This window comes from Lonchura striata, chromosome 2, assembly GCF_046129695.1.
Source record: "Lonchura striata isolate bLonStr1 chromosome 2, bLonStr1.mat, whole genome shotgun sequence".
Classification (NCBI taxonomy): Eukaryota; Metazoa; Chordata; class Aves; order Passeriformes; family Estrildidae; genus Lonchura; species Lonchura striata.
In genome coordinates, this window is record NC_134604.1 from 16,695,960 (window position 1) to 16,967,078 (window position 271,119).

The following is a 271,119-nucleotide window of genomic DNA, read 5'->3' on the forward strand; positions in this document are numbered from 1 at the left end:
AGGGGTGCACAAGACAAAATTTCTGTGTGATGTAGCATTCTGGGCCTCTGGTTCACCTGCAAGTCTTAATTTTCTGCACCAGGAGCTGTTGGTGGACCCCATCCGCATCACCCCACTGCCCACCCAGCACTCATCCAGGCTGGGGAGGGCACAGACTGTGCTGGGGCGCTCCAGTTTCTGGCTTGTGCTGCCTCGTGGATGCACGTTTCCTAAACAACTCCAAGGGAGAACAATAAGGAGACTAACACAGCATCTCTAGAAGAACTACTACATACACTCCTCAGAACCCACCCCCAGAGCTGTGTATCACAACCTGAAATATCTGCCACACTTAAGGCCACTCGAGTAAAAGAAGAATTTTAAAGAAATAGATGTGCACTGTTGTTCAGATATGGTGCTAATGTCACCAACAAGAAAAGGTGTCCTCTGCAGAGTTCAAAAAGGTAAGGCAGGCATTATAAAGAAGCACATTTCCTGAGGTGCTATTATTCCCTTGGAAGACTCTTTTCAATCCTTCAGCAGCCCCAGCAGTTGGTAGGAAGGGCAGTGCATTTGCAGGGTCTTTTGGAGCATTTAAACTGATGCCACTGCAGAAGAATGGCAGGACTGCCAGAGCAGCCAGCCCAGCCTCTACTGATACCACTGAGAAGATAAATATTCCCCAATCTCAGCTGGATGAGCCAAGTAGTAAAGCTCAGCTCTCAGCAAGCTCCCAGCCCAGCACTGATTCTGTGTTTTAAAGTTTATGGGGTTTTGGTCTTGGCTGAGTGCAAGCACTCCATTATCGATCTGTAATCTGGGCCATTTTGCAGAGCCCTGCAGAGTAGCAGGGAAAATAAGGGTCTCTGACAAGTAATAACTCCTTTTCACCTCTATTTTTGATTCTATCTCCAGCCATCAACCTTCCAAAGGCACCTGTAACAAAAGCTCCTAGGCAAACGAAATCCAGGTCCCCTCCATAAGTCACAGCTAATACACCATTAAAAATACTTCTGAGGATTTATACCCCCAAAAAAGAATACACACTGACTGCACAGAGAGCATCTCATGGGAATACCTCTGGGCCACAGAACTGGGGAATTTCATCCTTGTGAAAGATGGACTTTATTTAAATCTCTGCTATGCTCAGCAATGTAATCATTTTGGCTAAGGACGGCATTAAAGAAGAATTAGCTAAAATAAATTGTATTCCCCTTTTGATCTGAATATCTCTACAGATATTTAGGAGTGGGGATTGGTAGTAGTGCCCCTCAATTGACCTCTTTGCATTTCCCTATGACCAGTTAGGAAACCACTGAAGGCAAGGATATTCTATGCTGCAGAACAGAGTAAATTTAATAAGTTTACAGGTTCACTGCTTCTGAATGCTGCTCAGCCCTCAATGCAGGCAGTTATTAGTTTGAGGAATAAAGCTTTGTTTGCCCAAGAGCCCAGGTAAGGTCTCAAATAAAGCTTACTCAAGTACATTTGCAGAGGTGTCACTGAGAATCCCCATAAAATGGTCCTTAAACTGCATTTAACAGGCTTTACTTGATTAATTGAGAAATATATTGGCTGATATTGGTGATTAGTAGACACCTAAATGTTTCCATTTACAAGAATCTTAATAAGGAAGCATTTAAGGAGAATAAAACTTTATTTAACTTAAAAAAAAACCAAATCAAATCACACAGATTTCTTTAACACATTACCTGAGCACACCATGTTGAACACAGCAGCAGAAAATCAAGAGCACTTTGACAACTTCTGACTGTATCCTTACCAGCAAACTTGTGTTTATTAGCATTGCAATAAAACATAAAAACTTTTCCAAAATCAACATATATACATATATATATATATTTAAAAATCACTTTAACAAGATGTAATTCATCATTTCTGAATACAAATCTGTTAACTAATTGGAGACATATTAATTCTTACATTAATCCACATCCTAGAAGTTGTTTTTACTGTTTATTTTCCTTCAACGTTTTTCAGCAATAATTTATGTGAGCTTTACTAGATCATCATCCAAGATCTACCCGACCATGTTTCCTCTACAACTAGAAAAAAATTCTGCAGTTATAAAGTTCTATGAACTCCAAAATGAAGTACTCAGTCTTTGCTGATGTAGGTACAGATAAGGCATCTTTTAAAGTAAGGATTAAAATTATTTAATTTACCAAACTCAAGGCAATAATTTTAATCAAGACAATCAATGAGAATATGAGAAAGGTAGAACCAAAAGTAATTCTTTTATATTTATGCAGCAATAGGAGAATTTATCTCAGTCCTACTGATTTCAAGTGCTAAAAAAGACAAAATCCTTGCCCAAATCAAATGTCTCAACAGCTTCTATTCTATGCCGAGTTCAGTCTCAGATTTCCAGCACATTTTTAGAGCTTTAGTCTGAACTGATTTTGGACTCTGAGCAAAGTAACAGATATTGCCCCAAACCTATGTGTTTAAAGTTAAAAGTAGCCGTTAGAAGATAATCTCAAGTGTGAAACACTGGGGATTAATTCCAGGAAAATGCTGAGTGTGTTGTACAAACATTCAATTATATCTTCCCAAAAAAAGGAAATCCTCACACAGTATCTTGCTTCTAATTACCCCTGATAAAACATCATCAGTGCTATGAGAATCGCACACACTACACTAAGAAGGAAAATTACATCCAGGAACCTTGATTTCTGTTCTAAAAAGCTGACATCTGCCAACAGTGCAGCAATTCCAAGAAATTTCTGTTTTCTCCCAGGGAAAACAATCTCTACTTTCAAAATGGGGTGCAAAAAAAAAAATTATTCAGGAAGGAAAACATTCAGAACTCAGGAAAACATAGAAAGTGTTCTTGGTAAGAGAATAATATTGGTTTGTTGTACTTCAGAGAGAACATTGTAGAGGCCCAATGGAGCCAAGAGCATGAAGAGCAGACAACCCCAGAGCAGCTGATGTGACATTCTCCCAGAAGGAGATTTGGTCATGGAACTTTCAGCAGAATAAACCCAAATGCTGCTTTACAGAAAAAAAGGTGAAATTTTCCCCATCTGATTTAGAGCCTGGCTGACAAAGTTTGTCTCTTCCATAAAAAGCCTCAAAATTATGACCTCATGATATGTTCAGAACAAAAAGAACATTTTCAAATATATCTCTGATTTTAAGAAGATATTCTTGAGCCTTTTATCATTTTGTATCACACTTTGACTTGTGGAGTCTCAGTTGCCTTGTAAAATAAGATTTAAGATATTAAATCTGCTCTGATCTGATGAAAATATACCCAGACAATTCCTAAAAGGATGCAGCTGATTTTTGTAATAATTTTCCACACACGCTATTATGTTGGCTAATTACTTAGGAGAGAACTCTTAGAAATTTAAATAAAACAGAAAAAACCCAAAAGCAACCATGCTGACTGATGTGGGGCTGCAAAAATTTTGAAAGCAGGGCAGTCTAGAGAAATTAGATTTGTAACCCATGTTACAAATCCAGCCTTGCTTGTACAAATATCCAGTATTAGCCCATTTTAAAGCACTGTTCTACCTCATTGTGTGTGATTTAAAAACCTACAGAGCTGACTATGTTTTATTAGTGGAGAGCAGCTGGGGAGAGGAGAATTCCTACACAGCACCTTGTCGTGCAGAAACACAAGGCATTATTTTTATTAATTGTTAAACAATTTGTCTGTTCTACCACCAAACAACTTTCCCTCATGTGCAATCCACAACCCTGCCAAGAGAAGGCTGCCAAATCACCACTCCCTCCACCTGAAAGCCATTTTCATAAGCTCTTGTTTAAAGTAGAGACCAAATGGTTATTGTATTTTTGTTAATGTAATGCAGCTCGATTATAACAACCTGTGGCAGATACACAGGATTTGGACGTTCATGCTAACAGATGTTTGAGAAGGGAACAATTCTGTTTGGGTTGTTTTTATGCCAGGAGATCTTGTGCTGAATCTATATAAAAACCATCTTCCTCTCCCGTGAACATATATATATTAGAGAAAGGACTATATTAATCCCCAGTGTAAATCCACTGAAGTCAGCAGTGTTACATCAGCAATGAATTTGACCCTTTGTGGTTAGCTGACATTTATTTTAAAGCACAGTCATGAATCCATCTTCCCCCTGTCTGCCCACCTTCCTTCAGAGAGGATGTGCTGCACCAAGTAATGAAGGGAATTACGTGGTGGTGGCTGAGTATGAGCTGAACTTCTGCAGTTATCTAAGGATATGGTTTCACATGTCTAACTTTTGTATTTGGATAAAGGGATTACTCCATGAGTAATGTCTAACAACCATTGCATATGGTTTATTTGCTTTCCAACATCTGCTGAATCTCAAATCCAATTTAAAAAAGAAATCTAAAAACTAACTAAAGTCTCAGCAGTGTGCCAGATTAGCGACACTGCTCTTCTGCTTGAAGAGAAATGTTCCCATGGCCATGAGAATACAAAATGGCCCTACCTCAAACCCACCCACTGATTTACATCATCAGTGCCAGTAGGAAATACAACAGTGAAAAGAAAAATAAACAGCGGAAGAACAACAAGGGGAAGAAAAATAAGTGCAGGACTGAGCAGAAATGGAATTTTCATGAGGATGTAAGGCTGGGAGAGGGTGAGAATCAAAATAACAGAGGAAAGGTTTTGCTAGTGCAGTAATAACACAATAGAAAGAAATTGTGTTGGGCCTTTTTGAGGTTTCCTTGAACAAATCTGTTTGCAAAGGGCTTGGGTGGCCTGGCAATCTCATTTTCCCTGTGAACGCTGACATGTGGAACATGTCTTTGAAGGTCCACTAGGAAAGTGACTCCATAACAGATGGATTTCCCTGTTTATTAGCAGGTACAAGCTAATGACAAACAGCACTGTGGCTATTACCTTGCACTTCAATTATTTCCTTAGCAAAAGACTACTGCACTTAATGATTCCAAGAAAATAGAGAACAGGAGCATTTTTCCAACTGTACCTCTCCTAAAGAAAAAGGTGTCTACTGTTTTTTTTGTTTCAGGTTTGCTACTCATATTTTAATTTCTCTCCTTTTTTAAACAGAGTTCATTAACATATCAAATCCTTGAGTGCCAAAATGGAAATCCTTTACCAGCAAATATTACACCAGAGAGCAAAAATCTTGGCCAAGTCTCCTCTCACTTGGTCCTAACACAAAGCAGGAATTGAAATTTATTCTTCTTGAGAAGTGATGCCTTCAGAACCAGCAGTATTTTTATGCTTATATAATTGCTTTATATAATTAAGAAAGCAAGGCAAAGAAACAAATAGAAAAGAAAGATGTTTTACTGATGCCCAGTGGGTGGTGTGGCCCTCTTCAAGTTGTTAGAACATTGAAAAAAAATTGGATGCTGAGACTGAGTGGTCATTTAGAAAAGAGGAGGGATAAGGTCAAACAAGCTGAAAAATTTGAGGCTGTTTGAAGCATCCTTATCATTTAGAGAGAAATCATCTCACGAGCAAAGCTGGACGGTTCTCTTCCATTTTTCTATCTAGGGAAAGATTCTAAATTATGCAAATCCCAAAGAAATTACTTAGACCCTAGGCAATACCTGAATTTGTTATCCAAGCATGGCAGTTTGAGCTGTGTCATCATTTGGAAAGCTGTCAGTCCTGTCAGCATTTCTCTGAAGTGTGAAACAAAGACCCCACTTCTCTGATCAACAATACTTATTTATAGCCCCTACTTTGCAGCTAATCTTGGGAATTTTAAATGGAATTTACCTTACCTTCATCTTCTAAAACATTGAACACAATAATGTAATTAAAAAAAAAACAAATAAACAACAATCCCAAAGAAACAGTTTTCTTGATTCTGCTGCAAATTCCAAGTTAACAGAAAAAGTCTGGACTGTTAGAACAGATTTAGTCAAAGTGATACTTACTGTAATAGTCACTGCACAGTTTGCTCTTCCATCCCAGAGCAGCAATCAACTCAATTAAGTAAATGAGAGAATCAAGTTATTTGGGGAATGCACACCTCTAATTAGCTGGAATTATTTGTGCAGTTAACTCATTAATGGATAGATTTCTCAGCAAGCCCACAGCTTCCACTACTTTCTCACTGCTGTACTGGGCTTAATTGCCATTCTGTTTCTCTTAAAAACCTTAATGGGTAATTGAGTGCTGTGGGGGAATGCAGGTGGGGAGAGGGAGATCTGTAAAGGACAGGCTGTCCTCAGTCACAGAGCTGGAAAAGAACATTTTTCTTCCTTCTGACAGCTCCTACTGCCTGACCTGCCCTTCCTGTTGGTACAAATAGGCACCAGAGTGGGGACTGCACCTTGCCAGAAGGGGAATGTCCACCTGGAACCTCACCTGGCAAACACCATCCTGCTCCTGGCCAGCCACTCCTTGCTGTGTTAAAGCAACCTGACAAAGCATCAAATGGTGGAATCATGCCTGAGCAGAGCTTTCATTATTTCAATTCCCCTGCAAATATCCACATCACAGTCAAATAAAACCTGTCCAATATGTCTGTTTTCTTGTTAACTTCAAGTGATGGTCACCAGTCCAGGGGAAAACACAACTTTTAAGGAAATGTATACAAATAAAGGAATAAACTGGTGCAGAGGATTTTGTCTGTCTGACTCCATGAAGGAATGGAAGGCTCTTAAATTTTTCAATTTTTTATATTTACGGCAAAGCACTCAAGACAGATTCTTTTTTTTCCTTTTAGTGACTTACTGCACTTTGGATGTTGAAAGGACATGGCTCTATTTAAATTAGCAGTTAGGCATCTGACCAAGTCAGTCATGATTAGAGCTATCCAAAAATAATACATGTCTGATGAGAGGACTATTTTTGACTCATTAGAACATGGGGAATTTTTATCAAACTGGATCAGTTACTTTTCAAAAATTACAAGGAAATGATGGTAAACACTGAGATGACATATATTTCCAGGGTAAATAAGTTACTGTCTTGTGACAGTAGAAAGAAAATAAGACAGCTGCTAGAAATGGTGAGATAAAAAAAAAAAAAAAAAGTCAGAGAGTTTCTCTTTTTCAGACAACATTTGGTGTCTGTTGTGTTGAACCATCACCGCATTTCTTCCAAGGAAAAATTCTCAGCTTAGCACATACAATACACGTGGACCATTGAAAGAAAGCAAAATACCTCAATATACTGTGATAAACTGGAAAATGACACCCAGTTCCTGAGACAATTCATGACCAGAACAAGAATCCCCTTGCCAGCAGCATGCCCTGAGTTTGTTCTGCCTCCCCCAGCCCCCTGGGAGCTGAGGGACATTTTCCTAACACCAAAGCAGAAATCATTGTCCAGTGGCTGAAATTCCAGGGTGTCCTGTTGAAGCTGCTTGCTTCCCTGAGGTCTGGTTTTAGACATGTCACTTGAACACTTTTCCATCCTCTCCTGGCTGCAGCTGTTTGGGCTGAAGGCACACAAACAGGGATGCTCACTGCTGGCTGGGGCAGCGCCGCAGCCCCAACCCCAGCCCAGGTTGCTAAGTGCTGCTGCAACACAAATAAGGAGCTGGTGCTTGGCAGCTGCCTGAAATTAATGGGCTGGAGGGGAACTGAGGGGCTTTCCAAGGGTTTTGGGGAAAGCTTAGGCCAGCCACTTCCCATTCTGGATCCCAGCTTTTCCATCTGTAAAAGCTGAGGGGGAGATGCTGACTTCATGTGAAAGCGATTGGGAACCTCCCTGAAAGGCAAATGCTAAAAACATGCCCCTCTGTGAGGAGCTATAGCCCATTTGTTTTAGTAATATTGGACAATGTGAATTAAATTTAGAGGGGAAAAAAACCCTAAAATTACTTCCTTAAATATATAAACTTTGCTTGCTGCTACCTTTGCTGGTGATACAACCACACAATATTTGGATATGGGGGGTGGGCATTGATATTTGAAGCATAGTTCAGAGAAAAGATACATAATGCCCTACTCTAAATATCATCAGAGGAAAGATTATTTATGCTCTAGAGATTAAATCTGGATCTATTGGAAAGAAATAAATGCAGGTATGAGCTGTTGGATTGATTTTTAATTAGACATTTTAAGATGTATTTATTTTAACTGGCTTCAGGGATGGATCATTATTTATTGCCACATCAGGTTTTACTGGAAACTAGAGGCACAGAGTTCATTTGCCAAACTCACTGCAGACAGGAGGAGAGAAAGAAAAGTCTCAGTCTGCAACTGGGAGAATTTTAGAGGAAACCTTTTGATGGCAAAGCAGTCCCAAAGAGCAAACTTAGAGGAATTGTAATTTCTGCTGCTGGAAAAGGGTAGACCCCACATAGATGGCAAGAGATGATCTGGCAGCCTCCAGGAAGCCAGGGACAGATTGGCACTTTGTCCCAAAACCAATATTTTCAGGAAACCACTCTTTCCCTAGGGCTCTACCCTCTGTGGCAGCAGCATCTCTTGTAAAGGGGTTCCAAGTCACTGTCCCCACTGCAGATGTGGGATTACACTCCTTGGCTCTTTTCCTGGGAATCAGCCAAGAGATAAGGCCAGGAATAGGAAAGCTTTGAACAGTACAAGTCTCTTCCTCCCACAATACTACACTTTGCTTAGAGGGGTGCAGAGCAGAAATAAAGAGCAATGTCTCCAGGCAGCTCTCACAGGAAAGAAAAGAAATTACCTCTTTTTTTTCTGGCAAACTTTCCAGAGTCTTAGCACAAGATATGAGAGCAACAAATCCCCCTTGGGGCTGGCTTTGTGGTCAAAAGGGGCAAGCTTGGGAAAACAACCCAGTTCCCTCCACCACTCCCCAGGCACTAGGATAAGATACTTGCTCCTGGCCAAGGAACTCTCCGAGCTGAGCCCCTGCACCAGAGTTCCTTTGAGCCATAAATCTCAGTATCAGCTGGTGCAGAGGCACCTTGGGCACAAGGGACAAAGGCTGTGCCCAGGCTGCACTGCTGCCTCTGCCAGGACACACCTGGCAGGGAAGGTGATGCTGCAGCACTGCTGCTCATTCCGCTTTCCCCTCTCCTTTCCACAAAGGGAAAAAAGATGTCTTTGAAGATTTGTGTGGAAAAGAAGGGTACCTGAGGCCAGATAGGGAGTTAAGGAGGTTCAGAAAATTTATCAGGGAGCACAATGAATATATGTAGGAAAAATCACAGGCCAGTAATTTATACTTCTCTCCAGAAGCCAACAGCTGAAGACTAAAGGTGAAATGCCCTATAGCATAAAATAAACTAGATGATTATCTAATCAAGACAGTGCTTCTCAGCAATGATTAATTCATTCAACCACTCTGCCTGTCACTGCTTACAAGGCACTTTGAAGATGGATATCCAATGAAAGCTCTTTAAGTGTTGTGCACCGACAAGTTACTGGCATGTTTTGTTACCTGTGGACTTGTATTTCATTCTTGTCTGCCACAGGAAGGAAAAGGCTGAAATTTACAATTACCAGGGGTGCTTTTAAGTGGTATAATTTTTCAGTAACACACAAAAAAGGGGAAAAATCCTCAAACAACCAAACAAATCTTATACACACACACACACAACACCCAATGAAAAAATCCAAACAAACCCAAAAAAAGAAAATGGGCAAGCCCAGAATTTTCTCTTTTTAGTTGAAAAGGTGCTCTCATGCCTTCATAAAAAGACAAATGGCTTTAGTGGCAACAAATAGATGAAGAATTCACAACTAAATAGCAAATGAGAGCAATTAGGCCAGGGTTTACAGAAAAGCAATCAGGCAGCCAAGTGTTCCCCCTATTCATGTGACCAAGTGCCCTAAAATCTCAGGCCTTCACCAAGTCCTCAGCATGTAAACATGGGGGAGTTTCTGAAGATTCCCCTTCCTCCCATCAAAAATCAACCCCAAAACTTTTTCTTTTGACTATGAATAACTACACAGGCCTTAAAAATATTTCAACTTTGTTTCAGACTAATTCAGTGTCTTCAAAGTAGTCACTAAACAAGACACTGAATGAATAAAGAACAAGTGAAATGAACAGGGTCTATGCCTTTATTAGTGTTCAGCTCTTTATTAAAAAGTCAGCTCAGCAGGGGGGTGTTGTAGCTTCTCCAGTAGCCGAAGGGTGAGAAGGCTGCAGAGTCTGTCCCTGGAGTCTCCGTGGCACGCTGGTAGCCGGAGGTGCAGAGGTGTCCAGTCTGTATCTGCAGTCCCGATCAGCAGACCATCCTCTCTCCTTTCCTCCTGCCACACTGGTAGCCAAAGGGTGAGGGGATGTGCAGAGCCTGCTGCTGAAGTCCAGCAGCAGCTATCCCTCTCCTTACCTCCTGGTAACACCAGGTAAAGTGTCTGTTTTCCTTGTGCCTGCTTCCCACAGCCCAGTCCAGTCTGGTCCTCTGCAGGTTATGGTGACAGGTCAAACACAGACTGGGGATGGGGTTCCCTTTTCCCCAACCAGCACATCCATCCAGCCCCCTCCACTGTGCCCCTCTTTTTCATTTTGGGGTGTTTTTCATCCCCAAAACCCCCTCCCATGATTCCACTGGATTATTTTGCATCCCAGTCCTAGTTTGGGTGGGGGTAGGTGATTCCAGGAGCAATTGGCTAATTAACATTTCAATGTCAGTATTTAGCTCAAGCCGAAGTGTCCCAGCCAGGCTGTTTTGTTCATAACACAAGTATTGTAGCTCAGCAAGTCAATAACTTCCCCCAGTTATTGCCATCACACTAAGTTCATATTTGCTAACTTTTCTGTTTAAAATCACACATGTGCAGTAGAGTTCCAGCAGTTTTCAAAACAAAGCATCATCAATAACTTGTTTAAGAAACAATTGTCTAGGCAGGGCACTGAATTTTTATCTGGAAGCCTCTGAAGTCATCCAGAGTGGGGAAAAAAAAAGGAGAACCAATCTCCAACTCAAAGTGCAGTCTGGAGGCTTCTTAATTTTCATGACCATATTTCAATTCAGAAAGACTTAATTAGCTACTGAGGATCTGACTCTGATCTAAGCTACTTCATATTTTTAACAGCGAAAACTGTCCCACTGTAAGGAACTCTTCTCTCATGCAGCACCACACCAGATATAGGTATTGAGAAAATTATTAGAAGTAACTCCTAAAAGTTCCCACATATAAAATCATACAATGATTATTTTGGGGTGCTGTTTTCCAAAAGTCTCCTTGCCTGTCCAGTGTTGCTAAACCTCTCTCTATGCTTTGCAGCACCATCCATGCTAATGTGCCTCTCCTTTCTGCAGTGCATTTTTTTGATTTTTCTTCCAAGTCCTTTATTAAAGAATTTTTATTGTTGTTTGGTTGGAGTTTTTTTTTTCCATTTATTACAACAGAAGAAAAATATTTACTAAAGTAATTCACAATATATCCTTCAAGTTCTGACTTTGCCTTGAGGATTTCTAAATATAACACTTTTTCCTCTCAAACACAGCAGTAGTTACAGTCTGGCAAGATCATTGTCCAAAGTGATGGAGCACATGGGACCAAGCTGGAGTAATGCTGTTCCTCTTGCAGATGAAAATAAAGTAATGTATTTGTGGGTCCATCTAATCCTTTCTTTGCTTTTTGCAAGCCAAAGGTCCTCTGGGGATCATTGCAAAGTGTTCCCAAGTGCTGCACTCTACATTTAGGGGCTGGATCTGCTGACAGATGTGAAAACACCTAGCCAGACATTCTCCAACAAATGCACAAGGGGATGCTGAGAGCATAAGCAATCACAGATAAATTTAAGAATAATGTCCATTTAGGATTTAGGCTATTTTATTCTAAGCTGAGTTTTTTGTTTGTAATGAATTTATTGTTTACTGATCTGCTTAGAATACAGACTTGCTGGTTTTTTTGCTGCAGAATGTTACCAGATCAGATGAAATTCAAAATGAATCAAGTGTCTTCAATGTGTATAAAGTGTAAATAATTTTAGAGTGAGGAAACATGATAGTCTGGATCTCACTGGTACCATTTGACATCCTAAATGTTTTCATTTAACATTTATTTATAATTGCATCTAACCATTTTATACCTCTCCTCTTAATTCCTTCCTCACCTCATTTCTTGCATGTAGACACTGAAGCTCACAGTTATTTCCTAAAGTTAATAATGATTTTTATCTTTCTGCCTCTCATTCCTTTTCTAGCACACATCTTCATGTCTTATAATCACATGACGCAGTGCTTGATTTTAATATCAATCCCTCCAAGATAGCAATTTAGCACAGAATGTCACTGTGTATAAACCTTAATCCAAATCCCCATGATTGTTCCTGAATAATTTAGAAAGCTAGTCACAAACTGATGGCATTTCTTCCTGATGGTAAGAAGTGCTTAGTGTAACTCAGAAAAGCTTTCTTACGGCACTACTTCTCGTCTCTGAGCGCAAATCCCATGCTAATGTTCAAGATAATTTTTTTTAGGATTAAAGTCATAACAGCAGAACATGTTTATGAACCCTAAATCTGACTTCTGGGTGCTTTATTCTCTTAGCCTTCTCTGCTGGTCTGAAAATAAATAACCCAAAGATCTTTATAGAATCTTTTCAGATACCTCTCCATTTCATCATGTTTCACTTTGATCTCATTTGGCAAAGGTGATTTATATTTTGAGCCCTTGGAAATAACAAGCTGGAGAGCTGTTGACTGCCTGCTTGTGCTGCCAGGTGTTTTAGAAGCTGTGCTGAGCCCAAAGCTGGCAGTGAAAGGTGGAAGGGACTCCCTTCTGACCAACCAGGCCTGCCCAGAGGTCAGGGCATCACTCCTTGGTGGGCCCTGAGGGGTTGCTCAGCAAGTGTGGGAACTCAAAATGCCTCTCAGACATTTTTAGAGGCTCCAGGCCGTGGTCAGACGCAGTCTGGACCCCAGCAGGCAGCTGGATTTAGCTGTGATTTCGAGTTTGAACCATGGAATGAATTACCAACTTTGAAGGTAGAACAAGCAGTCACAAAGTGCTAGATAATATAGTAAATGTAGTCACAAAGTAGGGGGAAATATTTTTTGGTAGTGTACAGGGGGGTTTTAGTGCATGTACAGGGGGGTTTTTACTTTGTACATGGGGGTCAGAAGTTCTAAGATGGAGGAAAGTGGGCTGAACCCATCCTCCTTCTTTCTTCTTCCTTGCCTCCATGTTCTTGGTGATGTTGGCACTCACAGATTGGTTTAGAATAGAAAAACACTTGGTAACGTAGGTAATAGGTATTGGGGGATAATTGTAAACATGTTATACGTAATATATCTTATAAAAGATAGCAGCAGCCCTGGGCGGGGGGAGAGGAGAAGAAGACACCGGACAGTCAGGGTGTCAGGAGTGTGTGCCTCTCTGCCTGGGCCGCTGACCAAAGGGCCGCAGCCCGAGAACTTAATCTGTTAGATAACTAGCAATAAAACATCTTGAGACCGAACAAGAAGAGACTGTGGAGTTTTCCTTTGGGAACGCGGGTTGGAGGAGAAGCTCTACCACCACACAGGAACCCCAGCCAAACCCGGGGTTCCGACAAGCAAGGACCACTCTTCCTCCATTCAACAGGTCCAATTAGGAGGAAAATCAGATTTTGAACCACCAGCTCGGCCAGCCATGGCCATCTAACAGCTCTCCAATACCATTAATCTGTGTCAGAGCAGCAGCACCAAGTCAAGATAAGGATCCACCACCACTCCTGTCTCCCCAGTAATTCCTGTAGTTTCCACCTGTTTGCAACCCAGATTTTCTGAGCCTGACTTAATAAATTGCATTTTATATTGATTTTCCTGGATGCCTTTTAACAAATGAAGACTTCCACATGCTCTGGAAGTAAGGTCTGTGCTGGTGGGAAGCCTGGATGCCACAGACACTGCAGCAGCAAAGGGGAAGAGAGGTGACATTTCTGTGATCTTCAGAGCTGCCCAGATGACAGCACACATTAATATTATGAGGGAAATAAGGTCAACTCTTTTTAAAGACATGCACAGCACTTCAATAGTATCCAGCTCTTATCTTTATCTAGGCATTTATTTGTCTGGGTTTTGTGTTTCTTTTTGAATCACATCTGTTGAACTTTGAGGCCACAAACCAAAGAACAGGATCACTGTTGCTGTGGTGCTTCCGCATTTCTTTACTGCTATTTATTGCCCAGGTCCTATATGCTTGCATGTACCCAGTTGTTAATTTTTTAATTATTCTCAGTCACTCTGTCAAAAATCTTTTTGCCAAAGACAGATTCAGCAATGAAGCACAACTTGCCTATTATGGAAAGGCAAACGACTATTTTTTTTTTTTTGTCATCACCATTTTGAAAGCTTTGGTTTGTTAAAGTATGAAAAAATCAGTTGTACTTGCTGTTACTTATTCAAGAGATTAAGATGACAAAGGTGTCAAAACAAGCAAGAAACACTGCTCCACTGAAAATGTTTTGTCTAAAAGCTCTCAGGAATGCATTCTTAGAATACACCACATGTCTCTTCTTAACGTGGTATTACTGAGCAGGGTCAGAACTGAGAAGATTTTGGTAACTCACCACTCACAGACGGATAATCTTTTGTGTAGAGGAGACTCACACTGGGATTTCTCAATGTGAAACTACTAAAAACACACACAAAACATAAATGGGCCACAACCACAAACAAGTTTCCAGCCCACAATATATGAGTCCATATTCCCTCCTCTAATAAAAACTCCCACTCATGTCAGAAGGGCCAAAATAGTGCTTTAAATCTAACATGTGCCTCTCAATTTTTGATCACATCACTAGACGAAAGTGTGAGGACAGAAAATAGTATGGTTGCTACTTGGAATAAATTAGACTAGCAGAACTGCAAAAAAACACATGAGGAACTCAGTATATTTATTCACCACTCAACTCCCAAGGTGCTGAACCACTTTCGTAAACCAGAGTCTGTGAATTGATCATTTTTGCCCCTTGGCCATGAAAATTTTCATGTCATAAAGGTTAAAATATGTTTATAAAAGCATTGCCACACAAATATTTTAAAATCTTTACAGCTGTCAGGTGAAGATGCATATTTTAAACACAGCATTCACCATTTCTGGGCAGGATCAGATGGCTCATTATGTGCCTTGAGATTCCATCTCCAGTTTCCTAAAAATCACCCTGCTTCAGCACCTTATGCTGTTACCTCATCTTCCCTGCTCCAGAGTATGGCTGTCCTGGCTATCCTTTGGAGGAAGGGAAAGAACTCATTAATTATTAATTTTTCTTGGCCATACCCCTTCTCCCCACAGCCCCAGGATGATTTAAATACCATGATTTGCTTCTTTGCCATTCAATGCCTCTTGCAGAAGAGCTTAAAGTAAAGCTTACGTACATTTTTTGTCCTAGTGGTACAAATTTGATATCCAGTGGGGTTTCTTTTAAATATTTTTTTGAGTCTTTTTCTTCCTTTGTGATGAGATCTATTGAGGCTACACAAGGTGGAAGTGAATGTTTTGCTCACCTCATGCTCTGGATGATGTGAAGTGTACTGGTCATCACAGGCAACATCAAACACCCAACAGTTACCTGAGGATAGCGCAGCAAGCAAAGAGAAGGAGTAATAGTTGTAATAAGGTTAAAACCTAGAGTGAAAGTAGTTAAAAACTCCCCAAAAACCAGAATAAAGCTAGAAAATCCTTCACTGGGAATTTATGTGTGCTAAGGGGAGAACAATGAAACCTGAGCAGTGTAGTCAAAACCCAAGGGTACAGAAAGAAGCAGTACTCAGTGAGAAAACCAAGAGTAAAGCACGATATAAGGTGCTGCTGGGAGATGATCCAGGTGGGAGCCTGGAAAGGACTGTAAATTACCATCCAGGAAGTGCTCACAGAAGAAATAAAATCCTTTTCACCTATTCTTAGTGAAGAAAACCTCCAAACCAACCAATGAAAAAAAAAAAAAAAAACAACACAAAACCAGAAAAAAATCCCTAAACCAAACAACAACAATTAAAAAAAATCACTTATCACTCAAGACTTAAACTGTGCTTCAGTTCCAGTTTTAACACAAATTAAATAGAAAAAAAAAAAATGCTAATAGCACAGGCAAAAACACTCAAACCAAAAAGCAAGCACCATCCAGCTTCTGAAACACTACTGTTTCAAAATCTACAAGTCAAGGTACATTAAAAATTCCATCCGAGATTCAATAGCAAGATAAATATTTCTAATTAATTAATTATAATATTTTGGATAGTTTTCACTTTTTTTTTTTTCCCCCTAAGGATAGTTTGTTTTGTGAAATGAGTAACAGGTTTAAAGTATCCATGCAGAAAGATGTGGTGTAAAATTCAAGGTATGTCACTATAATCAAAGAGTTGCCCTAGCTTTTAGTTTTGTACCTTTCAGGTTTTGGTTATGGTAACAAAATTGTACACAGAGGCAAAACCCCAAATCTACATTACAGTAAAAATTACACCCGTGGAAGAGAAGATCTCACTAAGATGAACACTGAAATCCAATTACAAGCCCAGCTATGATGGGCAAACCTCCCATATGAATTTTGCTGTGGCCTTCTCAAGTAATGATTTTTTATCTTCATCACATAACAGAATCAGGCAACTGTCTGAATACACACATTGTATGGTACAGGATTTTATTTCTCCATCTTCCTTTTCCAAGAGTTTCTGAAAGTTTTCTAACTCACCACCTTGACAGGCCTGAAGATTGATATATTAATTTCCTGACACTCTGGCAGCAACGACTATGATAAAAAGGTAATAACAGGAAGAAAAATAGGGGTAGCTTCCCTGCATTAATTCACAATATCATTTCACATCCTTTAAATCCCTTCCTCTCCCATGAAGTTGCCAGTGTAGGGTACAGGAGCAATAATGAAATTCTACTCTAGTGAAGGAGGCAAAAAAGGCCTTTCAGTCTGCACAATGAAATGTGAAAATTGCCATGGACACCTAAGGTGTTCTCTGAAAAGAACTCCTCCTGTAAAAGGATTGCATGGTGCCTGTCTGCAGAAATGTAACTGCTGCATTGCCAAATGATTCCCTCAAGAGGGGGCATTAAGCTGTCCCCAGCACACTCACACCCCTCTGAAATCCACATTTCAGGGCTGGATTTCTTTGCACTCATCAAGACTGGAGGTCGATGGTTATGCACATCTATAGTCTAGCAACAATTCATTAATCTTGAATTTATTTCTTGCAATAGAACGTTAAGTGCCTTAAAACATCCAGGGCACAGATTCCCTTATGGAGCTAATACAAAGTGAAAAGCGGTACAAGGAAGGTACCAGCACAAGACAGATACACACTAAACAAATGTTATTATGGAAAAATGGCAATTAAGATTCTCTTAATTAGCCTGTCATTTTGTATTTATCATCATAATGTTTGTTTTACAATGCTTTATTAAATCTGGCTTTATGACAAACAGTCTGCTGGCAATGCATCCTGCTGTGCAACATATGGTGTTACACCTAATGAATATTAATGCTGTGAAGTACAAATGGTCTTCTGGGACAAGGGCTGATGGCTGGGAAACTCCTGCAGATGGCATCATTATTCAAAGAGCTTCATCTCACGTGTTTCTCATCAGGTCTCCTCCACAGCTACCTAGGATGCTGCCTGTGGGCTTTCAGGGGAAGTCTAATACATTAAAATTCTTCACAGTCCCGTTCCAAATTTTCAGGGGGTTTGGAGGTGTATGTGGTTTCTTTTGTTTTCCTTTTTTTTTTTTTTTAATAAAAAGTCATAACTTAGCTTCATGTTACAATTTTTTCTAATATTTGATTAAAAAAACTCCACAAAAATCCAACAAAAAGCCCCCCAGCCATCTTCCCAAGCTGAAGACAATCCTCATTTGGGATTTCTTACTGTGCTGGACAGTGTCTGGTGTTGTTCTGCTCTTATTTCTGTTACATGGTCCATATAATATAGAGACAGTCCCTCCCTGGACAGAAACCTAGGGAGAAGAGTCTTTTCCCCTTTTCCCCATGTCACTCATTTGTAGTTCTGGATCCAGCAGAGGTCTCAGCTAGACACGAATGGATCCTGATAAGGAATCACAAAGTATTAAGCCTTATCTTTTCCTCCACTTTTGGAAGTTTTTAATTTCCCCTGGGGAGTTCACAGCAGGAGAGTACCTGAGCATATCCAGCTAGCAGAGCTCAAGCTACACTTAGCCAAAAATTAAACTTGCCTAATTGGGAGACTCTTGAAGAGGCCAGGTGTGTTAGTGGTACATGACTTTACTGAAGAGAGAAGAGCCCTCAGACCATTAACAGTCAGTTCTCCTCCACCCATCCCTTGATGAAATGTTTATCTGTCAAGAAATTATCTTCCTTTTCTCTGCCTGGAAGATCACAACACCAGCAGAAGCAGTCCACTATGATTTTTACAGCATATATATTTAGGGAGCTCCTGCAAATGGACAGATTCCTACCCTGAACCAGTTTCTTATTATTTCACAGCCTCAGCAAAATAGTTCATATCTGGCAATGAAGTTATTTCTGACCAAAGAGTTATTTCTGGTCCTTTCAGTACATGAAGTTTTCAAAATATGATTACTGAATATGATTTTAAAAAAAAGCTATTTGTTTTAAAAATTACTTTCTATCATAATTTAAAAAAAATAAACAAAAAAAAAAAAAACCAAAAAAAAAACCCCACAAAAATCTCCAGCCCACATTCAAAAGCCTTGATTAACTTTGCTTTGATTACTTCCCTTTGCACCGACAAAGAAACAGTGCTGTAGCTCAATGAGGAAAGTGATTACAGCTTTTCCTGCACAAAACACAAGCCCATTATGTTTGTTTGAGACATCTTCTAGATTCTTCTGGAAGTCTACAAATTAAGAATGACAAAACAGACCCAGCAGATTTTCACAACGTGACTCCCAGATTCTCCATCAAGTCTGACTATAGAAGTGACAGCTGTGCTCTCCAATAATCACTTTGTTTATGGTACACCAATTATGCAGCATATTCTCCTAAACAGCTGGGCAAAACATGCTTATTTGAATGCCATCAATGCTTCAGCTATTCACAGAACCACCCCAATATATGCTTTTGGCTTCCTTCTGCTGAGAGAAGTCACAGTTTGACTCAGAGCAAAGAAAAACAAATACAACATTGGCTGCCAGAATGCTGAAGATAGGCTGTTGGTTTTCCCTAGATTTATTTTGAGAATATTACACTTATTTTAGTCTTTCAATTGCCTGTTGCTGCAATAAATAGAAGACAACTCTTTTATGTTCCAATAGTCTGGGTAAGCACCATGGAGACAGCTCTAGCTGAAACAGAAGTGACAAATCAGGAGCTCACTGTAGGCCATAAATATCTGTATGGCTTTTGCAACATTTCCCAACCCAAAAGGTTCAAGTATTACACAGAGATGGCCCAGAAGGGTAAGAGCACACAGTGCTAAGCCAGTTCCACTCCTTTACAGTAGAAACCTCCCAGGAGAGCAAAGAAATGGATCTGCGGACCAAACTTCACAGGGTCAGGCATCAGCTTCTCAGATGAAATCAGAATAACCTACATTTTCATCAAGTTTTCCAGGAATAGCAATCCCTGAACCTGCTTCTCTCCAAGCCAGAACAGTTTTGTTTTCTGACATGAACCAAGTCCCACATATCTACATCTTGGGGTGTTTTAGGACAGTCCCTGAACAGACAAAGCTTGGTATTCTGCTATTTGAATGACCTCTGTGTCCAACTCCCACTTCACCCCCCAGCTCCATTCTTTGTTCCCAAAGAGAATCTCCATATAAATACTGACTAGATTGACAGAATAACACAATATACTGTGGCTGAAGAGCCAGCAAAGGTTCATTTAAGTCCTGAGGATCAGAAGGGTATGAATATTACAGTGAACGAATCAGTGCAGAGATTTCCTTGTCAGCAGAGAGTTCCCCTCCACTGCTTGAGAGAAATCACCTGGAAGCTGCCACAATTCTGGTGTGAGGCAACAGCAAGGGGAATAAATGGCAAAAGCAGTGTATTTAAAAGCTATTTCATTTATCAACAACAAAAAAACCTGTGGAGTTTTGGCAGTCTTTGGACACAAGGTCAGAAGCTGTCCTGCCAATGTCCTCCTCCATCCATCCATCCCTCTGCTTGGCTAGTGCTATTTCTCACTGCACATTGAGATCTAAGTGCAGGTCAGACTCCCACCCTCTTTACTTGTTTTCCTGTTTGTTAAAGGCACCATCAATAATTGAGGCAGATCTCTGGGAATAAGGTTTGTTATTCAGCTTGTGACATTTGTTGTAACTGGATCCAAAAAGTGTAAAACATCGTGGAGGTTTCTGTGCAAGTGGATAAACAGTAGCTGCTGCTTTATGGATATTTTGGCTTAGGACTGAAGCAGTTTCTAAAAAGGCAAATTCTTCATTTTTCATATGGCATCTAGGGAATACATCACACCAGATTAGACTGAATTTTCAGGCAGAGACATAGCAGGCCAAACTTACAGTGTTGATATAATAGATCTTCCACTTTTACATTGCTCAGCACAGACACTGCTAACTCTCTTAGAAGTTATTTCATCCCGTGTCTTCCTTTTAAAATAAAAGCAAAAAGGGTTTTGAGATGCCAAAAGATGACAGCTTACATTTACCTGATAAAGTTAACTAAATTTATTTGCCAATTTTGAGGAGCAGCCTGCTGTCAAGGAGCAGGGTCTCTCAAGCTATTTGTAGTTTAAGGACATCAGAATTGTCTCTTGCCCAGAGTGCTTCTCCTCAAGGCATCTACCTTCACCTCCCTGTCCTTTTGGCACTGCTGAACCCAAACCTACAGCAGCTGCTGAGACACCCAGAGGCTCTCTCTGTCTGGCTTAAGGCTGTAATTTTTTAGCCTGAGGCTACTGTCTTTTACCTATTTACCCAAGAGGAACAAATAGCAGTTTTCCCCAGTAGAGCTATTTGAATACCACTTTATAATTGTTATCCTGCTTGGTGGCTTACAATGCACTTTTTTTTAACCTTTATTTAGTTTTCAAACTAAGTGTTTGTATCCTGATCAGTTTAAACCTGAATTTCCACAGCAGTTTGTGCTCTTGATCTCCAAATCTGAATCACTTTATTTCAGCATTCAGATCACTGACCCTGAAAACTTCATCCAAATGATGGATAAGGGAGCTTAATTCTTTAAAATGGGCCTCATTCTTGATAAAGGCACCACAAAGTAAACACAATTAAACAGAGGTCTGAAAATTTTGCTGCTGCTCCTCCTCCAGGTCCAGACAGGTTTCCAGATACTGAGGTCAGTTTGTGAAATTCTGCACCAGATCCCCAATACCTTCAAACATTTTTAGGAAGTTCAAACAAGCAGCTACAGGGAAGGTAAAGCCCATAATGGTTTCCAAGGATGAAGGCTGCAGCTGCAGGGCTCACTCTGAGAGCAGAGTAAACTTTTCTTGGGCTGCTGATACAGCTTCAAAGATAAACACTAAAATAACCAATCTCTCTCTTATCTATTGTATGTCAAAGCTGTTTTCTCTCTCACACAGTACACAGAGGTAAAACTTCTTGGCTGTTTGGTATCTTATGCAGCTGCTTGTGCTCTCTGAGGAGACATAATTCAGTACTGAGAACTTTTCATATCCAGGCAAGAATGGGAACAATAACAGATTCCTGCAGAGTTTGGGGCAAAACTGGAAGAAAAGAGATTTTTTTTAAAAATAGCTAGGCTATGCCAGCTCAGCTGAGAGTTTTAATCACATTTCCAAGTATGCTCTCTAAGCAAGAGGCAATTCTTTTAGTTGACACTAACCTCCAGCTGCAGGGGCTAGGAGTAAATTTTACCCTGACCCCATTTCTTCTACCAGGTTCCTGCTTTTTCCAAGCAAGTCTGAATCCCAGAACGTTCAGGTTATAACCTGTACCCAAAGCATATTTTCCCATCACTATAGCAGTAAGCAGGTCAATTTAGCTGGCTGAAATGAGCACTTTTTCTAGAAGATGTAAGTACCTCATCAAGTGCTCCATCCCTAAGCAAACCAGCAAAGGTTAAAAACAGCATTAACATTGATGTCCTGCTCATGAATTGTTTCTCACACACAGAAGGTAAATGGTTCACAACACTGTGCTAATTCAATAATGAGAATAGCCAGGAAGTTTGTGTTTTTAAATTAATTGGTGCTGTATCCATCTTAAATGTCAAGTACTGAGCTCCTAAGAGCTATGAACCATCCATGAAAATCACAGAAATGGCAGGTATAATGCATCATATCTTATATACTAATAAAAATACTGCCTGCTAGGCTTTATAAGGTCATGGCTTACTGCTGTCTCTCAACAATAAAAAGCTTAATGCAACACTGGGCTCTGCATGATCTTCATAGCCAGAATTAATGAGGAGGAATCACAATTAATGGTTTCCTACAAACCAATGGATCACAAGTGACAGGAGCTTATTCACAATTTATGAAGACCTGCTTTTTTCTTTTTCTCTTGGTGGGTAGAGGGCTGGAAAATTGCAAAGAGATAATGAAAAGCAACTATTACACAGAAGATGGCAATGCAGGTTCATAATCAGAAGCCACAGACATGCCCATGGCAGGGAACTGGTGAGCTGCAAGCCTGCAGCTCCTACAGACATGAGATTTAAGACACACTGACAGAAAAGTACCTGGGGCAGCATCTGCAAGTAAATCACTACTCTATAAAGTGACCTACAGAGGGCATCTTTCTGTATGATTTGTGGTCTGAAACATGAATTGGAAAAGACAGAGGAGAAAGGTACATGGTGAGGGAGAGCTGAGCAAACAGGCAGACTTTGCTCACTTACCAGTCACAATACCAAAAGCTCCTGCAACCCTCAGGACCCAGGTTTCAACCTAGGTCATATTCTAAATGCCCACAAACCAAATTTAACTTGGGGGCCTAAAAGTTCATAGTTGTCTGTGGCTCAAGCAACAAGAGTTTCAGTTCCCCAGCTTTTTCTGGTTTTAGAGTGAAAAATTGTATAGAGGTTTATGTTTATACCTTTAGACACACACAGAGATGATGTCCCAGTCTTTACAGAAGTTGGTTCCTAACTACTTCTTTATTGAAACAAAAAAAAAAAAAAAAAAAAAAAAAACCAAAAAACAAAACCAAAAATTCCCAAAAAGCCCAGGAAAAAAAACAAACAAACAAAAAAACATGATATATAGATAGTGTTGGGGTTTTTTTTTTAATTTAAAAGTGAAACATTTGAATCAACTGGAGTGGATCAAAAATGCTGGGTCCTAACCAGACCTTCAGTTCTTCTCTCCGAACTTTCAACAGTATTGTTCCTCTTGAGACCACAGGGTGATTTCAGACCTCCCTACAAGTCCCCAGGAGACATCACAGCCACACCAGAGCTCAAACCAGGACTGTCAGTGGCACAGTGCCCAGCTTCCCTGTGGCTCAAACCCTCAGCTTCTTTGGCTCCTTAAGATCTTCCACGGGCCACAACAGGAAAGCAAGGTGACCTCTTCTATGTTTTGTGGGGAAAATACCAGTAGTATTCTGCCTGGGATCCACAGCCAGAGTGGCATTTGGGCCAGCCCTGCAGAGGTTTGAGCTGAGGAGCTCAATAAAACAGGTTTTGCTTTCTTGCAGCTGGAGAACAAGCCCTTCTATATAGCACAGGGCAGTGATAGAAAAAGACATTGATTATTTGTAGCAGCAGGAAAACAAAAATATTAAATGACTTTGGGAGGGCTTTGCTTGCACAAAAACAATGTTGTAAAAGTGAGCATCACTGGTTCAAGGCTTCCACACCCTTTCTCCTCCCCATCTCACCCCAGAAACCCTTTTAGCACCTAAAGCTTGATGTGTTTCCCATTTTAACATTTTGGTTAAGAAAACCAACTGATTGTTTCCCCTGTCACAGCCAGTTACCAGGGAGATACAAAGGAAGGCAGAGTGATGAAACCTGGCACAATAATTCCAGCTATGACAGAGACTGTGCACTCTTAGATTAATTATTGAATTTGGGGTGATTGCTTACAAGGTGAGCTCCTGTTTTCCTTCTGCAGCAATGGATGCAAATCAGAGCAGGCAGCTGGTGACATCAAAAGGCCTGGGCAGCACATCTGATTTTCCCCTTGCATCTGCATAACTCCACTGATTCAGATTTATATTGGGGTGGAACAGAGAATAATCAAAGCCAGCGTGCTCTATCTGAGCTGGGGCACAAAAATGTCAGCAACCTTAATCTTTATAAGAAATCCATCAAGCAGGGCTTTAATGCAACCTGGCTGCTACACCCAAAGCTGCTGCTGCACAGTGATGGATGCAGGGCAGGTACCAGAGCTGGAAAGCAGGGAAGAGATAATTGAAATACACGTGTAAACTATTAGGCTATCACTCCCCACGGGGCAGGCAGAGGGAGCAGCAGCAGGATGGTTTCCAGGTGGAGCTTCTGGAACTTGAACTCTCTCCAGCCAGGAGGGGACACAGCAAGGCATCAGAAGGGAACAACACCCATCGATTATTGATTAAAACAAAAAAACAAAAAAAAAAACAAAAAACAAAAAAAAAACCTGCTACGGATGCATGCAGCACAATTACAAATAAGAGCTATGACAGGGCAGAAGGGCAGGTTCTGATTAGGATCCTGCAGCTAACAGACAAAGCCAGGGACCTCATAAATCAGGAGAGCTGGACAGGACAGAACGCACATCCAACCAATATGATTAATGCAACGTTCTCCCCTTTATTAGTGAGAAGATGGCAGTTTACATACACTTCTATATAGTTTACAGTTTACAAAGGCACTCTGATTGGCAAGCTAACATTGTTCACCTTTGCCTTAAGGTGGTCAGACTTTTCACACTGCAGCTCCATTCTAATTCACACTCAGCTCATTACTTTGTAGTTACCTTAACACAATTTCTAACTGTGCCACAGCTGAATTCTCAGTGCATCAAAGGCTCCCAGGCCCAGTCTGAGGGGCAGCTCAGTTCTCACTCCAGACATAAATCATGCCCTCTCTCTCAGAAATCCTGTAACAAACAGAATTCTTTCCCTTAGGTGGACTGATAGTGGCAGGAGGCAGGGAGACAGAGGAAGGTGGAAGGGACTCACAGGGACAGCATCAGCCATGCCCTGACCTGGGCTAGCTACACATTGCAACCTGGCAGCAAAAAAAGTGACTCCAAGCTGAATGTAGTCCAAAAAAATGAGCACTGCACAGATTCCCCACATCCACACCTGCCACTATTGAGGCAGGATGGGAATGAGGAGACTCTGACTCAGAAGAGTGTGAGAGTAAAACTCCAGTTTATTCAAAATACACTGCTTTTTTATACAGAGTTTCAAGAGGACCAACTCCATTGGTCCTGAAGTGAAAACAACCCAAACCATTGGTGCAAAGTGCTTGATGCACAGTGATAGAACTTAACTATAAACAATGTGAACAACAAGAGAGAGAAAGAATTATTTACATTCTTCTCTAACTCTTTCCCAGGCTTCTGCCTGGCTAGAAACTCTCTGTTTCTTTCTTTGACTGAATCTGAGACCCACACGGGCTCTCATCCCCCTTCTGCAGAACGGGGCACACCTGAGCCAGACAGGTTGTGTGCTGGTAACCCTGGTCTGCTGGACAGAGCCTTTCAGAAACAAAACCACCAGCAACATTTATGCAGGGCTCCAATGGCTTCTCAATACCTGCAAGAGTGGAAAGGCACCTTTAAAATCCTATGTACATCTTTTCTAATGTACCTGAGGATTCAGCCCTAATACTTCATTTTCACCCACACAGTTATTTTTGTCTTTGATGTGTGAGGACAGGAACTTCAGAAGTCACCCCATGCAGAGCTAAGGACACAAGCAGAAAAGTGATCCATTTGCAGGGAACTACTTCATACAGATTAGCTACTGGTCCAACTATTAGGAGTGAAAGAAAATGGGAGTGCATCTTTTTACACAGACATAAGTGTCAGAACTCTCCTTAGAAATGAAAGGATAATTATTGCAAGAAATAAAGCTGAAGCATTTAATGTAAACACACAGATGCACAAATGGTGAACTCATGGAGCTGTGTGCTCATTGCAATGCTACAGAGAGTAATAGAGCAGATGTAATTAGTCTTGGTCAGAAATGCACAAAAAGCCTGCACATTTACCCACCAGCCACAGCACGTGGTCTGCTTGCAGTGGTGATTTCCCCTCTGGTGTTCCATCCTTTCCCCATCCCTGGCCAGTCAAACACAGATAGGTGATTGAACTCTTCTAAACAATCATTCCAGTTTGAGGGCAAGCTTGCTTCTGATTTACACTCTGAATGGAAAATAGAGCTGAGTGACACCACAAGTGATGACATCAGCTTTAATAAAACCTCAAAACTTAGATTATGTATGAAACATTTCTTCAACAGTTCCCCAAACCCCTGGTATTTTTCCTGGCCTCCAATTGCAATGTGTTAGCCAAGAAAAGATCCACTTCACACGAGTCCTGCAGATCTTTGCTGTGGTGATAGCTTGGGGATGTATTCAGCACAAAGACCCTGCACAAAGACCTGAGCTGTCACCTGCTCCTGTCTCTCATACACAACTTTGATGCTGATCCCCAAAACCCCTTTTCCATCCTGCACCTCCACTTTCTCCCAGCCTGGAACATTTCAGCTGAAGATGTTCTGTATTTGGAGCATCAAAGTATTTTTCTCCAGGACCTGTGCTATTTGATGTGCACGTGGTTCTCATTAGTGAGGAATGGTTTGGGCTTTATGAAGAGATTAACTCTGCTGAACTTGTTCATTGGGTGAAAAACAACTTTCAGATGCAGAACTTCTGTGATCCTTCCTTACCCAGGATGATTTTAGGATATGAAATAAACCAGTTGCAAAATCAGTCTTGCTCCTTGCAGACTCTGGGAGTGAGCATCAATAAAGGGCATATTCATCAAAGGTTAGAGCTCAGAGTGAAGGAGTCCATATGGCTTTAGACTGGGGCTGGAGGTGGGCAAGAGGCAAAGGAGGGGGAAGAAGGGGGAAAATTTCAGTGAAGCTAAAAACTATGAGGAAAAAAAATATGTTTGAACAAAACTATTGCATAAAGAGGCCTGAATGATATTTCTAGAGATCAATCTAACAGATAACTTTGTCAAGGGCTAAAAGACAGAGAATAGGACTGGTACTGCATTTACCTTGCTTACTAGAGTGGCTGGAGAAATCAGATGACCAAGCAAATTAAATAATAAAAAAATTCTTGAAGGCCAAATTGGGAAGATTGTATTTCAAGGTCTTTTATTATCTTTATTTGTATATTTCACACAGCTATTTTTCAAGAACTACCAGACTGTGTTGTTGCAAGACCCAGGACAATGCACCATAAGTGAATTTATTCCAAGCAGAAAGAGATTTATTGCTCTGGAAAGTTTCCCCAGATATTCAAAAATCATGTAACCCATACCTTGAATAAATATTGAGAGCCTCCCACTACCAAATAGGGAATTAAAAAATTCTAGATATTAAAGCTGGATACTTGAAGTCAACATGAAAAAGAAATATTTAACTTCATAAAATGAAGAGCACTGGCAAAGTGAAAGAAACTTGCATTGATTTAACTTAAATATAAAAAAATAACTGACCAAGCACCCAACCCAAGTCCTGTGCTGCATTCTCACAGTTTAGCTGGCATTCGCAACAGATCTGCCTCAGTATCATCAAGAGATTTATAAATGCTGAGGTTTAGTTACAGCAGATTGAATTCGTGTCTGCGTCTTATCAAACTGGAGCCAAATTATGGCACAGATCTCAGGCTCAAGGCGAGGCACAGGGAACAGACAAGCCATTCATTTGCACCCAGGGCACAAAAGGGAAGGGCCAGATGTGGGAGGGAAGGTGAAGTATCATTTAACCAGAGATGTTAAATCCATGTCTTAAAGCGTGCCAAGGGAAAAAAAAAATACAAAAAGCCAACCAACAAGTGAACAAACCCATCTGTTGTTGCTGGTGAACTCGATTACAGCCCCACCTCAGCGCTGAAGGAATTGCAGTGTGCTGCAGCTTCTCACCAGGACTGCATCCCTGCACTTCCCCAGGAGTAAGGGGGATGCTCTCTGCCACCAAAAGCTATGAGATAGCTGAACATGCCCTGTCCCTTGCCAGCACAGGCTGTACCACTGAGGCAGAGTTTCACTTGGCAGAACTTGTGCTCAGAAAAGCTGGAAACACAACACCAGACTTCCCACAGCTTCTTTACACTCCCTCATGCTGGAGCAGCATGGAAGTTATTCTGAAGGCTGAGAAAAATGTCAGTTTAAAATATTCCTGCGAGAATTTGGCACCAGTTATCTTGCTTAGTGTCTTCACTGTAAATTAATTAGCTCTTCTGCAGACACATTTTCTATTTATAACACTTTCCTCTGTGACATTGGTGCTGACTTCTTCCTGCCTAAATATTAGATGCCATCTGTGGGCTCCCTGTTGTGTCACCCACAAGTCAAACAAACAAACCACAACTGAAAGCACTGCTATCAGTGCATTTAGAAACAAGGTTGATGGTAAATTTTAAATTTGGCAATATAGAATGGGCAACATGCATACACAGGAAAAAAAAATCAAGCACAAAGTTTATACAAATAGCTACCCCATCCTTCTGTGAAAAGAGGATGCTGGCCCACATTGCTCCCAACACTGAAGGTCTTTTTCAACTTTGTCACTCCCTCTCTTTCTCTTATAACAACATGCAGGCTCTATACCACTTTCAGAGACAAACCTTAAAGACTGTGAAAAGATGATTCGAACATGCAGAAGGAAACAAAGCAAATTGTGAGAAGCCACACAACAGGTTATAGCCAAGCCAGAAAACTTCACATTCCCAAGACCTAACTCTACTGAATTCTTCTCTATCTCATTATAACATCTTCAATTGATTAATAAAATGCAGAACAAATATAAGATATGCAAAACAAAAGTATAGAAAATACTTTAAATCTTTGTTTTAATCCCTAGAGGTGGAGCTGCCCTCCCTTTCTTGTAATTCCCTACAGATAAATAACATTTAAATTTACACATGCACAACAACAACAACCAAAAAAAAAAAAAAAAAAAAAAAAAAAAAAAAAAAAGGCACTTCAGTTGGGAATAGGTAGCTGGAAATTCCTGCTCCTCCTCCCTCAATGAGCTAATTTAGAAATATGCTAAATAAGAGTTTTGTTCCCACTTAAAAAAAAAAATCAATCAACTACTGGAAGGTATACAGACCTCATGAGGGGATATAGGGGAGCAGGTGAGGAAAAAAAAAAGGCCAAGAAGCCTTTTTGGACAGGAAGAAGGGGTGTGAAAGGAGTGCACCTGAAGAACAAATATTGCCGTGCAGGGACTCACAGGCTCCAGGGAGGGGAGAACCCAGCCTGATGCAGCCAAGAGATTGTTGCTCAAGCAACTGCAGAGATAAACATTCTGCACTGGAAAGAGTATGAGGAACCTATAGAGGAAACACTGTTGTCAGTGTGATAATATTTTTTTATTTCTCTAGATAGAATATGATAGAAAAGGAAAACTTACTGCCTTCATTAATTCTTATCAACATTGATGGTGTCCTTTATATATCAGGCATTAATATTTCACACATCCAAGGTGACTGAAAGTGTCCCTCCTCCCCTCAGAGGTTCTCTCTAGTGCACAGCAGAGATTTTTGGAGACACCCATTATCATAGACCAATTACTTAGCAAGCATTTCCCCGTAAAAGCTTTTCCTAAAGCTTCCTACAGGACCAACAAGCCTGTTCCAACTGGTGCTGCATTTAACCAAAACTAAAACCCAGTGTCCAGAGTCCCAGTGGTCTGAACTCTTCCATGAACACTGATCAATTTTCTTCTTCACATTCTCATCAACATTTCTGATTCAGCTTCAGACAGAAGAAGAGATACAGGAGAAAATCTATGGATAAGTACATATTTACACACGCCTTGCCCAAACATCCTTGTGCATCTTGGAAAACGTGTGATGCGTTTTATACCTCCCAACACAAATTTGCAGTTATAATCGGTTTTTCCTCTTGGCTATCACACCACAGATACCACTAGCCAATTAATGGTTGTATCTCTTTCTCTCCTTATAGAACTGGGAAGATGTTAAGCTTAGCTATAGTGTGGAATAATTCCTCAACCCTGCTTTCAGAGATCACTGGCTCCACACCAGCTAGAAGCAGAGAAATCAAAAGTCGCCATGTGCAGCTTTCAGGTTCTTCACTAACATTTTAAATAGAGATTTGGGCAAAAGTTATGGCAATTGGTACTCCTGAAAAAAAATATTCAGCCACTTATGGCTCCGAAATAACTTATTAAATGATTATTGAGACTCTAATCAACCACATTCCAGAGATAATATTTAAAAAAAACCCAGCAATTTATTAAAGGCTTTAGGACTTTAGCACTCTTTGTGTATCTAACAAGTGCTTAGATTTCAATGCTTTTCCTGGATTTAAACACTTCCTAATACATTTCAGTTCACCAAACTTCTGCAAGGTCAGCACAAGATGTTTTGGGCTAACCCTTGCACATCCAACTCTAATAGCAAAAGAAAAGGAAAGTGGGATACATCATTGGATTGTTTTGCCATTAATGTTACAGATCATCTCTGCTAATGCAAGTCTTAGCAGAGACTAATGTAATGATTAAACAAGACCCTGGTTAAAAGCAGTGAAGACTTTAGAGGGTAGGAAAGGAGGGAGAAGAAAATGTGACACAAATCAAAAATCTGGTGCTTGACAGAAGGAAAAAGCAGAGGCATGAGAAAGCAAAAGACACACATACAAGAGGAAACCGAAAAAATATGGAGGAAACACAAATGAAAAATCAAATCACTTGATAAAAAAAAAAAAAAGTGATGTACTGGGCTTTTTTGTGCCTTCTATTTATACAAATAAGAAATGCAGCAGGAACCAGGAGAAAATCAAATTCTTCCCCAGTCACACAGAGCAGAATGAAGTTTGCATTATGATTCTCAGAATAGAATGGACATACCAGAGTTGCTCACTGATATTAAACTTGTCTTATTGTTTTAAGGTCCTTTTCTAGGGACAATTTCATCATGAGGACAGGCCCAGTAATTATAGGCAGGTCTCCTTCTCAGTGATGAAGTTCCAGCCATGCCCAGACAACATCAAAAAGGAAGGAGCATCCATCAGGTCTCTGACAAGCCCTTGGTTACAAAATTAGGAAAGAACCAAGCACGAATAAGAGGGAAATGATGGATCTGAGCAGCGATTCTTTTGACATTCCTGCTAAAGGTTCTTCCAGAAACAGTTTATATCCAGGCAACTCATCCTAACAGTGCCCATAGTTTCCTAATCAAATTAGAAAGATTGAGTCATTAGGGTCAAGTGACCAGCCACAAAATGATTAAAGACAGTAATCAAGAAATCGAAACTAATTAGTACTAAGCTTATTAAAATGGCTTTGTAATAAATTACTTCTACGTGAATTTACATCCAGAGGTTCAATTTTGAAAAGCAACAGGAATTTCAGGTAGAAGTTGCAGCATTCCTGAGAAGAGCAAAGCATTTCACTGGGACAGCAAGACACAGAAAAACGGGACTTGGTTCCAAGTCAGCATTTTCAGTGAATCAGCAGAGTTTGATGGGTCGGGTGTCACAGGGCTGCAGCCTGAGCTCATCCGAGCAGCATTGCACAGAATTCATGGTTAACTCCTCTACAACTGCTTTTTTGAATACCTAATTGGAGGGAATTTTACTCTTGAATGTGAAAGCAATAAGAGGAACTGTTTCCAGAAGTTTTGAGAAGCTAAGGGGAAAAAACTAAAAGACAAGATATCTCTATCAATTTGTAGTGGTTGGAAAACCTCAGAGTCTGGGATTTTTGTATGTGTGGAGACCCAGAAGCTGAGGTACCCTCTTGGTTACCCAGAGCAGGATAGGCCACCAGACTTCTATTTTTTCTAATGGAAATACTGCAAATGCAACCCTTAATTTAAGACATTTCAGCATTTTTGTATTTATTCTCCATTAAAACCAAGAAAAGAAAATGAACATAAAAATTAGGAGTTACAGAGAACAGAAAAACCTCATGCAACTATTTTATATGTCAAGTTCAATTCTGATTTAACTTAAGAAAATAACTTTGACCCATTTTTATTAGGAACATGAATCCAAAGAGATTTATGCTCTTCCCATATAAGTTATCCTTGTGCATAGACAAAGTTCTTTCAGAGACAACACTTCCAGGAACTGTGAAATTAAGCACATTATTCTTTCCATAGCTGAGGTTTGCTTGCTAGCCCAGTCTCTTCTGCAAGCTGTCACTACATTTTAGGAAACACATTTTCTTTGAAGAGCACATCAGCTCTTCAAAGCACACTCACAGATTTTTCTCGTGGCAACAAGTAACATAACATGCATAACCAACTAACCACGTCATCAAGAGTAATAACACACCAAGTATTTTCTAAATTCAGACTTAATGGTGTGATGATTAGAGTCAAAATAAAAGCTGGTTTTTTTTAATTTTAATCTCTTGACCATAACTTTCTTACCCCTACCCTACACAATTTCAGATGTTTCTTTGGCTGGTGTATCATCTACTTTGACAGAAAAAGGAGTTTGCTCCCCTGCTCTTTAGGAAGGTAAATTATATATTTTAGGTTTTCAGTGAATGAGAAATTATATTTCTTTTCAAACTTTTCTCTTTTCTTACATCAGTTCTTACTACTTTTCATACGTTCCCTCAATTCTTGCCTCAGCTCCTTCACTAGATCTCTGTGCCATTTTTATCCCATCTTCCCCCTACAAAATCCCATGGATTCTTTCAGAACTGTGGCTGCAGCAGTTCTCTCTTTATCTTTCTCTCATGGCCCTCCTCCAGTCATTGCCTCGTTCTAGGGCACAGTACCAAAAAAACCCCATCTGGTACATGTTAAATGAGCTTAGAATGAAAATTACTCCTTGTTGGTGTTGGTTTTTTTTTTTTTTTTTCCCCTGTGGCTGGAATAGGCCACTCTGGCTAAAAAGCAAAGGGAAGCTAGGAACCCCAGCTGCAGTTTATTCCAGACCTGCAGAGAATTGCAGCTGCACTGTGCCTGAGGTGAGCACAGCACAGAGGTCCAGGTTCTCCTCCTGAGAAGCTTTGGTTGGGGTAAGGAAAGGAGCACTTTGGGCTGAGGGGCAGGGAGCTCTAAACTCAGCTTTGTAGTTAGGATTAAATACTGAGATCTCCTCAAATCTGCCCCAGTAACAGTCCTGCAGGCAGACCACCAGCCACACAGGCAACTCTGCCTGCTGACACAGAAAGGAGCTAACACTAAAAAATGACATGCACAGCACATTTCTCAGTGTTACACCAGATAAGCAGCATGTCTGGCAGTAATTCTGTTTGAGCCTGTTCTATTTCCAAGGGTGTGTGTTTCTTGAGGTTTGGCTACCAAATGTTATCCTCTAATTATCATTGCTTCCTGGAGTTCTCCAGCCCCTGAGAGGAATCCTCACTGGATGTATTGTGCTCTTTGCAGTAGTAGCAGCTGCTGGTGTTCACCTGGATGCATTCATCAGGGTAGAACTCCTTAGCACAATTTCAATCATTTTTGCAGGAAAATCAGTGCTAAGCAACCCCAAATCTCTCCTGTGCTTCTTGCTTGCATTAAGCTTTCAGCCATTCTGAGGGTTACTTTAAAGATGAGAGTCTATTGCTTGTTATCAATAAAAAAGTTAATTTGGCTCTGCTATAAAATAAACCCAATCCTAAATAAAAAAAAATAGAAAATAAAAATCGCATTAAAGTAGTTACAGCAAATTTCCTAGGTAATGAAGAAGGTATGGTCCTTCATTTCCACCTCTATCATTAGTTACAGATGTTGAATTTTAGAATATTTTTCCATGATCATAGACTGTACACCCTGGGAAAACAAATATCTGGGGGAGGGAGAGGAATTTGCTGAGGAACATTTCTCTAACAGTAGTTTTTTTCATCCATTGATTTACAAGCCACTGATTTACAAGCTGTGAATGAATAGTAGCCTTCAACAACAGGAAGCCATGGCATTGAGAAACCCTAGAGCGTCAGGTGGAGCCTGGAGACAAGGCTGTCTGCTGGCAGGGAAACTCACTCCAGGAGCCCCCTGTAATCAGAGCTGTTAGCCAGAAGGAAATGTCTTCAGCACTCTTACATGGCTCTTAATCAGATACTGACAGAGTGCCTTTGATCAGAGCACTTCCACGAGGAGGGGAGCTGCAGCTCGCAGGGTGTCCACACACATTTCACAGCCAGCTCCCCAAGTGCGCAGGCACAGGAATTTCTCTGACTTCACCCTCCTCTCCCCTTTGCTTTTGCTGTCTCAGAAGACAGTCAGGGACTTAGGAATGAGCAACGTGGAGTACCACAGATGCTCAACAGCTTTGCTGGTGCCCTGCAAGCAGCGGGGAGCCAGCCTGGCCTCGTGTGCCCCCTGGCACTTCACAGCCTGGGATGGAGCAGCAGGAGAGAACGCACTTGCTCAGCTGCTCCTGACTGGTCCAGGCTCGTGGGGAGGCAAGGCTGGAGAGCAGGACTAAAACAGCCTCCCACAGAATAATTGTGGTCTGAATTAGAGTGTTAAGAAGGCATTACTGAAGATTAAGGCCCTGCATCCTGTCAAGCTCCCTCAGAATGGATTACATTAACCAACAACTGAGTATTAGGTGTGTAATAACTTACAGAAGGTGTTGCATAGAAAGTATCAGCTTCACCCAGAGTGTAAAATGCACCTGGTAGAGGAGAAGTGAGACAGCTCTGGACGTCCCCTGTCCATGTCATTGCAGGAACATTCTGCAACATGAAAGCTGGGACACACCAGGACTCGCTTCTTGACTTGTAAGGGTAATTTGGGAAACCAAAAAAGGCTCCTGAACTTTTATCACTCGAGAAGAGCCTCTGTTTCTGATAAGCTGAAGACCACAACAAGAAGTTCCACATATTACAAAAGCTGAGCAGTGAAAGAAAGAACAGGAGGCTACAGAGGGGGCAGAGAAAAGATGGTTTGAGTCCCATTCCACTAAAAGAATGTGCTGTGAGCAGAGAGATCATCAAGCAAAACAGGGCTATATTAATCAGGCAGTCATTCCTCATCCTCTTACATCACCTGGCTGTAGGCTGATGCAGCAGGGGTCCAGAGCAGTGGGTGACCATGCACAGCATATGCAGTGACCTGTGCAGCACATATGGAATATACATTGCAGAAGCAGGAGATAAAAGCTCACCTGCTGTTCTGTGGCTTTCTTAATAGAGTGCCTCTGCACCACTGGGTGAATTAAGAGCAGAGTAGCAGCTTTAACTCTGGATTTCCTCACCTCTGTTAGAACGCCTTTCTTGTTTAATTTAAGTACTTATTAAGTCATTGAGGAAATGAAGGAAATGAAGAATGTGATGTCAAGACAAAATGATTTGAATGGAGGAAAGGAGCCATCTCAATTTTATTCAGTCTTATTACACAGTAAAAGATATTACACAACATAAAACAGATATAGAAGAGCTATTCTATAGCAGATGCAGTCTGTAATAATATCATTAATAATTATATGCACTTAAAAAAACCAAACAAACAAATGGCTCACTAAAGTGAAGGAATACTGGCACTGTTGCTCACAAATACATCAAAGAATCAAATGAGATCAAACCAAACATTCAAATGCCCTAAAAGGCTTTACACCTTCAGGGGTAAAGAGAAAAAGAATATTAGAACATTCAACACATAAGTGGTGGCTCATTTAGAGTTTGAGAGGGCACTTGCATGCAATGTATACATATTTATTAGGCATAAAACTGGTTTGAATGTTGGCAGAATAAAACAAAATCCTGACAACATTTTATGACAGAAATCTCACCTTGGGATTGCTGCTTGCTCCTTTTCTCCTCCATGTGCAAGAGATAATATCTTATCCAAGTATTTCAGCCCAGATTCATCCTACATCATTTCTGGCACCCCAGCAAAGAAAATAGCTTATCAAAAAATCAACAGTAGTTCCATATGATGGTCTGGATCATATATGAAATTTGAGATTTTGTTGGTTCTTACTTTTGGTATACAATGTATACCACATAATCCTGGTTTTCTATCAGATAAATTTTATATTTGCTCTCATGCATAAAGTGAACTTATAATGGACTCACATGCTGTTGCTTGTAGCAAGAATGACTTTCTAAGTAATTGTTGCCTTTTCAAGCTTATTCTGCCATTCAATTACTCTAAATTTTAATATAGAGATTCTCAGAACCATCTTTCTACTGTTTTATGCACCACCATTCCAAGGAAAATTGAGATGAATGCAACACAAAGCAGAATGGACCTCTTTCCTCCCTATGGTCTTTAGAAGGTATCTTTAATTTCAGCACAACTTTTTCTGTCATGGAGGGAAATAACCCAAATGGTGGAGATAGAAATTTTTATTAAAGTCTTTAAGAAGCTTGTTAACCAAAGGCAGCTGATGGAAAATAACAAAAAGAGAATAATAATGACCCTCAATATGGACTCAGTGATCTTGGTTAGTCTAGAGCATTGTGCCTGTCCTGAGGAGACAGCCAAGCACCCAAGTGGAAATCCTCCCTTGCTGTGGCATGATGGATGTCAAATGTTAGGATGTTGCTGTCCTTGTGGATGTTTATAGATATACATTTCTGAAGCAAAACATAAATAAGTGGAACCACCGTGCAAGCCTCAAAACAAGAGCAACTTTGTGTGCTAGCCCACAGATTGAAAGCAGATGTAGGGTTTGGTAATTAGGCCTGATTCAAGCTGCATGAAGTGCATAAAAGCAGTTGTTTTGGAAATGAAGGGAAGGACCAAGGTAATGTAAACACAATTTGTCTTTTTGCTGCACATGGCAATAGATTAAAGAAAATGAAAGAAAATTAATCATGGGGCAAAAAAAAAAGGAAAAAAAATCTTCAGGGAGGGTACTTACATACTCTCATCCTTCAAAACTGAAATGTTTAAATGCTGCTCTTTCAGGGCTTGTATTTGCGTTATGCTGATGTGTAACCTGATCAAAAAGCTCATTTATTTTATAAAGTTCTATATTTATTGAACACATGTGTCTAAAAATGCACAATTAAGGTGGTTGTGAACTCATCAGGAAGAGATTGCTGATAGCTGACTGATTTGATCACAGACTCCTGCTTCAGTCAATGGAACTCTTGATTTCCAGCACTGGGATCAAGACCCTGTCCTTGAGAAAAACTGAATGCTGGCATAACCTTTTCCAGGTGAGTGACACCAAAATGATGTCTGGAACAAGTCAATGTAGATGGATCAGATAATTCCCTAATCTTTTCTCTTGGTTTTGGCTTTGCAGAGAATTAAAACACTTCCCACTCTGTTCCCAAAGAACCAAAGTGTGATTGCACATCACCAGGACACAAAATCCATAGGTTGCTCCAATATCCTTTCAAGGTGTACTGAGGCCTCTGGACGTTGGATCTAATTATTCAGGCTCCTCCAGCATCCCCACCTGAATGTCATGTGGGGATGTGACAATGTGAGATTTCTTTGTTTCTCTCACTAAATGCTGTCAGTCACACACAGGACACAAACACATTTTATTAAACTCGGTGAAAATGTTGCATTAAACATTGAAGTCGTGTAGGCTAAAATCCATTGCTTACAGTATTATCACACAGATGAAAACAACCCTTTTATTTTCTTTTTTTTTTACTTTGAGAAAGAAGATCTGCTCTTTAATAACTGCCTGGAGCTATACTGAGGGCATCAGTGTTGTAAATATTCACTATTCTTAATCTCTGCTTTGTGTTTTCCATCCCATAACTCAAAATGTTGCCATTTGGATTCTAGCTCAGTTTTTCCAAAAGCCAATGCACCAAAAAACACTTGCACTCCTCTAGGATTAAACACATGGATTCCCACCCTACCTGCTTTTGTAACAGTAGGATTATCATTCTCCCTGTTTCTTTTGCCCCACACCAGCATATAAAAAAGCAGTTTTAAGTTGCAGTGTGCCTATTTTAGAGGTATTGCCCTAACAGGCCTTGCAAGAAGTTTTAAAAATGGAGCACAGGTCTTTGAAGTAATCACAAGTACACAAGTAGGAAATTAAATTAAGGTTCCCTGCCCGCCTGCCCACGCTCTCAGAGTGTGTGTACATATATGTATATTTATATGGAATATAAAACTAATAATTATTTTTACTGATGATGTTTAAGGCTGGGTTTTCTAGGTTTTTTGGGGGGTTTTATTGGGCTTTGGAGTTTGTTTTTATTCTGAATATTGTAGGGTATAATAGTATCAGGCTGAAAGAAGTAAAAGCACTTGCATCATTGCAGGGCAGCCAAAAGAATTTTTCCCCCACTTTGGTTTTTCCATCAAAGATGTGTTAAAATCAGATTCTTGCCCTCCAAAGGGTGACAGGATGTTACATTTCTCATGTCTCATTCACTTTTTCTCTGAATATGGAATGCATCACAGTAGCAGCAATGCCATTCCATTAGAATTTTGAAACAGGATAATGAGCTAAATATCTTCCTTTTTTTTTTTTTTTTTTCCAGCTAATTAGAGGTTTGAATACAGTTTGAAACATTAGTGAGTGGTGGAGCTTTAGCCTGAATAATTCAGTAGAACCAAGATCAGCAAAAATAAATCTTACAGAAGGAAGAAACACTAAGAAAGATTTTTTCAGGTGATTTCCTTGGGGAAAGGTGATATGGGAAAGCAGAATGTGCTTTCAGAGGCTCCTTCCACAATCATCATCAACCCTCAACTAACTTTGGTTTCTGAACTACGTATATATTCATTTAAAGAAAGCTGATGTATACCATTTCTCACAGAATAAGATAATTTTATATTAGGAATATTTTTTGGTGGTCTTAGGGTTGTTTTTAATGACTTTTCCTGGTTTATCACAAATTCTGAGGCAGCAGAGGCAACTCCAACCCACCACAGTACTCAGGGCTTCATGTTCCCCACAGTGAGAGAGATTTCTGCAGCCTCAGAGGCAGTGAAGCCAAGAGCACAACAGCTCAAACTGATGCAAAAAACATTCAGGAAATCAAACTCTAAGGCTGGGGAAAACAAAAGAAAAAAACCACAACAAAACCAGCTTGTTTGTTTTGAACATAGTGACATTAAATTCCAATTTAAAGGCAATTCAGGAATCTCTGCCCAGTGGTTTAGGAAAACAACATGAATTCTCTCTCAAAGCAGGGGTGCTCATGGGTCCCCCTCCCTCAGGCACACACTTTGGACCACGAAATACCTATTTTAAAGGAAATTCAGTGCCTTGTGTCTCCTGTGAGAGGCTCTGCTCTCAGGTTAGGACTCCTGGGGCTATGGTAGGGAGATGCCTTTCAAGGGACAAGAAGCCCTTTTACTTTCCCTAGCTTTGTTTTACTGATTTGCTTCCACATCACTGACATTTCAGTTCAAAAAAACAAATTTAAAAAAATTGACACAAACAACCAATCAACTGAAAGGAAAATCAAAACCAAATAAAACCAAAGTAGCCTTTGGCTGATTTTTCTTTTTACTATTTTACAATGCAGAAGCTCTTAGCTGAGAGCAGCGTAGCTATAAAATATCTAAGGTCATGCTGAACCAGTCTCACAATTATATTAAGCTTTCTTCCACATTCAAACACAAACTGGCACTTTTACACTTTCACAATTCCTATTTCTAGCTCTGTGTTTGAAGAATTGGCTCCAGGCTGGGCAGGCACCAGCACCAGAAAGCCAACATTAACTCCTGAAGATGTCACAACCCTGCAGAACCCTGAAACCCTCTCAGCAGGCTGGGAGCTCTGCAGCCAACCAGAGGATGGAAGCCAGCACAGTACAAATGAGTCAAAGGAGTTTGGAAATGTGTCTTGCAGCATTTCAGGTGTCTGCTGTCAGTGAACACAGCTCCAGCATCTAGATAGATCTTTTCACCAATGCCTGGTTAATCAATAATTTAATACAGAACATTAATTTTTGTCTCTGGTGGCATTTGCTGAGTTATGAAGTTACCCTCAAGCTCCCCTTTCCCTGTCAGGATGGATGCTGTTCTCCTAATATTTGAGTAAGGATAAGATCAGTGGTACAGGATGGCAAGAGCCTCCTTCAGAGACATATACCTGGCAGGGGGAGATGTAAACATTAATGTTGAAACTTCTGTCTAAATTTCTAAAGACCTTTACTGTCCTCAGGCTTTCTCCAGTTCCCCAGGATCAGTTCTCCTTGCAACCAGCCAATGGTCAGATTCAAAGATCAGCTGGATCATCTTTCAAACTGAGCAAAGCACATGAGAAATGGCAAAGAATTTTTCATTACACAGCAGACCTGCAAGCTCTTGAAGCTGAATGTAGTAGCAGCTCTCAGGCACTCCTTTACTGCTGGTTAGATAAACAAAGTAACTCACATCCCCAGATGATTGCTTTGATATGAGCTTTTAGATCATCTTTCTTGTTCTCATAGAATACACCTCAGGAAAAAAAATATTAAAGTCTTATATCAGGAAATTGGGCTGCACAACTGTTTCTATCAAATGATGTTTGAGATTTTGTCCTCTTTCTACTTTCCCCAATTCCACCAGTATCCCTTACCTTGAAGGTTTAGTTGCTCTTAATAGAAAAGTTATGCATCACTGCACAATCATCTGAAGGCCAGATGGATTATTCTTCCCTCAGCCAAGTTTTAGGTCTGTCAGTATTACAATACAGTGAGATTTGATAATTTATGAAAATTGTTTACATTGAGAGGTCTCCCAGGGACTGGAAGTGTAAAACTCAGGGAGATCTCCTTGTTCAGGAATATCACCTCTTTTAAGTCATGTGTCTGCAAACTGCTTTCTGTCCTCAAGTATATAAATATCAAATATTTCCTCATTGTATCCTCAGCTGCCAGTGTAATGGGCTCTTCATAAGTTTCATTGTGGCACATTAAAATAAGCCATGCCATGAGACATTTCAAATGCAATTGTTTCTGCTCAATAAAGAATTATTCTGTTGGTTTATGGTTGTTCAATAGGAGTCATGAAAGACTAGGGACATGTGAAAGAATGGGAAAAGGTAACTCAGCAGGATTTTCATCCTTTTTCCCCTCTCTAGCCCTCATTGAATACAGGTAACCAAGGTTTTCAGCAGACAACTTCCCACCCACAGAGCCCATCAGCTGTTACTGTTTAGAATTAACAAAGAATTATTACATAGCCTGAAAAAAATAAAAGGTAAGATAAAGGCTGATATCGACCTTCTATAGATCTCCCTTTAATGAAGTTTTTTTTGTCTCTACCAGCACCCTAATTTTATTAGTTCAGATAACCAAAAGTATCACTCCATTTACATTTGCAGAGGCAAAGAAATCAAAGTGGTTTCATGATAACACAAGTAGCTGTAGCAGACACTTCAGGCAGCTTCCAGCACCACATTTCCACCAAGGAACAATTTCCTGTGTACTCAAGACACTACTACATCCCACTTCTACTCCAAAGAAAAAGAAAGAAAAAACATAAATCCCCCCGCCCCCCAAAAAAAGACATAGACCTGACATGCTGGCACATTCCCTTTTCCTGGGAGCACTTCAAGGCACACAACAAAAATGGTTTCACATTTCTCTTTCACTCAGAGTCAATAAAAAGCTGAGCAGTCATGGATGAAGATGTGTTACTGAGACTCACAAAAATGTAAAATATCTTAAAATTGAAACTGCTGGCCTTTAAGTGGCTGTAGGTAATAGCTGAGCTGCAGCCATGCTGCTTTTAATTTAACAGCACTGAGTGACAAATGATAGCACAGGGTGGAGAGAAATGGCCTCCCTGCAGAGCCCTGCTCTTTGCTGCATTTTTACTGTGCTTACTAATCAAATATGAAAATAAGCATACCGTAAGCAGCACCTTTTAGTTTATGGAGGGACTTGAACTAAAACCTCACAGACCTCTCAGTCAGTTGACCTAGGAAGGTTTTCCGTCTGGAAATTCTCTCTTGCTGTAAACTTCTCTCTTTCACCTTTATGTTTATCAGAAAACCAAACATAAAAGCCTAAACAGGGGATTTTTTTAAGTCTTTAGCAAGCTTTAGCATTGTCAAAGTCCAAAATGCAGTGTAAACTAAGGGGTAAAATCTTCTATCAAGGTATTCCTCTCTAACCTTAGTGCTTATTTCAAGAGTTGTCCTTCAGCCTCCTCTTTCTGCCATTTTATTTAATCACAGTTTATCATCCCAGTCTGGAGACAATTACTGTGCCCTCCTACTTCTGACCCAGCTCCAAGTTTTCATCTCAAGTCTCCCATTATTTACCCCCCCACCATCTGAGGATTTTTTTGCTTTGAATTCACCATTCAGACCACCCCATTGCCCTACAATTCAAGCCTTACATGAACTCAATTTCTAAACATAAGTAGTGTCTGATATGTCACAACTATGAAACAAAACATTCAACAAAATTTATGCAACCAAGCAAAGGATGGTTTGCAGGGGACAGCAACTTTTTGCCTTGCTCCTCTCAGAAGGCAGCTCATCCAGGCATTGAAATAGGATTTAAATCAGCTGTGAAATTTCCTGCAAGGAAGCAAGTGGTGCACCTTGTCTTCTGTTGGGTTTGGTGACATGGGACAGTGCTGCTGTGCCAGAAAAAAGGTGCAGCAAACCCTTCTCATGTGATGCCCCCAAAACATCTCTAGAGGAGATGCCACGCCTGCCCCATCACAGCCAGAAGGAGAAGATAAAAACCCACAGAGCATCCACAGGCACACAGTGCCCCAGGAGGGGTTTTTATCAGCCTGCTCTGTTGAGCATTGCCTTTGGCCATGCACAGGAGCCTGACGTGACAAATTGTTCTGTCCCCGAGGACGACATGCAGCCCTTTGTCTCTGGGTGTTTTTCTGCTATGCAAAGGGAAAGTCAGAGCCCTGATTGACGTGAGGCTACAGCCACTGCTCCACTCTGTGAGAGGGGCTCTGTTGTGTGTTTTAGACTTGTGCATGGGACGAGCACAATGGTGGTGAAGTTCAAAGAAACATAAAGGACTTGCACTTGTCTCTCACTCGGGGACAGCAGAGCTTGGGCACTCGGCTCCTGCAGAACTTGAAGTCTCTGTAACTTAATAACTAGGTAGGCAGGCTGTTTGAAGCCAGGTTAAATATCTAACAATAACAGAGAAAAGTGAGCGACAGAGTTGGAAAAAATATGTCAGCTCAACTGACAAATTCAAGGAGCTACTGTTATTTTCTTCTTTGGTTTATTCAGGGAAAATAAAAAGAGCATATACATTTAAATAACTGAATTTGCCCAGTTCACACCAAAGGAAATGCTGGCTCTTCAACAGCAAAGGCTCAGCAGTGTTTCCCAGAGTCACAGATACACAGAGGTGACACAGACATAGACCAGACCTGGCACGTTCTAGGACGTATCTCTGGCAATATTTTAATTGCTGGAGCCAAGCCCCATCATGCTACCAATGCTATTGAATAAAAGCTTTCATCTGAAGTAATGTTTTTACATCCTAAAATTGGTCCTGATCACCTTCAGGCAATCAACAGACACTCCTAAGGGATTTTGTTTCCACTGCCCAGTTTCCTTGCCCCCACTGAAATTCTGGTAATGGAAATTTGACATGCAGAATCCCAGGTCATTCAAAGCCACCGATCTTGTTAATTAAGGGCCTCCTGCCTTCAGATTTCTTCCAAAAGTCAGATTTTCCTTTAGCTCCTCCAGACCTCCCTTGTGCCACTCTTTCAGATGCTTCAACCTCAGCTCTGCTCAGTTCTTTACGAGAACTGCAGGGTCTGTCTGTGCAGCAAGGCTCAAAAACCACCTTAATCTTTCACACTAAACTTCACAATGTTCAATTAGATGAGAAACAGTCAAAACTCTGATCAGCAGAGTCTAATCAGTGTAGATGTGGCCCTCTATCCTTCCCTGGTGTAATTGGCCAAGTAAAAACATGCCAAAACAACAGGAAGAAGACAGAGGTGATAATCTCAAATAACTGACTAATCATTCATAATCTGGATTAACATATTTAGTAAATCCATCCTCTTCCTCTGCCTTTTCACCTTCCAGTGTCAAGAGCATGTCTTGACACCTACAGTAATTACTCCCAGAAAGTTAAATCTCTGAGGCAATATTTCTACCCTGTTTAATTGCACTGATGAGCACTGACATCCTCCTGTCAGCCCAGCCATTCCTTGGCAGAAAATGCCACAGACACTTTCTTCTCCACTTTTCAAAGCTTCTCATGCAAACGAGGCAGAGTAATTAGCACTGACCTTTGGGCTAATGCTGGCTGCCACTCAGCAGCGCTTCCCCACTCAGCAGCTGCATTTGTACATCCCAATTTAACAACCAGGAGTACAAAACACGCTCAGCAGGCAGGTAGCAGTGCTCACAGCCTGCTCACCAGCCAGGTTTAGGATGATTCCCCCAGCACTGCTAGAGGCTGCAAGTGCCCAGAAGGAACAACATTCCCATGACACTCCACACCTCATAGGGTTAAGGGCAAATTTTAGACCAAGGACCAAAAAAAAAAAAAAAAAAACCACCCACAAACAGAAAACAAATATTTTTTTCATTCAGAAATAAAAATGCAGGCAACAGGGGAGTCGCAGGAGTGTGGGCAAACTAAAGTCTGGTATGGGGAGATTCTGCTTTGTGGAAAAGATGATTTTAAGCTTCAAAACACTCAGGTTCAAGAGATCAAGTGACCACATAAGTGACCTCCCCAAACAAGGAAGGGCACAGAGGGCTGTCCAGTCCATCCCCCACTCCCCAAACCTTCAGTGTTTACTCTGAGCTCCCCTGCTCCAGGCAAATTTGTTACAGTCTCATTTACTGTCAAGCAAATCCAAGAGAAGATAAATCACCCTGCATTAATCTTTTGCAGTCTGCAACTAATATACAAAGGAGCAGTAACCTGACACTTTAATCATGGCACTGTTACGAGCTGCTGTTCCCCACCAAGCCGAAAGCTTCTTCTGCACTCGGGCCCATCATCATGAGCCTCGTCACAGCTGTCACAGAGTGGGAAATGCCATCTCTGCCTGTTTTCAGGAATGAAGATTAATACAGAAGCCAAGGGAAGTTGCTGGTGCCTACCAGGAGAGAGGAGGAAGCAAATGGTCCTGGAGCACAGGTATCCAAGCAACCTTCCCACATGAGGGTTTCAGCTTGCTCTGAAGATCCCGAACTGCTGGCATAGGGATCTCCATGGTACAAAGTCAAAGTGGTTCACAGTTCTCTTCTAGTTCTCTCCAAATCCTCAGAAAATTAAAATGTTACCCTAGGAAGGTGTTTATCCACAGGATACCTTCCTACCTTCCACATCTATAGTGTTTCCCACTGCAAAAACTGCTTTTTTTTTCCAGCATCATCAATTTGTCAAAGGGAACAGAAACATTTGTGCAGTGAAATGCAGTGTCTTTCATGGATGGATTTAAAGAACTACTTCAGACAATCCATAACTAATCCACTAGGTCATAGGAAAACATACAACTAATTGTCTATCCATGGTTTATACTTTAAAGAAGTCACATTTGCATCTGCAGTAGCAGAAATGAGCTTTATCTGGTGAGAAGGGGAAGGATGATTTGTATTAAACTTATTAATTAATCACAAAGTCACATTCCTGAGGAAGAGGAGTCCTGCCCAAAGAATTTCAATTAGAAGACAAGGCAAGACTTACAGGCTATATCTAGAAGTAAAATTGAGATAAATTTCTCTAAGTCACACACATTTCTCTTTCTGAACTAGTCTTTCTCTTTGGACCAGAGGAAATATTCTTGGACAACTTTTCTTTATGAGATGCTGAGCCAGAAGCTTCCTCTGAAGCCAGGGAAAACTGCATTTCTCCACACCTTCAAGCAGATATATGCATATATCACACATACATAACACACACAGAGCTGCAGGAAGACATTTGAAACAGAGTTCCCTTTTGTATTTACTTTACAATCACCATGGGACGCAACAAATTAACTGAACTAATCAACTAATAGAGAACATTAACTCTCTCAAAATCTAGATGTTGTGGTTGCTGAATACGGGAATTGATACCAGACAGCCTTTAGTTACTGACTGTGTTACTGATTATGTCCAATTATGGCAAAGTAAAAGGATTCTGAAACATTTGAGCTGGGGCAGGGAGAGAGAGAAGCATAATTTGTGCCTTATGTTAGGCAGACCTTCCTCCACTATTACAGCATTATTCAATTATTCACCATCTATTTACCACCGAGGAGACAATCTGGCCGTGTGCTCTGCAGCATTCACCCTTTAGCCAAGCTGGCTGATGCTCACACGTCCTATTAACAGGGCACCGAGGGGTGACGCCGAGCCAAGCTGCACTGGAGTGCTTCAAATCATGGTCAGCTCACAGCCAATTTGTCAAGGTGGGAGGTTGAGTTTCAGGCCTGGGATGGAATTCACATGTCCGTGTCCTGCCAAGAGGCAGCGGCAGTGCCAGCGATGCTCGGCGCGGTTATCCCGCCCCAGCTCCCCAGGGATTGCCTCCCGTGGCCAAGCCCCACGGAGCTGCTCCTCCTGCCTGCCAGCACCATCAACTGTGGGAGCCCTGCACTGATCCCTGTCCTGGCAGCCTCAGCTCTGACACACGCAGCACCGAGCAGATGATGCTCCCTGCTCGCAGCCATGGTTTGGGGAAAGTGCTGCTTCAGCAAAGCAATGGCCACCACTTCTTTTCCACCACAATAACCTCCTTTCTCCAAGCCCGAGTAAAAAACCAAAATAAAATAAAAGTAAATCAATTGACATCAAAAGCTTCTAATTCAGCAAAAGATTTGCAGCTCAAAGGGGTGCAAAATAGGCTGAGACTGGCACTTTCCAAACTCAGTTTAGTCTCTCAGATGCCTTTAAAACCTAACCTGTCCCTAAGCATAAAATTATTTCCCTCCCTCTCATCACATAAATCTTTAATTTAGGAAACATCTTCATGGTAAATTAGCCCAGCACCCATCTGCCCAGGAATGGGTGGTAAGAGGAAGCCTGGAGTTGAAGGAAAGAAGGCAGCTCTATTTTCACCAGGCAGGTGGAACTACAGGGAGTTTTATCACTCCTTTAAAAGAAGTGCCATCACACCTGAAAATCTTATGGTTTATAATGTACTTCATAAAAGCAGAAGCCCTTGGGTTTAGCCAACACTAGACGAGAGCCAAGCATCTATCTTAGAGCATATCTTTCCAGGGGGGGCAGGACACACAAGAGCAGGGGCACAAACCAAGGCTACCATTCCTGATTTCAGTCCACCAACTTTCATTTCTGAAACCACAAAAAGAAAAAAATCTCTGCAGCATCCCAAGGCACAGCAGAGCTCCCAGCCCATGCAGCATCTCAAGGTCACAAGGCCAGGCACCCACACCAAGGGGCTCTCCACAGAAATAAATTCCTTCCCTCTCACAGGACCTTGCAGGTCACCTGTAGCAGAGCAGCCACACCAGGAACCCCCCCTCAGCTGCCACAGAAAACTCTTCCAAGCCAGATTTTAACCTGTGATAGTCTGCAAACCAACCCAAGACAGCTCTAGGTTTACCTCAAATTTGAGAGCACAAAAACCAGCAATATCAGGAGTTATTTTACCTTTTGCCAGCCAGCAGACTGCAGCCCTCAGGAAGTCCTGGTGTGCTTGGTCATCAGAAAGAGCCAGATACACTTGCCCTGAGTTGCTTTAAGCACTGGTTTAAGTATGCACAGCTGTGACAGGGGAACCTCCATTTACACCCAAGCAATGAAACTCTCTTCAGATTACACAGCATTTTAGACAGGTGCTGAGGACTATGCATGATAAAAGGCCATAAAAAAATAGGTGCATTAATCCTAGGGGTGGTCTGTTTTTTCCTTTTTAAATGTTTTTAATTGATTCTGCAGGACAGAACACCAGAATAGCCTATTAATCCCAATATAAGTTTTGCCCTGAGTAAAAGGTTGGACTGGATTTACTTTTATCCAAATCTGTCCCTTGTGTAACTCTGTGGAAGACAATCAAGTTACAGCATGGGAAAATACACACTTTTATAACTGAATGCAAGCTGTCTTTATTAACTCACTGCAGATGGATGCAGGTGCAGGTAGTTGCTACTGATCCCATTTAAAAACTGAGCCACACAGTTTCCCCTAAAGATCTGTGCATGCTAAAAGGAAAAAGTTGAAAAAGGAATAGGCCAAATGTTAAGCTCTTAGAACAAAAAGAGAGGTTTCTGTGACAGTAGGACAAGTTTCTGGTTGCTTGAGTTTCCAGTGTTGCTCCCCAATGGCCACAGGGTCCAGGAGAAGAGCACATCCTGCAGCAGGGAATGTCCATCTGGATGACTGGGAGATGCATTTTGGGCCCCTGAGGATATGACATATTTCTCTCTTGCATGTCATTACATTAAACCACTTCTTCAGTATCAAATAGTCATTTCCTCAGCAGTTTCTGGAAGGAGGTAAATCCCTTAACTGCCTTGGAATAAATCCCCAAGTCATTAGGTGTCTCGAGGGGACACGGGGCTCCAGGTGTGCCAGGCTGCAAGGCACAGGCTTGGAATAGCAAGAAAGAGGACAAGCATCTCTCTATTCAAGCCTAAAAAAAAAAAAAAAACCAACAAAACAAAACCCAAGATAAAAGCACAGTACAATTTAATCACATTTCTTTTCTGTTTGTTTGTTTGTTTGTTTGGATGCAGCCCAGTTAGTTTTGATCTGATTTGTTGGGGCCTTTTTCACTCTCATCAGTTAACAGAAATTTAACCAAAGGCAAAGCCCTGCTTTTTTGATCAACCCACCCAGGCAGTTCTATAAACATCCAGTGGCTCCACATGTGTTATCACTCAGTTAATAAATAGAAGCTCATGCTCTCAGCATCCCCGTGGCTGTGCAGTGCACCAGCCCCTCACAGGTAACAAACAGGATGCTGATTTTCCCTGAGAAATTGCAGCTGAGGTGGAACTGGGGTGCAATCCAGACCACAGAGATGCAAAATTAGGATTTCACAAGACCTTCAGAGAAACACCTGCACTGTGAGCACACCACTGATGCTGTTTCTGGTTCAACCCCTGAGGCCACCCTACCCCCAAGGGCTACCGTGCTGTGAAGGTTTAGTGGCCTCTTTGTCAAAAAAAACTCATGAGGTGACAAGGAGTTCAAGGCTATATGAAAAATGTTTTGCCTCTGGATAGGTTTTATAATTTTAGTAGCTTGTGAAATTCCTCGTTTGGACTAAAAGGGTCAGGGCATGACATCAAAGCTTGCACAGATGACATAAAACCTTGCTGCCCTTTTGCCAGTAAGAAGCTTTAACAAGACCAGTCTTTTTCTGCACACTGCACCCAGGAGAGAACAAAATCCTCCCTAAGATACCCACCTAGAAAAATGGATTGATTTTGTTGAGTTTGTTAGCTGATCCATCAAAAAGTTCTTTAAAAATATCAGTTCTCCACTGGCTGCACCTGCACTGCTCAGGACTGCTGGCATTGAGAGGGCACTTTCTAGGTAGAAAAATGCTCATTTATGGACATTGCAATTATTCTATGAAAAATCTAAAAATATTTATCTCCAAAGCAACCTGATAAGCAGCTAACAAGGCTACAGATGTGCTGAGCTCAGTTTTTCTGCTGCGAGGACTGTCTGAGAGCAGAAAGCCACTGATTTGAGAGAGCACAGGAAGTCATATAAACTCCAGGTACACATCTGGCTTGAGCCTAGAAATTTCCCATTTCTTGGCAGGTGGGCATGGATAGCCACACTCTCCCCTTCTGGGCTCCTGGGAGTCGTGTGTGGAGGCAGCTGTCCCAGAAGGTCTTTTCAAATCTTCAGCAGGATTTTAAATTCTGGTTTTCCTCTGGCCTCCTCAGGATTTTATGCTCCATGGATCAGAAAACCCCCAAAGCCTTGAGAATCAGGATTGTCCAAAAAAATCCTCCAGGGGTAGTGCTGTGGAATCCATAGCTAGAGGTAACCTTCATTGAAGAATGGAAAAAAGATGATAGGCTGGGATTTCACTTCCTTTTGGCTTCAGCAGCACCCTTGGTGGGCTGGTTGTGCCTTCCAGCTGGACAAGGTTCCTCCTTGGCATCTTTTTTCCACCCCCAGCAACAGGACATATGGCCTTCTTCCAGTTTAATTTATCTGGATGGCAACTTTCAGGTTTTGGAGATGCCACGCCCTCTAGTTTTCATGTGCTTTGGACAGCTGCTTCACCAGGTTCTCTAAAATGGTGGTTAAGAATCATATCCTAAGAAGAGAAAAATGACTACTGCCAGCAAGAGTATAAAATATTTTATAAGATTGTGTCTGCTAAAGAGGTCTTGTTTCTAACTGGGGCAAAAAACTCACAAAAACACCAGAAAAAAACCCACATGGTTTATTTTTAACATTTGTGTCACTGTTTTGATATCTGAATTATATTAAAATCTACTCTGAATGCCCAAACGCACATACACAGACATTTTTTTCAGACCAGCATAATTAAAATGAAACTTCCTTCCTTCTTTTCTTTTCTTTTCTTTTCTTTTCTTTTCTTTTCTTTTCTTTTCTTTTCTTTTCTTTTCTTTTCTTTTCTTTTCTTTTCTTTTCTTTTCTTTTCTTTTCTTTTCTTTTCTTTTCTTTTCTTTTCTTTTCTTTTCTTTTCTTTTCTTTTCTTTTCTTTTCTTTTCTTTTCTTTTCTTTTCTTTTCTTTTCTTTTCTTTTCTTTTCTTTTCCTTTCCTTTCCTTTTCTTTTCTTTTCTTTTCTTTTCTTTTCTTTTCTTTTCTTTTCTTTTCTTTTCTTTTCTTTTCTTTTCTTTTCTTTTCTTTTCTTTTCTTTTCTTTTCTTTTCTTTTCTTTTCTTTTTCTTTTCTTTTCTTTTCTTTTTCTTTTCTTTTTCCTCCTTTTCCTTTTCTTTTTCCTCCTTTTCCTTTTCCTTTTCCTTTTCCTTTTCCTTTTCCTTTTCCTTTTCCTTTTCCTTTTCCTTTTCCTTTTCCTTTTCCTTTTCCTTTTCCTTTTTTTTTTTCTTTTCATCAGAAGTTCTATGAGCACATAGGTACTGAGCCAGGCTTGGGGACTGAGCTAAATTCTGTAGGAACACAACAAGGTACAGAGCTCAACATGCAGCACTAAAATGAGATTATAATGGGTCTTTTAACTACCTAGTTTTGAAGGATGCAGTTTTTCAGCCCAGGGAAGGGCTGAGAGTAAATGAAAACCAAATATTCTTCCAATTATAGGTAATTAATTACCTGTCATTGGTCTACCAAAGAGTAAACACCATGTAGCTTTATATAATTTCTGTAATTTTATTCACCATGCTCCCACTAAAATCAAATTAAAATCCCTTCCTCGCATCTTTTTGTTCAAAATCTTACCCCTTTTCCTTCCCTCACTGTGAATCATTATCTTACAAAAAAAATAAGCTCTACTGTGACCACATGGAGTCAATGATCTGAAGCTTTAATTGCCTTCCTCATGTCCCTTAGTTAGTTAATTCAAGAAAAATAAAGGTTACAGAGAATGAGGAGGTGAAAGTCTTTTCTCAAGACACAGAACTCCTTCATGCTTTTGGTCATCATTGATAAACACTGTAGTAACAAAGGTTACACTAAATGATCTTTAACAGAGTGGTCTTTAAACACAAATAGAGAAAAAAAAAAACTCAGCAAACAATATAAACCCAGTGTTTTGGCACTGACTGAAGAAATGAGAATGAAATTATCAGGGTTGCAAAAACATTTATTTCCACTTACAGAGCAAAAACGTGCCAACAAAATCAAGTAGTTTGATTGATTTTAGTTTTTATTCAGTCACCCGGGCGTGCTACAGCCATAGCCTCCACGTTAAAATCTACTGCAATTTCATGTATTAAACATTAAAAAAAAAAAAAATCATACAAGCTGATGCCATATTCTTAAATTTCTTGAAGCTACAACTGACTTGTAACAAAACCCCCCGGTGCATTACAAAACAGCGCTGTCAAGCAATAACAGCTCCATTCCAGCTCCTGCTGCAGTCTCTGTTAGCCTTTGTACAGGCTGCCAAAATCCCCACCTACCCAGGGGAGGTCATATCCAACAAGAGAGGGGAGGAAATTGTCCTTGTGTGAGCTGTTCTCCCATGGAGCAGATTGCACAGGTTGTTCTGTTCCTGCAGTGCCGAGGGCGGAGCAGCGGTGCAGAGTTAGGGAAAAGCTGTGGGATGATGAGCAGCAGGGGAGCAGTGGCACTTTGGGGTTCTTCCCCAAATTTTGAGTGTCGGGGTTGTGTGACAATGAACAGGCAGGGCAGAGGGACCAGCTGGGTGGGGAGCAGCCCTGGTGCAGGCGGCAGCAATATCAATGTCTGCCTCAGACACAGACGGTGCTGTCATCTCTCTGTGCCCGGCACACCGGGGAGAGGGGAAAATGGGATTTGTATTTTGGGACAAAGCTTTTTCAGGTGTAGGTGATGCCTTGTGAAGGCTAAGCCAGAGAAGAGACTGGACAGAGCTAAAGAATAAAGCAGGGATTTATTAGGAGGCTTCAATGGATGCATCTTGGGCAGCACAAGAGTCCAGCCAGGGCTGCACCCAAGATGAACCAAAATGGTCCCAAAATGCACAACTGCTCACAGGGTCTCTCACTTTTATATGTTCTGCTCCATTTGCACCTTGGAGTTCATTGCCCAGTTCCACCTTTAGCCCAGGCAGTCCCATCCTGCTTGTTTTTCTCTCTCCAGTCCACTTTGTTTGTGTTCTTGGGCCTGAGATTTGGATCATTTGTCCTTGGTGCCCAGCTGGAGAAGGAATTGTTTTGTCTCCCTGCTCTGTGAAGAGAGCTCTCCATCCCCTAATGTGAAGCCCAGACCCACACACTAAAGCAGCACAGAATCTGCAGAATAGGAAAGCTAAACCTGAGGCATCACAGGGATGAGAAAAGCTGTGTGAGTCCATGTAAATCATGAATTCTGAAGCCAAAAAGACTGAGAGGTTTCTCTACCTCAGGCCACTCTAAATTATTTCTGTGAGACACCAGACTATTATTTTCTTGAAAGCCTTTGCTGACAAAGGTTTCAAACCTGCTTTTGCTGCTGATTTTGGAGCATAGCTAGTGTCCAAGTGAAAACATCTGAATTATTTCACAGCTACACTTGTATTTGTTTGCTATGATTTAATAATTCTCACTGTTTTGTATAAGAATCATATCCTAAGAAGAGGAATATGACTACTGCCAGTAAGAGTATAAAGTATTTTATACTCTTATGAAGTATATATGCGTATAATATATAATACACATTTATAATGTGTATAAGGCACATTAAGAAGTTTCAGCAGAATGGAGAAAATTCCCAGTTTTAAAGTTACAAAATAGACCTGAGATTTTCTAAAATGCAATGACAAACCCAACAAGAACCAAAGCCAACAAGACACTTAACAAAGTCAGGCTTCTACCTTGGCTCTCCCCTGTTGCTGAGGCAGAACAGATACGCACAGAGAATGAAATGCAATGAGTTTCCAATGATGAGCATTTCCTTAATGAAGTATTCCACCACCATTTAGCCTTGCCAAATCTGGCAGTGCCCTGGCAAGGGCTGGGCAGTGGCTGTACCAGGTGCTGGTATCCCACAGGGAAGCCTGGAGCTGAGTTTTGGGGTCTCCAGCCTGAATGAAATTCCCTCCCTTCCTGCCTCCCCTCACAGCTGCTGCTTCACACCCTTCTGCAGCTGAGAAGCAGTGCTGGAAATCATAGCACCACAAGGAAATTGTGGCCTTCAGGAGATCCCCAGGGACTCTGGCACTATGGGGTGTGATGCCAGGAATGTGGTGACAAGATCAAAGCAAAGGGAAAAAAAGCACCCCATACATAATAGAACTTTTTTTTTTCATTTTTCTTTCCTTTTTTTTTTTTTCTTTTACCTCTGAGAGTTGGATAAAGTGTGCATGGCCTAAAAAGAAAAATATGTGCACATTACTCTAAGCTTCTAATGGTAGCAATAAGTCTCAGGGGTACTTCTCTGAGTTGCAGTTGGACTTTTACAATATGCAGAACCCCCTTTTAAGGCATCTCATTCTGCTTTCTCACAAATGCAAAGAGCTAGGTAATTATTGAGAGGTTGGAAGTGCCACAACCCTCAAATGACACAAGAGCCGATGTATTTTTCTTCCAAGAACCTTACACTCTTATGTTCTGCAAAGAGATTTATAATGCACTGCTCCCATTCCACATCCAAGCCCCTGCACAGCATCTCTGGAGAGAGGGGTAACTTTAGCCCTGTGTCCAAACCCTGCTAAGGCTAAATGAAGGAAACAGGAATGCTTCCCCCGAGTCCCCTGCTCCAGCCTCTGATATTACTGAGCTTGGTATTTCAGGGACTAAACCAGATCTTTCTTTTTTTTTTTTTTCCCTCTCACTCTCCCACTGGAAAATTAATCAGCTTTTCACAAACTGTAGGTGAAATTTCTGACAACCCTTCTGAGCTTTTTCAGATTCCTTTGTACTGGAAGATATAGTTTTTGTCTGCATAGTAATGGCAACCACTCCCTCAAGATACAGGACTAACATTTAACCTAAAACATCAAGCGGATTTCATGTACCTGGTGATCCAAGCCCATAAAACATTTAATCGTTAAATGTTTTAAAAATATTTCAAAAATATTTCAGAAGTTTTATTACTTCAGTATCACAGTAACCATACACAGCCAGACCTGTCACAGCAAACCCTATGTTTTACAGTGTGACAAGAATAGCTACTTGGAGAAAGAAGTCCTGTTGGTAAAATGATAGAATAGTAGCAGATAAGTTTCCCTTTTGAGAAGCCACTGAGACATTTTTGACCATTGGTTCTCTTGCTCTGTGCCTTTTCAGTCAGATACTGCACAGACACCAAGGGCATGGATGAAAAAAGTGTGTGATCTAAATTTCAGATTGTAAATTCCAAAGGATTAGGAGCAAAATATCCAAGTTGGTTGTTCCACTGATTTCCCATGAGATGGAAAACTTTTGTTCTGTCTTCTCAAGGAGCATTATCTACTGTGATCCACAGGATCTTCCTGTTGAGAGCAGCCAATTATTTAATCTGTAATTTTAACACCCTTCTAGCAGCCACTTAGCAACAAAAGCCCACAGTCAAAATCATTGCAAGCACTCCTTGGGAGGCCATTGAAAAGCCAGGGATTACCTGAACTAAAGGTAAAGACCTGGGCTTGGGAAGAAACCCTGTGAAAGGTTCCTCTGAAAAGGTACCAAACAGATCCCAGTGAAAACATGGAAGCAGCAGACTCGGGAGGAAGGGCTCTTTTGATGCTGTGCCTGTCATGGTTAAAAACAGACTAGATACACAAAAATACAGTTCAGACTGAGGGTTTGAAGCCCAAACCAGCAGGAGGTGTTGTGGCAGCCAGAGAGAATGGGCCAAAGAGCTGCTTGTGTTCATGATGTTTATAATAATATAAATTTATATAAATTATGCCTCAAAACACATGTTGAGATGATGGAGCCTGGTCTACACACTGTAGACAGCTGGATCACAGTCACCCAACATTATCTTAATCATGGGGGAGCTGCTTAGTGGGTGGGTGCTATTAAATATCTTTTTTTTACAGTCTAAATGCATAATTTAGCTGTTTAAGGTACTTGTTCAGCAGAGTATATACTGAATAGAAATTACAACAGAAGGGAGAAAGAATGCACTTAGTTTTGGGTGTTAAGAGTAGCAAAGGTCTCTGATTTCTTCAGCCCTGTGCTTCAGTGTCTGCCTTCCATTCTGATGGGATCTCCTACTATGCAGCAGGAAGTTGATAAAGCTGAATTACAGCTCTGAAGGCTGGCTGGTGCCAGGGACAGAGGTTTACTTCAATTTAATCTTTATATTTCTTTGAAGGAATAGAATGGCTTAATTACGTTATTTATATAGTCTATGCTGGGGAGGTGTTCCCTTACAGATTTTTGTTTTTTCACAAAAACCTTCTAGAACCTTATCTAGAGAGGACAGCTTATATATCAGGAAGAAGCAGAAAATAAATTTCTCTGTGGGCCAACTCTTGCTCTGTCTCCAAAAACCCACACACACAAAGAGAGAAAAGTTTGGTACAGAAAGTAAAAAATAGAACCAAATAATAACTGAATATTAAATTTTAAAAAAGCCAACCAAAATTAAGCAAAAAACCTCAAGAAAATATCTATGTCCAAATCTCAGAAACAGATTTTTTTCTTGTTCATATTGTTTCCTATTTTCATTTTACTTCCTTGGCAGGTAGCCCATTGCTCCATCAGTGAGAGGAAAGGAAGTTACAGCATCACATTGTTGTAGGGATTGAATTTTATTGCTTTGCTATTACAATTAGGTAACTATTTAACTCAGTTAAATGAGGCACATTTTTTTTATGAAGTATATCCAAGTGGGAATTGTGACTTAGTCCTTGAATAAAGCCCCCCCAAAAAGCTTTATGAGAGCGAAAGAAAGACATTAAAAATAGCTAAATAATAAAAGGTGATGCAACTTTAAAGGGGCACATTGAAAACTGGAATAATTATTGGTAATTAGCTGACAACCAGCCTGAGGGGAAGCTGCAGGTCAAAAACCCGGCAGAAATATCCAGCTCGGATCTGAAAAAAGCCACCCAGATAATGCAGAAAAGATGGGGACAAAATGTCTGAATCACACTGAAGGTGATTTATGGGGGAAAGAATCCCAGGCAAATCAAAATGGGATTCACAGAGTTAAATTGGATGGCACCGAAAGGGAAAGTGCAGCAAGGAAAGCAATTAATAGTGCAATGACTGAAACGCTGCTTTGACTCTAAAATATCTCCTCGGTCATCTCCTGTGGGATCCAGGGCTTCCCGCTGGCTGCCCTGGCAGGTCTGGGACCCTGGCAGGGGTCAGGAACCCCCTGGACAGAGCCCCCAGAGACACTGTCTGGGATCTCTGTCCATGGAAAAGAGTTTTCAATCTTACAGGATGAATTACCAGCTCTGAGTGTTTGATATAAGTAATAATTAAGTGTGGCATGGGTGCAAAAGTAAAATTTTAGGATTCTAGATAAGGGGTCCAAAGGGGACAAGATGGAGGAAATTGGGTGTGTCTTGTCCTTTTTCTCCTTCTTCATGCCCCCCAGGTTTCACTGCAGTGTTGGCATTTTCTGTTGGTTTAGGCTGGGGACACACTGTTCAACGTAGGTGACAGATATTGGCACATTATTGTAAATCCAGCCCAGGGAGTTTCTGGTATTTAATGTTTGTAACATCCCACTGAGGGCAGAGCCCCACACGCTGCCCTGCAGGACAGAGCTGGGCAGGGCAGCAGAACATGTTAGAGATAAACAGAATAAACAACCCTGAAACCAGCACAGACCAATTATGGCTTCTGCTTTGGCAGCGGGGCTGAAAGACAGAGACTTCCTACAATCTCGGAATCATCAATACCTCAGATTCCAACAATCTCCCATCCTTTTTATGGGGGTTCTGGGAGGTTGGGCTGCAAAGTGCAGCAGAGGGGGAGCGGGGCAGGGCGATGCTGGTGGGGACAGCAGGTACCAGGGAAAGGCTGCAGGAGCCGGGGCTCTGCCACACACAACTTCTGTGCTTGGAGCCAGTTTTAGCCGCTGCTGAGCTGCACGAGCTCTGAGAGGAACGAAAGGGAAAAGAGTGAACCACCCCGTGAAAATAAAATGCTTCAAATAAAATGTAAACTATACCTAAGGACAATTTCCTGCTGGGTGGGGAGGGGGAATGACAGGAAAACTGACATCAGAGATGTTTATTTGAATCCCTGGTCAGACTATGGCGCAAAACTACCAGACCTCCAGTTTGATTTTTTGGTTGTTTTATTTTTATATTTTTTTTAATTATTATTCTTTTTCTGTTTGTTTTTTCATTTAAACAGATGTTGTTTAAATAGCATTATATGGGTTTTTTTTACTGGCTTCATTTCATCTCAATGCCTTAAAATAAAGTGTTTTACTCTATGCTCCCATGAACACATTGAGACTAAACACTCATTTTTTTGTCCTTACAGGGCTTGAGGCAGGAGAAGAAGCCAAAAACCTGTTTCCCTAAAACCCCAAAAATTAAGAATAAAAAGCTCTGGTTATTTCACACTCTCTTGCAAACATACACTTCTTTAAAGGGCTGGAAGCTAAACTCAGTATTAATTACAAATCCATGGTGAGTAGACATTCACTTTATTGAAGAAACTAAAAAACTGAGCTTTCTAGAACTACTGGATAAAAGAGGAGTGAAGATAAAGGACATTTCTCCCCTTACATGGAGAGCAATAGAGTGAATTGAAGGACTTCTAAAAAAGCTCAACTATCTTCAAAATGATATAACAGTGATGAACCTTAGTTGCTGAATCTAATTAAAAATTAATAATGACATTTGCTAACCAAATGTTCCCTTAATGATGACTCTTAAGTCATTGCTTGATGGCAAAAATTCAAAGCAAAACCTCGTCATGCACTAAAATATTTGTCTGGGTGCATTTTATTTCTGTTTCATAATTAGGAATCTTAACAGTCAAAAGTGATTGACACATTCAGGCTTTCAGAGTCTGTGGGATTTATAGCATTTATTATATATTTATACTTTTTATATTTATTATTTATTTATAGCATAGATTATAAAAACAAAAGACTAGTCCAAAGTACTGGCTATTCTCTTGGAGAAGTCCTGGAGCCCAGGCAACTGGAGAGGAACAAAGATCATCTTGAGTTTTAAAGAAAGAAGTAAAGCAGAGCCAGGCAATTCCAGAGCAGCTATGCTAACCTCAAATACCCACAAAGATTTTACACACACATGCACATTATATATATAATATATATATATATATATCAGCTGGAGGATTACAAGGTCTTAAGAAACCAACTCAGATTTGTCAAGAATAAACAAATCCTGTCAAACTCATCTAATTTATTTCTGAGGCAGGATAATGTAAAAAGTAGTGGATGTGATTTATCTTGTCTTTACTAAGACTTCTGCTGCTCTCCCTCATGATATTCTCATGAGCTAACTGGGGAAATATGGGCTATTATGAAATTATTTTAATGTGAAAGCAGAGTGAGCTGAAAAACCCCAAGTACTGAGTATTCTTCATTTACCAGAGGTTCTCTGGCCGTCTGAAAAGGATCATGAGGAAAGCTGTTCTTTGTGTTTTGTGCTGTTCACCTTTGCATGAGTAGCCTTCTTGAACACCATGTGCCTGTTTGTATATAGGAATGAATCAAAGCTGAGAGAAATATCTTTAAAATAAATATTTTCTTTTAATTGGCAAAGTAAAATTCATTAAGGAATCCCAAAGGATTGGACCAACAATTGAAAAAGGAACTGAGTGAACACCTATTAAATGGAGAATTACTGACCAGGCAGTGATAGCTTGGGAAGGACATGAGGAATCAGAGCAGCTCAGAAAATGAAAGGAAGTCAATAGCATGGATATCCATATGAATTAACAGGGGTGGCACATGTGAGACAGCAGAAATAATGCTCTGATTTCACTTGGCACTGCTTGGGCTTTCAATGGTGCAGGTATCTGGGTCTGGGCATCATCCTTGGGAAGAAATGCAGAGTGGAAAAACACCACTTGGGCAGCACTAAAAAAACCCAACAGGCATATTGAATTTATGGAAGTGATTATCAGCAATTTACCTCTCCAGACTCGATGATCCTGATGGGCCCCTTCCAAATCAGCACATTCTGGGATTCTGGGATTCTGTGGTGTTGGGGGCTGCCAGGCAATTCCTTGTCCTGCTGTTGTTAAGTGAGTGCATTCTGCTGCCCTTCCAGAGCTGGCTATATTAATTAATTAAATTAATACCATTTTACAGTAGAAGCAATAAAAACACCAATAGCCATTGTGCCCGAGGATCTAGAGCAAATAAAATGTACCAGCAATGCCAAAGGGATAGACACGGGCTGGGGGAACACAACAGCTGAGGTGAAACCTATCCCCAGAGAAAATGGTTTGCACCATTATCTGCATGGATTAGATCCCATCAGAGCCCTGGTGCTCAAGCACAGCATCAAACCCCCCCGCTGGAAGCTAAAATGACATCATTTATCCAGCACAGCATGAAGCATCCTGGTGGCAGGAAGGACAAGGGGCTTCCAGTCCAGCTGTGGTCATTTAAGGACAAGTCCAGCTCTGGGTGACTTTTTTCCGTGATTCCCCTTTCTGTTGAACACACCAAGACAGAATGCCACCCCCACCCCAAAAAAAGAAGTATGCTACATCCACATTCATAAAGTTTATCAACTTACAGACTCCAGGACAGGTATATCATTCATTGTTTTGCACCAGTAAGCAGAGTAGTATACAAAAGCATGCAAAATTAGTTATGGTACAGAAAGAACCTGTAAAATTCAAGAAACTGGCAAGCATCAAAACCATTCCTATTTTCCTAGGAAGAAGATTCCTGAGTTGTGTATGTTGGCATTTTCAAAGACCCTGTACTTTAGTGAAGCACACAGAAACAACATGGCAGGGACATAACAAAACAGGGGCAAAATATTATCTAATACAGATACTCAGAGGCAAGAAATGATCATGGGGTGAAATTACAGTATGTGGTGGGCTATTTTATTTTGTTGAAAAGTACATCTTTGACTGGATTTGACATATTAAGAAGATGAAAATAGGTTCACTGGTGAGGGAGGAAAGAAAGCAAAAGTTTGGAAATACTTGACACAACTAAAATAAATGACAGATTTTTTTTGATATCCCATAGGCAGGCTGTAGAAGATGATGTTTTCCAGTATCCATGGAGAAAGTAAAGTCTTTGATGTAAGTCAGTTTTGCACAAATGCTGGTCTGTTTAGTTAAAACCTGCACTGCTTGTTTCTTTTAATAGATAATATAGGTAATATCTAGCTTTCCCTCCAGACCCATGCTTTAACACTCAGAATTTATCCATATTTAATTACAATTTTATCACACTAATCAAATAAATTTACTTTGTCCTCCAAGCAATCACCTCAGTATTTCAGTATGTAAAAAATACTTTCATTATGTTTATTATAAAAATATAAATGTTTCCACTACAAATCATTTTACATTAGTAAGAGGCCATCTACAATTGCACAATATATAATCTAAATGAGTAAGTAATGCTTTTGAAATACAAGTTAAAGTAAATACATATTGCCAATCAAATCACATCTATACATTGCTTATTGGATGCTAAGTTACAGCACAAAAACTAGATTATGTTAACAGAAATAAATAAAATGGAAACTATATTGAAAGGTACAAACCCAATAATATGGCATGTCATTTTATGAGCAGTTTGCATTTTGCTTGATGTCCATAACCTGTACAGGCAGATGGCCACACGACCTCTATTTCTCTACTCCACACTGAAGAATTGTACACTGCTATGTTTACATATGTACAGGGGGACAGGGAGTACAGGATGCTTGCAACAGAGGCCACTTACAGTACAAATCAACTTCTGACAGGGAGAGAAAACCAAATGGGTTTTAAGAACTCTCAACTCCTAACAGCACAGAAAAGCAAAACCCAGCTGCTTAGTTTTTTTGTTTTGTTTTTTTTTTTCCCTTGGTGAGATTGAATTTTTCATGCTGAGCATGCCTGAACAGTGGGCAAGGAACACGACAGGACATGTGGCAGGAGGAAATTGAGGGTGGTTGGTGCAAAATTTTCAAGTGTCTAAAACTCTAAGAACTTGGGTCTGTGTCTCCAGAAGCATTTCCCAGAGGTCAACCCCCCCACCCCAGCCCCTTGCCCCCACACTCCAGCAGCAGAATGAAGCTGAGGAGAAATGTCACAAAAAGCTGTCCCCGCACAGACAGTGTTTGCCACTGGGTTTTGGTGGCTTAAATTCACTAACAGTGTCTGATTTAGAGCAATCTCAACCCAAAGTAACGATTCATTCTGAACGAACTAAGCAACACAAAACAGCTTTTGTATCCAGCTTGCTGCATTTCATGATAGATTGGGGCAGATAAGTGGAAGTGTTCTTTACAGCTTAAGTGCTTTATTTTACCTTTCTTCAATTTTTTTTATTATTTCAATTTTAAAACCCATTCACTTCTCTTTCAGAGAGAATTACTAATTATTATGCTGTGAGTATGTTTCAAACCCAATCCTTTACAGCATGTTTACTACCAGCACTCATGAAAAAGCCTCTAGCACTTCTTCTCTTTAGCAATGTGTGATAAATGTTGTGCCTGGACATTCTGTAAGTTCTGGATTCATGCAGAACAGTTTCAGCCCCTCAAACCCTAGAAACTGATTCTTTCCTCACTTATATACCAAGAAGCTTCAAAACTCAAGCCAACAGAAGGAAGCACAAGTGGTCATCTCCTTTTCCATGCACATAGAAAACACAATGTGCCATTTTTCCATCTGCCTCTCCCTTAGACTTTCAGGGATTCATCATCAGAATCAGGTCTGGATTCCAGAATGTCAAGTTGGGAAGCAGAATGGTTTCCCCGGTGGCCAAGCCCTGCTCTCTGTGTTCCTGGCATCACATCTAGAGCATTAAGAAACACAAGAAGTGGCTCACACTGTGTTTTAAAACACTCATTTTCAGAGAAAATAGTGGTGTCTGCTCAGAAGTGGGACTGATGTGCTCCAGAACAAAAACTTAGGACTTGGGAAGCTCTTTGGAAGACAATGAAAATGGTGGAGGGCCCCCAAAATCCACCTTCAAGTCTCCTTTTTCCAGTGGGAGATGTGAATGTTCTCCTAGACTTGGGCTCCCTTCCGCTTTCTTTCAAGGAAGGGGTACCCACTGAAGCTGTGCCAAAAATTCAGGTCCCCTACAGGATGGCAGTGCCTTTACAGGGGGGTTTCTAGCTCAGGCATGTGTAAAACTTCCACACCAAAGCCTCCTTTCACAGCTTAAGTCATCCTTTTAAACAAGGGTCACTTCCCAGGGAACTCAAAAAGCATCATCAGTTAAAGCAGGATGCAACAAACCCTGGCCCTCTTTTATATTTTCTTGTCAGATCTCTCACCTGAGCACCACCCAAGAACAGGGCTCTTTATTGTGACAGGAAAACAGTCCTGGGGAAGGAAATGGGATGTGCTGTTTGGGGCAGATCCTGATCTAAAGATTAATGCACACACCACTGTCAAAACCTCAGCCTGGTTGAAAATACCACTCACAACAAATGGAAGAAAACTCATTTGCAAAAAAAGTCCAGATGCTTTTCATGGTGTCAGTGCTGGAAAAAGACCACCTTTCTTTCCTTCTGTAGTCCATGCATGATGCTATGAGTATAAAATTACCTAGTAACTAACCCTCAGATAATTTCTCAGGTTGAACCAATGAAGTTTGGATAACATTTGGCACTTGGCAATAATACAGCCAGGTTAAGGTATTTAAGCATAAATATAAACAATAATGGAAAAAATAAAAAAAAAAACAAACCAAGAAAAATAAATAAGCCTTTTAAAAATTAAGACTTGTTTCTATTTAAATGAACACAGTTAGGGAAGCTAACATAATGTTGAAAATCTTTTGTCAACTAACTCAAAGTTACTACAAACTTTATTTGTGTGTTCCTTCCTGAAGCTGAAATAACATGTTACAATGACATTATAGTAAATATGGCCAGACAGGTTGTGAGGTATAGTCCTCTATTTTCCTTGCTTTTAAAGAAATAAAATACCTGTTACAGATCTCTTCTGTATAAAAATACTGCAAGTCTTTCTTTCTTCTTGTCTGCTGTATAGATCAAATACACAGCTTTTATGTCCATGGTTTTTTTCTGTTATTCAGTCACTTAATATTCAAATGGCTCTAGGTTTTAGTAACACTGGTTTTTACTTGGAAGGATTTTTCATGTTTTTTTTTTTCTTGTGATATTTACTATCTGCATTAACAGTCAGTCAAGAGCACCCACGCTTTAGGATTAACAGATAGAAAACAAGTTTGCTCCTATTTTTAAGGCATTTATACTCAGTATTTGAGTGTCTTGTGGGTTTGAAATCTCAACCATTGCGTTTCCAAAGTTGTTGCAAAGAACTCCTTTAAATTCTGCTGTTTGTCAGCCATCACTTTTCACCTGCGATGCAACTTTTCTTCTTTTTTTTTTATCTCCTCTCCTGAGCAACGTCATTTTGGTACCTTACACAGGAACAGGGCTGTTCTTTGTATGAGTTTCTAGAGCTTTGATACTGCTGACAATCTTCTTTTGAGGGCCCACCACTGTAACGCCAACTTTCTTCATGTCACTGGAAAAAAGAGGAGGCGTGTGAGTGAGGACACTGAATTGCACAGCACTGATCCCAGCAAACAGCAATGAACTTGCCCATCTCACACTGCTGTACTGCAGGAGCCTCCAGATACAAGGACAATGCTGAAACACAAGCCCTGCTGCAAAAAAAGAAAAAAAAAACAGAGAGCAACTGTCTGAAAACACAAGGGGGCTGCAAAAAATAGAGTGAAAGCTCATTTAGCCTTGTTGTGTTTGCTTACCTGAAAGAAAAGATCAGCAAAGGAAATCGTTCTCCAGTGATGCAAGCACTGGGGTTTTGGGGCAAGGGGGTCACTGCTGGATCAGTTGAGCCTTTCGGACACCTCCATCCCCCACCAATCTGATGGCTTTTCCTGGGCAGTGCTGACACATCACTGGCCTGTGAAAGGCCCTCTGAACTCTGCTACCAGCACTGAGGTGAAGGAGTCCATGGCCAAGCTTCCAGTGCCTCCCCCGGTTCTCCCCTCCTGTATGTCCAGGATCTCCAGTCTCATTGTTCCTTGTGCAACACAGAGGTGCTCTAACACCTGTGAAGGGCTAATTAACCAGGGGCTCACAGGAAATTGGGCATTCCTAGAGGATTTCTACACTGTCCCCAAAGGGTAATTGTTACAAAAAGCCATTAGCACCCTTTTATAGGTGCAATAATACACTAATTAATGGCATTGATGTGTTTAATTGTTGGTAGCACAGCTGCTGCATACTTCTCCATAACTTGTCCTGTATCCAGCCAGCCCAACTGGGAATTAAGGTTTCCTTTGGCATTAAATTTTTAACTGTACTTGATGCCTTTTCAGGTGCAGAAAGAACATTACCCTACACCCACTTGTCACTGGAACAAAGATGGATTGCATTTAGAATGTAATAAACTTGCCATTTGCTCACTTCCAAGCATAGCAGGAGGGAGTTCAGCCCCTGAGTAATTATTAGGATGGAGGAGGAAAATAGCTACAAAGAATTTTCCCCCTCACCTGGTTCAGTGGAATATGGGATGGGCAATAAAGGGAAAGACTGGCAATGTGCCATCTGTAGAGAAAATCTCATGTAAAATACAGCATTTAAAGAATTAACAGAGAAACTTCAGTGAAAGGAAGTGATGCTAGTGTACCAAATGATGCATGGTGCTACTCTTTTGGAAAAAAATGGGAATTTTCTTGTATTTAGTGAGAAAAAGCTGTGGGACCATGGCCTTCACACAGTCATGAGACACAGATTTCCTTCATGGCTATTTCAACTACAACAAATAATCCCCATTTGTCTCTTTAAATGCAAGAAAATGTTAGCTAAGGATTAGAAAAATGCCGTATAAAAGTGTTACCTTTGTGATTATGTTTGAACTTGTAGCTATGATGAAAACCCCCATCAAATTGCAACTTACTCTGTGGAAATCTTGGCTATGGTGTCACAGGAGCTGTACTCCACCCCTGTGAAGATGTCCTTGCACTGTCCTGTCCGAAATCCATTGAGCCAATCACCCGTGGTGCGGAAGGCTGAAATGTCAACGTTGCTTTGGTCCAGGAGGAGATTTGATGGCCTGAAATGAAAGAATGGGAGAATAACTTGTGTCTAGGGGCAAAAAAAGTCTGTCTTTGTCCAGAGTTCCTTTGATAAAAAATGTTTTCTATATTAATGTCTCTAAAGTTATTTTGGGGTTCTCCAAATCTGAAAATATCAAGGAATAATTAACCACTTGTGAAGATGATGAACCTAGAAGGCAGTAGATTTTTGAATCAATTTTGTAGGTGCAGCTTCCTTAACAGAAGTGCTTTTAACTGCTGGATTATTCTAGCATGTTTTGTGCTTGAAACTAAAGCATCATGAAAATGTCATTTGCTCTGTCATGTATTTACCACGCTGCTTCTTGGTAAACATTATTGTCACCTAATCTATTGCTGAGATCCCTTTCAGGACTTAAATAGATCTGGTTCACAGGTATCAGACTTGAAGACTGGCAGTCCTCTAGACTCTGGAGAAACACAGATTTATTTTGTGTCTGAACTCAGCAGTGGCAGGAGCATCCAGGCTGGATGTGGCTTTGCTGTTTGTCTGTGGGAGTTCTCAACTGCTGAGGCCACTCCAGGACTGGTGCTGGTAGCTCTGACAAATCATCCTGCTGAAGAGCACCAGCTTCCCATGCCTGTGTGTAAATCACTGCAGCATTCACAAAATGCATTGGTACCTCACAATTTCATGTTAATAAGGACTAAAGTTATATTTATGTGATTCACCTAGTCCCAAACATCACATGGACGATGCACACTCCAGGCTCCAAGCTGAGTGTGTTGGTAGAAATTTGGTCATATCAAATGTTCAGAATATTGTGGCCCACTGACAAATCCTAAATGCTGCTACTAAGTTAGAAGCTGCAACAATAAGCAAAGTACCTTATTTTTATTGTTTTATTGCAGGCTTAAAGCCAAGCATGTGCTTAGCTGTGCTGCTCCTGAGACTGAACTAGAGAATGTTCAAAGCATTTATCTCTGCAACTTCACAGTCCATTTTCTGCCCCAGAATTCTTTTCCCTCTCATAACCTGCACAGGAGTCTGACTACTGCTGCTGAACCCATTTGAAGTGACTTTGTCAAGGACTTTTGTCCCTGAAAGCAGTGAAAATGAGGTGGCTGGACTGACAGCATAATTTAAAGGCAGTGATTACACAGTGTAACAGGTAGGTGACAGCTACAGGAACTGGAGAACTGATCACTCCAAACCCAAGTCATCTCGGTTCATCACAGGAACAAATATAAATAGGAGGAGATTTTAAAGGCACAAAGAGAAACACATATTTAAATATAGTGATTTTAACCTAATAAGAAGCCTAGAAAACCCAAAGCCTTCTCAAATCCAGTATGTCTTAATTTTCACCAAAATCAGCAGCACTACAACATCACATCCTCGCAGTACACCTGACTTGCCCTGGAGTCAGGGGATACCACATCAGTTACATAAGTAACATTAGTTACATTAAGACTTTTACCTTTCACTTTTGAAGAAAAGAACAAGGATTTTTAGTATTGGCCACTTCTTAAACAGCTCCTTTTACTCTGATGTTTTCCTGATTGTTATCAATCAGCTGATTTCTCTCAGGCTCAGGTTAATATAGTATTTTTGCCCTTCTGGGAACGCAGGACATAATTAAAGAGCTACTTGCATGCTTGACAATCTTAACTCCAAACACACAAATTCAGTTTTCACCAGGTCCCAGAGCTGAGATGTCCCTGATGGGGACAGCTTTTGCCTGGCTACCTTCCTTCCCGAGCCTAGAAGGATTGTGACCACTGACACCAACTTTGAATTTCACATGCTGGGAACAGCCACCCATGGAAAGAAGAGCAACAGAAGACTCCAGAAATCTGCTCTGTCCCCAGAATAGAGCTCACTTCATGTGCTGGTGCCATGGTCAAACCAAATCTTGGACATCTACATGACACCCAGCTTCAAAGTTTGATAATCAGGCCCAAAATAGTTTTAATCAGTAGCTGTAAGACGTGGATTTCACTGACTACTGTTTGTCCTGTGAAGAACCAATGATTTTTTTATTTATAGTTTTCTGGGTACAGTGTCTGGAATCCAAAGATATTAATTAAGAGTATTTATGATGTGTTCTCAGTGATAAAGCACAGATTTTTTTTTTCTCCCCCCCAGCCTATTATGCCTTTTTAACTTAAGTCTAATGAAACAAGGTCTGACTCAAGAATCACTAATGAAAAAAAAGTATAAACAAGTTGAAACAGAACAGGTCTCTAGGATTAGGAATTAGAGTGGCCCAAAAGAGCCTTTATGTTTATTACTTGGATCAAAGTATCATCATGACAAAAAATATGACCTAATTTTAATGCGAGTGACCTCAGAGTAACGAGCACTGTAAAGTATCATTTTTCTTCTTGCAGGATTCCAAACAAAAATTAGTTACTTTCCTCCTCAGAGAGGACATCTGGACTGTTTATCAATGAGCAGGAATTCGGCTCTCTGCGAAGAGCCTGCGCTGTCTCCTCGTGTGCACCAGGGGAACGCTGGGCTTGCAGAGCATCTGCACACCCTGGCAGGTTCTTTTCCCCCTGCCCCAGCCCCTAGACAGAAGGGCTGAAGAGGGAATTTATGGTCTGGGTGATGTGTGCCATGAGCTCACACTTCAGCAGACAAATTAGACGGGCTGCAGTCCGTGCAGCTGTAAACGACGTCCTGCAGGGCTCCACCTGATCCTTTACAGCTTTTCATAAATCAGTACCTACCAGCTTCAGGAGAGAGTCATTAAAAAGAAATCATGGAAATTACATGTTTGCTCAGGGGAAGAGAAATAGAACATTTCATCTTTCCTTCTCTCCCCTCCTTTTTATTTTCTTCCTTTTTTTTTAACTCTTTTTAGCTTGTTGCTTTGACTAACTATGAAACACCCTCTCATATCATCTTTTGACAGTCATGGCAAGATTTTCTATCCTGTTCACCCTGACTGTTGTTGCAATTACTACACCTACAAAGTTGTATTTACTGACATGTGGTGCCCTGAAAAAAAAACAAACAGCAAGACCCAGTTTGAAGAGACAAACTGAACAGTGAGATGCCAGTTACAAAACATCCCGTGGCTGGAAGCTTTCTCTGGATGTGTCCATTACTTTAACAGTTGGAATTAACCTTTGAGCCATCTGCAGTGAGGAGAACTACGGTGTATTGTCATTAGCACAGCTTTTTGTCACAACACAGGGAAAATTTTGCTGCACTAGCAAGAAAAAACACAGAAAACATAATTAGAACCCTTCCTAATACAACATGAAAATCTCATCTCTGGATGGCTGCTGTCTGGGGAGAAAAAGAGACAAACTAACTTTTAAAATGCAGGAATTGAGACAAAGAAAATGAAAATGTCCTGCCACGTCTTCTGCAAATACACAGAGGAGCTGTGCACACACAATGCCAGACTTTGTACTGTAGGAGCCTGTCTCTCTTTCCATCCATTCCTTCAAACAGCAAAGCCAACCTTCAGTTTTTTAAATCTGGACATTCCTTTCCACAGTCAATTTCTTTTAAAGAGGAAAGTATTAAAAAAAAAAAAATCCCCAAAACCATAAAGTAATATCCTGTGGCAAATTTTAGGTAATTAAAAGCTGATTTTGTAAAGTGAAATTGCTCCCTATGAGCCTGGTTGGAACTCAAATCCTATGGGCTTTATGATTATGGTGAACTGAAGCACAGAGTTTGGGTCTAACATAAATTTTATTTCAAGAAAAAAATAACCCCAAAACCAACAAGTGGCACAGAAAAAAAATTTCAGTTTTATCTTCTGTAGCATTCAGAGTCACATGCATACATGTGTATCAACAGGAAACAAGTAAATAAATGACATGCCAAGGAGAAGTAGAATTATTCTGTTTACTTGATTATCCCTGGACCTTAAAGATAAAAATCTTTGGAGTTCCATCTCTTCATGCCCATTTTTAACATGCTCTTAGCAGAATTGGTAATTTAGTCTCTAAAGTACCTCTTAAAGGGGGCACATGTGCTTTTCCCAAGAGCCTTTTTGTGTTGTTTTCATGCTCTCCAAATAACCATGTTGTGGGCTGCTCCTTGGAGTGAAAGGAGAGCTGGAGAAATCAAGAGGGGCAACACAAATAACCAAAGGGGAAAAACAATGCAGTTGAGGCTGCAAAAATGGTACACCTCTCTAAATGTCAATATTTTTTATTTCCTAGCTCCATTGTTGGTGAAAAAACCAAACAAAACCAAACCAACCAAACAAACAAACAAAAAAAAAAAAAAAAACCACAAAAAAACTCTCAAAAACCAGCCTAACTTGCCATGGCTTCCACTAGGATAATAAGCAAATAAAATTTCAACTGCCCTAAAGTTCAATCCTCCAGTCTTCCCTACTCTTTTAGCTGCCCCTCAGATCATGGCTTTCAATGTGCTTATATTTTTCTGCATCTTGGTAAGATAATAAATCACATGCCCGGGTGTATCAATGCTCCTTCATTTATTTTTTCCCAACATCAAACCACTAAAGCAAAAAAAAAACAACCAGCACATTGCTGAATTTTGGGTTTTTTCTCCCTCATAACCCAGCCTAAGCTGTGCTTTTAAGGAAATCCAGGCACATGGCCATTTCCTGGCATGTGTAGCTGGCTGACAGACCCTCAATGCCAGCCACTCATTATTGTTAGGACAGTCTGTAAGCTCCTCAGAACAGGCAGAGAAAAATGTTTTATAAAGCTCTTGAAATGCTTAAAATCTACCATTTGCTGTGGAGAGCTTCCCTTTATATCTCACTTTTGGCTGCACTGCTGTTGCCTATAATCAAAAGAGAAAAACCCTTTGTATCAGTGTTAGAATAGTAAAGCAAAAAGCAGATCTTTATTTGGAAGCTTCCAGGTGTTCCAGTGGTGATGGGCACATCCAGAATCAGATTTCTGTGATTTTATAAGGTTAATTAATTAGGATATTTAACAGCTACATCCAATAGGAGATTCAGCTGCCCCAGTAACCCATCTCTGGGTCAGTCCCTTGGAGTTGGTCCAAGGGGTTTTCTGCCCTACTTCTTATTGTAGGTCCCCTACTTGGAATAAAGATTATTTATTAATTTATTAATCTAAACAATATTTCAGGGATGGGTTCCAAAATCTGGGAGGAAAGGGCAGGAAGAGTACTACACCCATGCATTAGCCATCTACCAAGCTACAAATATATGAGAAATATATTAAAAGCTTAGGCATCACTGTGAATTTCTACTTCTGTCCCCTCTTTCCAGCATACCAGTGGTGGAATTGCCACCACCACTATCGAGGGCTCCACAAACACCTTGGAAATCTCATTAAACACCAAAACCTCCCCTGCCCATCAGGCCACCCGCTGACCCAGCTGAATTTCTATTTAAATTCTACAGCACCCAACCCCAACCCACAGTAAATTCCTGCCTGAATAGTGACCACTGGGAAAATCAAGTGGAAACAGGACCTGAATGAAGTCCCCAAAACCTCCTCAGTCTAACCCTCAGTCCAAACTGTGCTTAGAGACCAAGGAGTAGGACTTAATGCATTCCATTTTGTGATTTGTAGTTAAGTTTCTTTTTTCCCCCCTCCTTCTGTAAATTCACAATTTTATGTTTAGCAGGCTTCAGAGAGAGAGAGATGGAGTTTTAAGTTTACATTACTTGAATTCTTTTAGACTGAACAGTCTGGGTTTAGGGCACAGATTAGATTGTTGCTGGATTCTAAATGAAACTTAAAGTTCACACAGAATCTCGCCCTACACAACTTTTGGCCAAACTCAAACCCTGTTGTTAATACCCTGATGACAGCATCCAAGGAAAACTGAAATCTCCTCCTCTCTTCCATCCTGGAAGGGAGAAGCAAACAAACAACATTACAGCAGATCAGCACTATATGTCAAGCATCTGAAGCCTTCTGACCTGAATGGCAAAAAAAAGATTTCTCAACAAAGTATTCAGCCAATCTAAACAATAATTTAATTGCAAATATTTTTGCAAAAACAGGGCTTAAATTATGCTGCAAAAACGAGCAAGTCTGAATTTTTTATTTGCCCTGTTCACTGCTATTTTTGAGGTTGATTTTCATAAAAATCCTACCAAGCTAGAATGCAGAGTGTTCCCACTGAATTATCAGATTTTAAATGGAAATGAACTTTATGAGGAGCAAAGTTTTAAACTCAAATTTTAAATTGGAAGTGCTACCACCAGATGTCTGAGAACGACAACAGTGAGAGCACCACAAAGAGACAACAAATCTGAACATGTTTAGCAGTGAATCCTGGCAAAAAATTTCTCACAAGTATCAGCCCTTCCAAAGATTGCTCAAGGAAATGACACAAGCCAGTGTTTCAAACAACACATCAAATTTAAGCAAATCAAGGCAGGGTTGGAAACAACTTGCTAACACGTAAAGGAATGTATGAGGAATTAATTATTCATTCCCTTTTTTCATCAGGGAAGAACAACTGACCCTGACCCCCTAAATTTTCTGGGCTATATGAAAAGAATTTCAGCTATGATTTTTCTGAAATATCCTGAATTTTCAGGTGTTTTTCTCCCCTTCCTTGTCATACAATTATTTCCTCTTATCCTAAATATATGCTTGCAGTATAGAAAAACAACAACAGCAATACCTGACACTGACTTTCATGCTACCAAAAGCAAACACAGAAGCAGGTTGGGATTTTTTGGTGACGATTCCGTGTCAGTTTTGCAATCAGTCAGAGGCCTGGCAGAAATCCAGAATTTCTAAAAGTCAAATGTTGGAATTAGAAACAAATTTCAATTTTCTTTCAAATGAGGGCTGCGGATTAACTCAGCTATTCCCATTCCACAGGTTCATGAAGAATAAATGACTAAAGTCCCCCCTCAATCACAGATGTGAACACACACAGCAGTGGGAAAGCTGTCACGTTTGAGCTGCCTCAATCCTGTGTCATAACCCTTATACCTCAAGATCACACTATATTATGAAAGTTTTGGGACACATAAATGCTTTAAATTTATTAAATTACACACTATGTTTTACATACATTTTTTTCAAATGGCCAGCTAAGATTAAGATTCATATGCATATGACAGTAAGATACATTGTAAATATATATATGTATATATAAAAATGCAGAATCAGAAATTTAAGCAAGAATTTTAAAAACCCACAAATCTAAAAAAATAACAAATGTAAATCATTGAAAAAAATTAAATGGATCAAAATAAATTTCATGAGTCCATTTCAGATTTGCAGTGTACACGAAGTACTTCCAGTTGCATGACTCAAGCTACAATTTTTTCCCCACACAAATGAAACAGCAGCTAAAGAGCCATTCCAGCCTCACCAACTTGCTTGCAGGTGGGTGAAGTGATTCTGACTCCCCAACCTAAGCTGAGAAAAGTTTCCATCTGCTTTGTATCTGTATGAAATGTTCACAAATGTGAAGTAATACACAGTGGACTGAAAAAACAATAAGCTCAAGAGGAAAAATAATGAAATTGATCAAAACTGGAAGAACGATGAACTCACTCCCACCCTAAAGATATCCAAACAACCTCAGGACTCTGTTAGAACAATGAACATCGTGTTCAGAAAACAGGAAAGAACAGCACGACATAAATCAAATAAAAATATCATGAGATTGTGCTTCAGAAAACCACGTGTCTCGCACTGAGTTCTGTTCCTACAGTCCCTTACAGAGCTGGTTAACTCCAGGCAGCCTAAGGGACACAAAAACCCATGTGTCCAGAACCAAAGCAGGTCTTATTAGCAAGAGCTCATGGTGGCCACCTGATTAAAGAGTGAATTGAGACAGGTAAGAAAGAAATCAGCCATACCCTGTACTTTGCAAGGAATAGAAATTGAATTTGTACATGAATCTGAGATGAAACACAACACCAGGAAAGGTATTATGAAACGTTTGCTTGTGCCGAGGCTACAAAAACCTTTTGTCAGTGTAAGGTTCAAAGGCACGTAGAACAGTCTGCAAAGCCGTGATCAATAAAGATAAAAACATCCCCTTGAGTATCAAGAAATTATTAGATACCATGGAGTGGCCTGAAGGGATAGAAAACTTTAAAGGAAAGAGGGAATTGAAGGCTTTGACTCCTCTTCTGTGAGGTATTAGTGTAAAACGTGCCTGGGCTGTGGCCTGGAATCAGATGTTCAGCCAAGCACATCCTTCAGTGGAGGTCAGTTAACATCAACCAGCACCCAGAGGACAGGGATATCCTATGCACCTCCAGAAATATGTTTTTTACATAGGATACAACGGTGCTGTGACTATTTTAAACAAACATCAGCCCTAAAATCTGTAAGAAGAGGCAGATTTTGCATCTGCACCAGACGTCGTAGGTTAAACATTTTTTTTCCCTGACCGAGTATGTTCTGAACACCTACAGGCATATGGTGGGCTTCAAGCTTTAGCATTCCTCCAGTAGCACCACAGACACAGCTCGGAGTGAGCTGGGACCTCTGTAACTTAGATTAATTGTTTATTATGGGTAGGAGGAGAGGTGGTGTGGGCGTGCTGCAGCCTCCAATAACAACGGAGAGCAGCCACTTGAGCCAATGCACTCCCCAGAGCCCTTGGGGCTGAGTCCCTGAGTGTTCCCCCCTGCTCTGATCTCTGTCCCTCTCTGGGATCCCACTGTGTCCCCTTCTCCAGGAGCTGCCCTGACCCACAGCCCTTCAGTATCAGTCACACATTGCTGCACACAAGGCCCCACCCTATTTTAAGCCTCACTTCTCACTTTTCTGTCTCATTTTTCTCTGCCAGCCTGTCAAAAAGCGCTGCTGAACCTCCAGGCTCAGTCCCTAGCCACCAGCACCAGGGGCTGTTACCTGCCACCAGTGCCTCTCTGCAGGACACCACGGGGCTGTGGAGCTGGCTGCAGATTTTCAGCCATGTCTGAGGTTTGAGATTTGTCCAAGGCTTGAGATTAGTCTGCTTTGACAAGGATTTCATGGCACAGGGCTGCCCAGCACCCCTCACTCATGTCTGTTCGTGGCTGTGTTTCTGGAGAGCCAGGCTGGCTGCAGACACTGACAGAGGAGATGGAGAGATCACGGGTCACGCATTCCCTGGGCTCCTTCACAGAGGGAATTCCCATGCTGGGACCCCACGGTGCCCTGTGTGTCACCAGGCAGTGAGGGAGAGACACTGCACTGCCTGGGAATGTGCAGGGATGTGGCAGTGGAAGGGGAACTGGGAAGGAAGGGAGGAATAAAATTACCTTTGATGGTGCCTGCCTTGGAAATGTGCTTGATATCAAAGCCAAGCAGCAGAGGAGGAGCATTTCACAGAGAGCTCACCTAAAGCAGCTGTGAGAGGTTCCCTACCATGCAGGCAGCCTCCTTCCTTCCCTCCCTGCCTTCCCACGGGCTGAGAGCGTGGCACTGTGCTAAGGACATGCAGCCTCTGTGCCACAAAGCACAGGATGGAACAGGAGCAAAGAGAGCACGAGAGAGGCAGAAGGGGACAATAAATATTCCCCTGGGGAGCTCCTGCACAGAACCCAGCAGGTGGAAACCATGCTCAGACTGAATTTGGTCTCCACTATTATGGGAATCCAGGGCTTCCCTCTGGCTGCCCTGGAAGGTCTGGAACCCTGGCAGGGGGTCAGGAACCCCCCTGGACAGAGCCCCCAGAGACACTGTCTGGGATCTCTGTCCATGGAAAAGAGTTTTCAATCTAACAGGATGAATTACAAGCTCTGAGTGTTTGATATGAGTAATAATAAGTGTGGCACGGGTGCAAAAATAAAATTTTAGGATTCTAGATAAGGGATCCAAAGGGGACAAGATGGAGGAAATTGGGTGTGTCTTGTCCTTTTTCTCCTTCTTCATGCCCTCCATGTTTCACTGCAGTGTTGGCATTTTTCTGTTGGTTTAGGCTGGGGACACACTGTCCAACGTAGGTGACAGATATTGGCACATTATTGTAAATCCAGCCCAGGGAGTTTCTGGTATTTAATGTTTGTAACATCCCACTGAGGGCAGAGCCCCACACGCTGCCCTGCAGGACAGAGCTGGGCAGGGCAGCAGAACATGTTAGAGATAAACAGAATAAACAACCCTGAAACCAGCACAGACCAATTATGGCTTCTGCTTTGGCAGTGGGGCTGAAAGACAGAGACTTTCTACAATCTCGGAATCATCAATACCTCAGATTCTGACACACTATCAGCTTCCATTGGCTATGAAGAGGTAACTGGAAATTATGGTTCCACACTATTTATATCTCTGCTGCAGTTCAAATCTGTAACTGGAAGGACCACAAACAAGACCACATTTTGCTTCTGTTTGGAATGAAAAACGTGCAGCCCACGTTTTCTGCAATCAGGTCTCCAAGCCCAAAAACATTATGGTTTCCAGCTCCCCTAGTCATCAGATTGCCGCAGCACATCCCTAGAAAATAATTCTTTGCGCCAATGGCTTGCCACACAGTGGTGCAAGGTGTTTGGAAGAAATGCACTTGACTGAGAAAACGGTGTTTAAACAGTTTGGTGTATTTCCCAAAAATGTGTTGAGGTTTTTTTTGGTTTGCTTGTTGGGTTTTTTCTGTCACATCCTAGATATAATTGCTTCTGTAAGCATGTTGGTTTCCTACATGTTAAAGACTCACCAAGCAAAATTATTCAAACATAATTTTGTGCAAGCAATCTTCTCTCGATATATAAATTTAAAAGCAGAGCCCATTAGTATGACTGCCTTCCTCCTCCCTTCTTTCTTTTTCTGCCCTCTGGTATGGCAGCAGGCAGCAATTAGAGTGGGCAGCCTCTGGCTGAGGACGCAGCACAAAGCAGGGCCAGGAATGAGGAGGCAAGGTCCATGGCAGTCTCACAGCAGGCTGCAGGATCAATGCAGCTCTTCCCACTGCCTTTGCTCCATTTCCCTCAGCCTTCCCATCCAATTGCTGTGCTGGGAAGTGTGGAAGTGTGCTGCATCACAAGGAGAGGTTTGACAGGAAGGTTTTCTCTGTTCCCTTTTGAAACCTGCCTCGTGTCAGGCTCTGCTCTCTTGCCCAGTGACATGCAGAACACTCTCCAGGGTCTGAAACAACAGAGGAGCAGAGTGCTTTTCTCCCTCACTCTGCCTGCTTTGCTGACAGAGGATTTGGCACTACCATTCATGCTAAAAATACTTTTACACTCCTTCAGTAAGAGAATGACATTTTGTGCATTGTACAAACCGAGTCTCTTTAACACTACTTAACTAAAGCTCTTCTTTCACCACATCTTCATTATGCCCTTAGGTGTCAACACACTCTTCAGCTGCTCTCTCTCAATGAGATAATTCTTATCTCATCATAGTGATGATGTTCTAGAGTGTGTTGAAAACCCAGGATTAAAAATTAATGTTTTTAATGCAATTATGAACATTGCACAGGTTGAAAATTAATTCCTAGTTCACACATTGATCTAAGAGGGAGTGAAAGTGCATTTTTAGGTCTGTGAGCTGAAAGGAAAAAAAAAGATTATTCAGATGATTAAAGTTAACATGACTTGTCAGAGAAGAGCCTAAGTGTATTTGGATACAATTCAGAAAGATACTTAGGAACATGGCTGGCTGTAACCTATGAAACACTAAGCACTTAAAACACCACCAAAGGGAAGAAGGAAAAGAAAAATCCCACGATGGTCAAATCTGCCAGCTGTGCTTTTCTCAAAAAAACTCTCTTCAGTCTTTCAGCAGGTTTCATACCCTTAGCATAAAAATCTTTCACAAATTGGATAAATAAGAGCAAATAACTAATAAAATAATCACAGCAATAACAAAAATAATAACACTCAATCCTTCTCTCTTCAAACAGCTACAGTTAAAAGGTGAAGAGGCAGTAAAGAGTGCAAACAAATCCTAATTACAGGAGATGAAGGAATCAAAGGGGTTCAGGAGAAATGTAAGATCTAGTATGTCACCTTGCCGCCGCATTGGTGATTATTTTCAGACTGCTGGGATTACGGATCAGTTTATCCAGGATGCTGACAATCTGCTCAAACTTGGGTCTGTTGTTTCTGTCCTTCTGCCAGCAGTCCAGCATCAGCTGATACAAGGCAGCTGGGCAGTCCATGGGAGGTGGCAAGCGGTACCCTTCATCCACAGCCTTAATCACCTGCACAAGGAGAAAAGTTTGTGCAAATTTAAAGGCACTTTATAGCAACTTGGGTTTTTATCAGCTGTAAGAATGTTAGCATGGACATTTTGTGTTTAAACAAACGTGTTTATTCGCTAATTGTCTCTCCTTTATCTGCAAAGTAAACCAGGCGGTAGATTAGGCATGCAGAAAGGGAAGTTAAGATACAGTGGGTGACTTTGAAGAAGGTGGGTGTGTGGAAAGGATCTCAGAAACTCACACTCAGTTGAAATAAATCCATAAACAAAAGCCACAGTTAGCAAGCTTAAGTATGCCAAACTTCAAAGGTCTCGGATATCTCTCCTCTGATTACCCTTAGCAACACACGCTTTCTGCATCCTCCAGTGGACACTGAACTCCAAAACAACAGCAGAAAAAACAGCCTCCCCTGCTGAAAAATCAACCTGCCCCTCACGGGCCATCCTGAACCAACAGACAAAAGGTCTTGTCAATGATGTCACAGGGCCACAATTTGTTTTTAAAACCTACCTCATGGATAATTACACACTTTCTACTAGGCAGTGCAGGCCAAATTGCTTATAATTTGCCTAGACTGATAAGTTTTTTCTAGATTTTCTGTATTTTTTCCAGCTTGACACACACAAAACCAAGATTACTTTAGAATTTATGCTGTCCAGAAGATTTTTAATCCAGCCTTTTCACTAGAATCCAACACCTCTTGATCAGGCCTACAGCATCTATTGCCCCAAGAATAAAAAACCTCAAATATTCAATGTAGAAAATTATAAAGCCATATTCTATTAATCTTTTCTCTTCATCTGGATCAATGAATTGAAAAGCAGAACAAATTATTCTGAATCAGAACAAAGACAAGAGAACAGTTATTGGTTTAAGCAGCCATAAAGGAGAGGCACATAAATAAGTTAATCCTTCCACTTCTGCTTTTAATGGGATATTATTAAAGACATTTCACGAATATATCAGTCTGCACAACAGGATACATTAATCTCCACAAAAACATTCATTACCAATTAAAATAAATGTATCGTTTTCTACAGAGACATGGGTTGCAGAGGTACCCATTTAAATGGAAGTTTTCTTATCTTTTTCCTTGTTGAACATAAAGTAGTACAGAAAAATGTTTGACTACAACTATGTTACTGACTTATTTATTTTAATTTAGAACTAGAAACAATATATATAATCTCCTTGGAAAATCTGTTTGAGTGACTGCACTCCATAAAATTTGGTCCATAAGAAACTCCCTTGGAATAAATCTAAAATTAATAAACAACAGAAAAAAACCCCTCAAAATACATATAATAAAAAAATCTTCTTTGGGGAAATGTTATGCTTCTTTAAAAAATACTGGGAGAGCTCCATTAATCATTTGGATTGCAGGCTTGGACAATTTACTAATGTTACAAAGATCTAATCAGATCACTCTCCTTCTCTATTTTATCCATTGATTACTTCCAGAAGAATTTTGGTTTCATTAAACTCTTAGCAGAAATGCTTTGCTTCTCTTTTTCACAAGTGCCGAGAGCAATTTATTCTGTGCATTTGACATTTACATAAAACTTCTATAGAATATTACACAAGTGGAACCAAAGGGGATCAACAGAAATTTAGGATGGTTTTCTAACAATGAGCGAAGGAATGACCTCATTGCAGTGGAATTATTTGCATCATCTTATAGAAAACCACCAATGGGATAAATTTCTCTACTCTGCTCCTTCAGAGGTCCAAAACACTCTGCTATAAAGATGGTGGGTTTTTCAAGTTCCAATCAACTTTTACTTGAGCAGGGAGATCCGGAGGTTCTCATCTCTCCACTCCTTACTGAATGTCACCATGAAAAACTCAGAGCCACCTGCTCTTGGCCTCCTTTCACAGCTTGATCCCTCATCTGAGAACACAACTCAGACAACAATTTACTCACATCCTGGTTGGACATCTCCCAGTAGGGTCTCTCCCCATAAGACATCACCTCCCAGAGGACAATCCCATAGCTCCAGGCGTCACTGGCTGACGTAAACTTCCGATAGGCAATAGCTTCTGGTGACGTCCATCGGATGGGAATCTTGCCCCCCTGGGAGCAAAACAAAACCAAAGAGTCTGTTTGACTGTCCTGCAACAAATATGATTTCGTGTGGTTGATTATTTTATCTCTGAGATTCTCAGTAATTGTGATATTGGTGTAAAAAAAAAAAAACAGTGGGGAAACGTTGCTGCCGTTTGTCATAAGAGCAAAAGAGAGTAAAATACATTTCAGTGCAGAATCTACTAATAGCTAGTAGATTTATCATAGATTTATCTATCTACAATACAGATCTAAAGTACAATACAGCATACATACTTTACAGACAGACACATGTATTAAATATATATTTGTGTGTGTGTGTGTGTAGAGTAATTTGCACAGAGTAAATGGTAAATCAAGTCTCGTCAATTTTCAGTTATGAAATGTTTGGAAACTGCCATGAAAGCCATTAAAGGTTAAAAAGCCATTAAAGGTTAAAAACCCAGTCCAAAGTTCCTGCTTATAACTCAGTTCCTTTTGCATATCACAGGAGGAATGGATTTGGCTGATTTTAAAGCATTGAAGTCAATTCCCTGCATGGCTTCACCAGGTTTTCTAGGACATTCAAGGAAAATAAGAGGCCATGAGGTTGCTTCACTTCACTAAAGCCAAGCCTCCAGCTGACACAGAAAGTCAAATTCACATGGGGTCACCTGTGCAGAGGGAAGAGTGAAAAAATATCAGCTGGGAGAGTGACTTTGGACATTTTTTACAGTCATAGGAGAAGCAAGCCATCATTAAATGCCAAACTTGAAGAGAATTGAAGCTACCAGTACAATTACCATGGTAGGTAGGGGAACACCTTTCTCTGGTCATGGCCAGTACTTGGTGCTGTAGGTCAAGTTAGTAAAATCCACACAAGGAACCTCAGGCTGAGTTCCTAAAATGTGAGAATTACACGAAAGAGGCAATTCCTGGTGATGCCAGCTTTGACAGAGTTTTTTGAGAGTCACACATGAGAAAATGAATTTTGGAAAGATAGCAGTACAAAACCTTTTCCTGAAGGCAATTCTGGAGTGAATGTGTTTTAGTAGGGAAAATTGTGAGAGTTTAAAGTTATATCCAGTTATGCATAACGTGTACAGAATATATTCTGATGATTTCACACCAGACCAGCTCTTTGCAGTTCTTCTGACACCTCCATTATACTCCAGTCACACACTCCTCACAGCCACCTCTGTGGTGAGAGAGTGATCTGACTTCCACTGAGTAACCAGCAAAAAAAAAAAAAAAAAAAAATTTACTGCTTTGCCTACCCTCCCATAAACTGCACCTACACTGAGGGTACCTGTACAATCACCAGCTTTAGACTCACTGGCTTGATTAACAATAGAAATGCAGGCATTAGTGCTCATTAGAAACCTAAATATAGTCTAACTACACTGAAGCATCTTCATTTTCATGGCTAATATTGCATAAATTAAATTAAGTATAAACAACACAGGCAGTCCTGACTCAGACTACAATTTAGGCCTCCAAAGTGCCACTAGGTAAGTCTTAGAGGCTTGGCAAAAGTCAGGGGGGAATTATCTTGGCAAATGGTTTTCATAGGTCCCATTCTGTTTAGCAGAGCTCCCTCCCAAAAGACAAACCTTCATTTCACACACAACCATTAAAATCAGGTGAACACCAGATTCCCACATCACTTGCAGACCAGCAAATAGGACACGGAAAATAAACTGGAGTGTTTGAACCACTGTTTTATACTGAAGCCAGATGAAGAGCCTGATTTCTCTCTCTTGGAAATTTAATCTATTGGATGATGTTCTTTAGTCACAAAAAAGTACATTGAATTTTCTATGCGTTATAACTTTATTCCCAATTCCCAATGCTGCCCCAGAACAGTACCAAGAACATAAAAATGACTTTGTTTTTCTTATACTCAATTAATAAGCTCCCTTTACAAGCATCCAGGGCCCTCAGCAAGTCCAAGGCCAGCCAAGAAACAAGGAAAGTTCTCCTGTAGCCTCATGTTTTCACAAGAAATCCACTTACAGTTTTAGATGTGAGGCTGATAAAGAAATCAATCTCTCTGTTTTCTATGCTAGAAGTGAGCCCTGGTTTTCAATAAGGAACATGAATCCTGGGGGAAAGCCACATCCTAAATTTACATCAACAAAGACCCCACCACCATGAAGAGACTCAGACATCTCCCACTAGACCATGACAGGAATTTCATATTGGATAGAAAGTCTCTATAATCTTACCTAAAAAGTCATTTGTGCAATTGAAGAAACACATTTCCAAAAAAAAAAACCAAAAAAAAAAAAAAAAAAAAACCCCCCAAAAAAAATAGAAAGAAGAAAAGACAATTATTAGTCCGCTCACATTTTGGGACTGCTTAATTGCAGAAAGATTAGAAACTCAATGAAACTATTTCTGGCTTTGCTTTACTGAAAAAGGAAGGTGCAACAACCCCAAATCCTTATTACAATGAGTGTGAGTCAGTGGCTTTCAAATTCTCTTTGGTAAGTCTCAGCTGTGACCCTATACAAACCTGCAGATACACACAGAATTTCCATAAGTAACTCAAAAATATTAAGTAACATGTAGTTAAAAAAAGAAATCAGCTGCCACTGAACAGAGTCTAAAAGTGTAATTTTGCTCTTCTGCTCCCCAATTTGTCATAAAAATGTCATAATTATTTTAAAAAAGTGATTTTGCTGACTCTTTTCTGGAATAGTTTAAGAACAAGAATATATTTACTAATATATTTACAAGAGCAATATATTTACTGATTATTTTCTGATGATAAATACAGTTTTTATATGTTTTTATGATGGCTTCCCTTTATGATGGCATGCTCATGAGAAAGCCAAGTTCCCCGGACTTGAGTAGAAAGATGGCTTTGGTGTTAGAAATGGTAGGAGCCCAAAATCCCAGGCACTCTGGGTCAGAGAACCTCTCTCAGGTTTGGCAATCAGTGAGCCAGTAGTAACCAGAAGTTTTATCTGCTATTAGCTGCTATTCCTGCAGTATCTATCTCCCCAACATCATTCATCTCAAGTCAATGAAGCCCTCAATTTATTTTGAGCACGTCTGGCACTCCAGCACAAGGCAGCTGTTTCCAGGACTTCAGAACCCATTCCAATATTCTGATTTATAATCTGTTACAGGGTGACAGCCACAGGCACCTAAGCCACAGGCCTGGGGAGGAGTGAATCAAGAAAAATGGATTCTAACTGAATTACTAGAAGGAGTTTGCAGGAAATGCTGAAAGTAAAAGCCTGACATTCATTCATTATAGCAGGACTTAGGAGAAGCCAGGAAGTATCTTAATGGTACAGAACAAGAGAGATTCATGTGAGTGAGATGAGCCGATTTTACCTTTTTACACACCTGACATTATTATACTTGTCAGTCCCTTACTAATGAATATTTTATATTAAAATCATCTTCTCCTTGAGTAGTCAGTGATGACAGAGCACTGCTCCTCTCCTCTGTGCTTTGGGGCAAGAGAATTTATGGGGTTTTGGTTCCTTTTTCACCACACCCTTCACTACATTCAGACTGTATCACTGTGATTTTGCATATATAGGGAAAATACAACTGACTTCCGTCCAGCACAGGCTGCATTTACATTAAAATGCCATGAATACTGGTGATGTATCTATGTGCTTAAATAGTCAAAGTTCACCTACTGATTACCCAAATATTGTCTTTGAGAGACATAATTACAGTCCCTCCACAACTGTGATTGCTTAAATTCACTTCCACTTCATACTGTGTCATTAGTCCACCCACTTGTCATACAGACATCTGAAAAATAATAAGTTAAAACTGGATCCATTTGAAAATAACAATTTTAATACAATCTCGGTGTTTCAATTAAAAGTGGATAGATATGGAGAATGTAGATAATTACAGAACATCCCCTCAGGCACAAAGACTCTGTGAAAAAATGAAAAAAATCCAGTCAGTCAGCCTGATCCACCTGCTGGCTTCTGCTTCTGTAAGCAGGCAGACCCCAGGCTGCCAAAGGTCTTTTGTGGTATCAAGGCAGTGACAATAATTCAGGAGGTAAAAAAATGACCCTGTCAGGTAGGAAAGTTCCTTACAACTCCTGATTCTCTGTAACCCACATGTGCACTTGTGATCTTTGCATTGTCCTTCAGGCTTCTGGTACAATAGCATGAATATCACAGATTATGCATTGATATATAAAGGAATACATAAATTATTGATGTATAAAAGGATACATGCTCATAGCCTTTATGCAAAGCTTCATACATGGCTTCTGAGAGCAGCACAACATAAAATTTCACCCAGGCACTGGTGAGTCTTGAAAGCCTGGCTGGGCTTCTTGGGGGTAGATCAATCCTGACTTGCAATTGTGAATTAAAGCAGTGGAATCATTCTCAGGCTTCAGCATTTGCAGGTGGAAAATAGGGGTAGATAAGGAGCCTAAATAGATAAAGCATCCATCTTTGCAGATAACTCTATAAATCTCCTAGTACCACTGATACTAAATGGACAACTGGGAGGAGGAAGACCTGGAGGACAGGAGGACATCAATACAATACTTACTCTATACTGTTTGAAATTTGAGTTACAATTTAGATTTTTTTTCTTGCTTTTTTGAATATCATGTTGTCACCCTTTAGTTTTAAAAAACATGAAACAGTTTGGGACGGTGCCATTATTAGGCATGAAACAGTTTGAAATGATGACATTATTTTTAAAAAGTGGCAGTATTTTTGTCCTATAATTATTGTTTGCAAAATATGCTTAGCCTAGGAAATGGTCCTGTGTTTTGTGAAATACCCAAGCAGCAGGAACATGAACTGTTCATCTCTCTACCAGTGCAATGAAGCTCTGTTTCACATCTGTGGTCCCCATTTTTTTCAGCTAGGGATCAAACATCCCACCTGGAAACACTCCCCTGACATCTACATAAGACTCACTTGAAAGGGAAATGTGAGCAAAAAAAAAATTACTATCAAATAGCCTTGTTCTTCCCTCAGAGCCAACATGTGGCACAGGTATATTCACAGCAACAACTCTTGAAAAAAAATTAGATTTGTCCTAAGTTGCATTGGAAGGTTTGAATTGTCTGAGCATCTTCCTGCAGCAGTTTGCACACACACCAAAAATGCCAGATGGAGTTTACTGAACACAGATGATTACACTTTACAAAATAGTTTCTTTTCATTTGATTTCATTACCTAATTGCAAATAGGCAGGTAGACTCAGAAAATAGGTGGCAGGGAGAGGAGGAGGAAATTCAGATGGAACACTGCCTGAAAACACTGACACCCTGTGCACCCTGACTTGTCCAAGCCACCCACAGACATGTCACTGATGTGACAGCTTTATCCAGTGCTTCATTTTCAGCCTGATTTTAAGAGAGAAAACAGGTATCTGACACAGCAATGAACCTCTGGCTGGATCACAGACCAATTTCTGTTGAGGAGCTCTTGCATTCCAGGAATATTTATTTATTTATGCTGTATCACTACTGAGAATAACACTGCTTTCTCCTGCTAATGCCTCTTTATATTAACCATGCCAGATCTCTGCAGACAGTTTTCTAAAGTGGTATATATTGCATATTTCTAACTCCATGACAAAGTTTATCAGAGAGCAAAGAAAACACTGAAAGGTCAAATAAAGAACAGAGTCTTTATGCCTTCTTATATGAAGGTATGATTGATAAATACATATCTATTAGAGTATGTGTATACAATGTGTAATAAATCTGTCATTTCTTTACTCATTTCTCACATGTTATTTTATTTCAATCATGAAGAAGGCAGCATATAAACTACTAAAATTATTGATTGCTTCTGTCAGTGTTCAGGAATGAAGGAAACCTTACAAAACCCACATTAAGGTTATGCTGATACATTATAATCTGTTTTGTACAGTGAAGATGAGGTGATTACTGTGAGCAATGCAAATTACACTTGACTAAGACACAGGATGCTAATGTCACTTTTTGCACAGCAAAAAATACACTTTAAATAGCATTAAAATGAGCAACCAGATATCCAAGTGTAATACACATATATACATAAAGCTAAAGGCTTCCACAAAAACATGGAAATGTTACTCAGGGTGATAATCAGATATGCATTTTTTTGTTTTACTCAAGTTTTCACTCAGGTAGAGGTACAAGAGCGGGTATAATGACACACCCTTGAAGAACAGTGATTGCAGCATGCTCCAGTCAGACATATGCCTTATCATGCTAGAAAACACAAAAATTCGATGGGTAGGATTTTTTTTTTTTACTGTGTGGGAGTAAAAAATCAGCAGTGTAACTAAAACTTCTCAAAGCACACATGAAGGCTTAAATTATTGTGTGCCAAAAGAACTCAGGCTTTAATTGTAATATTCACTCCTTTACACATCCAGGAGAAAGAAACGGAGCCAAGAATTTTGCATAGTCCAAGGAAAGTATTCTACCAACAGAAACCATACTTTTTGTATGTACAATTTCTATTTTCTCCATGAATTTAAAAACAACTGCGATGAGCTTCTGGTTTATTGAACATCTCTGGGCATACAGGACTGAGTGACCTCAGATTTCAGATTTCCATCAGATTTCAGTCTTTGCCACAACCAACAAGGATTTTAAAAATGTAAAGGAACACAGGAACTCACCCTTGTGGTGTAAGCAGCTTCTGGGTCATCCTCAAGTACACGAGAGAGACCAAAATCTGAGACTTTGCAAACCAGGTTGCTGTTGATGAGGATGTTACGAGCAGCTAAATCCCGGTGCACGTAACCCATGTCCGACAGGTACTTCATGCCAGAGGCGATCCCTCGGAGCATGCCCACCAGCTGGATGACTGTGAACTGGGCATCGTGCTTCTGGAAAACATTGGAAATATCATCTCAGGGATTGCTCATGTTCCTTCTTGCACAGATTTTTTCATATATACCCTGGAAGCTCCTCAAATGAAGAGCTGGTGAGTCAGGAGTTGTGATTGAAATGCCACGTGTGGAACCACGTTGATCTCCCAGTCAGCTGAGGGAAGGGGACAGATTTGCAATTCAGATAAAAATGCATTTTTCCCCTTCTTGCTGTCATCAGAGTTTTAATTTCCTAGATGGAACACGTGTGAAAGCAGCACATAAATCTAAGTTGTGTGTGCTCCTGAGACTGGAGTGTCAGAACATTACAGAAACAGATGTCCAACTTCCCTGCAAGGCTGCAGGATTTTTCAGTGAAAATCCAAGCCTTCCCCAATGGCCTAATGAAAGTTTTCTATTACACAAGAAATCTATTTAACAAAAGCAAATGCTGATCTGAGTCAGCGGCTTTCAAATTCTGTTAGTTTTAAACTCATTTCTTAAAATTTTCTTCAACTTCAGGAGCACAAAAAATACTGGAACACATTATGACTTAGCCTAGAAACCATTAATTGTATATATTTCTAATCATCTACTTCTGGGCATAATTTAAATCTCCCAACTCTTACTAATCCTGTTTGGTAACATCTACTTTTGATATTGATATATGGATATATAGACAATAGGACAGCATTTGTTGTAGTGCAGCTCTCAGATGAATTCCCCAGTGCTGTATATGTATCCTCATGGGCAGCTCTCCAACTCCTCATGCTTCTGCTTCTGGAATTTTATTAAACACAAGGGAGCTGGCTATGTCACATGAGGTGATCTGACAAGAATCAGTCTGCCAGACTGATTGCATCCATTTTTCATTTTTGGTTAGAGTACTTGGGGGTGATATTTGCACTGGAAACATTAGACAAATATATGAAAGAGGGGATGCTTAAAGAGTCTCTCAGAAGTCCCCTTCATGAAGAAATTAATATTTTAAAATATTATTAGCAATTGTCTGTTCCTTTTTTTATCAGAATCAACACAAGAGAATTTTATATAAACTCTGGAAAAGATTTAACTAAAAAACCAGAAGGTTTCTAACCATGAACAGAATCAGATGCTCAGAAAGCCTTTCAATGGCAATGAGGAAAGAAACTAAATAGTTCCAAAAGGCATTTATAAAAAGGTTATAGGGCCTGAGTTGCCTGTGATATTAATGACTCACAAGGTTCTTATCTATGTTTCCACATAACAGTAGTAAAAAAAAAAATCACAGTAAAATGAAAGAACAAGCTGAACAACTGTTCTGTGCAGGCAGAAATTACTCTCCTTTCCTCAGGGCTCTCTTCGAGGATTTCAGGTCTAAACAAAATATATATAGTTCAGTACAGAGATATTTCCTTCAGCTACACTGACACATTATTTATATGCATTTTACATGCTCCAGTGGACACCATAACATATATAGTACATAGAGAAACTAAGGTTGACAATCTATCCCCTTTTGGGGTTAAATGTCTAGTTCAATGTTATGAATTTGGGGGATAATGTCATTCAACCGTGGCAGAACCAAAGCAGTCTCCCAGCCAAGCTGAGTTTGCTCTAACAAATTAAAATTAAACCAGTGTTTCCCCTCAGATGGGATTTCACTTCTCCTGCACTCCTTGTTTTGCCACAAGTAAATCTTGGTGACACAGGGAGCATTTGAATTTTTTTAGGCTCACTACCAACTTTGACAGAAAACAAAGATAAATCAGCCGCAGCATTAGTGTGTCTAAGGTTAGAAAAAGAAAACAGGCCACTAAACTTTGCTAGCTAAACATTTTTAACATTCTCAGGTATGGGGCTATTCTCTTAACTTTTCATTACTGATAAAATTTCCACAAATCCATTCATTTTGAAAATCTCTTGCTTAGACATAAAGACTGCCAACCAATAAGCATAACTGCACTACAGTCATAATTCAGCCTCCAGAAAAACAGTTCTTATTTTTTGTGTGCCAGAATGTTGCTTTGTTTTGTTCATTTTTAATAGAAGTGACAAGCTAATGCAACCAAAATTGTCTTAAATTTGGAATGATGCTTACTGCAAATGGACAAGCAGATCCCTAAGTGTCTTTCTGAGCACATCATGATACAAAGCCAAATGAAAATAAAGAAATATCAAGAAACAAGAGCTGCTGATGAATCAGTGCAGGGTGGCAGTAGACCCCTAACAAGTCCAGAACAAGAGCCACTTCTGCCCCATTAAGTTTCCTGTTGCACTTACTCGTAGGAAGCTGTCCAAGGAACCATTTTCCATATATTCAGTAACAATCATAACTGGTTTACCTGAAAACAGAGCACAGAGGTCAGGCTTTTCAAAGGAACACATTGGAACACAATCAGCAAACCCAAGCATTTCAGGAATGTGTCCAGATCTTCCTAACCCCAAGGATAATTTTTACATCATTCCTTTGCATTTAGAAGAGAAGCAAAAGATGCATGTACAAACTGAGGCTGGGTGCAGATACAGATGGAAGGGGAAGTGCACAGTAAAACACAGGGCACAGGAAAGAGAAGCAAAGCTGTAAGATGGGCATTCCCTCCTCCCAGGCACTCCTTCCCTCTGTGCTGGGATCCCTGACACCACAAACTGGGACACAGCTGGGATCTGAACATGCTGCACTCATGGGCACTGGCAAATTCTAAGGAGACAGCCCTTGAAAAGCCATTTTTTCCCCCAAAAAAACTCATCTAGATATACTCAGACCAGTTTTTGAAATCATTCCTTCTACCCTAGGGTATTTTGTGACACAACCAAGATTTTCTATGCAGCTCCGTCAAGTTGGAGAGAAACTAATGCAAAAATTCACGTGATAACAGGGAAGTTTTCCGACCAAGGTCATTGTCCTGCTAATATTTTACTATTATATGGATTTTATTATTTCATAATATTTACTAATGCTTTGCTTATTTTCTCTTTGGGGTAGAGAGAAAAGTGGGTAAGACCATGAATTTATTTAAGGAGATGAATTATTATTGCACATAAAATACTGGAAGGCATCTGATCATAAAAGTAGGACTACAGCCTGCATATTGTATAGTGGGCATGGTGAAATTTTAGCTTTTAAAATTGAACAGCATGAGGCTTGAAAAATGTATCCAGCTTAATTAAGAACAAGAAGGCCATTTAAAAAGCCAAGTCAACGGTAACAACAACTTTTTTTTTCTCTATTTGCTTTTCAAAAAATACAGCTTCTACCAAATAGAAATCTTAGAAGAGAAATAGTAATTTCAAAGAATGAGTTTAAAATGAGAAGAACATTATGAATTAATGGGTTCAAATATTTTCTTTCTATGGTACAAATTATGTGTTATACTGTGGGAGCCACACTAATGACTAATTAATTGACTGTCATCCATTCACCAGTAGGAAATACTGTATGCAAAATATTAGTCTTGAATGATATAAGAGATGATACAGATACTAGATCTAACAATGTAAAAGCTCAAACAAAAAATCTATTTCTACTTAGTCTTGCTAGCCAGAAATAGATAGTTAAAGAAAAAGTACTTAAGTTGCACTCTGTGTGTAACATGAATTCAAAGGGATTTCTGGTAACGCCCAGAATACGCTGCTGGACCTTTCAAGTACAGGGCTATCCAAAATTTTCTATGATAAATTGATTTACTTTGCCCTGCACTTTGAAGCCAGGAGACAGGTGCCTGGTTTCTGTACAAACTCAGACAATTTTATGAGACTATCAGAACAACTTAAACTAGAGTAAGAAATATGTCTTCCAAATTATTTCAGGAGCATCTTCCTGCCTTGTTCACCCACACTCCAAATGCCTTAAGTGCAGGATTTCACCCTGATTCAGTTGGAAATGTGCCCGTAATAAGAATCACATGCTCTGAAGTTTTAAAGGAACCCTCTGCATCCATTTATCAAAGCTCAGCCATTTATAAATGATAACGACTTGTGTCAACAGCGTTGCCCAGGTTTATTACAATAGCAGGCTACAAATTGCTGTAAATTATTAGTAAACTAAGCAGAACATGTGTGTTGGTTATTAAGACTGCTGCCTACAGTGTGCCCAGGAGTGCAGGGCAGCAGCTGGGAAATGCAGAAACCCACAAGGAGCAGAGGAACAATTCTGTGCTGGAGGCGAGGCTGGAAGCCTGGTGTGGTGATTGATAAAAACAAACAAACAAAAAAAATCTCCAAACTCCTAAGCTTCTTGTCCTTCTATCATGCTGCAGAATGTTTAATAAAACAAATAGTTATATTTATTATTATGTTTAGTTTGTGAATATACTTTTGCCCAGTAAAATGGAGACAAGTAGCTTCAGAGCAAATTTCTCAGCTCCTGTTCTGGAGCTATGTGGAGAGGGTGTTGTGCCCTGGAGGTTTTATTGGCTTTAGCTGGGAACATTCAGAGTTTGCTCTCTCACACAGCGATGTGATGGGCAGCTGGCACTCCTGACCTCCTCCCACAGCCCCCCAAAGCAGACAGCATAAAAAAAGTCACAAAAAATCACTTACACAGAGTACAGAGAGAATTAGTAATGCACATTCAAAAGCAACGCACACATTCCTGCTTGTACAGCAATTAAATTATTGTCTCAAGTGTTCCAGGAATACAAAATGTAACAAAAGATATTTTAGCTCAGCTGTGTGCAGACTGGTGCTGGCGTTTCAAGTGATTTTGTGACTGCAAAACTTATTCTGTCTGTACAAAATGTGTGTCACTACAAAGCAGGAGATAAACCTCAATTTATGCAGGCAGACCTTTCCTAATAGGACTGCGAGACCTAAGATAAACAATAATTCCTTTGTTATTGAAATCAGCAAAATAGACTTTCATGAATCACACATAGAGAAGGCATTATTATTATTATAATTTTGGCTCTTCATAACATGTAGTGTTTTACATACCTTTCACTAGTGACTTTTAGAAATATTCTGGTGGGGTTTTCATTTCTTATACTTTTCAGAGGTATGCTATGAAATTTTTTCATGCCTATTCTTGTGAAACTTTGAATCACACAATTAAAAACCAACATTTTCTTCAAACTAATAAAACCATCTATCTACTTAAACCCAAAGTGTTTGGCATTTTTCTATCCAGTTAAACTAGAAACATCCTAAGCAAATTCCAAGCTGATCACTAAAATGGCAAAGTGCTGCTTTGCCAGCAGGGTTCTCTAGGATGAACAAGAAAAATATCTTACCAATTTTTTCTGCTCCCCTGAAAAATCTTGGAATCCTGGAGATCTTTTGGAGATCTTGGAGCAGTCCTTTTCTTTTTTTTTTTTTTTTTTTTTTTATGATTGCCTCATAAAAAATCTTATTGATCTCCCACTTGATAACTAATGTAGATAGATAAATTTGATTGCTAAATGTATCAATTCATTATGCAGTGGAAATATAGAAAGTGTGGCTGAAGAGGGTTGTTTGAAATATATTACTTGTCCAAAAAGGTGCCACATGTACATAGAGGTTTCAGTTAAATTTTTTTGTATCAAAAAGAGAAGGTTATTTGTTATCATAAACAAAGACCAAGAATATGCTTCAACAAAAAAAAAAAAAAAACAAAAAAAAACCCACAAAAAAATACAACAACAACAACAAAAGAAAGTCAACCAAATCCATAAAATAAGCACCCAAATGCAGATTTAGAAAAGGCATTTAAGTAAATATATATATATAAGGACAGAGAAAAAACTAATTTTACTACTGATAGATTAAATCCTCAAGATTTCTTTGAGATTTTTACCAAGATGTTTGAATTCTGGAATTCTAGAGCTTTAACATGCCTCGCGCTGGTACATATGAACAAGTTTAGCCTTATTTAACTATTCACTAGAACTGGTTGTTGTACCAGCTTGGCTGTTCATTAATTAGTGCTAATGACAGATCTAATGACTTACCGAAAGCAGAACACAGTGAAGTTCAGTGCAATTAAGAAGCCTCAGCTCATCAGTCTCCATCACTCCTTACCAGATCATCACCCTGTGCCTCTTGGCCCTTTTGGAGCAATTCCTAACTCTGGAGTTTATTAAACCTGCCGATTTATTACTGAGCTTTTTGCAGAGCATAAACCTGGATGACTTCATTTATAATTCACTTCTGCTCTCCTTTGATTGGTCAGCAAATCAGAGAATTATTTAGGCTGGAATTTCTTACTTTTAGTGACAACTCCCTCCAGTCGGATGATGTTGGGGTGGTCAAACTGGCCCATGATGCTGGCTTCTCCCAGGAAGTCCCTCCTCTGCTTTTCTGTGTAGCCAACTTTCAGGGTTTTGATGGCCACTGAAATTTCCTTTTTAGAAGGCAGCTTCAGGCGTCCACTGCACACTTCTCCAAATTCTCCTAAAAAGGAGAGTGGAAAAGTGACAAAAGCTGAAATGTGGTTATTCCGTAGGGATTCAAGGAAGAAGAATCAGCACTCAAAAAAGCCCCTGGAATGTGGTGTATACTGGTTTATCCTTTTGCAACGTGCAAGAGAAGAGAACAAGGAAAATAATCTTAGCATTCAAAAGAGGAAGTATTAAATATATTGAAAACTGTTGGAAGAAGACACCTCAGCTGAAATTTTTTTTCAGTTAACTAATTTTTACACAAATCACATAAGGAAGTTTCAATATATTATTATTTGAGCAGCAACTGATTTCAGTGCCCCTTTTCAGCTTTTCTTTTCTGAATATTTTTTAAGACAGCCAAGTTAAAAAAAAAAGGCCTGAATAAATGTGTGGCAGGACAATGATCTTTTTCTGTGTCTAACCCAGGCTAGATTTGAGTCAACAACACAGAAATTAATATCACCATATCTTACCACCAGCTGCTTCATCCTCTAGGCACAGAACTGTACTATCAAGGTAATACCCACTAACAGGAAGATATATTTTTATGTGCATACATACTGCTAAAAACCACTGACATTACATCCTTTGATTCTAATACTGTTTGTACTTCAGGCTGCCAAGACAGGCAGCAGCTCAGAAAACAAATTTTAAAAGCTGTTACTGGTAAGTACTGGGAGTTGAGTTCTTTTCAGACCTAATTAAAAGCATTCAACTTCTGCAAGCCCAAATGACCATTATACTTTACCAGGAGTTCAAACACCAGCCCCAGCTCAATACTGTCAGAGCACCAGAAAATAGGAAGGCCAGAGCACATCTTGAAAACAGAGGGAAAGGTAAAAAAGTTATTGAAATAAATCTTGCAGCACCCAGCTTCCAACTCCATTTTCTTGATGTTTTAATGGTCCAAAAAGCTATAAGAAGCTAAGCTCTTAGAACTATTTTGCAGTTACTGTCAATGGAGACTTTAGCTATGATTTCAGCCAGCAGCCCAGCAATCAATCCTTCATTTTAAAGCTGGAATTGTCAATCTGATATTTGTTTAACTTCTGGGAAGGAAAAGGTTATGGGTAATGTCTATCAACACAGTCCCATTTAGCCATGGCTGAACAAACCAGAGCTTGAGTGATTAATCAGATTCCAAAAGTACCTCAAGGCCAGCAGATGCTGCAAGAGAATAAAAGATGGGCTTTTTCTAGCAATGAAGTTTGCTGTTGTGTCTGGATATAAAGCAGGTTCACTTTCTTGGAAAATGATTTCATTGGAAAGAGCTCCCCAGGCAGCCCAACTACATTAACCTATGTTTTTTTTATATCTAGGACAGTATGGATGCTAAATACATTTATCTGGTCAACACCCACAGTGCCCCATGCAGTTACACCACAGTTTTTCCTGCAAATTATTACTACATGATCCCAGTAAGAAATGGACTGGGTCTCACCAGACACTGTTTAGGAGGAACAAGGTCTTGTGTTTGAGTGGAAAACATGGCACTGAATGTCAGATATGAGGATGATGGCTTTTCATACAAAGCCTTCCTGAGGCATTTATTTTTAATTACACCACATACATAACGATTGAATAACCTGCCCTGCTGACTGGTGTGTCTATTTACATGTGGGAAGCTGATAAGGATTACTTAGCAGGGCTGTTCATGGCACAAAGATCTCTCTTCAGGATATCCTAATTTCTTTTTAAAGAGGTTATCTAGTACATCAGGGGATGGTGTTTGCTGTGCATTTGGACTCAGGAGAACAGTAAATGAAGATTCTGTGAAATCAGCTACTCCCTTTGCTGCATTTTAAATCTGTGCAGAGAACTCCCTCAGATTTGCAGAGGAACCAAAGTTCATCATTTTATAAACCTTGGAAATATCAGTCATGTTCACTGGGACACTGCAATCCTTCACAGTAAGTTCAGAGACAGGTAGCCCCTGAATTTTGTGAAGAATTTGATAAATAAGATGTACTACAAGTATATTTCTTCTTTGGAAGAAAAGCAAATGCTTGCTTTCTTATTCAGCAAAGCACATAGTTAAATCCCCCCCAAATCAAGAAAGTACTTTCTTTAGTATTCTCCTACTGCCCAGTTGGATTTAAACTTCTGAAGTGGTTTGTTGAACTGAATCCATAAAAATAAGTGAGTTATTTTAAAAGAAAAAATTACTGCAAAGAAAAATCTGAAAAAGTGGCTTCTGACCTCAATTTTCTTATGCTTAGCCTCCCGCTAAAATCCCTTGTGTTTTTCTTGAGGTTCTTTTGGATAAGAATATTTCCTTATTGCATTTATGTATGTTTTCAAAGCTATGTAAGCTCTGAAAACCCTCTCTTCTCGGAGGCTTCTGGCTAAAACTGTGAAAAAACTGCTCGGAGCATTTCAGAATGTCGAGACTGCTTGCCTGACTTGCAGGTCTCATTACTTACGTCACACTTCAGGGCAGTTAAATGAATCCCTTCTTCTCAAACCCCTGTCTTTTTTTTTATAATTTCATTCACACTTGCCTTGCAAAGGACAAGGGCAGGAAGAGACCAAGTCATTCACTCAAACAAGTCATTGACTCAGTAAGAGACAGGAAATGCCTTTCTGGTTTTGGGGAGAAGTGTTCCTGAAGAAGTTGCCTCAGGGAACTCTGAATGTGAAAACTACCACGTGCTGAGGGTGATAGCAGGGTAAAGTGATGCCACAAACTCATTTTGGAAGCTCCCAGCCCTCTGTGGCCTGATTTCCATCTGTTCTTCCCTTCCTGGCTCTTCCTGATGGCATCTCAAGCAACTGCTAAGAGGAAATGTTAACTGCAATGCCTTATGTACTCCAGACTATGTGAATTGAGTTATGGTGGCCAAAAAAAAAGGTGTTATCACAGCTTGAGTGCAAGTTTTAATGCAAAAAGCTTGCAGGAACTCTCTGCCACTTAGCTCAGTTGGTTTGAGCAGGGGGCTGGTTGTGTCAAGGGCCAGGTTCAATCCCTGCAGGGACCATTCATTTGAGAGTTGGACTCCACAATCCTTGGGGGTCCCTTCCGACCCAGAATAATCTGTGATTCTCACTGCAGTGGAGCAGGGAGACTTTTAAAACACCTGACTCCTTTAGGACAAAGTCCTTTTTTGGAGCCTCTCAAAAATTTTCCCTCTGTTTCCAGAGGTTGTATTTGACAAATTTTGGTTTACTTCTTATTCTGCTGTGCATCTTGACTAAAAATAGGCCAGAATAACCAAGCTGTATAATATGGCATGATCTTTAGGAATTTCTTTTCTAGATTCATATACTGGATAGAGGCCAAATTTAGAAAGCTTGTTATTTGTGAGGCTCCTGAAAGTCTTAAAAGGAAACATACTGCTCCTGGACTTAAATTTAGAGTATTCCTCCTTCTCCATCCCCACACAAATTCCCTGCTATGTAAGCAAAGCTTTGCTGCCTTGACTGAAGATGATGGAGAACAGTGCACTCTTGTGGGGCAACATTAAAACCAGCAAGGAACACGGATTCCACCTTTCCATAAAATAACTTCAAATTAACAACAGTTGAGTAGCTTCAGTAGGGGAGGATGAAAACTGTTCCTTTTTTTTTTTGATGTGTGATTCAGGAGATGCACTGAGTACAGCACCTTGGGTTCTACACTTTTTCCAGCTGAAAATTTTTAGTACTCAGGGTGTCTCTCCCATCTCATGGCTTTAATTCAAACCATATACTTAGAGAGAAGCCAAAAAAAATCAATAATAAAGGAACAAGTCTTTTTCAATGGATTAAAAATCAATAGTACTCCTCATAAATGCTTTAATATAGGAGGAAAGGTAACACTCCATGATCTCCTGGCTCAATGAGACAATCTGCCACTTCACTTCAAGGAGGAGGCATACATTCCATCAGGAGCTACATGCTCCATTGCAACACTCAGTGTAATGAGAATTTCTGTAATCTGGCTCCTCTGTTACAAAATCTGATCACTTCACCGGCTTGATTCCTGTAAATCCAACAACCTGTGGCATCTTTATGGCTCAGACAACCAGTTATTGGACAGACAACTCCTTCCTCCTAAATCAATAATTCGAATCCAAAGCAGTGACCAAAATCAATCCAAGGACCAAAGGTCACTGCAGCCTGATGGATGCGTGGTGACTGGTATGAAATGAGCTTGTGGTTTCACTCAAGGCATAATAGTCAAGAGCCCTTTCATGGAGAAAGAGAAAAAAAAAAAAAAAATCTTCACAGTTGATAACATTTTCTGTGTTGTGCTGACAGATTTTAAAGAGAAACGTAGAAGTGAGATCAAATGATCTTTTGCCTTCCAACAGTGGTGCACTCAAGTATGGGTTTGGTGTCCTTTGAAAAGCTATCTTGCTGTCTCCTTTCTTTGAAAAAACAAAAAATAAATAGAAAATTGTGTGCCCTTAACTTTGCACTGAAATCAGTTGTAAATGTGACCTGCTAATTTGAAGACTTTCTAGAACATTTTCTTTCCAGTCACAACTATGAGCCTAAAGACCTAAACCAGTATATACACAGCAAAAGTCTATCTTTACTTCAATATATCTGATGGTCATTACCTGCTCCAACTACTTTATCAATGGATATATTGGAAGCATCCAGTTCCTTGGCAAATTCATGCACGGCTTGGTTGGGATCCTCATATGTGTGTGGATCTACGTAAGTTCTCAGACCTGGGAGCTTTACTGTGTAAAAACAAATTCAGAGAAAAAAATGTTATTTTGACTTGAAATAAAGCTCCTGAGACAACAGAAACCAAATCAATAGAAGGAAGAGGAAGGAAAGAATTCACTTTGAGGAAGGAAATTCTTCAAATCAAACTGGTTTTTGTGGGTCTTCAGAATCTTTGAACAGCGTGAAACCAGACCAATGTCCTGCAGAGAAGTGTGACAACCCATTTCAAATATCTGCAACTGCAGTATTTAACTGCTTTTCCAATATTAAAATACCACTCACTCCTCCCAGGCTGCTACATTTAGATGCTGCCTTAAACTGACCCTTCCAAAGTAATAAAAAAGGGGAAAGGAACAAAATGTGTTGCTACAGTCAGTCTGAAAATTTCTTAGGCATATATTAAGAAATCAGATTAACTCCAACTTTTTTTTCCTAAGTCCATCAACAAGATGCATAATAAGAAACTTTTACATTAAAAAAACGCACCCCTGCCTCAATCTCTCTGTCAGAACATGCAAGGATGGCAGATATTTGTTCTGAATATAGGCTAGTTCTAGAGCTTTGCTCTCCACACATCCATGTTATTATTTTGGCCCCCTCTAGAGTTTCTTGGCTAGGGATTGCTGGAAGAGATCATTGCCAACCTTTGCCTCCAACAAAAAAGCTGAAAGAAAAGCACAGCCTCGTTCCCCCTGCCCAACTCAAAGCCTTGCTTGTGTTTTCACCCAGTTCCTTCTGTGCCTGCCTCTGTTGTACTCATTTTACAACAGGAATATGTTTTATTAACAAAAAGCGAAATACCCAGCTTGAAGTTTTCTGCTTCTGACACGAACCCTACATTCCCAGACATGTATTCCAGCTTTCCCTAACTGTACCAGTTGGTCTTGTAAAAGATATTAACTCCTTCAACAAACACTGTGCTAACCCACTCAGTAATATCCTTTCCAGCTTAGCATTATTATACTGCAGCAATTCTTTCACTGCTAAAATAGTTAAACCTTTTTTTTTGCTGGGGTTGCAAAGATGGGGGAAAAAATCCTTTGGACCGTGAGAGCACAATGTTGTTTTATCACACAATGCAAAAGCTTATGTTAAAAAAAAAAAATCAATTTTATGGGGATTTATTTGCCTCAGAATTGACAGAAAAATGATAAAACTGAGTTCCCAAGCTAATTGCCTTGAAAACAATGCAAAGTAAGAGCCATGCTCCTAACACAAGGGCTGCGTGTGCACAGCATTAAAAGCCAACTGTGTTTCCTTCAAGAGCCTGATGATTACAGAATTACCTGCAAGTAAAACAAAAAGTAATTGGCTGTATACTGCTGTTGGTTAAAAATCTTGTAAATGCTCCTTCCTGTCCATACTGAATGTACATTACAGGCCCCCTCACATCCCCAATAAAAATAACAATTAAAAGCTTCTGCACTGTGGGGTTTTTGGCTTGGGATTTTTAATGCTGACCCCTGAGGTTCCCAAGATCAGGTGATGGTGGCTGCAAGGAGAATAATCCCTTCACACCAATAATTAAGGGCAGCCTGAGCAGTAACTGGGTTCTGTCATGAAATACAGATAATAAACACGTGCACATGTGTTAAGCTGCACTACTTTACAGCTCATTCTGTGCAAACATAATAATTTACATTTTCATTTGTACAGCACAAATTGCCCTAAAGGTAGCAAAAAAATAAAAAGGCCCAGCCAGAGAAGGCAAAGGGAGAGGATCTGAGGAGGTGAAACATTTTCGTTCCTTTGAAGTAATATTATAGGATTTGTAATAAGGCTGCAGGGAATAGCTCATGGCTGGAGCCTTTTTAAAAGTAATTCAGAGTAAACTGACTGAAATAAACCAGCTGTTGTATATAAGATGCTGAAAGTTTATGACAGCCATGGAAGTTACTTTGTCCTTTTTTAGTTCATAGGAGCAATTTTCTTATTCTTTGGGAATGACTGCAGTTTGGTAGATTGAAAATTTCAACAGCCACACACATACATACTGACAAATTCTAACAGATAAATATCTGCAAAATATATAACAAATAATTTTCAAGAACTTCTAACAGATACCAGGCCCGTGATTGGCTCTGTTCTTACTGCATAGTGAATCAGCATGGCACTACTCAGAAAACAGTACATAAATATCTAAAGCCAAATTAAAAGCAATTTAATCCACAGGAATTTAACAGCACTGCCATGTTTAAGAATAGTGATTGCAACTTTCCATTGTGTGGGAGTAAGGAGAGCAAATTCTGACCTGTTATTTGTCTGTGACACTTATTTTACTGGCTGTTTTTATTTTATAACCTCATTAAATTTGGATGATGAAGCATTAATTCTATGGACCACATGTAACCTTAGAGATTTTTTTGAGAATAGTTGGTTAGCAGTTGTTGGGCTGCAGCTTGTGTATCCCCTGACAGTGCTGGGGAAGGAGACAGAAATCATGGATGTTCATGCTCTTGGCTCTCTGGAGATAAGGAGGAGCAGGAAACTTTAAAGAATAATAATTTGAACAGTTATTTCATTGTCACAAGGATTGGGAAGCAACTCTAATTTCCAGCTAATGCAGGTAAATCCCTCATTAAAATGTTAATTCACTTATATTTGGGGAGGGGCCACCTTATTATGGTACCAGAATAATGTATTTCTTTTCTTGCAAATAGCAGAGTGCCACTGTTGTGAGCAAAAAACCCCACAGACATTAATGCTACAACATGCTAAAAAACAGAAATACGTGGTTCAACCATGGTTTACACGGTGTAGCAGGACACACATCTGGAGCTGAAACTGTTTCTTATTAAACAAAAATTCATTAAACATCAAGAATTATGTGGGTGAAAAAAAATGTATTGTATTGGTGTCTATGAGGGGCATTATCTTTGCCTGTAAGGATATAAAAATCCAAAGTACAATGATAATTAATAACTAAGTAATCTTCCCATTCCTGATCAGGAATTAGACTATCACCTTCTTTTCCCTTCAGCTTCTCTTGCTACAAAACTAATTTTTTTTCCTGTTTTAAAGGGTGGATAAATGGAGCTTTGCCTGTGAGCCAACCTTCAGGATCCAGAAAGGTGGAGCAAAGTAATGGACATTGCAAAGAGGATCCAGAATTGGATTATTACTATTATTTGTAGGTGAACTTTGTCAAACAAGCAATTTTCACCGTAGCTTTAGTGTTCGTCAAGATATTTATTTATATTTTGCTTTGGGAAAGGAAAATATGTTTCTTAGACTTTATATAATGAGGAAGTTGCAGCTGTAGTCTGGATTTCAGTGTTGCACAGCAGAATCAGTGTCACAACTCCAACCACAGGCATTGTTTGAACATAGGAGATGTTTGGCTCATTACTAACCTGAACACACATGAAAGAAGTTGAAACAAAGAATAATTGTTTGGGGAAAATCCCCTTACCCACAAGAGAAGGGATAATTCTCTTCCTAATTTCACCTTGGTTTGAGTGAGGTATGGCTCTTTTTTTTTTTTTTTTTTTTTAATTGAAAAATATCAGTTACCTAGGGGAGGAATACAACAGTTCTGGAAGCATTAAAAGGCTTCAGTAACTTACAATGGCCATTCCCAAAATGCAGCCTTTTCTCATCAGTGCCATGTTTAGACTTCTTGTATCCACAGAATCTACAAGCAAAAAGAAATAAAAAATTAATACAGAGAATTTTATGTGTTAACTGCAGGTGGAAACAGAATAGAATGTTCTCCCTGCACAATTAAATGCCTGTTTGAAAGTTTAATGATATTTACATTCTCTGTGCCCTATAGAGGCATGTGATGTTCTCAGGGAATTTGAGGAAATTGGCTAATGAGAGGATTTGTTGATTTTTGACCCCTACAGTTTAATTTTACAATTGCCTGAGAATGTGTTTATAGCATTTTTTAACAACTGCTGCATGATTTGGGCTGCTAACGTGAGCGGGCTCATTACTGACTGTGAGCAGGTCTTGGAGCTCCTGGGCAGCAGACAGAGGATTAAAAAGCAGCCACAGCATGACACCCCATGTGCCACTGTCACCAGGGCCTCCCTGGGACACGGGAACAGGAGAAAATGTGCAAATCAAACACCAGACTCACCTCCCAATCAAGACATACACCACCACTGTGAGCAGAATGATGGCCACTGCTGCTGAAATGGCAATCAGCACCACCTGGCTGTTCTCACTGGAGATGGAGAAGGCTGCAAAGGCACCACAGAAACAGGTAAATAATTTCACACACTCACATCTCATTGGTGACAGCAGAATTTACATGCACATAGGGAACAGGCATCATTATACAGCATTTGGTCTCCTGGCAGATATTTGATCCAGGACATAATTTTTCATCTAATAAATACAGGAAGAAAAATAATTTTTCATCAAAGAAGGGAAGAAAACTTAAGACTCCAGCCATTTTTGCCAATTTACCAAAGTTGTTTCTGCTACTCTCAATTTTTACTTTTGCTAGTTGTAGCAGCTGCTAGAAAACTGATGATAATATAAAAACATATACATAAATACAAATATACATGTCATGTATGCCATCCATCCTTTATGTCATGTTCAGTAAGGAACATTTCTTTGGCAAGAAATCCCATAATCACCATCTTCACTTCCCCTTCTGTGTGATGGAAAGTGCTTTTAGGAGCTAAGTTTCCCAGTTAAGCCTGACAATATCCTCATGAAGGTTGTGGAGACAGGGCATGCAGATACAGATGTCTACAGGGAAAATAAGGGCTCTTTTCTGCCTTATTTTGGGTATCCCCCTGTGGTCCCTGAGCATGGAACTTTAGACTGCTACAAAATGACAGGATGGCTTTACAGCTTTGGAGTGAGGACCAGTCTCCAGCTGCCATTCCTGGCCCACACAGGTTAGAGAGCCTCTCCTTAGGGTCACGCCATTCCCATCTGTGCCCATTGCACACCTCAGCTGCTCCCAGCTATGATAACTGGGTAACACAGGAACAAACTTAGGCCATTTGTTGGTCATCTGGGTAACTTGTATGCTTATTATTGAGATGTGCACCACTGTCTCCTTCCACATTTCGACTTTTTCCATTTCCCCTTCTTTTGGTAACATTACTTTGCAGAGAAAACTCATTAACCTCTAAACTGTTATTTTTTTTTATCTTTGCAACTGATTGTTTCCTCCTTGCTGTAATTGTCCTAACTTCAGTTCTAGTTTCAACTAGAACACCAAAGCTGCAAGTCACCATAACAGCAATTTGTAACTCCTTTTTTTTTAACATGAAGCTTGTTTGCCTTTCAGAATAAGAGCTGGGGTGGAGAAGGAAGAAGTGGGGATGAAATACATAACATATCTCAAATATACACAGAATCAGGGTGAAAGATTTGGCTTGACACTACTCTTTGTTTTTCTATCACACTTCCTTCCTCAGCAAGAGCCAAGGTCTAGCAAGGCATCAGTTCTGGCCTGAGGTAGAAGTAGAGTAGGGAATGGAATAAAACACCACCTGTGATAGTTCTGGGATGTCCTTTATAGCCCGTTTCAAGTTTAATGATAAAGCATAAAGTTATCCAGCAATGCTACCAAGAAAGACACATCATAAATAGTTATGAGATACATTTCCTCAGCTAGAGAGGGAGTAAAAGCAGCCATTGAGATCAGTCAGGAACTGGGCAGGATGTCAGCAAAAGCCATTTGAACAAAGACATACAGTCTGGGCTGGTCTCGAACTCAAACTTGCGGCTGCTGGTCCCGTATCCGGCTGCAGTCCGGGCTCGGATTTGGAAGACATAGGTGGTGTCAGGCTTGAGGCCACTGATGGTCACGTTGGTGCCCCTGGCTCTCAGAATAGTATAGCTTGTCTCTTGTTCCTGCTTTTGAAAAAAGACATTATCAGATTAAAACCACACCCTTAAAAAAAAAAAAAAAAAAAAAAGAGATGGTTAGTACTAAATTACTACAAATGTCCTGGAGATGACTGGTATATTTTTTGAATATTTGTAGCCTAAGAAATGCTTGTGCAAACATTCATTTTCAATCATCTTTTAACAAGATATCTTAAATCATCAGATTTGCTATGGTATTGTGCTGTAAACCGAGTACTAGACATGCTGAGTTTATGACATTTTATTAAATGGTTTTGCATCATTTTGCCCGTGGTCTGTAATACAACAAGAAAATTATTAAAAGATTATTTAAGAAAACATAAATCAGATTTGCCTACTGCACTGAACTGGAAGTTGTAACAGGCCAACTTAGACATTTTAGGGCCCTGCAGAGCTGTTGCAGGATGCAGTTTTTACTGCCTCACATTTTACAAGACAGTGGTTACCTCTTTAACAGTCAAAAGGGAAACCCCACTCAGGCTCCTCAGCTCAGCAAAAAGGCAGATTTAGCTGGTTTTCTATTATGCTATAAAAACTATGAGATAGTTGTGTCCATCCTCATTTGGACAAAACCACACTGACCTCAATCCTGGACTATGTTCATAACAGCTCTCTGCTTAAGAGTCACCTATGTCTGACATAATGTTTTCTATACAAAGTAAGAGGAGGACTGGTTTGTAATTTGGTAAGTTTGGATACACTTCACACTGTGTGAAAAGCTAATCCTGATAAAAGTATGTCTCAGTCCCACTGTAAGCACATAATCTTAACATCTAAGCATGCATTTGGGGCCTGAGGTACTGCTTATTTTACTAAAGCCATCTTGTACCAAAAGAGCATTTTTGGCTTCCTAAATATGGCAGCTGGAACTGTCTCTGGAAACAAAAAAAACCCTCTTGGCCAGCAGCCACACATGTGGGAAACTGTGAGAATCTCAATTGTTTAGGTTCCCCACCATGAACACTTTTTTTAATTCTGGAGGCGGTGGGGATTTCACGTGATGTCCTTTTGCTTTGAACACCGTGCAGAACACTGTGGCCATTGAATTCTGCCGGGCTGAGAGCAGGAGCCCAGCGAAGGCACGTCGGATGCAGAGGATCTCACCTAATCCTCATCACGTTTTATGGCATTGCATTAGCTGGTGAGGGGCTGACATCTTCACTCCGACAGCCCCGCAGTGCCAATGCACGAGCTCAGGAGTTGGAAAATGCCCAACACGCTCATTGCCATTTCACCTCCACGTGTAAAGTCCAAGTGGCTGGAGTTGTTTTAGTGTGTTTGCTCTGCTGTCTGCAGGAATAGAGTCAGGATATTCTAGGTTAGTAGGTGAACATCAGAAACTGCTCACTTTGGTGCTAAAGAAGCCTAAGTGCCCTGTTCTTGGCAGTACTTTGATATAGAGAAACAGAAACATTTACACCACAGTTAGGAAAATTGCCAGAATCTCCATGTAGTATTTAACATTATGCTCATGAGAAATCACAGTAAAAGGAAAAAATAAATAAGTAATAACAGAAAAAGCAGCTAGGCCTGTGCCTAAAACTCACCATCCAGCATCCAAACCTCAGGTAGGGTGAGCTGGACCTAGTCTTCAAAGAATGGCTATAAACATGTTGATCATGGCCCATTTTCTTTGCACACTAAAACTAAAAAGGAAATCAGCATTGGACCTCCTCAGAGTTTTCCAATACTTCTCTAAAAGGTCCTCTGTTCTAAATCCATGGGAACAAATTTACAGGAAGGCACTGTAAAGAGCTAACAGGCTTGTGTAAAATTATTTATTTTTGAACTAACAAAGGCCTAGTATTGTAATTTTTAGGCTTTCCTTATCTTGTCATTCAGTTGGATGTAGGCAACTATTTTAATTTCAAAGACATAATAATCTTGTCTTTAAAACACAACATCTTTTGTGTATGCTGACTGGACATTCATTTTGATCTCGCTTCAGGCTGCTTTTATGAAATGCAAACATTTCCTTCTGGTGCAGATACATATGTGCAAGGGAAAACACAGTCATGGCCCTGTCTGTTAATAATCCACATTGGAACTTGGAAAATAAACCTCTAAAACAATGGTATGGAGGATGTCATGGTATCTCGGTTTATGGGAAGCTTTTTACACACATATTTTGTAAGACATTTTTTATGTTACTAGTAATCAAATCAGTGCAACACCACATAAAAGCCCAAGTTTATCATTCTGGGGGATAAAGCAAAACTTCAGAGATACAGCAGTATAACTGCCATAAGCAGAAGGAATACACAGAAAGCAGAGTCAGTCCTTGCCAAGCATAGCTTCACACTCTGAGGATAAATTTGAACTTGGATGCACAAAGCAATTTCTTCCTGAATATTTCTGCATAGTTTACCAGACACAACCTTTGCTGGGAAGCAATTCCTACTACTGTTAGTGTCTCATTTGCAAGTGACATTTTATCATTTTATACTTTGTTTTACAAAAACCGTATATTGAAGGCATTTTAAATTGATAGTGGTGGTCCCAGGAAGGGTGAGTGGTTTGCCCTTTTCCAGATAAGAACAGAAAGTGCTTATATTACAGAAGGAAAAATATTTTTTCCATCAGCTTCATGTGCACTTGAGAGGCCAAAACCTGGGTACACATTTCTGGGAGCAGGCCATAGTCCTGATACTGCTTCCCTTATTGCCAGAAGTGAGCTCTGCATGGATATGACATTTCCCACAAGTCTTGTGGAGTACTCGTGTCCTACCTGCACTTAAAGCCAGAACCATAAGAGTTTAAAAGCAACAAAGTGCATTTGAATATAATGCACTTTTCCAGCCTCAAAGTGCAGAATTCTGTGTTGGCTGTAACCACTGACCACAGAATTTCTATGATGGCAAAAGCAAATCTATTTTAGCAACCTGAGCCTGCAGCTCAATTTCATTCATTATTTGCAGAAGACTCCATCTTAATAAAGTGTATGTGATTTAATTGTAAGCCACATATTTAGTTGAACAATTAATAGTCTATGAGTGGTATTTAAGAGATGGCTTTTTTCTGTACCTTCACATGACAAGATAATCCTTCAAGAGAACATTATGTGAACAAGGACAAGGAGGAAACAAAGAATAGGGTTTGTGCAAGGGAAAAACATGTCTTTGCTGTTTATGCACTTTGATGACTGAGACACTTAAAATTCAGCACAGCATTATATGGATGAACTAAACTGAGGTGTCATTTAGTTCCACTAACTTAACATAAAATGTAATGCTTTACCATAAAATAAATGCCTAAAAATTCCATATAGTCCCTCTCTGAAAGAAGATTTTGTGAATTTAAAATATTTTGAATAAATATTGACTGGAGTTTCATAATGAAGCTCTAAATTTTTTTGCAAAAAATACAATTTTATTCTAAACACTGCTATTGCAAAGCTGTCACTTAGTTCATCCTGCTATGAAGTGTTTAAAGCCTGGTTGGATGGGGCTTTGGACAACCTGGGATGATGGAAATTATCCCTGCTTATAGCAGGGGGTTGTAAATGGATGATCTTAGAGGTCCCTTCCAACCCGGGATATTCTGATTAATTCCAAAGAGTTAAAATAGTTTCCTAAAGCTGTAGCTATTAATTTCTCTAGACATATATAAAGTGCTGCTCCTTTGGCTACACAAAGGCAATAAGTGGTGAAAAAAGCCCAAATGAACAGGTTAATTAACTGCCCTTGAGAAACTGAATATTTTTTCACATATTTAATGACAATAATCCATAAGAAAAAACTACAAGATATTATAATTTATATACATGAAATTGTATTTTTATTCCAAATCTCTTGTTATATCCTAAATAAGACCAGCTTAGCAAAATGATGCCATGAACAGGATGTATGACAGAATTGGGCTCACCTGCATTGCTCTATTAATGTTCTATTTTTTAATTTCTAAGTTATGACAAAAGACATATCAAGTGAAAACAAGCATAATGAAAAAATATGGCTCAACATAAACCATCTACCAGGTATGTCTTGTCAGGAGAAATACCCAGATTTGCTGACTCTGATGGGTTTACTTCCCCTTAACAGCAGTGCATTTTCTGATGGGCACAACCAAGATGATTTCTGAAGCAGAAAATCAAATGGACTGGACCAGTTTGAAAAGAAACCTCTCCTTTTAAAAGAGGGAAGGAAGCATGCTCAGAGATCCCAAACTGAAAAGCAGCATCTTCCAAAGATGTTTGGTGGAGGAATGAAGAGTAACAATTCTGCATGAGCTGCTCTGGCCCCAGGTAAGTTTATCAGAGAATTAGTTTTGAACCTATTTGCAAAGCTTAAAAATACATAGATTCAAGTCTCCTGACAACATATTTGCTTTTTAATTTTTTTTTCCCCTTCATAAACCCTGAGGAATAGGCTTATGACTCCCCAAGGGCCTGCAGAACACACATTAAAAACACTGGTGCCAGAAAGGTTGGCTTTTTAAAAGCCTTTTGCTCTAAATGGTCTGGCTCCCATTGTCAAGCACTTGGCTCCCTGGTTTAAGAAAACTGTCTGGTGCATATGAACTCTTGATCACAGACTTCAAAGGGGAGAAACACATGTGCAAGATCAGCCTCCTAAGACTGGTGGGTTGTCTTATAAAGCTGTCTTATGACAACCAAGTGCTCCCTGAGAGTGGATACACCCGGTGGGAATAGGAGCTGCGTGCTCTGTCTGTGCATAAAACAGCACTGGATGGGAATTTTCTTGAACAGAAAACGCCAGTTTTGGAGTGGAATGATGATCAAAAAATCCCAGACCAACACAAAAACAATGTATTGGTGATTTAATTAAAATTAACTGAATGTGTACAGCAGAGGAAAAAAAAAATCTCTCCCTTTGGGGCAAGTAAAACCCAAGAGATCACCTGTGCTGTTTTTGGCTGGGGTAGAATTAATTTTCTTCACAGTATTTAGCTGTGGCCTTGGGAATTGCACTGAAAACAGACAGGTTTGATAATACAGAGATATTTTTGTTATTGCTGAGCAGTGGTTGCAGTGTAAGGCCTCTTACACCTCTCCTGTTCTGTTTTGGATGATTTATTTTTCTCCCATTATCACAGCACGAGGTGAGTTTAGATTTTTACCAAGGTCCTTGAAGGTTCAAGTGCTCACCAAAAAAACTCTTCCCAAAATCAAGATTACATAAATTTGGGAGAAATCTTTTAAGCATCCAGACTTCTGATCCTCTTTCTTCATCTGAAGATCAGGAATGAACTATCAACACCACATTGTCCCACTCTAAAGCTCCATGAAAAAAAAAATCTTCTAAAGATGAACTGAATACTCATGGAGTATTTTTAACATAATTTCTTAGAGGATATTGTCACTACATTTTCTATGGTACGTATGAAATATAAGCATGATTATTAGCTATGAAGACTTAGCAAATGCTCAATTAAACCAGAATTCTGGCTTTTTTTTTTTTTTTCTAAGTTTGTTAATTCCAGGAGCAATATATCAAATAGAACTATCAATAGATCTATCAAAAAATGGCTAACACCACACTCCTCAATCTCCATGGCAATTTATGGTCTTTTAAATTCTACCAGTAAGACCTCCTTAAAACTTTATATTACAAAGATTTTTTTTGTAAATATAGATCTCTATAGGATGTCTAAATAAACAGTTGTAAATAAAAGAAATGTTAATAAAAAGCAGATGGTAGATTTTCTTCAATTTGTACAACAAATTATTAAGAATTTATTAAGAATTCACTTATTCACAGAAACAACTTTCACAATGCAAACCAGCTCAGTAGGCCAGCCAATATTTTCTAAATAGTTTTAATGTAAGAGATGCTCGTGCTACAGGGAAGTGCCACCAGCATGTGGGGAAATGTATGGGCACTGACAGCATGACAGAACAGCATAATATCAAAATTTTGGTTGAGAAAATAAGAAAAAAAAGCAATTACATATTGACTGCATTACTTTGTGTTTGTTTGATGCGCCTGGGGATTCCCTATGAGGAATGACTGAGGGAGCTGGGGATGTTCAGCCTTATCACTCTACAGTTTTCTGAAAGGTGGCTGTGGCCAGGTGGGGTTGGCCTCTTTCTCCAGGCAGCAACTGACAGAACCAGAAGTCACAGTCTTACGCTGCATCAAGGGAAATATAGGGTGGAGATTAGGAAAATGTTTTTTCCAGAAAGAGTGATAAAGTTCTGTAATGGCCTGCTCGGGGAGGTGGTGGAGTCACCATCCCTGGGTGTGTTTAACAAAGCCTGGATGTGGCACTGGGTGCCAGGGTTTAGTTGAGGTGTTGGGGCTGGGTTGAACTCAATGATCTTGAAGAGATCAAGAGTCAAGCATCAAGAGATAATGAAGGCCTCTCTTCCACCCCAGTGATTCTGTGATCCTGTGAACGTGGTAGACAACACAATGATTTCATTTTGTATTTCCTGATGTTCTCATCACCAAAAATCAAGGAGTTCCAATACTCAGCGCCGTTGCAGCAGACTGAGCAAACCTGAGTGTTTCTGAACCCTTAACACAGGCAAGATGCAGTGATTTCATCCCAGCAGTGCTGAGCAAAACCCTCCCCTTTGATCTTCCCACCTTTTCGTAGTATTTGACCTCATAGTCCAAGATGATCCCGTTGGGATGCTCGGGCTCCTGCCAGGAGAGGGACACGCTGTTCCTGGACGTCCTGTCCTTCCTTATGACTGTGATGGGGGATGGAGCTGCAGAGGGGGCAGGGGGAGGAGGGGAGTGAGAGAAGCAAACCGAGTTTATCTCTGTTCCAGCCCTTGGCAAAGAGCGCAGTTTCCATTACATCCACTCCCAGCCAAGGTCTGGCCCCGCACCGACAGCAGCAGCTGGATTGCAGCCGTGGTACTCCTGCCTTGGAGCACCCTGGCCTCATGGAAAACGAGCTGAGATTTTCTCCTCCACTGGAGGAGGACTGGTGGCAAGGCAGCAGATGGTTTTAATCTGCTACTACAGTGTAAGCAATGAAATATATTCAGCGGGTGAAAATACAGAGCAAAACAGCAGCAGTACCTGTTTGTCAGAATGCTGAGGTATTATCATTACCAGACTCTGCAGAACTCTGACTTTAGACTTTCCTAACATTTTGATAAGTCTAAAAGGGTGCTGGGATGCATTAAGTACAAGGAGCTCCTGGTACTCATGGCTGGGAATAACCATCAGCACAATTCAGCCTCTTTGGCATCATTATTTGGTAAGTTCTCCAGATGAAAATTGCTCCCATACACACTTCTCTTTTCACCACATTTCTCTGAAAATGAAAATGAATAAAAAAGGAAAATCTAAACTGCAAAATAACATCATTTTTTAATGAGCATTGATCAGGGTTAGGCATGACAACTGATTGCATACCATAGGTTCACCCACCACCCACAACTTGGAAATAGTATCAATGTTAAACACAAACATAAAAAGTCAAAATTACTTATGATTCTTGAACATTGGTTCAGTTTTAGACCACCCAGATCCGTAAGTTGTTCCATGACCCAGTCTGGATTTCCTGGACTCACTGAAAGTTGTGCAATTTAAAAAAATTATTTAGTTTTGTTTCTTTTGGGTTGACTTCCCACTCCAAATGCTTCTCTTCCATGGCTTTGGCCAAAATTCATCAGATTATATTTTACACATAGATCACACACTGAAAGTTGTAACTGTCACTTCAAAAAAAAATCTTTTACTAATAAACAGCCTTTTATCTTAACATGTAAATAAAATCTGTTTATAAGTTCAACATTTGCTATCCTAATAAAAAGGCTCTAGAGCTGATCTCAACCATTTAGTATCAGCTGAACCCTCTGAAGCTTTTATTGTTCATATAAAACTAGCTGCACTTTACAGGCATTACAAATTTGCATGCTTCAGCCAATGCCCTTTCAATTTGGTTTTTCATTTTTGCAAAAGAACTTTCAATAGTCAGGAGAAAAAGAAGAAGAAAATGAAATAAAAATAAAGGTTTTAATTAAAATACATTTTTGAAAATTTATTCTGCTTTTGATTTTGCTAAATTTCCAGCAAAATATACTCTCTAGTCCCAAGTCATAATCTAAGTATTGAAATCTTCCTTTAACAGAGTGGAGGATCCATTTTTTCATGTTTATTCCAGGCTGAACATGTCCTCTGAACAGCATTTTTACATTTCATACAGTTCACAAAAGATTAAAAAATGGCCTTTTTTTTTTCTTCCAGCAGGAGGAATTTAAATTCCTAAAATTTGAGGAATTTTAATTCCTAAATTCCTGAATTTAAATTCCTAAATTCCTAAAATCAGTTTGGGAGAAGCAGACAGGATTTGCGTGCAACAAACATCCTTCAGTAATTCTAATTGAATCCCACAAACCAGTGCCAGAGCCAAAACACAAAGTACTAAGCAGGCTGAACTTCCCTGCTCCATGGGAACTCAAATATCCATGCTTGCTGCTTTTATGTTCTCCTAAGTCATTTTTATGTCTTCTTTTTAAGTCAAGCTATTTATCTCTTTTTTTTTTTTTCTTTTTTTTTTTTTTTTGGTATGTGAATAGATTGTCAAGCCTAGTACCCAGCTGGTAACACTTACCATTAAGGTAAAATTAATACTGATTTTATGAATAATTAATATATGATTAACAGAAATGGCTTTTCCCCTAATAAATTATGGTAATTTTGCTCTAAAAGATTCTTAGGGCAGGCTGAAACAATTTTGCACGCTCCAATACAGACAAACTTAAAACAAAAGCTTTCTCCTAACACAGTATTAATTATTTTGAGCTCATTTGCACACATCTCTGCAGATGCTACCAGTAACTTATCTCACAGCAGTTTATTAGAAAACATCTGCTCTGCAGTTATCAATAACATTACAAAACATTCATATACGTTCCCTAGTCCCTAGGGTTCCCAAAGCTGCTCAGAAATGAGACATCCAGAGTGTCTGAAAGAACCAGCATCCCACTGCATGAGCTCAGGGATGGGAGAGAAATAATCAGGGGAACATCATGTTTCAGCCACCTTTAATCCCACACCAAGGTGAGATAAAATGGAAAAAATTCCCAGCACAAACCTTTCTTTGCTGCTCTGTGACAAGCTGGACTGTCACACTTTAAAATTTTAATGCTTTTTTTTTTTTTTTTGCTATACCTGTTAGATAGGTGGGTTTGAAAAGTGCTAGAAGTCTTGAACCCAATTAAAGAAAATACCTTGTTCAGATAACTCAGCAGTTTATACTTAAATCTACTCCAATCAATGAATTTAAGATACAGCAAGAGTTAAGGTAACCTGAATTTGGAGAAATAACTTGACATTTGGACCATTTAATTAATTTCTTGTTGTGCACATGCCCAGAATATAAGGTAAAACTTAATAAGCTCTGTACTAAATACTTTACTAAATAAAAACTAAAATCATTAAAATATATAAATTAAATTAAACAAAATACTAAAATTTATTGAAAACTAAATAAGCTCTGTACTAAATACAGAAGTCAGCCTTAATTTCCATTTTGTAACATTGGAGCAGCTCAGTTACTGTATTTCACTATTTAAATTGAAGTGTCTGAAAACACAGCAAAGAGAAAAATCAAAGTAAATGCAGTTAACACTATAAACCAATAAAAGTGAAGATGCTGCATTGTTGCATCACCATGTGCAACAATGCTTAGACTTTAGTCTTCCATATGAGGAAGAGAGAATCAAGAGTTTCCTAAAGAGAATTAAATAACCACAATAGGATGAGATCAAATTCAAAATCAGGCTACAAAAAGGAAGAGAAATACATATTTAGAATGGCCACTTTTCATCAAAATTCCATTATTTTTTTATCTTAAATTGAAAATTAAAAATGAAATTTCTATCTCAAATCTGCAGCTCCCACTGACAAAACATAGTTTGTGCTCTGGGTTAGCAAATAATGAGACATTACAAAGCTTTTTAGGATTAATTGAAAATTTAAAAACTATATGGAGGTATCAACAGGAATGAGAAGGTTAAATAAATTCACCATTTAGAAAACTTGCACCTCAAGATAAAGCTTAAGGAGACTACTTTCTTAGACCAAGAAGATGCTTCAGTGATTTTTTAATTAATCCCATGCCTCATTTGCTGATAGGTATATTTACATTTTAATTGATATTAATAATAATGATTAATATAAAATAATGAGATATTATGAAGCTTTTTAGGATTAATTGAAATTTAAAAACTATATGGAGGCATCAACAGGAATGCAAAGGTTAAATAAGTTCATAATTTAGAAAACTTGCACCTCAAGATAAAGCTTAAGGAGACTACTTTCTTAGACCAAGAAGATGTTTCAGTGATTTTTTAATTAATCCCATGCCTCATTTGCTGATAGGTATAATTACATTTTTATCAATATTTTTATTAATGTATTAGCAGTCAACTTCTTCACTTGAACAGGAGCTGGGCTTTTATGACCAACTTTAGGCTTGTATGGACATCCATGAAGAGTTGTAGTCTCAGCAGTCCCATGCAGTGCACAGAGAGGCATTTTTACACTTCACATGGTTCGAATTTGTCTGGCACTGCAGCCTGACTGCTTTGAGCACTTAACAGGAACCCTGAAAACTCCCTGGAGCTCAGGGGGGAAATGTACTCCGAGCGCTCGCTGTTGTTAGGTAGCATTTGTGACAACTGGGAATGTGGATGTTGAAAAGGTAACAAACACAATGATTCAGGGAGCTCAGGCTCAAGTGTAAAAACCTCCTCAGTCATGACTATTAAAGGTGCAAGCAAATAACATGAAGGATCTGCAGAGACGACAATAAACCTCTGCTCAAATTGATTTCCCACTGAAACCGACCCCAACAGATGATTTGTTTTCCTCCAGTTTAATAGCAGCTATATATAAATTTCCTTATTGACTTTTTCCTTATTCCTTGGTTATTGTTTTCATATGTGACTGGCTTACAGATGTAGAAACGCACTGAAAGAAAATTCCCTCTCCTATGACAGGGAGAACTCAGTATTAACTCTGGGAAGGCAAATGTGTACAACTGCTGAAACATTTAGAGTCCTATTGTTTCTGGCTTAGGTTTCTAGGTCACAAATTAAATTTTAGGAAAGGATTTAATTCTAAAATGACTCACAGCTCACTTCCAGCTTTTGCTTGCAAACAAGAGTGAAATATGCTTTGCCTAGGATATTCCAAACTATGCTGAAACATGGTGACCAAGCAGAATTGACTGGTCTACTCAATTTTCAACTTCTGCCCTGCTGAACAAATGGAAGGCTTGTTCCTTTTTCTGTCTTTAGAAAATTGATGCTTTTATTATCTAATCATAATGCTGTAATCTGATATAACCCATAAATTTTCTTTAATGCCTATGATGCCCCCAGGAGGTAATGTGGAACAAGAGAGGTAAATAAAGATCATAACCTGAAAATTAAATCTGCATTCTCTGATCCAAAGTAGGATCCACTGGGACTCAAACCTAAATCTGCCAGTCTTAGAGGACCAGCATCCAAACCACAAAACTATCACGCAATCCAAAGCAGAAATACCAGTGTTTGAATGAAAAAACTGATCTCTCACTTGGAGACAGTTTCTCTGGGACACTGGAGACACATCCACAGTCAGGACAGGAGAGAACTCACCATGGTGCTGGGTCTGGCACTGCTTAGAATGCTCCACACACACATTTGGATTCATGCAAAACCACCCAGTACCTGGGGTTTTTTTGGGTTTTTTGTTTTGTTTTTTTTTGGGGTTTTTCTGAGAACCAATCTTTTATCTTTGGGTTTATCTATCAATTACACTAAATTTTTAAGAGTCCCAAGCTCTGACTTGACATCTGTGTAATGATGTCACACCTCCATGACACGATCACACTAACATGAAGTCTGTGAACAGCTGTGGTTTTACTTGGAATCTTTAACATCTCCAGCATCTATTCTGTGGATTAGTGCAGAAGGGGTTTATGACAGAAGCCTGCTCACAGAAAGCAGGACCTGCTGTTTTCAGCCTCCTCTGGCTGCACTCCTATTCACTTTCTCTGTTAAGCATTGCTACAGAATTGTGCTGAAGCAAGCAAGCCCCATCCCATGGGGACATTCCAAGAAGGTCCCCAGGTGCCTCCCAGGAGGCAGGAGGAGGAGGAAAAGTCCCACTTTAACAACTCTTTGGAAACCTGCTAAACCCTACACGCTGCTCCTCCAGATACAATTCCCCACCACTTCAAGGCACATGCAGGCACAGCCCTTTGCCCTTTAATCTCCAGGACACATAGTTAAAACAGCACAGTGCCTGTGTTTGTCCTCCTGCACCTCTTCCTTGAGCTGGAGCAGGCTCAATCCATTTTTATAACCTGGGCTGTAAAATGTCACCTGATTCTGTAACATCACTGGGTGACTGTCGTGCCTTCCACGAGGCATCAGGGAGTTCACTCATCTCATAGCAGCAAAAAGCCCCTCACACCAGCCCCAGGCTGGATGCTGGTAGGATTCCATCATAAGGAAGGGGGTGAAAAGGCTCACAGTTTCTGGTAGATCTTTCTCTACCAAGATCACATTTACACACATCAAAATGAAGAAGTAAAGAAACAGGACGAAACTTCAAAGGCAAACTCAAGCAGGTCGCCATTGGATGAAACAAAGCTGGGCACATTTCTCCCAGAAACAGAAAAATAATTAAAAACTGGTTTGTTCATGGCTGTTCTGATGGATGAATGCCTGCATTATGGCAGAAGTGCCCAAATGCATCTGTGAAAGGCTCCAGCCTGTGGTTACAGACTCCAGAGTGGCTGCAGGCATTTCACAGGTGCTGAGGAAGAAAGACTGCAGGGAACTGGAAAGGGGGGAACACGCAGCTTCAGCAGGAATTACACCAAAAGGCAGCTGCTTGATTTCCCTCTCAAGTGCAGAGAAAGGCAACCTTCTGGGCAGCAGCTGTCACTGGACAAGTGATTATCAGAGATCATTTCTCACTTTTACAAATAAATACTAAATTAAAAGAAAACGCCATTAAGTGTAGCGCAATCATGTTCTTGCTTCTCCCTCTTTTTATTAAAAGAGATAGCAAATGCCTTCCCCAGAGCAAGCAAAACGTTTGATTTGCTCATGTGTTAAGCACATGTATAATAAGTCATGGAAATGCCATGTCCATTTGGGGAGGATCACGCTGCACAAGGCACTCGCTTCAGAAACTGGAAATTATGGTGCTGTGGCATTCCCAGCTGTTATTTCAGAGAGGAGACAAATGCTGGATGTGCTTTCATAAGGATTCATCCCAAAGGTACTCACAACACAAATGTTATTCTTTCTGCTCTCTGTTGAGGTGGTGAGGGTGGGAGCTTTGCAATAGTTCATATTTTTCACTGAATGTGTTAAGACCCTATCAGTTTAAATAAACTGTTTTTCTTTGCCTTCCCCACCCCTTTGTTACATTACCTTAGAGGATTTTAGAGCCTCACATTTCCTGGAGTGAAGTGTTCAGAAAGACAAATTTATTCACCACTCTCACAACATCAACAATCAGGTGCTGAACAGGATTTCCCTTTCTGTGATAATTTGATTATTTCCTCAACCAGAGAAATCCTATGCATAATGTAAGAATATACTTAGGAACTATTTCTGAAAAAGCCATTATCCAAAACCGGAGAAGACAATTGCCCTCAAATAAGTCATTTATGATAAAAAATATTTTCTCTGCTTTTAAGTAATCACCAAGAGCTCCTGAACTGGTTTGTCAATAAATATTTTACACCTGCTCCGAACAAGAAAAGAAATGATATTTCTCAAACGTCTTGCCCTGTCATTTGTAGCAATGGAAATTGTGGAGGTTCATCAGGGAAGAACCACCTCTAACAGAAAAGGCTTGAAAGGTGCTAACATCTTTCACATGCTTTTGGATTTGGAGATGATTTAATATTTTTGTTTGATTTAAAGCATTTTTTAAATATACACAGAGATATAGTCTACTAAAAAGAAGACTCTTTTGGCTGTAGAAGCTGACACTTATTATGTTCATAATTCTCATTGCAGGAATAGTCCCCAAACCCAAAGAAACCACTTTTCCATCTCTCCCCAGCTTGCAAATTGCCTAGAGGGAATTGCCTCAGAAAGCAAATTGATAGCTGTGTTTACAATCAAGAGGAATACAATTTCCCTCAGTGATTACTGAGAATGCCAGCACAGAAAACAGAGAGAGACAGAAAACTAAGGTTTTATTATTTAACAGAGGACTAAGCATCCTGCTTCCCTGCATTTCTTAATTTTTAGTCTTGCACCAAACTAAGATATTAAATGAGGAAGACTAACAGAAGCAAGCAAAGAAAACCATTATCCGCCGAACACTGAATAAAATCTCACCGTGATCTGTGGAAAAACCAACTGAAAGCTCTGAAAGAGGAAAAACTCTCAGAGCCACAAACTTCACCTGTGAACTTTCTGTCAGGTCAGGAGCGTTCACATGAGGACTGAAGAGCCCAGTGTGTGTCACAGACTTTGAAGCCTTGGCAGAGCTTCCTTGACATTCAGGGGGAAAAGGAATCAAAGACTTTGCAGGCAGAACATCTCTAGCTAATAACAGGCTATGCATGGAGTGACATTGTTAAAATACTTCTCTTTTATATCCCTAAAGGAGTTTTATTGAGTTAAAATGATCCTCGAATAGCCTCTGGGCTGAACTGTAAAACACATTTGAAGAGCGTAAAATCTTTATTTATGCCAGGAATGTTTGAAACTCAAAAGATAAATGTCATTCAGGAAAACAAGCATGTCCTAGGTATTCAGTACATAATGGGGCACAGCTGTAATAACAGTCAGTGAACCAGAGACTCCCTACATCATGTCATTAGCTCACTTTTAATAAGTCTATCTTCTTGTCCTTTTTATAAGGGCCATAGGGAAAGAAAGAAATATATCATCCCCCAAACATCTGTGCCTCTCTCAAATTGTCTCTCTTAGAAGACAGATCCACTTAAGGGACTTGCCTTGGGATATAGGTTGTAAAGTGCACACAACCCTCTCTAAATATGGATTTTATTTAAACAGGGAGCATCACACATCATTTGTGAGCTGCTGAAGACAGTGCAGTGCAGGCTGAGCACATAAATAGCATCAAAGTACCTGCAAATAATCAAATACATACACTGAAAGAAAGCTTGGGGCTGAACTTATTCCCTTGAAGCCAGATATTTCAGGTGAATAAAATTCTGTTTCTGAGGAGGTTTTAACAAGCCTTCCAAGGAGTCACAGAAGTCTCTGCTTAAAACAGGACTGAAAAATTGACTGGTTCATTCTCCATTGGAAATGTTTATCCCTCCAAGCTAAAATTAACGTATGGTTCAGAATGTTCAATGGCACGGGGAGATCAAGATACTGCAAACCCTTCAACACTCCTAATGATCCTAATTTCTCTATCTCTACCTTACTTTTGTTCAAAAGGTTATTTTTTCAATCATTTTCATCCTGGCCTCTTGTAAAAACTCTTTAGTATCTTATTGGTAACCTTCTCCTTAAACAAACTGATTTCCTATGGCTTTTCATGCCTGGTTCAATGGTTAAGCAAGATGGTTAAACAAGTTACATGGTTTGTTCTGCCTCCTGGCTTTTAGAAGTATAAAAGGAGATGACTCCAGATAATCAAACTGCTGCTTGTCTAGGGAATCTTGAGGTGATGTAAGGTAGATCTGGGGTTTTGCTATTATTTATAATGTTTGGATGCAGGGGTGGTTTCTCTCTAAGCTTCCTCTAGGAAAAGTCCCTGACAGAGAAAGGAATCAAAATTTTGCAGGTGCACAACTGACCTGTGGAGAGGCCAAAACTCAGGGTTAGGCAATTTTAGTCTGTCAACTGAGAAGCATAACCACTTTCCACAATTAGGAAAAAACTGACATTTCTAGCCAAAGTTTAGCTCACAAAAAGCCTTCTATATTTCCTCTGCAGGGATTCCTCTTCATTTTCCAATTTATTTCCTTTTGGCACCTATCTACCCTGCCTGAATTGTGTGGAAGAGCTGTGGTGAGCTGAGGACAGAATTTGAAGAAGCCTCTTGTTACAACATGTCCTCTTTGCTCCTCTGTTGATGCCAGGATATGTGACAGCACAAAACTCCTTGGAATTGGTTTAGTGCTGACATTGCCTGATTGTAGCTGAATTTAGCTGCTACCACCTTTTGCAGCTGCACTGTTGAGACCTTGGGTTAAAAGGCCTCAAGTCCTTAAGAACTAAGCTCCATTTAAAGCTGATACAGTATGCTTTTAGTGATCAAGAGAAAACAATCTATTTTATCATCAATGTAATAAAGAACTGAGGTATTAGGGGGAAAAAATGGAAAATATTTGTGGATCGGCATGAGGAAGCTGGGAAAATACAGAAAATTTAATTATTTTCATAAACTTTGATGTTAATAATAATTTTGCTGGAAGCATGAACACTGAATCATCTCTAAATAATGGAATGGGTAAGAGTTCAGGAAGATGCACGGGCAAAGTTGGTGTTTTGAGACAGAATATTCAGATTGATGTGGAGCAGCTGCCAGGAAAATGTTGTTGCAAAAGGAGGGTCATAGACTTGACCCTCTTGTTGCCATTTACCTTCTACAGGGTTTTCATTTTGCTCCTTCTGCTTGCTCTGTCCCATGGCCCCCCTGGTCTAACCTGGATTTGTGACCCCTCATGGCCCATTTGGATATGGTACACGGAAATTAAGGATAAAGCTGTAGAAAAGCTCTCTCAGAACAGCATTCTAGACCTTACAAACATAAACATGTGCTTCTGATATATCCCTTTTGTGATCTGACCAGTGAGGGAATGCAAGACAAATTATATTTTTATAATTATACTTTAAGACTGATTCTATATTTACCTAAGGTCCAATTTTAACAACTTGCAGTGTTTCTAGGGGAATTCTAATACAGTAAACCAAGTGGCATGATCGAGAGATAGCACAATTAAGCCTGTACTAACCCACATCACCTAAATGTGATTAAAGAAAAAATGGGCCATGCATAAAAGCAGAAAATGAACTGCTTAAGCAGCCTGTGGGTTACAGTAAACAGAGCTGCTATTGCCAGAAATACTTTTGACTTTGCCACACCCCAGGTACTGTGTGTTCCCCAACAGAATCAAAATCCACCTTGCAGTGCAAAGGCAGCAGCTCTGGGCCCTAGCGAAGCACACTGCAAAGCAGGAGGCCTCTGCAGCAGAGAGACAGCTTCCCTGATCCTGGACAGTTCATTTTTTGTGGACTGTCCTCGGGTGATTTCTAACTGCTGTGGTAATGAACAGGCTGAAAAGCAACACCTTTGATCAAAGAAACAGGAGAAAAGAGAGCAACTCAACAAGGATGCTCCAAGTCACTGATCCAAAAATCCAAAACAGTGAGCTATAACAGTAACAAATTGAATGGACATCAAATTCCAGTTCCAGGTCTGAATTGTGTAGATGCACCTCTGTCTGCCTACTTACTGCACAGCTAGACAGCCCCCAGAGCACTGGGAAATGTAGTGACTGGGTCAGGAAATAGCCTGTTCTCACATTTTTATGCCTCCCACTACAGCTGATCTGTGATTTAAGGAGAAAACATATACCCTCTACAGTGAAAAACATTGCAATAACACAGCCCACCAGGAGGATGCCTACTTAGAACAATGTTAACTTCTCTGTGGTTTCAGGAAGACAGAACTGGAAGTGTTTTGGGGACATGGTGTGGGATGGGAGGACGTGGGAGGAGGCTTACTGAACACACGCATGTTTTCTGTACAAAGCCTCCTGATGGAGCACAACCACAGAAATTTCAGCATCCAGTGTCTCTCTTCGCTGGCACACATTGCTCCTAAAAATTTCACACCCACCCAAATGCCAGGGAAGAGTCTGGATTCTTCACAACTTTCAGATAAATGCAGCCATGTCAAATGAGAAGCAAATGGCAGAACAGTGCAGCGATGACAAAGGCTCTGATCCAACAGCCAGGGCACACTGCCGTGCTCATGCAGGGCCTCAAAGGCTTTAATGTCTCCACAGAAGGAGAGCAGCCCTTTTGTACCCCATCAACTGTGACACCACAATCTAATTCAGTATTCAGCTCCACACCCCCATCATGTTGGCAATAATTCAGACTTGGTGAGACAACTTGTAAAGGAGTTAATAAAAAAAAAATCTGTGTTTTCAACCTCTCTAATTTAATGTTAGCTTTTTATGCATCTAACATCAAAGCCTTTTTTCACTTCTATTTAATCAAAATTAATCACTAAGATTACTACAGTAATTTAGGTTGGAGATTATTGAAATGAGTGTTTTATTAAAATCTGGTTTTATTAATAAAACACATTCTTGCTAAGGAATCATGTGAGCCTGCTATTAGAGACTATTAAGTGGGAACTGGGAGTTAATCATAACAGTCACGCTGCCAGGTTCTTTGACAGAAACACACACCGGGTTTGTTCCTGCTTTTACTTTTATGGGAATATCCAAGTCAATTAGTCACCCTGGCACAGAGCAAACTCTGTGAATCAGGGAGAGGAAAGGAAGGCGCACAAAACCCGGGACAAAGGAAAGGTGGGCAGAGAGGCACTCACCAGCCTGGTTAGTGGTGATGCTGACAGCAGCAAACTGCCTGGAGAGGCTGCTGAGCGCCGAGACGCCGTTGAGCGCGTCGATCTCGAAGGTGTAGTTGGTGTGTGCCAGCAGGTCCACCACGGTGACTGAGGTGTTGGTGAGGCCGCTCTGCCGCGGCAGGAAGCGCACGTTGTCGCTGCAGGGCTCGCACTGCCTGCCGCCGCCACCGCTGCATTTCTTGCAGACGATGGTGAAGGTGACATCCTTCCTGCCCCCCGTGTCCAGGGGCCAGCTCCAGTCCAGGATAACGGAGGTCTCGTTGATGTTGGAGATGACGTTTCTTGGGGCGGATGGCGGTCCTGGGAAAGGGAAATCAGGGAGTGAGATTTTCTCCTTTAGGATGCTCAAAAATGAGAGGGACAAGAAATATCAAAGTACAAAACATTAATAACCAAACTCTTCTGGTTATTTCCTGTGGAGACTCCTGCAGTATTTCACTAGATTACAGACCTAAGCTAACAAGAACCATGTTTTCCTATAGAGTCCCCTCAGGGTGCAGTTCAGGATTGAGGGCTGAGGACTGGTAGCAGTAAGAAAAATCCTATTTCTCCTTCTTGTGTCTGACAGGGTACAGGAAGGAGAAAATGAAACCAGAAAAGACACAAACCCAGCCCACCAATTTCCAGCAGCCTGCCCAACACCCAAGAAGACACCAGAGGGAGTGGATGGCTGACTGCAGTGGGACATGAGAGGAAGCAAGCAGGCGAGCTGTTGTGGAGGGACAGATGGAGCAGCAAGAATGACAGCCCCGAGCAGAATGAGCTACTCACTGGTGCAAGCCATGGATGGAGGGTCTTTCTCAGAGCGAAAGTAATTCTTTTCACACCTGCAGTTCAGAGATGCATCTTCATAAGTGGAGCTGTGAGGGGGGCATTTGGCACACTTCACATTGCCAGCAGAGGCTTTGTAGAACCCAGCTCGACAGGCTGCAAAGTAACAGGGACAGAGTTTTAAATTCCATGGACATCTTGATTCTACCATGTGACTACTGCCCTGGAACCTACCCATATGTGGATCACAGTTTGCAGACATTTACGGTCTAAAATTATAGATTTTTCTCATAATCAGACCTGACAGAAATAAAATGTCTTGGTAGAATGGAGTTTATGCATCAGCTTGGATTTGCATTTAATTTTCTCCGGAAAACAAAACAGTGTGTTGCACCACTAAGAAGAAACATTTTCTATGCTTCATTTTGAGAACTTCCCTCATTTTCCTTCTTTTCTGCTTAATTTACCAAAACATTGGCCCTACCCTGCATAAGAAACTAACTTTATCCTCTCTCTGTTGCTAACATTTTCTTACAAGGGCACACTGATTGTAAACTGCATCTCTTCAGTTCATCAGGTCAGGTGCAAGAAAGCCAAAATCAGGAAAATAACCTGAACAGAGAAAGATCTCTTCCATTTTTGAATGATCATGTCAATGAACTGCTCCTGATACTATCAGGAGCTTCTATGACCTGTATAAGAAAGATTTTTTTGGGGTTAGCAAAGTCTTTGGGTGGGCAGCCTGAGGTGGGAAAAAGGTCTGAACAGATATCCCAGTATCTTTGCAAGTGATGGAGGAGGGAGGCATTGTTATTGTCTATCACCAAAACCTAAATAAACCCCTGGGCAAGGCAGATTTGTTGGTTAGCTCCCGATGCCGAACACGTGAGTGAAATGCTCCGATGAATGGTGAGAGGAAAACTACTCTGCCCTTCTCTGGAACATGCTAAAAGGGGACAGCCTCCTCCAATAAGGGACAGCAGGAGGAGCACGAAGGGTTTCACAGGGAAGTGCCAATCTCAGCCCCCCTTCAGCACTCCCCAGCCCTGGCAAATGGCAGCGCTTGGCTGCAGCTGCTCCCTCCGACTTCCAGGCTACAGCAAAGCAGCTGGCAAAGACAGCTCCTGCTCCAAGTTCTCTCCTGCAAGCCCTGAGGAGACAACCCAGACTCTGAGCCTCTGAGTCACGGCCCCACCAATCTGTTCCAGCAGAATTGCTAAAAGTGACCTTGTGTGACCAGCATGGACCTGCCCCACCTGGCACAGCCCGTCCAGCTGGCACTTCTGGTGTTCCCCTCTCCTCAAAGGCTGCCAGGGGGTTTGGGGATTCCCAGTTAACTGGAGGAAATAAAGGAAACCTAAATCCTTCTTACACCCCCCTACCAGGAGGAAATGCAGCAGGAAGCAGATGGCTAAGGGTTTGGGCTTTTTGGGTTTTTCTGTGTAGCTGTTATTTTTGCAGCCTTTTATGACTCAAATGCCATTCCCTCCCACGTGCTGCCCCATGGTACCTCGAGCAAGCCCCTCTGGTGGCCCTCTGGCAGACAGAGGAACCTCCACTGACTTTACCCCTCTGATCCCAGCCCTGAGACAACAAGCCAGGCAGAAAAGATGCCAATCCCCTTCTTACCAGCAATAATAACCAAGCAAACACAGTAAAGAATAAATATCACACTTCATCTGCCTTATTAATACAGAGAACTTCCACCAAAACTCCTCATGGAAACCAGATATTAATCGCTGATTGTTTTGCTTAACCAGCTTGAAGGGACACTTTTACCTTTATGGGCAGTCACACATGAGGCAATGATGTCTTTATGATTCTATACAGTATAATTTTTTAATAAATATATATGTTTAATGCAATGACCAAAAAGAAAGACCCTACCAGCAGTATTTTAATAAAAGCAATGAATTTAACATAAGTAAGCAAGCTTGCATTAGAAGTAGACAGATTCAGAGGGGTAAAAAAGAGAAATTGCTCCATTAATCAATGTCTCTTTCATCCCTCAGAGGAAATCTTATGGACCTCATTTAAGAAAAGGTGGTGATGGTCAGAGTGAGGGGGTGAGCCAGCCAGATTCCTGCTGTCCCAATGTGCCCTAGCAAGGGCATCCCAATCTCATGTCTTCCCCTCAGGCTGTCTTGCACTTTCTGTCTTTGTCTGTCACACCAATTTCAGATTACTCACTGCAGCCCAAAGGAGAAAAAAAAAAATGCACTTATACTTGAAACTGAAGCTCAGAACTGGAGGTGCCAATGAAAAATATTGTCGATGTACTTACTATAATTATACCTTTCCTGATAATTTTTTTTTTAATTCTGATATATAAGAGAGAAAAAATAAAGTTATTACTTCAAAAGGCATTATTTTCTCTGTCAGACAAATTGGATTACATGTACTGATAGCTTTTTGAGGCAAGTACCATGGCTTTGGTTTCAGTTAGGTTGAAAAAAAAATCATAGGAATTAGCATAGGAATTCTTCACAGAATTTCTAACTTCAGCATGGAAAGCAGCTGTGAACAGCGGTTGCTTTTACTCAAAAATTTCTTGCAAAAACTGAGAATTCAGGAGGAAGCAGATGCAATGAGCCAGGAAGAAAAAACTGTTAGCACACTAAAAGTGACTCAAGGAAAACTTTGGGAGTTTCTACATATGTCATATAAACTGTACAGCAAGGCTGGCTGGTTTTGCTTTTTTAGGAAGATCTCCTCAAGCCTGTTGGCTTTGGTGACTCCTGTGGTAAATGCAGCATTTTTAAACTGCATTTATTCTGATTTCAGTCTCTTTTATTTGGGTGTGATGCCAGGATGACTTCATTGAGTCACCTGTTAGTCAGATATTCAGGACTGGTTGTCCTTGTGACTGTGTGAACATGAACTTCCTGAAGCTCTAACTGATGAGTCTGTCTCAGAGATAGAGAGCAGGGAAAGTTAATTCAGTCAGAGGAAAACAAATGCATGTAACAGTCTGTGGTAGCTACTGATTAAAGGAATGTGATTGTCTTTCCTACAGCAAAGTGAATTTTGCCTCAGCTTGACTAATCTGCTTGGGATGCAAACATGCTTCTAATTAAGGGTTAAATTATTAATTTAAACTGGAATTAATTTTAAATTAAAACATAAATCTGTTAGCAAATAGGAGCATTTTAGCATTCAGATCCTGCAGCCCCCAGCACACAGAGCAGTCTTAGCAATTCCCAGCTGTAAATACCATGGAACATGTGGAGCCTGCACTGGGATGTCCCAGCCCCAGCATTCCAGCCTTGACAGGGCCCATCTCCTGCACAAGGTCAGGGAAATTTCATTTGCAAACTGCCTGGCACTGCCCAGCCCTGCAGGAGCTCTGCTTTTTTGTGCTTTTTAGACAAGGCTGGAGCATCACAACAGGCTGGAAGTGGATTACACATCCATGGCATGGCTGGCCAGCACCCACCCATTGGTTGTTTCCTCTCTTTGTTCCTCAGCTCCTCATTAAAACAGCCCAGGGGTGAAATGTCACCGAGGCATTAAGGCACAGCATCTAAAAAGAAGGGAATTCAACCACAAACCTGTACAGCTCACAGATAACACAGCCTCAGAGTGAGACAGATGAGAGTAACTCAGGACAAATCTCCTATGCCCAGGACAGGAAAGCATTCCCCATGGAAGTGGCCACTCTTAGAGGGGCTTTGCAAACTATTCCCACTGTCACCTAAACAGCAGCAGGTCAGCTAATTGGACTAATCAATATTTTATTTCTCATATCAGGAGCCATTCTTCACTTCCAGGATTTTGAGAAAATCCTCCTGTCCCCGTGGGGACATAGAATTGCTTGTGTTTTAACAGGTACAGAGTCCTGAGGCTGGACCTTTGGCTAGGCAGGTGTGTTGGGAAGGGAATCACAGATTCAATGAGGTTGGAAAAGACCTCTGAGACCATCATGTCCAACTTATCACCTACCACCACCATGTCAGTGAGACCATGGCACTGGGCTGTGACACCACTTAAGTGAGCAGCTCCCAAAACTGAAGGCTGTTGCTGAGCATGCAGAGCAGGCTTCTCTGGGATGGGCTGTGCTGCTGGCATCTGAGGGAAGAGGGAAATAAGATGGAGATTGGCTCTAATGAGGGATAAAAGCTCTTCTTGTGATTGGGCCCCATTACCACTACTGTAAGAATAACCCCAGAAAGAGGTAAGGAGATTGACTTTCTCTCCTTGCATGTAGGATTCCATTCTGTCTGTTGAAGAAATAAAAACTCACAAATGTTCTTAGGATTTGTATTTTACATCATCCGTGAGATATACATGGAGCAGGGATTCAGTGCAATGTGACACTGAAATGTCTCTAGAAAAACAGTCTTCAGAATGAGCACTTTTCATTTTTTACACCTGAAAACTACTGCTAGCACCAAAAAAAAAAAAAAAAAAAAAAAAAAAGAAAAAGAAAATCAGTGGTATTTAATCTTCCTCATGAGTTAATTTCTGCTTTTTTCCTCCCCGCTTCATATTTTATAGTGATCTGTGACCTTAACATATTTTAATCAGATGCTTCTTAAATTGGCTTTACTCCCAGGTCAAGCCATTCAGCAGAAACAATTCCTGTTCTTTGTTTAATAACTGTTACTGGCAGACATATTAATTATATGTACATAAGAGATAGCGTTGTCCTGAGGGAAAACCACTGCACCTTTCCACCACAAAAAAACCAAAATCTGTAATAGCTGCACGTTGTGCCTTGCAGAGCTTCTGTGTCTCTTTTTGTGCAGTGCATTTCAGCCAGGATTGCTGGCAGCAGTCTTGTTAAAAGTGCAAAGTCAAAGATTGCAGACCTAAAACAGCTTTACGGCAAAGAGGCACCTGGTTTCAAAATGTGTGAGGCATTGTGTCTTCTCTGCAGTCAGTTTTGGGGGAAAGAAATCTTAGTGGATCATTTAAACAGGTATTTAAACCTTTAAAACAAGCATCACTTAAACAGGTATTCCTTAAACAGGAATTTAATAAGCCCATGTTTATAAATTGCCATATAAATTATTTCACCCTCACACCTACAACTCAAAGACTATTTCAAAAACCTGGAAATATAGGGTTAGAGATAGCTATGAATTTACTTTTTAACGAAGATAATTATTTTAATCATCATTGTACTGTCCTTCATGCAGACTATCCAAGATTTGATTTTTTTTTTCAAATTATTGGTTGCAATGCATTCTGCTCCAGTTTAGGTAGTTGATGTGAAGTACAAAAATTCATCTTTCCTTCAATTTACCTTCAAATTTGTTACTTTTTTTACAAAATCAATGTACCCTTGGTTTTTATTACATGACAGGAAGACCAGCTGCTGTTGATGTGTCCTCTCAAAGCTATTCCTCATCTTACAAAAATCTATCATGAATTTATCTTCTCTGTGATGAACAAAGAGAAACTTTTCAATCAGCTGTTACAGGAGTATCTTCTGATCCTTTGATCATACCCATCTGTTTCTACACTCTCATTTATACAGTGGAAAATGTTCTTATTTTTTCCACGACACGTCTGATGAAACCAATTGATTTATATATTGGACTACAGATGATATCTTGCTCTCTAACACATTTGGGCCCTTGTTTTGTTTTGGGTTTTGTTTTTTATTTTGAGCAATCCAAGGAACATCTCTCCCAGTGTGCCAATGCACATATCCCAAGTAAAAATCAGTTAATTCAGACATATAAAAGGTATAAAATTTCTCTCAGGGATGGAGGGAAGACGATGATGCATTTACTGAGGCTGAATATTCTTTTGCAACTTCCCACCTCTGTCAGCACATACAGGAATCTTTTGCTGTCCCTGGGAGAAAATTAATGCAGAATTGGTTCCAAACCCAGTGTCACCTTCTAATCAAAATGCTGCTTTGGTGGCTTGTGTGATGTTTCAGAGAGCCCAGCCCAGTTCCCCGATGACACAGGTCCACTACTGCAATTTGCATGAATTAGTACTTTTGTTCGGAGTCTCAGTAGAGCTGTCAAATTAATTGGAAAAGAAATTTAACAAAAGCCTTTTCCCTCAGAGATTTGCTCTCAGGTCAGGGTTGAGGCACATTGCTTGAGCAGTGTGGGGGAAGCTTGTGTTCTTTACACCCTTGCTGAACTTATTTTGTTGGTAAAAAAGAGGAATTTGGTTTCTTGAGCTGTTAATTTGGTACCTGTCACAAGCAGCCCACTGACATTAAAAAGACAATCTATTTCTAATGCTGCTTTTGGCTGGGGTTGGATTAATCTTCTTCATAGGAGCTTCTGTGGGGCTGTGTTTTGGATTTGTGCTGAAAACAGTATTGATAATTCAGCCAAGTTTTTGTATTTTTACTGCTGAGCAGCACTCACACAGTGTCAAGCTCTTTTCTGAGTGGGCTGGGGGTGCACAAGGATTTGGGAGGGGACACATCTGGGACAGCTGGCCCAGTTTGGCCAAAGGGATATTCTATCCCACCTTTCCTGAACACCTGCCTGCTGATGGAGAGTGGGGAATCAATTCCTTGTTTTCTTTTCCTTGTGCCTGGCTTTTGTTTTCCTTACTAAACTGCCTTTCTCTCAACTCACACGTTTCCTCACTTTGCTCCTTTGATTCCCTCCCACACTGAGGGAGTGAGTGGCTTAGTTGTCAGCTGGTTTCAAATATGACAATTTCACAACACTAAATATACCAGATGCTGGTAAAATAAAAATAAAATGCCTGTTAATGGCCAGTGACCAGAATGTCTATATATTCATTTCTCACCAATTCTCATACCTCAAAGTTAGTTATTTTTCCCAATTTTAACACATTTTTGAACTCATCCACTGAGGCAAGACATGGCCGGAGGCTCATAAAGTTTAGGAAGCCAACACTGGAGATACGTTACTGTCCTCCCTTCCAAAATACAACCAACCAACCAAAAAAAAACCAAACAAACAAAAAAAAAAACAAGCCCAAACCAAAACCAAAGTTCACATTTTTAAGCACTGATAACAGAGGAGCTGTAAAGGTAAAATTGAAGTTGAAATTGTGTGCTTATGCCTTATTCAGTGCTACTTTCACTGCCAGCCACTGACTTATGACTTCTTGAATTCACTGAGAGCTGGTGCTGGGAAACGAGAGCTCTTAAGAAGAGAAATGCTGCTGCAATGGCAGGCACTTAAACCTGTAGGAAAAAAATCCCTAAGGTTTAAGCCACTGTCATTAAATCTGGGATATAATTTAGGGTATCACAAATGGCTGTAATTTGTGGCAGTGTACAGGAAACAGCCATTGCTTTGCTAGTGATGCTGTTAATGCCACTTAATGGTTATATCCATATAAGTATTGTAGCCACACTTTTAAAGAAAAATCCCATTTTACCCCTTTTGTCATATGAGTCACAACATAAAGTGTGTCCAGACCACACAAATATATATATTCCAGGTATACTGGAAGATGTTCTCCCTGCTACAGGAAGTCTGTAGGAGCTGATAAGAGATTTTCTAAAGTGAAACCTAAATGTTTAAATTATCATGCTATAGGTACAGAGTCCTTAATTCCAACTGCTGTATGCTCCTATTTGGCCACACTCCTTGCTAATGTAGACCTAAGCCATGAGCACCAGCCCCCAAATATCTCCACGCTGTCAGAATCTGGCAAAAAGAGGGTGATTCTATCTGAAGCCATTAAACATATAAACAGATATTGTCATGTGCAGAGAGGTTTCAGTGATTGCCAAAGAAAAGCTTTAAACAGAAGACCCAAAACATTACAGCTTCATCATTGTCAGAACATCCTCTTCTCTTCATGTGCCTTTTTCACTGACTGCATTTTCATCTTTCCAGCAGAAAGCCTGAAAATTAAACAGTTCCAGCCCCTGGGGACATCTGTGAGCTGACAATCTTCTCACAGTTGAAAAGAAAGGCTTTTGCAAAACTATCTGAACACTCAAGGACATTTCTGCATCGTGTGCTTTAGCTTTTGCCTCTTCTTCCTTGGTATTTTTCCTTTTAAAAATAAATTTCTTAATTACCTAACATGCATTTTGTGTGCATGTATTAATAATGTCTGGGTTTGCAGGGTAAGCAATTATCTGCTGAATAAAAACCAAATTAAATGTAATATTTTAAAAAAAATCCCACGGTTCAGCATTTTTATCCACTTGCCTGCTACCTGTGTGAATCCAAAGGGGGCAGAATCTCAGCTGTTTAGAAAACAAAGAATATGATGTATTGCATTTTACAGGTATTTGCTACAGAATGAAATCCTTCCTTACAATCAGTAACAGAAACAAAAACTCAATTTTCTCCAACAGCATTCACTTCTCAATGCAGGAAAGTCATCAAAAGGGACAGGAAACTAAGTTTGCATTGTTCTGTTTTGTGCTTTTTCTAACAAATAATACTGTGTGCTGATATCCAATGCCAAATGTCCAATTAACAGTGTGCAATTCCACTGGACTTTATGGGGAAAAGAATCAAAAACCAGCATTACAATGCCATTCATGACTCTGCACTGTGTTATATGAAAGGTTTTACTACATAGACATCATGCCATTTCCTTAGTAAAGGAACAATATTGCAAACACCTTGGATTTAACTATAATATCGGCTTTGTATTAATGTTTTCCCACTTCTTTAAGTGAAAAGCAGAAACCAAGGAAGGTGAAAGGACACCCAAAACCCTCAAAAGATGGAAGCATTTAGGGAATCCACCATGAGATTTGACAGCATATAAACCCAAACAATTTTAAGCAATCAAGTCAAGAAAATCTGTTATTGAAAACTGAAGTTATAACAGAAATAATTTCCTGCTTATTGAAATAACTTTGACTGGGACAACTGGTTTGTAGCACACACATCATCAAGACTTTTTTTTTTCACTAAATACTACATTTTAAAATCCAGTACAGAGAGGAGAGTAGGAAAAAGGTTTGTGCTTGACTAAGCAGTTACACATCTCACATTCACTACTAACCAGGTGCATTTCTGAGAGCCCAGGGCTTATGCAGCGATCTCTACACCTGACACAAAAGCTTTGCAGACTGGTGGGATCCCATAGAAGCTTTCCAGCCACAGCTGGAGCTCCCAGCTTTGTGCTGGGATGAAATGGCTATCAAAGGCAGACAAGGATTCAGCTTGGGATAACCCTGGACTAGAGAATAACCCTAGAAGAAGTTCCTTAAACTCTGTTTTTCTGCAAAGCCATGGTTCAGCAGACCTATGAGCCCTCATTTCCCCACCAAACCCACAGAATAAGGGTGTATGTCAGCTGTGAGCATCCCATGGACAGTTTTTCTTCTATAAAAGGCTCTGTGCTTCAGACAGGAACCCAGATAAAGTGTAATAGTAATAATGTCCATGTAAGTCACTAAAGCATTTCTACTTTTTTTTTCCCTTCCTCCTCTCTTTGCTGCCTGTCCTTTGAGCCAGATTAGAAACATATAACAAGTGATTATGATAGGCAAGTGTAACTGTATTCTGAAGGTACTGTCAAAATGCATTAGCAAAATGTCCCATTATAGCCCCAGTAATCTGAAATGATCTCCCACTAACACGAATGCCATCAGTGCTGTGTTCTGCTGCCCTGACACCACAAAGTGAGGCTGGGACAGCTTCCACAGTTACAAACCTGGCACTGCAGATCCAGCCCCTCACATCAAGCCCTCAATCCCCACCTGGTGCCAAGGAAATGACACACACAGCCCTTTGCTTTATCTTGCTCCCTCCTTATAAATTAACTGTGCAGTGACCCTCCTTCAGCACTGCTAAATAAATGCTGGATTTATGCCATGCCTATCTGGGCAAGGCATGGCCAGCAGTGCAAAGACAGGGAGCTTCCCCCAGTACCATCATCATCCTCCCTGCTGCTCTGTGCCCCTTGGGACCCGAATTCTGAGCTGCTGTGTTCAGCCCCAGCTGTGAACTGGCACACTTATTTGCACTTTCTAACAGTTTCCTAACAAGGAAAACTTTCCTTCTGCATTAAGATTCACTCTTAAAGAACATTTTGTCCTTTTTCCACTTCTTCTCTTGGCTGCAGTGAAGACTGGGTTAAATGTGTGTGCAGCAAGCATTTGAAAGAGGCAAGCAGCAAGCAGGCTTGTTATTCTTGATGAATAATGTAACTTAAGAGCTGTAATGCTTACAATTGATTTAACAGCTGCCAACAGCCCCAGTTTAGAAAAGGGTGAGGCAATGCTTGTAAATTTGTCTTGAATCAGATTAGTCCTCCCTGTTACCCTGCAAGTGGGAAATATTTCTGCCCTGCCTGCTTGGTGCCACTCTCCTTGTGCTTTATCTGCTGGGCATTTTTTAATGACATTAAGTAGAGTCATCTTTCTTCCCACACTATCTATCTATAACTTTGTACACCTTCCATCAGCATTCTTTGCATGTAACATAAGCTGCATCCAAAAATCCAGTGAACTCTTTACAAAGTGAGCATTTTATGGATTGTTTCCCCTGCTACATTTTGATAACACAAAAGTACAAACAATTGGCCTTTCTCTAGTTCTAAAAGGATTTTACTGAGATAAAATAAGAAGTTCAGCAGTTTTTCAAAACTCTAGTTTTAGTGTAAATTTAGGATCTTGCAGTGCAGGGGAGGAAGAAGGAAGATTTTCAGGGAGATTGAAACAACTTAATATGAAAATAACAGAACATTACTGTTTTGGTCAGTCCCTGACATGAACTGAAATGTTTTGTTCTCCAAATCTCTTTTGACCTTATGTCATTTCACTAATATGAAGTTTATCTAATTTCCAAATATTTGTTCTATTATCACACTGACATTGGGATATGAGTGATATTTTTAGAAACAGCAGTGCAGGTAATAAACATTAATGATTTAACTAAGAGTAAAAAATTATGGATGGCTCATCACTCAACACTATTCCAGCTCCAATATCCCATAGTGAGGCAAGAATCCACAAAAATTTATTGATTAACAATACCTGACAGATACAGTAAATTCTAAACTCAGTGGATGATTACAGGCATGAAGGAGGAGGGACATGTGGAACACTTCCTGTGCACCCTTCAATTCTCTCACTCTGAATCTGCAGGGGGCAAAATAATTATATAAATTCACCTTTCACATTAAGCTGCTTAGCAGCCAGAGGCAAAAATTCCAGACTTGTGGCTTTTAGGATGATTTGTACCTGTCAGTCTTTGTATACCTACAGCCCTGAAAAGAAAGTTGGTTTTACAGACATGACTTCTTATATAACTGAAATTGCTGTCAGCATCTCCTTCAAACCTCTTGAAAAGATCAGGTTTTTATATCACATTTCAAATTCTAGATTGGCATTTAATACTGAAAATCTCTTCCTGCCCCCTGCTCCATGCACTTTCCAAAAGCCTCCAATAAAATACTCATTCCAGTAAATTCTGCATCTTTTACATCTATGGCACAACAAAATCAGAATAGGGGTTAAAGCTCATCTAGTAATAAAGGACAGTGTTCTATTAAAAAAACCCCAAACTTCTGGTTTACAGAGGAATTACCTCATAAGCTTAAGGCAACTATCCCAAGCCTCTGCACCTGCATCACACAACCTCCAAAGTAGCAGAGGAAGGAAAAAATCCCTCAGAAATTAGGAATGCTTATCCATGATGGATTCCTTGTGTATAGTTAATAACCAACCATTTTAAGGAAGCTGTAATGGCAGCAATCACCAAATAAACCCAACCCATTTTCCCTTTGTATCTGAAACATGTGGGAAAGGATGCAGTGGAGTTCCCTCTCCATTTTCTTCTACCCTTTGACTTCTTCAGGTGTTTTTACAGAGAAAAAAGGTCTAAAACAGAAACTCATGGCCTTTCCAAGGGCTACTTTTGAATAGGTAATTTCTGCCCCAGAAATGTTTTGTACAACCGAAACAATTTGAAAATTAAGCCTGTAAACAGATACCAAATTAAATTAACTACAGGACCATCACCAGAGGGAAGGAAATATTTAAGGATATAAAGAAAACAGTAGAAAAAAATCATGAAACAACAATAGGAGGAAAGTCTAAAAATTTTTAATTAGCATTTTGTCATCTAATTTCTTTTCTTTTCAAATAAATCTACTACCTCAACATTCATGTGCACTAAGATACAACAGTCCAAGTAAAAAGTAGAAGCTGTGTGCAATACCTAAGTGATGTCCCTCCCAATATACAGGAAAAAATGACTATGTTATTTTCACAGCCAAATATTCCAGCCTACTAAAACAACTCAGTTTCATAAGTGCTCCTGAAATGGTTCCAACTTAGGCAGGAGTGGAGTTGGCCTGGATGAGCAGTTCAGAATCCATGTGATTATTCAGCCCTCATTTTTGCTAAATTTAATATTGGCTCTTTGGGGATGGACTCCCAGAGGTGAGGCAGAAAAGGGCTACTAAACCCTGCCAAGTTCAGTGGGGAAAAACTTGGACTGACTGCCTGGTTATCTAATTGTTAGCAACAGGCAGGAGCAGTTTTAGGTAGCAAATTAATATGTTTGGGGGTTATGCAAAACAAGAATCATTTACAACAAATTGGTATCAGGAGCAGTTCTAATCAGCCACAATCTGAAAATCCTGAATTGCCATTAAAATAAATTAGAATTGCATTTGCTTCTACATAGCCTGCTTTTGACTGCAGGAATTTTGAGTGATGAAAAGAGATTAGTAGGGGCTTGGCTTTATCTGTAGACTTTATCTCTCTCATTATATATTTGAGACTGGTAAAATTAGTATACAGAATAATAGAAAAAGTTATTAAAAAGTTGCTGTACAGGCCATTTTTTGTTGCCCACATATGGAAAACAGGATTCAAATCTGACTCCAAGAGATCCTCAGCTACTGAAGCAGTGACTAAGTCAGGGGTACAGAGAACAGAAAATACAAAAGAAGAAGTGGAGGAAATCAAAACTATCTCCTCTGGAATGTTTAAATGGTTCTTTCCAGGGGTGAAAGGGAACATGATCAAATAATAAATGAGAAAAAAATAACGAGGCAGCATGAGAAGAGTATTTAAAGTTGATCTTGCCTCTGGGGAGAGAGTGGGAGTCCCCTCCAGAACCCCCCCTGCCCACTCTAGCAGTTCTACAGTAAGGCCCTTCCTTAATGGCCACCTCAGGGGCCAGGAGCTTCTTGGATGGGCCTTTAAAACCCACAAAAAATTCTTTTGAATTATTAAATAGTCACAAATAGAAAAGCAGACCACAGACAACAAGCACTGGGGATTCTTCACTGTCAGAAAGAGAACACAGGAGTAGAAAACCACTTGTCCCCATCCTACCCCTGGCAGGATCCCCCATCCGTAGGAGTCCCTACATTTCACAGAATCACACCAATATAACTAGATAAGGTATATTTTTATCTTTCAGCAAAAAAATCTCTGTGCATTGATATTTTTCTTAGCCATGCCTTCACAATTTAATCTAAAGCTTTGTATTTTTTTGGTTGGCAATAAGAAAAAATCACACCCTGCCCCTTGCAGCAGCTCAAAAGATTACTTCAAATGCACTCATAATAAGCAGCTTTTTGAGATTTTTCTTTGTTTGTTTTTTGGAGGTTTGCACATCTCTAGCTTAGCAGTCATTTCTATCAGCTTATATTAAACAGCTGCTTCATCAATTTCAGTCAAAACCAAATTAGCCTGAAATTAAGCCAGGATCTATACAAGAGCAGCAGAAACTTAAATAAATCAATACCAAACAACAACCTCATCTGAAGCTAGACAGCTTGTTGATGTGCTGAACAAGAATATAAGCACTGAATCCAAGCAAGAGATTCTTAAATCAGAATAATGACTCCATATGTGTTTGCAATTATCTAATAAAGCTGTTCTCACTAATAGGCAGCAGCAAATCTAAGGGAAAAACTGTCACGAGCCAACAGGATTTCCTGATAAACACAGATAAAAATCTGTAGTGCAAAATGACTGATTCTGGCATTTCTAACATTTCCGTGGAGAAATCCCAACACACCCTGGAGAGAGGCCAAAACCATACAAACTGTACAGAAGTACTTTGATTATTGAGCTTCTGAATTTTACAACAGCACCGTTGAGTCCCATCTTGTCCCATTTTTCCATTCTCATTGTCTTTCCACAAAAGTCCCAAGAGTTTTCTATATTTTCCCTTTGCTTTCTTAGCTGAGCATTGAGTGCTCTTCTCCTGTGACAGTTTGCCCATGTTTGATCTCTCCTAGCTGGGTGACTCAGAGAGCAGAATAAACACACCAAAAAATCACATCTGTGATCTCATCAAGCTCCTCTTTTCCTTTTACCTGTGCAATTATATTTTCAGAACAAATTTCCATGTTTTCCTAAAGACCTATTGACCATAAATATATATATTATATAAATGTGTGTGTATATATATACATACATATATAATAGGTGTGTATATATATGTATATACTCACATGTATATATGTGTGTATATATATATGGAGAAATTAAAAAAATTGTATAATTTAAATGTATAAAGAGTGTAGAATTAAAATGTATAAAAATAATAAATTAATGCATTATTTCCCACTAGTTGTGGGAATTTATTCGGGATAAAAGTGCACATATTCCATTATTTACTGTTTTATAGTCCTAAAACTCTAAGAAAGTTAACACAATCTTTTTCAGCATTAGTCTGTTCATTTCCTTTACCTGTCTGATGTTTAATTAAGCTAAAGAAGCAATAAAATCCCTTTGTTATCTTTACCACTAATTTTCTGCCTCCAATATTAAGACCCAGCACAGAAGAAAGACAGTTACAACATTCTCTGGTTTATTTTGGTGTTGAACCTTGGTACTGATAACAGATAACAGAATTTTTAGAAAATAATTTCAAAAAGAGAGGGACAAGAGTGAGAAAGATGATCAGTTACAACAAAATTTAAAATTGCTTCCTGAAACAGAAATAGTGAAACTACAACCAGATCATCTTACATTCCAAACCTTAAAAAAGACCATTGTCTTAGGGAGAAGGTGGTGACATTTCTGGTTTTGAGTTGAAGATGAGTTTTATTATTTTACTTATTAGTTTTTATACATTTATATATGTGTATATATATGTGTGTGTATATATATATATATATATATATATATATATATATATATATGCACATATACATGTATATATATATACACATATATACATATACACATATACACATATACACATATATACATATATACATATATACATATATACATATACACATATACACATATACACATATATACATATAGATATATGGATATATGTGGTTAATAAGTCTTTAGGAAATCACAGAAATTGTTGTCAGACATGTCCAATCTTTCATCCACTGGGAGAATTTGGTCCACCTACCCAGCACCTGGTGGTGAAGTGCATGTGCATGTGATTTTATTAAAAAAGCTACCAACTCTTCCAGAACAGCCTCCAGAAAATTCCACTAAAAAAAAATGCTCTATCTGTGCAGAAAGTCTCAATTTTTAAATTTTTTTTCTCAACCCAGAGGAAAAACACTGCTGAAATTTAGCATTACTTGTAAGAGCCTAAGAAGTATTCATAAAAAAAAGTGAGGCAAGTGCAAGAGAAAAATTCCTGTAGTCAAGAAATTAAAGCTAACATCTTAAAAGATGAAAAGGAAACTACTGAAAACAAATAGTGTAATGATTTGGCAAAGGAGATTCTGAGGTCATTGCAAGCAGAGGGCTCAGGGTTGGATGTGACAAAGAACCACTGTGGCAAACCAGCAGTAACACAATCAGTATCATGCAGTAACACAAACCTAAGTGCAAAATTACTCCAGAAGGTCTTTTTTAGGCCTTTAATATCTCCGAGTCTCACTTTCAAGCCTTGCCACAAGGTGGATTTATTACCAGCAAAGAAGCAGGAAGGCTTTGCTGCCCGTGAGCACCAAGCAGTGAGCCATGTGAGCACCCACATCTCCAGCACAGTGCTGGGGGACCTGGGAGCTCCTCTGGCAAACTGGGACTCAGTGGCTCCCACAGCTTTGTTCTCACCAGCTAAACTCAAGTGGCTTGGCAGACGGGCTGAGAAATGCTGCTGCAGCACTTCCCTGCTCTAATCCTGGTGAGAGCTGCTGTTGTTGCTGTTAATCTTCTGCTTTCCTAAGGACTAAATTCATTATTATTTTAAATAGATGTGGCAGATGCTGAACTGGTGCTATTCATGCATCCACACAGAGATAAGGGGCCCTCCTTTTGCCCAAGTGATGCAACTCCACTGACAGTTAATATCCTTTAATTATGTCCCTTAATCCTAATATTGTCATAAATAGGATACTTTGGATCCTTGTTAAAAAAAAAAAAAAAGTGTAGAAAAAAATAGAAAGATTTTAAAGGTAGATTTAAAATTGACCAATTTTTTAGCTACAATCCACTATTCTTATTTTCAGAGAGGACACTGAGATGCTTCAGTCTTATCTACCAATATTAAATTAGAGAAAAACAAGAGGAAAAAAAAAAGTAACAAGAACAAAACAAGTAAATGCTGTGAAAGAGTCAGGTGAATTATAGCAGAAATATTTAATCTGGCTGTGGCTAGATTAAATCAGACAGAACTCAGAAGAAGTTGTCTCCTAAGATTATTTAACTTGTGTGTGTTTGGTTATCCTAAAGTAAACTGTCAAGGTAGCAGCACAGGAAAGACCAAACCCTTTATTTAGAGCTATATCACAAACAATGCAATCTTTACTAGTTAATGCCTTCCTTTTAATTAACACACTCAGTAAATACAGAGAATATTAATTTCCCTTTTGATGCAGTAATTCCTTCTTACATTGCCACTGTACTTTAGAAATAGGCTGCTATGATGACACTACTGAATTAGATTTAATTTTGAACCATTAATGTATAAGAACTTTGTGTCTAAGTCTTATAAACAGGAGAAGAAACAATGTCAGAGCAAAAAAAAAAAAAAAAGATAAACCCTCAACTATTCCCCAAGGAGAGAAGGTCAATCATCAGTGATTAAACAAAACCCAATTATTAGAAAGCAGAAGATGCAATTCCCTTTTTAAAAATAAAGTGTTAAAAAACCTTTTTTTCCTATGAAATTATGCAGTGTGGTTTTTTTGTGACACTAAAAAATGCTCCAAAAATTTGAGGTGTTTTACTTTTACTCAACAGGAACATCTTATTGTATTCACACCATAGTTATACAAAACCTTTAGAAACAGGGAGTCTGGAAGTTGTACTTACTGCCTCTATGAAGGGACTACTGGGCAAATCTACAATGGGAAGGGAGATTTTTTTACATTTATGAAGAATTAGCAGGGACCTGCTGGCAATTCAGATAAACAGCCAATTTTGGCATTCTGATATACTGATATCTTCCATTAATTAGGTGTTTTTTCTCCTATGTAGCTTCCCCTTGTGACTGCTATTTCACTCTCTTTATGACATCTGGGTTGATGAAGCCACTGTTTGACGAGTATCTGGCCCAAATATTCTTGTGCTATTTCTTGTTTCCCGTGTCACCTTTCCCAAACTCTGACCATCATTCTGAGTTCCACCCTCCCACGCTGAGCATTATTTTAATCTAAGATCAAAGGCTTCACAGGCACAGTGCTGCTCTCTGGCTTCCAAAAAGCTGCTTCCATGTACCAGGAAAGAGATGTTTTGAAGGGAGACACTCATGAGTTGCTGCCTATTACTGTCCAGCCTGCCCAAAAAGTCAGTGTGAGTGATCAGCAAGACAGGAATGCAGCTCAGCTTGCTGTGTGGCATTTAACCATTCTGGCATTTCAAATATAAGTCATATATCTATTAAAAAAATGACCAAAACCAAAGAAAAACTCTTTGAATTGCAAAATTCAGTTAAGTGAAGGGTGAGTAGGTGTTTTCATGCTCAGCATGCAGTGGAGGAACATCTCATGGTGAAACCCTGCATTTCCAAGAAGCAGAAATGCTTAGGTTTTCTTCTTCTTTGCATCAGAGGTTATGATAAATATAAGGGTTAAAACTACACAGGGAAGTAGCCCTTTTTACAGGATTTCTTGTGGCAAAGAAATTAACACTGCTTGGAGTGCTGACTGCTGCTATAGGACAACCAGAGTAATTAAAACAGAGAAAAAAAAAAGAAATTTCTCAAAGCTTCCCTTCATATAGCTCATTAACTCAAGCACTGGCAGGTGCCAGTATTAATTCTTCAGTTCCTTCTCCTTTATTTAGTTTCAGAAATAAGCCTGACTAAACACAGTTGAAAAGAAGCAATGGTGCAGGCTGCAAAGGCTTTGTAATTAACACCAGAGAGAGACAAATGAGAAAGTGCTGACTGCATATTCCAGCATCTGAGATCACACCACACCAAAAGAGCTGCCCAGCAAGAGAAAACCAGCAAACTTTGTAACAGAAGCATTCGTGCTGAGTGAAAAGGGGACTCTGATTTATTTCTGCATACATCAATTAAAAACCCCCATCTCCTGAGCCTAAAGGAGCAGAGGGACCTCAAGGGATGGCAGGTCTCTACATCCACCAAGGAACAAAAAAAAAAGCCAATAAACCACCCCACCCAAAAAAAAAAAAAAAAAAAAGGAAAAAAAAACCCACCCCCCAAAAAAAAAATCAATCAAATAATGTCTGTGGTTCAGCTGGCATGTCAGCACATTTCTTAAGATTTCACTGCCAGCCATCTCCAATCCATCTCCACTGACTGGGCACTGAAACTGTCACAGGGCAGGTTGTAAACCTGCTCAAAATACATCAAAGCCCTTGTGAAACAACAAGAAGTTCATCAGGAGAAGAGATATTTTCATCTATCATGCCAGCTGGGCACCCACGTCACATAAATCAGCCCAAAACTTTTCGCCATGCACAACAAAGTTATTTTCTCTTTGCTGCCAGTGGGCACCAGAGTTATGAAATGCAGGAAGTGATCCTTGCACATAATCTCATGCAACATTGCACTTCTAGGTCCTCAGTGGTTTAATAATAGCTCTTCAGCCTAAGTACCTAAATTGCCTAAAAGGTGTCTTCGTGTACTGATCTCATTATTCAAATATTCTGTGAAAAATTCCATTGTTTCCTCCCCTTTCCTCCAGGCTTGGGCTTTTGTTCAGGGCTAAAAGTACCTTTATTGCCATCTCTGAATATGCACCAAACTGTTCTGCATAATTAGCTCTGTGGGTTTAGAAAATCATTATTTTTCTCCAAGCCAGGCATCCCTTGAGTGCCTGAGGGATGCTGGAGGAAACAGTTTGTTGTGGGAACTGGGATGTTTGCAAATGCTCTCTCCTCAGGGAAAGGTGAGGATGAGAGTTCCAGAAGTGACAAGTGCCAACAATTGAACATTAAACTGCTAAAGCTATCTCCTCACAACACAACACCTAAGGAGTTGGTTTGCTCCCTGCACCAACAGCATGACAAACTTCACATGGACAGCAGCTGAACTTTGAGAGAAATCATCTATCCTTTTATAAAAATAATTCTATTGAAACCCACTCAATACACATATCCCAAAAATATGCTGACATGTATTGTAAAAAAAATTATAGATAAAATGTTGTATATTATACTCGAGTACAAAAGAGAAAACCTACCACCCATTCCCACAAGAAATAACTTCAAAAATGACAGGACCAGTTCATTCAACCCCTGAATTCAGCTTTGCTTGGGGATAAGGCAGAGCTTTCCTGTATTAAAATACAAACCTTTACCAGCAAACTCAACAAGACTCAGAGTTCAGCACAGGCACAACTTTTTATTTTTAAATATCTTTATAAAAAGAACTGCTCTAATCCCTTAAAATTCTTCCTAAGGACCTTGCTAAGATGACAACTGTGAGCTGTCACCATATTTTTGTAAATGGTTTAAAATAAAAGAGGAGGTTAAAAGCTTTTCCCCAGTTCGTAGCCAATGGTAGAAACTCCTGCAGACCTCTTGACACCACATATTTTACATCTGACATAATAACAAGTTTTCTGATGTTTAAGCTGAGCTCTTAATTTTCCACCAAGTATTTAAACCAGCAAGTGCCCGTGGCTCTCTGATGGGTTAACTGGAGCAAGGCCACATAAAACACACATTCAAAGGCTTCTGGAACATCACAGTTTCATTTCTGAGTGAAGAAATATTCACAGCTTTTTCTTGGGCTGTGACATCACTCCTGTGTGTGGCTGTGGGGTATTTTAAGCATCCACAGAGAGACCAGAACAACAACTCTGCTGCAGAAAGATTGCTTTAAAAATCACCTATTGCATGGCATGCTGCTTTTTGGAACTTGATTTTCTTCATAAAAATCATCTTCCTGGGAAAAGGTACATGGTGACAACCTCATGGAAAACACATCAGTGTTTCCAAGTAATTCTGAGCTATTAGAACAGAGTTTTCACCCAGTTAGACCACTCTGAGGGAACCATACTAAACTGAAAACCTGGAGACATCCATTCCATATTGATGTAGTCCTGTGAGCAGACAAAATGCCCTGCACTGCTACTCCTGTACTTGTGACAGCAGCCAGGCTGCCAATTCAAGAAATCAAATAGTGGAGTGAGGTTTCAGCCTCTGACATTGAGGGGGAAAAAAAAAATGCTTTAATGCTGAAAGGAGTGACAAAATATATATTAAAAAAGAGACCACCTAAAAAGTTTTTTGTTTTTTTTTCTTTTATTTATTTTTTCCCCTCAGGTCTCTATTACCACTGTACTGCCATAGCTCTTAAAATTATACCATGCACACACACAGTGACATGTACATACCCTAATCCCAAAGCATCATCCTAACTTTGTCAGATTTATAAAAAAAATAGCATTTTTCCTCCATTAATAAAAGCATTTTTCTTAGCCAGTCATGGAGTGAGAGGCATCTCATTCATAACATGCTTTTCATTGTAAACATCTGCCTAAACAGATGCCAAACACAATTCTGGGTATGTTCAGTATTTAACTGATAAAATGCCTTCTGTGACAGAAATGAGGCACTGTGGTGCTGTGCCCTGTTGGCATTTACAGCCCTTTCCTCAAAGGGTCATCTTAAAAAGCTGTAGAGAAAATATGAAATGTAATGTAGAGAGCAGGAAAACACAGTGATCCTTGTATGCTAAGCACCATTTGTTTCAGAATTATATTCTTGTATGCCTGCACCAGCAATATTTATTCTGCAAGGAACTGGGAGACAAACAAAACCTTGCACATGGTGCAGTTGCAGTGGCAAAGACTGAAACAAAGCTCCAGTGTCACAAGTTTGAAATAATGTCCCACACTTTGCTGCTAAATACTTCTTTTGTAAGCCTCTTTGCATTAATGCAAGCATATGGGCATGCTGCAGTGCTTATCACCATATTTATGGTTAGAAAAGGCTCAAAAGCTGTTTAATCAGGGAAAGTCTGGGATCTTTGGCCGCTCTTGAGTATTGTCTCTTTCCTAAGGATGGGAATCTACAAAACCACATCAATACTGGGGGTTTTGCCCCCTGAAGCCCAGAGATTCTCTGCTGTTTCATAGCTCAGGGAGCAAAGGGAAGGACCCTGGCGTGCCCCACTCTGGTTTTTGGTCAAGGTTTGACACAGATGTGCTCTCCTGGTGTCCCAGAGCATGAACTCTGCCTGGTTCCAGATGCATCTCTCCAGCAAGCCATAAACCCTGTTCCACCCTGCTTCTTAAAACTAGGTCCACACCAAATTATTTCATCTGAGGGGTCACTCCCTCACCTGTAGTCTGACATCTTCTACTCATATTTATCAGGTCTAGGGGAAAAAAAAAAACTGCTTAGCTGCTCCTGTCAGAGCCAAAGCATGGAAGCTGTCGATTCAAGATCCTGACATCTTGTAAGGCAAAAAACAAAATCTTGTAAGACAAAAACCATCCCTGTTTGAAGCCCAGCTACCACAGGTAGAACCTTTAAACCTCTGTTAACCAGCACCAGGGTCATGCCAAAGTTGCTGTGAAGAATGCAGATGGTGCATCACAAATAGCACAAGCATAGTTTGGAAATCTATAATTCATCGCAGTAGCGAGTGAAAAGAATGATTTCTTGACAGTACAACAAACACTTTCACATTTTGGCTTCTGAAAATGCACTTAGCACCTGCACAAACAGAGCTTTTTCTTGAATCGTGGCCATTTGGTGGAGTTATGTAAGGTAACCAGTGCCAGGACAACTGGCACATTTGCATTTCATACAAATTACTTGTGCTAAGAATATGCTCCCACACCAAACAATAAAATTAAAAAAAAAATTAAAAACTCCCCCCCCAAAAAAACCAACCAAACAAACAAAAAAAACCCACCCAGAAATAGAGAAAATAAACAACTCATCACTACAGATGACATGAAATGGCATTCAGTCACACCACTATTAATGTCCAAGCCATTGCTATCCAGCCACTGAAGAGCTTCGTACCCCAGTCAGGGAACTGGGGAAGAGCCAGAGGGATTCAGCTCTCCAAAGGATCCCAGGGAGCCAGAAGCTCAACCACACAAAGGATTTATCCATGAGACTATTACTTCTCATATTTTAAAGGAAGAATAAAATAAAGGAAAAAAAAAAAAAGAAGAATACCATAAAATCATTATTAAACTGATATCCTAGACATTCATTAAAAAAATAAAAATTTTTCCCCCAAAACATCACTTGTGACACACTTCACATTAGAATCTTACACTCCCCACTTCAGAGAAACAAAACACCAAAGTTTTCACTCTTTGATGAGTGGAAGATACTCATCTCAACCATATAAAATTATAAAGGATGTTCAACAAGCAGGATGTCAGAACCAAATATTTAAACTGAACATAAAAATGCCTAGGGAGATGGCAAAAAACTTTCCCACATATCAACAAATGCATTAAAAAGTTTAAAATTAGACAGCAGCAAAAAACTACTTTTTGCTAAGCCTTCTCTTTTGCTCTCCTTCTGCAGGGTAACCTGGGAACTCAATTGAGAAGACTCTGGGACAGATGTTGGAAATAAACTATATTGAGGCTTTTCATACAATTAGAAATTATTACTGTTCAACTCAAGTTATTTGCAATTGCAGTGGTTTAGCCATTACAGAATTAAAATAGGACTTGATCAGAAAAATAAACACCATTCTTTGCTCTTTTGCAATATTTTATCAGTGTTGTGACTCACTGATAACAGGACAGTTTCCCAGGAACTAGAGTTTAAAATTTCCCAACTAGTTTTAGCTGTTTGTGTTTAAAAATACAGTTGTAACTTTAAAAAACATTTTAATAGCATTTATGTTGATTATTTTTTTCTATGTAGAACCATCACAGCCTGCTAACATCACTGGAGAAGGTGCTGGAAGGAATATTTATAAAGGAGGTACACTGGGTAATCAGAAATTCCTGAGGAATAGACTGTAGATTATCTCATGTCCATAACAATTCTTCTCATGTCCACATGAGTCATCTCACAGCTTTTATCTAAAGAACATAATTTGTAAAATTGAGCCTAATTAGAGATTCAGGAATAAGAAACTTCCCTTTTGTTGGTAATCTGGAAAGTAGAACACAAAACTAATACTAAACTTGGCACATCAAGTTACGATCCAACCATTAAGAGCAACAATTCTGTTCCCTCCCTCTCTTTTCCCTGAGTTTTCACAGTCATCAAAACTTCCTCTAAGGCAGAACAACTCTGATGCAAGACAACACAAGCCAGTGCAATCTTGCTCCTTATTAGAGGCAAAAAAACCAAAAAACCCAAAGTCAGACTGACATTCCATCTAGAAAACTCTCTCTCAAAATGGTATATTGGACACAAAAATGGAAATTGTCCTCAAATTAAGCTTTGTCAGCTTCTAATTTTAAAATTAATCATCAATTACTTGTCAGTCTAATTTCTTCTTCACAAGACATTAGTGAAAAATTTATTAGGATACTGAAATCCTAATGCATCTTATTGCATAACTAAGAAATAAATTTGGAAAGAGCTTTAAATAAATAACTCATAGGAGTACTGCATTTCATGTATAATATTGGAGTAGATATTTTCTGTTAAATTTCTTTTAAGTGCAATAATTTTAGGAGCTCCATTTATTACTAAATTAACCCCAAAGTGGGTCAGGTTGGAGGGCACCACAGTTGGTGATGGGGTCCAGCCTTCCTGCTCAGGCAGGGCCATGCCAGAGCACAGGGCACAGGATTGTGTCCAGAGGGTTCTGGAATATCCCCAGAGAGATATCCACAGCCTCTCTGGGCAACCTGCTCCAGTGCCACCTACACCTTAAAGAAGCTTTTCATGCTCTTCTCTTTATTTAAGAAAGATTAAACAGTGCATTTCAGTGCTTTAATATCACCTTGTCAGCATCTGAGACACGTGGTTATGAACACCTGCACGAGGGTGATGTTCAGACCCTTGGGACTGTGGCCACACCCAGGAGACAAGGTTTGGACACTCCCAGCAGCAGCCTTGGGCATCTCCAGCTCCATGGAATCCCCACTGAAGTACTCTGGGTTTGTGCCATGCAGGACATGCTGTAAAATCCAAATGCCTGTCCCTCTCAAATCTGTGTCCAACAGAGTAATTTTTATCTTCAGCATTTGAAAAAACAATAGCTCCACTGCCTCCAAAGATATCTGAAGGGAAATAAATGTGCATGGAGGGCTGAGATAGAATTACTGGAGTTGATATTGCAGACTGTCAGTGGAGAGGGGATATTTTTTGTTCCTTATGAGTTGAGAAGAGCAAGCCCCTCATAAACACTTCAGCACCAAAGACAATCTGCTCACCAAAGCAGCAGCAAGACTGCTTGGGTGGTGAGAACTCTGGGGCTGGGATGAGGCTTTAAAACCTGCAACAAAGCCACTTTGCATTTTCTGTCACTCTTTCAGAGACGTTTGTGCAAGAGGGCATTGCTTTGTTGTGTATCTGTGGCAGCTGAGACACCTCATGGATGCAAAACGCTTTTAAGGTTATGCATTCAGTCAAAGATGGAGCCAAGGATCCAAGCAGTCTCTATTTCCATTTGCCAGCTGCAACTTCTCTTTTCACCTCCTCCTTTTTATCACTTCTACATGCTAGAGCTAAAACTGGGTTTCTGGAGGCACTCGAAGCTGGCTGCACTAACCACTGCCAGCAGCTTAGCTTCAGATGTTTGAATAGCTCACAGAAATCAGCTGGCTGCAAACAGGAAATACTCAAGGAATATTTAATGCCAGACTCCAGAAGAATTTAAGTGCTTGAAGGAAATCAGTAAATTAGTAAATCAAAATAGGAATGGCTCTGCATTCTGGTTGGAATTGTAGCATAATGACCTTAGAAGGCAGTACAAAAAACCCAAACAAACAAATAAGCAAACAACAAAAAAACACCAAACCAAATAAAAAAACAACAACCAAAAAAAAAAAAAAAACCAAACAACAAAACAACAAAAAAAAACCCAAAAAACAATGACAGCATTGGTGTCTGTGTCCTGAAGGCAACATTTGCCCATCAAAATAATCATTATTAATGGTAGAGACCACATAACTTATGAGAAGTATACTTTAACAGATTTTTGTACAGTTTTGGCACAGAGGCTCTGTTCAAAAATAAATTTACCACAACAGATGTCCTCACACACTTCAAAATCCAACAGTTCCTACATGCAGTTCCAACGCTAAGGAGTGAAGAAGACACAGTGTCAATCAAACCCTCCGTTCCAGCTATTGTAAAACTTGCACAGCATATGAATATCAGTTTCCTAGAGATCAGTTCCCAAACTCCATGGTGCAGGATCCCTGCCTCGTGCTTCTGGGGTCTCAGCTGCATTTCTTGTGCTCTTTGACACGTAGCTCTCGAAAACAGTGCAAAACAGCTTATAAAATATTACCAGTGACACACCCTTCTCTCCCTCTCCTTTCTAGGGTCTATAATGATATAAAATGCATAGCATGTGAATATCACAGTCCCACCTGGATCTCTATAGGTTCATAATACATTTTTCCCTTTTCCCTTACCAGCACATCACAACACTCAATACTTTTCTTAGTGAGAACGCCAGATACTGAACATCAACATAGCAGGTAGTAATTTGAACATAAAAAATATTACGACAGCAGGTAAATACTCAATTATATACTTCTTTTATTCTGTAAGCAAGAAATTCACAGATGAAACTCAAGGTGAAGGCCTGGCTGCCTTTATTGTGTGCTGAAGATTTCCAACGCTAAAATCTGAATCCAAATAAAAATCAACTGGTTTGGAGTGCTGAAAACAAATAACTGTTCCAGTAAGCTTTTGATTCAGTTTTTGTTTAACTTCCACTTCACTCAAGCTACTTTAATTTTTATTGAGAGAAATATCATCTGAAGTGATTTTTGGTTAGGTTTGCTATTTCATAATTGGGGATAAAATAGAGTTATACCTAAATTCCCAAAACAGTTTATCCCTGGAGGCTGATCTCCTGCAGTTCATCCTCCTTCTGGTAGAAATTCTGGAAGAGATGTATTCACTTATTTAAGATATGAAAGAGTATTTTAACTGGTGTGGAAGACCATGATAAGTCAGAAAACCTTTGCTGAAAAAGCAGTGTGTGATGGAATGACCAGCCAGCACCCTATTTGCAAACCCAACACAGCTTCACTGTTTCCCACCTTTAATGTTTGCCCTCAACTTGCATGTGCTGCTTTTGAGGCTAAACTCTTAAAATTTGATTCTGCTGCATGACCATGGCATGAAGAAGAACCAAGGGGTCAGGTTCACTGACACAGTGGTTTCTAATAATTCCTACATAATTTTACTTGGTTCCTCTTTCAGATTGTTGATCAAAAGGATCAAAACCACACCACAAGCATTCAACCACTTTCACTCCTGCAAGGCAGGGAGGTGAACTCCAGCCATTCCTAACAGCTGCCCTGATGGGACTCAGAATCCATCTGAAACCAAATCAAAGACACCTGACTCTCTGGAGAACATCACAGCCTCCAGGACAGCTCCCCGAGCTGAGATCGATGGAAACATCACTTGTCTCTGCTGAATGCTTTGATTTGTGTGAGCTGTAGGACAGGCAGCAGAGACAAGATGACAATGTGTCCCTGCTCTGCTTCACCAGACCCTGGCAGCCTTCTTATTGATCTGGAATTAAATCTGAGCAGCTCTCCCTGCACTGCTGTTGTGAGAATGCAGACCTGCTGTCTAATGAAACACTCACCCCTCTACTCAGGTCTCAACTTTCTAGATATAATTTTTGTGAAATATAATGTTGTACTGAAAGAATTACAACAGCATTTTCAGAGACTGAATAATAAATAGCATAAGTCATGCTATTCATTGATGAATTTAATGCCATTTCATGCATTTACAGATCAGGAGCACCTTTTAGATTTCTCTTAATTTCTACTCAGTACTCATATGTGGGCATCTTACCTGTTTTTAAAAGGCTTTAAATGTAGCTCAAGATAAAAATTAATGATGAGAACAGCCAGTAGCACCTAAAAGGCATAATACAGCCCTCAGGTGTGCTGTAGAGGAGGTTCCTTTTGCACATAAAACTCTGCACTTCTGCAGGACACTCCTGAAGATGAATGTGGTCATTTAAGAAACAGCGGGATGTGACTTGTGATCAATTAGCAAAAATCCTGTGCATACAACTGGCTGACATACCAGCTTATTTCACTGAACACTGAGCAAATTGAGCCATTCCTCTGAATTTTCAGCTCCATTTAGCCTAGGCATTTATTAAACTAATCTCTAAGCCCTCCACCAATCATCTGTGGAGATCTGCTTAAAAGGAGAGTACAAAATGAATTAATGATGGAAAGCTCACAACGTTTCTTTTCTAAATTAGGCATATCTGGTACTTTATCTGTAAATATTATAGTACAGCAATTGTACCTCACTGACCTTTTCCATCTTGCCCCTGGGAGACAAGCAGAGTGTAGCTGTTCTAGCAGACAGGTCTGCACAACCTTTTAAGGATATTGCTCACTCCTTGGAGAAGAATCTATACCTGACTGATAACAGTTTGCTTTTTAGTCAGAAATGGCCACTTTTATCTTAACAGAAAAGGATACATTTCATTAGGAAGAAGGTCACTCTTCCCAGTTACAAACATATAAATAAATAACAACAGAAAGCATCTTGCCCCTCGTCAAAAGCCTTTTAGGCTTTGACTTTTAAGAGGCCACAAAATGGACTGGAGGCAACTCACTCCTAATGAATACTGATGACAGATAAGCATCTTCAAAGTGCCCTCGAAAGCCTGCATAAATAGTTTCAATTTTAATAAAATTGCTTATTAAAAAAAAAAAGGGAAATCTGAAAACTGCACAAGACAGCACTTGTGGGAGGAATGAAGGAATGACCTCTCAGACCATGCTCTCTGCATCACAGAGCCCCACAAAGGGTGATGCCAGATCCTGCAGCCCTTTCAATCCCTAAGTGACTGCAATCTCTGAGGAAAGATTTGTTTATGAATGAGAGCAAGAAACAGCAGTGATAAAGGTACCAAGTTTCAGCTCCTGGCCAACAGAAAGTGAAATTTTCTGTGTCTCACATGGGAAGCTCCTGAGCTGCTCAAAATAGCAAATGACAGCAACATCTGGAGTTAGGGCATCCCTTCTTTATCAAATCGTAGTCAGATTCTGTGTTAAAAGCTTACATGATGGGGCTTAACTTTCTGGGTTGCAAATATATAATATTTAAATATACTGAGCAGAATATTTTAAGGGCAACTGTAATAGTTTGGTTGAGATATTCACGTCATTACATGAGATATCCATGTCATTACATGCTGTTCTTCCACATTTTATCCAAACACAAGTTTGCTCATATCCACCATGGCAAAAGAAAACAGATAATACAGCTTCTATACATGACACCAACCAGAATTACAAAAAACTTTCTGGCAGAGGAAATCAATGGGGAATCTGGAATGTCCTCCTGCTGGGCCTACACATGGAAATCCACTCAATGAATGAAAAACTGGATTGTTTCACTGGAACAAACAGGGAGCAATGGGAACACAGAGCTGCAAAAGTTTTCATTTAATGAACTTGGTGCACTAATCATGTTCCCATAACTCAGCCTGACAGGCTGACTTCCCACCTGAAGGAAGGCAGCTTCTTCAACCTGAAACCACCTACAGAGCCCACCACATGCTCACTGCTGCCTTTATTCCAGAGATATGGCACGCCTGGATACTGCTGGGGAACCAGCAGAGCACTGGAATTAAATCAGACAATATGTCTTGAATCATGCTCCAGTGTGCTTGGGATTGGAAACACACCTTGAAAAAGGGAAAGGTGGCCAAGAAAAGTTACCACAAATCTGTCTTCGGGGTGATCTTCATTCAGCAGCAAAGCTGACAGAGTCCAGTTTAAAAGCTTTCAGAGGAATTAAAGGGTGATGTTACAAAGACACACTATAAAAAGTATAAGCCCAGCATGAAGCTTCTAAAAGCAAAACCAAGTACTCTTTGTGAATATTTTTGTTGCTATTGTTTGTACAGTGAAGCATAAACAGCTACCTAGAAAAATAAGGTGGTGCTACACTTCACATAAAGATTAAAACTTTGTGAACTAAGCTGAAACTTCCAGAATATCAGTGTTTGAACATCAATTGTATTTGGCTAGCCAAAAACAAACAAACAAACAAACAAAAAAACCACCACAAACAAACAAAAACCCCCCAAACAAACAAAAAAAAAACAAAACCAAAAATCATGCTGTGAATTTCTTTCTCTAATTTGTGTTTAGATTTACCAAAAGTTCAGGTTTGTAACCTTCTCCTCAATGCCAAACCATTTTTCACTGACAAGTCACCTTCTCTCCCATTAGAAAAGGACAGACAGAAGTGTCATGGCCTGAAATTAGATCAAAGCTCTGAAAATATGAACTGGCGTGACTGGTTATTCTTTCTGTAACAAATACTATTTATAGTTTTAAAAAATTCTGAATTCTCCTCTTGTTCTTGCCTGACTTCATTGTCTCCTTGTTTTTCAACCTTTATTTATGTACTCCAGGAGTTCTTGCTCTCTACAGCTCTGATTCAGGAAGTGTGTTTAAAATATACTTTAATTTAAGCACGTACCTATATCCTAAGGGGCAAGGCATATATTTAAGTGCTATTCTAGATGAATGTCTTTTTCCCTCCTCTCTGCCATTTTTATCCCCTGGAGGGTCTTTACCAGGTAAAACACAGATCCAATTGTGTTAATCCCACTAATTTAGGGTTTATTCAGACGGGATCAAGACAATTCTAAACCCCCTGCTGCTTAAAAACTTCTGTCTTTTATCATGTTGCTACTGCAAATTAGTATTAAATGTAGATGAAGTAAACTAATTTCTGGTCTTACACAGTTGGAAGAAAAAGGCAAACAGGACTGAACTGTTGCTGTGAAAGGAATAAAATTAAAAAGGAAGCTCCTTTTGATCTTAGGCCCTTAGAATGTGGAAAACTAAAGATCCATATTTGAAATGTGAAGTGGTAAGAAATTGTAAAAAGCTGACAGCTCATTACTGCAAAACAGTAAAAAGCTCAGTGTGAAAATCTACAAGATATGTGGAAATGCTTCCATAATTCAAAAAGAGTCAGGAGAAGGTGATCGTTTTAAATGCAACTATTTGCCTGCAATACTATCACTTTCTGAGATGCAACCACAGTCGTGGAACCCTGACAGGCACATTAATGCAAACACTTGCTTTGAGAAATTGTTGGCTCATATTCTTATTTCATCATCTAATCATTACCTCACTGCTAAGGAAAATACAAACCTCCAGACGAGTGCTTTGGTCCTCTGATGTGAGTTCAGTGCCACTTTAAACAGCTCCTCCTCTCCTTCCTGCTGAAGCAAAGGATACTCATCTACAGATGATGAGTCTGCATATTTTAAAGATGCAAATTCCCATGTCTTTCTAAATTAAAAGTGTTGCTTGTTTGCTCAAATATAAGCCATCTGAAACTTTGAAAAGTTTCGGGTTTTATTTTGTGTGCAGACATTACTTTCATAGCTGTCTGGAATGAAAAACAGGTTTGTGGCTCATGAACTCACCCCTGATTTTTTTCTAGCCACTTTCTTAAGAGATTATTTCAATTTTTAGCCTCCCATTCAATGACAAAAATACCTCAGCTAGAAAATCCACAGTGAGACCTTCTTATGAAAGGTCAGTTCATAGGACAATCAGTTAAAAAATGTTACTGCCTTAAAAGCTGCAAGTTTAATCCTCCAATGCAATGCTCACTAAATATAAGCAGAGAAAACACATAATGGAAAGAAAGCTGCTGCTACAGCTTTAGCCAAAACATGATCTTCTGGAATCCCTGTAGCAATCCATGTTCACATTTTGCAAATCAAACAGTAACTATGAAAACAAGCTTGAAATAACGTATCTTAAATCAGAGTTTCCATTTCTCTTAAGTGCTTGCACTTTGTTAAATGTCATGGACAGAGCATGGCCATTAACTGCAGCAACAACACAAGTGCACCCAGTAAAAACTCAGCTGTAATTGCTTGAGGAAAGAAATAAATTTCAGATCAAATACTGTAATTCAGACTAAAAAAAAAAATAAAAGAAAGAAACAAAGACCTGTCAGATGACAGGAGAGAAGAACAACAAGGCTTTTGAAATATTCATAGTGGATGTGAACTGCAACATTTAGAAAACAATATGTAGAGAAGAAACAGGGGGGGTATTTAAAGATTACAGGTAAAAATTAATTGTCTTGATTGACTCTTCAGTTTAAAGTAAATAAAATTATTGCAAAGTAATTCCCAGATACATGTAAATCTATCTTTGGTTATTTTATTTTTCTAACAGGGAGTAAAATTACAGTGGTCAGGATTAGTACCACAGCTGCACTCCCTCAGAACATCAGTGACCTACAGATACGCCTTTTAATGCAGAATGCTCCTTTTAGTGTTGCAGAAAAAAATTACATGATTTCCTGAATTCTGTGGGAACTTTGGTTTCCTGAGAGCACATTTAGCTTATGCTCATAAATCTTCCTACCAAACACAGAAAGCTCAGGAAAATTCACTCTAACTTAATCAAACTTACAAAATAAGTCTTTTAAAAGCAACATCCAAGCAGTTCAGCTAGGTCTCTACCCTTCACTGCTGCTTTCAGCTCATGCTTTTTTTTTCTTTAAATTTACATGTGAAACCACTGTATCAAAAATAGAGCACAAGTTACCATTGCATGTGTTGCTATTCAGGCTTTAATCACAAGGTATAAAAGACATACAACAGCACTGGCAGGCAACCATTAAAAAAACCCAAATTCTTCCATTCATTGCCCTTTTGCCCTCCCTGTAAGCACCAGCTTGGGGCAGGTAGGATGATCAATAACTGATCAATAATCCAGGAAGGGTGGGTGGCACGTGGCTCAGCTGAACCTTGGCCAAGAGCCCTTCCAGCAGCACAGGATGCTCATGGCTGTAGGTCGGGTGGGGTCAGCATTTCCATCACAAAACCCCATTGTTCCTCACTTGTACTTCGAACAAGTGGCCAGATCTCCACTTTCAATTTGCAGGAGTAAGGCTGGATTAGGAAAGAAATTTATGGCAGCCAGCTGAGAGTGCTGCTCAACAATTCAAAAGCACACTGCAGTGCCAGCAGAGAAAACATGTGAGAGCATCAGAGAACTCTTTTCCTTTCAAAGGGTTCAAACTGATTCTGCTCAAAACAATGACAGAGCCCATGAGCCAAGGGCAGCCTCCTGAACATGGCTCAGTGCTGCAAGAGATGCACAAGAACAAATTTCCAGTGCTACATTTAATCCTCCCTAAATTGGGCACAAAGCAGTTTGTAGTCTTGCTGTGCTTCTCAAGTCCCTTCAATAAAAAGGTAATCTAGAACTCATTATGAACAATACCCAGAACAAAGAGAGGGGGGTGAAATGAAAGAAAAAGAGAGATTTCTTCCCATGTCCAGCAGTTCTCAAGGGAATTCCTATGTGACTGCATACAAGACTATATCCCATTACAATAGTGAAAGTATCCTATTAGCCTTTGGGAAGCCCTGTTGGGACTTTAAACAGGAGATTTTGAAGTTACATGTAAGCATCACTGTGTAAAGGCTAAAGCTATCTAGAAGAATTGTCATATTCCACGATTTTCATATTCTCATTTCACTTAGTAATATCTATGAAAACTGTGGAGAAAACCAATAAATAAAATGCAATTTGTTTATGCTAAACATTTGTGTATGTTTTTTTTTCCTTCTCATTCCAAAAAAAAGTTTCCCAAAAACTTTGCACAGAGCCAAAGCTTTCATTGTTCAGTATCAATGATTGCACAACTTTTACTTTAGAACATCATGCTCCCAAAGAAGGATCCTGATTATTTATTCCACACTTTCCCCTTGCTCACACCCCCTCCCACCTACAAGACAGATTACGGTGTTTTTAGGAATAGAAAATGTGGCTGTGAGAACAAAGAAAATACCAGTAAGTTGCTGCCCACAGATAGCCAAAGCCTATTCATGAGCTTTGTTGATCCTTTTGAAAAACATAATTTTACCAAAATAACTCTTCTTCCAGGGGGAAGAACTTGTTAAAGGGGTCACCTGCAAAAATATTAAAAATAGGTTTCCTCTCTTGATTTCAAGGCCCAGGGACATTACACAGCTTTCCTCTGTTATCTCAATCATTATTAACTTACAGATATGCTTAAAACCTAAATATTTGTACAGAAAAAGGAAAGGGGAAAGGAGCAGCAGACAGACATTCTATGAAGCAGGGAGAAAACATCTGCAAAAGGGACCAGCAAAAGTTATGATGCAAGGCACAGCATCCTTACTGAGAGGTCTGATGGAGCTCCTTCCTCTTTCCAGCCCTGTGTGAGCCCATCGTGTTTTTGGGCATCACAACACAAAACTAAATTGCAAACTGCAGTGCTCCCACCACAATGGGGAACATTAGCTCCTTTGTGGGGATGGAATACCGAGGGCCAAAAAAAAGTCACCAAAACCATCTGTAGAATATGGGAAGCGGATTTGGTAGAGTTGCTCAAACCCTTGACAATAAAGCACTTTTCTTCTGAAACAACAGCAGCTTGGCCATTAGCATTTCAGCACAAGCAAAAACCGTGTAATTCTGTGCCATTCTGGGAGTGAAAGAGAGCCGGGCTTGGCAGGGCTTTTTCTGACTCAGCCTAGTTAATACCAGCAGTGGGAAGGGATTCAAGTGTTTTCTTTCCAGTGATTCTGCTGGCAGAAATGTTGGCATTTTTGCCAAGCTCTAGAGGCAGAGAAAGGCAGCAAGACATCTTACTGCCTTAAAGCTGCCCCATTCCAGCCTCAGGTATAAGAATTACTCTGGAACTCACTGGAAGTAGGAGCAATAAACACTGAGAAAGACAAAACAAATAGGTCTTACTTCATCTCTAGTTTAGACATTTCTATATTTGTCATTAGAAATTTTTGCTATGGATTTCCTTACCTTTTTTTTTTTTTAATTATTATTAGAATGACTATAAGGCAATTGAAATTAAATACTTAATGCCATAAGCATGCTGATCCTGCTTTTCAATGGACTTCATAGCTTCATTCCATGTAGGAAATCAGTAAAACATCTAAATAGTCTCTACAGATGCATACAACTAAAATAAATATTAAGAATGGTTTTTTAAAAAATTCTTTGCAGAGTAAAATAAATCTGTTTGAAGAACATTCCTCACCTATTTTAACAAAGGTTGATATTTGGAGGGTGTGGATTCAGCCCTGAGTAGCTGTGAGAAACAAGGGAGGGTGAAATTCTTCTGTCAAAACGCAGACCACATAACTCTCAAGCCATCAGAGGTTTTCTCCAACCTCATTTCTGGTTTTATTCAAGGATTTGGATCGGCTATATAAAATATCTTGAAACTGGTGTAATCAATGACTTCATACCAGAATTATGCCCTACATTCACACCAACGCTCCTGCAAACCGCTGAAGACTAAGAGGTGCAGAATCAATGTGCACAAGCAGTGAAACCTGAACACTTTGATTTTTCACATTCCTGACTGATGAGGCTTTGGGCAATCCAGTTTTATCTGTAAAAAGAAACCAGCTGGCAGCCAGAAAACCCCTGGGTCTTGCTCTTCAGTCCCTCCTTCCTTATCCACAGGCGCCACAGTCCAACAGGTAGCCCCGAGGCTGCCTCTGGACAGGCAGGATGCCTCCTTCTCCCTGCAGCCAGGAGGCCCCCAGAGGGATAGAAAAAGGGTTGGGGATGGCTCTGTGTCCCAAAAAACTGAGAGAGACCAAAGGCAGCCAAGGATGAGGCAAAAGGGACAGAAAGGACAACAAACAGCCCAGCACAGCATGGTACCTGCTTTGCTCTCCTCTATTTTAGAGCATTCCCTGCTCAGAAATGGGTACAAAACCCACGTCACAGGTCAGATCTAAGAAGCTAAAAGAGGTACTAAAAAAAGCCTGTAAGGCTCCAGATAAAAGCAAGGAAAGTTTCACCAAAGCTGCCTAAAGACAAACCAGAGCCCACAAAAATAGGCAGAGCCAAACAGACCAGGATATTCTTCCTGGACACAGACGTCAGTCCCAAAGCAGATCTTCAGGCTGTGGCATCACATTAAAAATGCAGTGTATTTTCCCTTTATTTGTCACAGAAACCTTTGAAAGTGTCCTGCTGATGCCCTCCCTGTGACTGGCATGCCAAGGCCTGAGCCCAGCAGTTCCTAACATTTATTTCCTCCCCTCTCATTCCTCCTCCAGGATTTCCATTGGGAATTGCAGTGTGGTTGCTCATGCAGGATTTGCTGACTCCTCTTTTTCTTTTTTTTAATATGAATATCCCAAGGCCCCAGTAAGCTTATTTCCTGATTCATAGAAGCTGGAGATGGAAAAGACTTAGGTCATCCAGACCTTTGCTTCCCCTCCCTCCTTCCTTCCCCATTTGTCCAGTTTGTGATTGTTTCCTCCAATGTATTTCTTCCCTTCTGATTTATCCCCTGCATGAAATCAGCGCAGATAATTAATTACACATTTTCAGTCCATGCACAGCACACTGCCTACCCAGAACTCCAGCTCCCACACCAGCAAACAGCCAACTGAATTCATTTACAGAGCAAACAATAATGCTGCACACCAGCTCCTTAAATTACTTCTGGAGGCCTTGAAACATTTTCTCTAACTCAGAATTTGGCATTCTGAGGATAAGGTTACTTTTTCCCACTGATCCAGTTTGATTTCTACTAATTTTCTGCTACATGTTTTACTCAGTTCTAGTTACAATTTAGTTACCACAGAAAAAGAGCAGTCTTGGGGTCTGGATTATATTTTTTTTTCCACTCTTCTCCTCAGCTTCCACCAACAAACTTGGATGTGTTGTAATAGCAAGATAGCATAAACTATGTCTAAGCAATGAATAATATCTGAGGAAAAGGATGTAGCCAAGAGTTTCACTTAAAAAAACTCTCATCTGGCATTTTGTTTTAATTTTTTTAAAGGTCAACTACTCTTGAAGGACTTTAAAGGTTGAGCAGGAAGATCTGATATCTGAACAAAATATAATCTCCACAAGGTAGTAAAGCCGTGCAAAAATGTTATGGATGGGGGAGTTTGACAAATTACAAGGTCAGAAATTATCATATTTCACCTCCTTCTTTTTTGCACTTGCTATTTACACTCCAGATCACAAAAAGCACACAAGTTTTTCTCATGTTTGTATTGCTGCTCCACATAGAGTCTCCCCCCACCCCATACATCGGGAATACCAAAGCCACAGTATATTTCTGTCTGCCAAAAATACCCCCAGCTTTCTTGAAAGAGGCCACTTTTCCTCTCAAAGGTACAACAGAACAACTGCAAAATGAGGCAAATCAGCAAACCCTACCTGTGCCCTGTGATTTCAGCAGGCTGTGCTCAGTGAAGGCATTACCTGGTGACCCCAGAAGACTCAAACGTCATTCATCTCATTCTTCCATCTCCAACCACCTGTGCCCAGGCCCTGCTTGTGGCCATGGAGAAGCTTTTTAGTGGTTTGGGCAATTTTCATTCCAACCTTGGGGAAACATTAATTAGCGCTGACCTTGAGCTGTTTATGACTGCAGTTAACAGGGAACCCACGATTATCATTCCACTCCCACAATTTCCTCTGACAGCCTTTGCCTCCACACCACTAAACCTCAGGCAGCAGGAAAGCAACTAGCTGAGGTGAAGGATATGAAAGAGTTTAAAGATTTTAATACCCACCTCATCCTCTCTCCCATTTCACCTTTCATTCATTCTGCAGTTCATCTTCTGAGGAAATGAGGATGACCTGGGGAAGCTCCTCATGGTCCAGCACCCTGAGGGACTCCACAAGTAACCAGAATAGTCTGGAGAAGTCTCTTTCATTCTCTGCTCCATTTCTTTCATCTATGAACTCTTTAATCTCCATGAGATAAAATTAGTGTACAACAAATCACAGTACAACAGGGGAAGACAACAGTAGGGAGGCTGACTGTAGATTTGGGCACTGTCGGAATCTGAGGTATTGATGATTCCGAGACTGTAGAAAGTCTCTGTCTCTCTGCCCCACTGCCAAAGCAGAAGCCATAATTGGTCTGTGCTGGTTTCAGGGTTGTTTATTCTGTTTATCTCTAACATGTTCTGCTGCCCTGCCCAGCTCTGTCCTGCAGGGCAGCGTGTGGGGCTCTGCCCTCAGTGGGATGTTACAAACATTAAATACCAGAAACTCCCTGGCCTGGATTTACAATAATGTGCCAATATCTGTCACCTACGTTGAACAGTGTGTCCCCAGCCTAAACCAACAGAAAAATGCCAACACCACAGTGAAACATGGAGGGCATGAAGAAGGAGAAAAAGGACAAGACACACCCAATTTCCTCCATCTTGTCCCCTTTGGACCCCTAATCTAGAATCCTAAAATTTTACTTTTGCACCCATGCCACACTTAATTATTACTCATATCAAACACTCCGAGCTTGTAATTCATCCTGTAAGATAGAAAACTCTTTTCCAAGGACAGAGATCCCAGACAGTGTCTCTGGGGGCTCTGTCCAGGGGGTTCCCGACCCCTGCCAGGGTCCCAGACCTTCCAGGGCAGCCAGAGGGAAGCCCTGGATTCCCACAGGGGACCAGCTCCTGTCATGTTGGGAAAAGGCCTCTCCTCAACATTCCTCTTAGGATGATCCCCAAAAGAAACACTTCCATTTTTTAATTTGTCTTCTTTTTACACACTGTTCTGCTGTGCCCTTCACATCTCCAAAGGAGAAACAGCCAACAGTAAATTAGGTTTGGACCCAAAATTTCCCCAAAAAAACTGACAGAAGAACAAATATTGACTGACCTATCTCTTGTTCTTATTTCTGTTTTGTAGCAGAAATTTCTGTTTTGTAGCCATTTGTATAGCTTTGTATACAGACCAGTGGCAGGTTAATTAAAATAAAAACCTTATTTACAATCACATTTATGAATTACTTTGATACCTCTGAGATATCCTGAATACATCTTAATCACCCTTGCATACTCCTTTTTTTAGTGTTTTTTTTTGGTTTGATTTTTTTGTTTGGTTGGTTTTTGGGTTGTCTCTTTTTGGGGTTTTTTGGGGTCTCTTTTTTTTGTTTGTTTTTGTCAATGTAATCTGTGGACTAAAGTCCCCATGCAGTTCAGATAATCATAAATTCCATTTCCCCACCTGTTGAAACCAAACCTGTGTGCAGACACTCTGAGGATAGTCCTGATTTGGAAACAACTGAGATGCAGGGTAGGATCTAGCCATTGCTTTTTGAGTGTTTCTGAAAAAAACAGCTGAAATTCAACTATTTCTTAAAGCTACCATTATATCCTCATTCCCTGCAAAGGCAGACCAAACTTTTATGAGTTGCACTTTATGTTTTGGGTTTTTTCCTTCTGAGAATCTATCAGCAAAGGCTTTTGAAGCCCCAAATATTTCGAAGTGCAGCCTGTGCCGGGCTAATCAAGGCGAGTGCTTATTTATAACATCCCTGCTTGACTCACTAATCTCCTCTCTTTTCTTTATATGTGGGACCTGAAACTGTGGGTCTTTAGTTTTTAATACACCATGAAACCAGGACCTGATCTCTGCCCATTATACACGGGGTCATTTCTGACACACATTCTCTTTTTGATGAATTCAATCCATGTTACAGCTCTCAAGAGATTAACTGCTGTTACAGCACAATCACAGCAACTAAGGCTTAACTTTGACTTCTGAAAAGTTTGGGTTTGTTTTTTTTTTTTTTTTCTCTCTCTTTCTTTGTTTGGGTAGGGTTTTTTACATTCCTTTCTTTGTTAAAAAAAGTTGTGGGAGAAAGGAATAAGAAGCACTCAAACTATTAATTGATGGTAATTGTTCTTATTTCATAAGCCTGCAAATCCTCTTTTTTTTCCATATAATAAAAGCCTTTCAGATCATCTGAGCAAAAAATGTACTGGATTAACTTCTATTATGCAGCTCAGAAATCTCCAGGCCAGAAGAGGTGACATTAGCTTCCACAAGAAAAGCCTCACTGCAATAATTTATGGTTATTCACGAGAGGAAACTTTGCAAAACCTTCCAAAAAATGCAAGCATGGCAGCAGCTCCTGCTGGGATCAGGAGTATCACTTGCAGCACTGCTTTAACCACAATTTCACCTCCACACTTGTCGATGCATAAATCTTTCATTATCGCTGGGAATAACTGAGTGACACCTGGGAACGACATTGGAAATGAAAAAGCACCCTAAAGACTCCCACATCTCCTCAAAAAAGATGAATTTGAGAGGTTTATCCAAACCATTACAGTCAGGTTCATGTTAAATATACTCACTTTATGTTCAGAGCACTCTTGAAATGGAAGAAGAGATAAAGTTGTCCTTGCCCTACAGTTAATGGCCATTGTATGGTAATTAATATGGACTAAATATTTCACTAGTGACCATATATAGAGAAATCATTCTAAAAATCCTTGTTATTCAAATTCCTCTCACTCCTCTAGCACATTTTATTTAAAATATAACACATTTCTGTTTTCAGGAATATATGACAAACATCCAGTCATAATCAAAGGGTGTCACAATCTGAGTGTCAGCCATCAACCTTTGGAAAGAAGGGTCCAAAATAAAAAAAAAGTATTTTATGTATTTTGTTTTCAAACTATAAGTCTTGGACCACTTCTAAGATACTCTGCAAAATATTGAGTATTTAGCTCCAATAAAATTTCAAATGCACAGATTTATATTTGCCATGTTTTACTATAGATGAATCAGTGTTTAGGGTACAACATGCTAGAAAATACTTCACAGTGATATTCTAAAAAATGCTATTTATGGTTTTTATGAAACAGCTCTGGCAAAGGTAAAACATCTTTGTTCACACCTTTTCTCCAACTAACCTATCTTCCTTCAACAGAAAGATAATCTCTCAACTGTTTTAGAGAAATTTTATGTGTGCATACATATAAATATTTACATATGTGCAGTCACACACACATACACACAAAATTCATATTTTGGCAACTAAAGAGAATTTTGAAGGGATGCTACATGAGACTACTCCTCTGCTTTTCTCACTCTGTCCAGATTCTTAAATAAATAACTAAATGCAGTGTAGTGTGAGGACAGGAAATATATTTAATAATGCATCCATTTGTTCTGAGCCTTCAAAGGCTCAGTGACCTACAAAGCTGATCAGGTGGGGCTGTGGTTGGATTCCCACCAGCCACAGCTCCAATAATGAAAGCCCAGCATCACTCTGAGTGAGAGCTACTCTTCCCTCTTCAATTTGGATCACAAATACACTCTGGAACTCTGTGCTGCTAGAATCACTGAGCCATGGTGTTATTAAGGCTGGGAAAGGGTTAAAGTTAGTCTCATATCAACAGTAATGCACTGAAGTTATTGTTTCTATGCATTTATTCTTCTCTCACAGGAAAAACAGAGAGAAGAAACAGTGTTTAATTTCTCCCGTGTTCCCATTTGAAAGGAGCTGTTTACAGAAAATTATCTCCCTACCATATAAAAATTGATATGAAGGGGGCTTCTATTTTTTAGACAACGGATTCAAATTCCTGATTAATTCCTCTGCAAATACTTCAGATCCCTGAGCATTTAGGGGTCCTTTGAACTGTTGAATGAACTGCTTTTAACTTTTTTTTTTCCCATGGAAGAAGCTGTAGCTTGCATGGGATAGAAGTGAGCACTCCACAGCAACACAGAGACCAAAATCAGGTACTAAACTTAACTCCAATGACTCACTGAGATGTCCCTGTCCCACTAATGTGTTTAAAAAGCTGTCAAACTTCCTTCCTTAACCTGCAGCACCAGGAGGAGATGCAGCCCCAAATCCCTGACCCTCTGCCTAGTTTGGGATGTTCCACACCCTAAAGGCTCAGCTGGTTGGAGGGGGACACCCAGAAGAGACCTATTAGCACCTCCACAGCTCAGGCCACTCTGCTTGATTACACATTCATTGAAATTAATTAATTTTTAATTTCCCACTAACCTCAGCTATTATAAATCAAGTCAACCAGGCCAGGGAAATGTTCACTGAAATATGAAACTGTGTGTGGAAGAGGTGTCTGAGCAGAGGTTCAACTTCAGCAATCTGTCACTTGAGAGACAAGAACAAAGCAAATTACTTTGCACAGAAATGATTAGAAAATAGTGTCTTGATTGATCATGCTGTTTCAGAAAGGGCACAAAAAGAAAAAGATGTTATACCAGTACTGAGCTCTGTAAGTCTGGATCTGGTATTCCAGCTAGTTGAATGGTTTGGCCATCTGGAAAATACATTTCTTATTTAATTTAACCATTTTGGGTTTTTTTGCTTGTTTGCTTACAAATGAAGGAGTAAAACTCAATTTACACAATAAAACAATAAAAATAATATACAATATTACCATATCTGTATGCATGAAAGCAATATCTAGGCTCCTCATAGATGTTTCTCTCACTGTCCTCAAACTTCTCTGCTATAGCAGAGAAATAATCTCACTCTGAGATATTGGCAGGTTTGATAAAGATTCACTTGATATCCTCCCTCCTGCCTGCTGGTGCTTGATTAGCATGACAGTCATTTATCAAACACATTTAAACCACAGGAGAAGGTTGCAGTTCCACCAAAATCAAGTCTCATACAAAACACACAACCTTCTGTCATCAAAAAAGATGGGAGTGGGAGGAGACCCCTTGGTCTCCAATTTTTGAAGTTCAGATTTATTATGCTGGAAGTATGAATGCATACCTAGGTTTGACCCCAGTTGTGTAGATGGAAGAGTAACTCACATCATAAACCTGAGCTGGTTCAATATTACCCTATTAATATTCATACATTGGGCACCACTGGTGGATAGCATAAGAAACATGGCCCTGAACACGTAAAATACCAGTTAATTTTAGAGACCAACTGGGACTTGACACCTCTGGTGCTACTTTTCTTTCTCTACTCAACATCCATTTTGCATTTACATCTGCTTACTCTCAATGTCACTTTGAAGCAAAGCTATTTTTCTTTGTTAGGGATAATATTTCATAGCCAATACCTTTACAAGTGTAAGAACTACTACAAAAAGAATTTCATCAAATAAGACCAGACATCCACAGAGATTCTATTGTTACTTGAGACTATTTTTGTAACTGCCTCTGCCTGAAAAGAGTACGCCAAGAAGACAAATGGGTTTTGATGCTTCCTCAGAATATTTCCCTACTCTCCAGGTATTTGTGGTAAAGGGACTTCTTGAGCCAGAGAAGGTGCTTTTGTATTTAATAATCTTTGACAGCATTTTCAGCATCCCCAGTGTCTCAAGGCCACCAGTACTACAGCTTAAAGTGCAATTAGACAATAATTAAAAAGGTTTAAGTAAGGAAATAACTACAGATGTCCTCTAGAAATGTGAGGATAAACCCATTATCTCACACCCTAACACACTGTGGATAATTTACATTAGTTAGTAATGTAGGAAGTTGAAGGAAGATATCCTTAATTCTGGTACTCTTAGGATAGAAACAGAAATGGGAATGGAAAGGTGGGGATTTCTCTTTTCCAGGAGATAAAACTCTTACTTCAAACTTTGCTGGCACTAATAGTTAATTTAAAAGCTGACACCTTTACTAATGGTAGCAGTGATGCCAATTTAAAACTATGATACCTTTAAGAACAGGGAAATCATCCCTGGTTGCATTTGGCTCCCATTCCTTTTTGGACAGAGATGGTTTCAGTAGGAGCATTCTATATTTAAACAGGACCAGTATTTCTTTTCCAAAACCAGAGTGCCTTGAAAGCTACTCAGATATGCAAGATTAGAGCTGACTGAGAAATCTTTTCCCAAACAATTTTCTGCTCAAAAATACTGGTCCATCTAGACTGAAATCCCTCCTCAAAACTGACAGGATGTGTACATGTGTATAAATATTTGGGTGACTGAAAAAGTCAATGAACCATCTATGTTGGAGCACACACATCCATAAATGTCATCTTAAAAAATCAGGTTATTGGAAGCTTGCCACCTGGTATTTCAAAAATGCTAATTTTTTGGAGTGTGTTTAAATTACCAAAAAAACCTAACCAAACAACTAACCATCAAATCAAACTAAACCCAAAATCTAAACATAAGGAATAAACTTTCCCTATATCCTCTATGAAAGTACTTTATGATACATGGCCTAATTTTTTATTTTCAAATTGATTTTATTCTGTTTCCTCTTGAATAGTTCATTTTGCTCTGTACAAAGTGTCTAAAGATAAACACAGAATGGTTAAAGACAAAGATTACAGAAACAAAAGACAGCTGATATTGCCAAAGGAAAACAGATATGTGAACACCATGGTTACTTTCAAGCAGCTATGGACCTGCCTTTAGGAAGAGAGGAAGAGATTATTTCACCTCAGAATGCAATGTCCTCTGGAGTGATGGAAGAGGTGAGATGGACATAACTATTCTTAAATTCTGTATTATCAAAGCACTCGGAGGTACCCTCACCTCCAGAATGACTTCCTGGTAAAGCCTGGGAGTTTTGTGTGGCTGTTTTTCAAACTGTCCACAGTCCTTTTTTTGTTTTTAGTGGCCTGGAGAACACAGCACCTGAATTAATCACAGCAACACAGAATCATTTAGGTTGGAAAAGATCTTTGAGCAATTTGATTTGAAACTTAAATTTCAAAACCAAAGCACCTTTAAAGTGTCTGCAGAAACACAAAATGCGAGAGCCTTCACTAAACTTTTATCTTAAGGATAATCATAAGAAATAGCAGCCATTATATTACTACATCAATATTTGGGCAAATAAAAGCAACTGTGTCTTCTGTAAGCCACTGAGCAGATGAGTTATGAAAATTAAAACTCATTCAGTGATCTAAAGGAAAACCATTTTAGGAACAGCAAAAGTCACCTCACATATGATCTTCTCATATGATCTCATCCATAGTGATGCTACATTTATTCCGTTTCATTCTGAAAGAAAAAAACCAAACCAAACCCACACTTCTGCTTTGTTTCATGCTAGCTCTTTTCCTCCCCTGAGAAGGTTTAAACACACATTATGAGCTTGGTCTAGCAATCATTCAAAGCAGAATTCTGACACAAGCCCACAAGAGTTTTGTCTGCACGAGGACCACAGGCTTGGCCTCTTGTGAATACTTTCATTAATACTGAAAGGCCCCTTTGTTTACTGCATGACCAGAACATGCATATGTGCCTATAAATGGGAGGCATTTATCATTCCCAAACAGTGATGAGGTGGCCACGGTTCATGAAGCAAGCAGAGAGATGAGACTCAAGAAATCCGAGTTCTGCTGCTCACAGATTTATGTGACCAAGCAACTGCATCTTTTCCTATTTTAGTACTCTATTTGTAAAATGTAGATGATGTTTTATTGTGCTTCAGAGTGCTTTCAGATTAATGAATTAAATTCCCTGATTGATCATTAAACAAAGAGACTTCTTTGCAAACATAATCATCAGCACGATGAAATATGAATGAGACGCTCTCCACTGAGATGCAGGGGAAGCAGGAAATCTCTCATTTAACAAAGCTAAAGTATTTCCACAACACAAAGCTGTGGCTTGGTCCATCTTCACTACAAATATATTTTCTACAACCACCACCAGATTGTGTGGACCTTATATGGCAGGCAAATTTTACAAAATCAAGAAACAAAAGAGAAGACATAGAAATAACTTGAGCCCTTAGAGGAACTTAACCTTTTTAACCCTTTTGGGGTGCACTGTGCCCACCCTTGAGTAGCCAGGTACTGAAACCATGGTGTTTACATATCTGTGTTTTCCTTTGGCAATATCAGCTGTCTTTTGTTTCTGTAATCTTTGTCTTTAACCATTCTGTGTTTATCTTTAGACACTTGGTACAGAGTAAAATGAGCTGTTCAAGAGGAAAGGGAATAAATCCTTTGAGCTCACAGGTGGCTCTACTTTAGCAGCACCTGTGCAGTGCCTGTCACACTGTCACAGTGGTGTCACCACTGTCCCCAGCCCAGACTCCAGCATGCCTGGGACTCAGACAGGGAGGAGGGTAGCACATCAAAAAAGAGCTCCTAAAACTGGGAAATGACTTCTCTAGTCTGCAGCTATCAGGTCTGAAACTCGGGAGACTGGCTGAATCTGTAGCAGTGATCCTTTCAACCCACTTAAATCAGGAATAGGAATAATCAATACTGCTCTTAGAGTCACCTTCCCCTGGGAAAGCCCTGAGGGGTATTTATCAGAAATTCTAGAAGCAGCGATTGTCCTGAGTGAGGAGCCTGAGCTGCACCCAGACAGGTCCAGAGCTCAGCTGAATCTGGGTGATAAGAAAAGATTGTGTCAAAGGGGAAGAAAAAATGGATGGGTGAGATGTGCTACCACTGGACACTAAAAAAGAATAAATAAATGGGTACTGGAGGAAAACAACTACAAACACATCTGCAGAGGACAACACTGAGCACCTCAGCTCAAGAAATCTGATTAAAATAACTCTTAATTCAAAATTAAATAGTGAGCAAGAGACTGCCACTTAAAAAGAAAACATTTCAGCTCTCATAAAAAATACATAACACTTATGAACTAAGCTGAGATGACACAACCTAGAAAGTATTTTTTAAAAAACCCATTCAGATCATAATAATTGACTGCATTATTTGAATAATTATTTTTAAGCTCTAAATGAACTATGAGCTTTACTCATGGAAAACCATCCTAAGAAAAGCTAAAATTTAAGTATTCCAATCACAGTTCAGCTTAAGCCCAGCAAACAAACAGTTTTTTGGCTACAGACACAAGAGCTTCCAGTGTTTTTACATAATTCTAATACTTTATTTATGCACCAATCTTTCTTTTCACTGCACATGCCTTGGTAGCTTATTCTTTAAAACAGAGTTTTAAAACAGACCTCCTACATTTAAAATCATCCATTATTATTTATGCCATCAAATCAATTAATCCATTCAATTAAATTCATGTACATGCCTTTTTTTTATCAATACTATGTTTTTTCTAGATGAAATGTGTAACTGTTATTCATTGCTTTTTGTGTCACTTTTTTATTGATTACACAACGTGCAATTGGCAAAATTCTTCTAATGCTTTGGCAAGTTTTGGCTTTGTGGACAGTGGACTGGGAGCCAGATTTCCCTGGTCACTGAGCTGAGCTCCTGCAGGCTGCCAGCCCAGCATGGGGTGACCCAGCCTGATGCAGAGCTCCTGCTCAGGCTGGGGTGGAGCATCCCATGCTGGGACACGTGGCCTCTTCAGGCTTCACCCCCATGGCTTCTATATGTTTTCAAATAAATCTCCCTCTTCTGTGTTCTGCAAATTGCTCTCTCAAGGCATGCACAGAGAACAGACTTCCAGTTCTTCTCTCTCTTTATCTATATATATATATATATATATATATATATATCCGTACAGAGATATAAGTGTGACAGAAAAAAAATATACATCAAGACCAAAAAACAAGGCAAAAAAAGACAGGTTTTCTCTTAAGGTATTGCACAGACTGATTTGAACCAGAAGCCCAGGCCCAAAGCCCTCAGGCATGCTGGAAGTTCAGCCCTGTGAATACAGTAATTTATGCAAACTCCTAAATTACAGGGAATGAGCAAACCATTTGCAAACCATTTCCATATATTGCTAATTGGAGCATTTTTCATGCATTTAGCTGTAATGAAACTGGGACCACGAAGACTCTGTAAAATACAAACCCAAAAGCAATAAAAACAAAGCCTTCAGGTTATCATTATTCTTCTGTAACAAAACATGTGTGGGCCACTGGTGAATATTTTTTGTAACTGATAAAAAACTTTTTTTTTTTTTTATAAAGCCTTGATGTACAAATATTGCATTACGTTTCTCAATGGCAGGGCTGTATCCTGAATAATAAGAGCTGTAAAAGCACCAGGGTGTACATAGCTTTCTGCAGTCTAACCTAAGTTTCAGGTGGACAAAATTACATTTGAACACAGAAAATTATTGCAAATAACTGGTGGTGAAGCTCAGCTACTGCCTTTTTATTGTTTTGAGAGACACTATTTTTAGACTAAATATGTGCTAAAGAATCTCTTTAATTACATATTTGTTTATTAAATTGATCATTTGAAAGTTGGACTCCATCTATTAGTAAAGTCACACAGCCAAATGCTTTTGTTTTCTGATTGTATAATATTCACTAGAATTAATAACACACAAATGGTACATATTTCACTGAAATATTCCAAAGTTCACATTAATGTTAGTTATAGAGGCTGGAATCTAAAATAATCCCACTTGATTAATATTATTAGCACACCAACTGTCTTGTACTTTAAATCACAATATGAAGAAGTGATTTTGAGTCACTGACAAATCTAAGTATCTTCTCCTGGTAAGTTAGCTGAACGATTAATTCATAATTTTGCAAATTCCATTATCTGATTTGTATTTTGATTTTGGATTTCACACATACAAAAATGTATTCACTAATGTATTGCACTGCATTCTTGACTGTAGAGAGATATGTTGTTTAAGAGGAACAATATTTTATTAAGTCACACATTCTCATCCATCCAAGAGCTGTTTGAAATTCTTGACTTCTTCCCATTAAATCAATGGGAACTTCACAACTGATTTCAAGCATGTCGCTGTTGAAGCAGGACGGGAATGAAGAGACTCTGACTCAGAAGGCTGTGAGAGTAAAACTCCAGTTTATTCAAAATACATCGCTTTTTTATACAGAGTTTCAAGAGGACCAACTCCATTGGTCCTGAAGTGAAAACAACCCAGAGCATTGGTGCAAAGTGCTTGACGCACAGTGATAGAACTTAACTATAAACAATGTGAGCAACAAGAGAGATAAAGAATTATTTACATTCTTTCCCAACTCTTTCTCAGGCTTCTGCCTGGATAGAAACTCTCCATTTCTCTCTTTGACTGAATCTGAGACCCACAGTTAGAGACTTCACATCTGAAATGCAAAGACAAAAAAGAAAGCACATCCTCCACCAGGCAGCCACTCCCCAATGTCCCACCTTCACAGGAGGCAAGACTGAAGCTTTGCTGATGCAGAAAGCATTCCTGCTCCTCCAGGCCCCTGCCACTTCCAGCTGGCAGGCTCCAGCGTGCATCATCCGTCTCTGTCACCGCTTCCAGCGGCTCCCACTGCGAGCCAGCCACCAGCATCAATCTGAGCCCAAGGGCTTGCCAGCTCTGAGGTGGAGAGCTGCCTTCCCCCCTACCCACTGCCTCCTGCCAAAACAGGAACAGAGCACACAGGCAGGAAAAGCAGCCTGGGCACAGCTCCTCAGGTCCGTCACAGCGTGAGAAGGCCGAGTGCAAAGTTATTTTAGCAGCCACGAAGGGAGGAATGAATGCTCTGACCCTATGGATGGGTTCTGATGCAGAGGATGCTCCTGCTCCTCAGGGAAAAGCACACCCAGAGCCACTGGTGATTTCTACTCATTTCTCCTCATTTCATTTCCCCCAGAATGAACAAGTCTATATTTGTTAGGAAGCGTTTCCCTGCCTTGCAGTGAAAGCCTCGCAGGCACGCTTTTGATGACTCTCTAATGGGAATGTTTAGTACCTCTACCAATAGTTGTCTTCATAAATATCTTTTTTTTGTTCAATCTTTACACAAAATCACGGTTGTCACATCCCTTCACGTGTTCAACTTGACATTAAGGGAACTCCTAATGGGACCTGGTGTGAATGATTCTGCTCACATCCAAGAGTCTCCAGAACATAACAGTCAAGTACATCTCACTCCAAAAGTCTTCACAACTACTGGTGGAAGGAAAAAATTATATATTTTCTTTTTTCCCCTCAGCTAGAAACCTTCTCAAATTACTCCACAATGTGGACTGTTATCCAAAACCAGTTAGTGTTTCTAAATTGTTTGCAGAGAGATTTTATAACACTGTTTATTCCTCCAGTTGTTTTTAAGTCAACCTTTACACAGACAGATTTTCAAGTAATGGAAACAGTCTATAGAAAGTCAACAAACACATCATCAAACATCACAAAACAAAGTGAAATGACTGTGATTTACAATCTGCAAGGAAGGACCAAAAGTCTTAACTGTATCAAAAAACGTCACTTCTAAGATGTCAAGAGAATTTCTTAAGTCCTAACTCCCAGAAACTTTTTTCAGTCTCCCATGTGATCCCACAGCAAGGTTATGAATACATAACCTTGTGTTTGGGTAGGGAGGTTGGGAATCTGATAGACTTGACCAAACTGATTCAGGATAAAAGCCCCTTTCTGCCTTCAAACCTCCAATCTAGCAAAAAGATGAAGGCAGGAGGTAGGAGCACAACATAGAACCCAAGTGCCTAACAAAAATGACTCAGGGGAGCACAGAATCACAAAATCACCAAGGTTGGAGAAGATCTCCAACATCATCCAGTCCAACCTTTGACCAAAGACCATCCAGCCCAGTCCAATGCCTGCTCACCCTTACAGGGAAAAAAAATCTTCCTGCTGGCCAACCTGAACCTTCCTGGGGCTGTCCCCTCTTGTCCTGCAGTTCCATGGGAAAAGAGGCCACACCTTGCCACAATTTCAGGTACAGTCAAGATCTCCCCTGAGCCTCCTTTCCTCCAGACCACACAAAACCAAGAAAACACCTGTAGGTTGAATTACAGCAATCTGTGGACATCAGACAAGGCAGCTTCCCAGCAGATGGATAACTGACCAGCTATAAAATAATCCCTAATTATTAGAGAATTTGGGATAGAGGCTATGCTAGGTTTTAAGGCAGCCATTTAAACACACAGGCTCTGGAAAGTAATTATTGCACAGAAAAAAACCCAACGCATTCAATTCCAAAGAAGCCTTTAATCCATGTTTAAATAAGCTCTTTACTGAACAGGCTTGTGCCTGAACACCTGCTTTTACCACAGGATTTGGCAGTGCCTTGTGTATTTTTCAATTAAAGATTAGTATTTAACTTTTGGGGGAAAGCAGGGCCTACTTGTTCAGGGAAGAGATTAAAAATTAAAAGGTTAGGTTGTTATCACACTGCAGCTGTAGATCAGAGGCAAAACCCAAAATCCAATTGAGTGAAAACTCCTGCGAGCTGTGTTATTGCCATCACATTTCAGATTTGCTGTGGATTAGAACGGATCAGGAGCATGGCTGCAGTGTGAGGGCAAACAAGGATTAAACTTTTACCCAGCCCAACAAGCTCTGCTACCCTGTTCCTCCAAGCCTCTGAGGGATCCATCACCTGATACCTCCTCTCACCTTCTACAAGTGGCCATAGAAAGCAGGGAGAGGAGGACTCTGAGCTCTGCTGCACACACACAGCTCCTCCCTGGCCACAGCAGCTGCTTGCCCATGAATATGGCATGAAGCAGCTGTTCCCAAAGGATGAGGATGTCAAACTGCACCTCTGAGTCATCCCTACAAAGGGAAACCATGGATGTGACCATGCTTCCTATGTCACATCACTGACAAGTGCTTTATTTCATGTCCTTCTACTAAGGATGCTGCAGAGCAGGGATAAATCCACTATACAGAAAAGCTCTAAAAAAGCCCCAGATCCACTGAGTTCAAAACCAGGTGCAGCTTTTTGACTTTCAAGTTCACAGAATCATAGAACTGTCAGGGTTGGAAGGAACCTCTGGAGATCTTCCAGTCCACCTCCCACGTAATTTCCAGAATTTCTGAGAAACTGCTAGGTACACACCCAGAGCCCTTGGAAATTCAGTGACACAAAAAAAAATGGGGGAAAAATTATTAAGATGCTGGCCAGACAAAATTCAGAGAGACAATTCATGCCTTCCTCTGAGAAGGCTCTTGAGAAAACAGCAAATCTTTTCTAGTTCAGCTTCATTGAGACAGAGTTCTCTGAAACACAGGAGATGTGTCACTGTTTACTGCACCTCACATCAGCTTTCAATCACTCAGTGTAACACAGTCATTATGACAATTTAATATTATTATTTGCAGACCAATTCCATGTGAGCCTGTGACAGAGACCTCGCCAAACATGGACTTGAAGCAGTCACCAAATTTATTTCCCCAGAAACATGAATATTTTTAGCAGGTGGGCACAGATTAAACCTGCATAGAGATTTACATTCTCCTTTAAAGACACTATTGACTCATACTCCTGTCTGAACTAAAATCAGTATTCCTTCTTTTCTGTGGTGAGCCTCTTACTTAGTAACTTTTTTTTTTTTTTAAGAATACTAATTTCAGAATTTAGGTTTCAGTGAAATAAGTGTATTTTATTTATTATGGTGATTTTTTTTCTCTCTAGTCTCTTTCCTCATTCTCTTTCTTATTCTGACCCTCTTATAAAAATGCTTTTAGCCTTCTTCCACCATCTGCTGTGGTTGGTGTGGGCAGAGAAAAGACACAGAAGCTGATTCCCCTTTCACTGTTAATTTCACTGCCAGTTTATCCCCTCACACAGGGTGAGAAACAAGACTCACATTGCTTGGCAAATGCCACTCACACATAAAAATTTCATGTCTTCCTAATTCCATCTTCTGCATTTACAAATACTCCTATGAGCTCAAAGTGAAGGCTCTGGACACTCAAAGTCAAAAAAAAAAAAAAACCAGAGATATTATACACTGCATAAAAGTAGCAGCTGAAGGAATAGTTGATTAATTAATGATGATGAAGGCTCATTAGCTGAGGTTACCTGAGGTTTCTAACCAGCTACAATGCTCTGCTTCCCACCCAGCCACCTCCTCCTCCTCCCCAGGATAACTCCAGTTTTGCAGCTGCAGCAGTGATCTCACTCTCGTGGTTAATACATCTTGACTCCACTTCAAGTCACAGTCCCTCAGCCCTGTTTCAGTTTTCCATTTTATCCTTTTGGGAGCAAAACCTGAAAATTCCTAGAGCAGATTTGAAGAGTAGCTTCTTAAAATAAACTGCCCAGAGCTATTGTCTCAGTATTAGGATCACATTACCAAAATCAGGAAAAAAATCCTGTTAGACTTTCAGAGAGTTCAAGTTGTTCTGGCATCTAAAGAGGCACATTACAGCAGCTGGAGATGCTCCTGTTAAATCTGAACTATATATTGTTGAATAATTTCCTTGTAATTCTTTTTATAATAATAGCAAGGACTGCATTATGCCCCTCATTAGGAAAACAAAGGAGGAATTTTTACTTACTGGATTCTACAGCATATTGTAAATGCAGGTGAACCCGGTGGGAAGAAATGATGATGTCTGACTCAGTTCAGAAGGCTGAATGATTTCTTTATTATAACTGTGCTAAAATACATTAATATACTATATAAAAGGAGGATACTAAAACTACAAACCTACTTTTTCTAACTCCCATATCTAACAATGACCCTCTGTGAGAGTCCAGCACCAGGTGGGTTGGATTGGCCATCAGGCTCAAACAATCCTCACCAGAATCCAATCAAGCACTCACTCCAGGTAAACAATTCTCCAAACACATTCCACATGGGAAAAAGAAGGAGCAGAAATAGAAATTGTTTTCTCTTTCTTCTCTCTGTGCACCTCTATGAAAAATCCTGAGAGAGAGAAGAATGTGCCTGCCACAACACCATCTTAATATTAACGTGGCATTAAAAAATTGCTACAGAAGACATTTATAAATAAACAATTCTATATGTGCATACCTAAATCTCAGAATTACCTCTTACAGAGATAAAGGGGCTGGTCAGGTTAGGTCAAATTCTGCCTAAGTGACCTCTGTATAGGGTTGCAAAACATCAAAGAATGTTTAATATTTTACTTTAATATGTTTGCCACATTTTAGGTCTTTTCTTAGTTCAGCTGGATAACAGATGATCATTTCAACATATTTTACTGCTTTACTATAGTCACCTCAGAGATTTTATCTTTTCTTTTTTTTTCTTTTTCCTAGGAGAAGGAAAGAATTTTTTTCTTCTTTAAACAACAGGTTTTTGTCCCATCCTCATTATGCAGGGAGAGACGGGAATGGGACACACCAAAAAAGTTGTATTTCTAGATGGCAATGAACTGCTGGTGGAAGATTTTTGGTCACTTGTTTAGTGGCATTTTTTAAAGGTAAGAGCTGGGCACTCTAAGTAATTTATTCTGTTATTCTCCTCACCTTAAATATCTCTGCCACATCAAAAAGAAGCAGTGGGTTTTTCTTTTTATGTAGAACTAGTTATTGTGACAAATTATTCCCCTTCTCTAAATTGGAGGACAGATGAATTGTCCATAAGATTTTGAACTCCTGATGACCACCTTATTCCTACTACTGTTTGGGATGAGCACAGGGAATTACTAATTTCATAAGGTTTCATGCTATTTCACATGCTCAATTTACTGAAATTTAAGTATGTGAACAAAAGCAGTGTCACTTAAGTGAATTACTCTGCTAAAAGCATCTGAAGTCAAGTGTGGGACACACAGCCTCTAAAAATACACAGTAATTTACTTGAAAATTTTGAAGCAATCATTCCATAAAACTTTGATATGCTTTTAGAGTACAAAAAGTGGTCTGGATATGGCCATGGATAAACTGTATACTGTTAAAGCCCCCCACCCTTTTCTGACAATTGACTATCATTGTTAATAAAAAGTATTATATAAAAATAGCTAGAAAAAAGTACTTGTAAAAAGTTTAGAAAAGTTAAGTCACAATTCGAAAAAGCACATGGACTGGAAACACCAATGGCAAGTAAAATACCTTATTTCAAGCATAATGTTGAAGAGAACTGTCCTGTATCACTTCTGCAGCTATTCAGGCCTGGCACAGCATCAGCTTTTACCATATGGCTTTTTCTTCCCTTGCTGAAAGTGAATCTTCCTGTCAAAGAGCAGCTGTTCTAAATTATCACATCAAATTTTAACCTTACAGTAGACAAGCACTGAACCCACAGAGCCATGATGGTGAAATAGTTCACCTCCTTGACCTGGGAAGGATTTGTCATCATTTAGGGCTATCCCTGCCTTAGAACAATACCTACAGTAATTGCCAGGGTATCTGATACTTAAAGCTGAAGCCACAAACAAATTCTAGGCAGTAAACTTTGTATTTTCTCTCCCTAAACAGGCTGTGTGAAGTCTGTTATTATTTTCCTGGCATGCCATAAAGAACAACACTGAATTTCAGACAGAATGACAGAATTTCAAACACAAGGAGGATGAGACACTACAAATGAACTGAATGTTATTGAGTTTGTCATCCAAGAAACAGCAAATGTTGCTACTTCTCCCACAGTCTGAGTGTTTCAATAAAGTCTGCTATCAATTGCTAGTTATTTAGATGTCTGCCAACAGCGTGTTTTGACAACATCTTGTGCTTCACACTGAGGAGCAGCAGACTCAGAGAAGATTCTCCTCATCTTGTACTCATCTTTTAAGATGGTCCTTACTCTGAGAGCATTTTCAGAGCTGTGTGTTATCAAAACTCACAGCTCTTTCTGCAATTGCTCTCTAAAGCCTAGTGCCAGCTACCAGGGGTAATGCAAACCCCTGTTAGCCTTTATAAGTCCCACTCTGGAACTAAGAAGGGATTGTCAAATTGCTCCATAAACTCTGCCAGTGGCAGGGAAACTGTCAGAATCTGTGGTATTGATGATTCTGAGATTGTAGAAAGTCTCTGTCTTTCTGCCCCGCTGCCAAAGCAGAAGCCATAATTGGTCTGTGCTGGTTTCAGGGTTGTTTATTCTGTTTATCTCTCACATGTTCTGCTGCCCTGCCCAGCTCTGTCCTGCAGGGCAGCGTGTGGGGCTCTGCCCTCAGTGGGATGTTACAAACATTAAATACCAGAAACTCCCTGGGCTGGATTTACAATAATGTGCCAATATCTGTCACCTACGTTGAACAGTGTGTCCCCAGCCTGAACCAACAGAAAAATGCCAACACTGCAGTGAAACATGGAGGGCATGAAGAAGGAGAAAAAGGACAAGACACACCCAATTTCCTCCATCTTGTCCCTTTGGACCCCTCATCTAGAATCCTAAAATTTTACTTTTGCACCCGTGCCACACTTAATTATTACTTATATCAAACACTCAGAGCTTGTAATTCATCCTGTAAGATTGAAAACTCTTTTCCATGGACAGAGATCCCAGACAGTGTCTCTGGGGGCTCTGTCCAGGGGGTTCCTGACCCCCTGCCAGGGTCCCAGACCTTCCAGGGCAGCCAGAGGGAAGCCCTGGATTCCCACAGGAAACCAGTGGAAAAAGTTCCCTGAATTTCCAGTGACAATGCAACCTTCGTGCAAGTCCAAGACTGAAAAATCACCCAAGGCACGGTGAGCAAAACGTGCTGAGGATGATCCTCATTATTTAGTCTTTAATCTTTTGAAAACCTCCAAAGAAGGGAGCCCATTCCAGTGAAAAGGTTAAGGAAATGCCAGCAAGATCCCTTAGGATACTCAGTGACAGACATCCAGGAGATTCCTGCAGGAAAATCCTGCACACAAATTCAGTGGTAGCGCTCTTGAACAGGTGAGTGGCAGAGAATTAAGGCAAATATTTCTGTGTTGAGAAGAGCAAGTAAATGTTTCACAAAGTTGTTAAACTGGAGAGAACCTGAGTTCTAGCGGAGTGTTTGAGGAGTTTTCTTGTCAAGGTTTGGGGTGGGGTGGTCATTTTGTTGTTTGAAAAGCAGGTAAGGGAGACAAGGAAAAAACTGCTAACACACCCACAAAGTGGCAGAACAAACACTTATAGTGGTAACATATCTGGATTAAACAAACATACAAATGTATTAATTTGCATTTTGTGACTGATTAACACTTTTGCAAATATTTCCATCTTTTTCTGAGTGAACCTTTCTATTTCCCACCTAGTTTTAAACACAAAAATTCAATTTTAAATTATCTAGTCCTGCCATACATTGACACTGTAGCGTTGAACAACTTGGAGAGTTGTACTGCTAAGTTTTCTAAGAACACTCAACAGTAATGTTAAATTCAAGCTCCTGATCACTGAGTGTTAAAAACTTTATAATATTTATAATCATGTTTTTAAATACTTCTATCACAATCTCCAAGAAATTTAGTAAAAGCTTTTTCAAGAAACTAAAAAGGGTCAAAAGAACACTTTTCTTACGTGTATGAAAGAATATGCATATTATTGTATAAAAGAATAATCTCTTTTCCAATAATTTCAGAATTTTGGTTTTTTTTTCTTCTGGATGTGTGACAAATATGGGTCAAAAAATCACAACTTTGTGCCCAATAAATTTTGCCTTAAAAACTTGCATTTTTATATCTACTGCCTATGATGAACAAATTGGAGAATATTTTTCAAATTTGTAATAGTCAGAAAATATTACATAAAAAGTTGGCTGAGATCTTTAGGAAGTATTGAATGCAACATAATTATTCTCCCATAAAAATCACCTGGACATCTTCAACATAACTTTTGTAAGAGTTAAATAAATTCTAAGCAGGAAGGTAAATCCTTCACTGTTGTGCTCTGTTTATGTACTTACAGAATATAAAGTGGATCAAAACAATGAATATTTTACAAATAAAGTGATTCATAATTTATAGCTTCTGTCATTTTAGTTTACCAGCTTGAAAGATTAGGAGTCCTTTTAAAAAGCACCTCTCCTCCTTTTTAAAATTAAAACAATACAAACCAAAGGAATAAAAAACACACTTCAGACCTCTGCTTAAAAATTTTGAATCCTCAACTTTTTCAGATTTCATGTAAAAGGAAACTTTTTTGATTGCTCCATTATTATATTGTATGATCTCCATATGATCAGTGCCTATATTTTATTAAATGTAAATTTTCCTGTGCAGAGTCTAAGAGTTAAGGCCTCACATTTTTGCAGTGTAACACATTCAAGCCACTGAATTAATTCCAAGGGAAACTTTGCATCTGCAAAAAGCATTTGTGCCTTCTTTCCGTTTTCACTTGCACAAAATTGAGTAGTTCCTCACAGCATCTCTTTCTCTTTACATGTAAAGTCATATTTTTTCCTAGCGATCTAGGAAAGTAAAAATTAGATTTACTTATGCAGAGACAAAATGGTTATTTAAAGCATAGAGGAAAAAAAAGTAGTCTGGATAAATGCTTTTCTTCCTTGGTATTAATGATGTTTTACATATTTTTACCTCAATTGCAGCAGTCATTGCACTCAAAGAATTAAGCAATGTATGTGATGGTTCAGATTTAGCAGCCACAGATGGCATTCCTTTCATATCTCCAGAAACTCAGAGAGAGAAATTGATTTGAGAGATGCTCACTGCACAACTTGAAGCACTGAAAAATTTAGTCTTAGGGGAAATTTTGTGAAGTCATTTTTGCAATAACCAGGCAAAGTGAGTGAACTTATCCTCTCCCTCCTTTACCCCTCACTCCCTTTTCTCCCATTCAATCCACCTGATTAATAGATAAAAGTTGAACACACAAGGAAGAACTGTTGGGTTACATTCTTTTTCCTTCTGGCTTTGTTATAGAAAATGTATCAGTCACTCATGATTAAAGCTTACGACTTTATTACATAGCATTACATAGGAAATTTACAGTTCAGACTTACTGAATTCCAGCAACTAAAATTTATAACTATACCTTGAAACAACACCATGCATAATATGTTATTCTATGCTTTTTAGGTCATTCTGTTCAGGCTCACCAATTTAAATTTTTAATTTGATAACCAGAGCCAGAAAATTTGATTTTGGTATGGTGGGTTGCCTGTTGGAAGCCTTCAAAAGAGCATTCAAGCTCTCTCATGGTCTCACATGGATAAACAATTTCCCACTGCAAGCTTGCTAATTAAGTATATTGTAATGAAAAATAACCTTTTTCATGTCCAACTGGTCTTCCTCAAGTGCATAAGTAACCATCAGAATAGACACACTCAGTATAGAAAAGATTTATTAGTCCAAACCTGCCAGTGCAGGATTTCCTCTATCATCTGGTTACTGCAATTCTTTAAAAAACAACTCCTGAAATGAGGCTTCCATTATTTCCCTGAGGAGCTTTAGAGAACTACAGATAGGTTTTCTGCCATTTATCTTACATTTCCCATTTATTTTAGTACCAATACCCCAACTAACCAACCTTCAGAGAGTGAGATCTAGTTCTTCTATGGTGTTCAAAATAAAACTGAGTCAAGCTTTTCCACGTACAGTTCCCTCACTGGGCAGGTGATATGAATGCTCCTTTTTTTAACTCAATCTCTGGGCTCTTCCAAACTCTAAGCCACTGTTTAATCTCCTTCTGCACTTGAAACTTAAATAGTGTATACAAGACTCATTGCCTTTTTCATAAAAATCACATTATATGTACAGAAGCAGTCAAAAAGGATAAGGTACAGAGCAATCAGGCTGTCCTTTTAAAAAGAAGGCACTAGTAGAGAGGAAAAGCTCAGAAAAGAGGAATTAGAGATGAGCTATTAGACATGAAAGAGATCTTGAAATTTGTTAATATGGAAGCTGAAAAGGCAGCAGTTATTTCCTCACTATACAGGAACATAGGAAACCTTATCCCAGTGACTCTAAACAAGAAGGATTGCACACAGCAAGAAATTATGCTTTACAAGCAAGGCAAGATATGGCATTCACTGCCACAAAAATTAAGAGATTAAAAATATAAATGAGTCAAAATAGAGACAAATTACCAAGAGACTGGTCACTGACTCCTATTGTACAAAGTCTTTCTTGCAAAATGTATCCTAAATCTTAAAAAAGTTGGCAGTAGATTGGCAGAAGCTTCACCCAGGAAAGCAGCACTTTTATTTAGTTTCTTATACTGTCCCTTAGTTTCCTTCGAAGGATGCTGTTAGTCACTGTCAGAGAAAGAATATTAAGACAGTTCTAACCTGATCTATTCTGCCTGTTTTATGGGGAACAAATTGAAAAGATGATTTTTCCCTTGTTGACTGAGGAGAAGGATGGAGATTATTAGAAAGTATTAAGCTTAATATGTAGTTCCAGCCAACTGGGGGATTTTCCCCATAATTAAAACACTAATTATAAGAGAGAAGATGCCAGGAAATTGTAGTTTGGTCAGAGTGAAAATATAGCTTATAAAAGATGTTGTGAGAAAGAAGGCCCATTCAACCATGAAATATTAAAATAAGATTAAATAGACAGGATCACTGTGATGCTAAAAAAGCTTTAATAACAAACAGACTACAGTGTATGGCATATTCCATTTTAATTAACTAATATATGCATTAATTAAGGTGAAAAATGGGTATGAAAATGTGGTTTTTCCAACTTGCTCCCCAACACATCTTACTTCACTTCAGAGAAACTCTAATCCCTCCCAAACACTGAGCAGGTACACAAGCCTTTGCTAGAGGAGGAATTAAAACTTAAGCAGTTAACCTCAAGTGTATAATTTTTGGGAAATCTCTGCTTCACAAACACCCAATAAGGAGGACAAGGATGGTCACAGTGAAATTCTTTTGCTGACTGATAGGTAGGGAAGTTGCTGCTATACAGGAAACAAAATCAGTCAACAGCATCCAGAACAGAACAATATTCCATCCAGAAAAAACCCATCATATATACAAGCTTACATACAAAGTGTTATAAAAAATATGCACCAATAACAAAAAATGATCTGAGTTTATGTTGACTTTTCCTGGTTGTGTAGAGAAAAGAAAGCAGTCAAGTAAATAGGTGACATATTTAGGAGGCCATGACTGTGTCTAGTTTCCCAAGTACAAAGAAAAGCTGTTCTGAATGGAATTTAAATAGGCTGATCTTAAACCATTAAAGTACTTCATTTTAATCCTCAATTATAATCTCAGGCTAATGCAAAATGACATTGTTTATGAAAACAGCATTATGGAAACAAAATCAGAAACAGTCTGAACACAAACCAAATTATGATCTCTTAAGATCTTGAGAAGCTCTTAAATGTTTTTAACCACTGGGAAGACAATAACCTCTGCTAATTACTCCTTCAGACTTCAACTGAAACTTATTTTTCCTAAGTTATGCCTTCATTCCAGCCCATGCTCGTAACAGCATTTTGGGGTTACATTGCCACAATCCTGATCTTACTGTCCTTTCGATGGAGAAAAAAAAAAAAAAAAATCCAAAAAAAAACCAACAAGGAAATGCAAAAATCCTTAAACACCATAAAAGATGGAGCAAGAGAAGGACAGAAGAAAAAGAGAAAGTAAGATGCAGGAGCAGCCTTGATCCTGAGGTCAAAGCTGAACTGGTTTTCTGAGTTTTCCAATGCCTGCTGTACCACCAATGCCAAGAAATGTGAGGTTTGGAGTTCCTGCTTTTAAAGAGCCACTTCAATCACACGCACTGAAAGGATCTGATCAATAGGACATCCAATAAAAGCTAACAGAACATTCTATGTTAATTCAGAATAACCAGAAGGACCTGTTGCTATTGTTAACAGCTTCATCATACAAAACCCCCTTGATCAACAGTGAGTGAGGAAGCAAAAAACCAAACCAGAAAAATATATTCATTCTGTGGTCTAATTTTCTCTGCAAAGCTCAGTAGGAGCTGCCTTGCCTTCCTCAAGCATTTGGAAACTTGTTTATAATAAAAGTTTAGTTTCATTTATTTAGCTTTACTTTTGCTCAGTTGTAGTCTCTCTGTGCTCACCTGTGACTGAAACTCTAAACCAACAGCTTCCAACCATTTACAGGCTTTGTAGCAAGCAAGAATATACACAGTGGATAAAAGAGTCACTCATGTTTTAGCATTTCTAAGTACAGCTGTAGGAGGCCTTGGATAAAGCATATCTGAACAATAAAATATCTTCCCCTGAATTCAGCTCTTAACAGAAGAGCTTACTTTGTTTTTTGATAAATAACAGTACCTTACCCCAGAAAAGCATCCTTAGACCAGGCTACTCAATTTATTCAAGGGCAAAAGATTATTTAAAATCTCCTTAAAAGAAAAATCAAAGCAAGAACACTCTTACCCCTTCTCCCCAATGGCTGCCTGACATTTTCTGAGAAAAAGTCATGGCTATGGTTTGTTGGGTTCTCAGTAACTCCCTAGGACCTACTTGTTTGACATAAGTATTGTTGCAGGACTGATTAAAAAGGAGTAGGCACTATCCCAGCCAGGTTCAGAATACTTTAAATTTCTGTTATACATATACACACACCCCACAGTAAACATCTCAGCTGTTCTGCTTCCAACCATGGGATTTCCAGACATTACTGTTCAATTTTTTGCTTATGTATTTAACACAAGACCCTTTGCTACAGCCAACACCTTTCAAGGCACGCTGTGAAAAGACTGAATCAGCACAAAACTTCAAAATGTAATTTTATAAAAAGCATAAAAATGTTAACTGCTTCCATCTTGGTTGATACTAAAATTAGTAAATACAACATTCATTTCACTAAGATTTGAAAGACCATTTCTGAAAAAAACCCAAATCCCCAGTGTACTCTTGCTCTTGGGAGCATTCATATAACCACAATTTGCAGAAATCACAAGTTTAGAGAATATGGAGTTAAAATACATTAGTATTGATGAATAAACTTCAACTGTTAATCTTCCAATTGTATCTGTACTTAGTAATTTTGCTACAGGAGCAATACCACATATTTTTTACCAACCAATCCAAATTAATCAACCCAACTCAGTGGCAAATGTCATATATTGAGACACAAGGTTTAAAAGACAAAAAGACACCAAAAAAAAATCACTTTTTTGACATAAACATTTAAGAAAACCATTGTAAACTGGAAGAAGGTCCAAGAGTGGTAGGAGAGGCTAGATTTACTACACAATGTGTTACTAAAAATCAGCCGTTGACTCTTACCAAATATTTTTAGCAAATTACGTTATTAACACAGGTTGAACAAACCTCATTCGCATGGCAATTTTACCACCTAACTGGCTGATATTTCTGCAGAGATCCAGAACCTGGAGAAAAGGAGCACAACCCACCACGGGGAGCAGGGGAAGCCCCAGCTCAGAGCAGAGCTGTGAGCACGCGGGGCAGCGTTACCTTGGCACGCAAAGCCTCTCTCCTCGTAGCCAGGGTTGCACAAGCACTTCCCGATGGGCACCAGCCACTCTCCCTCCGTGCTGCAGTACATCTTGGGGGGCTCCTCCTCCTTGGAGTGGTTGACACAGGAGCCCCTCACCTCCACCAGCGACTGGGAGTCCATGGGCACCGTGTCTGGGAACATGGCCAGGTTCTTGACGGTGAAAGGGCACTTCTTGAAGTACACCCGCACCGACACTAAGGCAACGCAGGCACCCACGTCTTGGAAAGCCAGGTAGAAGCCCTTCCTGCTGATGGGCCCCACCTCACGGATCTCCGTGTTCAGCTTGAGGATTCGGTCGCCGAGGTCCATCTGGGTGAAGCTCTCGTCGGCCGCGATGGTGTCGATCTTTGTGAACTGGTGCTCCTTGAACTTGACCGAGTGGTCGTCGTCAGACTCCATGTAATAGAGGTTGAAGGTCTCCTTGCAGGTGCCCAGCACCAGGGGGATGCTGTTGCAGTCCCTCAGGGTGAACTTGAGCTCCACGTAGATCTTCTGAGCCGAGTTGCGCGGGATCCAGTTCGTCCGCAGCCAATTGTTCTGGCTGTGATCCATGACATTGCACACTTGGTAAGTTCTGATCGGAGTGTAATGCTCATCAACACCACTGATCTCTTCCCACTGGATTAAAAAAAATTAAAAAAGAAGAAAATAAAATGTTTTAAGATTCATTGTTATACCAACAAAAAAAAGTTTAGACCAAAAGCTGTGAAAACGCAAAAATAACTTTGCTTTGGCATCACTATAAAATAAACAATAAGGTCTGGTTGAACCTCCTCTTACTTTTTTCTTAATAAAACCTAAAAGCATCTTAAATTATCACAGAATTTCCCATTAATAAGTCAGTTTTTACCAATTTGCTTCAAGGTGGATGAAAGAGATGCTACAGCTGTTTTGCATTACTAAGAACATGTAATTTCCTAAGCAATAAGCAGTGCTGTCCTTTCACCCACAATTCCATGCCTTTACAACACTCACCTCAAATGGCAGAGACCCTCAAGGACAACACACATTTGCACTTTTAGAACCAGCTTTATTTCTAAGATTCAACAAAAGCCAACAGCTCCAACTGAAATTCCATACAGTCAATCGCAATAAAATGCTACATTTTTACATTTATTCAAAGCATGACAATCGATTTTCCTTGGGATATGTGTACCCCACACAAACAATTTCGGAAACTGGGTTGAACTGGACTATGAATTACTACCAATTTACCATATCTTGATTAGTTGGTTCTTCTGTGTCACATAGACTGTGACACGGGAATGGTTTTTGAAGAACAAAGGGTCATGACTTGTTTTTACAACAGTCATCAGCTGACAAACATTTTTGACCCAAAAAATGAAGGAAGGTGCTTCCTACTTGAGAATTACTCACATACAAGTCCTAGCTGGTTTCCAAAGTCACATTCACCAAAAAGGAATATTTACACAATCATAGGAAAAAATAAGAAAAAAACCCACAACAAAAACTGGAGAATCAAGTATGTTGTCAGAAGTCACTGCCAGTCCTGAGGAAGGGAAACAAAGAATAATTTCTACCAGAAAAACATCTTCCCTCAAAAATCAGGTTATACCAATTTCCTATTTAAGATCTCAATTTAATTATTACTTGTACATAAGCACCTTTTGCTACAGGACTTAGTGTAGTGCAGACAGTAGGACAGGAAAGAACTGCTCCCACTATAAAGACAAAAAATCATGGTGCAGAAGTGCTCACAGCATCTTGGGTTTACAAAGCATGTATATCACACACATATACAAAGAAGGAAAAAAACCACATGGACATACATATCAGAGTAGCATCTGAGACTTCTCAGTCTCAACCCACTAATTTAAGGAAGTTTTGATCTGACTAAGAGCTGGTCTGCACAATGAAATTGTCCACACAGCACTGCAGATGTGATTTTAAACCATGTTATTAAACCAGCAGATAAAAGCAGTGTAAATACTCTTTCCTTTAATTGAAACCAAGTTTACTGCAATTCACTTTACAGACCTGACTATACACAAGTTTTATCTCTTCCTGACTAGTTCAACAGAGTTTAAAACACAATCTTGGATGTGTCTACAGCAGCTGATATTCTGCAGCATGCCATAACAAAATCTATTTCCAAAAAGAACTGGCAGTGCAGGGACTTTTTGAGTCAAAATTACCACACTGGAGCCTGTGGCCACTTGAGAGCTTGGCACCAGCCACACAAGGATGAGCTGCTGTGAAGAGGCAGCTGGACCCTGGCTCCCAGCCTCTGCCAGCTTCCCAAAACTGAGTGAAGGACCCTCCTCTGACAGATGTCCTTGCACAAGCACAGGCCCTGAGCCAACCATCCAACCCAGCCTCAAAGAGCCACAATTGCCTCCGGTGAAGCTGGATGCACTGATTTATCTGCAGCTCTTACATGGACAAATAAATACTGAGTAACAACACCTGGATGAAACTAAATAGGATTATACAATGAAACCAAATTTTACAGGCGTTTTAAGCAGCTCGCACTGGCTCAGAAGTCATCCAGTGGTTATCATTTCCATATAATTTCTAACCAGTTCTATTTTAAATGTCCAGTGGGAGATTGAGACAAAACCAGGAACTGGCACAGTTTAAAACATCTCCACAGCAAGATGTTAGTTTTCTGAACAAGTCTCATGATAATTTTTTTTGCCAAAGTTTCTTATCCAGCAGACTTTTGAATGTAGATATATGAATTGTGCAACAAAGGCATAACAACTACAATGTTCTTCGTCCAGAAGTTTCAATTAATAACTAAATGCAATTATAATTTCAGTAATTTTCAGTGAAGATCAGATTGCCTGGAAGTCTGTGTTAATCCACTTACATAAACAACAAAATTTTAGATCTATCATTTAATGCTAAAGCTTTGCTGAAGGGAAAGGCCACTCTCTCAGTCCTAAATTGACTAAAATACTTTAGCAGTTATAAAGCTGTGAATACTGTAGCTATTTCATTAGGAAAAGATTAAATAACTCACCAAAACTACAGGAAGAGCATTCAAATCACAACAAGTACCAAAATCAAGTACATTTGGGAATTCAATAATTATCATGATCAAAGTAAAAAGCAAGCAGTACATTTGCATTGCTCATCCATTGCAATTCTTCCCAGTAAGCCTCTGGATTGCCATTTCAAAGGGATCTTAATGGTAAACAGATAATCAAGAACACTGAACTTTTTCCATTAAGTAAGGTTTCTTAAACCTTGTCTTCGTACTTGTTTTAATTTTTATTTTGGTACTTGCAATTCATATGTTCAACATGCTCTGCAAAGTTACAATCATAACAAAATTTCTTTTAGAAGTTTTAAAAATAATAAATAGAGAGCAATTTGTATTCCTGGGATAGAATTAAGCAGGGAAAATAACAAAACAGATGGACAGGGAGAGAAAATACAAAAATAGACTTGTGTGTAGGGATAAGTAGAGGGAGAGATCACTCACCTGTTACTGCCATGGACAAAACAGACCCAACCTGGGAACATTGGCCTAATTTATTATCAATCAAATGAAATCAAGGTAGTGACAAATAAAAACTAAACCTCAAGTTGCTCTGGTCAACGAAGCATTACACTTCAGAAGTGTCCCAGCTGGAATTTCTTTCTTTCAATACTGTACAAAACTGTAAATGGATATTTATCAGTCTTGCCTTTTGTTAGAAAGGAAATTAATAGGCAAGTCCTAAATCCTACAATGATGAAATGGCAGGACTATCCTCCTCCAAGTCCAATACGAATGATAAATTCAAAATGTTTTAGAAAGATGTTTATAAAAAGTTGTCAGGGACTCTATGACAGAATGATATGGGGCACAATTTCTGAATTCGTATTATTACACAGTATTTATGTCATGTCCCCCTGATGCATTTCAATACTTTTGAAGCATTTCCAGAAGTGCCATAGCACCACTCCTTTCCCAGCGTGTGATTTGGCTTTGGAAAATGTTCTTTTGTTTGCTTTTGACTTTTAAAATCTTCTTTGGATACTGTTAATGGTAGAAAACAAGAGATTGCTTTCAGTGGTGTAGAAAAATCTCCAGATCCCCAGTGAGAAGGTCTAGCTCGTGTCTCTGAGTGACAAAGTTGGGCCAAAAAGGATTTTCTTCTCCAATATCTGGCACTGTGCTGGACTTACAGCTTTGGTTCATTTCTTACAAAAGGAAATGTACAGAAGAATGTAGGATGTTTCAAGGAAAAGTTCCCCCTAAATGTGGGAATCTAGGACATGAGTGATCTCAATTCTTTCATCCTGCCTGTGACATAACTTTTTGTGTCTTTTTCTCCATCATAATAAAAAAAAAATCTGAATTACAATAAGAAACAGAGGGATATTTTTTGATTTACAATACAACATATATGCAACTGTGTGATTGAAAAAAAAAAAAAAATCAACATTTTTTCTGTCAGCATCACATTGCTATAAAATTCTTAAACTAAAAAGTATAAAATTCCAACTTGAGATGAGCATTAAAATAATTCATGTCTAAATAAAAAAAAGAACCTCCCCACATGCTGTTTAAAAGCTTAACAAAATAGTAGCAGGATGCAAGAGTTCTTAAAGGTTGCTATTAACAAAAATCCTGTAATGACCATATTATAGGAGCATGCATTCCAGGGTAGCTCATCAGTATGGAAACTTTCCTCATAACATCACCAAAGATGCTGATTCAAGGCCCATAAATACCAACCAGCTGAGATCAGAGGACAGAAAAGGATCTGATTTGGGATTTTAAGAAACTTTAAAAGTACCATGGAATTTTTTTTTTCCTACACTTTACATTCAAAAAATCAGTGAAATTACCTCAGGCCACTGGCTCTAGATGGAGGTTTTTAGTTTTTTCTAAGTTGTAAATGAAAAAATAAACTGCATTGCAAGAGTTTTCTAATTAAACTATACATACAGTGAAATTATCATTTATTTCACATAAACCTTCATAAGACATAGACACTGGTACACTCATACCTTCAACCTAAAACTTGGGCTTCTTCACAGCTAAACAAAAGAGTTTCAGAATTACAACCAAGACAAAATATTAATATCTTGTCTGTTGAGTGCTCAGGTAAGATGAGAACCTCATTTAGAGTATCCAGATACTAAACTTCCCCAAGAAAAACTGAGGTCTAGCATTTTACCATACAACTAGCCCCAAATTTATCCCAAATTATCCAAACTGGTCAGATTTGTGCTCCATGCAGTTATGTTTCTGAGCTTTTAAAGAACTGTGAAATAAAATATAAAATAAAATAAAAATTATAATAAATAACTGTCTTATAGAATCTAAGCACATATAAATAATATTGAGAAAGCAAGAGTGCATAGCTTTCCATGGGAATACTCAACTAATAATCAAACCAAACTGCAGAAAGACGAGAAAAGCCATCTTTTCTCCCCCATCTCTAATTGGCAGACAGATGAGTACTTCATCAACAAATTTGTAAGGACAGCTGATTCTCACCCTTCAGCAAGCAAAAGCCTCTTAATGACAGTAAGGTAAAAAGGTCAAGGAGGAAAACATCTGACTTCCTAACAGACATCTGAATCCAGCATTCAGACAGCCTTCCAGATCTTGGATAAGAAAAGCATTTAGAGCTTCTTCTTTTTTTTTCCCCCACCTAAGCTATATATCTCCTGGAGAAACAGGTTTCAATCTTATTTATCTCACAGGTTATCAGGTTTTCTGGGAAGTTCTCAACCCAACAGTGCCCATGGCTGAAATATGTACTAAGCAATAACTCTTAGAAAAGCACCTTTCTCCACAATCACTGAATAAACTAGGTAAGATTCAGCCTCTAAGTGTAGCTGTTTCAGAGATGGAAATTTATCCAAGATCTCACACAAAGCTGTGGATGTGGCAATCTGGTGGAAAAAAATGTGTCTTCAAGGAATTATTTCATCCAGTGTTAGACATGACAGCTCAATAATAACACAAATAAGAAGTATCAGGTTGTCCAGCACCATCCTCTGCTTCACCTAAACCACTGCCTGGCATCAAAACATGGATGTAGCCACACACACTGGCAGTGATTACAAAGAAATAATCAGGACACAGTCAATCAAAAGTGGGAAGAATCCACTTCTCCAAACTGTTTGCTGGCTACCTAAACAGGAAGATATATTTATGCCACAGTTTTCTAACAAATAGATTAGGAACAAATTAATAGTGGAGCGATATTTTTGTTACTATTTTAGCTATATCTTGTACCAATCGTAACAATGATGCCTGTATTAAAAAAAAATCAAAGGATGACCAAATGCTTTCAGAAGCATCAGCAAGCAGGATTTTTTAAAGATGAAACCATTACTTGAATGGGAAAACAGCACCACAACAGAGAAAGTGAAAAACATCTGTGGCACAAGAACACTTAAAAATTCCCATTTGAAAAGCCCCTGCAGTTTGTTGTTTTAGATTTGCCAACAAAACACATAAACAAAAAATATATTTACATCAAAATGCACAAAAACAGGTGCATAATATAGCATTGCCCTGCTAGCCAGTCTCTCAGAACAATGTATTTTTACACAATGGCATTTCCTAGAGAAATCCCAAACCACCCCACGTCCTCCTATTGTCATTAACACAACACTCAATGGAAGTGAAATTCAGTAGTGTTGTGCTGAATGTAACTGTAAAAAGCACCAGCTGGCTGTATTAGAAATGGCAACCTTCCAGGTCTCAAATGTCTTATTTATATACAATGGAATCCTTCCAGCTGTTTAATATTTAGGGCTAATAAATATAATTGGCAGTACTACTGCACAAGGGCAAGGAACACAAATACATATAAAACTACTTCCCAACAGAAAATCTCATTTGCTCTTAAATGATTAAACCAAAGAGCGATACAGAGTTCTGAGCAAATTTTACATAGCAGACTTCTTTTTTTCTTTCCCTTTAATCCAAACAATATTTGCTTGTTTTCTAAGTACAAAACTGAACAGGGAAAAAAAAAAAAAAAAAAAAGTAAACCAGGCATTCTTACTCCAGCTGCGCCTGGAGCAACATGTCCTTCAACCAGTGCCTTGCACAGGCCATGAATAAAGATAAATTGGCAAGGTAGAAAGAGCAATGCTGGATCCAGAGAACAGGCACACCACACCAGCCAGTCCAGAGGTGAGATTTATTCCCAGTTTTGTGCAGGACAATTTGACTCCTCTTACAGGAGTAGATTAACCCCGTACTGAGCAGGAGGCGAGCACAGTGCAGCTGAGAATGGAAATGTGAGAGTTGTATGCTGTAAATGTTTGTGTCCCTGTTTCCAGCTTTGCAGCACTGCTATTGCCACTTGATGATGGCAAAGCCACCCCAGCGTGGTGTCACCCCAAAGTGACACTGCAGCAGATTCCTGCCGAGTGGAGCAGTCTCCCTCCAGCTCCAGAGCATCTCCAATTCCAAGGAGCTGGGCTTTTGCACACCCATCTTCACGAAAAACTGAGGAAAAGAGTTTTTCTCTGAGGAAAAGCTCTAGGATCTCTGGCCTCCAACACAAGGAAACCTTTAAGATCTCAACACTGGGCGTAACCCTGCACATACAGGCAAGAACTGTGACTCTGCCCCTTCTGAAAGGCCTTGTTTCCACAGAAATTTTCAACTCCCTGGCACAACCCAGATGGGGAGCTAATCTAGAAATGGAAACCTTTAATTTGGGTGAGTGACACAGAGCTAATGCTTCATAGCTCCGTGTGAGGCAACAATTTCATTTGGAAACTCAAACAACTTCCATGACAGCTGGAGCCCACAATCAATCCCATAAAAGGCTGCTCAGAGTAATTACCATAATTTAAAGGTATTTGGGTTGTTTTGGTTTTAACTTTGTTCATATGGCAATGTTCTCTTTTTATATCCTTTATACCCTTACCCTTTATATATGTTCTCTTTATTTCTATTTATATTTTTAGCTGGCCAGTTACACACTCAAACATCTCCATGTTTCCTCCCATCTTTAGAATCTTTTCTTAGTAACAACTTTAAGAGGCTTCCTATTCATTCATCAACTCATGCTTTCATTGAAAACTGAATTCTTCAGTTAAGGTATTTAAATTATACTATGATATTCTTCTAAGTTGTCACTAAAATATATTTTTCTTTCTGAGGTTGCCTCTTTATTCCTGTAGAAGGCAACACACCTTAATGAAAATAGCATCTGAAATCCTGTCTCAGCCATCGTACCTCCCCTTTAATGAGGACAAGCTAAAAATAGTTATGAATATACCTGAAAAGCATGATATTCATATTGTTTCCTCCAATCCCTTGCTTGGGAAGTACTGCAAAAAAAGGCAATAAATAAAAATAGCATACATACTACTTTTTAAATATAGCTATCATATAGGGTCTTGAAAATTAAACACATGCTAAAATCAGACAAGAGTCATTATACTAAAAAGGCTAAGTTAAAAATACCTCCAAAAAGGTAATTATTCTTTTGTCAACTGCTGAGTGAAAAGAGAGATGGTAATTATTATATTTTTACTGTAACTCTATGGAAATTAATTTTCTCACCACACAATTAGGAAAAGTTAGTTCTGTGCACGTATTTCCAGTTATTCTAATTGAAAAATATGGTTAATACAGGAACTCATATTTCATTGACATTTCATATTTTCTAAAGATAAATTTGTTTCAGTTGAACAAGAAGAAAGTAATTAGACTGGGACTTCTGGAGATAGTCCAGATATCTTCTCAACCTCTGGCTGAGACACTCTTGATTTCTCAAGGCTCTAAAACATTATTAAACAATTACTTTTCCTGTGTCAGGTAATTTAATAGGAAATAAATAAACAGAAGTAACTCAACCAGGATTTTAACCAAAGGTTCTTGAGGAGCAATGGCATTAGCTGATTTTCACAGTTCCATAGTGTAGCAGTAAACCGGAGATGCATAATTTTCTAAAAATTCTGTTTGTTATTTGATAAATTGTACACAGTGGAAACTACAAAAAAGCATGCCACAAAAAATATGTAGTTTTACATGTAGAAACAAACAAACAAACAAAAAACCCCCAAAGAGTTAATCATACTTTCACAGCTTTCAGGTTCATTCAATTCCAGCCTTGGGCAAACAGAAGCTCATTAGATAAAACAGGTGATAACCACACAAACACTTGGGAAAAAAAAATCTGGTAACAGGTCACTAAAAGCCCAAGGAAGAGCCAAATGTCTCTTGGAATAGGACACATCCAATACTAAAAGGTATTGTCATATTCTAGAGAAGGCTCACAAAGAACCTCAAATTCAAATCTCATTAAATAGCTATGTTTGTGTACTTGCTCTGTGGGAGGCTGAGAGACATTACTAGGAACAGAAACTCCTGACCTATAATCCTACTCACCAAATTCCTCCATTAGACCTTGCATGTAAATATGAGGCTGAAATTTCATTTTCTAGCTTACTATGGTACAGTGGAGCACAGAGTGCCTCCAGAAATCCACTACACTAATTATTATCAGTAGCACCAATACCTCACTGCAGAGATAAAACATGGTTCAGAGAATTTCCCTAGAGATAAAGAGTGTTCATTAGCTGTAATGCCAACAAAACTTCCATTTTTTACTTTTATTTCCTCAAGCTTCATTTCTTTGTCATAATGTTGGATATGAACATACTCAATAGTACTGTACTGCAAATTTGGTGTTTTAAACACTCAAAATTGCCTCACTTCTAGGTCCCGTGGTTAGAAAAGAAAGTTAAGCATGCATGGCTCTCAGTAAGACACTGATTACATGCACATGAAAAGCTCAAAAGGAAAACAACTGCACAGGAGAGGGGTTTGTTATTTTTTAACACAAAATACACTAAATATAAATGGAAGCCTGCTGGGAATGTGCATCAATAAATGTGTGTTTGATTTGGACGTCTGCGTTTGGGACTACAGAGAGAAAAAAAATATCAGACAAGGATTTCAGTGTTTTATTTATTTTGCTGGACTGTGCTTCAGAGGTGAAAGTTTACACAGAACCAGAATACAGTGAGCCCCTGTATTTGCCATCCAGGTAGCCTTGCAGAAGTAAGAACATGATCTTCCAGGATGTTCTAACCTCCACAGGAATGGGTGAATCACAACCCAAAGGAGGACAGACTAACCAATTTTCCCCTGTCTCTGGTCTTTTCCTGCCCCAAGGTCAGGGTCTGTGTCAAATTATTTATGTTTCTGATAAAGGCTCAATTTCAAGGCTCTGAGATAAGGCCATCAGAGCCTTTCTGGGTGAGTTAAGTCTTTGAAGTCCTATAAACCAGAGATAAACATTACATTTTAATATACTTGGTTAAACAAGCTACCACGTGTATGCAACACTCTTTCAGATCTTCAGCTTCAGTCCCTTGCTTCCCAGGTCCCAAATAAACACATTGTGAGAGTGAAATTCAAAGCCCACAAAGAACCTGAGATGTCAAGAATCCTTTCCATTGCTGGCATCAGAATTCTCCCCTGGAAGATGGATGGGCCTAGTGAGAAACCCAGGACATGAAAACACTTGGAATGTGCTTCAAGCCACAGGAAACAGGAAAAATCGGGTATCACTGCTGATTTATTACCCATGAAATACAGGCAGTAACACACATTACTGACAGGCAATGAAGTCCAGAAGTGCATTTCAGTGTTGTTTCATATTCATATGTCCCAGAGCCAACATCCCAACTGGGAATGTTTTGGGAAATGAGAGCTCCAGCTTGAACTGAGCCCACATGCCACTTACAGCAGCCGAAAAAGACATGAAGAACATAGGAAGCTGATAACCATAACAAGAGAAGTTCTATTTTTTAAGTGGTACTGAATGAACTTATTGCTGATGAACCTCAGTGGTGCTGCATCCAAAAGCCAAGCAGTCAGGCAAACAAATAAACCATTAAATAAACATTATCTTTCACTACACCAAGCTTCATATCCCATATACCAAAATTCCAAGTGTAAAGACTGACATTTTTGTCAGCAAAAACAGCAATTTGTGCCCCAAACATACCAAAAATGCAAATTTGTTTCTCCATTTCAATTTTCAGTAAAAAAAACCAAAACAAACTAAAAAACCCACAACATACCTTTGAACTCACAGGAGTATTTTATGCAGGCAATGTTAAATACACAAATTTTGCCAAAGAATTTTATAATTTCTGCATTAAACATTCTGAAATATTCCAATCTGCTAATTTTAGATGCAATATTATTATTTCCTGCTAAATGAGAAATTGTGTCTACTGTAATTACATTGCACCTATTTCACTCCAAAAATAAGAACACTTCCAACAGAAAAAACATTTTGTTGCCATTATTGATAAGACAGTAATTATTTACTTACATTGAATACAAAAAGTCCATGAAAAACCTGAAAAATCATGTTTCACATGCCTAAATATAATTTAAACACATTTAACATTTCATTCACTATACACAGAGATTTTGGAAAGAATATGATAACATACTATTTATATGCCTACTGATACTACAGTTTTAGAAAAAAATTGCTTAGTCTTAGAACTTGTGCAAAACATAATTATGTGGGCAGAGAGTTCAAATAGTTAAAAATAGAAGAACTCTCTTTTTAAAATAAGGCATAACTTTTTATTACAAAGGCCATACACTATATACCACACATACTTATTTTGTATTGTATCTTCTGTCTTTACTTAAAGCATTTTTGACCTCTACAAAAAATTATAAATTGTTTGTATTGCTCTGTCTGGGACATTTTGGATATGAGCTTATATTTATCAAGACGGTCTAACAAAATGTTCTAAAGCATAAATTAAAATCCACTGCCCTTAAGAAATAACCACCTTCTGGGTAAGGCAAATTAAAACAGCACAAAAAAACCCACCTGGCTAAAATACTTTCTCCCTCTGATATCTTTTTCTTGTGAAGAGTACAGAAATGTGCATCTGACCTCTAAGCACCACATGGAATACTGAACTTGCACAGTAAGAGAAGTCATGGCCCTACACAGCTTAACTGCTGAACTGCTCTGTCCTGCTCCTAAAGTGCCCATTCTGGGAGCTGATACAAGGAAAAATCCATCTTTGTGTCATCTTTGTGGCAAAAACACACCAAAAATAGAGCAAAGGGAAATAAACAAACTGAACAAACAGCCATAGGAAAGACACAGAAGTGGCTGCCATGATCAACAATCACGAAGTGTTAATGCCAAGAAGAGAGGGATGGGGAGCTGGGAAATCCTGAGGAATCACAGCCTCCATCCCTGTGAGGATAATTGAGAAAATAATCCTAGGAATCAAATCACCTCCAAGCACACAAAGGACAAGGAAACCATCAGGAAGACTCAGCACAGTTTCACCACTTTCTCACACAACAAGACTCTGATAAAACACAGTTGAGCAGACAGGGAGGTGAATGGAATAGCTCAAGAGGCTGTGATCACAAAGCCTGGCTGGAGGCACCCCAAGAGTCCAATCCTGGTCAACATCTCCATCAGTGCTCTGGGTGATGGGGCTGGGAGCACCCTCAGCAGTTTGCTGGTGACACAAAACTGGGAAGAGTGGCCAAAAGGCCAGAGGGTCATGCTACTGCTCGGGGGGACCTTGACAGGCTGGAGGGATGGGCTCAGAGGAACTGCAAGAGCTTCAGCAAGGGAAGTACCAAATCCTGACAAGTGGCAGGAACAACATACCCAGAACTTCTACTTGGCAAAACTGGATTCCTGTGCCACATCATTAGCTCACCATGACTCAAACAAAAAATTACTTTGGTAAAGAGAAATCTAGAGCGACATAATGGCTTTCTAGACTGTTTCTCCTTTGTCCTGGTGTATTGTAAATACAGATGAATCCAAAAGGAAGAAATGATGATGTCTGACTCAATTCAGAAGGCTGAATTATTTCTTTATTATAACTGTGCTAAAATACATTAATATATTATATAAAAGGAGGATACTAAAACTACAAACCTACTTTCTCTGACCCTATCTCCAACTCTCACACAACTCGTGACCCTCTCTCGAGAGTCCAGCCCCAGGTGGGTTGGATTGACCATCAGGCTCAAACAATCCCCACCAGAATCCAATCAAGCACTCACTCCAGGTAAACAATTCTCCAAACACATTCCACATGGGAAAAACAAGGAGCAGAAATAGAAATTGTTTTCTCTTTCATTTCTATCTGTGCACCTCTATGAAAAATCCTGAGAGGGAGAGAAATGTGCTTGCCACACTAGTGTGACTTTATGATGCTGAGCTGTATCCCCATGTTGTCTGCAGCATGGACAGACCGCAGGACAGAGCTCTGCTTTGCTTTCAGTTAGTTTTTAGCTAGCTGAGGCTGAGAAACTCCCCAGACTGTGGCTTTTCTTTTCCTTGGAACTGCTCAAACCTCTCTGCACTGAAAACCCAGAAAAACACCAGGGGCTCACACCTGTGGCCCACCAGAGCATTTTCCAGCACAGGAGGGACTGATAAGAGACTGAGCAAGATGAGCTACACCCACAAAAAGGACTTTATGAATTTGCCATCTCTTCAGAACAGCAAGATGTTTTATTGTTTAATATTGTTCATTTTTTATGCTTGTGAATACTGTGCTTGTTAAACAGTTTTTCCACTTTTCTCCAAGGAAATCTTTTCCTGAACCGGCTGGGGGAGCGGCCGCTTGAATCTGCTTTCTAGAGGAACCCCTTTAGAGGTTTTCTCCCAAATTTGCCCTAAACCAGGACACCCTGCCAGGATGGTATCGCTCAATACACTGCAGCAAGGATCCAGCACTGCTGCTTTCCTGAATAATTCACAGCCACCTCATGGTGATCCTCAGGAGAGCACCCTGAGTGTGGCACAAACCATTTGACTGTGCAGATGAAATTGTCCATCCCAGCAGCAGCAAAGCACAGCAAGCACAGCACAAACATCAGTGAAACAGTCCAGCCTGGCAGGTGATTTAAGGTAAAATCAGTAACTCAGCATCTCTGCATGCACACGGGTCACAGAGGTGCTTCTTTAATTGATAATGAGAGGACTCCCATTCCAGCCAGCATGAGGAAGCAGAGTGTGCCCTGAATACCTGTGCAAGGCCTTTTGTCCTACATAAAAGCACTTTCCCAAACACCTTCTGTGATTCCTCAGAGCCAATGCACATTTTCTGTTCCTGTTCTGTACCCTAAGGGCCCTGTCTGCTCCACCAGCAGGGAAGGTATCCTCACTCCACAGCAGGAACACCATCTCTGTCAACTATTTCCAGGCTATACTTAGCAGTCACTTATTTAAATTATGTTAATTCAACCATAACAGTGGTGCCTTGTGAAGGCTGACCTAGAACACAGACTAGACAGAAGTAAAGAATAAAGTAAGGATTTATTAGAAGGCCTCAATGGGCAGCACAAGAGTCCAGCCAGGGCTGCACCCAAGATGAACCAAAATGGTCACAAAATGCACAACTGCTCACAGGGTCTCTCACTTTTATATGTTCTGCTCCATTTGCACCTTGGAGTTCATTGCCCAGTTCCACCTTTAGCCCAGGCAGTCCCATCCTGCTTGTTTTTCTCTCTCCAGCCCACATTGTTTGTGCTCTTGGGCTGAGATTTGGATCATTTGTCCATGGTCCCCACCTGGAGAAGGAATTGTTTTGTCTCCCTACTCTGTGAAGAGAGCTCACCATCCCATAATATGAAGCTCAAAACTGCACACTAAAGCAGCACAGAATCTGAAAATTATAACATCTCAAACCTGAGGCATCAACAGCAGTTCTGGGGTGACTGCACATGTGTGATCCAAGAAGGGAATCAAACAAACCTATGTCACAGAACCAACCTAAAATCCATGCAAGTGTTTCTGGTTTATGATCACAAAATAGAGCGCTAACTTAAAATTGAAGGTTTAGCTGGAATTGAAATTATTTAGGATGCACTAAATTACAAATAAACTGAGATTTGCACAATAAAGGCAGATTAGTTGTGCAAAAAAGGAAGAGATCTCAGAAATATCTACTCTACAAAGTAGGTCACCTGAAAAAAAAAAAAAGTTTAATGTTCCTGAAAGTGAGGTAATGGCACTTTTTTTGTAGCAGACAAGTTCAGGAAAGTATTTTTACAGTTACCTTTATTACTTGAAAAGTGGTAGTACTGAGAAGGACCAATTCCATTGTGAAAGGCATTATAGAAATATGTAAGGATGACTCATCTCTGTCCATAAGAAGTTTTGTTTGAATGGTAGATGCTATTTTATAGCACAGATTTGAGAGAGAGGGCCCCATGCCTCTCCACAGTGAATTATCTCAGCAGAAAGAATAGAACATTTCTCAAAACAGAAGTTCATGTTTCATCAGACTAAACAATATCTGTAATGTCCTGGTTTAAAATAACTACAAACCAGAAAATTCAAGTGGACTTTTCTATAACACTCAAATACAAATGTCTGAGCACACAAATGGAATGAGTCATCCTTTAATGACATTATTTTCTGAAAATAGAGACCTTAGCTAAGAAAAAGGCAATCAAAACTATACAGAAATTCCAGCCTTTGACTGAAGTAGTGGAGAAAAGTTGAAACAAAGTGTCATAAGAACATTTAGTGGAAAGCATTGTTGGCTTTCATTGGCTAAGTAACAAAAAAACCAAAGAAGTCTGTTAAGAAAAAAATTAATTTGGTTCTTTGTCTTACACCTGGAAAGGAAAATATTAAATATGGCACAATGTTAAACAACTATACAAAAACCCCTGAGATCCAGGAAGCTATACCAGTTTAAAGTACCCTGTGCATTTTGTTTTGTTTCACTTAGCCAGAAAGTTTCAATCAATCCAAAATCTTACTCTTTTCCTGCAGGAATACAATACATTATTCAGCAGTCATTTAAAAATTTTAAAAATTTATTGATCTTCCTGAAAGTTGGTAACTGCTGAGCACAACACATTGTTACATAATGCAGGAAATAGGCAAAGAAATATTCCCTATGCTAATTTTGTGTCAGCCCGCTCTCACTCTTCCATTTATTTTCCAATGAGGAGGAACTGGTTTTCTTAAAAGTAACTTCTTGTGATATTCTGTTTGGTTTATCTTTGCTTTTTTTCTGCTTGGTTGCCCTTTTTCTTAAGGGGAGGAGTGTGGGACAAGCACAACCCAGCAGCTCTCAGGTGATAGGAACCATTTGCCTGCTCCCTTGGACAGCAAGGTCTCTTGAAGCCCACTCTGCACAAACAGACCCCTAACAGCCCTGCAATTATCAGTAATTTCAATCAAGTGACCAAAGGAAAAGCTGACTTGGAGAAAAAGAAAGCATGGCAACCAATTAATGTGTCAAAGCAGCACACTCTGTTCTGTTAATGAAACTTTTGGAAGGACTCATGAGTGATTTTTTTGATTTTTGTTGTCCAGGCTTGAGGACCAGCACCGTCTTTCCAGGCTAAATTATTTACCTATTTAAGTCTGGTAAGCTTCCCATTTCTTTACATTAAAAATTCTACATTTTTCCATAATGGCTGCAAAAGAGAAATAGTTCTCTCCCCTGAGCTCAGGATTCAGTTCTTTTTTACAGAAATCAAGTTAGGTCTATGGAGTTCTAAGCTCTCAAATCATTGCAGCATCACTACTTCTTTGAGGGGAAGAAAACTGCAAAAACCAAAGAAAGAATACTCTAGGAATGAAACCTCAATTACTTAAGTCCAATATTCACCAACACTCACCCCTCTGGGTGGCAAATGAGCCTGCTATGAGCACATGTACAGAGGAACTTGACTATGATGAAAAATCTCTTTAAATATTTCTTTTTTATGGGCTGGGACAAAGAATAGCAGAATTGAACTGCTACAAACCCAAAACTAAGAGAACAAACCTTATTTTAACAGAACAAGCAGGCGGCACTAGACTGATGAGGACTGCTTTCTCATTGGACTGCTTTGAAGGCAAAAAGCCACAGGACATTTGTGGGCAACCTGTAGTTAGGATGTCAATCTAGGGAAAATAAAAATCACTTATTTCTGCCACTTCTGGAATGGGCTTTGTGATTCTGTGCAGTTTGAACAACTTACAAGAGCTCACAGCCTATTATTTAAATTATTTTACTCCTTTCAGTTTGAAAAAGGGGCATTCCCAGTGCTCCAAAAAACATCATCATTTAAGAATGACTGCACTATCAGCAAACACCTTCAGCTCCCAGGAAACACTGCTCTTGCTCCATCTCCCATAAACACCCAGCAGAAATGGAGAAATAGGAAGAAGGGACAAGTCAAGGGGCTGGGTTTACCCTACAGGCCAAAAGCTCTTGACAGCGTAGAAAACAAATATTAGGCTGATTCCAGAACTGCAAACTCTTCACTGAAAAGTTTGGAGCACCTACAAAAAGAAATCATTCCTGCCAGATCCTCAAAAAAAAAAAAAAAAAAAAAGGGAATGAAGAAAAGAACATAATTTGCCACAAAGCCACTGAAATGTCAGACAACTGCATGGTCTTTGTGGTGTGGAAATCCACCTCTGCTCCAGGGTGAACACACGTGGTGATACCACCTAATTCAGTGATTATGCATCTTCTTTCCCACAGGACCCTCAAGTCCTGGAAGAGTGGGAAATCTGATGGATGGCAAGTTTGGCTCTGGATTCTGATACTTCTGGAGAGAGAGAGTTTGAAAATTGTACTCCAAATTCTGGCCGCAGGTCAAGGGTGCCCTTGATTTTGTGGAGTGGAATGCAGCATCCATTTAGATATCTCTCAGGACAGCTGCTCTGCAGGGAGAACACCTGGGTCAGCTGCAGGAGCTCAGCAATCTTGGGAAAAGGCAGAATCCAGAATAAAAAAGACAACAAGAGAGGTTCTGAGCAGTCTGACTGTGACAGCAATTCAAGAGACCCCGAATTGCTCAGGTTTTCATTCATTTCACCTTTTACTTCTGGTATCTTTGGCATTTAAAATAAAAATAACCCATACAAGTTAAATATTTTGCCTGAGTGAACAACCTGCAAGGTACATAGGCAGAGAGTCAGCATTAAATACTTGAATTTACTTTTATTTAAGTTTCTGGACTAAAAGCTCTAAAAGCTCTGAACATACACTTATTCCCCATGTTTTTTTCCCAGCCTCATCCCACACCAATACCAAGCAGCAAATCCAGAGACCACTGAGATGAAAGAACAAACGAACTAAAACCTTTCGTGATTTTAGGGTGATTTAGACACAGCTCTCTGAGACATTTACAAGAAAAAGTATCTGATCATGCAAACTTATTATTATAGCAGACCTTCTCTTAGGAACAGAGATTTGGATAAGTTAAAATCTCCTCTAGATCCATATCCTGCCAAGGCATCCTCAACTTAATAGAGTTCACTGCCCAAGGAGGTGTAAGTTTCTAGTGCAATATTAGGATTGGCATTGGAAAAATCACTAGAAAAACATTAATTACATGTAGAAGCAGAAGGTTAAAGACTAGCTAGAAGTTAGAAAACTTATTATAGGCATTCTATTGAAGTTTGCACAGAGTTTAAGGTCCAATCAAATGTATAAAATGCCTGTCACCAAGAAACTCCTTTAAAACACAACATGTGCAGCAGCAGTTGACAAGCTCAAAAATTTAAATCCTCATTGTAACAATTTTACACATGCAAAAGTGAATAAACAGACCAGATCTCAGGCTGCCAGCTCTCCCCTAAATTTATACCTTGCATTTCAGTCTAAAAAATCTTTCTTTAGAGCCACATTTGCCACAGACAACTTTCCTCACAATGCTGTAATTTCAAGGTTGTGAGTAAAAACCAAATAATCTCTGGATTGAGAGACTGCTGCTCATAGCTCAGTTATGGCATCACTGACCTGAGTACTAACTTGCACCGTTTTAATCAATTTATTAGGAACAAATTCAAAACTACTAAATATTTGTTCACTAGTCCAATAAGATAAAAATGTGTAGAAGTCCGGAAGATAAGGGAATTTTATTCATTAAACTCCTCTAATTTCAAAAGAGCCTCACATCCACCTGCACCTAAAACCACATCAAGTGAATTACACAGATAGAAATGAGCCTTCAAGCCAGAGAAAGAAAACACCTCTGAGGACCTCAGAAACATTAACTAAGCTACAATGCAGGAATCTGAACCCAATCTTTCTGTTTCTGCTTTAGCTTTGCTCCAGTAATGATACACAGCTGTATTTATGCTGCTGAATATTGACTAAAACATGCCTGCAACGTGTGTGAGATAAGCAATGCAGCTTGCTGGTTTAACACCAACATTTGGCTCTGCTGACCTGAGGTTTCAAAATGTCCCACCTTAATACCCCCTTCATTTTCTCAGCCCTCAATGGCTGCACACACAGTGTGCAGACCTGTTTCATGTTTGCAGTGCTGGAATTCCTCACTACACTTTGATCAGGGCCTAGTGAGTGGTAATTTTCTATGTTGAACATGTCAGTTAAAAAAAAAAAAAAAATAACAAGGACAAACTGTTCCCAGTCTCAGAAATCTAAAAACAAAAAATCCACAGTTGCCAAAGTTATCTGCTTCTTATCAAGATCGGTGTTTGGCACCAGATGCATTTGATTCATTCATCATTGTCAGTGCACTAGCACACTAATTATTTCAAATTGTTTCCTCAGGCAGAGGTCTAGGACAAATGCAAGTAAGCCAAAAATAGCAGTTATGAATAATTACGCATCATTTACCTCAAGGCCTGGGCCAGGCTATCATTAAAACTTCTTCTTGCCACCTGTGATCCCGATTAATTGTGAACTTTAAATTAGTTCAAGATTACTGTTTTTTCCCTAATACAATGCCCACATTTAACCTACCTATTAAAAGTTTTCTGATGCTTTAAAAACTCCCAATAAAATGTCAACAAGGTTCCTTCTTTTTTAACAATGCCTTTGTATTTCACAGCCTGACAACAAGTTTGCTAACAGGAAAAACTTCAGAGACAAGGTCAGCAACCTCACTTTAAGAGACTGCTGGAAAAGGTTCTCAGAAAAGCACAATTCCTCAACCTCAAAGTAAATCCTGATGCTCCAAAACTAAGGCTTTTTCAGTCCTTAAAACTTTTCCTATTACAGCTCTGGCTCCTTCTTAAGGCAAGACGAGAACTTTGACAACACTGAGTTTTCTAACAACAACCAAAAGAAATTGATAAAACACGTGCTCCCCCCAATTCAGAAATGTCTGTTTAATTTTACAGATAGCAACCTCATTAATTCCAATGGGATCCAAAATGTAGATGCTTTTGCAGAACCAGAGCCTTGTTCCAGTCATTGTAACAAATATACCTCCCATGCTGCTTTAACTATTCAAATTGCAGGTGTAAATTAGAAACAGCTGAAAAAAAAGGAAAACCCATCCTAATCCTAATATTTCCAATGGAAGAAACATGTATCTCATTAAAAAAAAAAAAAAAAAAGGAAAAAAAGTGTATGTACCACTGATAATTCCAAGCACTCTCTAGTTTGGTAACACAGCACATGCTGCATTTTGAGACAACAGAAAATGTGTAACAGTAGCCAGAGATATTAACAAAAAATTATAACTCTTTTAATTACAATTACATTATTTACAATTTAAAATAAAGAAAAACCATCTACAAGTTCCTCCATTCAGGCACCCAAACATCAGACATCTCAGGGACAAAAATACTCCACTGTTCACCAAACAGTACAAGACATGAGGGAACTAGACCAGCCAAGTCCTGAACCCTTTGGAGTTAAGGATATATTTATGTGATCTTTTGTGACATTCTTTAAGCAAGACAATAAAAAATATCATAGATTAAAAAAAAATAAGTTAAAATGTAAGATGTTATTAAGAAGAAAACACAGACAGGACAAGATGAAGTCAAGCTGTCTTCTGGATAGCTTCTTAAGGCATTAGTTTCAAAATAGCTCTGCAATTAAAATCAGATTTTCTTAAAATATTAATGAATTACACACAGTGTGATCAGCGCTAAAGCTGGCACACACAATTCTTCACTAGCACCAGACTTCTGGCAGAAGACAAAGGAAGCTAACACATCCTAAACTGGTGTTTACCAAGTTTCCTAAACAGGAGAAGAAAAGATGACAGCAATGTCTCATCTCAATTCTGAGTCCAACTGCCTTGTGGTCAGTTCATGGTTATGGACCTTCTAGCACTGAAATTTGTTATTTACCAATCTGCTTGTGTTTGTTCTAAGGAGTAAGGAAGTGCTTTGAAATTTGTAGAATAGTTATTTCCAGAACAGATATCTCCAGAATAGATATCCTCAGAATAGGTATCTCCAGGTCCTTCAAGACTGAATTAAGTCTACCATGGAGGACTAAGTTCTGGAATTCAAGTGACCTCTTCAACTTCTATTTTCCACAAGGAGAAAATAAAAGCATGAATGCATCTTTCAGCTCTTTTCTGTCCATCACACACCCCTTCTATATGAGGTATAGACTGCTAAATGCTCCTCAAAGCAGAAATATTTTTTATTATTAACAACTCAAAAGCTTTGTTATGAGCAAAGTTTTCACAACTAAAACTAATAGGTAAACAACATCCAGATATTGCTTAGAAACTAATGAAATCTTACCATAAAACAAACTAATATAATGGATTATACCACAAACTGCACTATAACATCATAGTCATCTTAAATAAGTATCTCTCAGTTAGTTTCATCAAAATAAACACACTCATTTTTCCAACTACAATCACAGTGATACTGTTGCATTATTTTTCTTCCATATGTCTCTACTTTTTTTTTCCAGACAATGCTGCACTCAAGCAGCTTTATTTCACATCTCTTCCATGTTACACCCTCAGATTACTTGTCATAAAACATCTGCTTTGAGCAAAACAGCATCTAGAAAAAAAGAAAAAAAAAAAGATAAAATCCTATTCACTGGAAAGAGGATAAAAACCACAGGACAATGAAGTATCAGGTATTTATGACAAAGCGGAACAAATTCAGAGATGCTGTGAACCGTGGTGTCAATTACAGCCGGTGAAACACACATAACTCGGGGTGAAAAGGAACAAATAAGCAGGCTATCCCCTCACCCCACGGGGCTGTTTTATCTCACAGCAGCACAGGGACTGGGATTCTCTTTTCTAGGGCTGCATTCCCATTCCGCAGGGCTCTGCTGCCTCAGGAGCCATGGCCCAGGGTACCAGAGCGCCCAGGAGGGGACTTGATCCTGCACAGGAAACACAGGGCCAGGAGACCACTGGACAAAGGCACAAAGCCCCACTCAAATACAGAATTTTGCAGTGTTTGACCTTCAACTGTTTGGAGTTTTTTATCTGCGAGCTAATTTTCCATTCTCATTTTCCCCCATCCACGCTGCAGTTCCTGAGTACAGTAAATCTCTCATTTTTTTTGGGATGTATAATCTCTTTTAATATCCTGTGTTCTCTTATCACACTGCGGTCCTCCCCTGTAATATATTGTCCATAAGTTTTTCAATTCACTAGCTATGGAAATTATTGAAATACAACAGTAACTATTTCGTTCTGACAAAAATAGTCTAGGGAGGCTGACGCTTGTTCTTGACACAGAAGTAACATCTGGGTCATGCAAATTTAAAAGCAGAATAAAATTACTTTAGCCTCAAACTCTAAGGCATAAAAGACACAACACCAAAGATGATTCTTTGTCTGATTTCTTCTGATTTATGATATACATTGATTTAATCATTAAAGGAGATGCATAAGCAATTCAAGTCAAATATGTATAATTAAAATGCTAAAACTGAAAGATGTGATGTGACATTGTTACAGCTGAAAAATATATCAGCGATAAACATATCATGTGTATAGATTCTATGCCACAGATAAGAATGAAACTTAAATTAGGTTTTGCTGAGGTGTTATATAATAACATTTTAAAAAGCACAGTAATCCTCCATGTTAAAATGAGGCTCTTTCTAAAATGATCCAGTTCACTGACTGAAATGTTTAATTTTTGCTCCTTTTTCCAGCTCTTTTCTCACATAATTCCACCAAACTCAGATAACTGTATTTGTTAAACTGAAATTCTAGTTTGGGTCAATTCCAGCTACATTTCCAGCTGCAAAAGTAGCATGGTGCCTTTTGAAAATTACAACTTATTTTTTATGTCCCCAGCTTCCACCTGTTCCAGTGTTCCACTCTGTGAAAAATCCATGGCACACTCTTATGTAAAGCAGGCTAACGACCCCAATTTGTCACAAAAACTTAGATAATGTGTTTTTTTCTGCTGCAAGTTAGCCTTTTAACACGCCTTCAGAGAGGTCTAACGACATATCTTACACAAAACTCTTCTGCAACTGTAGGTCCAATATCCTCTTAAATTTCCTATGCCTACAAGCACAGAAAGCTAGAATTAATATCAAAAACTGAGACTGCCCTCACTTCTAATGTCCAAATGCTTTCCAAGTTCCAAAGTTTATGCAATGAACTGCATTTATATGGTTTGATGACTTTTCAAAGAAACTCTTAGAAACTGTTCAGAGTTGTAGAGTAAAGGCAATAGAGTTTCAAGAAGACATAGGAAAAAATTAAATGGTAGAAGGCAGAGGAAATGATCACCTAGACTTTAACCCTGAATCCCAGTAAAAACTTTTGTACATGTAGCCATCCATTAAATCTTATTTTGTTCTGAAAACTTTGAAAGGAGGAGATTTAATGAAGATTTAATTTCTCAAAAGGAGGAAAGTGGTCTAGGCCAAATCACCCCGTGCCATTTGGTTTCAAATGAGTTGCTCAAAACGGAAAGGTTGGAATGTTCATTTCTTCATATTAATAAAAAGGTAGGAAGTAGAAGAATAAAGAATAAACTTTAAGAGCAATAAGAAGGTAGACAAGTTCTGTAAGGCAGATATCACATTGTACGTTGTCAATACACTGCAGTACAAAATCAATGTCTATCAAATTAATTTCTTATTCACTCTTGTACCATCAATCACAAGGAACTTGATATCAATACAATGATCTGGTCTATAGCCCTCATTTGAATTAAACTGAATTCTTTCAATACTGGCTGCTTTCTTTGGGAATGGCAAGGTTTCTTTGATTTGTGGGTGGTTGGGGTTTCTTTAACTTACAGTAAAATAAAAATCTGATTTTTACAAGTTCAAATACATTGCATTTGGCTGCTCTGATACACCAGCAGCAGAAGTTCTAGTTTAATAAATATAAGTTTATTTTGGATGAGTCTTTTGAAATTACCATGAAAACACTAAAAAATACCAACTTGTTTGCATAAAGAAAAGACAAGATTTGAACAGCAGGACTGATAAAAAACTTTGAACAGTCAGGACCTCATACAACTCATAGATAGGCTATGAAATATGTTTCTATGCATTGCATACAGTATTAAATGTATATAAATTTGTAGAGCTTTTTCATTTTCAACTTCTTTATCAGGCAAGAGTGAGCGTATCCATAGCTATAAAGGTATTTGCATCCACAGAAAAAAAAAGACCACAGAGAACTTATACTCTGTCCCTAAAATTTTAAGAAAAGAAGTATTAGAATTTTGCTTTATACTGTATCTTTGAGCAGGATTCTGTATTTATTTTAACCATTACAGTATCTGCTGAACCATGGAAAAAGAGACTTAAAAAGAAAAAAGAAAAGAAAAAAAGGAGAAATGCTGCTGTGGAAGGAGTCACTGCTTCAGGAACACACAGCCCTCTGGAGAGAAAGGACCACGCTGCCCTACAGACCCCAGAGCAGGAGCAAACATGGATTCTCCTCCTGGATTAATAAACAAGAGGGAAAAAAAAAACCTAAAACTCATGCAAAAAAATAACCTATAACTCATGCATTTCTCTTTCTCAGCTTGTTCATACATGATTATGTAGTTCAAAGATTTCATCCTTCAGTTTTCTTTTTTCTCCTTCTTCCTCAATTTCCTCTTGGCCCCTCCCTCAGCTTCACCTTCTTTTACTCCTTTTTAAAATCTATTATATTGTGATCTCCTGTTTTCCCCTATATCCCTGTTCATTTCAGTGTACAAAATGTCAAGTGGCATAAAAACCACTAATTCTAAATGATTCTCTGTCAGTTATTCCAATACCATCTTTCTTTCATTAATATCTGTTTACACATTTTTAGAGATTTGTGGACACTGAAACAATGTTTTTAACCTAATTTTGGTTTTATGCAAACTCCACATTAATCAAATTATTCTGGGTTACTTCTAAGTTTCTTCACTTTTTCTTCTTTTTATTTGTTCATTCTCTCTCAGATAATGCAATATCTCTTTAGTACTTATTTTGGCCTTTTGGCATTCTTACTTTATTATCATTTTAATAATGCCATTAGCCATTCCATAACCTTTCCAGTTGCCCAGAATACCATATCCATTGCTCACACCAGCCATCAGTGGTCACTTATTACAATTCTGCATTCATTCTCTCTTCACAACAAAGGCATTTACAGTCACATTGAACCAATGATTCCACTTCAGACACTCACTCCACCTCTGTCCTTTGCAGCCACGACTTTGTTCCACAATGTCTGGCACAGAACATGATGCCAAAATGTAATTTATATTCCTTTTGGTTCATGCATTTACTAAACATTACTCACATTTAGAAAAAAAACCCAAACCACAAAACCTTTACATTAACTCATCTCTTTGTTATGTTCAGTGCAGGAGCATTACCTACACAAAGTCACATTTTACTCTTAGCCACAACGGAAATTCAGCACAATTCCAACTTGAATATGAACAAGGCATAGACAAAGAGGAATAAAACCCTGCTGTAAGTTACTAAATGAACTTGATTCCTAAATACAATACATTGCAAGTGGCCATGACAAAACCTGTTTACATTTAGTCATAGCACTGCCTTGAACTCAACTAGGAAAGCAGGTTAAACAAACCTACACCACATTTGACCAGTGTTTGTAAACACCTCTACCATGCACCAGTTAAAAGGCATATGGTTTTAAAAAGTTCAATTCCAAACATTTCAGAGGCAATTAAATATACATTTTGTGTTAAATATAAAATAAGGTGGCAGATAGAACCCTGCAAAATGTTTGTATATCAGCATTACAAGAATCCATGAACCTTCAGTTCAGTGAACCTTGCTCCACTATTGAATCCTTTTTATTTTTCAAGGGACATTAACACAAACAATTACACATTTAATGCAAATGATATACTTAATAACAGACTATACTGCTCTTTTTCAGCTTCTATATAGGAATCTGCCATTCTTCAGATTAAACCACAAATCTGAGTCAAGTAAAACTTTTTGTATTTTTATTAGTCTGTCTTCGGAGTTACCACATGTCAGCCAATATAACATATATTGCAGACCTTTCACTTTATGTCTCTGTTAATAGTGGTTTACCCCAGTAAATTAGCTCTATGGGTTTAATGCTGCCCTCCACCTTCTAAATCAAGACATTGCAAGAGTCCAGTCACATGCAACAACTGAATTTTCAAAATGTAGCATACAGTATATGTCAGTTTTCCTAAAACTCTTAAGAACACCAACATTCAACATTTATTGTTTTCAAAATGTTTTCCATTCTCTCAGCTTCTGCTTCCATTTTCTCTACCAATATTTCAATACAAAAATCCCAAATTCTTCAGAAAGTCAGTGGTGTAGCCCACAAAGCATCCTCTGCTTCCTGCAGCGCAAGACAGACAACACACAACGTTCTCTTAAAACACTATTTAAATTAAAAATGTGATCGTGCTGATGTTCAGTAAGGGATTTGTTCCCAGATCTGCCCATCCCATCCCACCTTCTGTGCTTCAAAACCAACACTTGCCTTTAGTATTTTTTAGATACTCCAGTTAGTTTCCAGTCTACAGGAGTAACAATTCAGGACTGCTGTGGTTCTGGCAAATCAACCCTGTCGTAAAGGGAAAGTTTCCACCTGGGCTGCACATTTATTTCGTGCATTACCTCACCACCTCTGCCTGTCCTTCATCCACAGAGCACTTTTCTACAAGATCTGATTAACATTCACCCCCTGGATGTTTTCATTGTAAGAGGATGTTCTAATCTGAAAACCATTTACTTCTGAATACACACCACTGAATTACGGTGCCATCAGCAAAAGTGCAGCTCAGCTTCTCCTCTAAACATTTCTTCAGGCTAAAACACTTCTACAGAAATGTTCTGCAGTTCAAACATTTATTACCAGGTTTCAAAGTAAAATTAAATTACCATCACGGATACATAATGTTTATTAATAAAGTGTCACAGAAATATTAGTGAAAGTTAAACAGGTAACACAAGGATATCAGGGAACATAAACGCTCAAGTTCCAGTAGCAGTGTTTGCTTTGCCAGGTTACACATCCCATAAGTCTGATGGAACGCACTGAACATGATGTCTCAAACTACACAGGCAGGAAGAAAATTAACTTCCAAAGCTCTGGTTGGGATTTTAATTATTGTGAAAAGTGGAGAAGTGAGAATCCTGTTTGGACTCCAAGTGAGTGTTTACAGAGGTGCACAAAGGCATAATTTTCAAAAGGTAACAGGAACAAATATCACTGAATCCATCTCTGAAATATGAAGTCAAGAGTCTCAGGGAAACCAGGAGTTAACCCAAGCTCTCTCCCCTCTCAAAGAAGCCACAAGGTCCTGTCTTTTATCTGGAATATGAAGGTTGTTGTGGCATCTTTATTCCCTACTGTCATGTGGAAAAGAAGCTCTAAGCCTTTGAGATGGAAGGCAGCAGATACAGCTCCATAAGCAATTTAAATCCAGGTTGCATTCTGGAGATCCCACTCCACTCTTGGATTCTTCACTCACCCTCACACCTGACATCTCTCCACACAGAGCTGAATGTTTAATGTCACTACACCCAAAGCTCACACCTTCAGTTCAGCTGTCATTATTTCCTCAGCTTTTTTTTTTTTTGCCTTTTTTTTTTTTTTTTTATCCTGTTTACCCACAGAAAATGTTTGGGTTTTTTAAACAAACAAAACCCTTACAAACAAAAATACAAACAAACAAACCCACTCCAGCCCAAACAAACAAATAAACCCCAAAACACTCAATTTCCAAAAAGCACTTCTGTTACTGAATCTTAAACAGACAAAACCTCCCTCCTGAGTAGAAAATTCAATCATAGGATTTTTTTACTATCATGGAAAGGGCTATTAAGATTGGAAAAGGTCTTGAAAACATTCAGATTTTAGACAAACATGTCTCCTATTATAAGAGCTTTTCGATCACAAGTTATTTTAAAGCCAGACATCTTATTTTTAGAAGCTGTGAAGAAATAAGCCACACTATGCTGTTATCTTTCTCTTCAAGAAATCCCTCCAGAACCCATTTAGCTTATACTTGTTAAATCCCTGGGTTGTAAAAGGAATGTAAACGAAACTGCAGTGTTGCTGTGAGGTGTTTCTAGACTGAAACACTCCATCAGTTACACAGATAAAGCACCTACAGCCTTACTCCATCCCATTCTTGGATATTTTTCCACCATCCTATTAAAGGTTTTCCACATTAACCTCCCCATTAAGGAAGCCAGGACAGCAGTGAGTATGGCATCACACCTAATAGGATTGTTCAATACCAAGTTAGAGGACAAATACATTGCAAAAATACAGGGATTGTTCAGTCTTGTAAAAAGAAAAAAAGCTAAGGAATGATCTCATTACAGACTGCAACAACTTGAAAGGGAGTTAACACAAACTCTCCTCAGTAACAGCAGATGGTGTAAGAAGAGAAAACAGCCACAAAATGTGTCTTGAGAAATTCAGGTTAGGTATCTGGCAGAATTCTACCCACTAGAAGCATTGAAACCAGCTGCTTGGAGGGGCTGTAATACCTCCAACCTCAGGCTCCACTATCCAAAAGCAGAGCTGCTGACATGATAGAACCTTAGCAATTATCCTGCAGCAAGCAGGAGACTGGGTGGCCTCCTGGCAACTCTCCTAAACAACATTTTATTTTCTCTCCGGTAATCTACATCTCTGAAAATTAGACACATTTCAGTACAACATTTTAAGTGAGATTCCAAGTGAAAAGTAAATTCTGATTTATGCCATTCTGCAACCTGACTTATAACCAACACTATCACCCTCTCCCATCAGTCATAACTTTTGAGTGAATTAACTTAAACCAACTTAATTGACTATAATGCTTTTGTTGATATCAATGAAGTCTGAACAGGCACTAATTAAAGGATTAGTGGTCAAAATCTACCTTTAACATTCCAACATAAACAATTGATATAGGATACTAATTCCTACCTTTCTACTCAAAAAGTGCAGCATATAAACCTTGACATCCAATTTAAAAGCTAAGTTTTAGCTACTGCAATCAGAAACTTTTCTCTAGATTTAAGAGACTCACTTTGGGGTTAGGCTTTTATTTTGTTTAAAAACATGAACACAGAGCAATTCAAATTTTTTTTCCCCCCTAGGGTCCAACTAAAATCAATTGTCAGGCTCTTGAGGAAGGATGGTGTTGACTGCCCCGCCTTGCCTACTGCAAGAGCACACAAACCACATCGCAGCACAGCTCTCATCCCCTCTCCTCTGCGAACAGCCAGCAATCAAATCACTCGGTGTGTCTCAGCTGCCCTCTGGGGCCTCTGGAAACCCACCAGCTGGAAATAAAGTTGGAGTAATCGCAGTTAGGCAGGAGAGACCAAGCCGCAGATGAAATGGCCAGATGTCACGGAGTGAAACTCTGAGATTTCATCACCTTATTATGTGTGAGATGGTATCTCCACCCGGTGCAGAGAGCCCTCAGCAGCTCACAGCCTTCGCCGCTGATTCAAAGCAGAGTATCAGCACAAAACACAAGTTCCACCGTAACACCTTCTGCTCCAAACACCAAAACAAGAGCACCAAGAACCAAAACAGCGGCTGCTGGCTGAGGTCTGCAGCTGGATGCTTTATCCCAAGGGACACAGAGCAGCTGCCTAAAGCGTGGCGAGCCTGTCCGGGCGGGAGGTGCGGGACAGCATCCCTGTCCCCGCCGCAGGGACATCGCCACCTGCGGGACACAGAACGGGATGGGGACGGGCATGGGATGGGGGACGGGGAGCGGGATGGGGGACGGGGAGCGGGGATGGGATGGGGGACGGGGAGCGGGATGGGGGACGGGGAGCGGGGCTGCGGCGCTCGGAGCGAGCCGGGCTGTGCCGTGCGGACTGAGCCCCGCCGCTCCCCGCTGGTGCGGGACACCAGCACCAACATCCCCGCTGGGCACAGCTTTACGGGGACGCTGTCCCAGCTCCCCTCCAAGCCCGTCACCCTCCTCCAGCGGGATGCCGGGGGGCTGGGAGAGGAACAGCGAGGCGTGCATGCTCCCACCACATTCCTCCTCCTCCATCATCATCATCATCATCATCATCATCATCATCATCATCATCATCATCGCACACTGCTGTGCCCGAGCCGCAGCCCGTCCCCGTGTGTGCCGCAGTGTCCCCAGGGCTGGCGATGGCCCAGGCCGGGCTGAGGGTGTCCAGGGAAGGGCAGGGAAGGGCAGGGAAGGGCAGGGAAGGGCAGGCGGTGTTTTTGGGGCCGGGAAGCGCTCCCGGCACCGCCCGCCCGGCCGGCGCTGGGCGCTGCCCCCGCTCCTCAGCCAGGCTTGCGAGCCGCTCCGGGCATGACAAAGCGGGTGAAATTAGGAAATTAATGAATACAAACCTCAGGCTCTATTCACAAACAACTCGAAAAGACTGGGGGGAGAGGGAAATCAAGCAGCGCGCGTCTCCTGCCTTGAAACGTGCTGCGAGTGTCGCTCGTTCACCCCGCACCCATCAGTGCCCTTCGCGCCCACCGCCCAATTCCTCCTGAAAGCTCTTTATACCTTCTAAAAGCACTTCTAGAACTACAGGCATCTTACAGCAATTTGGGGAAAAAAGAAAGAAAATCCAGAATAAACTACCTACCCAAACTAGTGAGGCCATAAATATGACCACAGCAAAGCTATCGGGAGAAAAACATTTATGGACATTTTTAACTGGAGAGGGGAATTGCTTGTCTTGTGGACTTGATGTTATAAAAACAGTCTTAAAACCGACTGCAGTGCGCCCCTATGATAAATAATATTGCATTTCATGACAGTTCCTGTATTTACTTTGTTCTGTTCTGGTTTATGCAAATAAATTCAACACAAAAGAATAAAATTATGAAGTAAGCGTTTCTTCACAAAATGGAAAATATCTCGTGGCGATGAGACCATTCTCACAAATGGCCTGGATTTATGCTGACAGAAATAAAATTCTACCCATGAGGAGAATGACGTTGCTTCTAAGCTTTGAAAGTTAAAAAGGAAAATTGGAAGCTGAAGCATCTCTATTACCAGTTTTAAATGAGATCTTCATTTAACTATTGGAGCAAAAGCCAAAACTCGATCTTTCTTTTTTTTTTTTTTTTTATTTGAAACCACAGAAAACTGATCTCCAACCTTCACCAACCTTATTACCAGTAAATAAAAGGACTGATGAGGCTAATGAAATAGGGGAGGTTGTCCATATTTTTCAATACAAAATATGTTATAAGGACATTGCCCTTATTGTACTATTTCTTCTTCTTGTTACAATTATTAATAGAAATCTCATAATTTGAAGTAACAGTAAAAGCTAGAAAAAAATAAAAGCCTCCTTCCCTTAATAATAATCACTGAAACTAGCACAGTTTCTACTTTAGATCAACTTAAAAGCTGTTCTAAAAATGTACCAAAACACAGCACCATTATGATCGCATTGAATTTTTCAAATGAATGCAATGCAGACTACAATTATTAAAAAAACCCTCATATCTTAAGAATATTCCAGTGCTCCACACTTTAAACGCCAGAGAGGCATTTCTCTCTGGTAACAATTCCTAACAAGACCAGGGATGCATAAAATTCTGAAGTAATATATTTAATCTCTTTCTTTTTTCCCAAAGCATTTATCTTATTTCTTTAGTCAACTCCACTTAAGTCTTTCAATTTAAACTTCCCTTTTAAATGCATGCTTAATGCAAGCAGCAAAAGATAGTGCACAGAAGAAACACAAGTCAAAACCAATTAAAATACACCACCATTGACTACTTTCACACTGCTTCTGAAAATATCACCAAAATTCACATTTATTCAAAATCAGTCATGAACATAGCAATATTCACAGAATTAACATATTTATCTGGCATATCTCACAGCTTTATGTTGCTACAAAAAAGAGCTATCAGGGGAAAAAAGTGCAATACAAAAAATTTTCTTTTTACTAATTCAGATTTTGTATAAAAGCAGCATCCACAAACTGAAGAAACCACAATTGCATTCTGATTCAAGGTTGAGTGTGAATGAAGAGACTTTAAAAACTTCAGAAATCAGGCAGATTTCTGATTGTCCCTCTCCAAAGAAAAATAATTCATTTTATAGCAGAGTACTTAGAGTCTTATTCCAGCAGGAAGAAAACAAAAAGTTAAAATTGAGAAACAGCACGTTTGAATACAGAAAACTGAAGGTAAAAAGAAAAACTTCTATGAAAGCTCTTATTTTTTAAAGTTTTCACTATTTTGAAAAACAGAGACTCAAGTGAAACAAATACAATTTCAGTGCACCCCAGAAGCACATACTGAAGTGAAAAAAATGAACATATTAACAAAAAAAAAAAAAGATTTTCCCAATCAGCTGCTCACTGTAAGACGAAACAAAGTCTACAAATCACAAAACCAGAATCCCAAGTGGTTCATCTGACTTGCAAGCGTCACAACAGTCTGCCTGCATTTCAGACATGATGCACAAATTGTGGAAGGCAAGCTAACAGTATGAGGTTGTACGGAGAGCAGAGCTCAGGCAAAACAGATAAATCTTGATTTTACCAGAACACAATGTTTTAAGAAGTACTAAGGAAATTCCACTGTTAATGGATAGAGAAAAGAAAGTATACAGCATGATTGCTTTCATTTTTACAAGGACATAAGTTTTATTTTACAAAGATATCTTTTAAGTTTCAGTCTTTTGTCTCATACCAATTGTTTGATATTATCACTGGGTTCACTTTGAAATTAATTTTCACAACCACTTAGTAATTTCAGCAACACTGCCCATTTTATATAAAAAGTTGTCAAGTTTGGTGTCAGACAAAAAATGAACACAGGCTAAGACGACAATCAGCATTAAAAAAAAAAATAAAATGAGGCATTTGATACATTTTTTGTACTTTTGTTGGTCAGTTTCAAGGTTTTTTTGGCAGCTCTGCTGCCCTGAGATTTGGCAGTGGTGTGAAAATGTGAGACTTGTGTAAGGAAGAAAAACTTTGCATGCGCTCAGCTGAAGGAAAGGCACAAGGAAACCCACTGGCACTAAGGACCTACTAAAAGAAACAAATAAATCCAAACCTTCCACAGAACAGGATGCAATTAACAGCAAGACACAAAGCTGCAGGAAAGCAAACCTCGTGGAAATACTTATTAATCTTCAAAATGTCTTCTGCATTAACAGAGAAACTTTCCAGTCACAGTGGGCTGAGAAACTGATTCTTGAGTGACATTTATTTGAGAGCACCTTCATGAGAGCCAGGATGTACCCTGCACAAATTCTCCTCTTCCTTCACCTAGTCACAAGGGACATCCAAATGCTTATAGAAAAGTCAGGCTCTCCTGCAGTCACTCTGTCCATGATATCCCACAAAAATAAAAGACCCAAAAGTTTTTATAGTGCCACACATTAGGCAACTATTGAAAGCAGAACAAACGAAACCAAGGAGGCTGCCAGCAGCCTGGGTAGGCAGCAAAGCAGGCTAACATGACAAACTACTTTCAGGCTTTTGAAATATAAGAAAGGAGGCATTTTCCTCACTTTTGCTAGGATTTTTTTTTTTTTATTCCAACTCAATTTTTGGTTGATGGAAAAATCTCATTAATCTCAGTCACGCAAGCTCTAGCCTGCCTGGCACAACACCAGCTATTAGGGGAGCAGGGAATGTTACCCTTCCCTCCTCAAATTCTGATGAACCAGTTTCCCTTACTGACATGATCAGCTTGATTTGTTCAAATAACCGTCAGAGTGACCACTAAGAAAAAGCCAAGTTATCCACACCAGATTTTGAACTAGGTGTCCAAAAGCTTAAGGTACTGAGTACGGCCAGCTCACAAAAAATCTAATGTTTCTGAAGAAACTCGGGGATTTAGAAAGCCGTCAAGATCAAAGACAGAAATCACTATTTTTCCAATCGGTCTTTTAAGTTTTGTCTTCATTTTACTAACTTTTGCCATATACAGAACTCATTGAAGTTGGCTATTTTTTTTTTTTTTTGTTAGAGCTGTTTCTCTTGTGGTTTGTTTTACTTGGTTTGGTTACTTTTTTGAACAATTATCTTTTACATGACAGTAAAAAAATGCCACAGTATTCCTTTCTCTAGCTCAATAAAACAAGATAAGAGTGATTTCTCTGTTGCTTTTCTACTGACTACATGAAAAAAACATGACCAAAAATTTCAAGTCCATAAATCTGACTAATAAATATGTAAAGATTGAGTCACAAGCTGCATGACTGCAGAACGATGGATTATGTCACAGAAGTTTGGGTTGTTTTTTTTTTAAACTTCACCAAAAAAAAAAACAACCATGGAGCAGGAGTCAGATACATCTTTCTCCCTAAAAAATGATGCTGAAACCAAGAAAATTCCTGCCATGAATATGCAGAGCGGGGTTTAGACTGTACTCCTTTTGTCTGTATGAATTATCCATCACATTTCTATTGCATATTATTAAAGTGACTTGCTTTATCCTCCCAACCCCCACATCTGTGCTGCTGTAATTTATGTGAATTACGGTTAATGATCATTTGCATTATGCTTAATCAGCATATCAATAATATACTCTGCACAGAGTAAGTAGCTCTTCTTTCTTTCCCTTTTAATGAAACCTATAGAAATGGAGCTGGGGTTTGACTGATTGGCATCACAAAAAGGTTGCCTGGGCAGGTGCTGGGGATGGTGGCACAGGACAGGGGCCTTGTGGCTGCTGCCAATCATGCTCAAGCATCAGCAAAACCTGCTATTATATTTTTTGAAATTCTTATGCCTTGCTATCTGGAGGGGCCAATGCTTTGTGCTGACGGGGTTTTAATGAGCTTGACCAGATCAGTGTTCCTGGAGCCAAGGCTGTGGCTGTGTGGGATGGTTCAAGGAGAGATCACATTCTTCCAGGGTGATTTTACTCACCAGAGTCTAAACCACTGCCATTACAGCGTGCTCATGTGAGACACACAAACCCCTGAATACCAATGAGCTACAAAACTTAACATGAATATTCAGGAATTTCTGGAAAGCTATTCCTACATATGCCCAAGCCAAGGGCAACTTAAAGGAATAAAGAAGAACCAATCAATTGGGTCATTTTACCAAAAATCAATCAATATCACATATCAACAGGATAAAATTATTAACCTAGTAAGAGGTTTGCTAAACACTTCAGTTAAATTATTTTTAAAAACCCTGTAAGTCACCAGCTTTGGTGTCCTGACATTTATGTGAACACTGCTGCACGCTCGAGAGGAATTGGCACGACACCAATATTCTCATTTGTGAGTCACAGCCTCCAGTGCAGCTCTATCAGCTTTACCTTCTAAATCACTGCTCTGCTATTAGCAATCTTTCAACGTGATGTGACATCTTTATTATAATGTTTTTCCACTGAAGTTTAAGTTCATATTTTAGCTCAGAGACAGACACAGCCATATTTACCAGGTTTAATTAACTGACTATAAATAAAGGGCTGTAAGAAGAGGGTGTCTCTCTCACACGATGCTCAAGTTGTCACCATTTTACAGCAAAATGCCAACTGGGATAGGATAAACATTGTTATTTCTATACTTTACATTTATATTTCAATATGCAAGCTTAAAATCCCAAGGTATTTTGAAGACTACAGTCTAGAGCCTCCATTCTCTTCCAAAAACAGTCACAGCATACAATCTATATTAATTTACTTTTAACTAAGAATTTCATTAACTTGCAAGAACATCAGTGGAATTCCATTATTTACTTTGGCTTCGATATCCGAGGACATGGCAGTAAATAGGAACAGCATGTACAAACACAAGCAACAACAACTTGGGCTGGATTTACCTGACAAAAACTTGCAAAAGCCAATAAAATTGACCTTGACAGATCCAGGGGCCCTTTTTGGTGGGGTAATGCAGCACATCTGTTTTCCTTATAGCCCCCATGATACCCTGCATCATTCCCTACCAACTGCTTTAAGCATCCAAGGCAGGAGAGACACAGCTGCAGGGAGCAGAGCAGCAGATCTGCACAGCTGCAAGGAGCTGAACAGAGCAGGAGAGCAAAGCAGTGGAGCAGTGGGAGCTGGGAGAGAAGGGCTTCATAAAAAAAGATGCAAGTGGAAAAAAAAGAAACCATACTGATGAACTAGAAATTGCTGGAGAGTTCCCTCTTGGACATCCTGTTTAGAGATGTTTCTTGTTGGGAAAAGTCAGCAGAAAAAGCCACTAGGAGGAAACCTGAACCCTCTTCCCCCTTCTTTCCCATGAGAATGGAACAATTTTATCCAGAAACACAGAGAGAGATCCATGCATAAACTCAAAAAATGAACCAAACCTTCATCCTTAAATACTGCTAAACACCTGCATAACGCCTAATATCAAGAAGGCACAACTTAAACATCAGCAAAGGAATCCCATGAGGCAGAGGGCAGAGATGCGAAGGCACTGTTAACACTGTTTCTGTGATAAAGGTGAATCAACAAGTTGCCCAAAGCTTAAAAAAAGAAAAAAAGGAAAAAAAAAAAAAATAAAGTCTCACAGGTGCTTTCTTTCAGCAAAGACTTGATGGCTCAGTCTTCTCTGAGAGCCTAGACATGAGGGTTCAACTGCAAAGTGGGGTTTCTTTGTGTTTGGGGGGAAACAGAATGCAGGAATGCAGGAGTCATCCTGCATATCTGCATGATGTAACACAGAAAGAGAGCGATGGGATGTTCCTACACACAAACACATAGAGATACGGAGGCGGGGAGTGAACACATATCAGCATCACTAGACAGATATACACCATTTAGTCATCAATATGATGTTACCAAGAAATTTCTAAAAAGAGTCTGCTGGCAAAAACTATGCAGAAATGATGGAGTTAGTAAATTGGAAAGAACGTTTGCTTTAAGACTGCAGTTCTAAATCTTCCAAAAGAATACCTAGTTTCATTAGATCTGGATACAAGGTAAACAAAACAACCACCAAGCACCTCCAGAACATTATTTAGACATTTCTGTAGTAATACTCCAACTCATAACTTGAACACTTTAGCAACAATTCACACAAAAGTTACAAACAAGTACTTACATCAGCCACTTACATCCACACAGCTTTCACCTTCCACTACTTCAATCTGAACAAATTAGTAAGTAACACCATGCAGCAGATTCATGATCTCTTTTAGAAACACACTTCATGACAGAAAAGGAGCAGTACCTAAAGAGAACTTTTTGCTGCTGTTATTCATGCACCTCTTGCTTTCATGTTTCTCCCCAAGGAACCAGCCCTTCCAGGGGTTTACCTGCAGTATCCAGGAATGGGTATTCTAAAGAGAAGGCCCCACAGCTATGTAAAACATATTTTGCAAGTTCAAAGCAGATTATTTTTGCATCTCCAAAGCCCCAGCCTTATTGCACGGTGTCCTCTGAAGAGGAAACAATGCAGCAGCACTTTCCCCTTTCATACTCCAGTGAACTCACCCCATGTGATGGGTAGGAGATCCAGCCCAGCTCCCCTTGAATTGTTTTTGAATCCAGCAGATTAACTACAAAAGAAGACACAAGGAAGAGGAGTGAGTTTCCTTTGCCTCTGCCCAGTTAACCTCAGTTACCCACATCCAGGGCTGTGTTTATTTGTGAGCAGTCGATTTGTTCAGGTGGCCTGGCGGTGAAGCTGCACAGAAGAAAAAGACAAATGAAAAGGATCATCTTGTTTAGCTTAAAACACCATGAACAGCAGGCAGGGCAACTTCTGAAAACCAGAAAAGTGACAAAAAGCAAACAATGGATCATGGCTAAATTAATTGCAGCATGGGGTGGGAACAGAACTCTTCTATCAGCTGCACAAACCACAGTGTTTTCCCCTCGGATGCCTGAAATTTGGGTCACTGCATTTGACTGGAATGGTGAGATCTGAATATTTAAATCATTACTTGATTAAAGGCATCTATTTGTCATCTATAATCTTCTCAGATTATAGGGATAAATAATGAAAGCTGATTAAAGTCCTTCCTGCAATTCTTTCTTGCTTCTGATCTAATTTGTTCTCAAATTGTCTTGCAGTAGTGTTTTCTAAATGTCATGTGTAGCACATTAGATACAAAAGTAATTATTTACAACATTGCAAGTACAGACAAACCTGCTTTTAAAGAGGGCCATCAATTGATTGCTAATCTTGCTGGGTTTTTTTTTTTTTTTTTGAGCTACACATTAATTTTCAGTGTGAAAAGGAAGATTTTATTTGTAAACAGTCTGACAGGCATCTTCAAGTCAATCAAATCTCAGTGGGTTTATACATACAACAGGTATTTAAAATAAATATATACATCCAAATTAAAGGATATCCTTCTTTTAGTATTTATTTGTTTCCTACAAGCACAAAAATAAATAATAAATTTTCCTCATCTTGGCCATACAGCCTCCTAGTGTCCTAGTGCTTGGTCACACACTTCCCTAAGTAACCGCTTCTTTATCAGCATGAAGCAGAACAGGTGAATTTATACAAAACACTGTATGAAAGAAAATAGCCTCTATATAAATAGCAACTAATGAAGCATTAATACTTCATGGCAACACTGTAATATTTATAATCTGCAATCTGGACTTACTTTTGTTGGGTATGCTCACCACCCCCCACACTCCCTTTATTTATTTTTCCCCTTCAATACGGAAAATAATGATAACGAGAAATGAAATAAATCTCAGCATATGCTAGGACATTTTAACACCTGACAATGTCAGATCTATCAGAGGTAGCCACTGTAGCAGCTTCATCTTATATTTGTTAACCTGAAGGGTTGTCACCGTCCCCAGAACCAGATGGCCTGAGCATTGGTGTTCCAAGTAAACAGGAGAACAGGAAACAAAAAATGAGGGACAATATCTACGAATAAGCTGAGTTAAGCTATTTGTATTATTACATAATTCTCAGTTTGACTGCTGTTAAATTTGGACAACACTTGAAAAAAAATAGCTCTGAAAGCATTATTTTTACTGATAATTAGGATGTGCAGAAGGAGATGCAGGTGTACAGTATTAGAAATAAGACTGTGCTATAAAGAACCATAAGTAAACATATTTTCAACATTTGTGTGCACACATATTTGTGTTTTGTATGGATATATGTGCACTGCTATTCTGCCAGGACTGAGCTGCTCTGCCTTCTATGTGAGAAAAATGTTTCCCCCTGCAGTAATACTCCCCTTTAAAAGAAAACAACAGCACTGCTTTATCTACATCAATAAACAAAATATCTTTACTAATCTTACAGAAAGAACATAATCCAGTGCTACATCTTTCTCAGCTCTGAATCAAGTCCTCAATCACGTACACAAAGAGAAATCAGTCAGTCCTTTATTGAGTGCACACGGCCCTAGGCAGGCTACTCTGCAGCAAAGTTTGCATCCATAAAAAAGAAACAGCAATAAAAATTCAAAAGGAGAAGTGCACGTCTCGTTTTTTGTTAGTAGAAATTCCCACAATTCTGGATCTCCCAGGACGAGACAGATCTGTTTGCCATGCATCTGCACTGCACAGTGCTGAAGGAAGTGTGACTCCTGAGGAAAATCACTTGGCAAGAAGTGGCTGAGGCAAATCACTCAGGAGCAAACCTAAGTAATATATTTTATATATAAGAAATAATAGGTATTAATATATTATTATATTAATTACATAATATTTATTCTTTCAGGACAAGCTCCTTGAAAACATGATTTTCTCTGAAATTGATGAATTCAGTCCAAACTCATCAGTTTTGTCTGCAAAACACAACCAGGCAGTGGAGCCACAGCTTGGTGGTAGTTTCCCCTCTCCAGATCTGCCCTGCAGGTCCACCTTGCCCTCACAGGCATCACAACAGGACATGGGTGGCAATTAAATGTTCAGTACAGGCACGTGCTTCAGCCATGAGACAACCTGATATCATCAGGAGCAAATCTGTGAAGTTAAGAATAATTTTTCCTTCATTCCACTTTCCTCACCTCCTTCAGATTGGAACCACTACTTTTCCATGTTCAAACCTGTTTGAACCTGTTTTTAGAAGTCCTTGCAAAGGGAGGTTTTCACACTGGCTACAGGAGACTTCTGGTTCAGATGTGTGTTGTGCTGTTCCTTAATAGTATCTAAAATGCAAAAAACATCTTTCAAGTAGTAACTTCAATAAAAAAACACCTTCCTCTTCTTCCTCATAAAAGCTTCTAGGACACTCATTTTCCCAGTGACTTCCAGAGAGTTGCACACCTTGATAGAGAGGAAACAGTAATGCAGAACTGAGAGGATGCAATCCTGGTCTCTAGACAAAAATGACTGGGAGAAGCAATGGTTCATTTGGTCCTTGTATGTCCTAACTCTACATATTAATCTGGAAACTGGAGGAGAAGGTAGCATTTCCCTACACTAAGATATAAGAAATACATAAAAGGATGGGTTAGAAATTAATTGTCTGATTTCTTTTTCTTCATGGATTTGGATGATTAGTTAAAAAGTAAAAATGGAAAACTTCAAAAAAGCACTCGATTCTTACATTAACTTATTACAACTTCTTTTAATCCTGATCGATCCTTTAGTGTAACAAAATGAAACACTTGGTCAGGTCCATTTTGTGAATCAATTCATGAAGTGTTTCATGAAGATGTACTCAGACGGATCCTCTCTGGCAGGCATTTTTCAGTGTGAAAAATTTTTCATTTTTCAAATTTTTCATTTGTTTTTCCACACACAATTAAAGTTAAATGAAAGCCAATACTTAAATACCCTACAAATGCCTATAGCCACATATTTACTAGATGAAAGAAGTTTATGAGTTTCTCACACAACTCATCTGCTCTCCTTGTACCAACTCCTCCTGCAAAACTGTGTGACCAACACTCAGCTGGTTCCTACAAAAATCCCTGAGGTTAACCAGCTCTTAAAAAAAGCTGAACAGTTTTGTTGCTAGAGACAATTCTTTCCAACAGAATGCCTTGGAAAAGATTCCTGGTTGTGCTGAGGAGACACAGAGGAGCTCTCATAAAGCAACTTTAAGTAAATAAATAAATTGCTGTCTAACTAGCTCAGTGTCCTACATTGGTTTCCATCATGTAATTACCTTGATTTAAAGCTCCTGGTAATTCTAAAGGAGAATTTACTGGTATTAAGATGAGCAGCCATGATTTCTGACTCTGGAAATCAGGGATTTGGTCCTCCTGTACAACAGCACTGCTCTCCACACTACAATGCAGTATTTCTGCCAATGCACCATACCCCTAAAATGCCACTTAAGAACATTTTCTCTTGCTTGAGACCCTCTCCTGCCTGATTCTCTTGGCTTTCCCCATGCACAGCCACAGGAGAAAGCATTACCAGTTCCCTCCATGTGGATTTCCAGGGGGTCAGTCGGATCTCTCTGCAGAACTGGAGCAGGGGTGTGGATGTGAAACACGAAGCTCCCTCACTCCCCTCTCACGGCTCCAGCAGCAGACGAATGGAGCCATGGGTGGAACATGACACTCGTGCTACCAGAAGCTGCTTCCAGATTTGGAAGAGATGGCCCAGGGCTCACTAGCAGCATGTTCCATCAGGAGGAATGTCAGGGAAAGAAAAGAGCCCTAAAATTGAAGTGATTTCTAAACACAGTCTGAAAGCTGCAACATTTCCACAAAGACGTGGAGCAAGAACTGCCACGATGAACTGAATACAGTAGAAATACCTCCCACAAGAATGGAAATAATCAAACAAATCTTGTGCCAGGTAGAATCACTCTGAGATTCCTTTCACTGCTGAAGAAATGAGGAAAGCCTGCTAGGGGACACTATCCTAACTTGCAATGTGTAGAGAACAACCTACACCACACCAGTGGAAAGCATTTCCAAGTTTTCTTTTTTACATAGAAAATACAGAGCAATAGCCAATGTCAAGAGATGCTTAAATATTTTTGTAATTAATATTTCACAATTCAACATTTTTATAATTAACATTTATAATTATTAACATTCATAATTTATAATTAAATATTTTTAGAATTAACATTTTCATTAATAGTTAAAAATGCATTAAAAAACCTCACACTGCTACGTTGTCTTCTCTTGTTTGGCAACAAATTTTGAGTTTAGAAATACCCTGGCTAGTTATTAAAAAAATGCCAACAAATGGGAAAAATTAAACTTGCTATGCAACAACAACAAAATAAAAACCCTAAAAAATGGTGAATGCCTAATTGAAATGTGCCATATAATCCCAAGAAGCAAAGAAAATCCTCTGTAGCAGAAAGTCAGCCAGAATTTGGTTTTGGGCTGGGACAGAGCGGAGTCAGCACAAAGCCTATGTACATTTCTGGAATGGTGAACCCTTCTCAAGCAAAGGGAGCTTGCACCTGTATTTTCAGCCCCCTGTGAACACAAATCTGAGTCTTCCCAACTCTCCACTGCCCAAGCAGTGGCAGAACATCACCTTTGTGTCTTGGATTATTCTGGGGCTAGAATCAACATTTTTAGGTAGGCAGGCAGAACTCAGGCAAGGCCAAAGTTGCACCTGGCTGCAAGTTAAATTTCCAGCTAGGATCAGCTTTCACACTGATGTTGCCATGAAACCCACTAAGAAACCTTTGAGAAGGGACAACAAATAAAAAAGGGTGTCCAACAGTGAAGCCAGGTTTTAAGTGGTCTGCTTTGCTGCTTGTTTAATAATAAAAGTCAAGCCTCCTGTGATTTTATAGTCCTGCATTTCCCCTCAAATATTTTAGTGAAGATGTTAGTACTGCTCAGAAGAAAATAACCTAAAAACAGCCAGTACAACTCTGCAGCACTTACCCAATCCACATGCCAACAGTTTGGCCCATTTACTAAAAAACTCTTTGCTAAAGCTGCGATTTCTGCTGAGCCCAGAGCCAGGCTGCAGTCCTGCGAGAGGAACAGCCCTGCGGGGTCTGCACTTCCAACCCTCCTTGCCTGAGCTGTGACACTGCACAACACAAATGTGATTCTGTGCAGAACATTCCAAATTTGGTAACTGTCATGTTCAATCTGTGGTCAAACTGCTGACTGAAGGACTCCACCAGGGTGAAGGCAATGGATGAACAAGTAAACCAAAAACAAAATGAATTTAAAAACAGTTGCTGCAATACTAAACACAGGAATCTTCAGAAAAGACTGGAAAGACTAAGCCTCCATTATTTTTATTTAAATGTTCAGTAAAAACTTTTCAGAATTAAGAGATTTTGTTATAAATATCAGATAAGACAAAAAACTAGCAAATTATGTCAAATTAGCCTAGAGATTAATGCTTCTGCAGAACATAAAAGCCTCCACCATCAATTCAGATGATTTGGCAAATTCTAATTTTATGGCAGCTTGCCGCAGGTTTTGAATAGGAAGAATTTCATTTTCCTCCCCCCAGATTTTAATTTTCTTATCAAACACACTCCTCAAGAGAGTCTGAGGCCAGATTTAGATACCTCAGCTTTTCCTACAGCTGAAAAAGAAGCAGAAGCAGCCAAAGCAGCAACCCCTCACTGCAGATTTCTCTCAAAAAGCTGCCATGAAGGAGAGAATGCAGGACAGCAATCAGCAATTCAGGAATGCCTATAAATAAAAACATCACCTGCACTCCATGCTAAGTGGAAGCCCTCCAGTGGTCCTCCTCATTTTGCTAACTATGATGCCTGCCTGTGGAAAAGGGACTACCATCCATCCATTTTCAGTGATGAACACAGGCAAAACAGATTTTTATTTCTTTTTTATTACTTTGAAACATGAGCATTCTCTTGATATTGTTAAAGTGGCACAAAGCTCAATTTCCAAGTATGCAAAAACATATGACTGGTGGTGGGCTGGAATGCACTGTTTATCAAAGGGGCCTAATAAGGTTTCAGTTTTATTAGGCTATTTCCTGTAAGTTGATATGTGCCAGTTCTTTTCATTAAGACAAGGATATAAAAATTAAAAATGGATTAACCTAATGGGTTCCAAATTACTGTCGCCTTGCCTTCTTTGCATTTTTTTTTAAACAGTTCCAATTGGTCCTATTCCAGTACCTCCTACAAAAATCAAGAGGCAGAAAGCTTCAGAATACCTGAAATAGAGTTTAGCTGAACTCAAATTCAGACAGAAACCCTACAGATCTCATTCCATTCCACCACTCTGGCATTAAATCCGATACCACTGAGGCACCATGTTAAATATGCAAATGCAAAATGCGGGCTACTGTGCTGAAAGGGAGTTTAAATTCCCTTTAAAACACAAGTTATTTTCACCCATCTTAGAGGGGAAAAAAAAAACCACCCAGAAACTATGGATGAGATTGAGTTACCTAAACCCTGCCAACCCTGCCTTTTATCAGCCCAGAATAGAAGTGGGTCTCTTGTAGGATGTGTCATATTTGTCAGTCCCACTGGATACCCAAACCCTGAGGCACATAAAATGGCATCACATGTTTTGTCTAGCCAAAACTCAACAGCAAACATTACTCAAATCATTTCAGTAAGTCCTAAAGCACTTCTCAGAAAGGTTTAACCACACTGCGCATCTAACTCTTTTTACTTAAATTTAAAAAAAAATTTCAAGTATTCACTAGTTTTACAGAATTGAGTTCTCTGAAGGTTTGGTAGATTTGGAGTGTCACAAAGGTCTCCTTGGAAAGACTTTTAGCAGCTTAAAGGGGAAAATCAATATTGAGTCAGTGTCCAAGTTCACTTAAGGTAAGCTGAGAAGTCCAAACCTACTATGACACGCTCAGTTTCTAGAATTCTAGACACCAGAGAGTGTCACAGAAAAGACTCTTGGGCACACACAACACCCACAACTAAAGTTCCAAGGTTCCCACAAATTTTACTGCAGTTCAAACATATTCAAGGTCCAGTAATCAACAAAATCCACAGCAAGTGATCAATACCCCTTTGGAGGACAGAAAATTTTGAGACAGGGACCAGAGCATAAGTTCAGGAAATGACTATTCATTTGTTAAAAAGGCTGTGATATCCCCTTAGTGAATCCACTGGCAGCATGCCACAACTCAGAAAAAAGTTTTACTTTTATGGCACTCCTTGCATGGGGCACAGAAAAACAAAAATAAATAGAGTTGGGTTGGGCTTCGTTGAGTTTTGGTTTCCTAAGCTTAAAGCACAGAAGTCAAGATTTGTAAAACAATTCTGAGAATCCTGAAGCACTGTATTTGGAAAGCCACATACTCAAGTGTGCCCTGATAATTTTGTCAAACTTTTCTTCCCTACCTCCATGAATAAAGATCCCCAGCTTGCATGGAATGCTGCGGCCCTTACATGGCTGCCCCACAGATAAAATAAACCCACAGAGCAAATGACTCAACACCATGGTGCAAATTGCAGGAGCAAAAGGCCAATAGTATAAGAAATCTACTCAAATGTCATGCTGAGAAAATCAAGATGCTGAACCCATTCTTATTTTCCAACACAGTGATGTCACCAACATGATATTTTCATTGTTTGCCAGGTTAACAGAATTTATGGAGGTAATTAATGCAGAACATGTGTGCTGAGCTATTCGTATGAAAAATGGAATTGCCCCGACTTCATTTGCTGCCTTTGCAACCAAAACCCCACTAACATCTTTTTTCACTATTTCCATATGTGAGAAACACAAATATTTATAACAAAGGTAAATGACTGCTCTATTCCCATCTACTCACAAGACACTTTCAGACCCCTGTCTTCTGCTTATTCTTCTGCTTCCACCACCTTACCACAAAGGGCTCGGGTTTCCATCCTATTCCATAAACTAAGCATGTTCCTCATGACTCTTCTCCAGTGTTTCTTTCCTTGGTTTGCCTGGAAAACTTCTGTTTTAATTCCTTGAACACCCTCTGTCTAGCTCTAGCCCATCTTTCAGGAAAAGCAATGCCATTAAACATTTAATTATTCTCTTTTGACTTTTCTTCTGGGCATCTTCAGTGTCAAAGCATCCCCCCCTCTGGTAAACAGCTTTTAGTAAAAAGAAGACTGGGCACACAGCATCAAAATCAGAAAAAAAAGTTATTTTTGCCTTCTACTCTTTCTGCCTGAATGTTGATTTCTGTAAAGGAAGGGACAGAAAAAAATGGCACAGGCATGAGAAGAAGGGTGGGCAGGTGGGCTGAGAATAAAGAAGCTGAGGAGTTTTCCCTACAGCTGGGTTTCCTTTGGAGAGTTTGGGTGAGCACAGAACATCCTCCACAGCTGGAGCCACGTACTCCAGGAACGCTGAGCACTCAGGCATCGCCAGGACATTTGTTCTCTGGGCTAAATCATGGGAGAAAACTTTCTGCAGGGTAAGGCCCTCACCATCTCAGAACCTGTCTCAAGATAATGGCCTCAAGTCGTTTAGTCAGTTTTCTCCATGAACATTAAGGCTGGGCAGAAATAACTTGCCTTGCTTTTCTTTTTTTTTAATTTTTTTTTTTTAAACGAAAGCACTGTCAGAGCAAGATTAAATAGAATGGTGAAAATGCCTCTCTTAACTGCAGCCTCTGTTGAAATTCACCACTGCTAAATCAGAGTCACGAAGCTCACTAATGTAAACAAAGCTCAGACTTTCAGGGAGGCAAGGAATTTCTTAATTTGTGCTTTGCTCACTGTTCAGATCCCTGTCAGGACTGAATTCTGGGTCCCTAACTTTGTCAGTAATCAGAGGAAGTTTGGATTTTGTTTTTAAATATTCAGATCCAATTTTCTTCATCTCTGCCTACTTTTTCCTCTTCCTTTAATCCTTCTCTCCCCCCTTAAAATGGATCACTCAAAAAGTCTTGCCTCTTAAAAAAAAAAAAAAAAAAAGACAAGAACAAAACCCCTCTACCTGCCTTCTAAATTCTCAGCAACTAAAGTAAGCAATCCCATGTCACTTGTTTGTTTGTTACTGCACAAAGTTTGTGGGAAGCCCACCACGGACCAAAATATATTTTTGTGCTTAATTGTAATTTCTTCAAAGACTAACTTGTCGCTCTAGATTTTCTACAAACCCCTCCATTTCTAGGCATCAATTTAAAAGCTTCATTTTAACTGCTGTCCTCTTATGTGAGGCAGCTATATTTAGCAGGTTTAATTATTGTTAAAAAAAAAATGCCATGCAAATCTTGCTATCCAAATATAGATATAAGAACATTATAAGAAACCAGCTGGAAATAAAAAAAAGCCCCATTCCCACACCATATTACACTAAACTGCCCTGACTGAACCTTAACATTCAACCTATTGTTCTCTTAATTGCTAGCAAGTTTCAGCCACTGTTCGTTTGCTCTGCTATTCTTCTTTCATCAATATTTTTCCAGTAGATTAATGGGATTTTCCTCCATATTTTGCCTGAAACAGCAGGACACGGTAGTTAAATGAACAAAAAAAAAAAAAAAAAAAAAAAAAAAAAAAAAAAAAAAAAAGAAAAAGGAGAGTGGTACAAATGTTTCTGCTTACAATGTGTCTGATTTAATAACATCTCTGCAAATTCACGGCTTTATGTGTGGGTTCCCCGTCACTCCCGCAGACTGGAATTTTCTGTCACCATCCCAAGGTTTCTTTCAGGCAGGATTATCTTTATTTCTACATCTTTATTTCTTTCATTCATTCACTGCAGAAATTTGAAAGGAACTTTCAGTTTAAGGGACTGAATTTTAATCTTGCATCTGTTTCACACTGCAAAATGAGAACTTGTGCCTGGATTTAGCAAGCGCCTAAGAAACTAAAAAACACAAAATTTCTGCTGGGGAATACAATCCTGAGTCCACAAATTGCTACCACACTCTGTTTCCAAAATTACACTCCTGGGAGCTCATATCTAATCTTCTGAATTAACCTATTTTTGTTTAAAAGTTTTGGTTCTTGTTTAGAACAAGTTTAAATATGTTGGTTTTTTTCTTTAAAAAAAAAAAAAAGCTACTGTTCTAAAGCATTTACAGAAATAAGGGTTACCCCACTGTGGTGAATTTTTAGGAAATACAATCATTTAACACTAGTCAGATGCTTTTGTAAAGGAAAAAGTCTTCTTTTTCCCTCTGTCATTTCTTATGGCAAGTCTTTTCTTCCTCACAAATATATTTTCAGCAATGCTTTAACAAATCTAAAAATGCAAAATAAAGGAAGTGTTCAATTCTAGAAAAAGCACTCTTTGGATGCCAGAAGTATGCTTTAGAAAGGCAGGGGGTTAGGGAAAACTGTCTGCCCCACCTCTGGAGATTTATCTAACAACTCTGGAAACATCCAATTTTGCACCTTAGGGTAACAAAATTACCTGCTGGGGTTCAATACCAGCTCCACTGAGCAGAGCTTTGAACTTCACCAGAAGTAAAGGCATGATTATTGCAGCAGTCTCTTACTTGTTTTTATTTTCTTTCACAGAAAAATCAAAGAGCAGCTACAAAGCTACACGAGTTACAGGTATCTTAGGGCACTAACTCAGGCTCTGTATAAAACTCCACAAACAGGACTGTGGTATTTGGTAACAGCTCTGTAGTGACCCTCACTGGTGATAAAATCCAGAGCTCTGAAAACGAGAAAATGAACACCTGCATCTGTATTTCTAAACTTTCATCAAGTGGGGATTACAAGAACAAGAGCAATTATAGACATTTTCCTAGAGGAAAACTCACAAGTTCTCCAACAGAATCAAAAAGTAAGTATACTAATAGCAATTTACCTAACTCCAATAGAGAATAATTTTTAAAAAAATTAAAACTAATTTTTACATCCCCCCAGATGGGAATGAAAAATTTAAGTTCAGTTGGAACATATTCTTGATTCGCAAAACTTTTGTGTAAACAACTGTTAAACTTGGTGTGCCTATTATTTGTTTCATGCTTGCCCTTCTGGTGGTGCCTTTTTGCTGAAGCTGAGGGTACAGAGGAGTTCTGACCCATTTCTCTTCCCTGAGTGCTTCGCTGGGCAGCAAGTATGTTGTGTCCAAATTAACTGCAATAAGAATTAATTGCTGTTTCCAATTTGCACATCTCTGTGTTTCAAACACCTGCTTTAAGTTTGCTTAGCCAATGGAGAGATTTTTTTTTTCATTTTAATACGCTATGCTGAAACAGCAGTAAGTCAAGAAAAAAGCCCAGTGACAAACAGTAAAGAAAACAAGTTATTCCACATGCTACAGTCTACTATCAAAAATGTTGTCAGAAAATTATGCATTTACCCAATTTCTCCTAGTTTTAAAACCATCACACCATGGTGTGAATTTTAAAACATGTTTATTATTTGTCTAATCATAACATACAGTTTAGGATTAAGCACAGGAGCTTTGAATACGACACAGCTGTATGAAAAACAGTCCTCTAGCCCACCATAACTCTGAGCTTTCTGAAACTAAATTTTAAAAGGTATCACATTCAGACTTCTAAAACTGCTTTTAACTTCTTCTGCAGATAAACAGTCAATTGCAAGCCAGGGGCAGCAGCAGGAATAGTGTCACGAGAAGTAAAGACTTACCCTGACCTAATGGTACATGACATGGAGCAAAGTAAGATTTGGAAAAAGCATTTCCCCTTTCTAATTCTATTGAGAAGTTCCCAGTATTGTCAGCCTTTCCCAAAATCATGCACAACACTTGGGCAAGAATTTTGTTCCATGTGCAAGCAGCACATTTTTCAAAACCACACGAAGAGCTGTCACTACTACAAAGCAAAGGCACAGTAAATTGTCTTTAGCAATTTTAAGTGCTAACAGAGACCAGCTCGGATAAAAATAGTCCATTTAATTGTGGGGTTCTGCAAAGTTCTGAGATGGTAATCAATGCTCAAAAGATGAAACTCCAAATCCAATATAGACTGAAAAGAGAGGCTGATTGGAACCTTCTCACTGTAAACCCAAAACAGGCACTGCTTGAAGCCAAGTACTGTAAGCAGATTTCCCGTATTGATCTTTTGGTAGCTGTGCTCACAAGAAATTAATTTTATGCTAGATTGAGAGGTTACAAGAAGTTTCCTGTCTGCACAGTCAAAATATTATTGAAGCAATTCAGGTTGTCAGTAAAAGCTTAAACAAATTTGCTGATAATCCTGTTAATGACCTAGGTCAAGTGTTAACTGTTGTGGGTTATAAAACAGTGAAATTAAGGTGGCTGGTACCCTCAGGCGGGCAATATAGTTACAGAAGAGACTGAGGAGAAATTATTAAATTAAAAAAATGACAGAACTCACTCGATTTCTTGATACCACTGGAATTATTCAGAAAGAGAATTGCATCCTTCTAAGAAAAAAGAAACACAATCCTCAGCAAGCAGAGACTATCCAGCAGGGTGGAACAGGAGAACCTGTGGTTTCTGTGCTCCTACGGAGCTCAGTCTGCAAACTCCAAACTGGGAAAGTTGGACATTAAATCATCCTGATGTTGTCCTACCCCACAGAAAACGGTAAACACAGTTAAAGCTGAGCTTCAGAGAACCTCCTTGAGCTCCTGTGATTGTGTAGGGAAAATTTCTCATGAGCATGGCAGAGTTCAAAAGCAAACTCAGGGGAAAGTTTTACTTTTTATCCAGAAAAAAGCCTAAATAAAATTTTTTGGGGATGAAGCAAATTAAGAAAATCTCAAGTTCTCCAAGAAAAAGACAAAAAAGGGAAGCACTGAGCACCACAAAGTGCAGTAAGACAGCAGTTTGTCTTCAGCCCCTTTCACCCTTTTCTCCCTTCATCCCATTCACTTCTCCTGTAGTATTACCAACAGTCATCAGTTTTAATATTAATTACAAATGTTAAGTGAAGTTGGATTAAAAAAAAATATTATTTTAAGTCAAATAAATTCAAAAGTTATTTCTCTGATATCTCTGCCCACACTCTTGTTACGTGCCCACTGCAACATTTACATCCCCTAGAAGTTAGACTAAGCTGCACAAACACACCAAAAATTAGTTCCATCCACTGTTAAAACTATTTATGGGGAGAATTTCAACAGTAGCTTTAATATAAAAGGAAAAAGGTAGACATTTTTATGTACGTGCCTACATTAACAAACTATAGACATTATAGATATCTTTTAAAAATATAGACAAATATAGACAAATATAGATACATTTTGGACAAATGATGTCCAAAATATATCTTTTTTTATTCTCAGTGGTGGAACAATGAAACTTTTCTAAATACCCCAGAGAAATATAGAAACATCTATCTCTAGTTTTGGGAGAAAATTTACAGGAAAAACACCAGAATTGTAAGTGAAGTGGTTAGAAAAAGATCCTTTAATAGAGAAAAACATCATCTTCTGACATGATTTAAAGCTGCACACTACCACTTGTTCATCCAATTAGTGGGTCAGAAAAATATAAGAATTAAGATTTCTAAACTCACATGATCAATCCATATAGTGTAAATAAATAAAAGGATTACTGAGCTTTCCTAAATAGGGGTTAAAAAAAAAAAAAAAACAACAAACTAAAAAGCCTTTAAAAGTTGATCGCTTTTTTAATAAGAAAACCGACAGAAAAGAATAAAAAAGAAAACTGTCTTTTAAAAGCATAGCAAAACATATACTTAAAAAAGCCACTCAAAAGCAGGTTACTGTCCTGTAACTGCATTTTTACTGTTGCTTTCACTACCAGTTTTGCAAATATTGCTTATCTTGTACGAATCCTTGAAGCTGAGAAAAGAGAAGGGAGGCAGCATTTGCTGAAAGCTGACTTGGACAAGTGTACTTAACATGCATTCCGTATGATACCCATATTTTCCCTCCTTTCTCAATTCTCAGCGCCACTGACTCGAAACAAAGACACAAAAAGTGTTGGTTTTTTTTTTTTTTTTTGCAAACTGGAGCGCTCCAATATCTTTTTGGCATAGTCACTGTCAGTTTGCAGAATGTGTCTCCACTGCCATGGAGGCAGAGCTGCTCCACTGACTGACAGAACCACAACCCTTCCCTAAGAGGGATGGTTATGAGACAACCGTAACCCCTGCTCACACTCTTGCTTTCATTTCTGACAATGATTTTTGAGAAATTACAATATTTACGAAATAACTTCTATCTGGAGGTTTAAAAGTGACTGTTGAAAGCACGCTCATTTAAAATAAATCTATACAGAACTGCATACAAAACAAATTTACATAAAACATACAAACAGATAACATACTGCTCCTCTTGTATAATGGTATTATAATTATTTCCCAGCAATGAAACCAACTGGTTAAAGATTACCCAGGACTTGTGAAGTTTGCATCTTTCCTTAGGTTTTTTTTTTTTTATTATTATATTTCTTTTTCCTTCCAAAAATAATGCAAACTTGTTATCTCACTGCCTTATCGCACAAGCACCCAGAATATCAGTAAGCACATCAGCATTATTTGTAAGGGAGAAATAAATAATTGCTCTGACAGGTTTCAGAGCTTTTCTAACCATCCAACCAACTCGAGCAGGTGCGAGTTTTACATGGTTGTTGGGTGCTAGAAGTTCTTCACAACCTTTGCCCTCTAGATTTTATGCCGAAAGATAATTACACTGGACATCCCGGTCATGCCGATCACCTTCACTGCAAGCAAGCAAAAGCTCAATTTCTTTTTTTTTTTTTTTTTGTTTGTTTGTTTTTCTTAATGGGAAAAGGACAGGGGTCTTTTAGGGTTTATTTCAAGTATTTCATTCACTTTCACAGTGTCTGGTTGTCACCATTTCTTTTTCCCCTGAAACCTAGCACGAGTTTTCAGCAAATGTCATCTTAGAAATTAACACAGCAAAAGAAAATAAACCACTCACTCTTTTTTTTTTTTTTTTTCCGGAAAATTACACACATTCCCATGCACACACAAACACAACTTTAACACATTGATACACATCTGATACACACAACACGATCTGACACAAACCCGCTAGGGAACCAGGAGGAGGTTTTACAGGGCAACAAGCTTCTTTTGCGTATTAATTAAAAGTTTTGAAAGGCAGGACGCTTAGCGCAGCCACCAGCCCTGCAGATGAGAAAGGGCTTGGAGTTATCACCGGGCTGAGAGCGAAGGTGGCAGCGGGGGCTCCGGGCACCTGCCGGGGCTGGGGCTGCGGGTCCCCGGACACTGCCCCTTCCCTGCCCCGCCGGGCCGCCTCGCCCCGGGGCTGCGGCTCCCCTGCACCGCCCGAGGGCCGGGGAGGCACAGGCTGCGCTGCCCTCGCCAACTTTGCTCGGGGGAGGGCAGGGCGGCTGCCCGCGCATCCATCCATCCGCCCATCCATCCATCCATCCGTCCGCCCATCCATCCATCCATCCGTCCGTCCGTCCGTCCGTCCGTCCGTCCGTCCATCCATCCATCCATCCGTCCGTCCGTCCGTCCGTCCATGCCCCGCACGGCCGCGCTGTGCCAGGGCGAACCCCGCGCCCCCGGGGCGAGGAGCCGCTGCCTCACGGCACCACCTTAACGGGGAGCAGAGGGGTGGGGGAGGAATAACGGGGGGTAAAAAAAAACACAATTTTAAAAAGGAAGGAAAAAAAAAATAGAGGAAGGGGCGAATAGCGGAGAAGAAGAGCGAGGAATACACGGGTCACCCGGCCGTGCCGCGGCTCACCTTCGTTGCCGGGGCGGGCGCTCAGACGGCCGGCAGCGCCGAGCGCGGCGCGGAGCAGCAGCGGGAGCAGCAGCAGCAGCGGCGGCGGCGGTGGCGGCAGGCGGCGGCGGCGGTCCATGTCGGCGGGGCAGAGCGCAGGCACAGCCGCATGTCTCCGCGCCGCATGCCACCGCTCCGCGCCCGCTCCGCGCCGCCGCCACCGGCCCCGGCGCCGGGACCATGCCCCGCGCCCGCCTCCGCGCTGCGCCCGGGAGGGGCCGCCCCGCCCGGCCCCGCCGCCGCCGCGCAGCGCCCGCCCCGCTCCGCGCCCCGCCCACCGCCCCGCCCCGCCGGCCGGGCGCGGAGCCTGCCCGCGGCCCGGGGCTGCCCGCTACCCCCGGGAGATAACCCCCAGCCTGCCCGCGGCCCGGGGCTGCCCGCTACCCCCGGGAGATAACCCGAGCCTGCCCACGGCCCGGGACTGCCCGCTACCCCCGGGAGATAACCCCGAGCCTGCCCGCGGCCCGGGGCTGCCCCGCTACCCCCGGGAGATAACCCCCAGCCTGCCCGCGGCCCGCGGGGCTGCCCGCTACCCCCGGGAGATATCCCCGAGCCCGCCTGCGGCCCGGGGCTGCCCGCTACCCCCGGGAGATAACCCGAGCCTGCCCACGGCCCGGGGCTGCCCGCTACCCCCGGGAGATAACCCCCAGCCTGCCCGCGGCCCGCGGAGATGCCCCGCTACCCCCGGGAGATAACCCCGAGCCCGCCCGCGGCCCGGGGCTGCCCGCTACCCCCGGGAGATAACCCGAGCCTGCCCACGGCCCGGGGCTGCCCGCTACCCCCGGGAGATAACCCCCAGCCTGCCCGCGGCCCGCGGAGATGCCCCGCTACCCCCGGGAGATAACCCCGAGCCCGCCCGCGGCCCGGGGCTGCCCGCTACCCCCGGGAGATACCCCCGAGCCTGCCCGCGGGGCTGTCCGCTACCCCCGGGAGATAACCCCCAGCCTGCCCACGGCCCGCGGAGATGCCCCGCAAGTCCCGGGAGATAACCCCGAGCCTGCCCCCAGCCCCGGGAGATAACCCCCGAGCCGCCCCCAGCCCCGGGAGGTGTCCCCGAGCCCGGCCCTGTCCCGGGAGGTGCCCCCGAGCCCGGCCCGGCCCCGCCGCACGGAGCGGGGGCTCGGCAGTCGGGCTGGGTGACACGAGTCACGTAACTCGGGAGCCCCGGGTGGGTGTTGCAGGCAGCTACCATCCGGTCGTGTCCAATTACCGGGCTCTCCCGGGAGGAATGCGGCGGCAAAGCAGCGGTAAAAGCTCGGGAGTTTCAGGCTGCAGCCGTGGCTGGCTTGCCGGAGAAGCGAACGCCACTTAACATCGTTCGTTCCTGGCTGCCCGCGGTGACAGCCACAGCTCCGGCCCCGAGGGCAGGCTGGCTTTGCCGTCACTAAAGCAAACTGGAGCAGGGCCTCTACTCTAGAAGTTGCCGGGTAAAATGAGTGTTTTTTCTTCGTGCTTGCACCTTTCCTTCAGTCCTTGCAGCCGTCAGAGGCCCCAGAGTACCTGTCAGAGCACAGAGCAGAGAAACAGAGCTGCTACTCCGCTGCCCTCAGGGGGAATCACTGCAGAGCAGCACTTCCCAAGCTTCCCCTTCTGCAGATCCTTGTTTCAGAATACGGACAACTTCCTTCTCAAGTGGCTCGTCTCAGGTCTCCAGGGCCACCCAGCGTGGTTCTGTGGAAAATGGGGAAATATCTGAATAATACTGAGGTCCAATAAATACTTCAAACCAAAGCTATGCATCCTCATAGTACAGAGGCTAGCTCTGAATGCATGTGCTGTCTGCACACACAGCAAGAAGGAAGATGGGAGGAGAGGAGCCTGTGGCAACAGATGTGGAACTACGTCTCAGAATTAACATCAAAAATCTTTGACAGCAGAGAAATGAATCCCCAGTGTTTCTCAAACCAGTGTGGTAAACATCTGAACAACCTCCTTCTTCATTGTCCCGTGTGTCCTTGTGTCCTCAGGGTCAGCAGTGCCAGCAGGACAGCAGGGAACTGCTGCCTGCAGCACCTGACCTGCAGGTTCATCAAACAACACAGAATCACCAGCTTGCTTCAGCAGTGATGCAGCTTCCCTGCAGCAGAAGAGGAGGTCCTGGACTGGTTGCAAACCAAGAGCCTTGCCAAGGTCTCTCCTGCACAGTATTGGCACCCCCTAAACATCTGGTTTAACTCTGCACTGCACTGAAGAGGCTGGAAATGTGTGGAAACCAAAGCAAAGCAGAGACAAGGCTGTGAGAAGTCATCTCAGATAGGTTCCTAGTTCAGGAGAGCACAGAGCACTAAAAATTACCATGATACAATCTCCTCTCCTGTTTCCAGGATTGATTATTCAATCAACCAAATTAAAGAATCATCAAATTCAATACCATTTGTTTCATGTCTCCAAACCTTCCTTTCACTCATTTTTACCATCTACCCCACTTCCTCTGTGGTCAAACTTCCAAAAGATGGAAGAAATGCCCAGAGCTCTTGAGCAGGAAAGCTGCAAGGGCAGAGGGAGGAGCAGGGTGGGCTGGTCACGCAGTTAACCATGTACAGGCCAGAGAAAAACATCTCCTGCCCTCCTTTGTCCTTCTCATTTCCCCACACCTTCCCATACATTGGACAAAGATGCTTCTCTACAGCAAAAAGGCCAGAAATTCACATTCCTCAAAATATAATTATCCCTAGTAATAAAAAACTATTTTGCTTTAGTTAGAAGGGTTTTTTTAGAACACACAATTGTTTTCATTGAGTTCTGTCGAACAACAGAGATAGATCTTTAAAACCCTACTAAGTTCTCATGACTACTAGTTCTGATCTCTCTGAATCTGCATCTTTCTTTCATGATTTCAGGCAATTTTTTTTAAGGTGTGAGAAAAAGGTAAAAGGAAAAGGGTAAAGAAAGAACAAATCTGGGGAGTGGGGAAGAACAAAGATGGCAATCAACTCAAAACCCAATAAACTTCTGTTTTCAGTTAGTGTAAAAAAAAAATACTTCCAAAGAAGGGAGTTTTTGAGGTTACTCAAAGCAATCACTTTCCAAATTTGTAAATATCTCAGCATCAGTGAACTAATCTTGCATAGGAAGAAAAGTATAATTATCAACACAATCCATATAATGCAAATTTCAACATCAAACTTTTCAGAAAGAAAACCTCTCAAGTGAAAAAATGAGTAGCAGAAATACTTGGAAAAATCAGAAACAAAGAACACATTTTTAAAAAACTTCATTAAAAAAAAGAAAAACACAAACCTGTGAAAATTCTTAGCAGGAAAGAAAGATTAAATTCATTACAAATGTCTCACTAGGCTTTTTTCTCAGTGACGCACGTTGTGTTAGTTTTGTGCAAATTGCATGTTTACTCTATTAAGAGTAATTTTCTGTGAGCTTAAAGGGCACCTTTGAAGAAAGAAAATAGCCTCTAGTGGCATTTCTACATAACCAGAGTGCACATGGTAATATCTTTGCCTTAGCATCCATAAAATCCTTCTGGAGAAACACATAACTATGATTTATGATTTTCTGCCAAGCCTGGGCTTTAATTTCTTTAATATATTGAAGATCAAAATCCTTACTAAACACAAATTTTATCTCTTACATTTTTCTTTTGTAAACAGGGAGGTGACACATTCTGTGATTGTATAATGGAAAAAAGAAATCATGACACATGGGCAGAATGCTCCGGATCCCACGTTTGCATACTAAATAGGAAAACAACTTTCTGTCTAATGAAAAAATGCTACAGATTATTAGGAATAGCCACAGAAGTAATCAATCAATTTATCCAGTGCACTGGGCCACAGCCTGCTTCCAAGAAGCTTTTTAATGTTTATGGCTCTTGAGTGGCATCGTTTAATTAATTGAATGACACAAAACTTCTAATCTTAGAGATTTAAAGTATTTTCCTTAAAAACAAACAAAAATAATTAATGACAGGTTCACTACTCATAAAGAAAGGTGGCTGGACAGTCCCCCATTTCTTCAGGGAGGAGGCAGAACAATGTTTCCCAAGTGATGCCTCGCCTGTGCCTCCATGGGATTGCTGGGAGGTGTGAGGACATTCCCCTCTCAGTTTCTGGGATTTATTTATGCAGGTTCTTGTTCGTGATGTGGATGCACCTCCCTTCACACAGACCTGCAGTGACAGAACTTTGCCACATAAATCATAACAGGGACGGCTTTTTTAAATCATTCAGTAATCAGTTAGGTTTCCAAATAACCACCTCAGTATATATTATATATATATATTCATCTGTTTAATATTAATTGTTTAGTGTTAAGGTAAAAAATATTATAGATGGAAGCATTGCTGCTTGAGCTCATCCTATATCTGACATGAGCCACTCTTGGAGATGGTGACCAAGGAGGAAAACCCTCCCACAATCCACCAAGTAGATTTACTTGGTTTAAATATTCTTTGGGAGAGGTTTTACAGCATAACTCAAAGGTCTCCTAATGCAGAGTGTCACCCTGAAAATGCAAGCAGATGAGGAAATGCAGGATGTGGAAGAGTAAAAGGCAGGATGCAATAAAAACAAATGATAATGAAGTGTGAAAAGTTACTTTAAATAAGTAGTGTAAAGCTAAGCTATAGCCCTTTCCAATCAATACTTACATAATAATTATGTGAAAATCCAGACAAATGGATTAAAAAGACAGCATAAAAAACTCAGCTTTGATCAGCGACAAAGCTGAACTTGTAATTATGAAACAACTGCACACCAATCCCATAATGAAGAAAAGCATGGAGATGGTCAAGGGTTAGAAAAGCAAAATGCAAATGACGTTTAGCTGCAAGTTTTCCCCATAAAGTCTGAATCGTTTGTTAAATATGCAATAAAAAGGTGACAGTCCAAGCACTTAGACTGAATTTACCTATCTGTAAACAAAAATCTATAGAAGCCATAAAAGAAAAGCTTCACCAGCATTACTGCCAGTTTTCAGAGAAAAGCAACATTTATGCACAGGAAAGAGTATTGCTACCATGAAAGAGCTTGCCAAATTTTAGCTTTAGGATGGAGCACTTACAGTAGAAATCCATGAATCCTGTAAAGCCAGACTGTATTATGGAGACACTGGCAGACCTCCAATAAGGTGCATAATGATAAGTTTGATCAGTTTGTTTTTCTTCTTGCAAGTCACAAAGAACGTTCAGAAATTTCTGTTGTAAGGCCAAAGCAAAAAAGACAACCAAGAAATTAAATTATTCATTCTCGTGTATTTAAACTCACTGATCATTTTTTTCCCAGAAGAAAGTGCACGCAGTGTTGGACAAAAAATAGGCAGACATATTTTAAAATAAATATGACAATTCTTCTAATACCAGGGATCAACATCCAATCTGGAGAATGAACTTGGAGAGTGCATGGGCAAAATTCTGTAATCTGGCGGCTGAGGTGGATTGGAAGAATTCCCTTGTCTTTGCAGAGCCAGGCTTGCACACTGACAACAAAATAGGTCGTCTATTTTTGCCAGCTAAAAACAGAGAGAAATACTCATGGCCAACCGCAATTTTAAACAGCAGAATGCAAACACTCTGAAGAGTCAGTGTTCACAACATATGAGAACTCTTTAACAGTTTCATTTCCACAGGGAACTTTTTGCATTTAACTGTTGATTATATTTTTTTTTCCTTCAGTAAATGATACCTGAGATTCTGCAAATTATTGAGCTATTTTTATATTTTCTGGTCATTTGCTGTTTTTTTTTTTTTCTCAAATCACCTCACCTCTTCACTGGTAGTCAAAGTTTTCTCTTCTTCTATCCGATGGAACTGGCAGCACAACTTCTGTCTACATCCAAGGAAGCATCAGGGGATAGAATAAGATGGGGAAAAGACCATAAAGTGGAATTATCTTAGAACCCTCAACTTCTCATCCAGCATCAAAGCATTAAATCATGTCATACTTATAATACACATATTACATTCATAATCATTGCTCATAAAGGCAAGGTGGGTATTTGATTGCATGTTGTTACATATGGTTAGTAATTACCAACTGAATGCTACCACCCAAGAGCAAAATCAGATTTCAAAAGGGGACAACCGTGTTCCTTGTTCCCAATTCTAATGCCTGCATGGAGACACAGAGTTCCTGTTTGCTTCAAAAGCTGCTTCCTTCAGGACTGTGGGGAGATCTTGAAGACAGCATCATATGCAATAATTAGCTATAATTAGCTGTTAGCTATATAATAGCTATTTAATTAGCTGTTAGCCATATAGGCTCATAATTTGTCAGGGTACACAGGTCCTTCAGAAGTTTCTCCACAGACAAACTCCTCACGTGCCCAGCTTGTATCAACATTTCTCAGTCTCCAACCACAATACAGCAAAAATACACCAGAAAAGTTGAGGTAGCCCCTAATTACAGCCCCAAAGCATCCTTCCCCCCAGCTGCAGCTAGCTGGGTGCAGAACACGTTCTCAGGAGTCACACCTGTGCTGCTGGATGAGCTCAGCTTCTGTGAAACGTCCCCATCCTCCTGACCCATCACCCCAGCTCACCCTGTGCGTGCTGAGAAGCTCTCAAATCTTCCAGCGTTTTCTTCTTGATTATAATGAGTTAATTACTTTGCCAGAAAGCACGAGGTAGCTTTTTTATTAATCTCCTCGGCCACTTGGGCAATGAAGAATTGCAGTCTGTAGAAGGCTAAGCTAACATTATCTAAATATTATTCTTTATAATTATTAGACAACACATGCAATAAATAATTATACCTCATTAGTATTCTCCCAGCCCAGTTGATCCATAGCAGGACAGTGTGTCAACCTTGGGTCAAGAAGCCCTTATCCATTAAATGGGATATTTTATGATATTTTAGGCTTTCCTCCCCAGTCCTGCAGCCAGCTGCAGCTCTATAATGAAGGATGGAGTTCCTTAACCTTTCTAACTCACCAAAGAGGGTTGGAAATGCAAACATTTCTTATTGTGAGCTGGACATGTGCTGTCTATGTCAGTAGAACATATTACAAAGATTTCTTGTCCTCTTGAACATGAAAAAAAGCTTTTCCCACCACAATATCACATTTGGTTTATCTGAACTACATTTTCAATCATTAAAACCTCTTTATTCATCAGGGTTATTTTTTGTGAGACAGACTGTTCAAGACTTAAATGTTGACTTTAACATTTGCTTAAAGAAATTCCCTCATTTCTTTGAGCTGTCACCAAAACCTAGAAGAATGTGTGAGTTACTTTTTTTATACCAGAAATTATGAAATCTGTCGTTTGTGTTACCAAATTAAAGTTGCTGGAAAAGGTTTACCAGCACTGAAATCAGTCTTCTCTCTAGAGATTTTAATGAGAGAAATAAACCAGTGAGTACTCAATCATTTCCTTTGATGCATCAGCTTTGGAACTGGGAAGTAGCAGCAGGATTAAAAGAAAGAAGTAACAAATAATTTGTACAGTATGGTGGGGGAAATTTATTACAAAGAGTTGCAGGATTTTCCAAGATGAATGCAAGGTTCTAGCTCAAAAGGCAGCTGTAGAAAATTTATTGAAAATAAAGAACCATAATAAAATAAAACCAAAAAAATCTCCCAAATTATTGGAAAAGCTGGAGACAATGAGCAGAAAATAGTCCTCATTCAGTTCCTAAGATGAACTTACACTACTGACAATGCCAAAGTGTAATGCTACAGTTTTGCCAAGCTGCAAAACTAAAAATCCAAAATCTGCTAGAACCAAACTGCATTTGTTAAGAAAAGAGGACACTCATCAAAAGGTACATAAAATTAGAACTTTACATAAAATGACAAAAATGAGATGTCTTGCAGTGGATCTGTGAAAGAAATTCAGGGACTTGTCAGATGTGTGGAGGGGAAGGTTTTGCTGAAACCCAACCTGTGCAAACCCAGTGTACTCTGCTGGGTTTATGGATGTGCTCCTTTTAATGGGGTTTTGTTTTAAATAATACTTTGCTTTAAGATGGCAGCTGAGTGAATTATTACCATTGCCCAGGAAAGAACAAAAAACTTCAGCATACAGGGAAGAACCCCTGAGATAAATCACAGGCAGTGGAAGGAGGAACAGAACCTCCATCTCTACTTAAGGATGGAGAACTTTGCAAACACCTCCAGCAAAGTGCAAAAGCCTGAACTCTCTTACCCAGACAAGGCAGAAAAAGGGTCAGATCTTTTCTATTATTCCTGATTGTTGGACTGGTTGGAAGTGTTGTTTGTTTGTTTGGATGGGGCTTTAAATTTTTTTTCTGTTTTTAAAGTTTTTTAAAATAAAATCCAAGTTATCACCTACTTCTAAAGAATTTACTTTTATATCAACTTCAGACATATACATGCTGGGCCACCTGCCCTTTAGTTTTCCTTAAGAAGACTGCAAATTATTCTTATGACCTCTAGAATAATAAAGACAGCAATCTCTATTATTTTTTATGCAGTCTCACATGTTTTGTCTATAATTAAATAACCAAGCCATGCTGATTTTGCCAAGTTTTTTTTGTTGTTGTTGTTGTTAGTTTTTTAGTTTTTTTTTTTTATTATTTTTGAGCAATCTGCACTGTTTGTCAGATAAGCAAATATATTTATATTCCTTCCACATATGTTGTCTGATTTCATGTTAGCCTTTTTGCAAAGGAGGTAAATAGGTTTCTTGGAGCCTTTAGAAGTTTAATCTTATGACCTCCCAGCTTTTACAAGAGAAAACAAAAAATTGCTCACTAAAATGTTAGGAAGGGCACTGCACTTTTAAAGGATGTTATTATTTGAGTTGGAGTTGTAATGGAGCTAAGCCACACCTACTTAGAGAACAGGGCCAAACACTGCTCTTGCTTACAGCAGTTTAAATCCTTGGAGGCCTTTATTACTAAGAAAATTGAGTAAGATTTCAGTAAAATCAATTTTTAAAAGCATCAGGAGCTTACTGTTGACCTCAACTATAGCAATCTGTGCAGCTTTGCTAAAACCTGCTCTTTGTCTCCTAAATCTGACTGACACTTCTGATGAATTGTGCTGTAAAATTTACTGTTTCAATCCCTTTAACACATAGAAGCTGCTGCTGCTTGTGTTTCTGGGGAACCTTGTGAGATGGGAGAGAGAGGTTTTCCCAAACTGACTGCAGGAATACAGAATTCTCTTCTCTCTGGCACCACTTCTCAGCTCCTTTAGTGCTCAGATTAACCCACAGCAGCTGCAGTAGAGATGGGGGAAGAGCAGCCTGAAATGTGGCACTGGAGCAAACTGTCCCCACCTCTGTCCCCTCACAAAGTCCTGCACAGAGCTGGTGTCGGAATCTGAGGTATTGATGATTCCGAGATTGCAGGAAGTCTCTGTCTGTCTGCCCCACTGCCAAAGCAGAAGCCATAATTGGTCTGTGCTGGTTTCAGGGTTGTTTATTCTGTTTATCTCTAACATGTTCTGCTGCCCTGCCCAGCTCTGTCCTGCAGGGCAGCGTGTGGGGCTCTGCCCTCAGTGGGATGTTACAAACATTAAATACCAGAAACTCCCTGGGCTGGATTTACAATAACGTGCCAATATCTGTCACCTACGTTGAACAGTGTGTCCCCAGCCTAAACCAACAGAAAAATGCCAACACTGCAGTGAAACATGGAGGGCATGAAGAAGGAGAAAAAGGACAAGACACACCCAATTTCCTCCATCTTGTCCCCTTAGGACCCCTAATCTAGAATCCTAAAATTTTACTTTTGCACCCGTGCCACACTTAATTATAACGTATATCAAACAACCATAGCTTGTAATTCATCCTGGAAGATTGAAAACTCTTTTCCATGGACAGAGATCCCAGACAGTGTCTCTGGGGGCTCTGTCCAGGAGGTTCCTGACCCCCTGCCAGGGTCCCAGGCCTTCCAGGGCAGCCAGAGGGAAGCCCTGGATTCCCACAAGCTGGCAGGTCTGTACCTGTTATTTCCCTTGCTTTGTATGCAGTGGTCTGGTGCTTTGGACTTTTATTTCACAATTTTTATTTATCATCACTATTATTCCTGTATAATGGGATCTCTGACAATGACTGTAGCACCTCAGGAATTCAAGCAAGAACTGTTTCACACCTTCAAACTTTCCTTCTGTGCACTCTCAGAAGCTTTCTGACTTTTTACCTGACACAGCCTGAAATGAATCTGGGATTCCTGGCTGGGTAATGAGGTTATAATAGTTCCATTTTCAGTTTTGTGTTTCTTTCAGTTTTTTCCTCCATGAAGGATTGCCCTTGGTGGCACATCAGTCACCTCACACCAGCAGACCAAGCAGCAATACTGAATATGCAATCTTTAAATATCTTACCCAATAAACACCTATCAATAATGCATATCCAAACTCCCACTGTAGTTTCATTTTTTAACATGTCTCTGTTTGCCATCAAATCACCATGTGCACTTTGATCTTGCACACTTGACACATTTTAACAGACAGAAGGAACAGAACCATCAGTTCTTTCTGGCACCATCTGGGGTTCTTTTACAGATACTTCCTCCCTGGCTGCCTAAAGCTCAATTCAGATTTGGTTTTTTGCTTCTTTTTTTTTTTTCCTCTTTTCCCTACACACCATGATCTTTTTTGCTTGGCCTCAGGTTTCTTCCCAACATCACCTTCCAAGCCTTTACCTTTGTCACACATTCCAGTGCTGCTGTAAAGCTCAAGAGAGAGTTTTTTTTCCCCTCCCTTGCTATTCTCATTCTGCTTGAAGTGCACTGCAATTACAACAGGATATGAACTATCCTGCACTGTTATAGATGTGTTCAATTTTCTCTCTTTTAGTAGAAGTCTTTTCCCATCACTTTGGCCTGACAAACGTGACATTCACACATTGATTGTATATGTCTGCTTTACACAGCATAGCTAATGACTTTCCCTTACCCTGACTTGAATTCCAGATTACTTTTCCTACTGCTGAGCATCCCATTCTGTCAATAATTGCAGGACAATTATCTAATTTGCGATTTTTTCCCCCTCCAAATGCTGAACAAATTCATGAATCTTAGAGAATATGATGCAATAAATGTGAGGTTTTAAACTAATTCTTCATTCTGGAGACTCTCCTCACTGTGTCTATCAGCCTGCAGGCACCCCAATGACTTCTGCATATTCTCAGAAGGGAATTCAGCTTGCCTTCTGCATTGCCAAATACTGAGTTTTTTCTGAAAGTTTTTTATGTGGTGCTGTGACATGAGTGTTACAAAATTTGAGGCTTAATCTTAAAAGCCAGGACAGAAAATAAGATTTCTATCATAAAGCCTCACCACTGTTTCTCCTGATTCTTCCATCACTTGCCCTAATGCAAAAAATACTTTATAAATCATGCTGTTTTCTAGAGGGAGAGGCCAATCACATCACAAAAGATTTTCCTTTTATCTCTGGGGGATCTCAGACATCATCTCCTTTGCAAGGTGTTATTTTGGGCAATGAATCATGGATACCATTTACTACCTTACACAGCTCTTCATTTTGGACTTTCAATCTTAGAGTGTAAATATCAAGTCTCACTTGAACTCACCTGACCACTTCTGTTTTATTTTAATTAATTTTGTATTGGCTCTGAAATAAAAAAGAAAATGCTGGTGTTACTGAACTATGGATATATCAGTCATCCACAAAAGGTGGGAGGGAAAGACTTTTTTCTTGATTTTTAATCTCCTCTTCCTTCCGTGTGCTGAAAATTATCCTAAATTATCCTTCCCACTAAAGAATTCTGTAAGGCCCTGAAAATTAAGAGATGCAAAGTTATCTTTGTCCTGGGCCTCATTTCTGGACCTTATCCACCTTAGCCTGAACAGATAATCCAATATAGCAAAATAATATCTTCAAATGATTTTTTATTATTTTTTTGACAGCAAATCAGAACAACTGTAACTAAATAATATAGAGTTCAAGTCTGTATCAAGAAATATAATATTTAAAGAGTTCCCTAAAGTAACATAGGATGTCAAATTCAAGGTAGGTGATGTAAAATTTGATGCCAGGACTGTGACTTTGGTGTTTCAAACTCAGGAGGCATGATGCTAGTTTTGGCTGTTGGTTTCTGCATTTCAGAAACCTTGTGGTTTTGCTTAATATATTTTCCAGTACTACTTTACAGTCAATTCTTTGTGCATTCAAATCAAAGGATATTAAAAATGAGAAAAGATAAATCCTCTCCACCCCCTCTCCACCAGCACTCACAGAATCATTAAGGTTGGAAAGTACCTTTAACATCAACAAGTCCAATTATTTAAAAAAATAATAAAACCAGTGAAACACTGAGGAAACTTCAATTTACCAGGCATTTTTCTACTTTGTGGTTAATAGAAAAATAAGTTTAATGACAACATGACAGATGGTTTTCTTTGTGTAACAGAAAATAGGGGATAAAGAGATTTGAGTGAGAGAAATCAGGACTCTTGTCTCTCCTCATGTATTTTGGGAACTGTGGGATTTTTGGTTTAAGGTAACCATTTAAATATTGAGAACAGAATGCTGAGGCCATTTTATGGGTCAAAAAGATGAACAAGACTCCATCAGAAGCAATGAATTTGTTACAAATCCACTACTGGAGTTAAGAGCACATTGGAAGGAGGAAGGCTGAAAATAGATTTCCCAAGAAATATGAGTGTATTTCATATTTATCTCCAGCGGAGGTTGCAGAGTGACATAAACATCTCTGTGTTGTTTCTATGTCTCACTCAGTTTTATTGCAGATCAATCAAGAATACTCTCCATGCATAAATACATTCCTGCCAGTGCTTGAAATATAAATTTTTCCATTATAATTTTTCAATTCCTTTTTTTGTGCTACCTTTACATTGTCCTGGTCCTTTTCACTTCACTCTCAGAATGAAAGTGGTGCCTTTAGGAGTTCCTGATTTCACAGGAAGGAATAACTGCCTTTCATAACCTTTATATCATTTCACCACACCTCCCCATCAACACATCCCTACAGCTACAAACATGAATATAAACAGCACATATAATCTTATCCTTTTTTCTTTTATTTTTTGACTTTATTTTTGCATTTTAGCACTGTCTGCAAATGCCAGCCAAGAACAATGTCCTTTAAAGCTCTGTGAGAATACAGTCCTAAGCCATGAAGTCCTATTAACCCAATAAGATATGCAAGGAATTCAAGAGAAAAAACACCTAATGTACACATAGAAACTAGAGCAGGAAAAATCCCTTCTCTGCCTCTTTCAGCCCAAAAAATTACTGGGTCTTTCACCCTTACTGAGAACAACCCTAAGCAGATGAAACACTTGCTCACCTCAGAAGCTCAAGGTAGGAACATTTCAATGGAAACAAAAATGCCAAGATAGACAATATGAAAAGGGAAAATAGTGCTTTGATAATACCTCAGAAGAAAGGAATGAGGCCTCAAGCTTTGGTACTTATCTGTAGCAGGGTCCCACAAGGTGCTGCAGCTGTGGGAATGGCCATCACTGTGTGGTGTGAAACACCTGCCAGGTGGTGATGACTGCCAGCCAAAGAAGCAAAGCCTTGAAATTCTGGTCAGAATTTTTTCTGTTTCTTGGTAAGATATCAGTATTCTAAGTGAGACAATGAGGGGGAAAAAAAACAGCTTGAGATACAAGACTTTTACTGCTTATCATGAACTGGTGCGTGGCACTGGCAAACAATATTTGCAGCAATTGGCAGAATTGAAAATCTATCTGCAGAAGTAGATTTGCAAGAAAGACTTAATACAGAACTGCTTGTTGCTGTGCTATTATTCAATCCAATCTAATCAAAGGATATTAATAATGAGAAAAGATAAATCCTCTCCACCCCCTCTCCACCAGCCCTCACAGAATCATTAAGGTTGAAAAGTACCTTTAACATCAACAAGTCCAATTATTTTAAAAAATAATAAAACCAGTGAAACACTGAGGAAACTTCAATTTACCAGTGTATATTGATATGTTCTTCTACATATCACTGAATGTTTTCTGGAAATCATGAGGTCTCATCCACTATCTTGTTTAAAGCTCATTAGGGAAAACTGGTTCTCTACAAAATCACACCAGTTGCAAGCTGAACACTTCAAGAGAAAGACCCTTATAGCCAAACATTACAAAGTTAAAACCTTCACCACATTATGCATGGGATTTTTATTTTACTGTAAAATTTGAGCTGTTAGGCTCTTGGAAAACATCATTTAGACAAATTTTTTAACACAGGAGAACTTTTCTGAAAAAGAAAAGAGCTCTCACTGAAAAAAATTGAACTCCAGGAAAAGCTTGATCAGGGAAAAGGGGAAGAAAAAATGAGGGAAGATAAATGGAATATCAAAGTGAAACAATTATTTCTGTCAGTGCTCCTCCATCTTTTTTGTTCACTTCCCAGTGGGTCTCTCCAGCTGTCATTCCTGCATGAGAGCTATAGCAGAAATAACCAAATTTAGTAAATCTGAGCAAACTAGTGCCATAGAGAAATAGTTTATCCTGGAAAAATTAGTAGATGTACATTTAATGGTGAAATGTGAGCACTCAGGGAGATTTCCCAGCCACAGCAAAAAGCACTGGAATTTCAGCCACTCACCACAATTCAGCCATCAGGAAGCAGCCAGCTAATTCTGAGCAGGCAGCTCTGGTCTGCTGATACCCTTTTTTTGGAGAAGTGGACACCTGTATCTCCATCTGATTTGCACCAGTGAATATTAGTCAACATAGCAAAGGTAATATCCAAAAAATATGTACTTCATTCCATTCTCTGCCCCTCCAGTCCTACCAAATGGTGTGCAAATGTGCCTGGTCCTGTGCTTCTCTGTGTCGGAATCTGTGGTATTGATGATTTTGAGATTGTAGAAAGTCTCTGTCTTTCTGCCCCGCTGCCAAAGCAGAAGCCATAATTGGTCTGTGCTGGTTTCAGGGTTGTTTATTCTGTTTATCTCTAACATGTTCTGCTGCCCTGCCCAGCTCTGTCCTGCAGGGCAGCGTGTGGGGCTCTGCCCTCAGTGGGATGTTACAAACATTAAATACCAGAAACTCCCTGGGCTGGATTTACAATAATGTGCCAATATCTGTCACCTATGTTGAACAGTGTGTCCCCAGCCTAAACCAACAGAAAAATGCCAACACTGCAGTGAAACATGGAGGGCATGAAGAAGGAGAAAAAGGACAAGACACACCCAATTTCCTCCATCTTGTCCCCTTAGGACCCCTAATCTAGAATCCTAAAATTTTACTTTTGCACCTGCGCCACACTTAATTATTACTCATATCAAACACTCCGAGCTTGTAATTCATCCCGTTAGATTGAAAACTCTTTTCCATGGACAGAGATCCCAGACAGTGTCTCTGGGGGCTCTGTCCAGGGGGTTCCTGACCCCTGCCAGGGTCCCAGACCTTCCAGGGCAGCCAGAGGGAAGCCCTGGATTCCCACACTCTGCAGGGCTCTGGGGACAGAGCTGAGGGATGTCCCCCAGCCCCAAGCACGTCAGATGATCCTCACAGGAATAACTCCTCTGGCCTTCGAGCTGGCAGGAGGTTTGAGCCCATCCTGAGCACATCAGTCCTTAAAACCAAATCCAGCACCTGCACTTGTGCATATCTGGCCATGGAGAGGTCAAATCTGCTTCAGGCTGTTGCTTCAAACACTCTTTTAATGAGCAGCTTGTGACAGCAAGGACAACTGTGTGCAGACAATCTGAGACTGCACAGCTTTGCTGAATGAATGCCATCCTGAGTCAATACCTCCACTGTTTACCTTGAGAAGATGAAATTCAGATTAAACTCCTGAGGCTTTTTGGCAGGTGGAACAATTTTCCCCACAAGAAATGGGCACGGAGAGTTTGAATCTGTATTCCTGAAATGCAACAAAGGTACTCAATTAATTTGGAGAAGTCACTATCAATTTCTAAACTTCCACTGAGATACCATAAATAATGCTTTGCAAGCTTATTAATTTAATAGCTCTGATATTCATTCTGTTTCATCATGTGTTTGCCAGGCTTTTATTCATTTTGATTTGTTTTTTCCTCCTCAAATGTTATTTTAAATAGCTTTCATGAAATAGCTGCATAATAAGTGTACCCTTTTGTTCTTCTTCAAGGAAGCTCAGCAAAAGCATAACAAATAATAAAGCTGATAAAAGAATACATGAAATGCATACCAAAATCCATGCTTTCTTCTGATGCAAGCACCATTTAGCTTCAAGCTAAGACATCTCTCATCTTGAGAAGCTGTTGGGCAATGGATGGAAGCCACAGCCAAGCAGTATTATTCTGGTTTTACCCTCCTGACTGTAAGTGTACAATATTATAATGTGTTATTTGGCCATCCAGCTCAGAGAGGTAAAGAGGGCCCTTTCATGGCTTTCAGCGTTGTTGGGTGAGCAAGAATTAAAATGAGTTTTTAACAAGAAAACAGAATACACAATGATCATGGTAGAATCTAAAAAATTATGACATTTATGCTCACACACTTATATTTTGGAGAGTGAATGTGACTGAACAAGGCAATTATCTCTAATTAGGAGGGGCTAGGGTCATTCCATTAATTATGTCCATCACAACAAGTTAACAATATTGATTAACAAGATAAGAAGCAGAATAAGACATTCATCCCTGAATGGGGTTGTTATAGATTTTCTAGTGAATTCCTACAATGTATTTCAAAAGGAAAATTTCAGAATTGGAGGTGCAATAATTCCAACAAAGTCTGATTTCAAACAGGCTCTTCTGAAAAACATTCTTGAAACAATCTGCTTTTGTTAATATGGAATAATTATGGAGCTAAATAAACATACAAGAGCATTCCATAAGTGTGCCTGACACACACAGGGGAAACACTCTTTGATCCTTGAAGCAGAAAAAATTTCAGGCCCCAACTTTGCAGGGCTGAAGACAAAGACAAATTAAAATCTGATTGACTGCAAGTGATTAAGAAGAATGCAGATCTGCCACAAAAAGTTCTGGACTAACTTGGAAGTGGTTGCCTAAGAATGGCTTGGTGCAATCCCTGGTTTAACTCAAAAACTGTCAGTGGAATCAAATTATGAAATATTTTGTCTGTGAGATGTTATGAAAGAGAAATACAGACTTGTATGTTCACACTCAGAGACACATTTGCTCCTCCTCCATGTTTTGCAATAGAATTCTCAATCTGCAAGATGTCCTACTATTTCCAAAATAAAAATCAGTTTTTTCCTGCTTTTTTTTTTTCTTTTTTTTTTTTTTTGTGTGTGTGTGTGTGTGTTTTTGTTTTTTTGTTTTATGTGCATGTGTGCTTTCAGGATTTTTGTTTTTTCCTTCTGCATCCTGTCACATCACAGTGATTGATCCCCAAGTTTGGTGGCAGGCAACCAAGTGGGTATCAAACATCCGTGGTGCTTCTGAAGTGCTGGTGCCAAACTGCAAATTGGAAATGCTCTCCTGGTTGCTCCACCAACAAAAGAGATCCTTGATGTGCAATTCCACTCCTCATCCCTCTCAGCCAACTGAGAGGAGACAGCAGCAGCAGCAGAGCTTGTGCCTGATTGTTGGCATGTCAGACAAACATTATTAAAAGCAGTGGGGGCAAGAAGAAAGATGAGAGAAAGGCTTTTGCTGTTTTGTTCCGATGCCGAAAGCTTATTTAAGAAGAAAGGAGTTCCTGCATGCACTGACATAGATATAAGGACTTGATCCAAGCTGTCTCTGTGTATTTTGGATTATGGCATTTTCAGATAGCTTCCATTTTATATTAAAAGAACACATATGCTCAAGTAATCTGATTTAGAAACCTTTGTTCCTATATCTTAATATCATATTTATTTTCATACCTCCAGCCAAGCAACTATCCCAGAATTAACACAAAAGCAAACTTATCCTGACCCTGTGTATAAAATACAAGTTTTTGGTCAGGTCCAAAATAATCTTCTAATATTCACTGCTTCAAAAAAAGGAATATAAAGAATAATACTTTTTAGAACATATAGCAATCGTTAATTGTTAACAGTAATTTTTAAATTTCTCTCTGAATGAAAACATTTAAGAAGCATTTAACTACAGTGCTCACAGCAAAATTAAAGCTATGGTTGGGCAGATAATAACTACTATCCTCATTCAGCAAAGAATAAAACCCTCTCACAACACCTGCTCTAGACCAGAGATACTATAGAGCAAACACTGAGGGGAAAAAAAGCCTCTTTCTACTGAAAGTACACAACTTTTTTTTTCCCCCCACAATGTTTGTTTTGATAGACAGATTCTTTAGGAAAGTTTAACACTAGAAAAATGTGTTTTATGTGTAAATGTAAAATGCCAAATCATGCAGCCAAGAAAGAGATGCAAAGAATTTTACATGGACTGTCAGAACTTTGATAAAGAATTCAGAACTGACTTTTGTCAAGCCTTCATACTGTGGTGTTCCAGGAACTGCTGCACGTCAAAGTCTGACAGTGACCTCTCCAGCATTCTTATTCCTTATTTATAAATGGACATTTCTCTCAAGAAAAAAAAAATTGGTAAAATACAGACTACAATCAACATCTTGGGCAGTTGTCAGCACTTCCCCAGTGAAATGGCATCTCTTTAACATCAGTACTTTTGATGATGATGCAGACAAAGTTTCCAAACTACCTGAGAAGGTTCCAGAAGAGGTACTCCCTAGAGATGCTGCATGATAAAGTCAACTGAACAAATGAAAACACGATTGAACTAAACTACAAGCCTCAGAATGTGGATATTTTGAGAATCAGCTGCACTGGAATAAAATGTTTCATGCTTCTATATTAAACACAAATTGGCTTTACAATTAAAACATGAAAGGCAGAAACACAGATATTTTCAAGAATACAAGAAGTTTAAAAGACACAATCCCAGATCTACTTTAGGGCAATGATGATGGTATCAAAAGGTTGTAGCTGAGACTGGTTGATACTAAAAAGCAGTTTCACCATGCAGAACTGTGATCGGGGAAATTACAACCTCTGTGGTGACTCCTTGTGAGCATCAGATGAGAAATTAAGATTATGGGTGCAGATGACAGAGGGAAAACTTTGCCAGAATGCTGGGAACTTCTGGAATAATTCTAGGAGTTAATGGTAAAACTTGATTAAACTATGCTGTTGTTTATAGATCCTAATGCTTTCAATATTACAAAGCACAAAGCAAAACCTTTTTTTCTCATTAAGCACAGAATACACAATTTCTAACCACTTTTCTTGAATGCCACAAGTTATAAACTACAGTGTAACCACGTTGTTCTTAAATTTGCAGTAAATACCCCCTTCTTTGAATTTCCTGGGGCTGAATACTCCAGTGTGTTTTCTGTGGTTAAAATCTGTAATGTATCCTCCTTTTTATTCACTTATTTCTCTCCCTTTACAGTCTTTGAACCTTTCTCCTCTAAACCTCTGCATTCTTACAGCTACCAGGTCCTTCATGTTTCTGTCAACAGAAAGGAGTTTTGAACAGAATCAAGTATAATTCCATCAAGATTTTTTATTGTTATCATTATATTTATTAAAGAGCAGCAGACTTTGTAAGAGACTTTTTTTTTTTAACATTATATTCCAGCTCTATGGCACAAATACTTCTATTTCAGCTCACATTGCAGCTGTCCTGAAAAAAGTCAGGTTTGCAGAAGTAAGTGGAATTTCATCCTTGAGATCTGTTCAACAAGGACCAAGAGCTGTGGCTCAGCACGTACCTCAGCATCCAAAAAAACAGTATGTATGCCTTCAGTTTGATTTGCAGATATTACAGAGCCCACTAACTGCAGTCTGGAAGCTCTGTAGGCCAGTGCACTTAAATCAGTGCATTCCTGTATCAACAGGAAAAGCACAACCCGAAGCTCCAAAGAGGAATGAGAAGCAAAACGAAAAAGGGCACTTTAAATAAATTCTGTACCATGTCAGCCCCACTACCTGTCTCATGATACTTCTTCACAGATTAAGTAATAAGCATCTGCTTATCTGCAGTTGCCAGGCTCTTTAGTTTCCAGTTATCAGGTTCTCTGCTTCTTCAGCCTCTCCTTCATGCTCCTGCAGTGTCCCTCCCGTGCTTCTTTGCAGCTCTGACATTTCCCAGACAGCACAGGCAGGTATCAAACCCCCAGCTGCACTTATTCTTCTACTTAATTCTTCTGATCTGCTGCTTGGTGCAACAGCAATTCTGAGCAGTTCTAACTTCCATGTAATCAGGCAGACTTGTCAGATTTACCCTGACTTGCTGACAAACTGCTTGGCCACTTAATTCCCTGTCCCATCTGATTGTCATTAAAAGCTTTGTTAGGTGAAGGAGTTGTCAGCCTTAAGCAATGACAGGGCTTGGCAGTCACAATTCACTGTTACTGCAATGCCCAGCTCCTTAGCAGGGTGTGAGGTGAAAATGGGCATACATGGGCAAAGAACCAGCACAGTGCGGTGACAAAGCTGCACAGCACCCTCCACAAATCCCAGCCAGACTTTCTCAGGAAGCCCAGCTGCACAAGGCCATCAGGGCTCCCAGCTTCTCCTGAGCTCCAGGAAAGGAAGGAGCTGCTTGCCAATCTTTGCAGAGACTGCCCCAGCTTTAAAGGATGTGACAGGGAGCAGCCAGGTGATGGAGGCTGATTCACACTTAAATATGAACCTGGGGGCTGTGCCAGTCCTGTCCCAAGGCTGCACCTGGTCTGGGGTCTCCTCTTTCCTCTACATCTCCTCCAAGGGAAAAAAGGGAATTCTCATGTTCTGAAATGAGGCCATAAAGTTGCATCTTCTTCTATCTGGATGCAGATGTAAAGATAACTTTGTGCTCAATGAAGTCAGGATTCACTCTTGAAATAGGAGCCTCAGGCCCACAAGTGTCTTTAGTGCAGCTGAGGCAATTCCCATTAGCTGCAGCTCAAGTTATCACATCTGTATGCTGGGATACAGACATTGCCTGTGAGATATGGCAGCCAGGTGTAGGAGAAGATCCATATGACTTGCTGTTGCCCTGATTCTTAAGATTTTCTAAAGCCTTCTGAGTTTGCATTCTTGTAGAGAACTTTCTCACACAACTTTCTGTAAACAATCTATTGTTTTACATTCCTCCATAGAGGCAGAGAAATTTGATGTACTAGTAGTTGGTCCAATGTCATTGGAGAGGTGGCACATTCACTCTCCAATCCACTGTCACCTTTGGAAAAGTATAAATGCTGGAGTCAGAAAATAAACTTCCTCTTTTTCACCTTTGCAATTGCAGCAGCTCACGTTGGGCTCTCACGTGTCCTGTAGTGACAACTTCTCCTCCTAAGCCTTGGGGAACTGTGAAGACTTTTAAAAAATAGATGGGTCAGGAACAAAATTAAGCCAGACAAAAAGCATAAGCTCCAAAAGCCCCCAAAAGGATGAAATGCCCCCAAGCCTTCTTCTGCCCCTGGCCTCTCCCAAAGCCTGCCCTGCTCACAGGGGACATCGGCCAGGTCCAACCTTCGGCCATCTGATGGGAGCAGTCCCTGGGGCAGCTCAGTGTCCCCTGTGCCTGTCCCATGGGAGGTGGCACCAGGCAAAGTCCTCCCAGAGACCAAGCTTCTGGTTGCCCCTTCCCCTGTGTGCCTCTGACAGCCATTGCTGGGGCAAAACAAAACTAAATCAGCTCCTCACAAGGGTTTGTTTGCTGCTTCACACGGATGGATGGAGCACGTGCAAAACCAGGTTGGTTCCCAGGGTCCCACCAGCCTTGTGGTCATCCCAGTGAAGCCAAACATGACCTTAGAGCCCTTGCCAAGCACCTCCCACCAGGACTGAATATCTCCCACCTGAGTGACAGTGACCCTCATTTACCTTTCTGTGCCTTGGGGAGATCAGCCAAATAAAGTCCTGATCCAACTGGGGCAATTAGTCACTCAAATGCACATTTTCCCTGACCCCAACGTGATTATACTCCTTCTACCATGGCTCAAAAATGTATTAGCAACTGCCAAGAGAGAAATTAGAAAGCACATATGCTTAGGAGATATATAGATAATTATGTCACATATTTTACATGTTACACCTTGACTCTGCCAGAGAGGTACCACATTTGTTATTAGCTGACTTCTTCACACCATGCAGAGCAGAAACAGAGTAGCTAAGGAACTTTCTTGTCCTACAATGTTCTTAACCCAAATAATACCAACAAGGAAGACTGTGAAGGATCAAAATGTCAGTTTGTTCTGAGACAGAAATCAAACACTTTTTATGTGGGACAACCACTTATTTTTTGAAACAAATTTGCAACTTTTCTTGTCCTCCTTGGGCAACTGCAAGGTTTGTTCCTCACTAAACCACAGTGACATCTTCCAAAAGGTCTGCATTCTCCTTAGCTAATTTTCAAATTTTCATAAATAAAAGTGGAAGCTTGCTACACCTCTCTCTGGGTTTTTTCAAATCTGGAAATACAAACATAAGTTTCCAGACTTTTTCCCAGAAATATTTATCTTAAAATATAAATTCATGTCAAGAATTTAGACTTGAAAAAAATACAAAAAAAACCACTTGGAATTCTTGAGGAAAGTATGATAAACAGTGAATTCTGATAATTTCTGTGGTTCACAGATTAAAAGCACCAGCCATGTGAGATGCAAACAATGTCTGCAGTGGTGCTATTTGCTCTGTGAATCCAAATGAGCCCATTTGCAAAGGTTATCACCTTTTATAATATAATTTAATTACTATTTCTGATACCACAGAAATCCTATCACACATAAATCATATAGCTTAGAATAATGATGATTTAACAACTCTGGTGAAGGGTTCACAGGGCAGCAAGTTTAAGTCACCCAGAGCTGGTCAATAACTGATTTCAGATTTACAATTTGTGCCCACGCCATGACACTTTGGTCAGAAGAGCAGATGAGCTGCACAGTGACAATGTCTTCTGCTCTGTGATAACCAATTTAAAAGTAACTTTTAATTACACAGTAAGGTCTTGGGTGAAGGTCTGCAAAGCCTCAGGCAGATCCAGGTAACTGTAAGCCCTGCCACAGGTGGTAGGGATTTGGCAGGTGTGATTTACAATAAACTTGTGTAACAATATAATTATTGTAAACATAAATTAACTCTCACTAGACAGTGAAGTCCAAGAGACACTTGCTCAGAGGACCAGAGAAAGAAAAAAAGGGGAAAGAGAAATAAAATAATGGGCACAGGAAGAGAAGTGAGACTCTGATTAATACAGTGATTAATCTGAAATGATTCTCAGAGAAAGATTTCAAAACTTCTTCCTGAGCAGACAGCTCCATCAATACCCCTAAATTATAAATTTGAATCTCTGTCTGTCTTTTCTCTTTTGTAACTCCTGTTGTCTTTAGTGAGTCAGGTGTGGGTAGTTCCTGCTGCCCTGAGTGGAATTACTCTTGGATGAGATTTTTTATCCACAGACTGTATTTAAGAACTTGAGCTTGCATTTACAAATAAATCCAACAATAGGCACATAATTCCTCAGGGGATATTACGGAGTATGATTTTTTCAAACCACTGGATATATCCAAATCTATTCTAAGAAGGGAGGGGTAAAAAGGGGCAGCAATGTTCCTATTGCTTCATTATTCCTGCAAGAAGTAATCTTTCCCAGCACTGATTCCATCCCCTGTGCCAGATTTAACAGGGAAGGCAGAACACAATAAGTTTCTTTTAGAGCTCCTTCGAGCAGCCAAAATCAACTACATAAACAAACCAAACATGTAAAGTAGGTAAGAGAATGAAAATCACCCTAATTCTTCTTGCAGAGATAAAACTTTTTTGTTTTTGTGTGTGAGAACAAAACTTGTTTTGTCATTTGTTTTTCATTAGTACTAAAAGAACATGAAATTTTAAATCACAATTACATACACTTACAGTCAATCTGGGACTCTTAGTCTCAATGCTGCCTTAACTTCAGAAATAATTAGGTTTTGCAAAGGGGAAGGTTCCATACATACTGAAAGCAATGTCCTTGTTGGTAAATACACATTTCTCTCCACCTGCTGTTGTGAAAAACTACTAATTTTATGACCTGGGCATAACAGACATTGTGATAACATTTTCTCCTATTTGAAAGACTTGAAGTCATGGCAAATATTGACACTCATCACCATCATGCATGTTTTTACTGGAAAGAAGGACAGTAAACAGTTGATGTGACTATGATGGGGGAAAAAATCAATTCTAAAACTGGATACAACCTGAACTTGAAAACAAAAAGATGTGACAGGGAAACAGCTCTATACAATTAGGAAAAAATCCCTTCATTTCTGATCATGAATAATAGGTTTTGTTGTTTGGGGGTTTTTTTGGGGTTTTTTTCTTCTTTCTAAAGGAATCAAAGGGAAACTTATTTGAGGGAGCTTAACTTGAACTTTACCAAAGTTTCAGAAGTTCAGCCTTCTTGTGTGTTTACTCCAAGGAAATGTTTTCCACTTAAGCAGCACATTCATCTAGTTAAATTAAATTAATCCATTCTATATCCCTAAGGTAGAAAACAGCCACATTTTCATTTATTTATGTGTTATTTTCACTCGATTCTGAAACTAGTGGCAAAAAAAAACCCCAAAAAAAAACTGCAGTGGAATTAATTTTGAAGATGCATCTGATTTATATTACTCCTTGCAGCAAAACTGTTCCCTTTCCATGGTTAAAGCTGTTTCCCTGATACCTCTCATCTGCAAGGGAAAGTGACTACAATTTTTTCCTCTTTAAGGGAAAATGTATCCAGCAATCTCTCACTTTCACATAATAGGATTATATAAAGAAAGAACTGTCATGAATACTTCCCTTTTGAAAACTCTCACCAAGTTCTGGACATGTTTCCCTGCTTCAAAGTTCATAATGTGCTATAACTAAATTAATACTGGTGAGGATTTTCTGTTCCTTCTAGAAAAGAAACAAAACATGTGCGGAGTTACACTCTGAAACTGAGTTAACATTGTGCCAATTACAATTGCTACTGCTCTGACATAGATAAATATGGTTTATTAGGATGTGTTAGTGCTTTTCCTCGTATCATTTAGATAATGCTCCCATCTCCTCAGTTTCCTCTCTTGTCACACATTGACTGTAGAAAAGCGTGAAGCCAATCTAGATGTCAGATTACCCTCAGATCATAACCAAAAAGAAAAAAAAAATCAAAATACAGTGTTAAAAGAGCTGTTCTTTTTAAGATTTATAGCCAAGAGCATTGTTTGAACAAAAAGGAGAAAACCTCTCTTTGTGCATTGCTATTTGTGGGTCTCTGAGAAAGTCCTACCACCCTTAGGTTTCAACTAATTCCAAATTAACTGTATAAAATAGCAGGGCTCAAATTCTCTGCTACATCAATCCTACCCTTAAATTCAAATACAATTGATTTGATCCTCCTAAAATCATCACCACTTTTGTTCCTGCAATTTATTACCCTTGGGCTGAAGCCATACAATGGAAACCTTTGTTGGAAAGGACTTTTTGCACGGCCCTTGCTCAGGGTGAAACAGATCAGTGAAACCTGAATGGGTTTCAATGGCTCTGGGCATGGATTGGAAACTCGAGGACTGTCAGGATCTATGTAATATTTTTGCAGAATGAAGAAAAACTTGCCATTAAGTCACAAGTGTTTTCACTTTGGGTATATCACGTATCTTCCTTCTCAGCCATAAACAACGGGGTTGCAGCCGCATTATAATTCATGCGCAAAATATTTGCATTTTTCTATAAATGTGTTTCAAATTTGATCTCGTGCATTTCAGTCTGGAGGGTATCTGCATTCTCTAGATCTCATTATAAATTGAAAATATGCACATTTTCATTTTTATGCAGCCAAGCTGTTTGTCCACACCAATATTTATGCTCAGATCTGCTGAAGTGATTTGTCAATTTGCATCAAACCCAATATTTGTAGTTCATTTGTTTTTTAAGGAATAGGACTGGGACTTTGCCAAATGCTTCTTGAAAGATATTTTTTGTAAATTGCCAACGTTATTTTTCAAGCCCCTAAATGGTTCCACAGTAGTCCTTATCTGATGAAAGAGTGAAAATATTTCTTACGTGTAATTAAATATTACATACTTCCAGTACTTTCCATGGAAAAAAACTAACTTTGTCTGAAAATACAGTGTTTCAGTCACATCCTTACTTCCAGCCAGCTTTCCTCTCAATATGAACACTGATCACAGTTCACTTCAAACACTCTGAAACAGGAACCAACAGCAAAAATATACGTTCAGATCCCACTGGAGTTAACAACAGTTTACAGCACTGTGAAAGTTAAGAAAACCTTCAGTCTGAGACAAAGAATGCTTGATTTTTCTGGCATTTCAAAATGTGGCTTTTGATGTTGGTTACTGACAGCGATGCTTTTGCATCTGTAAGTTAAAAAAATAGGCATTGCTTTTAGAGAAATAACAGAGAAAGCCAATATCATCATGTTTGCTGAATTTGTCTTGTATAGTTATTAGTCACTGCTAAAGAGCAGCCCTTCCACTGTAAACTGACAGTACCACACAGAAATGGAATTGAATTTTCGTACAGTAGATCTTGTGTAATTTTATGAAATTTTTGAAAAAGTGTAGTTTTGTTTTTTCTCTAATGTAGACAGACATAATCTAGTCAATCATTTCCTGACCACAGCTGCACCTCACAGACACTGCCTTGTGTCACTGCTGAGCTGGGAGACGATTGGCAAAAACTTTCTCTTATCAACTCCCTTGTTCAGGTGCCAAAGGTAGAAACAAATGAAATTCCTTTAATTTCACTGGAGCATAACTCCAGTGGCTGGAAAGAGTCACAAGAGCAGTTTCAGAGGTGTGAACGTTAAACAAAGATGCCAAATCCATTTTATTCTGGTGACAAGAAATAAATTAGAAATGAGTCCAGAGGTGTGAACTGGTAGAGTTTGTACTTCAGTAACATTTCTTCTGTTAGATGCTGGATGTTAATAGTAAAAATTTTACAGTTTTCATCAAAATCTCTCTACAAATCCACTCAACTATAAAAACCAAAGGAATGGGAATGTATACAGTTAAAACCCCATTTTTTTTAAAGTGGGCTCAGTCTTCTTTACACAGTTTACTCAGCCATAAGAAACCCAAGAGGTTTATGATCAGGTGATAGCTCATTTACAAGAATTTGCAGGATCAGGACTTTTTTTATAAGCAAAGCTTATTCAAAGCTATTTCTTAGATATATTTGCAACATCAAAATTATGCTACACAGTATAAGAGGATCCTGATTTGCTTTATTGATTTTAAAAAGTGGCTGTAAGTGAACATGGATATCCTTAGGTCATGCCATAAGTGCTTTCATTTATTTTGTGTTCTTTTTGCTCTCCAAAAACAAATGCATTTTACCTGATTAAAGTAAAAAGGGCCATCCAAATTATTCAGTGGTGAGCAGATTCCCTCCTTCACTAAACTACACAAAAGGCCAAGACAGGAATTTTATTTTTCTTCCCTTCAGTTTGATTTTACACTTACAAGTCTATCTCTGTAGACAGAAGTTTAGTTAAATAAAAGCTGAGACTTTTCCACTTAACAAGTAGATTCAGCTATGTGGCTTTAAATGGGTGTTTGGGGTGTGAATTCCCACTAAATGTGTATCCCAGGAGTGGCAGCAGGTGTAATTTTTGTGTCTTTCTAAATGCCTTCGGAGGAAGGATAGCAAAAATGAGTGAATTTCAGCATTTCTAGAAAGCTGCCTTCACCCTGCACAGATCAATTTGTTTCCAGAAGCACCACAAGCTTCATCACCTTTCAGTGATGAAATTTCGTCACCTTCTGCTGAAGAATATTTCCAAAACAGAGGAGGGAGAAGGCAAAGAGCATACCAGTTTAGGTTCTTAGTCCCAAATCTAGACAAGGGAAGGCTTTCATACTCTTTGATGGATTTTAACAAAGAATAATTTCAGTTTACAAACTCCAGCCTATTGTTTGTTAACACCTCAGCCAGAGTTTGTTTCCAGCTGACTGAGCACTGTCCAGGACAATGTCCAGCTCAAACACAGTGGGATGTGGTGATGGTGCTCACTGCTCACCACCACAGCCAGATGCAGGAACAGATTTACTGCCACAAGCACTTCTGTGCTGTTTCTTCTCCTGGAGCAGTCTTCAATATCATATTGTTCTTTACAGAGGAGAGTTTGAAGACAATACCCAAACACCATTCCCCTGGTATGCAAAGGCTTCTTTACACTGTGTAAAGCAACCTTGAAGTGACCCAAATTCATAATTACACCATTTCAAGAGTGCTGTACATTGCCAGAGCTTACCAGTATAAAAGGGGGGTGTAGTGATGCCCCAGAATTCTTGAGTACTATGGCTTTACATTTCCTGTTCCTTCCATTTTTGAAATAAAGCACATGTTATTATAGCTAGTTATATCTGCATATTACAAGCAATTACTGGGCAAAGTGCTTTTCTTTGTCAAAGTCACTGGCAAAACTTACATTATCTTCAGAGCAAACAAGCAGAGATCAGATCTCTGTGTGCACTGTGAAAGTGAAGCGTGCTGCAAAAAAAATGGAGAGGGAAACTGCATTAATTTAAAACACGTGCTCCTAAAAAAGAGAAGCACTGCTCAAAGGCTCGTACTAATATAATGAAAACTGACTTCCCTTCAAAGATCATACAGAAAACTTTTCATTTCAACTCTCAGCATAAATATTTGGTAAAAAACTTAACTCAACTTAGAGCCTATTGTCATGTTACTGAAACATGCAGTTTTTTTACTCTCTATGGTTTATGTATTTAAGGTATAAATGATAACTTTCAGGGGTAGATTTGAATCATAAAGAGCAAAGATGACTTTATAGCTATTTCATTGTTTTGAAAACAGTGCTTCACTCAGGTTTATAGCCCATTAAGACAGTGTGTTTTTCCTTGTATTATCCCCTCCTCTGCAGTACTAATTTAATTTCAACACTACGGTTTGAACACCACATATACAATTAGTTTCTATCAGGAATGAAAGGTCTTTCACTCAAGGTCAAATTATAAAAAGTCTACCTAGCAGGATGAACTGATCAGATCAAGTAAAATGAGTCAAAGCTCTATTTTCAGATTTTTTTTTCCTAATTCACTTGAGCCAATCTAAAAATTTTATAACTTAAAAAAACCCAATTTTTTTGCTGTTAATGTTATTCTTCAACATGTACTGAAATTCATTTTTAGCTAAATAACAGCAGCTATCTATATAGATAATTAGAAAATATAATGAAGCACTGGTTTAGAATTTCACCAATGAGATCTCAGCTCAGGAAAATTAAATAGTAGTGATATAACTAGTGTAACATAAAGCACTCTAAGAGACTATTGAAGTTGTTGGGGAATTTTAATTAATGTCCACCAAGCAAAATTTCAGGCAAGCCCATACCTGTGGTGACAGGAGATCTCTCTGTTTTGTTCCATTTGTCACTCAATTAGGGGAGGGAAGACAGCTTTCCATGAAATATTCTCATTTCTTTATTTAAAAATCATAGACCTCATAAATCACCCCTGTGGCTCTAGAAAACAGTCATTTGTGTTTACATCACCCTACAGTGTTTAAATCTTCCTCAGTGAACTGTTCTCAGTGTCATCTCTGGTTTCAATATTTGTCATATATCAACAGCTTACCTATGGCTTGGCAAGATGCAAGGCAGGATCACTCTGTCTTCCTCCTGATACTTGTAATTAAGTCTTAAAGATGGCTCTTTAACCTTGGTGCTATCTTCCTGAAGAAGAAGAGTACATGAATAAGACAAGACACAAATTATGCTGGATAAATGCACTGCTTCAACAGATTTGAAGATAGAAATCAAATCTTTATAAAGCCAACAGGTGCAGTTCAGCAAATCAGGCAGGTTTGCTCTGGTCTTTAATAAACCCAGCAGATTCACAGGTAAATGTGAGTCAAAAGAGCCAAGACACAGATGAGACAGATACAAGCTGGGACTTTACTGAGTAAAGTTAAAGTTATTTAGCACCTGTGAAGTAAAAGACATTTTAGGACTGCATAAAGGAGAAGGAAAGGAGAGCAAGGGGGGAAAAACCGAGTCAGGATTTTGTATCAAATATCCTACTCTGCAGAAGTCACTCAGAAAGGCACCTGCCTAGCCCTGGATGTGTTTCTGCTGCAAAGGAACGCTACGCAAACAAAGTAAAGGTCTCTCCAAACCTAGGAAATAAGTGATGTCATCCTACACCCATCCTTAGAAAACATGCTCCTCCTAGGGGTAGAGGAGAGAGCAAGTTGTGCTGAAGAAAACAGGCTTGAATAATTTCCAGTTAAGGTGGCTAAGAGAGCATTTTTCAGTTCATCACTCCTCAAATTCCCAACTCTTTTTCAGCTTTGGCTGAAGGAGACCCAGCTGGGAGCTACTGAAGGACATCTGAAAAAAAAAAAAGATTGTGCACAAATATAACTGAGCTCACTGAGACAGAGGCTTTCCCAAACCTCTGGTTATATTTTAGAACATACTGTAACTTTGACTATTATTTAACTCAGAAAATTATTATTATCAAACAGAACCTTTGACACAAAGAAAAAAATCTGAAGATTCCTTCATTTCTGTCACAGCACAGTGAGCTGTGTCCATGCCTTGCTATTCATATTTTGAAAACCATATCAGTTGCCTAAATAAACAAGATAAAGGTGGTGTACTAAATCTCCAAGCAATGAAGGCCCTGAATAGATGTATTTTAAAGACACACTTGCTGTAATTGGAACTGAAGATCTATTTTGGGGTAAATTTTTAGTTCTGCAGCCAAACAAATGTTACGTTCAAATTTAAACATGCAAATTAGAACAGCTTGGGATTAGGCAGCATGGAATGCAGATACTTTCAGTGAATCACTAAGTGATGAAAATGCTCAGCCCCTCTGGGTATAAAAATTCAATTTTTTTCCCAGTTACTCATTTGATGGTGCTCTTTCTTATGCTACCTCACATCAGAGGTGTAGAGCTGTGGTTTCATGGATTTGGGAGAAAGACTGATGAACAACTTTAAGCCAGCAGAAGAACGCCCTCCTGCTGGGCTGACAGATACCTCCTCAGCAAACTGGATCAGCAAATGCATCTTCTATTTTGCAATATTTTATCTATTTTTTTTTAATGGAGGAAGGGAAAGAAAATGGAGAAAAGCTATCAATAAAAAAATTGGTCCCAGACAAAGGTGTTTAGCTTAATTTCAGAATGAGTACTTCCAGTTTTACAAATTAGTACTTAAATTCTGATATTTTGTTTTTTCAAGAATGTTTTTAATTTTTTTTTTAAACTATTGCTAATTTGACTCTTGTTTTTCTTGTAAAGAAAAATCACCATCAACTTCCAGGTATAGAAAGATTTGGAAAAACACTAAATGAGACAATCAATACCAACTCTGTTCCAATATTATTTTCACTTCTTATTTCATCTTTGTTTTCTTCCAGCAGCCACAAACGAATGCATGACCACAGGATAACCTACAGAATCAGAGAATCTGATGAGTTTTGAAGTAGTAGCTACAAGAGATAAAATTCAACAGTGATTATATGCAAGATAAATATGATTGAGGTACCTTGGATCTGCAACAGGATAATACTTCCCAGGCTTCCCCATGACCCAAGAATTGAAAAATAAATATTAAAAATTCTTGTTCCTATGTGATAGAGACCATACATAAATCACATGAGGGCATTAGAGTGATCTGCAAAGTCCCAAATTGTGCTATATTTTGGCGGCATATGCTGGTTACCATTTAACATTTTAAAGATTCAATATTTAAGTCTCCTATGCCTTTCCAACACGACATTTCCTTCCAACACTGAAAAGGCAGGGGAGGAGTTCTTATTTCACCTTCAATTGTGGAGGAAATATAGCATACACATCACCCACTAGAATACACATCTGCAATAGCAAAATGTAACTTTTCATGAAGTGCAAAGTTGCAGGTCCCATTCTACTCTAAGTTAATGCACACTTTGAAGACCCTTTTCTATCAAATTTGAATATAACTAATGCAAATGTGTTTTGGTATAAATATACTTTAGATGTGTGTGGTTTTTTGCACATTTGCTTCCTTTAACACATGGCTGGGTTCAGCTCCCTGAAAGCTGTTGTGAATTTACCCAGCTAGTCAACAAAGATGATAAAATGTGACTTACCTGATTAACCACAAGCACACACAGCGGATTGAGTTGAGAATATTCATGATCAATCAACCCAGTCAATTGTATCTGGCAAAAGTTGTTATTAAAAGATATTTGAAGAGATGAACTCCTGGAAATTGTGATCTGTTTGTGGTTATTCCAGAAGTAGAAAAGAGGGACTGAAATCACTGAATATACAACTCTCAGCAGATTATTCTCTCTGCTCCACTGAACACCCGTAAGCACAGTCAACTATTAAATTAGCACTGCTAGGCTCTGCTATTTTTGTTGGCTATTTTTATACACAGCAGGCAATAATCATTACTTAATGAGAGCCTAGGCTTTAACACCAGGTGTGATTTTGTCATCAGGGGATCTATTTTTCTACTTTTCAGAGTTTGCATCCACATCAGTTTCCATCCCCAGCAGCACCACCTATTTCTCTCCTGAGGGTTGTTGTGTGGTGAATGCTGATTCCAGGCTCAGCGTGGTGCACGGTGCTTGGTTTGCACTGATTGTCAGAAATTGTCACACACAGACTGCTACAAGGATGTGCAATGAAAATGTGATCTGTTTTATGTCCCTTGCATCACAGATCACCTCTAATTTTCTGTTCTACCTCATCCATATCCTTTGCAAAGAAAGGCAAATCTCTGTTTGGTTTCCCAAAAATCTACCTAGAGTAATGAAAGAAATGTATTCACTGTATTTACTGTCAAAACACCACACAAAGGAAGCAAAGTTTTCCCCTATACTAATGAAAAAATGCTCAGCATATAAAAAGCTTGATTACATGCTATAAAGGGCTGAATTTCTGCTTTGCTATTCAGCTATTCAAACAGAGAGATCACTACAAAATCTTAAGAACTAAAACTAAGAAAGAAAAAAACACAACTTCTGCACACTTTTGTAGAGAAACCCCAGTTTGGAGAGGGTTGCAGATGAATACAAACTCCTGCTACAGGCATTTGTGGGAAAAAGACAAATAAACAAACAAAGCTACACATGACTTTCTTTGACAGATTTCATTTTCAGCTTAATGAACTTAAGTGCAACCAGATGAAGCAAAAACATGCATTCCTTTTTCCCAAAAAAC

At 39.6% G+C, this 271,119-nt stretch overlaps 1 protein-coding gene across 2 annotated transcripts; it reads right to left on the reverse strand.

Annotated features, from left to right (window-relative positions):
- Positions 1-58,195: 58,195 nt before the first annotated feature.
- On the reverse strand, positions 58,196-238,255 carry EPHA3 (EPH receptor A3). Of its 2 annotated transcripts, none has more exons than XM_021550215.2 (17): positions 238,075-238,255; positions 222,111-222,175; positions 184,546-185,206; positions 122,454-122,609; positions 121,644-121,982; positions 109,704-109,828; positions 102,978-103,137; positions 101,396-101,498; positions 100,878-100,945; positions 97,197-97,322; positions 92,477-92,662; positions 88,574-88,635; positions 86,120-86,329; positions 79,373-79,522; positions 77,255-77,448; positions 65,243-65,398; positions 58,196-63,841 (listed from the first exon to the last, which is right to left on the reverse strand). In XM_021550215.2, the coding sequence occupies exons 1-17, from the start codon at positions 238,190-238,192 to the stop codon at positions 63,736-63,738; spliced, it is 2,985 nt and encodes a 994-aa protein (XP_021405890.1). In that variant the 5' UTR covers positions 238,193-238,255; the 3' UTR covers positions 58,196-63,735. The 2 variants fall into 2 exon arrangements, with proteins under 2 accessions (XP_021405890.1, XP_021405889.1); XM_021550214.2 differs by having other exon boundaries at positions 102,978-103,140.
- Between the last annotated feature and the right edge of the window lie 32,864 nt (positions 238,256-271,119).

What these genes read in the sequence shown, in the direction of transcription:
- EPHA3 (XM_021550214.2), bottom strand. Translation starts at nt 238,192, where the DNA reads ATGGACCGCCGCCGCCGCCTGCCGCCACCGCCGCCGCCGCTGCTGCTG. An exon ending in TCCATCCATGGCTTGCACCA is followed by an intron (nt 121,983 to 122,453) that starts GTGAGTAGCTCA and finishes TCCCTTTCCCAG; the next exon opens with GACCGCCATCCGCCCCAAGA. An exon ending in CCTTGGACAGCTTCCTACGA is followed by an intron (nt 86,330 to 88,573) that starts GTAAGTGCAACA and finishes AATGTTTTCCAG; the next exon opens with AAGCACGATGCCCAGTTCAC.